This window comes from Acanthopagrus latus, chromosome 10, assembly GCF_904848185.1.
Source record: "Acanthopagrus latus isolate v.2019 chromosome 10, fAcaLat1.1, whole genome shotgun sequence".
Lineage (NCBI taxonomy): Eukaryota > Metazoa > Chordata > Actinopteri > Spariformes > Sparidae > Acanthopagrus > Acanthopagrus latus.
The window spans coordinates 16,983,254-17,271,611 of NC_051048.1; the positions used below are offsets into that span (position 1 = coordinate 16,983,254).

The 288,358-nt window shown below is 45.2% G+C and overlaps 2 protein-coding genes and 1 long non-coding RNA gene across 6 annotated transcripts in view; all 3 read left to right on the top strand.

Annotated features, from left to right (window-relative positions):
- The window catches only part of efnb3b (ephrin-B3b), an 83,861-nt gene extending 61,041 nt beyond the window's left edge, over positions 1–22,820 (top strand). The window contains exons 3-5 of the mRNA XM_037112864.1: positions 13,966–14,058; positions 16,854–16,916; positions 20,717–22,820. Coding sequence (XP_036968759.1) covers positions 13,966–14,058; positions 16,854–16,916; positions 20,717–21,150 — 590 coding nt within the window. The 3' untranslated portion in view covers positions 21,151–22,820. The remainder of the gene's footprint in view (positions 1–13,965; positions 14,059–16,853; positions 16,917–20,716) is intronic.
- A 7,276-nt stretch (positions 22,821–30,096) lies between these two features.
- LOC119027587 lies at positions 30,097–44,930 on the top strand. Its single transcript, XR_005077420.1, has 3 exons — positions 30,097–30,233; positions 30,345–30,479; positions 44,818–44,930. It is a non-coding gene; the product is annotated as an uncharacterized LOC119027587 (long non-coding RNA).
- A 3,019-nt stretch (positions 44,931–47,949) lies between these two features.
- serpinh2 (serine (or cysteine) peptidase inhibitor, clade H, member 2) lies at positions 47,950–165,506 on the top strand. 4 transcript variants are annotated; one of them, XM_037112515.1, is made up of 7 exons: positions 47,950–48,087; positions 51,774–51,948; positions 143,544–143,672; positions 147,213–147,853; positions 152,311–152,403; positions 153,008–153,240; positions 163,429–165,506. In XM_037112515.1, the coding sequence occupies exons 4-7, from the start codon at positions 147,220–147,222 to the stop codon at positions 163,732–163,734; spliced, it is 1,266 nt and encodes a 421-aa protein (XP_036968410.1). In that variant the 5' UTR covers positions 47,950–48,087; positions 51,774–51,948; positions 143,544–143,672; positions 147,213–147,219; the 3' UTR covers positions 163,735–165,506. The 4 variants fall into 4 exon arrangements, with proteins under 4 accessions (XP_036968410.1, XP_036968411.1, XP_036968412.1 ...); XM_037112516.1 differs by lacking the exon at positions 143,544–143,672; XM_037112514.1 differs by lacking the exons at positions 47,950–48,087; positions 51,774–51,948; positions 143,544–143,672 and adding exons at positions 145,894–146,241; positions 146,338–146,576.
- The last annotated feature ends 122,852 nt before the right edge of the window (positions 165,507–288,358 follow it).

Sequence of the window (288,358 nt, forward strand, 5' to 3'; positions counted from 1 at the left end):
GTAGATCAGTGCAGTACATAGTGCATGTCATACAAAAGAACCACAAACATTCAGGCCCATTTTTCTCAATTTTTTTTTTTTTTTGTGATTTGGGTGAACTGGCCCTTTAAAAACAACTCGAGATGCGGTGTAATCTATGCCGTCAGTGTACGTGATGCATGCCACATGAGCTTTGCCCACCCAAAATCAAACAAAATCTGATTCTGCTTATTGCTCCGTATCCTCCACCGGATCAAGACCTCAGCGTTTTGTTTTTTTTCCCCCAGCCTTTGAGCCCAATCTATTTTCCGATACCTGGCCAGCCGGCGGCTGAGAGCAGCCAAGACTTTTAGCGGCACGGCTTAATGATGTGTTAATGCAGATTAGCACCTCTGTTGTGAATTATGTTAAGTGAATCTTGAATAAAGTTTCCCTTAATGGCAAATTCAATTGTTTCAAAGGTCTTTCCTATAGGTCCCGTCATGTTCCTGCAGTGGGCAGGGCCTCGGCACTTTATCACCATAGAGAGGGGACGACAGGGACAATTAGTTCTGTGTGTGTGTGTGTGTGTGTGTGTGTGTCGCAATGGGAGATGAGACACCCTTACAGGTATGCATGTTTATTAGATAGTGGGCCTCAAAGCTGCACTCGGGCTCATTAAAATGTTTGATTGTGTTGGCGTTTGTGGGCACGTTCCTCGCTGAGCGCATCATTTATCACACACACACACACATGCACGCACACATACGCAAACAAACACGCACAACACTTTCCGGCGGCTGGCGGTTTTTGTCCTTTCTGAGCTCTCATGGAGTTCATTAAAAGCCTTAATTAGACTGACAGTTATGTGTAATTACAGTCTTTAAGATGTACAGCTCCTCTGCAGGCCCACTCCTTCACTGCCTCCCTTCAAAAGTCATTGTCTGAGGGGAATAGCTGTGTGTCGGAGAGTGTTCATACATGTGTTTGTGTGTATTTAGGAGACCTAACCCTCCTGTAAGCTCTGGGTCTTTGACATTTCGACATTAATATCACCCAGGAAGGAGTGACATTTATGAGGCCCTTTTCTCTTAACAGCTCCACTCTCCCATGGACTCTGCCTCTTCCCATCTTCCTCTCGCATTTTCACCCTCGCTCTTCCGCCGCCGCCGCCGCCTCCTCACCACCCTTCTGCTTCCCTTCCTCTTAATTTAGAAACCCCTCCCCTCTCTTCGCCGCCATCTTCCCACTTCGCTTTTTTGCTTTTCTTTCTCTCCTGCTACGTGTCACTGATCGCTGTCACGTTCCTCCCTTCAGACCGTCGACCCACTTCCCTCCTTTTTTTTCTCTCTTCTTTTGCATTGTTCCTAGCTTCCTGTTTCACCAGACGTTTGTCCTTCAGTCGAGCGCCTTGTCCCCCCCTCCTGCTCCCCTGCTCCGCCAATTTCCTATTTTACCAAAAGAAGCGTAACCTACATATCGGAACCCAAAAGCAGGAAATAGGCACGATGGGCCGCCTGTCCTTGAGAGAGGCTTTACGTAATCTCATAGTGGCTCGGCCCGCGATGTATCAAACGCGATGGTGTTTTCAGGTTTTTGCCGATTGATGTCATTAATAATGGATGTTCGCCAGTGTCGGTCGTACATGATGCAGTTCAAAGTGTCGTTTGAAATATTCAATCCCAACACTGGATCCTCAGATCCGTCTTGATTTTAGAGGAAAAAGCTGCGAAAAAAAAAGTGTTTTTAAAAAAAAAGAAAATAGTGGTACAAGCCTTTAATAGGCACGGGGGTCAAGCTGTAAGCTCGGCGCTCCCTAAACTGTATCACTGCGGTTTTTCAGCAATATCGCTATTATCTAAAAGTCACCATCAGCTACAAAGTTAACTCAAAGTCACTTACATTAAGGAAATCTGACAGCTCAATGTCCCAGAGGGAAGTTTAGACTTCAGATAAATTCGTTTTTTTCTTCTCTGCGAGTTGTTTTTCTAGTCGAAGGGTTTGTACCCCGTGGCAGAGCAGAGGCGCACGCAGCGAGGGTCGCCTTCTCCGCGTCTCCAGCTTGTTCGTGGCGAGATGCCAGCGCTGTAATCCCGCAATGACAGACAATGTCACAGCTAGGCTCTGCCTGAGAGGAAGCCCCCGCGAAGAAGGGGACGGCGGGAAGGCTCGGAAACAGAAAGCAGTAATTGAAAGGAGAGGGGAGATGTTGGGGGGGGGGGGGGCAAGAGCTACCGGAGGAGAGAGTGACTGCTGCAACAGATGCAACCCCCCCCTCCATCTCTCCCTACCCCGTGATGAAAGTATGACAAAGTGACAGGAGACGTGGAAGTGCGAGTTAGGTTGTAGTTGTCTCCTGTTTTCCTCTTGGCTGCACAGAATTCATGCTTAAATTGAGGCAGTAAATCAGGCTAATGTGAGACTGAGGGCTTTTATCTAGTGATCCGGTGCTCACACAGGTGTGTCAATGTGCGATCCCTTGCGTTTCTGTGTGTGTGTGTGTGTGTGAGTGCATGGGCGGGCAGGGATTTGGGGGGGAACTTACTGGCCCAAAAAGAGACAACAGCATGAATGATGGGGGCGTTAATTATAGGAGGTGGAGATGGGGAACATCCCCTCCAGTGCTATTAGTCACGACTACGTCGGCCTGTTACCTGTGTTGTGTCTTTCCATCTTCTGACTGGTTTTGCAACAGGTGTGTGTGTGTGTGTGTGAGTGACGGCGATACTCTGAGCCAGGCTACGAGCCAGGCGGATTGAAGTCACAGTGACACCAGAGCGCGGTGGAAATTTGCCGCGACATGTTTTCATTTGAGACAAATCCAGACGAGCTTTTTATCAAAAATCACGATTGTTGATCGCGACGATTGAGTCTTCAGCCTAAATGTCAGGATGTCGTGCGGGTGTTTGGGCGTACATGGACGCCCGCTTTGTTTGCTCCACAGATCTGATGTCTCATTTCCTCTGCCGAAACATCCATGTCATTACACTGCGTGCGTCTCCCTTCCCCGGGCCGAGATTATTAAGATACGCGACTGGAGACTTCTTCGAGTTCCCTCACTCATCAGAACGGAAGAAAGAAAAGGAAGAAAGGAAGGAGGGGAAAGAGGGAGTGAGTGATGGACTTGGCTGGTTTAACCCAGATCCAGGCAGCCGCGGGAGGAGTGGACAACCGGAGGTGTTTCGTTTTTATTCTGGGCGCGACTTGGGAATAAGAAAGGCTGGGGAAAAAGAAAAAAAGAAAAAAAAAAAAAAACATGAGCACAGAGCAGGAGAGACAGGGAGAGGGAACGACGAGGCTGGCGCTGACCCATTTCTCCAGGCCTCCAATCTAGTGGCTGATATAATGCAGAACGGCCTCCCACACGCGCACGCAAACCTTAAGACGGACACATGCCGCCAGACACCAGCAGACAAGGACATGCGCAGACATGCACGCACGCCTGAGGTCTGCAGCAGCCCGATTCCCTGCGACGTAGTCGAGTGTTGCCTCTCGGTCCCCTCGACCGCGCCGACCGGCCTCGGCCGCCACTGGAAAAATATCACATTCTGACGTTCAAACGCGACCATGAACTCCGCGGCCCGCTCGGCTCTCTCTCCTCTGCCCCGCCGGCGCTGGGCCGCGTTACGCACTGAGCCACATCTAAAAAGGATTCGCATTGCCTTTTAAAAGCCTTTAAAAAAAAAATAAAAAAATCAGTGCTGAAGTCACTCAGGGATTCACTGATAAGTATTCATTAAGTATTGATAAGTAGTCATTGAAGTAATCATTCAATATGCATGGAGGTCCACTCACAGGTGCACTTGACAGGCGATGCAGGGACGGCGTTTTTTTTTTTTTTTTTTCCCTCACCAGCTTTGCGGGGGTTAGCGGACAGACAGCGGCGGCACGTACACGCGCAGAGGAGCGCGCCGAGTGCCCTCGCTGCCCCGGGACGGGAACATTGACCCAGTTGTAAGGAACATTGGTCGTGACTGTCCTACATGACTAGCACTTTACTGACGTTACACAAGGCTCATCCACCCAGTCACTAGGCCTCCTTTTCTAATGGCCCTGCTCTCTCTTTTCTTTTGCTTTTATGTTTTGTTTTTTTTATTTCGCTCGCTTTGTGCCTGTGCCTGTCTCTCTCTCTCTCGGTCCATTATGCGCGTCTATGCTCCGCCGGTCACATTTATTTGGCGTGGATTATTTTCCCCGGATTGGTCAGTCAGACTCATTACGTCTGCTCATCCACGATTTGTTTCTTTTTCATTTCATTAACGAGGATGGATGGATGAAGGGGCCCATGTGTTTAGGCCCACTGATGACTTATTTATGCCCCTCCGTCAACTGACAGTGACGAACGCCCCACCCTATGTCGGCCCTATATACTATATCTCTTATAGGGGCCATAAGCAGCTTAGGGACATTTGTGTGTAGATGGTTTATTGATGTGCAGAGACACAGTGACCATACTGTGTCACCGCTGTAGCCGACAGCCATCATTAACCCTCTGTGCATCAAACTGTATGATCTGTCATGCATACGCACGCACATGCTGACCTTTGCACACTTCCGTGAAACATTTAAACGTATGAGAGTGCATAAGCGAGGTCACACACATACACACACACACACACACACAACGCGACAATACCCATCTGGATTATCAGCGCGGCACAATCAGCGCTGTCTCATAAATCTCGATATGGATTCGGTCACAGGCAAACAACGTGACAGAAGACAGCCGCAGTTTTTCAGGCCTCCAACAATGTTTTTCACTCGCCGCCGCGGAACTGAGCCATAAAATGGCAGCGCATCTGTCACAAGCAATCAGACTCCCTCCCAGCGCCCGTGTGTGCATGTGTGTGTTTGTCAGATGCGGAGATCAGGTGCGTTCCTTCGCTCCAAGTCCTCCCCGTTCGGGAGGAGGAGGAGGGGGGGGAGGGTGGAGGCTGCTGCGCCGTGGCCCAGTTTTGTTGTGTGCAATTCTTTTTTTTCTTTTTTTTTTTGGTGCTGGAGGTTAATGCGATGTGATTTCAGAGTCGCCCACCCTCCAAGCACACGGGACATCGAAAGACGGAGGAACAGAGGGAGGGGAGGGGTAGAGGAGAGAGAGAGAGAGAGAGAGAGAGAGAGAGAGAGGGCGAACCGAGAGGCGGGTGGGGGTGATCGTAATGGAACAGGATGGACAGAAAGCGAATAACTGCTGAGAATTAAAATGTCATCGGTCACAGAGGAGAGATCAACCGCACGCAAGCAAAGACACCGAGATCATTTCCCCCCCAGTGGGTTGTGTGTGTGTGCGCCCTGCGTGTACACGGCGACGTCTGGGTTCGCCGCTAATGGCTTCTCTTCCGCGGAGGCACGTGTGAAATCGGAGGGCGGCGTTTCACATCGGATTCCCCTCTCTGCAGACTCGTGTGTCTTTTTGGTCGGCATGTGACGCATCATGTGAGGTTCAACCTGTGACCGTGAGCTTGGCTCCCGACGTCGGCCCCCCCAGCCAGGGCCCGTCATGCGAGAGGCGCCACGGATCGCATCAGCAAGTTTACTTTTTGGACGAGTTTGTACTTTGCACAAGTACGGGAGTCGCAGTCGTCAAATTGCAAATCGTTCTTTTAAATGGCATCATCACAGAGAGTTCCCATCAGAAATCAGCCAATTTGGTTGCCAGCAGGAGCAACACAGCTTTAATTTGTTCATGCACTTTAGACAGTAAATTAATTTGATTTATTTTACCCTTTCAGTGTTGCACGAGTCAATTAAATGTCACAAAAAAAAAATAGTTAAACTATTACTATAAAGATTAGTGCGGTGATTAGTAACCATGGAAACCAAAGTATCCGTAAAGGCGCACTATGTAATGTCCTCCGTTAGGAGGCTTTCAGTGAAAACAAAGGATGGGGGATAGCGCCAACAAAAAGTAGCGTGGGAGAAACTGTTCCTTTCATTGTTCAACTGTCACTGACGGTGAAGTGACTTCGGCGGAAATGTTCACAGGTGAGGTCACATTTCAAAGTTTTATTCCCATCCTCGCTCTCCGGCGTATCGTCTGGTAGTTTTCTGAACGTGACAGCGACAGGTGACCGAAATGAAAATGCGATTACTTCGAGCGAAATCAGGGATTTCTGCAGGTTGAGACATTTACAGACATTTAAATGTGGAAATGTTCCATACTCTACCTTCTAAGCGCCATCATTCGGTACTCTTTTCGCTCAAAACACAACGCGGCGGTTGTGCTGAAAAGAGGCACTCCGGCACAATCCGACTATAAATAGGAGAAAAAGTGGACGCCTCTTGTGTTTAACGAGCCGGCCTCGCAACGGCAAAAGTCTTCATCAAGCCTCTACCCTCTCTTGCATTACCTCATGTAACAAACACATATCCTGGTCTCCCAAACCCACACATACCAGCATGCCATCGCGCAGCAGAGGCGCCGACCGCGCAGACGTCTTTTTTTTTTTCTTGTGTTGTCCTTGTTTGTAGCCGGTCCCGTTTATGGATCAAGTGCCACCACAACACAGGCAACAGTGGGCCTTTGTCTGCAACAATAGCGCAAAAGACAAAAAACAAAAACCTGCATTCTTTGCAGAAAGAAAAGTTTGGAAAACCTCATGCTATGTTGGAAGGTAATGGCGTGTTGTGTACTCGGAGGTGGAATGTGAAAATAATACTCGGCTCGATGTGTGTGTGTGTGTGTGTGTGTGTGTGTGTGTGTGTGTGTGTGTGTGTGTGTGTGTTTTTCGAAGGGGGGGAGCTAAAATAATGCCCGTTCTGTTTCAGTACACAACTTAATGCCTCCCCCCCCCCTCCTCCATGCAGCCGCCGCCGCGAGGTAATGGCTTGTGATAGCTTCGTTAATGCGTCATAGCCAGGTTATAAAAGCGCCATAGGAGATTTATGAAGACGTTTTTGGTTACAGGAAATTTTTCGACGGCGAGATCCAGGATTTTTTACTTTTTTATTTTTTTGGGGGGGGGAAGCGGGGACGTGTGTCGAAAGGGGAGCGAGAGGGAATGAATCCTTCAGCTTCGCCTCAGGGGAGAGGGGATCAGGTTATATGCGCTTCATCATCCAGATGACACACATGGAGCTCATAGAGCCTCTCGAGAGTGAGGGCCTACAAATTTAAACAGGAAGGCGACTGTAAATCCCGCCCCCGAGTCCCCACTGCACCCACACACACACACACACACACACACACAGGCACACACTCGCACACACTTCCCGGTGACAAACTTAGTTTCGTGGTTGTTTTGGGGGAATGCAGTGCAAAAGCCAAACAAGTGGAACTAAAAGCAGGATTTTAGAGGCAAAGCTGCTGTGAAGCAACACATTGGTTTTCGTTTCGCACAGATGGGAACACTTTGCACACACGCGCCGACACAAACGCACACAGTCTCTCACACGCGCACACACACACACACACACTCCCCAGCCCGAGCATGCTCCAGCGTGCCCCGAGCAGTACCAGACACCCACTCGCGTTTATGTCTTTCACGTTGCATTTGCATTCCCGATGACTTGCGTTCCTCCGCCTGACACACTCGTGACGTGGCCTAACGCGGCATCACACACCAGAGGCTAGCGGGGGCGCTGCTGCTGCCGCCGCCGCCACCGCCGCCACACTCGTGGAAGGCGAGACCACACCGGCGAGCGAGCTTTGTTCTTCTGATTGTTTGCTTGTTTATTCATTCCGTTTGTTGTTTAATCTGCTCCTTCGCTGCACGCCACATGCCCGTCACTGCTCCCTTTTAATCTCGCTGTCATCGGAGGAGACGTTCCCACTTTGCGCTCCAACCATGTGTGTGTGATTTTGATTGTGTGTGGCGCAGGAGCTAGCTGGGGACTTTTGCAATAGCTCGGCCACACATACAGTATTTACGCGCGGACGGATTCACCTCAATCTCCGCCACCGTAAAAAAAAACAAGGGGTGGCATTAATCTGCCTCGGGGCCTCTGTTGACCCCCCCGATCCTCTGCAGTGCGTTATACGTATCCTGTCATCTTGAAGTAAAACACATTAAATGCTGCACTAAAACATGCCTCATCTCAGTCACTTACAGTTAAACGCTTGCAGCTTTGAGTTTACAAGTAGCAGTTTGTAATTTAGCCCCGGGTTTTGCCTTCCAGGCTACATGATGGTTACTGTCCTGACTGCAGGCGCTACTTAGTTTGTTGAAAAAAAAAAAAAAACATACTGCATTTTTTTTTTTCTGGCTTGTTAAACTACTGTTCATCTGGACATCCCGAACCAACCGTTTTCAACCTTTGGGGCCCCTGCAACTTGAGGGGCCACGGGGGTCTGGTTGATAATCCAGCTGTGGATTCAGCATCTCCAGTTCAAATGCTCATTCAGCCCGGTTTTCCATTTCCAGAAATAAACATAATGCACCAAAAAAGCCTGGGGGGCGGGGGAGAGAAAAAGCAGATTGCTTGAAAAGCCAGAACCAGATGTATATATGAAATCAAGGCGATGCAACGACACTTCTTCTTGTGACTTTCGAGCAAAGTGGAGCGTGAGTGGTCGTCCCAACGAGGCGGGAGGACGTGACGGAAATAACAACATCAGCATGTTCACAAATTCGCCGTCCCCTCACACAGGAGCGAGTGTTTTTGCTGCGGGAGGCCGGCTGTCACTCAGCATGTGCGGAATATATATATATATATATATATCCAGGGCCGCGAAACACGCCACAGGAGAGGTGGGGGTGGGATATAGAGTGGGAGGGCAAACATTGAGGCCGGGGCTGCGTCTCGATGCAAATGAAGCAGCTTTGCATGCGGCCCACTGCGGCGGGCGACAGTTGATACAGAGCTGGACGCATGTCGGGGGGCGTTGGAAGAGTTCAAAGTCCCTGAATGGTGAGCCGTGTGAGATAAGGTTCAATGGAGTCGTCTTCTGTGTTGGTTTTTTTTTTTTTTTTTACGTAACCGTGGGCCAACTTCGCCTGCGACGGTGGAGGCAGTGAAGAAACGTGGCCCGGCGCTGACCTTGGTAATAACAAGCGAGACACAGAGAAACACTCTCATCCACTCTGTGATCTTCTCTGTGGACTAGATACACACTCCCCCTCCCCCTCCCCCTCCCCCGGTCGGCCTAGCTCGCTCGATCACCCGCCCGGGCCGCCCATCTCCTTGTGTGCACGGCCCCGGCGCAGTGCAGGCTGATTGAGGTTGACTGCGGTATTATTTCATTAATTAAGTTTTTCCACTTCCTCCGCCCTCTCCCGCCTGTCTTCCCGTCGAATCAGGGCGGCGGAGCGACGCCCTTCCTCTCCTCTGTCCTCTGGCGCTCCACGTCCCCCCCCCCCCATCACTGCTGATCATTGTCTCAATTACTCATCTCTCCTCTCCCCTCCCCTGTCTCCCTCCTTCACTCTTGCCGCTCTTCTTCCTCCGTCCTCCTCTTATCTCATCCCAAATTGCTCGACGCACTCCTCCCCACTCTCGCTCCTTAAAGTGAGGAGTGGTGGGGGGGGGGCGGATTCGAGGCACGCCATTCCTGCATCTCTCCATCTTTCCCGCTCTCATCTCTGTCTGTCATCAGGATTTCACAGATGTTCTCTGATTACTTCCACCTTGATTTGGTGATATCCCCACCACCACCACCACCACCACCACCACCACGTGCCAGGGAATTTTCATTTCCAGTGTTTATAAGCGAGATTGGGCGGGGGGGGGGGGATTTTTCGATCCAAGGACAAAAAGCGGCTCTGATCTCTTTGTTCGCGTCGCGCCTGTGAAATTGACATTCACAGGAATAGTGGCACCTGTAACGCGCCTAATGGATTCGAGGGGATTTGCCGGGACGCAGTGGACTGTTTTCGGGGAAAATTTGCCCGCGTGGTGTTTGTGACCTGTTGATTGATATGTTGGAAAAAGAACTTGCATTTGCAAAGTCGCATTTGCGGTCGTCTCCCCCCCCCCCCCCCCCTCGCTTCGGTTCGGCTCCCTTTTTCTCTCAGCGACTGTCTCTGTCTGTTTCTCCCTCTTCTTTGTATCCATTACCGCTCCACTCTTCCATAATGGAGACATTAGAGTCTTTTACCTCTCTGCTATCTATCATGTCATTTAAACTCCTTCCTTACTTTCTGTTTTTAACTTCGCTCCCCCGCTCCCCTCCCCCGTGTCCACTGAGCTCTGGGTCATCTCCATCGTCTCACATAGTCTCCTGTCCCCATCATATCACCCAACAGCTTGTCACAGGCAATCAGTCTCCCTGCCTTCGCTTCCCTGCGTGGCCTCCTCCTCTCCTCGCGCTCGTCGTCCTCACCTCCCTCGTCTCCCGTCACCCTCTTGTCCTCCTTCGTGTGTCAGGAGTTATTACTCTCAGAGGGCCTCCACCCTTCCTCTCTCCGAGACCAGTTTGAGGGTATTTACTCCATCCCTTCCGCGCCGTCCTCTAATCGGAGCCGCTACAATCTCTTCCTGCCCCGCGGCCGGTCTTTATCACACTGTGTGCACCCTGCCACGAGACTTAGTGGAGGGTAAAAGTATGTTTTTAGCTTTAAGATAATTGGGATAGATTATACGCTCTAAATTGCCGGTTTCGTTATTCAACATTTTGTACCCATAATGTAATCCTGGAAAGAAAATAAACGTAATTATAAATAGATTGTTATAAATAAATATGTTTAGCGCAGTTGCATTTAATTAGTTTGTTAACTGATTATATCTGTGCAAAGAAGTCAATTTAGAAGTCTGAATCTAAAGGCTCAAACTAGTGCTTCTTAACATTTTTAATATTTTTGATATTTTCATTTAGTCTTTGTCGAGTGCAGAAAAATGCTGCAAAACTAATATATTGTTGGAATCTTTCATGACGAACAGAAGGGGCAAACTTCTCCTTAGAGCTTGAACGATCAGCCGTTTTAATCAATAAGTTGATCAAAAGGAAGTGAATGAACCAATATTTCGATAAAAGGTTTATTGTCCAAGTCTTTTTCTCACCGAAAATGTCAAACATGCTCGATTCAGCCTCATAAATGCGAGATGTTTCTGTGTTTCTAACGGTACATGAAGAGTTTTTCGGGTTTTGGAGCGGTTGGTTGGCCAGGAAAGCTAATTAAAGACGTCACTTTGGGCTCTTGGAAACAGTTCAGAGCTTTTTCCTGGGACATTTCTTAGACTAAACGGTTAATAGATTAATCATATTAGTTGCTGGTTGAAGCCTTGATGTCCTTGAAGGCAGCAGTTTGCTCCATTTGACTGAATACAACAAATCAGTATGTACCTTAAATGGACATTTTGCTGTGCTTTAGAATGATTTCGGGGGGTATTTACTTTAAAAAATATATTCCAATACATTAATAATGACATGTTAATTAATAGTTAATGTAAAAATGTAGCATTGCAACATTAATGTATCTTGATTACTTTCAGATTACCTTAATACCAAACATATGCAAATAAAGACTAGAGAAAATAATAAGTCTGTCTTTTATTTAATCTCTTTATTTAATAACAAGTGTGTATTCTATTCTATTTTTATGTACGACACACTGACAGTGATTTCTTTGAAACTAAAGTGGTTTGAAATCTTGAATAATTACGATGAAGTTCTAACATTTAACCAGAAAATGATGATATTCTTTGTCATGTTTGTTGTTTTAATATGTTTCCGTCCTGACAACGAGTCTCATGCGATTCTTCCTTTTTTTTCCCCGTGATTGCTCCAGCTCACCGGGCCGTCTTCACCGCGCCAACCTGTCGTAAATGGCTCCTTTCAACTTGGCGGGCGCCACCCGTCAGCGACCGCCGGCAAGTTTAATTCGCTTGAAGTAAACACGAAAGAATCAAAAGAAACCCTCCTCACCCCCGGAGCGTCACGCCCTGCTGTCAGGAATCAGCGGGCGATAACACAACAACCAGAAACAATTAGAAAAATGTCAATAGTCCAGCTGCTAACGAGTCATCAGAGCAAGCCACGACGTCTGATGCCAGAAATACGATTGCTGAACGTTGTTGCGCGAGGCTTAATCCGGAAAAAAAATCCTCCGAGCGTCTCTCTGATGCTCCAGACGCGTGGCCTCGGCCTGGATATGAAGCCTGAGCAGCCACAAAAAAAAATATAAATCTAAAAGTGTTTCCCAACGACACGATGAAGCGCTGATGAAGCCGGAGCTGTACTTCATTTGGCACGCTCCGCTTATTTCCATTAATATGAACTTCATTGATATAAATTACATTTCCCTCCTACGTCACGCAGGGCTCGGACAGGGAAAAATACGAAAGAAAAATTATTACGGTTTAAAAATGATCTGGTATCACAACAAATAGTGGAGGAACCTGAGGAACCTGCAAACTTTCTATTTTTTTTTTTTTTTACGACTTTATTTAAACCTTCTCAGTATATCCCTTCATCCATCCCTGTCTGCTGGCTTTCCCACTGCACTGCTGTTCGCCTTGACCTCCGCCTGCTTCTCTCCTCCTCTGCTTTCACACTCTGCGTCCTGCAGGGATGGAAGGAGGGAGAGGGAGAGGGAGGTGTTAGAAGTAAAGCTGCCTCTTCTTCACACCTCCCTTCTCTCTCTCTCTCTCTCTCTCTCTCTCTCTCTCTCTCTCTATGCGGAGCTGTCCACCATCCGCCGCTCCCTTCCCTTTCTGCTTCGCTTCAGACGGGCTAATCTATCGCCTGAAGCGAAGTGGCATGGGGAAAATTATTTTTTATATTCCTTTAAGGAGACAAGGTGAGGGTTAGCCCGGGGGCTATAACGGTGGTGGGGGGGGGGGATAAGGATAGACGGGCGGGGTGGTGGGTGCGGGGGCGTTCGGGGAGGCCGCTGGAAGGAGGAAGAATATGTTTACTGTCTTTTTTACTCTCCGCTGTGGAGACACCATCAGTCTCTCTATTAAATTAAACTTTAAAAAGCCAAAGATTTATTTTGAAAATCTGATCAAAAGGCGGAGAGACTGCAGCTCGTTCATGACTTCGACCCCTCAGACTTCTTTCTTTTGTCGAGTCAAGGCAAAAAAAAAATGGAAGACTCCGCAACAAAGGAGGGATATTACGCAAAACTTTTAGCCTCTCCTCTTCCACGCCTTCATATCATGCTGCCTGATTCCTCCGTCCTGATTCTCTCTGTGCATCTTCCCTCCTCCTCCTCCTCCTGCTGTGACCTGCAGACCAGTGATCTCCAATGCAGCCACTGACCTGCTTTATGTAAGACGAAGTGTTGGAGTGTTGCAGGGACTCATGCTCACCCACACTCCTCTCCTCGCCTGTGCACTTCCTGTCGGCAGCGCTCGACCTCCTTTCTGGCCCGCGGTGGAAAACCACCGGCTGGGACGTGAACTCGCGCGCCGCGTCTGGATCTGTTTTTAACTGCGTTCGTCACCATAAATAAAGCCTTTGTAGCCTCAGAATGAATTATAAATACCTAATTGCCTGTGTCAGTCCCTCAATTATGAATGGGGAAAAAAAAACTCTCTTTGATTCCCCTGATTAAAACAAAAGCAGTGATAGTAGTTGGTGACAGTCTGTTTTCTCACCAGTCAGGTGCCGTTCCTCTCCCCACACACACACACACACACACAGTGTGTTGTGTCTCAGGGGCTCCATTTTATTTCATATGCGCCCCTGATTGGATTACCATCCCCTTTTGTTTTTTCGCCCCATCAGCCAGTCCGTGCCTCTCTAAATCACCCCCCTCTGCTGCTATTCCTCCAGCCCGAGCGGCAATTGCAGTTGACTGAGAGCGGTTGAGTCCATGCGGCGCGGCGGGGGTGTTAATGAATTCCAGCGGACCGCTAAATGAGGACTTATTAAAGTGCTGCCGCCTCGTAGTTTGACATTTCGGAGCTTCTGGTGGAGTTTTAAATCGCTGCCTCTGCAAATGTCAGTCGCTGACTCTCCGGAATGGCCGACCATAAGAATAGAAGCTATTGTTGGCGTCGGATATAGATTGAGAGGGCGAGTTTGGGTGGCTTTAATGGATGGATTTCCACTGTGTGTGTGTGTTTGTAAAAATATATACCATCCTGCTCCTTGGCTAATTATGTTTTTTGTTTCAATCCCTCCAGCTACGTCAGATGGGACGCGTCAAGGCCTGGATAGCATGAGAGGCGGAGTGTGTGCCACGCAAGGCATGAAGGTGGTGCTGAAAGTGGGGCAGAGTAAGTTTCTCTTCTTCTTCTTCTTCTTCTCACCTCCCTTTTTCCACAATTCTCTTTCACACACGCGTGAGAGCTCCCATATGCGGCGGGGTCTGCCGCGTGTTGTTTTTTTTTCCGTGCATCACACACTTAACACACAGCGTGATGAACACACACTGGCATCTCGCATCATCTCCCATCTGTACAGTGCAGAGCGCTACATGTTCATTACTGCACCTTATCTGACACGCAGCCTCTTCCACTTTTGAACCATCTCTCTTATCTCCCCTCTTTTTTTTTACACACACGCTCACACACACACACACACACACACACACACACTCAGGCGCACGCAAAAACCCCTTCTTCGCGTGTGTGTGTTCTCGCTGAGCATATTAGGCCTCGTTAAGTGGTGAGAACAGCAGAGAAGTGTGGGATCAGTCAGCTTTAATGAGCCCTGTTGACTTTGCTCTCACTCTGCCTTTTAACTACCACTGACTCATGCCGGACACACACGCACACACACACACACACGCTCAAACACACACTTTGAAAACTCGCACATCCCCATGCGGGATATACATGTCGGCCACGGACGAGCGTGCGCAGGTGCGTTCGGGGGCGCGGACGCCCGAACAGAAGCGTCCCAGCAGGTCGCACGGACACACACACACACACACACACACACACACAGAGGATCACACACACATTTCCCCCCCCTCGCAGCAGACCTGCCAGCGAAAGCGCGATAACAAAAATGACTCCATTCAGTGTTAAAGCACACAGTCAGGGATTTTTAATGACTCGTGGCTGCACACTCTCCTAATTTGTTTGGGAAAATGTTCACAGGTAATGACCCTCACATGCCGGCTTTTCAGAAAAACAGCAGGGAATTTTTTTTTTAAAAAAACACCCGTTTAAGCATTTTCACTGACCTGCACATTCCTACACATAATAGGCACCTGTCCTTCACACGACCCCCCCCCCCCAACACACACACACACAAAAACATGAACACACGCTCGCCTATTTCCATTTCTCATAGCCTATCCTGTGTTATCGGGCCCTGTGTGTTGTAGGTGCTCCTCATCAAAGAGCCAAGCGGCGCTGCTGTGGCTCTATCAGCCCGTAACATCAGCACAGTCAGCTCAATAGAAATACCACCACACACACACACACACACACACACTCTTTCCCCCGGCTTTTTCACCGCATCGGCAACGGAAACGCTACCTCCCTCCCTCACACACACACACACACACACACACACACGTCCAACCCTCCCCTTTGCACATCTACACACCTCCATGAAGCACTAAAAACTCACACACACATTTTGGTTATTTGTCATCTTTCCCTTTTCACTCGGCTCCCGTTTCATCTCTCTCTCTCTCTATTCCCTCTGCGCTTGCTGCTTTTCTTTTCTTTTTCTTTTTTTTTTAACCCCTTTTTCATTCAAGCAACATTGCCCGCTTCCTTTTTCAAATTCCCTTCCTCCCCGTCCTCATCAGTTCCCTTTCATTTTGCATGCTGGCCACCTCTCCCCGCAACTCTCCCGCTCTCTTATTTTCACTCTTTCCGCTGTCTTTCCGTCTTATCTGCAATGTGGCTGAAAGGTCACGTCCGTGTTGTTTGTCGTCTAAATAAGCGGCGTGCCGCTTCATGGTGATCCCTGATGAGATATGGCGCTCCGCTCCGCTCCGAGGAACATACACGCACGCACACACACACACACACTCGCAGAACACACACTTGTACCTCTGCACCGCACACATACGTTGACCTGTCTTCTCTTATTTGGTATTTTATCTATCTTGCTTGCTCTCTGTGTGTATCACACACATACCCTCACACACACACACACACACGCACACACACACACACACACACATTCTGAACCATTCTCCACTGACCACACAGCAGTTTCTATTGATCCAGACAGCACCGCCCCCAACTTCTGTTTGGTTGATTGTCATGAGGGAGCTGCCAGCCAATAGCCCTACACTCCTCTAAATGTCAGTATGTATAGGTTGATGGCTGCGTGGACACACACACACACACACACATTCAGCCGCTTTTGTGTGTGTCCTTGTGGGTTTCGCTGTACCGTGTCACCCGTATGGACCCTACGATCACATCACTGTTGCCCTCCCCTGCCGCTGCAACGACCAATAGCAGACTTTCTTTCATCAAATGATGCATAAACCGCAGTGAGAATAATCATATCCAGATATAAACCTCTATTCTCGCAGCCTGTTGTTGGCCAGATGGCTCAAAAGCGACCAAAATTAGTATTTTCTGAACCATCTCTTTCGGCGGTGAGGAGTGGCACTTCCACAATAGCTGCATCTGCGTGCGTGCGTGTGTGTGTGTGTGCGTGTGTGTGCGCTCGCATGTGTCACATAAACGCACTTTAATGCCATCACCATTACTGAGGGCTTGCTAGACAGATGGCCTGATTTAGCGACTACAGATTACAAGCCGTTATGGCCTTGTGTAAATTCACTCTGGCCAAAACAACAAACGGCCTCTCTTTAGTTTCCCATTCAAACAAATGGGAAAGTGCTCCTGCACGGCGCATGGAGGCCCGATCAATATGTGCTCTCCCGTAATGGGAATGGAAGGGAGGGCAGCCTTTATTAAAGCTGCTCTGTGTTTCTCTGTCTCTGGCTGCCTCTCTGTTTGCTAATGTCACTTATTAGTTTTAAATCTGTGAGCCTTGGCTGATGTAGCAGATATAGGGGCTGTCTCAGTTTTTCTGTCATTCTGTTCATATTCCACCCTTTTTTTTTTCCTCTTTCCCCTCCACTCCACAGGCCCATATGGGCTGCCTCCGAAGAAGGAGCCGCCAGCGGGACGCACCACCAACAGAAACCCAGGTAAGCAGGAGAGCAAATGGAGATAATCCTCGGCGGAACCATCCATAGAATGGATGGAAGGAATAAGTAAAGACTGGTAGATAAAGAGAAAAGCAGCGGGGACGGGGAGGGAGGAGGCGACAGATGGAGAATGTGCAGCGGTGACATCTGCGGATCTCTCTATTTAATTCCATATCGCTCTCTCTCTCCCCTCCTCTGAGCTAAGTGCTGCAGGCGGGGAATGGATGGCTAATAGCTACCTTGGGAGAAGGACAAGAAAAAGAGATGGAGGAAGAAGAGAGGCGTGGGGGAGAGAAAGGGAGAGAGGGCAGCGGGAGAGAGAGGGGCCAGACCGGCGGCGACATATCAGAGAATTATTATTGTCATTAGATTGGGTGGCCTGGATTTGGCGGTTCCGCCGAGAGAGAGGAAGAAAGGAAGAAATGAGAATTACGGAAAGATGAGGGGAGAGACGAGGAGACGTAGGGGAGCGATGGAACAGAGAGGGGTAGAAGTGGGAGGCACACGAGGAGCCGAAAGAAAAGAATAATTGAAAAGCAAAGAGGAGAGGGGAATAGAACAAGGAGATGGAATGGAGAGAGGCTTAGATTAATGCTCGGCCGATCAGTGGAGGAGAGAGAACATCAGTCGTGTTTGTTTTTCTCTCCCCCTCTTCTTTTTTTTTTTTTGTTGAATCCGCGTACTATACCAGACGTGTGAATTGGGGCGTTCACACGTCGCCCGATCACTTGTCCATACCTCGCGTAGGTGAGAACTGCATGCGCGAAGACGGCAACAATGGCGCTCATTGTCCCCCGCTCGAGGGAGACGGATGACACTGGACACGCGACAGCGCCGACGCACGAACGAGCGGCTTTACACATTTTCCCGTCTCGCACATAAGGACATATTAGCACGCACTTATCTGGAATGATTGTTTTGACTCCTGACACCGCAGCCTCGCCGGAACGTCTCGCCCTCGTGTGAATACACTCGAAATCATCGCGTTTAATAACTTGAGTGTTGCCGGTTGTTCGCGGGCGCTTTTTTTTGTTTATTTGTTTTGTCCAATCTGATCCTCTCTGGTGATGCAAACAAATACATAATCGGGATATTGAACAGACAAGCTCTCTCTGGACGGATATGCGCGGCATCTGATTTGACGCAATTCGCAGGAAACCGCGCTCCTGCTCTCGACAGGAGCTCGGATTTGCTCAAATGCAAACAAAGTAGCCCGAAGGCCTAAAACACACGGAGGTGTAGATAGCTGCACATTACATTTTCCATTTTCAGACATTTGACAGGGTTCATTCACAGCAACTTTTCATCGGTTTCCACCAGATTAGCTGAGCGGTGCGGGATAATCCGATTGTTGTTACACAGGTGTTATTTTTAACTCCTGATCTGATATTGGAGCCTGGCGCTGAGTGCGACTTGACAAACGGAAAGACAAATAATACAACACGGCAAATGAAGCAGTCTAATGATTTTTAACAGCTTCCACCCACCTCCAGTATCAACCTGTGTTTAGAATGTTTGCGCAACATGAGCAAATATAGATACAGAGTTGATAGCCGCTCTGCATTACGGCCCTCATCCACCCACGTGGCGCCATCAGCGGTCACGGCAGTCTGAATTTACCCTCCCATTGCCGGCTTAAATGGCAACGTCGGTGCGTTCCGTCACTTTGAAATCGCTAGAGATGTATTTTTTATTTTTAAGTTGGATACACCGCTGCGCGCCGTGATGCAGGGATTCACTGGAGGCACTCCAGGAAACTAAAAGTAGAAGGAACGAGGGTGTCAGGATTGTGTGCAACCGCAGGGTCCCTGGTGGAGGTCCAGATGGGGGCCTTTGGTGCACATGAAGCCCCTTCTGTGTCACCAAAGCGGTTGATAAAACCCCCACAGAGTTCACACGGATAGAGGGAGACTAATGAATTCTTTTTGAGAAACGGGAAGCAGCAATTTACGTGCCATGATGCGCAAGTTACTCGTACGCCATTAATTGTGTAATCTCTTTGCATCCTCTTGAGTGCATTCATATAAACATTGCTAATGGCAAACGCGCACCGCTTCATTTTGACCAGATTACGACACAGTCCACACATGCGTACGGTAAAACAACTGGCGTCTCTTTGCATGAGTTTCAGCAGTTCTAAAAAAAAAAAAACGTGTTGAAAAAAATGTTATAAATAGAAGAGCATCTGGCCAGAGAACGAGGAGAGGACTCCGTTATCACCGTGATCTGTTTCATCGCTTCTGACCTGTTGGATGTCTTTCTCCGAGGTGAAACTTGCTAACGAAATTAAAAAAAAAAAAAAGAGGGAGGCAAGGGGCGAGGAAGGCGCTGAAGTCTGAACTTTGTAAAAAAAAAAAAAAAACCAAGAAAACGCAGGAGGGGGTGGTGGAAAGAGACGTGGAAAACAGGAGGAAGCAGAGGAGGAGAGGTGAAGGAAGAGGATATAATAAAGAGAGCTGGTTGAAAGGCAGCCATCGTAATGGAGATGGAGAGTGAGGGATGTTGGGTTAATGGAGGGAGGAAGAAAAGCGGGAGGAGGAGAAGGGAGTGTAATCGCCGTCCGGCATTAAGGCTCCGCTCCCAGCCGGTATGGCGCGACGGGGGGCCGGCAGCGAGGGGGGGTTGGGGGGGGGGGGGGGGGTGAGAGGTGTGTTTTGCATGTGTTCACTCGGCTCGGTTGTGTGCGTCCGCGTCCCGGCGTGCGTGTTTGCTCTGCCAGGCGCTGAGCTCAGAGCAAGGTAGGTCATTACGGCTACAATAACCCGAAGATGGAGAGAACCACGGAGCGAGGGAGGGCGAGGAAGCGGAGGAGACGCAGGAGTGAGACAGACAGGGAGAAAGGGGAAGGGATGTGTGCCAAGAATAATGATAGACCAATCCAAAGGCTCTATATAACAGGGACTCGCATTACCGGCCTTAACCAGTTCGCCACACACATTCACACGGTCCGGTGCCACAGATGCAGCCCCCCACCCTCGCCCCTCACTCTATTAACATACACACACATATACGGATGCACACACTCATACCCGCATCCAGACCGTGATCCACCCGCTGAGTTCTGACCCAACCTCCCGCCGAGACAACTGTGAGCTCCGAGGCTGTGAAGATCTTAGGTTTCAGGCAGACACAGAGCAGACAGAGGGAGCAATGGTCTGACAAACAGAAAGATAGCGTGACAGACAGTTTGATAAACAGACAGACAGATAAAAAAAAAAAAAAAGACAGACAGACAGACAGACAGACAGGCGAGGCAGGAAGGCCAGCAGGCAGGCGGAGTGTGTGGTCTGGCGGTGGGGAGGCCGCCTTCATGTGGCTGGCCGTAATGCTAAGCAAATACGGCTGTTAAGGTTAGGGAAATAGAGTGTGTTACCTGAACACACACTGCGGCTTAGCCCGGGCCGTCCATGTGCTGTGCGGCGCTCCCACACTCGCGCGCGGAGCCGACGGACATCCCTTGCCGTTTTTTTATACGTGCTGCTGTCCGCTTCACTGCATCAATAAAGAGACCACATAGAAGCGTCCGTGAGATTTGCTGCATACATGCTGCATTCCGCTGGGTTCGGTCTGTGCAGCCCCTGCGAGCAGAGCTAAACCAGCACCATTACTCATGTCATTGTGGTTCAGAGCCATAAGGATCGGTATGTTTATTTAAAAGCTCATGAAAACACAAATTGTGAAAGCAAGCTGTGTTATTGCTCTGGTATATTCCCAATGATTAATAAGCAGATATAAATCAAAGAAAGCAGCTTGTGACCCCGCGGATATTGGAGTAAGATTGTTCCTCTGATGTGTTTCAGGCGGCGGGGGGAACTCCACCCAGTCTCGAGGACCCAACAGCTTCGGAGGAGAGGGCGGCGGCGAGAACGGGCCCCTCCAACCCTCCAATATAGCCCTAATTGCCGGCGCCGCCGGAGGCTCCGCCTTCCTCCTGCTGGTGACCGCCGTGATCTGCGTGGTATGCTACAGGCGGCGGCACGCCAAGCACTCGGACACCCACCACCCTCCGCTGTCGCTGTCGTCGCTCACCAGCCCCAAGAGAGGCGGCGGCGGGGGAATCTCCAGCTCCAACAACAACGGCTCCGAGCCCAGCGACATCATCATCCCCCTGCGGACGTCGGACTCAGCCTACTGCCCTCACTACGAGAAGGTGAGCGGAGACTACGGGCACCCCGTCTACATCGTCCAGGAGATGCCGCCCCAGAGCCCGGCCAACATCTACTACAAAGTATGAGACGGCCGCTGCTCCGGGCCGCTGGACACATCCACCTCCCCTCTAACCCATTATCGACCAATCCCCTGCTCCAAATGAAGCCACAGCAACGCTCGCCATCACAGCTCCGACCCTGAACCCCTCAATACTTACCAGTATTGTCCCACGGAACCTCCCCCCACCCCCCACCCCAACTCACTGCCCCGTGAGCCCGGCCACAGTTGTGTTCCTAGCTGAATAAACCACCCCACCCCATTCTAACACAACTGGGCCACCAAGTGTGTGTTAAGGGCGACGTCGTATTCGTGCGTAGCCCTTCTTAACAAGGCCCTCACGAGATGGGCAAGAGCCTCTGAGTGCCCGCCCCTCCACTTGTAAACTCAGAGCTAAACGAGCCCCACCCAGCGCTGAATTGAAGAGTAGTCCCCTGTAACACCCAGTATGTGTGTGAGTTTCTGGGAGTATGGACGTGGGCGTTGGGACCTGAGATGTTTTACAAAAGAGTAAAAAAAAAAGAAAGAAAAGGACTACAAGTAAAAAAAAAAACAAAACAAAACAAAAAAAACTCCACCCCTGACCCCACTTAGCGCCGGAGAACTCTGATTCCCAGAGGCCATACCTGCCTAGCTCACCGCCCTGCCCCTCAGAGCTCCATCGGCCAACCAGAGACCGGCCCCTGCCACTAACTCACCAATAGGATTCTAGTTTGTTTGTGTTTGTTTCTCCTGAGAAAAAAAAACGGGGGGCCTCGGACTCAACCAATCAAGCGAGCCCCGGGCGACGGTCGCGTGACCAGGCCTGAGGAGGTCTGTCCAATCGGTGACACTCAGAATCTTGTATATTTTAATAATGTGTGTGTGTGCGTGCGTGCGTGCGACTGCGCGAGTGTGCATACGACTCGAGATAATAATTATGGCGCTGCTGCTCCACATTAGACGTGTGTGTGCAGTTAGTGCGCTTCAGTACAGCAAAGTTTGCATATGAGTTTGCATATGCTTGCGTGGGGTTTAGTTTGTGTGTGTGTGTGTGTGTGTGTGTGTACGCTTCGTGTGTGCGAGTGACTGTGCGTACGCGTGCGTTCTTTAGACTTGTCTTAAATACCAAAACACAAAATAGTGAGCGAATATCAAAAAAGTGAGATTTTTTATCGCTATCAACACTTATAGATTATATATATGAATATCCAGTAAATAATTTCTAGATGTTTTTTTTTTTCTGTTTTCTATTGTTTTTATCATTTCTACCCACTCTGTTAAACTACACTTCTGTTGCTAGGCATTTTTTTATCTGCTGTTTTTTTTTTTGTTTTTCACGACTTAGAGCGACCTTGTTTCCTTCCTTTTTATCCCCCCCCTTTTGAGTTGTATATTAATTTAATCCCCTTTTGGTTGTTTCTCCATTTTTCCCGGCGAACAGAGGTTGTGTCTCTCTTCCTCTCTTCCCTCCCTCATTCACTCCCTCCCTCCCTCCCTCCTCCCCCCTCCCGTCCCCCCTCTAGGGTCTCTGAACTCTGTGTATATTTTTATAGCTCCTTGTACTATGCTGTAGTTTTGAAGTTTAGACCTCGTTTGTGGAAGTGTTGAGGTAGAAAAACCATCTATGAGAGATTTTTTTTTTTTTTTTTTCAAACGCTTTTTTTGAAACGCAGAAGTGAAAAGAAGTAAAGGGGCATGGGGGGGAAGGGGGGGCGAAGGCGCGGGGGGGTGGCGGGCGGCGAGAGGGGGGATGAAATGAAAAAGAAGAATAAAGGAAAAAAAAGAACAGGGCGAGGGAGAGAGTGCTGTCTGGGGAGGAGGAATAAAGCGGCGTCTGAATGCAGAACTTTGAAAAAAAAAGAGAGAGAGAAAGGGAGGGAGGGAGGGAGAGGAGGAAAGAAAAGACTGTGAAGGAATTGCACACTAAAAGAAAAAAAAAGAAGCTGAGGGGAGGGGAAGGATGGGAGCAGCAGGAGTGGGTGATGAAGGATCCCGAGGAAGGAGAGGAGGACGGAGAGAGCAGAGGAAAGAGTGGCTGGGAGAAGGAGAGAAACCTTTTCTTTGAACGGAGGGGTCTGAGCCTCCTGAGCGGAGGGCGGAGGACCGACAGCCAAACGAAAAAAAGAAAAAAGAAAAAACGTATTTCGGAGGAGTTGAACTTTAACCCGCGGAATGGGAGAGATTTCATCACGCACTCTCACACACACACACACACACACACACACACACATCTACCGTGACTCAGTCTTAGGTTAACATGAGGTGGCGCATTTCAGATTTGCTCCTCTTTTCCGCCCGAATTTGTGTTGAAATGCATCTCTGTCTATCACACACATACACACACACACACTCTCATTAAGGCGCACACAGTACCCCGCAAGCCGCGGACACACACACACACACAACACACAGACACACACACCAGAGAAATCCCCCGGGCAGTGGGTACACTCTGTTTCTCTCAGTTCGACACGCACACACACCCTCCCACACAAGCTAACACAGATTTTACACCTTTTAATGACTGTCACAAATGCCTACTGATTGCACTGAGTGACATACATTCTCTCTCGCTCCCGCTCCCTCAGACACGTTCGCACACACACACACACACACACACACATTTTCACCCACACTCGACAAAAAATGCTGATTGCTTTCATATGACTCTGTATTCCAGTGATTAAGACTAACCCCGATGGACATGGGAGGGATGAAAAGAGCGCTTGTGTGCGGTGTGTTGTCGGCTCTCTTGAGCACACGCACTCACACGCACACACACACTTACACAAACACGCTAGTGCCCAGCGCCTCGACCTAGAGGGCAATAACACAACGCTGTGTTCAGAGGTGCAATATGTTCACATGTGCATACTTAAAAAAAATAATAATAATAAAAAAGAAGCTGTTTTTGTGTTGCGCAAACATGTTTATGGCTTATGTGTAAACTGGGTGGCAGTGGAGAGCTTAAGCTTTTTATTTTCATTTTTTTTTTCCAGACACACACACACACACACACACATACACATAAGGCCTCCAGTGATGTAGCCATGTTTTCAGTGTGCAGCCAGTGTTAAATCTGGACCTTAAGACATTTCTCAACTGTGTTTTGTATCAGTATCTAACATCATATAAATGAGATATCTTTCATAAAGTGTCACATTTGTCCGCTAATGACTTTGTTCAACACGCGCCGATGATGTGTTTTTATACCATGGATGAGTTTGGATTGTATTTGACTGTATCGAAATTGATTTCAAAGATGATGTGAGAGGCGGGGGGTAAAAAAACAACCCCGCCTCGAATTCTTCTTTTTGTACAACTTACCGACTTGTGTTTTCTTTTCTTTTTTTTTGTTTTTTATGTATGCTGTTAAGTCTGTGTCTATTTAAACATTGCTCAGAGTACCTAAAATATCCTCCAAGCCAAATGAAGTGTCTGTTTCTCTCTCTTCAACAACGTCTGCGACTCTTTGGAGCACTCCGATCCAAAATGACAGTATTTTTTTTGTTGTTTTTTTTTTTTTTTCCAAAATGGCTGCCGCCGCCGCCAGGGGCAGAACAGAACTTCTCGGACTTTTTTGCGGCGCCGACTCCGACAGAAGAAGCCACTGCCCTGTTTTAAGTCCGTTTCGCTCCCTACTGCCCCCCACCACCACCACCACCATCCGCTCTCAGCAGAATGTCAAGTATCTCTCGGACTCAAATGTTTTTTTTTTCCCCCCCCTTTATTGTTTGATTCTCATGTCGATGTTATTTCAAAGTTGTGTCTCTGGCTCTCACTGTTTGTGTTTGACTGGTCGACGCAACGTGTTGGCTTTTTTTTTTTTCTTCTAAAAAAAAACAAAAAACAAGGACACGGCCACGGGTTTGTCACGTTGAAGAGAGAAAAGAAGAAGAAAAGTGCTGTTTCTATGGAACGGGGGCAAAGAAAGAGAGAGAGAGAGAAAAAAAAAAGAAGCCATCGCCGAGCTCCCTCACCTCTCCGTTTTTGGTGAAAGTGCGTGTGTATGTGCGTGTAAACATGTGTGTGAGCGTGCGTTTCTTTGTGCCAATAGACAGCCAGCGGAGGCCGCCGGGCGAGATGGCCCTCGTACGTAAACGTGTTGAGACTTTGTATTTGGGACACCTCTGTGTGAGAAGGGTTTTTTGTGTCCTCTCCTCCTCCTCCTCCTCCTCCTCTTCGTCTCTCCTCCTTACCCCCCCCCCCCCCCCCCCGTCTACTCATCACGATGACCCCTGACCCCCCCCCCCCCTTCCTCCCCTCCCTGTACCCACCCCACCCCTACCCCCACCTCCAACACACCTCTAAAGAGAGGAAAAAACTAGTACATTCCTGGTTTGGAAAAAAAAAAAAGGTTGAATAAAAAAAAAACAAAAAAACAAACAAAACATGTTTAAGCACCACTCTTTTGGTCCTGTTGTGTGATTCATTATTTCGCAAGGGTGTGCCGGGGTCTTTTGTGTGTGTGTGTGTGTGTGTGTGTGTGTGTGTGTTCCGGAGGCCCACTGGTAACCCTGCCTTTAATAGAAGGTCTCTCCCCTTATCTCTGCTTTGGGCTTGTCTCAGCAGGGGCTCTTTCACTGCCTCTGCTAATAACACTGCCATTTCTCACACACACACACACACACACACACACACACACACACACACACTGGCTCTCCCACTGGTGTTATCAACAAGTTATCAAACCCGGGCTTCGTTAGTGGTGAGTGTTGCCTGGCAACGTATTGACGGAGCTGATTTCATTCTCCCTCTCGCTTAACACCCCTCTTCCTCCTTCCATTTCCCCCCCTCGTCCATTGCTCCCTCTCCTCCAAGCTTTGTGCCACATTTCTATGGTAACCATTAGCGTCTTTTACTCCCTCCCAAAATGTGTCTCATCTGGTTGCGTATCTGTATAAGTGTGTGTTTTTTAAGGCCCTCGTCCAAGAGCGTGGCACGCAACCAGGGTGGCCCAGGGGGTTTTTAAAGATGACCGGCTGCCTTTTACCCTTTGATCCATGATCTGTGAGAGCAGATCACATCAGTCATTGACCCCCAACAACACAAACACCAACACATGAGATCCGTATGCAATCTCATGCACTGCCACACACACACACGTGCACGCACAAACAAACACGCGGCAGGCGTTGATCCGGGTAGACACTTGCCGCTGCCTCTGCCATGACAACCCGTCACTGTAACTGAGGCCAAGCACAATGAAGGTTGGCAAACAGTAAACATCCGTTCACCAGCGACCTGCTAAAGCTGCTCGTCCACCCGAACACCTTCAGTCGGCAGTGCCACCGCTTCCCACCGCCGAAATCCTTGTAGTCATGCGCCCTTTTCACCCTTTTCAAACACACCTCGGCCGTAGGTTTTGTAGCCGCCGTCACACAAGCCGTAATCATAACCTGCTCGTAAACAAAACAGGTTATTTACTCTGACTAAGGGTTTTTTTTGGAAATGAGAACTGGTTTCTAATTAGACCTCTGCCATATTTAAACCGGTCCCTGTTATTGCCTGCTCTGTCTGTAGGCCTCTTTTTTTTTTTTTTTCACAGCAGACACTCTGATTTGACACAGTGGGAAGAGCGAAAGTGTTGCTAATAACATTCACGTTGGCCCTGTTCTATTTAAACGTCCCAGTAAGCCATGACAGTGTGACAGTGAGCCGGCGTGGACCCCACGGAGCCGAGGCGACCAAATGGAAATCGGCCGTGATTAATTTTATTATTTGCACATGTGCTTTTCTCCACTGTGACGCGTCGGGATGTCGTGACACGGCCGCTTCTTGCCCCTCCATGTGTCCATCACTTTTGGAGTCTTTGTTTGGAAAACCCAGCGCAAGAAAATGGAGGGTTCAAAGTTGCTAAAGGCACTTTTCACACAACACAAATGTAAAAATTGATGAGAAGGTAGATGGTCCCTGTACTGCACCACCTCTCTGCTGTGACACCATTGTCCTTGCACAATGGCATGTGGCATAATCAGCAGTGCTAACTGAAGACACCTGTGCCTGCCGAATGCAACCGGACGTGGTTTTCCACTGTTTTGCCAAATCAATTAAAGGTGCAGTATGTTAGAATTGGCCACCGTGCACATTGACACTGCAAACAAAAATGGAGGCCAAGCATATCACAAGAGAAAGCCCTAACTGTAGCTGCTGTTAGCCACTTAGCTCAGTTAGTGGTGCAGCTAGCGGTATGCATTGCGAGCTTGTGGCGCACATTCCGATAAACTTAACTTTCATCTTTTTTAATTACGCTGATGTTCCCACATATTGGAGCTTAACTCACGACGTAACTGAAATGGTTGAAATTCTTTCAAACCTTGTCCCTGTTTGTGTCTCGCGGGCGGGGCTTAGTTTATTTATACGACACCGTTTGGCGACAAGGCACTTTAAAGTGCTTCACGGAGACATTAAATATACATTAAAAGACATTAAGAAAACATTAAAAGTGCATCAAAACAAATGCAAAAGAACAAGTAAGTAAATAGTGTAAGATTAAGATTAAAAATCCGAGTTTTAATGGAGAGCGGTGGTCAGAAATAAAGTTTTTAAGCCAACAATGAGGCCTGAAATAATACCAAACACCGATCTAAATAGATGTTAAATCATAAAACGCCCACCGCTCATGTCTTGGTGCTGACACAGTAATTCCAGCCAATCATGCCAAACGAGTTTTAACTCTTGAGCTCGTACCTCTTGCACAAGCACATCCCAGTATTCTTATGTAATCTTATTGGGTTTATTTCCGTCCCTCGATGCCATACCACGGCATTCCTATACACAGAGAGAAAGCCTGTGGGGTATAGCAGTCGATTAGCTCTCCGTAGCGAGCACCTGGATGATCGGTATGTGTTACTAATCTCCACGAGGCAAACCGTCACTGGACGGCAACACAAAATGGCAAACAATAAAGACGCCAGTGGCCTCCAACAAATCACTAACTCTAATACCAAACCAGTAGCGATAATGTTCCTTGAATGGCTCGCCTCTGTTGCTAATCCATGGAAACCAGCGGCAATATTCCCTTCAAAGAGGAACTAATGCTAATCTAATGGCTGTTAAGCCGTAATGAGTTTGCTTGCTTCTTTCCAGTCGGGTTTAAAGGAGGCCTGTTTAGACTGTCGGGACTGCTGTGGTCCCCTTATCATTACATGCTCATCATTACTCCTTGCTAATCTGTTCTGCTCAATGCACACACAGATGAATATTAATGCCACGGAGGATGATAGCCACGTGTGTGTGTGTGTATGTGTGTGTGTGTGTGTGCCGCTTGAACACACACAGACAGATGCAGATAGGCGCCAAAAGTTGGAGCGGCACGCGCGCAGCCACACAAGGAGGAGCGCACACACTCCTGCGTGCTCTCCGTGCTTTGCCAAGTGAGACGGCTGAGCCTCCCACTTCAACTCCGCGGAGGAAGGAAGGAAAAGGCTGGATGCGTCGCGCGCACTGCAACACACCCGCCGCTTCCTTCTCCTGATACTTTATCGCGGCGGCGGAGGGATGGGAAGAGAAAAGAATCAGTTTTAAGTGAAATCAATAGAGAGATAATCCCCTAAATTAGATTTTGAAAAGCTCCGCCGCTGATGCGCAACTTAAAACCCGAGGATTGGCCCACTTGACTTGCCAACGAAACAATCCTCAAGTAAGACGCAGTTACCATGGGAATGAGCGAAGGTCAAGGATAGAGGAGAGGAGAGTGAGGGAGAAGCAAGGGGAGAGAGAGAGAGAGCGGCGGCGCTTTAAATCAAAGAAGTATACCCAGGAATCTGCATACTGATTCAGGGTAAAAGTGCTGTGATTACAGTGTTGCCGTGATTAATGTAGTGTGGCGCCCTCACACCCCGCCCGAGGAGGCGAGGAGCAGAGTGCAGGGACGGCCTCGCACCTGACAGACCTCAAATGTCACGTCATGATTGGAGAAGAGATGAAGGGTTAAAAGGTCAAGCTGTTTGATTGGATGCAAAGGCCTCTTCCTGTGCGTGTGGTCAGACCCGGAGGCAGACAGATAGCTCCGGCGGAGAGTAATTAAACCTCGGCAGAGGAGGAATTATCAGTAGGAAAATCCACGATTTTACAGTATTGACGCTGGCAGCTTTTTTTCTCTGAGCCTCACGATTGCTCTCGCTGGCCCCTCTCTCTCTCTCTCTCTCTCTCTCTCTCTCTCTCTCTCTCTCTTCCAGCTCTCTGTCTCATGCAATCTCTCCTCTCCTCCTTCACCACTCACTCTCGTCTTTTGCCTTTCTTCCCTCCTGCCCTCTCTCCCCACCTCCCCCGAATCCCTCCTCTCTCTGTACCTTTCCGTCCGTCTCAGAAGTGAGAAACGCGTTACAGTTAATCACAGACCTGACGACAAGCGCAGCTGCGATCCGCAAACGGAGAGAAAGAAGGGAGAGATGGAGGGATGAGGAAAAAAAAAAACGGTTAGAAAATAGCTTGGCTGCTCAGTGGGTGGGTGGGGGGTTTGGGGGGGGGAGATGTTGTACATTATGTGTTTGGCTTGAGGACATAACAGCGTTAATTTCAGATGATTAACTTGTTAAATATTCCTGAGCGGATAGCGCCGCTGCATCCCCCTCGTTGGAGACAAGCAAAAGTTCTGTAACGCTTCTGCTTGTCACGCAAACAACTCCCCCAGTGTCCCCCCCACCCCCTCTACCACACACACACACACACACACACACACACACACACACACACATCTGCGGCATTATGCATACACACAACCGAGGCCGCAGGAAATAAACAAAGTAGGTTGTGTTCAATTAAAAAGCTTTGCTCCAAATGTGATCCTCAGCCGCTTTTGGAAAAGATCTCATCATTATTCTCGGCTGCTTCTTAGTTGTTTTTCCCTCCATTTCTTCCGTAATATTCAGTTCCGGGGAGTAATGAAATCAAATTGACCGTTTGCCTAAACCCACACCCACCCGCCCCTGAACAGCGATTGTCCAATCATAACTGAGCCGCCATAAATAAGCACAGCAGGCCTGTCAACCTTTGGATGTCTTCACACGCTGCAGTGGTGTGCACGAGGCTCTGGTGGCAGCAGAGTCGGAGGGGTTCTGTCTGCTGCATGAGCTTTCCAAAAAACTGAAATCACAACAGCATAAGCTGAAGGTTTGGAATAAACTGGTAAGGTATCTGCACTGGCACAAGCTGCAACTACTAGCATGTCCAGCTAACTAGCTTACGGATAGCGGCAACATACTGTTGTAAGTTGTATCTCCATTATTTTTATTCTAGGGGGAGAAGTTACATTAAAGCCTCTTCCCAGTTGAGCATACAATACACTGTATGGGATGCTGGTTGGTTGGAGGGTGATCCTGGATGCTACTGCATGAAACACAGTGACATTAGCAGCCCTGCAGTGTTTATCAGGTAAGGGGAACTTGACACACAACCCCAGTGAGAGTTTAAATCAATAAGGGGGAATATCTGAGCTTTGTTACAAGGCCAAGTGTGTTTCCATCTACGGTAAGTTATGCGGCAGGATTAAGCTGCAACAAAACAAGTGTCTTATCTTACAATTTCCTCATCATATTGCACAGTAACATTAGGGCTAACTTGGGCTAGCTGATTTCTGCTCCTTTATTCCCATGTCTCCACCACAGACTGGTGAGACTCTCGAAAACTAGCATCAGTCATGCGTGATATCGAGTATCCACTCGCTCACATTTACAACCCTTTCACACGGTTCTGACTCAAATCACTTTTACACGGCAGTTTAAACCAACTCGGAGTTAGCATAACTAGCTAGCTTGCTTTAGCTGTTCAAATGTGTAAGCAGCATCTTGTAAAACTGTCGCTAAAAGTTGCTAGCTAGAAATTAGGGGCCTTCTTTTGTCTACCTATGCTGGAAATCAGGGACCCAGCGTTTAAAATATAACAAAAAAAATAAAAATTTAAAAAAAGATATAAAAATCACCAATATTTGTAAACTGGGTCAAAAAGAATAGACAGCTCGACAGGGTTAGTGGTTGGTAAGGGGCTATTCCTGCTAAGCGTACAGTAAATTAGCTTAGCCACAACAGTGTGAAAATGCTAAACAGTTAGAAGAAGAACTCACCATTCTACACAAGTGTTGCCTCATATGCAATTATAGAACTTAACAATGTAGTACTTGTTGTTGTGGGAAGGATTCAGATGCTAACTGCTGAGGCAGGCTAATCTGATTACAGTAACTCAAACTGATTATTTTACATATGCCCTATTTATCCAGGTAGATGATCAAGAGATTATTGTGGCGCGTACTCCTCTCAGGTGTCACATTCTCTGGCACGTATGCGCTCACAGAAGAACAATACGCCGGTCTGTCACAGCAGGATTGTGCACAAACACATTCCGCGCTCACACGCCGCCAGCCAGGGCAGATAAACAAACCCCGGCAGACTTTACACAAACGCAGAGGAATTCCAATCTAACCCGGCAAAACAAACGCTGTGTACTGATGTGCGGGCGCGTCATAATTGAAGTTTATTTCCAAAAGCAGCCCCCTATAGTTTCATCTGCCAGTTTACCTTGAACATCGATCATTTAAAAAAAAAAAAAAAAAAACAATCTACAGAGATTTCAAGTTCATTGTGAAAGGGAAGGAATGCTTTCTGACAAAGACGCTGTGTTGCCGGCGTCGGGGGTGGTCTCGTGGTTAAAGGGTCCCACAGCTGAAGGATTGCGGGTGCTTTGTTCACATCTACCCTGCTGTAGTGTCCTTGAGCAGGGAGGTGGAGGGGGCGGGTGGGGGGGAGTCGGCGACAATTTGTGCAAGGAGGAAAACGCACAGAATGACCTCACTCGGGGAAAGTACAGAAGCATTTGCATCCATTGTGATGACCGGTTTCTTTCACGGTGTTACAGGGCGATTGCACACACTCGTGAGAAGTCTTCCAGCTTGTGGTTGTTCCACCTGCCTGCTGTTGTTCTCTTTAAAATGAGGGAATTTATGTGGAGGGACACAAAGCCCAGGGCGCTGCCAGTCAAGTAATGATGAAACAATCACCGCGTATTGAGCTCAGTTAAAGATTTAAAGTGCAAAAAAAAAAAAGAAGAAGAAATAAACATTTGTGTGGCTAATTGTGCATTACCATAAAACAGCTCTTGGAAAAAAAACATTTAGCGAAAATGAAATCCCTTTGAAGCTAACACAGTTCTGTCATGCTGCCTACACCCGGTGTTTTATTCTCAAATTATGTGTGTTTTGCTTATTTAATCCGTATTCTGTCAGGTAAATACGCTGTCCGATATATGCGTGTTTGCACTTAGCCACATTTCTGTTTTTCTTCCTCCGGATTTTCCCACGAAAGCAGCCCAAGATCCCACGTGCAATTTGACCATTCAGAATCACTCTCATCACTCTGAACCCACACCAGAAATTGCCGTGGAAGCCTTGGAAAGGGTTTTCCATCTTTAGATTTCTTAAATCAGATCAGAAAAGAAAAAAAAAAAGAAAGAAAAAGCTCCAGTTACGTCGGGGCTTTGGGGCGTGCGGGTGCCAGACTTGCTGGATTAGTCTTAACAGCTGAAGCACGCAGTTTGCTCGATTGGTGATGAAGGGGGCTTTTTGGATGAGCAGTGCTCGTCTTCTAGGGCTTGTTTGTGCCACAACTTGATTTGCATACATTTCGCAGACCGAGATGAAAAATCTCCACTTACAGTTCAAGCTACTGAAGCGCAAAAATATGCAGATAGCCCTCGCAAAGCTTCTCTTGGTGATTCTGGACGCGAATCTCCGTTGTTATGTAGCGGCACCTGATTGTTGACGGATGGAAGAAAAAGGCAGGCTTTTCTCCAGCCACACTCACCTGCCGTATGTGTTTTTGTTACTGTATTTCATTTCAAGCATGTGTGGAATTTGATGGGAATGTGCTGGGAACTTTATGCGCTGGAAAGCCAAACTAATTAACAATGAAAGACTTGTTCTGTTCCGCAAAGGCCTGTGCAACACGCAAGATACAGAACAGTTTTCATCATGCTGAATGCTCGCACGTCACACCTATTTCAAGTCTTTAATGCATCATCGTTGCCGCGAGGAAGTGTGCGCATAACAAGATGAGAGGTTGCACGAAGAGCCGGGAAGTTTTTCATGTTAAGTTCAAAGTTTCGGACTAACCACGGGGAGGCGGATTTCTACCTGCACACATTTCCCGCGATCAAATTGTGTCATGAGACCTTTCTCTAAACGATGCCAGGCCGAGTTCAAAGCAAATTCTGTTCAAAGGAAATCTGATTTAATTTTCACTCAGTCAAGTCTAAATGTGATCATGCCAAAGTCATCCTGGTTAGCGCCACACCCTTTGAGATGCTCAAGAAGGCGAGCTTTTGGATCCCTAAAGACACTTTTCAATCCATCAAGAAGGATTTCACACCACTTGTGCTGTGGCAGCCTCCCATTTGCTTTTGCAGGTAGCAGCAGTCCGTGAGAGTGGAGTTTTATTCAGAGTGTCAGTCTTTTTCTCTCTCTTCACGCTTCTCCGGCTCATTCCCTGATTTTGGAACCTACAGTCCTTGGACTGTGATCCACTGCTCGGTGTTTTAAAAGACACTGAATCAAATATATTTGAGCTTCGGTAGCATCCCATTGTGTTTTTGATATTAAATATATCAATCATTGTGTGGGAGCAGGGGGTTTTCGGAAAGGTTAATGTGTCATTTTCAAACGACCGCGGACCGACTGTCTGCCGCTGTAAGAATATTAAGAGCGATTTCAGCGACTACAAAAGGCTTCGGCAAGCTATTAGGACGACTACGCAACCTGCGCCTCAGCACGACAGAGATATTACTCTCCTTTTTTAATGTCACTTTCATGTTCGGTTGAGCAGGAACAGGCTGAAGGGTCCGGACTGACGCCAGTCGTTTTGGGGGCGACTTGTAATTAGCCACTGATGCAACACACCTGTGAGATTCCAGGCGGCGATCTCGAGTTTGTGCCACACCAATTACCATTGCAAATGGTACTTTTGGGCAATTTTTCGTTTTATGCAAATGTATACTTCTACTCCCCTACGTCTCGGAGGAAAATGTTTCACTTTTCACTCCGCTGCCTTTGACAGCTTTAAGTTACACTTCCTGTCCTGTGATTTGGAATTGGACTTTATGTAATAAACTGAGGGATTTTCCTTCACGGGATAAGTCCAATTCTCCTACTTAACGGTAAGAATTGTCCGTCAAATTCATGCTCGAAGCAAACAGGGAGGCAGCCTGTCACCAGAGTAACCGCGAACTGCTGCTAACCCGAGCCGGTTAGCTCAGCTAGCTGCGCAGCTAGCAGTCCCGACTGGTGTCTCAGATAAGAGAAAAGGAGTGTTGGTGTTCATGCCACTAGCACAGGCCGGGATTCAGTAGATCTCATCTCATGAGAGTTGCGGGGATGTTATCGCTTTATCCCCCTTTTCTAGGGGTCGCAGGGGTTACTGGATCTTTCTGGGCAAGGGCAGAGGCCACCCTCAAAGTGCCAACTGCACATCAGGAACAATTTTGGGGTTTAGTATCTTGCTCAAGGACACTTCGACATGCAGCTCAGCTCCACCCTAGGGGAGCCGAGATTCGAACCAGCGACCTGCTCTACCCGCTGAGCTACAGCCGCCCCAGAGCCAGTAGATCATTTCTTCTATTATTTCTTATCAGGGAGTCTGCAACTTAATTTCTCCACCGTTGAGAGTTTAATTGAGTGCAAAACATCAGAAGTGCCACAGGACAGGAGCAAACACTTTCCACCGCAAACACATTTTGACTCGTCGCAGCGCAGGAGAAAAGGCACAGGTGTTGCTAATAACATTTACGGCGGCTCTGTCCTATGCAAGTGTCCCCGTGAGCCATGGCGGTGTGACAATGAGCCGGCATGAGCGATATCAGGGCCCCCAGAAGCCGGAGCTGCTTAACGAAAAATTCGGCCGTGATTGATTTTATTTTGTCCACGTCTGCGCCTTTTTTCCCAACAGCGTGACAAGACAAAATGTCTTCCATTAAAAAAAAAAAAAAGGGCCTATGGCTGAGTTACACGGTGCGTCTACGGGAAGCTCCTCGACATTTGCCAGTGACCGATCAGGCTTTTGTCAGAGTGTGTGAGAAAACCCCGCCACCACAACTGTGGTTAGCAGAACTGGATCGTCCTTCGACCGTCTGTTTGTAGCAAATCTGAAACTCTGCGGTGAAACTAATGAAATTCTGTTAGCGTTGGCAGCCCCTTAAAGCAAAGAGACCCAGCACTTCAGTTCAATTATAGATAAACATCTGAGGTACACTCCTGTATTTAAAGGATTAAGTCATTGACATACATAAAAAAAAAAATAAAAATAGCAGGTTTTTTTCTTTTTCTTTTTCTAGATGGGTCTCAAGCAGCTGTGGTCAGATAATAATCTTCATCACATCAGAGGCGGATGACATGTCCCCCTCCTATCTGATATTACACACAAAAAAATATTGTCCCTGAAAATCGGATCCAATTCTATAACACACCCGGCAGTGGAGGGGATTTTGTCCGTTCGCCAGCGGCAGATCCAGCATGCCGGTCGTCATAAATATAAAGGAGACGCGGCCAAGGATTCCTTTCTGGTAAATAGCTGTAACCAACCGTTTGTGTTTACATCTGCCGCGGCCAAAGAGAGTAAACAGAGTGAGAAAGAGGTACAACAGCCCGCTATTGCGAATGCTGCGAAACATGCCAAAGAAACGAGCCAGCCACCCCCACTCCGTCCCCAACACCCCCCCACAATAACACCTCCCAAAAATACTCCCCCAAAACCCCTGATCCTCTCACTCTGCCCGCTGCCTAAAAGGGAGGAAAGTGAATGAGTCACCCTCCTCCCTCTCCATCTCTCCCTCCTCTCCCCCCCCCCCCCATCTCTTTATTGAGGCAGCTGCACCCTTTGACCTTTGCGCTTGTGGAATGTGTGTGTGTGTGTGTGTGCAGACCAGCAGTGGTGTGGGTTCGGTGGTAAAGGGGAGCGAGATGGGTGAAGGCAGGCGGGGGGGGAGTCGGTGAATTTGGGAGACGGAGGGAGGAGGGGAGAGGAGGGGAGAGGTCGCTTTTTCTCCCCGCTACAAAAGCTGTCAGGGGGAACAATAAGCATGGAGAATGGTGTGTGTCCAGGGAGGCACTGAGCCGTGTTAGTGTGCGAACCGGGCGAGGGAGAGGGCATAAGAAGGAAAGGAAGGGGACAGAAAGAGGAGAGACAAATGATGGAGATTGAAAGTAGATGAGAGGACTGCGGAGGGGAAGGAAAGATGATGAGATAGAGGAGAGGCATGGGGAGAGGGGAGGCTGAGAATGATGGGGGGGGGGGGGGATGATGGGAGAGAGGGACAGGGGAGTGCAGAAGGGTATTTGTTTTGTCTAGCAGCTCTCTTAAATACTGAACTTCCGTTGCCAAAGGAAACAGAACACAAGACCCAGCATCGGAACATGTGTGTGTGTGTATGTGTGTGTGTGTGTGCGCGTGTGTGTGGCCAGCATACCAAAGGGGCCCTGCTCCTCCTCACTGTACCGATGACATCAGTATGGTTAGCGCTTTACATTCGCCAAAGTCCTCATTAAGTTTATCTGCGCGAGTGAATGAGTGTGTGTCGCCGTGTGTGTGTCGCCGTGTGTGCGTGCCCTGCTTTCAAACTACGCGCATTTCAGACTTCAGACTACACACCGTGCAGCTGGCTGCAGACAAAGGTGTTCATCGCGCTTTGTTTCAAAGATGCGGGCGCGAGGGTGTATGAGTGTTTGAACAGTTGCAGGGGCGGAAGGGAGCGGGGGTGAGGGTAGCTGAGTGGAGACTTTGAATGCAGTGTGTGTGTGTGTGTGTGTGTGTGTGTGTGTGTGTGTGTGTGTGTGTGTGTGAAAGGGGGGGGTTTCAGTGATAGGGGTGTTTTGCTTTGAAAGCAAACTGGGGGGGGGGGGCGGCAAGCCCCTACCACGACCCCCGAAAACAGCCACACACACACACACACACACACACACACACACACACACACACACGGAGTGAAAGTATTGATTTTCGAGCTGGTGTGTGAGGTGTGGTAAGTGGCTGGTAATAGCGGGAGAAGAGTTTTGTGAAGTGGCGCGGGTTAAGAAGTTTGGCTGCTGGATAGAGGTTTTATCCGTAGGATGGGGGCAGCGCTGATGGGATGAGATGGACGGAGGTCAAAAAACACTTCAGTGTCCCTACGAGGCGAAGAGAGATTTTTTTCAAAAACCACTAAAACCAGCAGAATAAAGCATCTCCACCAGCAGAGAGTCCATACGGGCGTGGGAAAAAAAACAAAAACCAAACTGTAGTTCTGTGCATGCCTGTATTGCACATGTGCTCTGCTGCATACATTCATGCGCACGGCACATTATGCACCAGCATGGGCACTTCACGCACACTTATACACACACCTCCACAAAGTACTTTACGCATACTTAAGCGCTAAACGCACGTGCGAGTACACCCGGATTGCGGGGTGAACACAGACGCACACTCGAGTACGATAGTATAGTATAAGAATGTACACGCACACGCGCTGCACAGTCGAGGCAAGTGAAAATTATGCTGCTGTGCCATCAAGTACATTATGCAGAAACATGAACACATTACACAGACACTTATGTACGACGCTCTTATATAATTACATAGACACACGTGCGAAAGCTGCATATATGTACATACACACATGGTGGGGGCAAAGTGTGCACATGCTCGTACATGTCACCAGACACATTATGCACACACAGTTCCTTAAGTAAATTATACACAACGCACACACAAGCATACATACACTTGGGTGCTTTCGCAGACACGAGGGACCAGGCGTGAATAATCTATAAATGCCGAAATGTGAGCTGGAGTTCAATCCACGCCAACGTGTATAGTATCGTTTATATAAGCCCCCCGTTCACGTTAAAACCATTGATGCGTCGAGAGAACTTCCGAGGCGCTGCCCCCGCTCATTTCGATAGAAGTTGCACACTTGGGGCGCAAAAAAACCCAGTTCACCAGGATTCTGCAATTTGAGGCCTACAGCACATCGGAGGCCGTCTGAGCTGGCTGACGTCCTTCTGACTGGCGCTCAGATAACGAGACCTATAAATCTCATCTCTCATCAGATGTTAAACACAAATAGTAACTTAAGAATGTACGTGACGGTCAGAAAAGTGCATTCGTTGTTTATAATCTCTTCGTAATGACTGTATTTTTAGAAAGAGTAGGGGGAAATAAAATGCTGATGCCTCTCGCTGGGATATCACACCTATTTCTGGACAAGAGAATACACAATAGATGTTTTGTTTTCAGTGTTAGACGATAGCATGATTATTAGATCCTAGATGCCTCGCATTAGCCCACGCTGAGTGGGCACTGCAGGCCGATCCAAGCAGGAGTCGCCGTTTCGTGAGCGTATTCAGGAACCTGCAGGCAATTAAATACAGTTCAGGTAGGAGGAGTGATCAGCTTGCCTGAGCGCTGCGCGGCTTTTTATAGTATTCCAAAAAAAAGGATTTTACAACCGAGTAAAGTTGTCGCCATGGCAGTCATTTCAACCCCCTAATCGCGATGATCTGCAAGGTAACCATTAGAAACGCTGTGTTCCCATCGAATCGCAAGTGACAGATGCTTACTCTGATCCCATTTGAATTGTTCATGTGTATTCAATGTCAAAATTCGAACAGGGTGAAATGAAAATATTCCTCTCTCGCCACTGGCTGCAATTCTTTTTTATGAAATAAGGTCCCAAGGTACCAGAAGAGGCATGTCTTTGCCTGTCGATGACAAGTAATCTCCATCCTGTCATTTGACTGGCTGGGTTGCAAGATGTCGCTGCGGCAAAGGCTGGGCCAGTTTCAACTCCTTTGCCGGGCGAACTGCATTCAGTTCGCAGAGGACGCCTGCATTGGCATCCCCGCCGCACGAACTCAGTTGCCTCGTTCGACAAACCGAGGGCGGGGGGGCTGCATTTTTTTCACACAGGGCTGTTGATCGGCTCCTGGGTTGAAAAACGCTCACAAGACGAGCTACAGCGGAGACGTTCGGAGGCGACAGAAACCTGGATTCGCGCGGTTTGCCGCAGAAGTACCTCGTCGTGTCTCGAGGAAGTTTACAGTCGAAACATCGGCGCTTTCAAAGAGCGCTTTTCCGCCAAATCCTTGCTGCAATACGAGCGTCTTGGAAAAGCAGTCTTTCAGGAGCTGGGAAATGCCAGCTGAGCATGTACAGAAGGCCTCGTTCAGCAGACCCGCTGCCAGCGGCAGTTAAATAGGCACAGAGAGGAATAACATCCTTAAGACCTGTGAAATCCTCTGCTGCGTCTGTCCTTGTTTGCCGACATGCTCGATCTATGTTTTTGTTTTTTCCCTCTGATGAAACAGGTGGTCTCTGTATAGATCCGACAGCCCGTCCCCCCCACCCCTCCACTCCACTCCACACGCTTTCCTACTCCCTTTAGGTTTCCTCCATGATAGCTAAAGCATGCTTTTCCTCCCCGATGCTTTCACGGCATCCCCGTCTCCCCCCATCCTCTCTTCTCCTCTCATTCTCCGCTCCTCCCTCTCCTCCTCCCCCTCCTCCTCCTCGCCCCTCAGCATTACACGCAACAGCTGCCAGTGTCTCCTGGAAGGAAAAATGATGCTTGTCCAAAAAACAACTGATTTCTCTCCCTCCGTCTCCTTTTCCTCGTCCACTCAGCCTCCGTCTGTGCCCCTCACTTCCCCTCCTCTGTCGACCAGTTAGGCCCCCCCCCCCCAATCTGTCTCTCGTCCTCTCGCTGCATTTGAAGCGTGTACCACGTTACATCCAGGCAGGCAGGCTGAGGACAGTGGTGATGGTTTCCTGTCTGCCATGCGTGCACATGTAAGGTCCCAGGTTGCCTTTATCATCTCATCTGACAGATACACTGATCGCGCCATGGTGCACGAAAGCGCAGACTTTCTCTCTCTCTCTCTCGCTCTCTCTGTCTCTCACGCTCACACACACACACACACACACACACACACACGTGCTGTCAGACATGACTGGGGCTCAGTCGAGACCAGGTTCTTCAAATGAATGATTGGGTCAAAGGGATGAGATTTTTTTTTTCTTTTTTTTTTTTCAGACAAATCTGGCCATGAAATGTTGCACACACACACACACACACACACACACAAATGCCACAAAAGCTATTCACATGCAGTCGTGGAGAGGAGGACAATTGCTAAGCAGAACAGTGCAGTTGGTATTGTATCGTGTCGAGCGAAACAAGTGTGACAATAAAGAGAAAGGACACTCAGACACACACACAAGAGCGATGTACCTATAGTAACAGACTTTTTTAAAGGTCTAAAGGATAAGTGTGTGTTCCCGTGTGTGTGTGTGTGTGTGTGTGTGTGTGTGTGTACTTCTGTTATATTCACCTAGGTGTTTAAAGGGTTTGTTAAGGGTCTTGTTTTATTTTGTCCTCTGCGGCGGTGCGATAGAGGGAATTTCATTATGCAAATCTATGTCTCTCTGCTGATGAGCATGCCCTCAGGCCTCTGTCTCGCACACAATGGCACTCACACACATACATACAACCCCGTGAAAAACACTCCGTCTCCGTCACATACGCTCACGCATATAAATACGCTCATCCATGCAGTCTGCGTCTCTTTTCTCCCACACACACACACACACACACACACACTGAGACGCACACATGCCCAGACGCTCACGAAAACACGCGTGACTGTGCTGCGCAGACACAGTCACGCATATCATGTCTGAGACTGGAGGCACGGCAGGGCAGAGTGTGTGCGTGTCTGTGAGTGTGAGTGTGTGTGTGTGTGTGTGTGTGTGTGGGAGCTTGTGCGTGTGGTGAGGCTAAAAGGGGCTGCTTAAGGTTACAAACCATTACAGGGGTTACAGACCATTTCCCCCAAGTCCCTTGTACGTGGCTGCACTGGATACCCCTTTACACACACACACACACACACACACACACACACACACACACAGTTGGAGATATGCACACTCAAAGTAGCTGCCACAGCACAGTGACACACACTGATGTGTCACACACAAAAACCTAAAAACAAACACGTTAAAAAGAAGAACACAAAATCAGCCTGCTTGTGCACCGACACACACACACACAATCATGTGCCTTGGCATACACACAACACACACATGATATATAACACATAAATACATGTCTGCATGCAAAAGGTCAACTTACACACACACACACATACACACACAAAAGGGGAGCCCTACCCCATGTGGATGTGACCCAATGACCCTGCTGTCACACACAGTGCCCATCTGCCACAGAGAGGCACAGAGGGAGGGGACAGAGGGGCGGGGGAGGTTGGATTTGGGGTGATGGGGGTGTAAGTAAGTGCTCCGGGGGAGGTGGGGGCCACCGGAGCAACTTAGGCCGGAACAGAAGAAAGAAAGAATGTGTCTTCACGGTGAATTTTCAGTTCACTTTTGCACAGATGTGCTGTTTGGTGCCCCGGAGAAGTTTTAGTAGTTTTTGGACCCCCCCCCCCCCATTCTTTCTTCTTTCTCCCATGTGCTTCCCCTTTCTTACCAAGACACCAACACACACACACACACACACACACATACACACACCTCAAGAACAAAATGTACTGCTGTTAGCCCGGGGCTGATCTATGCAGAACCCTCACCTCTCCTTAAACCTGGAGCCGTCTCAGGATTCCTATGGTAAATAAAGAAAATACTCGGAGAAGTGGGCTGACTACTGTCCTGAATGTAGAACAGATGAGGAACAGAGACATCAGAGGCTGGGGAACACCGATGGGGGGAGGAGGAGGTTGATGCAAAAAACAAAAAAAACAAAACTGTGCATCCCCATTTTTGGCGATTTTTTTATTATTTTTTTTTTTCCCCATTTCCAATAAATGCATTAAATCAGCTTAATTCTGCAGGCTTGTCAAATCGTTTCGGAAAAGCTGCTCGTTAAATAGAGAGAAAAGCATCGCCCTTGTTCTGAAAGACTGCCTTGTTTCCTCAGTTTTTGGAGATATGAGGTTTTCCCTTGATGTGGAAACTTGTAATAATAATAGAAAATCGGTTCCAGTCGAGAGGAATTTTGGCTTCATGGAGGTTTGATGGAAACTTTTTGGTGCACAGGCGTAGCCCCCCCAAAAAACAGAAACAAAGACAGGGAGGACGGGTCTGTTGTGCAAATCTGGTTATAGTTTGGCAGATATACGATCTGCAGTTATATCGCGCAGTTATTGCTTTTTTTTTATTACATATCATATATTGGCATCCACTGCCAATATGATGGCAGTTCCTCTCTGACCGATGCCGCCTGAAAACAGCCTGTAAAATCCTGCAATAAAGTTTTATTCTCTGCGCAGACTATGTTTCATTATTTGACTGCGTGGTTATAATTTTTGGTGAATTAATTTCGCATTTAAATGCCAGCCATAACCGCACAACATATTGGACGATGACATCTTTGCTTCTCAAAACATCGGGCCTTTTTTTTTATACATGCAGATTGGGGTTCGGAGATGATCGAAAAATTTGATATGGACAGACAATGGAGGAGGAGAGGGAGGAGGAGGAAGATTAAGAGAAGGAGATGAAAAGTGGGGATGAGGCGCCCCGGCCTCTTCCCCGGAAGAGAGGAGGAGGAGGAGGGAGGGAGGTTGTGCAGGAGAGCAGGGGGTGCGAAGGATATCCAGAGGGGACCAACTGTAGTGGTGTCAGACGCGGGTGCTGCCAGCACACATCCTGCCAACACACACCAGGAGCCAGACACACACACACACACATGCATGCACACACACCCCCAGGCCTGGCCCTGAGTGTGCGAACAACCCTGCCAACTGTACCCCCACTACCACCATCACCACCAATCCACCCTCACCCCCCACAACCCCTGAAGACCCAATCTGGAATCAGTCTACAGCGACAGCTCTGGTGCCAAGCTCGCCCCGCTGCTGGCCCTGCTCGTGTATATTTCACCAAGTTAGAGACGCGGGATGACTGAGCTCTCGACACAAAGACTGATTGCACATCACACTGCTTAGAGGTTGAAATGCATTGTGAATTGTTTGAGAATATTTGTATTCTTCTGAAATGCCGGAGCAAAAATCAATTCAGTTGTATAATGCTGGGAGCGGCGCGTTGTGAAGAGATTGTTTTCCATAGGCAACCATTAGCCTTGGAGAACCTTTGTGTTCAGACCCGCAATTTATTTACTCCCCAGAGTGAAGTGGTGGTTCAGCCGACACATGTAGTACCATTTACAGCCGATGTTGCGGATTTAAATTCTGCTCACAACCTTTGTTGCATGTCATCTCCCCACCTGCTTTTCCCTGTCTGAGCCAGATGCATGCTATCTAAGGAGAAATGCCTGAAAAAAGAAAAAAAAAAAATCATTGTTTGAAATCCCATAATGCATCTTTAAACCTCTTCTCAGCCCAGCCCCCCCGCCTCCAAGCGGCACTAACCCCTAACCCTCTTAATTCCCTCATCATGTTTATGCAAATTCCATTTGTATGTAATTCATGTACATAATGGATGCTGCTATCACCTATGGGACAGACCAGCCATGTATATATATTTATATACATGTTTCCCTATTACAGGAAAACTGATTAAGATTATATAAGGAGTCTGCAGATGAAAGAAATGTGTTTTTTTCCCTAATATTTCATACAAGGCTAGGCTTCTAAATCTGATTATGTAAAGACTGCACCGTAACCCTGGGTGCTTTGTAGATTCATGTTTAAAGATTGTCAAAATAATCACACTCCAAAAGATTTGGTTGAAGCCTTGCGACTATCGCTCACAGTAGCTTCTCTCACATTGTTCTCAAATGGCAGTCTTTTGAAAAGAGCTGAGGTGTGTTCGCATAAACAGAGACCTGGTTAACTATTAGCAAGACCAGGAGTCTCCGGCGCTCTGTGAAGCTGCACTTTAGCACTAGGGTGCTTTGAGCTGAATGCTAACATCCCTATGCTAACATGCTCGATGCGACACATGCTGAAGTTTAGCAGACATAGGTTGTTTCCTATGTCCAGTATCTTATTTAGCATGTTTGCCTTGACTTGTGGACTACCGTTTTGAAGCTTCAAGTTTGGTATTATGACTGTCGCCATCTTGTTTTGTGGAGCCAGAAGTGATCATATTTGGAACAAGAGATCGGAGCATTGCTCAACCTTTGTCATGCTTGACAGTTGCCCTGGTTGCGACTTGTCAGTTGAAGTAGCAATACCCTGCTTATCGCCAATTTTACTTACCCCGGGATGTAGAGGAGTTCAGTTTTATGAAGGTTGGGCTTGAGGTGGTGCGCAGTTGTCCAGGCGGAGGAATCTGCCAGTCCTTCCGAGATGCTTGATGTAACATTAGAGGCTGGGGGAAGAGAGAGGAACAGTTGTGTGTCATCTGCATGACAGTGGTTTAGACCATACACTTATTAGAAAAGTGTTTACTGGTGTAATAAACAAAAAGTTGACATATATTGGTGGATAAGGGAATCCTCTGACCTGCTGGTGATGCTGGATGAAAACAAGGCATTCCTAAAGTGCATACGGATTCATCCTCCTGGGACTATGAATGTATTTATCAAATAGTTGTTAAGATTTCTGCCTAGACAAAAGTGGCAGAGCTACAAAATCAGAGTCAAAAACAATTTCATATCAACAAAAGCCTCAAATTATTCCTGAATAAATGCTTGTCATGTTCTTGGAATGCTTGTTGATGTTTGCTGGTATGAAACAAACAGCTTTTTGATTTAATTCAGCCTCTTTTCACAGATTTTCTCAGACACCGTGAGGGAAACTGGATTCTGTGCACCAACCTAAACAAGCCGTGACTCGTCCTGTACTGGCCTGCATCAACACATCTGGTGGGCATCTATACAGGGCATAATGTACCGTCAGATCATACAGAAGTTCATGAGAATGTCGAATAAATCATTCTCCTACAAGGCTGACATGTATACCTTGAGATGTCTCAACAGCAAGACAAACAAAAAAAAACCTAATCGCTTTGATTCCGGGGCTAACATTGGAGAAGGCAATCCTACAATTTGCTAAACAAACTCCATCCCTTTTGCCTGTAAACGATTTCCTATTATAAACACATGTTGGAGATGAATCACTCTTTAGTTCAACTCTCAGAGAGGACATTTCAGACAAGTTCCCCCTCCTGTTTTCCATTTGGCTGTTTAATTGTCTCAGCGCTGTCAACAGACTATCAAGGTAATTAGCCATGACTGCACAACAACACAATCAGACAGACAGGAATGAACTGCAGCCTCCGAACATGATACTTAGAGAGGGAATGGGTGGGAACGACTTAATGTGGGCGCACGTATGCGCGCACACACCCGAGTGTGCACGCATCCGGGCGTAGACGTACACCGACACACACAACCTCTCATGCACAGTCATTACCGTACCCTGAGTACATAGTTCCATGCCACACATTATATTTCCTTCGCCAACCATAACCCTCCACCCACCTCCTCCTTAATCCTTCTACCTCTTACAACTCTCTCTCCCCTCTCTCTCTCTCTCTCTCTCACACACACACACACAGTTACTAAACCAAAACCTCATTTCCTCTGCGCCTCGAGCTATAGGAGCAGTGTTAATTGCGAGAAGGTGGGGAGTGAGCAGGGGTGTGCTTTTGTGTGTGTGTGTGTCAGGCCGCGGGTTCACGAGCTTTGTAGGTGCGCCTAAGCCGTTACAACTGTATATGTGTGCATTTCAATATGTGCGAGTGTGTGTGTGTGAGTGCTCATTTCTTTTAAGTGTGTAGGCAGTCTCTCCTATGCCAGTCTGGGCATAGCTCCAGGGTTTCCTGCGCCACCTGGGCATCTGTGAGTCCTAGTGCCTGTCACCGGGTACCGTCCCAGCTGGAGTGTGTGTTTCTCCTTGTGCGCGCGCGTTTGTGTTTGTGTGCGTCGGCCGAGGAGGGGCCGCCCATGATGAGCCTTTAGTGCCAGCAGCAAACACCATTGTCTTATCCGTGCCTTATCCTTTGAGCCATGGGGGCCCGTACACAAACAGACACACACACACACACACACACACACACACACACACACACACACACACACACACACACAGAGTCTCTCTCTCACAAAGAGTGTACATCTGGTTCCCACCTCCGCCTCTTTCTCCAGAGTGGATCCTTCCCTTTTAAAAACATTACCGATAGAAAAAGACACAGGGAATTAGGAGGGAGGAAAAGGGAATTCGATTAAACAGCCGCCATTAAGTAGCCAATGAAGCTGTCTGCGCCCGCTTGCTTAGACTATACATACACCATTAGTTGATCAGGCCATGGCGGACTTAAAAGCACCCCGACTCAAAGGTCATCTACCTCCATTGAGCAGAGCTAATATTAAATTAGCTCTATAGCGCTATGTGAGTAAAATGAGAAAAAGCAGTCTGGGCTGATTGGAAAGCAAGACATCATGCAGACTCTGTGGCGTCAGTTGTCTCTGCTCTGTTGAAACACAACTGAATTTACAGCTATGGTGACAATAATGATATGATAATAATAATAACAATAGCTGTGAGGATGCTTAAACCCTGCTAGGTCAACTATTACATGGAAATGCAGAAACTGTTGCATGTTGTCTGCCTTTTTATTAACCACTGCATTACTGAGAAAAGGTAGTACAGTCAGTAGCTGATAGAGGTAATTGGCAGTGAAGTTCTTTTAAGTCAGTGATAAGGCAACAAAGTTAAGAGACGGCGCCTTAACAGAGTGGTAATATTGCTGTCAGTGGGCGCGGGCATTAGTTACAGAGACAAAATTAATGACAGTAACAACAAAGAGGGCAGAGGAGGAATAAAAGTGTAATAAAGGAGCGTCCTTGGTCCTCCCTGTTGGTGAAATTGCCCTCGAAAATGATGCATTCTCTCTCGACGATTGTGGGAAAAAAAAAAAAAAAAAAAGTGCGCTGGCGCTAGAAGACAATTTTAAGAGCTTTCAGGTAGCGGTCAACAGATCACTGTGTACGGAAACACTTCAGGGTTGAAACAATACACTCAGCCCTGGTACAATAACACTTCTGGCCTAAGGCACCACCACCACCACACACACACACACACACACAAACATACCCTCCTGTGTTCCCTGCCCACTGTTGCCCCAAGGTTGAAACTCTAAACCTAATCACTCAGTATTCAGTGGAGGCAACACTCCCGCACTCTACAGTACGAACCTAATCCTTCACACATTACTTTCTTGTGTGTGTGTGTGTGTGTGTGTTTGTGTGTTTGTGTGCATGTTTGTATATAAGCAGATTCTCTGTACCTTTTTTCGCATATACAATAGAGGCAGTCGCCCACTCTTGTGTAAAGATATTAGAGCCGCGGAGTAGTGAAGCATCAAAGTAATCTGGCATCTGTGCTTAAGTGCTACATGTGCTTTCTTATGGGTGAGACTTGCAGTCAGTGTGTCTGCAGCCACTGCGGTCTTCATCTGCGGGCATATGTGTGTTCTAGGTGAGAGTTAAGCACAGCCTAGCCATTAGCTCTCATAATAATAATCAGAATCAAATCATAATAATAAAAAAACACTGCTTTTAAAATGCTATATTGAATCTTCTTCAACCTTTATTATCCGAACAAAGCATATAACAAAGTATATACTAACAAGACTGAATATATCAGGAAACAAAAATTAAGCAAGACATTATTTAAATTATGACTACTTAAAAAGTTTTTTAAAAGTGTTGTTTTTGCGCATTCTCATCCATCGTGATCACTCTTTGTTGATTGGTTGGGGCTGGCCAATCAGAGGGGCCAGAGGGGAGTTACGCAGGGCAAGCAACGGTTTGAGGAAGCTAGCACCTGTCATCATGGCGGACAACAGAAAAAAAAAATATATATATATATATATATTAAACCTAACAATATTCATGTGAAAGTGACACACGCAGAAAAAAAACAGCAGCTATATTAAAAAGAAAGTGCAGCTCAGTAACCGTCTCGGAAGAACTAGCTTAATTTTCTCTGCTAACAGGCCCGTGTGGAAAACAGCACATCTAAAAGAAAGAAAAAAAGGTGAGTAAATTAATTCATGGACATTATTTGGACTGTTGCTGTGTTTCTGCGACATGTTACTGACTCGTTCAATGATACCGGTCGCTACTTCGCACACGTGTGTGGTCGGACTCGGCGTTTGCCCAGCCACGTGTGTCTGTTGTGTTATGGGACGTCTGCGGCACGGTGGTGCATGTTTTTGGTCGTCGTGCCATCACGCCCCTTCTCCCCACTGAGCTCGCCCTGTCGCTGTTCTGATATTTGATACAGTGGAGATTATTTGCTGAAGGATTTCTTCACCATGAGCATCCTCAACTGTGCTGCGATGCACAATAAATTACAATTTAAGTCAGTTTATTTTGTCTGTCCCTACACATACTCAGATCCTCTTGTGTGCATGGTTTGTAATGATAATGATAATAAGCTTTATTTATATAGCACTTTTTATAAACACAGTTTACAAAGGGCTTGACAAAACAAAGCAGAAGGAAGTAGAACAAACATATTAGTGTAAAATTGGACACACCTAAATAAGTGGCATTTGCAGCTAAACCATGACTGAAAAACAGAAATTATGATAAAGATGAATAAAATAAGCAAAATAAAGAGATGGAATAAGCCAAATAGGTGAAATAAACAAAACAGAAGGATGACATCACAAAAAGGCAAGGCTATGAAAATGGGTTTTGTTAGTCTCTGCCTCAGTGTGTACTTGGTGTTTTTTTGTATGGTAGTATAGCTATTCAAGTATAGCCTCACTCAGACGCTTTTACAGACAGTAACCAAGGTTTCCCTCGCTACTGAAACTAACTAAATTACTTTTTGGGTCTTGTTTAATTTATCATCTACTTTTCCAACTTTTGTTTTTTATTGGAAAAGGTAATAATGTGACGAGAATGTGATGATGTGAAATTAGAAAACGTGAAACGTCCTCTCGGGAGGGGAGAGGGGGGGCTATTCCGCACAGAATAAATGCTCTAACCGAGGGAAAACACTGGGAGCCTGGCTTTTGCGTGGAACCTTTTGGCATGGCATTTCTCTTATGGAGCAGTTGTAATGTATCATTTCATGGTGTACGTAGGGCCTGGATAATGACTCAAGCCCAGGGGCCCCAACCATCTCAAGCCCCCCCACCACCACCCAGACCCTCCCTCCTCCATCTGGGTCTGTTCATTGTATACAGTATGTGCACTTTAGCCTTGGGAGGACACTTCAAAATTGCTTTCTGTTTGAAATGGCTATATGTTTTACAATGCATATACACTACAGATGCATCTTTCCCACGTCTTTATGTGTGCATTCGTGTCATTTTATGTCTACAACCATTTGTATAAATGTCTTTGCATGCTAGAGCTAACGGTGTGTGTGTGCACAATTCTATATATAATATGTGTCTACATGTCTGTGTGTGTCTGTGCGCACGTGTGTAATAGGTTAGGGGAGTCGGCAGGGGTCCCGCGAGGCTGATTAGTGGACCCTACCAAATGTCATTAGGGTGTAATGAAAAAGCAGCCCTGGTACTAATGCGTAATAAAGTGAATGGGCTGTTACATTACCACAGTGTCCAGACTACGCCTGTTGGCACATCGGCACTTCATTGGTTTCGTATGCATGTGTGTGTAGCAGCCCTTCATCAAAAGTCTGAGGAAAAGATGACGGAAACAGGGTTTTGCGCTGACAGAACGCCAACATCACTGTGTGTGTGAGTGAAAGTGAGAAGGGAAATAGTGAGCAGGGCCTCGCAATTGTGTTAAATCCCTCGCGCTCAATAGTAGGTTTTCTTGATGCAAATATGGAATCTGCGTGAAGGCCAGTGTTTGTGTGCGCTTACTGTGTTTGTGTGCATGTGTGTGATCGTATGCAAATGCCATCCGGCATATGTTTGTGAGGGCACTCTGTGTGCAAAGTGGCCTTTTTGTGTATCCAGGTTCGTGCTTGCCGTGCTTGAGTGTCTGTGTCTCTTTGTGTTGGCTCCAGGACTCCATCTACATCTTTCAAGACTAATATCAGTGACACGACCAAAGGAAGTGCTTTCATTCAGGGGGTGATACAGTAATCACAGTGAGAGAGAAGTAATAACTGTCTACTATGCGCCGTCTAACTACTGTGGCCTTGACTTCACTATTGACTGCATTAGAGGCGCCACATTCAGCTTCGTTACACACTTGTGTGTGTGTGTGTGTGTGTGTGTCTGCGTGAGTGTGTGTTACGGCCTCCTGAGTGGTGCTGTGAAATGCTGAGACTGGTTGCGTATTGTGCCAGCAGTTATGTTTAAGGAGTGCATAGAAAAGCCCCGTCGCTCTGAAACGCTAAACGGCTGTCTTTCTTGCTTTTCCTCGACAGGGACCGCAGTGAAGGGCGAACGAGGATGTGTGTGTAATCCACTCCCCCCTCTCTCCCTCTCCCCCTCGCTCCCTCGCTCCCTCCCCCTCACAGTGTCTGTCACAGCATCATCTTTTGCTTTCTAAGTCCCTCCAGAATGATTGAATATTTACTCTCATTTAATGTTACTGTCCAAAAGACATCGGGCAACGTAGACACACACACACATGCATGCGTGCGCGCAGACACACACACACACACACACACACACACACACACACACACACTTGCAGCCTAGTCTACCCATTTAATTAAGCACTCTATGAATAATTCAGTTTGAGCCTCTGGGCTGAAGATAATTATAACGATCAGGATAATAATGTTTATTTTGCTTTTTATTGTATTAAGACATCAATATCTCTGCAGTGCAGTGTGGACAGTTTGCAGCTACACTTCTAATGCCTCAAGCGCCACCTCTAATATTGCTGAGCCTCTATCACTGTGTGTGTGTGTGTGTTTTCGTTTGTCGCAAGGGTTGGTGCTTGTGTGTGTGTGAAGGAAGTCATATATTTCTGAGAATTCACCTCCTTATTGATGCCGGACAGGATTGGATGTAGCTGTTTACATTCTGTATTGCAGATCTAAGTGTGGATGGATAACAAACCCCGAAGATGTCTGGTTTGGTCCCAGCACTGCGACAATGACCTTGAAAAAACGGAGTGTTCTCATTCCCAGCAGAAATATCAGAAACCATAATCCTCAGTTTAGCAGATCAATAATATATAATGTGATTACTGTCGAGCTCACTGGGCACAGCAGCTGTTCCCTGCCCTATGTGGCTTCTATCAAGTTCTGATTAGTCAATGATTGTCTATTCTTTGCCGGGGCATATGGAATCAGCAGTCTATTCGCTGTCACTGTATAGCCATTGATTAACCCTGGCGACAGATGTGGGAGCAGTGATTGTGCTGTATTGTTGGTCTGCACCCCGGCATACTGCAACACACGGGGCAGTCTTTTTCCAAATGGCTGCAATTTGCTTTTCTTTCCGAGGATTATTGTAAATCTTTTCTTCTTTATTCCGCAGCCCAGAAGTCGGGGAAATTGAATGACACGGAACTGAGTCATGAGCCAAATTTGATCCTGTGACGTGTTCGCATTTGGGATGCGGTGCGCAGTCTTGTGTTCGTTTGTACTTATCAACATTGTAGTTATCTTTCTATTCCTCCTTCCATCCATCATCAGTCACCCCCCCCCCCCCCCCCCCCCCCCCCCCACACACAAACACACTCACACACACACACAGAAAAACACGCACATCGCATCTATTCTATCATAAGCCTTAAAGTCTATGATTGATCTCTCTCTCTGTCGACCCCTCCAAGCTCCGGGCCTTCTGTCCAGACACCCAGCCTCCCTGAGATGCCTGGCCCAGTGAAGCCCTCTCCCTGTGGGCTTCTGCGGCGGGGAAAAGTCCATCTGCGGAGCCGGACCTGCTGGACTTAACCCATCAGTCTCTGGGGCTGACGGATGGCCGAGACAGACAGGGAGGTTGTTGGGGTACTCACACACACACACACACACACACACACAGACCAAACAACAGATTGACAGACTGCCTGCGTGTGTGTGTGTGGGTGTTTTACAAGTCTCAGAAACTTGAGAAACTTTCAAGTGCCTCTTGTGTCCCCTCAGCGTCCGCCTCATTTGATTAGTAGCCTTAAGGGGCCCTGTGGATCAATAACTGACTTAGGTGGCCCCCCACAGCTTTGTACACACACACACACACACACACACACACACACACACATTCACAGAGCTCTGCAGCAGTTCATTTAGGCCAAACCGTCAATCATCAAAGTGTGGACAGGTCCAGTCTGGCTCAGCCTATCTAGGACGCTGGAGGGGGCTTATCTTTGTGTGTGTGCGTGTGTGTATATATGTGAGTGTTTATGTGTATGAGATATAATGTGTCTGCTTGGTCCATCTGCTCTCATCTGTCTGAGTACCACCAATTAGTTCATGTTCTTTGTCATCCCCGTCAATAATGGCACGCGAATACGAGCGGGTTGGTCCATGTTGATAATCCTGCAGTCATACAGTTTTTTTTTCTACCCCTTATAATCCTCATTTAACCAGGTATGATAATTCAAGAAACATATTTATTTGCCTTGAAGGTCAACTCCTGGGGAAAATGGTGTACACACACACACACACACACACACACACACACACACCGGCTGGATGATGTCACCACACACGGCGCTACAACAATCCCCAAACGTTAACCGCTGTGCTCAAGGGCACTTTGTGGATGGAGGTTAGAGCATTTTATCATCCACATTTTCCCATGTGGTCCAGTAATTGGAACGGTTTGGAACAAAAGAACCATTAGGCGACCACCTGCAGCTTTCATAAACTGGATAAAAGACATTAAATAATGAATACAGCATCTTTGCTCTCATGGAATACTTAAACAAACACAACAAAGGCTTGTGTTTAATTATCCCACAAGTGATGAGTCCATTTTTAGGTAGCTTGAAAGCACAAAGTGTAATATTTTAACAGCAATACCATAACAGTAAGCAATTGTGACACAAGTTGTGTGCCCGTCAGGTCAGATTTGCCTGACTGCTTTTAAGGCAAAAATAATCAGGAACTGCGATTTCAAGTAATATACAACTTGATTCTGCCTCCACTGATCTACCTGCATATCTTCAACCCCACAGTGACTTAACTTGTCAGACTGTTTATTCACTATCAAAGGCCGTGGGGCCGTTATCACGTCTCATCCCTCTCTTTGCTCTTCAAAACAAACTCAAGGTTGAGCGGCAGCGAGGCGGATGAATGGCAACATCCTGTTTGTTGACAGGAAGTGTCAGCGTGCGTGTAAAGTGGCACCGATTTAAATGCTGCCTGCGACATGTTGTCTGACAGGCTAAAATCAAATATGTCTCAATTGGATTAAACATTTAGCTTGTATTTATCAGCCTACTCCTCTTCTAAGTTCGGAAATGTAAACAGTGTTCGCCTAGTGGTACATGAAAGAACTCACAAGGGGAATCAGATGGAAGGAAACTGGTAATTATTTGGGGATATTACAATTATTAAGACTGTTTGTCACAATGATTCGAACAAAGGCAACTGAGGCTTTTGAACATACACAGGCTACAAAGTCAGACTGAAAAGTGCAAATTCATCCCAAATAAAGGCGACCTCAGCTCCAGGTTTGTCACAGAGGGGTCAGCACTCAGTCCTAGTGGCCATTTTGGTGCCCCGTGTGGTCTGCCTGTCCAAGCTAAATGGAAACAGAGTGTTCGACAAACAGCCTGTCCACCCACGGGCGTTTTTCGCCGAGAGCCTTGTAGACGCCACCGCTGCTTGACCGCATTGCCACACACTCGATTTCACAAAGGCGCACACACTTAAACACGCGCTGTCCCCTTCCCCTGGGGTGCTCTCGGGACACCGAAACAAGGCCCGCCGCCCACGCCGCTGTCATTCACTTGTAGCTCCGCCCGTCTGCTCTGCCCTCCCACACATAAACACAGTGATTGGCCGCCCACACGTGCCAGTTAACCTACTAATGAGGCGGCATGGGTCATGTCGTGTTCCGTTGCCCCCACGGGGCTGGCCGACCTGTCTGCACGTCAGTTATTTCCCGCCCACGGCGGGCGCCTGATGGACTTCCTGGCCCTAATTGACTGACTGAAATACTGACTGACTGTCTGGATGACTGACTGGATAAACATGAAGCATGCTGGGAAATCGTGGGCGTGGGAACTTGAGGCTAAGCATGTGGGCGTGGATCTGAGTGCGGAGGGAGGAGCTGTGGCCGTGAAAGACTCTGCCTTTAGATATCACTTTATGGATTCATCATATTTTATCAGGATTTCTGTGACGTGGCCTTAATTCATCTGACATACCAATCTCCATTTAACATTTCCTCAACCCTCATGTAGAAATGCACAGTTTGCTCAAGGATTAAACACTCAGACTCTTTAAACCATTTATAAAACTCAGTCTGTTCAATTAAAAATGTATTTTTTTATAGCTTCGGAAAATACTCAGTTTTCATGCCAATAAAGTTGTTGTCCTTCGCGTTCATAGTTTTTATTTATTTTTTTACACTATTCACCCTTATGTGTGATAGTGAACACATTGCTAGCAGATTTTAATAGATCAGCGTAGGAGAAGCAGTTTATTCAATTAATTTTCCCCACGTTAAACATGTTACACACCTCTCTCACACTGTTAGAGTAATGGTTGGGAGTGCTCAGGCTTAGATGTAACAATTAAAACCAAATCAAAGTTTGTTGCTTCCTGCGCAGCACTGATGGACAGTTATTTCAGCAGCAATTGATATGCAGCACCTGTCTTCGCTTTCCCTTTGACTGAGTGCACGGTGTCATGTGTTTCTGTATGTGTGAGCGTGCGCATGACTCATGCCAGTCCCTCGGTGATGATCATCTATTGTGAGCGCGGCAGCAGCCCGAACACTTGACTGCACAACCGTTAATTTCTCTCTCAGTGCATAAATTAATAGTTCATAAATAAGCGAATAAATTAAAGAATGGATGGGAGGAGAGAGAGAGAGAGGGAGGAGAGGAATGGGGGCAGGAAAAACTTTCTCATCAGAAAAATTTAATTTCTCACTCCGACACCCACGAGAACGGGGGGAGGGAGGCTGGGGCGGCGGGTAATGGATGTGAGAGAGTGTGTGTGTGTGCGTGTGCGCAAAAGGGATTCATTTTCAGCTTTCCTATCACACCCCTCTGAGCACTGACATGTTGGCATGTTTTTTTTTTGTCTTTCCCGAGATCCACGTTCGACAAACATCTGTGCCTATTACCGACGCCACACACACAGCTAAAAGGCCTGACAGAGTAGGTTTCTCTGTCTGTTATGAGAGGCCATGATGTAAAGAGGCCCTGGCACAGTTTCGACTCTGTTTATCGTTGAGCTGCAATGATAGATATATTAGTTGTCAACTGTTAGATTAATTGTTAGGTATTTTGATAATGGATACATTTTATTTAAAGACATTTTCTGATTCTAGCTTCTTCAATTTGAATATTTTATGGTTGCTTTACTCTTCTTTGACAGTACACTGACTATTTTTGGGCTTGTGGAAAACAAATAAAAATTTTAGGACATCATCTTGGGATTTAGGGTGTCACTGATCAACATTTTTCACAATTTTCTGACATTTTATGAAACAGAACTAATTGTTGATTAATCAATAATGAAAATAGGCGTTACTTGCATCACTAGTTTACTGATGTGCCAATAACAATAGCTCAATATGACCTTAAACTCTTGTTTCAACTGTACAGACATCCAGAGAATGTCAAAGAGGAAGGTTAGAGAACGACAGGGATGAAAGGTGGAGCATGATGTCACCTGTCTAATGTCCCTGTGGAAATATTGAATTTATTCAATGCATAGCCCGGTCTCCATCTAAACTTATTTCGCCACAAAAAACACTAAACACAAGACACACAAATGTCCACAGTCCAAAATATCAATTTACCACAATGGCAAACACAATTCAACTCGGTGTGATCACTCCATTCAAAGCAGTTTTACCAACAAATCTGAATGCTTTACTTTTCCTTGGCAACACAGAAATACAAACCTCTAGGGCTAAAAGAAACTGCTAAATTATTTTTGACAGCATGCTGATCAAAATGTGTGTCAGAAATAGTGACACGGTCAAATACAGTTAGGGGAATTAGCTTTCTGTGCAGCAGTTAGCAACCGAAGCAGCTGTATCATCATAAATTGAATATCATGGTTGAGGGTTTTCGGTGGTGGATGGATTCTTTTCAGCTTGTGGAGCATGACAGCCTTGTTGGCTAGCCAGTGGCTAGTGTGCATTCATCAACAAACGTGATTCGCAGTAGTAACACTGAATAATAGCCAGTTATGACCGAGGGCTTGGATGGTGGGGAGTGTGTTTCAGTTTTTAAAAGCAGTAGCAGCCACTGGAGAGTAAAAGTAGTTAGCAGCAGCAAATATGGAGATTGTTGTGCTGAATATAATTTCATTCCGTTGTGGGAATATGTGGACGTGGATATACTGTAGACTTTTAGAACTGAAAAGCCTCTCTGTTCCACCATTAAAATCTAATGAATTGAACATGAACTGTGGTTAATAGTTGGTAAACTAAAACTGAATTATAGCTGCCAGTTTTCATCCATTACTTTTATTGAAGGTGTAATACATAAAATGCGGACAGAGTTTGAGGTATCACCATAGTGACCAACAACTGCTGCTCTTCGCTAACCAGCCTTGGCTGACGCTAGCCACTGTTATGGCTCAGTTAGCTTCGGAACCAGTCTTGCTTGAATAAGCCTGGGCCAAGATGTTGCGTATGGGGGAGACATGAAAATGAGCTATGGTATTTTCATATCTTACTCAATGCATCTTCAGCCAGACCAGAGTTGATTGTGGAAAGACAAACCAAGACTGTTTGGATGAATTTTATTTACTTTGTCAATTTTGAATTAAGTTTGTTTTATGATGAGTTAATGAGGCATTGTGTATGTTTTGGTTAAATATTAAAACTTCAATTTCAAAGGAGCAGGGTATCCTGGGAAAAACTTGCAAGCATAAGGATCTGAGTGACTGATGAGTTCCAGATTTTGGCGGTTTGATGACTCGGTTAGAGCATCTCTAAAAACAGCACGTCTTGTTGGGTGTTCCTGTTGGGTCTACGACGGTTAGTGCCTGCCAAAAGTTGTCTAAGGAGGGACAACCGGTGACCAGCCACAGACATATTGATGTGTGTGGGGAGCGAATGCTGGCCCAATCCCACAGAAGAGCTACTGTAGCACAAATTGCTGAAAAGGGTTCATGCTGGTTGTGACAGAAAGGTGTGAGAACACACGGTGCATTGCAGCTTGCCACGTATGGGGCCGTGTAGACGCAAAGCAGTCTGAGGGTTAGGGTTAGGTCACATGGGTGGCTGGGTGTGTGTGTGTGTGTTGCTTACCTGGGGTAGAAGATGGCACCAGGATACACTGTGGAAGAAGGCAGGCCGGTCAGAGGCTGGTGTTGGGGGCAATGTTCTAATGGGTGAAACTCTGGGCCCTGCTGATCTTGTGGCTCTTTGACACATACCACCTACCTAAACATTGTTGCAGACCAAGCCTTTGATGGAAACAGTGGCCTCTCTCTGCAGGATAATGCACGCTGCCACACTGAAAAAATGGTTCAGGAATGATTTGAGGGAAACAATAACAAGTTTAAGGTGTTGACTTGGCCTCTGAATTCCCCAGATCTTGATCCAGTCGAGCGTCTGTGGCATGTGGATCCATTGAGGCCCCACCTCGCAGCTCACAGGTCTTAAAGGATTGGCTGCTAATGTCTTGTTGCCATATACCATGGAACACCTTCAGAGGTCTTGTAGAGTCCATGCCACGACAGGTCAAAGATGTTTCGGCTGTGAAAGGGGGACCCGCATAATATCAGGCTGCTGGTAATAATGCTATGGCTAATCGGCATATTTGTGACCTTGTGACCTTGTCGCTTAGATTGTCTTAAACAGGGTTAGGAGAGGTCATGAGCCAAGTTCTGAGTTTCTTAATATTTGCTAAGTACTAATTAGCCACCTGAAGGAGCCAACCTCTACACTATGTGTACCAAATTAAGATGGAGGCATGCTGAATCACTGAAGCAAGGCACAGCTGAAAGGCTGTTTAAGTCGAATACGTCCTAAATCTTGATTAGCTGCACATCAAAAAGTAATGTGCAAGTGTCCGCAATGTGCAATAATGTGTGTGGTTCGGAATTTGTAATATGCAAAAGCTGATTTCCCTTGCTAGTCATTAGTGTTTCCAATAAACCATGGATTGGCCCTGTGTAGATACTTGGCCAGCCATTTGGGCTTAAGGATGACTCCTTTGGGTTGGACCGTGGCCATGCTGGTGAACAGCTATGTTGGTTTGTTTGTTTTGATCTGCTCCTCAGCACAGCATGCCGCCTGGAAGACTTTCCCCAGGATTACATATACCATGAAAAGTAGTTTACTACATTCTCTGGCATCTGACCAGAGACTCCAGAGAGAGACGAGGTCTGCTAAGACTGCTCTGATTCAATTATTTATTTTGGCGACCTGCTTTTGAATGTAGGTCCTTGCGGCTGAGTGAATTCCTGAGACGTCTCTTTGACCTTTCATTGTCCCGAACCAAAAAAATGATCATATGCTTGGTGGAAAAGAACAGACTAAACACCTTGAATCAATTACAAAGACAAAAAAACAGAAGAAGCTGGATTATCCCGTTAGCCAGATAGCTGTGGTGGAAAAGCACTAAAAATATTTTTTTTTTCTGGATGTTTTGCAGCCATGGCCTGCAATGACCTCCCTGTATAACACAGTCCTATATTTGGGATATTTTCTGTGCAATGTTTCCAAACTTTCTCTCTGTATGATTGTCCTGAATGTGCCCTTGAAGAGAGCAACCGACAACAGACGCTGCAGAGATCCTCCCTGTAAAAGTGTTTTTAATTATTAATGCTGGCCACTCCATACTGGCAGAACTCCAGGCTGCCTGTGGACGGCCACCACATTTCCCTCACTCACTGCCATGAATTATTCTCACAGAACATGCTCGCACTCGCGTACACGGAAATAACATGCCTGTACACAAACACACAAGCATGGAGGAAGCATGAATCCAGCGGTGGACATGCAGAGACGAGTGTGCTCACCTGCCTAATAAAATATAACCATTGCGCATGCACACTCGCGCACGCAGCATGCTTACTAATGACGCAGCGCATCCAGTAAAGCGCAGGCCATTTGCAATATTTATCATGTAGGTAAACACAGAGACGTGGTACTTATGCAAGAATGTCCACAAACCCACCAGACAGAAGCTATCAGTCGCTCCCACACACTTCCATGTTCCCTCTGTATGTTATCTGACATGTCACACACATGCACACACTTTCGCCGGCCGCACAATAGATCCCCGAGCACACACGGGCCATTTGCAGTATTTCTTCTATTCAGTGTAGTCCGTCCAGCTGTCAGCAGGCTGTCAGTGTGTTCAGTTGCCAGGCAAACAGCCCCGCCTCCTCCCGACAATAAAATATGCCTTTAAAATGTCACTCACTCCCCAAAGAGCAAAAGCAGAGGCAACGAATCGATTCACATTAGTTGTTCAATTGACTTTGGCTTGAACTCCCACTCTCCCCTTTGTCTCACCCGTTCCCTTTTCTTTCTTTCTTTCTTTCTTTCTTTCTTTCTTTCTTTCTTTCTTTCTTTCTTTTCTCCTTCCTTCCCTCTTTCCATCCTCCTTTCCTTCCTTCCCATCTTTGTCTATTGGCTATCTATCCTTCTGCCCTCTGTGTCTCTCCCCCCGGCCCTCCCTTTGTCCCCTCCTCGTCACCTGCTTTTGTAATTTTTCCGTTTACAGGTTCACAGCTCTCTCCGCCTCCTCCTCCTCTTCTCCTCCTCCTCCCTCCTTCTCACTTCTTTCTCACCTCTCCTCTATTTTCTCCCCCACCTAATCTAAGCGAATGAATGCAGCGGCGGCGGCGGCAGCACAACTCCTATTCACTCTCCCCGCCGACCACCACCGTGGCAGCGCTCATTTCAATTTTCACCTCGTTTTAGACTTATCACATTGACATCATTAAGGCTCCCTCTCAGCGGCGCACTCATTCGTTATCCTCTCCATTTTACACCTTTCTATCTCTCTCTCCCTCTGTTTGTGTGTGTCTCCCCTTTTCTCTCGCTCTCCTCTCTCTCTCCTTATCTGTCTCGCCCATTGTCAGAGGATTTAAAAGGCTCTCTATTTGAGAGCGGTGAGTGTCTGGGCTTTGGTTTTTCATCCCGGTGACAGAAACCTGTTGGAGTCTCCTTATTCAGAATGAAAGAGTTGGACATTTTTGCCTTTTTAAAGGGGGATAGCAGGGAGCGGTGTTAGGCTTGTAAATCAAAAAAAAAAAAAAAAAAAGTGACACACGACTCATTCTGAGTGCTCATTTCAAAAGAGATAATATTCCTTTTCCCAATACGACCTTGCAGGAATATTTTTATTTAAATTCTAAGGGAGCGCAGGAGAGCTTGACTGTTAATTCAGAAGAAAATAATGAGTATGAAAATACAGCTTCAATCTGATTTTTGAGAAGGGGAACTGCTGGAATGCTCTACCACTACACTGTTGTACTACAGAAAAAGGTATTAGAGATGCAACAATTGCAGAACACTGAGACGATTGAAATAACAATTTGGCTGATAGCTGACAGCAATACCAATGTTTTCTTGTTGTTGTTGTTTTTGTTATTCGTGTTTTTGGACAGGGACACAGAAATCCTTCATAAAAGCACAACTGAACTGTTCATTCAACCCTTCATCACGCTGTCTGCAAATGAGCACAAATTTGAGCATTTGCAAACTTAGAACTTCGAAATAACGACTGCTTCAAAAGCCTTTTATATTCTACAACACGTTGATTAAAGTTTAAGTACAAACTTTATCAGTCAGTATCGATACACTGGCACCAGCTGCGCTCCCTTGCTATCTCTTCTCTACAACAGCGACTTGACACATAGGGGCTTCCACCTTCATTCAGAAATGTTGATTTCAGGCTCAATGTTGTCTCTTTTTGTCCGCGTGGTATCAAAATTGGTATCGAATATCAATATTTTTCACAACGCTGGCAACACTACCACATAGCACCGAACACAGCAGGGGGTGGTGCGCTGTCACGGTTCTAAGTAAGCTGTGACATTGAAAACTGAGGCCCGAGAGCAGAAACATTTCCATATCCAAGTATGGCAAAAAAAATCTGCTTTGAGCCAGAGCTGAAAATGAAAATGATTATTATTAATCCCTGTAATGAAGTGTATCTTGTCATGTGACTGGCCCCGAGCTCCTCTTGCGGCACTCCACTGTACTCTATGTTTATGCATACAAGCTCGGAGCTATATGTTTGCCCGACTACTTGCGCCAGCTTATCTTCGGGCCGGCAGCATCTTGTTATCTGCGACTCGGAAATAAACACAGTCATAATGTGTGGTAGTTTGTTCATCTTATCTCTGCGCAGTGTTTTCTCAAAATTGAATCAGTTTTGCCACAGTGTGGGTACTTCACTAGGCTTATCGCATTGTGTTGACCACATTAGAGGAGGGCTGCTGGGTCTCTGAACCCCCCGCTGCAGTTTGAATGCCGGCTCCTGTTCGGCCCGGCTCTCTCCTCAGCTTATCTGAACCGTGTTTTCACAGACGGCGTTTGACACGGAGGGCCCTACCGTTGGCTGGGCGGAGCTGGCAGGTCAGGGGTCAAGTGAAGTGAAACTGGCAAAGGGAGAGGTCAGGGGAAAAGGGAGAATAGAATGGAAGGGAGATGGAGGTGGAGGCGAGGTTAAGACCCCGCTGAAAAGGAGCCCGGAGTTAATATCCCTCATCATCCCCTGTGCCTTAACCTGGGGCTAAACTAATATGGCCTCTCCTAATGAACAACAGTGGCCCACATCTGCATTGTTAGTCAGGAATCTTCACTGCCATCTTGGATCAATTTGAGGGCAAATAAAATCCGAGTGCCAAGGCCATTTCTGGGCCTCCGGTGGCCTGCTCGCCACACCGCAGGCTTTCACAAGGTGGGAGTCACGACGTAAAACCGTGCCTCGGGGGGAAAGAAAGAAAGCGAAAGCCTTTTCCACACACACACACACAGGCCCAGGGTAGGGTGCGGTCCTGCGGTGAGCGCGTGCGGAGGGGTTAGAAGGTACAGGTTACAGGCTGGTGGCGACAGTGGCAGCGCCGCGGTGAGCGTTACGAGCCTGGCGTCATGCACCCAGCGTGTCGCACCTCCCTGCCATGAGAGCCTGTAAAGATGTTTTAAAATCCAGCAGCCCTTCTCAACAGGAAACTGAGGTTTTGCCGATGGAATTCCTTTTTTTTTTTCTTTTTATAAACATCAAAACCAGCACGTCCTAATTAGCAACCACTGTGCGCATGCATATTTTCGTGCGTACGTGCTCATACGTGCGCATCTGCATGTCCGTCCAGTGTTCACACTCGCGTAGACGTGCGCCGTGACTGCCGTACTTTGGCTGCGCGCCTGTGCGTCTGTGTGTGGGTGTGATGCTGTTAAAAGTCAAAATAAGGGTGCCACATGGGATCGTTTATCCCGCGACAGACCACTTCTGTCTAATTAGTGTGAAACAGTAGAAAAATATAGGCAACTGTAATTAAAGTTGGGGATCAGGATGTGTGTGTGTGTTGCACATATGGCGCATGCTAGTGTGTTTTGCTCGCAGTACGTACTGCGTGTCTGAATCCCTGTGGCGTTGCAGGTAAAGCTATCACTGCTGTCACAGGTAATGTGCTGCATATGTTCAGCAGTCTCTTCCCTTCACACCCCACATGTGTTGCGCGTGTAATAAACAGGGAGATTAAAGATTTCCTGTTGTTGAGTAAGCCTAAACCCTCATTTTCAGATTGGAGGAATCGACTGTGAGGATTCAGGGCGCGTTCACTTCAAGCAGGTTTGCATCCGTTCGTCTGAACTGTTGAACTTTTAAGCGTTTTCATTTGTCCGTCCAGGTGGGAGCGGGAGCGCCGGACCGTCCGGAGATGCCTTAAAATGCAGCTCTCTCTCCCTCCACTATCCAGACAACTGCAGCATGTTGTGGTAGGAGTGAGAACATAATCTGAACAGGAAATTGCTCTGGAACGCAAGGGTTTATGGGTATATGGAGACAGATTATAACGTCTTAAAGCCAAGTCACTGATGCTTGGAAAGCATAACAGAAAAAAATAACCTAGGGCAGATGCAGTCTGGGCTGATGCTCAGATTTTATTTTCGTATGTATTTTAACTGGTTTTTACAGGAGGGGAGGTTAATTATAAGAGCACGAACCCATTATACTGAGCTGAAGTTTACGGGACTACAACCCGATTTGTTTTTTCTCCCTCTAGGGCCAAATAAACAACCTCATAGGAAGTTGCCAGAAGTCTAATAGATCGGATATTTAGTCTGTGTTGTTTTTAATTGTCCTTAGACCTTTTTTTCACCTGCAATTAGGCAGTGTGTCCCAAAATAAAGCACATAAAACAAAAATATAATCATAGGCCTGCACGTCTCGGGCTGCATGTTATGGTAACTAAATCATTTTGCAGTTACGTAATTAACAATTAGCGGGAGTGGCTATATTTTCACAACAGTTTTCATTTTCACTAAAAGATGATGAGATATTTGTGGGGTTCTGTGACAAACAAACTTTTCTTTGTTATGTCAGAGATGTCTACGTAGTGTTGCAGGGGCATCTACTGAAGTTTGCCCCATGTATATGATGTATATGAGCAGCTACACATAGAAAGTCATATACTGTCAAAATATTTAGCCTTTACTCTAAACAGAAAATATTTCAACTCTTACACAGGATTAAGATGATCCCAATGGCCTTGTTGACTAATTGTAAAACTAACTTCAGTCAAAGAAGTAAGTAAGATTACTCTTCTGATATTCTGCCGGAACTACCTTAGAATGCTGGCCATGTCACACATTGCGTCTTCCTGTGGTGGCCAATAGCATACCTTGATGTATTCGTCTTGCGGAGTCTCGCTCTGCTCCCCTCCCTCCTTGTGACATTTCGTCTTCACCCGGTCCCTTCCGTTCTCGTTGTGTTGCGCATCGAGGTTTTGGGAAAAACAATTTGTCTGAGCATCGAACGTGATAAATGAAAGCCATATGTCTCGGCGCGGACAGATTTAGCCCTGTGTGTGTTGACAGTACATTTTGTCCCAGTGGGGCCTCCGTCGAAGCCTTGACATTTTCAGACAATATTGCGGTGTTGAGCCACAGTTAGGATTTCATAAGTCAAGCTAAGACTGGAGACGTGTGTTGTGTTTGTGTGTGTGTGTGTGTGCGTGCGCGGGCACACATGCGTACACACACACACACACACACACACTACAATCATCTTTCTCCCTGTCTTAGTGTTTCAGTGTCTGTGTCACACCACTTATTACTTTCTGCTGTGTGTGTGTGTGTGGACATGGTTGCGTATGTGTGTGTGCGCGTGGATCTGTCTCAGAACATACCCGGAGTGTCTGAGTATGTGCTCCTTTGAATTCCTCCGCCTGTCACTCTGTTTGTCCTTTGTTTCATAAGCCTGTCTGCTTGTTGTCGAGGGGTAAGATGAAACATTATTTTTTCCCATATTTATCCGTCCATCTCTCGCCTTTTTTTTGTCTTTCATCCGGTTGTTTTGCCCAGGTACACCCGCCACTGAGGGCGCTCGGTCTCCGAGGCCTCTCGCGTGATATCTGAACTAATGCTGCACTTTTGTACCGTCCCCCACGAGCGACTGCTTGGTAAAAAAAACAGGCTCTCCTCCCTTTTGAGCTGTCAAAAGTCACAAGGAATAGCGCCTGATAGGAGGCTGAGGGAAGCTTCAATTTTATATTTCAATATACTTATCGGAGTCTACTGCCTCTACTATAAAACAGCAGAGAAAGAATTGTCTGCAGTACTAATGCATTATAGATGCAGGAGAATGCATTAGGGGGAACCTCCACAGTAGCTACCACTGTGTTCATGTCTTTTTCCTTATAGTCCTTCAGCTGTATGTCCCAGCTTGTCATATGTACAGTATGTACTAGATCCTGAGTGATAGTGGCATTTTAAGGCTGGTATTTGTCAAGTTAAAATATCTGATAATAATATATTGACGTTTCTTTTTGTGCATGAACAAAACTTTTTGATATCGATGACAAAAAAATATTTTCTGTTAACTTTAGTATTGACCTTGTTACAAGTATTGGATGGGATATGTTACAATTCCCAGACTTAACCATCAAACGAAACCATGTGATGGAAACCATGTCTGTAAATGACCTCAGACCTACTGTGTCACTTGGAATTTCTGCTCTGAAAACAAATCTATCGCTTGCCAGTGTTGCATAGCAGTTACAGCCTGAGTCAGTTTGCTAGTCTCTAAATTTAGATTGTCACAATACCCGAATTTTGATAAACTTCAATACTAGAATTTAACAATGATAATCAATACCTTTTTCAATAGGTGGGAAGAAAGTAACACAAATACACAAAATAGGATCATTTTTCTTACTTTTTTAAAGTGACAACCTTTTCATTATAGAGCTGTGGTACTTTCAAGACTATTAAATGTATAACTAATGGAGGTTTAAACATGGTGTACCCAAAAACTATCCAAGTATTGAAACTTTTCTAAACCCTTACCCTCAACAGACATTCAGCTATATAAATAAACACACAATTATTGAATAATTAATGCCCCTTGTTGATTACATTTCTGAGCTCTCCTCAAAGACTAATTCAACTAAATTAGTTACTTACCAACTACCTAATTATTATTTCCTTTCCCCACGTTGATTTTCGTCTTTTGTCAAAACGGACCGCCTGGAATGAAAAGATTTGTTGTAATAGGAGAAAGCATTCACCCTTTAGACCTTTTGCATTTTGCATGAAACAATTAAGATACAATTAAGACAAAGTTTAAGTATCAAGTGATAATAAACATGTCGCTGATTGAGTTTTTCCTGTGGATCATCTAATTGGTGGTGTACTTGTCTAAGCTCTCGTTGCAGCACATTGATCAAAACTTGACATATTTAGTTTGTTGACGAGATCAGTTGCATTAATATGTACAGCGTCATCTTAACTGACTTGATTACTGTAGAAGCTGCTTTGTACACTATATTCACTATTAACTACTACTGTATAACAAACAGTTTCTGTGATACACCCAGCTAAAACTACCGCCGTCCAAGCACAACAGCCCAACAGTAAATCTCCCTCTCATGGAGAATATTGTATTTTCGTTGAAACTGTTGTCTTTGTTACACAAAATGTTAAAAACATCTGAAAGAGCTACATAGAAATATATGCAGGTAATCTGTGACTATTTATATGATAATGTCATTGTATACATACATGTGCTTGAGGCTGTTTGTAACTGACTGTGGCATTGTCGTTTGTAAATGCTCTTTCTAAATAAAAAATTTAAAAAAAAAAAGAAACTGTTGTCTTTGGCTGCAAGTTGTGTTGTTGCTGAATCACGCTGCATTACTCTGAGCTTTGTTGCTAATCTTTTTTTTTTTTTTTTTTTGTCTCACTCCAGTCATATACATGAATCGGTAGGACTGTTACACAGAACTATCAACTCCACGCAGTTAATGTTCTTTTTCTTTTCTTTTCATAAAAGTTTCTAAATAAATGTCACTGCGTGTGCTATATGAGACCATGTAGCATTGTGTGTTGTGCATAATACTGCATAGGAGAATATGGCGCATCGCATTGTGGAAAGCTTTCAGGGATGTGACAGTGTTTGTTCACTCTGGCGGAAACACAACAGAGAGGAAAAAGGGAAGAGGCAGTTCTGCACTTTATCCCCCTTTCAATATATAATGCTCACTCTGGGAATTCTTTGAGCCACAGTCACAATCGTTGCCACCCTCTGCCCTCTCTCTCTTCCTCCTCTTCCTCCTCTCTCTGTTTCTCTTCCTCTCTGTGCCCATCATGCTGCACTGTTTGCTTTCTTCCTCCTCTAACAGACTACTGTGTGTGTGTGTGTGTGTGTGTGTGTGTGTGTGTGTGTGCTGCCACATGTGCTATGTATCTGCATGGCATGTGTCTCCTGTGTGAGTGTGTTCCTCGGGTTTTTATATATATATATATATATATATATATATATATATATATATATATTTATATATATTTCAGATGTCAGATTTCTACGCTTTCCCTGATAAGCCGGCGTTTGTTTCTGCGAGCGTGCACGTGCGGGCGGGCGTGTGTTCCACTGTATCTGTTATGAATCTGAGCAGCACGTCTCAATGTTGTAAATCTTATGCATCTGTTTTTCGTCTTTACAGCTTGGGTTATGTGCCGGCGCGTGCGTGCGTGCGTGTGTGTGTTTGTGGTTGAGTGCACTCTGGCATGCAAGTGCATTTCTTATGAATATGGACGTTACTGTTATAAATCTGATGCATGTGCTTTTATCTCTGTGTTATGCATTTCTGATTTGCACTCACCTTCACAGCGTCTGTGTGTGTGTGTGAGCATGTCCACATATATATGTCTGCAGCATGTGTCTCTATTATAAATCTCTGGCACGACTTTGATGTTCAGTGTAGAGTACAGTATGTCAGATTTTTCATGCCTGTCTCGCCAGGCTTTGTCTTCACAGTATGAGTTTGCATGTTTGCCGGCATGTGTGCGCGTGTGTGTGTGCTTGTGTGTATGTTTGCCTGCTTGCTTGCTTGCTTGCGTATTAATATGCAAGGGAAACAGCTGGCGTGGCTAATGGCTGTCCCTCCCCACGTCCCCTCCCAGATCCCGTTCTCTCCTCCGCACTCTGCTCATTCAACTGAACACTGCCTCCTCTTCCTCTCCTACTGCTCCTTCTCTCCTCTTTGAGGCTTCGAAACAGAAGCAGGTGTGTGTGCGTGTGTGTGTGTGTGTGTTTGTGTATCGTAGGGGTTGATGCTGAGGCGTAAAGATAGAGGGAGCAAACGCTGAAATGAGAGGAGGTTTAAAAAAAATAGGCAAATGTGGGATTAGTGTTAAGGAATTATTTACCGTAATGATGAAAGAACAGAGATTGCGTTAGTCTATGGAACAGTAATGTAATCACCATGCAAATTTAAATTAAAGCTAACAGCGCGGTCTTGAAGTCCGGAGAGAATGAAAGGAGGAGTGGAGGAGTAGGAGGAAGAGAGAGGTTCGGCATAAGCGAGTTCAATTAGCAGAATTTAGCCTATTAATTAGTGCTATTAGCAACACCACGCTGGGGTGTTACTTAGTAAGCGTGTGTGTGTGTGTCCGATTGAGATTTGACATGAAAGTGACTTGTTAAGAGCCATAAACAACAAGCTTTGAAATGCCAGAAACTAAAAAAAAAAAAATATATACTCACACACATGAATGCAGGTTATGGAGATGTGGCTTACATTTGCATTTTTAAGTGCATTCCTACTCTGAGATTGCACAAAACACACATCTGCACATGCACAGAGCAGTTTTGTGCAGCGGTGCAGGCCGCTTTTACCCCAAAGTGTGTGTGTGTGTGCCAGGCTGTAGTGAAGTGGGCGCAGTTCGACGTCCTGGCTTGCGTGCCTTTTCTTCATAAAAATGCCACTCAGCTCCTCCGCTGAGGAATCAGGAGCAGCTGGCGGCATTTTCCCTCCTTCTCCCTTTTTCCTTTTTCTTTTCTCCTCCTTTTTCAGGCCACTCTAGTCGCCTCTTCACAAGTCTTTCCCTCTATTTTTAGTTCCCCGCGCTCATTTGTGCAGTTCTTGGTTTACATCCTCGCTGTCTGCCTTGTCTTGCGCTCCGACTTTTCCTTTGCGCTTCATTCGAAGAACTCACCGGCTTCCCCTGAGCTCTGCGACCATGCGCTACGATTTTCACCGACCCCAAAACATATGAATCACTTACATTCATGATCAGACAGGCCTCTGAATGACACTGCCGGGGGCTCCAGGGGCCAACTGTGCGTCGGAGTTGTGTGCGATGATCGATGGTGAGAAACAGGGCTGTGTTTTTTTTTTTTTGTTTTTTTTGGGAAGCTCTTGGAACTATTTTCACATTCAGATGAGAATAATTTGCGGCAGTGAGGTCATTATCAGGCTGACGCGCCGCCAGCACATGTACATGTATATTTCCCTACAGACACACACATATTGTATTGAGGGGGAGTGGGGGAAAATGATGGAGAACCAACAAAGGAAACCTCAGACCACCCTCCTGCCTCCCTCCACCGACACTGGGAAGCTCATCAGCGTCCTCTGCTGGCAGGAGGCGTCCCTCCAGCGGGCCACTTGTTGCCTCGCCTCCGCTCAATTGCTTTAATTGTGTTCTTATTTATATATTTCACCATTGATTTCTCTGTTGAGGCTGACGTGGCTCTAATCAACAGCGACTGGCCTGTCATGGTGTGATGGATGGAACAAAGCCAGTAAGCAACACAATGCAAGACAAGTGTGACACTCTTGTGTGTGTGTGTGTCTGTGTGAGTCGGTGTGTGTTTGTTTTCAGATGTGTGCCCGCGTACAGATTTACCACACCATCCGACCATGTGTGTATGTTTATGTGTGTGTGTGTTTGTGTGCACGTGATGAGCATGTGGTACCTGCCGGAGGAAAAAAATGGCAAGAAGCAGGACGATGTGTCATAATTACGCTCAGGGTGTCACCATGAAAACAGCGCTGAAGCCATTTGAGGCGGTGTTTACCCATACGAACATACAAATAGAACACCATATTGGTGTCAGATCTCCCCCCCCCCCACAACTTTCTCTCTCCCATCCCCTGTGGCCGTGGTGCCTTTGTCTGTCACTTCCTGTGTGTATTAATGGGGTGTGTGCCAGTACGGTAAATGTATGCAGTGTCTGTCCCATTTCTTCCTCCTTGTTTTAGATATGATGGGCGGGGGGGGAGTGAGAACAAGTCCTGCAATGGATCCAGGCTTGGAAAGAAGGTCAGCGTATTACTTATCAAAGACAGAGAATCATAAGACGGAAGTAGAAAGAGAGGAGGGGAGTTGGAGGAGAAGCTGAGGGCATACACATTAGATGATGATATAACTTAAAGGAAGTGAAGGCACCACTCCAACATGTATGTGCAGGATTTACATGTTAGTCTGCATCCAGCACTGAATCCCTTATCAGGTCCACTCAGGTGCAGCTTTAGACTTCAATAACTTCAGTAAAAGATAGAACACAGAAAAGTACAGTGACAAAAGTGAAAGCAAAAGATGAAAATGTTCATGTGAAGAGTTGCTCTCGATGAATAGCTAAAGATTTTTACACATACTTATTCTCATCTTCTGTCTGCACTTCATGATTCAAACTGGCTTTTGGTGCAGGCTGTAGCGTGCCAGAAAGTCAGGGTGTCAAAGTCCAGGTGGAGGATGGTCGTGCAGAATCTGTGACCTCCCCGAGCCAGAGGTTTGTGTTCCATCGGGGCTCTGCAATCAACATTAGCCTGCTGATCAACCCGTAACCACGATCTTGAGTCCCTGACATTGACCCTCCTGCAGCTGCCATTTGCAGCAATTGTGAAAAGCAAGAATTAAAAAAAAAGAGAGATAAAACGTCCGTCATCTCAGGTTTTCCTCTTTTTTTCTGGCAATAGCACTGAAACAGCAGTTGAGAGTCTAACTTTGGCCTTTTGTCAAGTTACTTAGAGAATAATGATAATTAGCTGTGGCTGAAATAATCTGCCACCTGCTACATTTGTTGTTTTTTTAACCTGTGATGGCGATGGGCAGTGCCAGTTGAAAACGAGAAGGCCAACACTCCAGTGTTTTGTGCTTTTTATTTTATGCTTTGTCGGTAAAAAAAAAAAAAATAGCAAGAACACGTAAAATATTCCATTTCTTATCCTTGGAGCTTTGTGAATTTGAATATTTTTGCCTGCTGTATATTAAACCAGATCCCACATGAAACCCCTGTTATCTGAACTCGGGCCCTATGGATGGCACACAAAGTAGACGCGGTAGTGAGGGAAAGAGGAGATCCAGACTGCGAAAGCGAAAGGAATAACCAGACAGAAAAGGAGATAGGAGTCTCAAGAGACGGATGGAGGGCTGAGAAAGACGATCGGAAGACAAACAGAGAAGAGATTCAATTTCAAACATCACAATTCAATCAGGACTATTCCTCCCCAGGCAGCAATAACGGCAGGAATGCATTAAAAACACATAAAAACATCACAAAGATTATATCATGCACTCCAAAGGTCAGGATTGATTCAAGATAGTGTGCTTCACCTATACCATATCATGCCTGCAATGCAAAGTGTGTAAGTACATAAATGCCGAGAGAGGACTGGACTGACGAAAGACAAAGCGAGCGTGTGTGATGACTGCGAATGAGAGTTGGCAGAATGGGAAGATTGACGAAAAGGGAGGGGAGGCTGTGAAAAAAGGCCGTACTTAGCGAAAGGAGACAGGAAAATGCTTGTTAAGAGGATGGAGCGATAAAGAAACCTGATAAAAGGAAAGAAATATGCTTTAGCTGGAGCCCGTACGAGCGGGAAAATTATCTAAAATGATATAAAAGAGCTTTACGCACGCTCGCATAAAGGAAAAGAACATGCTTAATGTGCGGCGCGCACTTTTCCCTTCCTGAAATCTCGCGGGGGAAAAAAAAAAAAAAATTTCCTTAAACGTCCTCCCCTCTTTTGTCGTTTACTTTCAGGCTCCAAATATCATAAAAGGTGTGTGTGTGTGTGTTAAATGGATGTTATCGTGTGTCAGGCTGCAGTATGTGTGTGTGCGTGTTCGAGAGAGTGCATGTTTGAGTGTGTGCAGTAAGTGATGTTTGCTGTAAGCACTCCACCATCCATGACAGTGAAGTGGTGTAATGGGTTGCAGTCCATCCAATATCCAATATCACCCTAATTCCACTATTGGGCTACATGGCTGCCAGGAAGTACCAACTAATGCCAGACACACACACACACACACACACACACTGTCCACAAGTGAAAGTGAAGTTGTACTCTTTTTTAGGTTATTTCAGATCAAATGGTCGAATCCCATGTGTTTCTGTTTAGCCAGTGTAAACACGCACGTTTTAATTTACTACTAAGGACTGTCCTCACCCTTAACCTGTACTCTCAACCCTAAAAACAGACATTTTTCTAATAAACTGCAGGATGAACGGCCCCCGAGCGACCACTTTTTTTTTTTAGGGTTATGCATTCCCAAGGGTGCAATCCTGGCGTCTCGGAATAGTAAAAACCCGGCGCACTCACACTTACACAAACACGCACGGACAGCACAATAAACAAAATTTACGACGGTTCAATTCAGTCCCGTGCACAGCCTCACACGGCTCCGCGTAGGGTCATATTTGCCTTGTACTTCATCCCGCTGCGTGCAGTTCACAGTTTGCAGAGAAGGGGGTGGCATGAAATTGAGCCATAAAGCCAATCTCTCTCTGATGTCATCATACCCAGCCATAAATACGGCTGCGTGCCGCAGAGCAGGAAAATGTTGCTATAGGGGTTAGCCTGCCGGGGGAGGAATTTGAAGGACATCGCTTTTGCGGTGATGTCATGATGACTTCAGGCGGCGAATCCACCAGCAGGAGCTAATTATCTCATCTCTCACATCCCTCATCGATCAAAGCCTTCACGTCCATCTGACCCACGTGCGGCTCGTGAGATTCCGCGGGATCCCGAATCACAGCCGGGAGCTGCCGAGAGCTCACCTTCCTGCCGTTTAATAACTGCGGGAGCATATTCGGATCAAACTGTTGCTTCAGCACAAAGCACAGCGGTAAACCAGCGATAGATACAAACACTTCATACAGGTCCATCTTCTTCAAAGGTGTGCCCGCAGCGAATGGCTGGGAACAACAAGCGCAAATGAGCAACGTTTTTTTTTGTTGTTCTGATTACCTACCATGGAGCAGGCAGACAGGACGGCGCATCTGATCATTTTATACAACGCTCATGTAAATATTTACGTGGGAATCAACACTTGGATTTGTTTCACTTCGGAAGGGAGACGCATTGTCTCATGTACGTTTTGAGAAGCGCATTATGTTTGCCCGGTGAAAAAACAAAGCAACATTTAAAGCGTGATTTATGCCGAAAAACGGGAGAGGCCTGGGCGTCCCGAGACTAACAACAGCCAATGTAAACAAAATTCAATTTCTTCTTCTTCCCCCCTTAAAACGGCCTATTTCATACAACTTGCATCTGTTTGATGATACTCACTGTGATGCACAAGACGAATTTATCCCATAAATATTTATGTCCGCCTCTGAAGGCGAGTAAACTCCATTCTGCAGTTGAGAAGGTGTACGGCGAGATTAGGCTGGCTTTCGTTTTGATGTGTACAACGTGTATCAAAGGCTGAAAATGGCTGCCACCTCGATGCCGCCACAAAGGAGGAAAGCACACCGCCGATCAGTGATTCCACGAGAAATATAGAAAAAAGGAGCACACACGCTGGCTACAGCCAGACCTTTTCTTTTCGCCGTGGTCCTCTCTTGACGTGAATAGTGCCATTACTCGCAGTTTTAGACAGAGTGAAGCCTGGTGTGGCTCAAAAAAAAAAAAAGAAAAAAAAACACATATTGTATGAGTGGTAAAAGGGCTGAGAGAGAAGGGCGAGATAGATTTGCACACATCTCGCTTTGGCCTTTAAGAGGCGGAAGCTGTCTCTGGTTTGTCATTTAGTGACGAGCACGTGAACAGAATAGGGTTGCGACTTTAGCAGAACGCTGAGGAGAGGATGGAAGGAAGGCGACGGAGAGAGGGAAAGATGGGGATCGAGGGGAGGCTGCGAGTGGGAGGGAAAGATGGATGGGATATGAGAGGAAATGAGGAGGACAGGGGGAGAGAAAAGGGAGGAGGGGAGGAGAAGGGGAGGGAGGATGGAAGAATGGAGAGGAGGGAAGAAGGGAAAAGGGCAGGATTGACTCATCTTGTGAAGGGAGGAAGAGGAGGGCAAGAGGAAGAACTGGTGGTAAACAAAAGGACGGATGGTGTTGATAGGAGGATGTTAGATGATGCTTCTGGTCACTATATCTCACCCCATGGATTCTGTCAGGGCAAGCCGGAGCTGTGTGTGTTTGGTTGTGTGTGTGTGTGTGTGTGTGTGTGTGTGTGTGTGTGTGTGTGTAGACATGGAGCCTGTGAATTAACAAGATTGATCAGCAGTATCATCAAGAGACAGATGTGAGTTCACACACCGACACGTCGAATCTGTATGACACGCACACACCCACACACATGCCATTCACACAATCTTGCACTCTCAGTCTTTCAGCCACATACTGTAACCCTCACTCAATCACACCAATCACACACATACACACACACAATCAAATGAAAGAACACAGCGAGCGTCCCACAGCTGGGCACTGATGACAGAGAAAGAGAGGGCGTTGGACCTGCTGTGTGAACAGGCAGTATTTCCATACAAATCAATGGAGCGTCAGGCTAAGCTCGGGCACACATCAGGGGACAGGCCTGGTCACACACGGGATGAACCCCGCACACACACACACACACACACATGCTCGCTCGCTCACTCGCTCATCACATCACGACATGCAGGCAGAGGAAACTGCAATCACATGCCCTTTACACTACGACACACACACAGACACACACACATACATACACTCATGCATACGCAGCCAGCTGGCTGAAGATATCACTTCTAGAGGATGGATGAGCAGACAAGGTTACTTTCACAGTAAAATCTGCAGCGCTGATTACTGAAACCCTCAAATTTGCAAAAGATTCCATGTAATTACACCTAACTGTTACGATTATGCAATTAGGGCGATGTACACGATACACAAAATGTATATAGACACCTCTCTGTATACTGCTTAAGTTGTTTTTCATAATGACGTTGAAAGCCCCAGTTGAAACAGCTTGTCATTTTATAAAATTCACTTATTTGCTTTAATTCCCGAGTGGTTAAGGTTATACCGATGCCACTCTCATAACTTCTCTTTCTTTACTTTTTTCAACACTGTCATAACTAGCCATGTCAATTTGAAGCAGCAGACATTAGCCGGTTAGCTTAGCATTAAGCCTGGAAACGTTGGGAAACAGCTGTCCAGAGGTAACTAAATGTGTCACTATGTGTCACTAATATTCTACTTAATTTGTTTCACCATGTTGTGGTGTTAGGAGAGGTTATGTGTTAGAGTGTATTTGTTCATAATATATTTTGCGCCAAGCTAACTTTAACTAAAAGTTAAAGCTAACTGTCTGCAAGAGATTCAATCCAATCAGGATGCAGGGTTCACTCAGGAAAAATGAACAGGAAGTATTCTTACTATTCTTCCATGCAGTATTGTGTTGGGACGCCAACTGTGAGCCAGGCCATTTTGTGCCAAATAGGTGACCTCAAGTGGCTGAAAACAGAGAAACAGTTGACATATTCAAACGTTACATCGTAAGCGCAACATTTGGCCAGGAAGTGTCAAGTGACTCTCATAGCTTACAGTATGTTATATATGGTAAACACGCCACTGGCACTCCAGCCCTGCCATAAAAGCGTGTCTGTGTATACAATAAATATACTTCCGAGTGTTGCTGTATCTGCCCTCATCTCTCTGTCTGATCCTCAGTTCGGTTGAAGAAGAGCATCAGCTCGCTCAGAACCAATTCAGGCCTTTGATGCAAAATAAGATATGGTTCACAGTTTAATTAGTTTCCACAAGTGTGGGTATGTCTACTTTTCCCTTTTCTTTTTCCTCGCCATCATCTTTTCTCGCAATAGAGGTTAGTGTCACATTCGTCTTCGAGCCACAAATAAAATTCTGGGAGCGAAAACTGGATATTTCTTATCTCTTCTGGCCTGAAGACTGTCTAATGTAAAATGAATTTCAGCCCAAATACAGTCTAATGGAAATGGAAATGCCAAAAACTACTCACCAATCTTAAAAAATAAATAAATAAAAAAAAACATAATGTTCAAACCCTACTGCAAAACCAATTTTATCTGCCATCATCATTCCTTGTGATGGGGAACAGGAATTAACTATCACATTAGAGTAAGCATATTAAAAGGATAAGAGCATCACTACAAGCCTGACAAAATTGTCCAGTGATGAGGAGAGAAAGGGAAAGAGGGAGCAGAGGATGGAGAAAGGTGAATGCAGTAAAAATGAAGAAGAAAGGGGGGGGGGGGAAGGAGGAGGTACGAGACTGATGAAAGTTGAATTACCCTGAGTGCCAGGATGAACAAAGACGAGGAGGAGAGAGTCCAGGCGAGGGCCATTCATGGTCCGCTGTTTGGCGAAATAAAACACAGGGATGGAGAAAGAGAGTGAGATGAAGCATTAGGAGGGGTGATCAAACAAGCGGGCAGAGAGGGAAATGAGAAGGAAAGCAGAGACAATTCATTATTAAACTGGGCGGGCTGGACAGCCAGAGACGAGATGGATGAAGGGAAAAGAAGAATGGAGTTGAGAGCATGAAGACAGAAAAGAGAGTGGGAGAGAGAGAGAGAGAGAGACAGAGGAAATGAAAACAAACAAGCCATCATCCACCCCATCCCTCCATTGTTGCTCAGTTCCCCTTAAAGGTCGCTGTGCTTTTCTTCTTCCAGTGTCGACAGGAGGGAGGGAAGGACGAGGACGGAGCGGCGAAAGGAGGGTGGGAGGGGGTGAAGATTTATTTATCGAGGGGAGGAGGAGTGGCAGCGCCGCTTCAGAATTCTTGATCATTGCCACGGCGACCAGTCACCTGGCAACGGGTACACAATGGCTGCGGTCGCCCTGGCAACAGCGTGGTCTCTTGTCAGATACATGGGGAGGATGATGAGGCGGGCAGGCGGGGGAGACAGGTAGACAGATGGAGTGATAGGGAGAGGAGTGTGAGATGGAGGGCGGGAGGGTGAGATGGAACGACGGAGGGAGGAACAGGAGGAGGAGGAGAAGGAGCAGGTGTGAACAGAGAGCCGGTATATCACACCTCAACAGGTGCAGAGGATCGGCCAAATGTGTGTAAAGACATAATGAGAAATGTAATGAGCTACTGACCAGGAGAATGGCCCACCATATGTGACTCTGCATGAAGGAAGGATGTGTTTGTGTACCCTGTTTGTGTGTGAGTATGTGCGTGTGTGTGTGTAGGCGTGTCTAAATGAAAGACAAGTGACAGCTCGTAGCTCGCACATGAACACACCTTGCTTTTCACAGCAATTTCCTCACTTTATATATACACACATATATATACAGTATGATTGTGTGTGTGTGTGTCTAAATGAAAGGCAAGTGACAGTGGGCTTGTTTGGTAGCTTGCACATGCACACACCTTGCTTTTCACAGCAATTTCCTTTTCATGTTTTTTTTATATATATACATGATTATGGTGTGTGTGTGTGTGTGTGTGTGTGTGTGTGTGTGTGTTCCCCCTTGCCATCTCCACCAGCCACTAGCACGACGGGCGTTTTTAAAGCCCTGCGAATGATTCACCTGTGCCTGTGGTTGCGCGCGACGTGATGAGTCACATGTCGGTCCATATAAAAAAAAAAACACTGACTAATCCATCAGGACCAGAGTTTATTTTTCTCTGACAGAACTTTTTGCCGTGATTCATGAAAGCTCATATTGAATATTCATGTGAAGCACCCACATGCACGCACATGCACTCGCACGCTGACATGTCGTTGACGCAACACCAATGCAAACCCAGGATGAATAAACATGCGGGACAAGCGGGGCAGAGCAGCGTACCTACACACACACTTAAAAGTGCATCACACACAACCGAACTGATGGAAAACACGGCGAGGCGATACATCACGGGCACATGCACACGTTCTGTAAATGAGTCCATTTTTAATTTGACATTCTGCGTGGACATGATTTAATAGTTAACATTTCAGATAAGACTTATTGAGGCCTTGGGGCCCCGACATTGCAGAAATTTACTTTGTGTGTGTGTGTGTCTTTGGAAGGGCACCAGAGATTGAGTTTGTGTTTGTATCACTGTGTGTGGGTGTGTGTGTGTGTACTGTAGTACAGCCTATAAGCCCATTAGCCCCAGGTTAAGTGATTTACAGCTACAGCTTTAAGCCCCTCCTGCAATCTCATCCCCAAAACCCCTGTCTATCTGCCCGCTCTATCTGCCTACCTTATCTGAGAGATTACACACAAACACGTATACACACACACACCTGTCAGTTTGCTCATGTAGACGCGCGCTGCCAGACACGTTTCGGAAACAGATATGAGCTCGTTGCGTACAGAAAAAAACAAAAAACAAACACGAGACGAGAAATCTACTAATCACACACGCGTGCGCACCTCCGTGTGCACCTCCTCGTTAGAAGGTGTTTGCGCTCCTGGAGCCGAAACACAAAGGAGGTGTTTCATCTGCTCTGTATGTTTGTTCTCATTGTGGAGTCCCTTTGATACGGGCGTCCTCATCAGTGCAATCTAATAGCTCCATACACTCCGTCTCCCTGTAATGGCGAGTGTGTTTCAAAGTGTCTATGTGTGTTTGAAAGAGGAAAAGGAAATATGTTCAAGAGGAAAGTGCGCGTGCGTGTGTGCGTGCACGATCAACCTAATAAACTTCACGGCTGCTCTCTCACACAGCCACTTTTACAGGAGCGGCGAGCAGCCTGCAACCTCAGAGACAAAAGGAAATGTAGAAAGCAGCTCTGAGGACAGATAAAAGCAGGAGAGGGAAGTGCTAAATGATTGCTCGAGCTCCTGCATCCCCCCCCATCCCCTTCCCTCTCCTACGAACCTACCTCCCTTACCTCCTTCTCTTCTTCTCCTCCTTCTGCTCTCCCCCGTCCGCTGACCCTGTTTTTTTTTTTTTTTTCACTCTCTATTTCAAAGGGACAAAGAGGAAAAAAAGGGAGAAACCAACGGCAGCAAAGCAGCAACTCCACTTACAAACACGCAGGCATTATAATGGGGCGGCCGCGGCGTTGCCACGACAACACACAGGGAGGTGAAGGGGGGGGATATGGCGACACCGAGGCAGAGATGGGAGAAAGAAGGAGGAGGTAGAGTAGGTGGCAATATAGACAGAAAGAAAGAAAGAAGGAAAGAGAGAGAGGGAGTGAGAGAGATGGAGATGGAGGTTGTTATCTCGGGTGTATTTACCTGTAGCTCTCATGGCTGTTTGGCAGAAGTGTCTTTCCCGTCTCGCCACTGATCCGCCGTGTCAGTCAGCGAGCAGATGTGTTTATCAATGCTGCATTTTATCGTACGGGGGGAAAGACGGCAGATAGAGCGAGAGCCTCCCCCTGCTCGCATCTCCGTGCGGGAGGCGCGAGCGCCACCTGAGCTTTGGTTTATTTCCCCACATCTGAAGTGGTATTTTTAGTCTGAATAATGATGTTAAGAGCCGATCTCACGCAGGTTGCTTTGTCGCAGCCATTCGTCGGAGTTTAGTCGCCGTCAGAGCAGTGTTTCCCTAGCAAATATGTTAATGTGGAGTAAATATAAATCTGACAGGCTGAGCTAACGTTGGATGGGGAAAATAAGGGGTGACATCTGTTGCTGCCGCCCTAAATAACTCACCGACAGCAGTTTACACCATTTTTAAAGTTTCTTATTATGCCACTGAAAATATGTACTTCTTTGTAAGTTATTCAGTGAATCTTTCTTCATTTGTGCTTTTTTCCCCAAGTGTGACAAAAGTGATCAGGATCAGCATTGTCGGAAGAACTGACCGACCCTATCTTAAGCGTTAGTCTAGCTGCCTCTTCCTCTCCCTGTGCCGTGACTAACTGACTCCCTCTCTCTCTCTGTCTCAGTCTTAACCACTCGCTCCCATTTCACCAGAATCCGCTGGCAAAAAGGGTGAAAGCCAAGAGCGTGCCGCGTCTTGCAACCCGTCACCCTTGCCATTCAGCGGCACGGCTGCGGCACTTCAGCCGCTGATGATGTCAATCAATAGTGTAATGCGGAGTACGGTTGCAGGTGGAGTGTCTGAGTCAACGGCGTCTCCAGTTCCTTACTGCCTGGCGTGCGGCAACAAACAGGCAAGTCAAGAATCCAGGGGAGGAATTTAATGCACGCGGATCATGTCTGCTCCAACGCGTTAGAATTCAAGTGTACACATACTCCAACACGTTGCGAGGATATAAAGAGTGGAAACAAGTACCATGCCACCACATACCACTGAGAGGGAATGGAATGAAAGTCAAATATGTTTTCAGTCAGTCGGTTCGTTTGCTAGTTGTTTCCCTTTTTCTGTCTCTCTCGCAGTGCAGTATTTGTAACTACAGGCTAGGCTTGAGGAGTATGTAAATGTAATAAATCTGGCTGCTTTCACTCCCAGGGTGTGTTATACACACAAAAATGTACCTAAATATTTAAATAACCTCACGTCCTTGCATCATGTCACTTGCGTAACATCACTTCCATACTTATTTTAACCAAAACCATGATCTTTTCTCTTACTTTCCAAGTAGTTGTGGTGCCTGACCCTTACCTGTGACCCCATTTCAAAGCGTAGTAATAGAAAAGACTTTCTGGTAGTCCCATGCAACCTCGCACATCTGTATGAGCGCAGAGGGGTGTGTTAAAACATTATCTGTATTTGACCGTACTCCGTCAGTGTAATGGGACTAAAAAAATTAGATGGAAGGAAGCTAAGAGGAAAGAAACTATGATAAAAAAAAACTATTTTCACAAAGCAAATGACATTGACGGGACACAAAGTGGAATTTTGACTTAAGAATAAACAGCCGTTCGTTCCGTCCTTTCCGTCCTTTGCTTCGCCGCAGCTACTTGTCGGGAGTTTAATTGCAAGTCAGAGCAGTGTTTCCCAGAGAAATGTGTTAATGCGGAGTAAATATAAGTCTGACAGGCTGAACTAATGTCGGATGGGGAAAATAAGGGTTGACATCTGTTGCTGCTGCCCTAAATAACTCACTGACATTGTTGGAAGGAACTGATCGACCCTATCTAAGCGTTCGTCTAGCTGCCTCTGCCTCCTCTCCCTCTGCCATGACTAACTGACTCTCTCGCTCTCTCTGTCAGTATTAACCGCTTGCTCACATTTCATCAGAATTTGCATTTGCGTTGTCAATCAAGAGTACAGCACGGGATGCCGGATGCTCTATGACGTTCCTGTGTTAAAGGCATTTGAAACATTAATGGTGACGATGTTGAAATAACATTATATCATCGTGGCATGATTCTGCTTTAACTAAACTATATAATGATTTGTTTTGATATTTAATCATAGCCCATCCTTACTTGTGTGTTGCATATCTTCCTTTGAAGCTGGTCAACCAATATTCTGCAAATATCAAAAGAAGGTAAACTTGGTCGGGCTAAGTTTAACCTCCACCACAGGTCAGGTCATATGCAGTATGCACAAACTGCAGCCTTGAATCGGCAATCCAAGTGGCTAATGCACCAGTAAGGCCAGAGTACAAGTAAAACCATAGCTTCAGCTTCTGGCTGTGTAAATGTGAGCCTCTGACCCATAAGAACAAGTTGCAGCAGCTCACCCTGTGATAAAAGGCTCGGGTTCTTGCCAGTTTCTAGTATACACTATGTGTCTTCCAGAGACCGTCTGCAGAGGAGGACAGGCCGCGCCGTGTTGCCTATTGACAGTCCGTGCATGGATCAAATACCCCGGGCTGTGTTGACGCAGACAAACAGGAGATGAACACGGTGTCTGAATGTCAAGTTAAGGCTGTCAGAGGGTCAGAGAAGTCAATGATGGAGCCACTGGAGTCAATGAAGGAAGGAGGGGGGGGGAGGGACAGGATAAAGTCGGCGCAGCAAGACAGTCAAAAAGAGATGTGTCACAGGGAAGAGGATGGATGAGAGAATGAGCGCAGAGAGCCATAAAACTTACAGCACCCACTCATGCCCGCACGGGATTGGAGAAATGATTCGGATGGGGAGTTGGAGAGTGAGACGGAGTGGAGTGCAGTGGAGGGGGGGGGGGTGGAGGCAGATGGAGCTGGTTAAATCCTTGTCCCGAGTATTGTACCAATTGTGGCAGAGAGGCAGACACAATAGCTGAGCGGTCTCCTGTCGCTTCCATAAACAAGATAAATTGATGGGGCTCCCCCGCCCACTAACATTCACAGTTTGTTTTTATTGCCTTCCAAGAGAACGGAATGGAAACCTACTCTGGTTAAACAAAAAGAAAGCCCTCCGCTAAATATTCCTTTTCCGCTCTCTAAGGCTTTCTCAATAGCATCATGGATGAGTGGCAGCATTTGATGCCATTGTCTCATATGAGTAGCTTTGGCTTGTATTAGGAAGAGGCTCTTGCAGTCTGGCTCCCATGTTGCTGAGAACAGACTAAAAGGGATGTAATTCAATCAGCTCGGTTTAAAAGGCCACCTCTTTACAATGGGATTTGATTATATTTTTTTTGACATGAGATAGACAAAACAGGATGGAGCATAACCCGTATTGATTTTGACTACATTTCATCATCCTTGACAACCCCTGGGGTGTTTTCTCTGAATAATATTTGATTATGATGGACATGAATGTTTTACACAGACGTAGCAGGCTTAAAAAGCAACACTGCAAAAAAAAAAAATGCTCCAAGTGGGATTTGTCACAGTACAGAATCCCCGTGCTTACAGAATGGAGTGAAGTATAAGACAGGAAAGAAAAACCTGGAGTTTATTCAACATCTCCATCCAAGATTCTGATTTCTAGATATGTTAATTCGATCCGAGTAAGGCTCTTGAGAGCGGAGCAGAAAAACCTGCAAAGAAAGTGAAACAGTCTTCATCGGAACGTTTGATGACCTTTCGGAAACTGACATTTTTTTTGCAGCGAGAGATCACAAAAGAAAAAACATGTTTATTAAAGTTGCTCTCTGTCTGCTCTGGTATTTATTCTGCGCTTGTCTACTTGTTGATGCAGTGTTGTTAGCGGTGATCTATGCTGCCTTCAGCGGAGTCTGTGATTTACCATGGGCTCAGACTCTGACACGGGCCGAGGAGGGGGGTGGGGGGGTCACGTTTAATGGCTGTCTGACCGCCATCCATCTTCCCACACGATCAATGACGCCATTCAGGCAGATTTCGTCCAATCAAAGCGGGCCTGTGCGTCACGTCTGGATGAGGGTGTTGCAGAGAGCCTGGTTTGCATAGTTGAGTCCAAACCTCTGTACAAACAGATTATAAGGAGGATTAGAGACCACCTGGACAACACATACAGTGTGATACACCTACAGTAATGCGAAACACAATTCAGAGAACAGCTCCAACACAACAATGAAACGCACTTGGACACAGCAATCACAAACTGCATACAAACAGGCACAGAATATCTCCAAGCTCAGTTTACCAGACCTACGTGCTTGTACAGCAGCAGTTCACTTTTTTTTTTTGATATTGCATCATTATGCAGTAAGATATGGTAAATGAGGTAAAGCTTTTAGTCATCCAAACAGTCTTTTTTCTTGTATTTAACCCTGTGCTATCAGAAGGCGTTCAATTGAGATTCATGCCAACCTGACAGGAAACTGACCGTGGCTTTTCCATGCTTGTTCCCACATGAGACTAGCTAAATCCCCATCACATATTCATAACAAGAGGCATATCTGAAAGGGACTTTAATTGCAGACGTCTCAATTATGGGCTCAGCAGTGATTAGTCGATTAATTACCTCCACCGAAGAGCTTATGATTTCAGCCATGTCCATTTGGTAGCTGGTTTGCGGGTTGGTTGTTTGGTTTGTCAGCAGGATTACACAAAAAGTACTGAACGGATTTTCACAAAACGTTAAAGGGATATTCCGGTGTAAATTTAATCCATGTTCTAACACACCTTGACACGGAGTACGACCCACCCTCGAGAGATAAAGTTTGTGGACCGCTAGCTTACGTAGTTTTAGCATCCTCAGACTCGACCGCACAACAACAATACACTGCTGTAAATGGGTCCAAGTATAAATCGCCATCAAAAAGCCAGAAATAATGCTCAGAACAGCACCAAACTTCAGCAACATTACAGACAGGGTCCCAGCACATATTTCAAGGCATCAAACATTTGATATCGTTGCCGAATTTGTCGGAAAAGATAAAAATTAACATTGCTGATACTAGCTAATGTTAATGTTGCTACCGCTAGCTAGTTATCGCTGCCGCTGCTTACTAACGTTAACATTGTCAATGCGAGCTAAAGTTAACATTGCCAATGCAAGCTAATTTTAACGTTGTGAATGCTAGCTAAAGTTTACATTGCCAAGGCTAGCTCACTCACATTAGAGCAGTACAGTATTCTGGGCTCATACTGCAGAATTGAGCCATTTTTAGTTTTTTTCCACAAACGGGCAACTACCAAGACTCTTGATCACTGACTAAGTACAGATGCCACGTGATACCAACAGCGTTATACTGTTGGCTCACAAACAGTGTTAGAAGCTGGAGCCAGCCATCAACTTTTTTCCAACAACATTTTTTGAATTATTATTTAACAATCATATTTTTTTTAAAAAATTTTTTTTTAATCAATATGACCATTAAAGTAGTGGGGCCTTGACTGAGGTTTGTGCTTTACTGGATACCATTTTAGTTGATTAGTCAATTGACAAGAATACTTAACTGGTAATTATTTTGAGTTCCCTATAATTGGTTTGGCCATTTTCTGAGTGAAAAATGCAAAATATTAGCTTTTTCCAGTCTCTCAAATGTGAGGATTTGCAGTTTTTTTTTCTGTCTTACTTGTTAAAATGAAAATCTGTAAAATTAGTTTTAGACTGTTTTTCAGACAAAAAGGGCATCTAAAGATGCTCAAGGGAAAATTATAACAGGAAATTTCACTCAGTTATGATATTTTATAGACAAAGAGAACTAATTGATTAATTGAGCTAGCTGTGCCTTCAAGCTTTCAACTGTCTGATCTTTTTTATTTTCACAAGCCATATTGTAAAAATAAATAGATAAATTTAAAAAATCCAGTAAGTACGAATTGAAGGGGAAATTATTTGAATGTAGACATGAAGCGTCCGTTTGGAAGCCTACACCCAAAGTTCCAATGTGGAAGTTTGCCTGCATGCGCTAACAGGAAAAAATTATGAAAGCAGCCTTGCTCACAACTGCATTAGTAGACAGGTGGGAAATCAATCTTACAGTGTGCATTGGAAAATGGTCAGCATTGATGTGAAGTATATGTGATTTGTACTTAATGGACTAAAATGTGCAAAACTGCCAGCATGGTCTTTTAAGCTAATAACCCCGCTGAGAGGCGTCCTTGTCAATCTCAAGCTCATAATCCACCCGTCTGCTCTGAGTGGCTCCTATATTATTCATGGCAAAGTTTCCCTGTTCCTTTAAGGTAATTTATTTTCATCATTCACTCTGAGCCTCTGCTTTGGGTTGTGTTAGTGGCCTCAGTGGAAAACATTTCTGTGGGAACAGACATTGTTTTTGGATGTCTCCATTGTGTTTTTTTTTCGATTGCAGAATGAAAATGTGTGCTTATTTAAAGTGCGCGGCCTCTGAGAGAAAGGTTTATTGAATCAAATCTTTATGGCAAATGCAAATTTAACAAAAACAAACTCTATCCAACATCACGAAACATGAGTCATACTGTCATATTACCCAACTAATATTTTGAGGCCATCTCAGATTGGCTGTTTGTCAAAATAACTGGCAGTCAAATAGAAGAAAATGTAAATGGCGCTTTTCTCCGTCATCTGCTGTGCACTCCACAATAACTTATAACGCTTTCCAAGTCACACTCAGGCTCGTTGCCCCGTGCCCTTGCTTCAGAAGTAATCCTTCCCTTCAAAGTCGAGCATTTACCGAGGAAGCACATGGTCAGAATTGTAAATAAATCATCAAGTTGGGCCCAGACGTCCCACCGGGAGGAAGCCACACACATTCAGCGGTAAATGATTGGGCTGTGTCTAAGCCAGGCTTCTATAGAGGAGGTAAGTGAGCTACTTGATGAATGGGAGTCTGTGGTTTAATGAAGTGTGTTTATTACCGGGTGATCAGTGGTTAACGGACAGACCTCCCTGGGCAATATAAGAAGAGCACATATCACAGACGGGAGAAAGGAGACAGATGTTTTGAGATTTGAAAGAAACGATTTTAAAAGAGAGTCAAAAAGAAAATGGAAGTAGCAGACAAAAGTACGGACAAAATTACTCGGTGTAGCAATCACTGACGTTCAGACAAATATCATTTTTAAATAACAGCCTTCAAACTGCAGGTCTCCGTATCTCTACAACAGTATGAGGCATAACAACATTCAGAGCACAATATCACCTAGCACAACACCTAACACTGCACATTACACGCATACAAATAGACATGTAAACACACGTCAGCTCGTCTATTTCAGTTTTCATTGTTATTTTATGTACAAGGAGTTGTGGCAGTTCCTCCCAAGGTCATCTTAATAGACTTTTGCTTTCTCACACATGCGCACACACACACACACACACACACACACACACACACACACACACACTCACATACACAACCATATACTACCCCCAGCGCCATAAATCACATTCACACGCACTCGCACATCCATCACGGTGAGCGTGGCAGAATGACAAATAATACCTCCAACAATAGGTCCTATTCATCAATACGGCCCATATGCTTTTCAGCTGTGAAAGATGCCGAAATAATGGAGCCAAAAAAAAGAAAAAAAAACCGTATTCAAAATAAATGTTTGAAAAACTTCATCACAGCCCAAATTGTGAGCCGGCGATTTTCTGCCAGCGGGAAGCCACATACTCTTGTATTTCATATCGCTGCGTTTTGTGTTATGTGCAGATAAATGTTCATTGATAGTTGCGGGATGTTTAAGAGCTGCTAGACGAGATTGAACCAAAAAAAAAAAAAGTTTTATTTGGAAGGTTTGTCATCTTCGCCCATGTAACGTTACCCACTGAGGCTAACTTACCTTCGGGCAGCAGACACTCCGGATTCAACCATGTTTCTCTTTGGGTCAGTGAACTCAGCTGTTCCCGTCGTTGCCTTGGCAATGTACGCCATTGTCTGGGGGGAGGGGGGCATAGCTTCTGGAGAAACCAGAAACACTTACCACCACTTCATAGGAACAACATTATTGTATATTGATAGCCTAGATCTGGTAACGCAGCGCCATCACATTTAGAACCTTCCTGGTTATACATTATTATTGGGTAAATTATATATTATTGCCCAGTTTTAATGCAAAGAACTAAGGAAGTTAGGTCTATACACTGAGGATATTTGGTGAATAAACTACATGTATGCTCTAATGATAATTTTTCAACACTGGTATATTATCACATTAAAAATGATACTTACTGAAGACCGAGCAGGACTGGCAGAAAAAAAAACTCTTAATAGCTTGCAGAGCTCCAAGAGCGCCCAGGGGGGCCTCCAGAGTCGCACTGCTGCACCGATCGGATCACTCGGGGTCATTAAAGATGTTTTCAGATACATTGAAAACGCATAAGTCAGAAAACTTGTCAAGTCAGTGTTCGGACGAGCAGTAAAAAAAATGAATCATTTGGTGGATTTGAAGAGAGCACAGGTGGATATATAACAACTTCAGCACTCCATAAAAATAATATGAATATTGACATGCAAATGAATCCTGCAAATATACAACTCCAGTGTAAAGTTGTGATAAACTAGTGTTTATCCATAAGGATCGGAGAGGACGTAAACATGAGCCACCTTGGAACAGCACAGGTCAGTGTGGGTCAAAGAGCTGTTCATAATATCTAAAAAATCAATACTGCCAGTGGTAAAGCTGCAATATATCAAATGTATCATTTTCACAACATCCCCTATCCCTAGATGAATGATTGGATAATGACCATTACATTAACCATGCTCTTTATAATGCACCTTTTGACAGTCCGGCTATATTTACACACAACCTTGTGTAACTTTTCATTCTGTCTGCGGCGAGACTTCAATTTTACGTGATTCTAACCACTGTACCATCGATTTGTTGAAATGTACGCCCAACTGTCCGCATAGACGTCTTGCCAGACACACGTACAGATGATTTCGCCGTCCGCTGACCAGCCGCGTCACCTCCCTTATTAGAATCTATTTGAATGTACTCAAGCAGAAATGGATACGGTCAAATAAAGGCTAGATTGGGGCTCTGATGAGGATCATAGTGTTAAGGCCACCTCGCCATCCAGTTCCGTTAACAATCTGCATTCAGGCACAATGCTGACTGATTACTAATCAGAGACTCTAAGAAACAGCCAGCTGCTCAGCCTATCACGGCTTTGTGGCAGACACACACACACACACACACACACAGAAGTGGAGCAGAATACACACAGAGAGCCAGGAAAAAGTGTGATTGCATCTAGGTGAGGAAGCAAGTATAATGCCCATGATGTATGCGTTTGTGCACACACAAAAGACGTCCACACACACATACTCTTTCTTCGTCTGTGTGTTTGTCACACACAAACACAAGCGCACACACACACACACACACACACACACACACACACACACACACACACTCTCTCTCTCTCTCACAGAGGCCTCGTAACAGCCTCCAATCAGCAGCAGTGCCACGCAGAGATGAGAGGACCACACCTTGTTCTGAAAACAACTGAAATCAGTTTAAGGACACGTATTACTACTGCACTCCTTGTGTGGCTCCCCGCTCCACCTCACCCCCCCCTTGGCCTCTCTCTCTCTCTCCCTTTTTCCGTGCTCTCTCTCTCTCTCTCTCTCTCTCTCTCTCTCCCTCTAACTCCTGCTTTTTATTTTTCATCGCGCACCACCTGAGCTCTTCAAGGTTGCAGCCACAATTTGGGTCATTCAGCCCGGCCCCATTTCAGCCACCCCGCGCAGACACACACGCACACACTCACGCAACACATGCAATCACACAACACCCCCTCTGTGTATTACCTGACACCGCCAGGTGGGAGAGACTCCATTACCAAGTTGAACTCTGACCTTGCTTCGACTGCCTGGCCAGAGATGTGTGGTGTGTATGTGTGTGTCTGTATGTGTGTGTGTGTGTGCGCGCGTGTGTGAGAGAGAGAGAGGGAGACGGAGAAAAAAGAGAGAAAGGCAAGCAAAGAAAATGAGGCCAGCCTAAATGTTCGAGTGTGAATGAGCGTTCACATTTGTTTGTGCGTGCGTGTATTATAAGCGAGCCTGTGCGTGTGTGTGTGTGTGTCGGGGTTGGAGGGTTGTGCGTGTCTCAAATGACACCCCTGGCCATTATTAAGTCCACTTTATTCTCTGGTCTCTGGCATATTTCCTACTCTCCATATGTTCACATTCCCCCCCCCCCCAAACCCACTTTCATAACAATGCTCGCCGAGTTCATCCACACACACCAGCATCTTATTAATATTCAAGAAATCCAAGAAGTGTCGAAGTTTGGGAGTTGGCTCGCATTAGCATCAAATCCCACTCACAACAACCTGGAAAAAAGCTTTATTATGATTATGAAGAACCGCAGTGTATTAGTTTTGGATGATGATACAGGCGTGGAGACTGGCTCACTGTTTCACCTCGTTCTTTTTATTTTCCTTTGCAATAAGTGCCGTATCGAGTGCGATTTCTGTATATTTTGCCTATTCATGCGTACAGAAGGGAGCACAGTTATAGGGTCAGTTCACTCAGAGTACATGCTGTAAACAGACTTTCCCGCTCGGCCACAAGTCGTGCCTGGCCATATGAATTGATGTGTTTGAAACTGTCTGACTTTTGTGATGCTGCTCTCTGCCTCCGCCCTTATGTAAATGGCGGAGAGTCATTTCTTACCAATGATATGTTCCCTTTGCAAACATTTGACCGTGTTTTCTGTGGATTACTCAGAGCAGCGGTCGGGTTGGGTACCGAACGCGGTCCTTTTAAAGTGCACTGACGAAAATTACAGTGGAGCTGGGAGCGGCTGTGGCTCAGGAGGTAGAGCAATCGTCCACCAGTTGTAGAGACCCAAACTCTTCCATTGGTGTGTGAGTGTGCCTATGAATGGTTATTGCTCCTGATGCCACCCTACATGCCTCTGCCACTAGTGTGATGAACATGTGTGTGTGAATGGGTGAATGCTGATTTGTGTTTTGTGCGGTCGGTACGACTAGGTAAGCTCTATCCAACTGCAGTCCATTTTTCCACCAAGCACCTATTCACGTGAAATCAATGGGTGCCACATTTGAGATCAATTCTGAAAGTGCATCTTTTGCGCAAGTTTTTTGGAGGGATAGAGATCGAGATGTCTCCCTCGCAACAAGTCACAGAGAGTCAGGACTCACCGCAGTAGTTGTAATGCAAGATACAAAGCCGAGCAGGGCAACACCTGGTCAACATAAGATCTAGAAGCTGGCTAAATATATCTTACCAACATTTATATTAGTCCCAACATGGGTCCTCTTGCTGCATTTCAAAATTCCTAACCAACATCCTGTTAGTACGCTAAAACATTATTTTATTGATTTTTTGGGGACTTTTAGCCTTTATTTTGACAGGACAGCTAGGAAGTTCAGACAGGAAAGGGGGGAAGAGTGTTGATGGAGGACATGCAGCAAAGGGCCACAGGTAGAATCGAATCCGGGCCACTGCTGACGACTAAGCCTACCAGGTGAGCTACTGTCCAAGTGCCCAAGCGTGTTAGATTTTTCAGTATGTCCGAAAAAACATTGGCATGAAACCAATGCTCGATTATGGCAAAAGTCATAGTCACAGTAATTATGTTCTAAATTTTTCTGATGTATGATAATGATGAGGTTAATAACAATGACACCAATATAACAATGATAATATCTAATAAACATAAAGAGTTTGGGCTTTTAGGGAGTGGAGAAAGTACACACTGTGAGGGAAAGGGGTGCGAACACAAGACAAAACAAAAGCGCCATCGTCAAAACAGAGCGCGGACAATACTCCTTTTTATCTCGATTGTCCTGTTTTCATAATCATTGGAAGCCCAAATTGCACTGCGGTAAATAAATCTATTCATTTCCCGGGCCTACTTTGAACTCTGTCCCTCGCTGTTTGTAGGAAACCTTCGTGTTTTCAAGCGTTATGGAAATGCTGCAGCAGTGGTTTGTTCGCAAATAAACATGAAAATGGGGGAAGCGGTTAACATGAGAGGTGATAGATGCCATGGCTGAACTGCAAACGAGAAAAAAGGAAAAAAAAAATCAAATTTCATGAGCAGAATCTCCAAGAAGGAAGACATGGCTGGGGGCTACTGCCAACACTGTTTGACTGACGAGGAGGAAATGTAATGCCCAAACAATACAGCCTTGTTTACTTTCGTGCCAGGGAGGGAGAGAATGTTGAAAAAAGACAAAGATATCATGTATTAACCAATCTCATCAGGACGGGAGCCGCGTGCCAAGATGTTGTGCCTTTCTGAGTAACTCAGCACTCCCCGGCTCTGTTTACAACAGAAACCCCCTCAGCAGCGCACTATGATATGGGAGAGAGAAGAAGAACGGAGAAGTAGAATTTTGGCAAAATTTGGGCGCGAGCTCTCTATCGAAGCAGAGCAACAGCCCCCTTCTGTTTTCTAAATGTGGCCTCCTGCCTCTTTCTACGGCATGCCAAGGCTTCTGTGGTGGGCGGAAAGAGGGAGAAGGGTTTCCTCTGTGTGTGTGCATGTGTGTGTCTGTGTGTATGCGTGTGCATGTATGTGTGTGTATATGAGAGTGTTTGTCTGCCAGGAGAGGGGAAAGAAGGGGAGATCTGCTGCATATGGATGTATCTTTGCATGTCTTTTTCATTATGCATTCCGCATCTCTGGGTTGTTTTGTGCATCCGTGTGCATGCGCGCGCGTGAGTGTGTGCGCGGGTACAGGCGTGTGCGTGTGCTCAAAGTTGGGGGAGGTGGCCGTGTGACAGAGCGCATTTGACAGAAGCAGGCAAAATGGTAGTCAGATCAGTCGCCGTGGTAATTGGGCGCTCTTGACGTTGTCATTTGCAGTGCCTGGAGCTGCCATTACAGCATGTGTGTTTGTCACTGTGTGTGTGTGTGTGTATATATGCAGTTTGTTTGTGTGTGTGTATGTGTGTGTGTGTGTGTGTGTGTGTGCTATATGTCTTGCCTGACGCATCAAATTAGGCCCACCCCCATAACTTAAATATATGGCTTTTGTGTCTAACTTTTCCTCAGCGAGGCTGACTGTGATCTATGTGTTTATGCAGCCCCCCTCCTCCGCCTCTCCTCCCTCCCTCCCTCCCTCCCTCACTCCCTCCCTCTATCTGTGCATTTCATAATGTGTGTGTTGAGTTGACATTTTACCGTTCTCTCAGAGCCGGCCGGCATCTCTCGCTCTGCACCCCTCAGTAATTTCCCCGCTGACTGTCTGCTATCTGCCTGTCTGTGCCTTCCCCTGCTCTCTCCTTCTATCTCTGCACTCCTATATGAGATGGTATGCCCGAATCACCTCCATTTTGTCGCCATGACCTCAATATGATTTGTCCACCTCCCATACTTCTGCCGTGTGTGTACGTATGCTGGACGGGTCTTCCTGTTTGCATTGCTGACTTTTACTCACCTCCCTCTCTATCTCTGTGTCTCTACTGACAATGAGTGCTGATCAATTCATTACTTTTACTGACCTTTGCCGACACAGACTGTTAGCCTGGCGTCATTTGGTGGAGAGGAATCAATAGTTATTCATCAATGATTGAATATGAAAAAAAAAAAGTGTGGACCAGAGTTGAACTGCTGTCTTAACTGTAATGGCCAAAGTGAAAGCAGACGATAGCTGATATTTTGTGTATTCAGTACATTAAATCCAATCAATATTCAGAGTTTCCCTCAGAACTGTATCAGACTGGAAGTTCCTCTGAAGTAGCATTAGATATGGTCCACTGAAACCTTCTGCGCTAAACCCACTGATACAGAGAACGATAATCATAGTAATGATTAATTCATGCACTTTTGAAGAAGATCTGATTAAAATGTTACGTTGCGGGCTCAGTTGAATGAGCGAAGGCCTTTCCTCTTCAGAGGTTAATTCCTTTTTTTTTTCTTTTTTGTTCCCTTAAAGGTTTACGCTGGTCTTCATATGTTCAAAATCTGATTACGGTCACGTCAGCCGACATGGGTTCGCGACCCTGCTCCAAACCTGGCTTAATTGTAGGTTGGATTTTTTCAATTTTAGGCAAATATCCATCTTTCTTGGGGATTAAACTTATCTTAAAACGGAAATCCTCAGATTTTTAGACATCAAAGTCTGTTTACTGCATATGTGAGGATAGTTGAATAAAGCCTTTTTGTGGCTCCAAAGGGAGCTGCGTGAAGTCTGATAAATTTCCTCAAGTAATGCCGGTTGAGTCATCATCGGCCGAGGCTAGACACTGCAAGTTTGAACATGGGAGAAAAAAAAAAATATGGAGTGGAGTTGTAGCTGCTTGAGGCTAGCAAATAGATGCTATGATAGCTGCTACTAGCACACACCCGGACCTTTAACTAGCTGTTGGCAGTCGCTGGCATTGTGGGTAACATAGGTGGCAGGTTTCGAACAAGAAAGAGTTATGAATTTTAAAATAAGAGACAATATCTCTGCATAAAGGTGTGATTTTTTTCTTTACCGTACATCTTTCCAGTCCAACAGTGATTGTTAATAATTACTTATTAAGGTTTGCTAGTATTCTTACATCGGTAGCTTTGGCCTGAGGCGTTGTGTTTTTTGGGCTGTCCATCTATCCATATGTTTGTCCATTTTATCCATGCAAAGGTGAAACCTCAGAAAACCTTTGAAGAAAACGTCCACTTGGACTCAGGGGTGAACTGATCAGAATTTGTCGGTCAAAGATCAAGGCCACCGTAATGGCACAAAACACGTTTCGGGGCCACAACAGAAAACTCTTGACAACATTTCACAAAAAGGGTCTAAGAGGATGAAATGATGACATTTTTATTTCCAAAAGGTCAACTTCACTGTGTTCTGCAAAAAAAAAATAAAAAATAGATAAATAAAAAACACACTTTACTGCCCATTATTCAACATCATAGCTCCGGAACGGAAAGGGAGATTGTGACCATATTTCACAACAGGGCGGATACTGAATTGATGACACTAGTCTTGGGTGCCGGCCTTTAAACTGTGGTGAGTGATCAGAGCTTTCGTGCTGTCATGTTGAACAACAGCAGGCACCCGCGGTTTAGTGTCCGCTGCTCCTCTGTGATCTTTCAGAATCAGCTTTATTGGTCCTACGAGGGAAGTGACTGTTTTTTTGTTTCTTTCAATGAACTTACACACTAACCGGCATAAAGCCAGCCGCTTTGCTGACACTGAGCTTCAGGTGATTTTCTTTTTTTTTTTGAGCATTGTTATTTTTGTTGCACCCTGTGATGAAGGGCACAAAAATGCACAAAAATCAAATACAGCAGTATTCTTGAAGAAATGTCTTTAGTAGGACTATACCGTCAATTGATAAGTAGAACGAGTAGAACAGCCAGGTATGTTCAGATTACATCACTCTACTCCTGTAACGCAGCCTCCAAAACCATGAGAAGACAACACTTACACACTTCATCCAAAATCAATATATAGCCTCATATCACCATATCTATGCAATATTGATGCATCGCCCAGCTGTGATTATTGGTTATATTAATTGCAGTGATAATTACAGTTATTTCTATCCTCTAAAAACCCACGCATCTGCAAAACAACTGGTTACACGACATCATATGTCAATATCATCACCATTAATGGTACGTTTATACTTAGTAAAGATTATGTTAACGATTATGTCATTGTTAAATACAATGAAATGTTTTGTTTTTTAAACCATTTAATGAGCGATTGTGACTCATCTAAATCCAAATGATATTTATAGGTGACCGTTACAGTATTTATTTATCATTAACAAACCATCATAAATATGCATGTTATGCAAAGGATTTTGTGTGGTTATTTTGACTGGCAAAGCAGGGGATTTTTTTTTTGCAAGTTGTAAAGGAATTGTCTAAAAAGTTCAAAAATCACTCTACATCAATCAATATGACGAGTGTATGAAGCCATTAGGGCGCTGAATGAGATATCGGGCCATAAAAAATAAGCCTGACTTGACATTGTTGTTCCCATCCATACAAATGTGTAGTCAATTATTCAAGTATCGAATCAATCAAACGGCACCAGCCAGAGATAAAGATGTCACTGAAAGACTGACTCAGATAGCAGCAAACCAATAATCGGGCTGACCTCAGCAGAGGGGGACGTCGTCTGTGCTGTTAGCTGTTCCTGTCAGTGATCACAGGTGTTGGTTTGGTATCAGCTCCCCCTCACAGTATCTCAGGATATCTTGAACTCGGTTTCCATCTTTTTTTTTCCTCCGGTTTCAATCTAGTGTGGCGTATTTGCTTCTCTGCCTGTTTGTCTCCATCTGTTTGCATTCTGCCGCTCTTACTCTCTGTTTATTGACCTTTGCTTTCTGCCTGTCTGCTCATCTGTCTTCCACGTTGTCCTCTTACCTCCCCTCCTGTCTGTCTGACTCCAATTTACTTTCTGTATCTGCACCATCCAATCACACACCTCCACATTCACACATGTCTTCCTTAAACCTACACCTATTCTCCACTGGGGATGAAGCAACACACAGGTCTCCTGCTATTGTCAATACAGTGCATGTGTGTGTGTGTGTGTGTGTGTGTGTGTGTGTGTGCGTATGCAGGTGTGTATCTGTTGTTAATTAACCCCCTTCACCCCATCCAGGCCCCCCAGGAGTGGCTGTGTGCTGAGCTCGATCCCTGAGCCCCAGTCTGCTAATCCACACCTGAGTCTTATACACAAACACATACACACACACACACACACACATACGCAATCACACACAACCACACACACACACAGATCACACAGTGAGTCATTTAAGGTGTGAAAGATATGTAACTTGTGTAAATCTGTCCTTGTGTGAGAACACAAAAGCATATCAGCACTGCAGCACCTGTGCAACAGTGGTTGCTGTGTGTATCTGTGTGTGATATCACACAGGCTGAGCTGGAACACATTATACACACCTGGGAGGATTTCAGACTCATACAGTTGTGCCACATTGCTACACACGCAATCACATAAAAAAAAAAAAGAAGACATGCACACACACCGCAACTATGCAGACACACACTCAGACACACACGAAGTCCCGGCCAGGCGCACCTCTCCAGGCCCGAGCGCGAGTTGTCTGGCTGTCACTGTGGCATGTTGTGCCAGAGAAAGAGGGAGAACGAGGCTGAAGCGTGCTGTTACGCAACCCACCAAGGACCACGACCGAGTCTCTTGATGACACACACACACACAAACAGAAACCCACAAACTCACCAAGGGCTGGGTCTGGATTACAGCTCTCTGCCTCTTTGTGTGGATACCAGACATGGCTGCCACGCTGCCAATGCAAATGCCAACCCAGATGCCAACCAATGTGTGTGTGTGTGTTTGTGTGTGTGTGTGTATTTGTGTGTGTAAGTGTGTTTTTGGGCAGGGGAAGAGTGACGGCTACAATGCACACACAAGTGGCGTGTGTTTGATTGGTGAGCAAACAAGCAGACTGGCATGCTTACATACAGCCGGCTGCAATGCATGCACGGTCGGACACACACACACACACACACACACTTTGGCACATGTTTGCAGAGTTATACAGACAGCCACATAAACATGCATGAGTACACACACACACACACACACAAACACACACCAACAGACGCACACTCCATTGTGACTGTATATGCAAGAGCTAATTGTCTCTCTGGTGCTTTTTGTTTTGCCATTATGTGCTTTCTCCCTCTACTCCCCTGTTTAAATGGAGATACTGTCCAACCCTGTGTGTGTGTCTGTGTGTGTGTGCGCGCGTGGAAACCGAGTGCGTGCGCGAGTACAAGCGCGCGTGCCATTTCAATCCCCTCACTTGGATGCCCACAAAAAACGCTTGTCCTGAAAGAGTCCTGCTGTTGATGTGATTGTTTTACGGCTGTTTCCATATTTGGGCAGATTCAATATTCTATTCTACTGTCTCGCTTGCCAGCAGCTTTAACCGCGCTATTTGCCTTTCCCTGTCATTCAGGAATGCTCGGGCCCATTCGAACCTAAACACAGCTTGTGTTTATACCGCCGGCCTCGTGAAACACTGGGCCTGTTAATACACTTGAGAATTATCCTAAAGCAAATAACTTTCAATCGTCAAGGTCAGGGCACTATGAAAATATGTGATCCCTGCGTTCCTCGGTCCTCTCGGTGGCAATGTTGAACGTTATGAGCCGGGCTGGCAGCAGAGCATTTTATAGAGCCCATATTAGGGTTGGACGGTGATCAGGATGTTATTGAATGTGTGTCTGGCCTCCTAAATCCGTTGACTGGACGACAGAGCCAACACCGTCATAGCGGGCTAAACACCCCTCAAAGTAGATCTTGCTGAGCCATAGCTCTCTCTCTCTACACTCAATTTCACTTCATTTTAGAATGCTGCGCCAGCACAAGCGAAAATTCATTGTCAAGTGGGAATAAAGGAGTATATTTCTGCAGCCAATCACAGTCCAGGGAGGTGTCCAACAACTGCCCGCTTTATGAGCACAGTCTCGGGGAAACTATCCTCCGTTGAACCTTCACTGACCACACACAGGTCTCCAAGATGTACTGAAGAGGCTGCGAATGTGCTGGCTAGAAAAATACAGCGACGGGGTTGTCAGATCGTAAAATAGAATCGAAGAGCTCCAGCATTTGTCAGTGTTTGAACAAGACCAAAAAAAAAAAAAAAACTCCCAGCATCCAACAGAGATAGAAAACAGTCCGCCAGCTGTTAGCTAGAAACAATTCCCGAATTACCATTTTCTTCTCGAAGCCGCTTTCCTTTACTTACTTTGATTCGTCTTTCTAAAAACAGGCAGCACACAGGATGAAGTGTATTAAGAAGCACTTAGCCACTTAGCAGTAATAGCTTAGCCACTCTGGAGCTGGTCTTTAACATAGTTACAGAATATTGGACAATGCATTACAGGGGAGGGCTGCTTTTGTACAAGCAGCTGTGACTGAGGCTGAAATTGTTGGGTTCTTTTTTTTTTTTTTTTTTGGTCCAAGTGGGAGAAGCTTGTTCAGTGTGCCTGCATATTTCCCATATGAAGTAGAATTTTCCTACACACACGCAATCTTGCAGCCAAAATACCTGTTATCACAAGTACATATGTGTTCCTCTCATATTAAATGCATATATTTTGCTGTAATGATCCCCTCCATCCGCCTATGGAAGTGCGTGTCAGCCCTATGCCGTGACCCTCCTCGTTACACGTGTGTGTGTGGGGCCACGACTCTGACATGCGGGTTAACATAATAACTGCTATGATAATGAAGCAGCAATTTCCCCCCCGGACCCCATGCTGCTCTCAGGTAAATGCCGTGTTTACAGACAGAAATGTTATGATGTGTGAAGGGATGCGGCCGCATCTGTGTAATGTGCGCGCGCGTGTGTGTGTGTGCTCAGGTTTTGGGTATGTACTGCGTGTATGTGTGTGTGTGTGTGTGTGTGTGTGTGTGTGAGAGTGTGAGGACAGCTGGGCGGCTGTGTTTGGACAGTTGACAGTTGAGTGTGACAGATGACGTCTCTATCCTACCATTATAGAGAGATGAGAGCGAAGGACGAATGTGTGTTTGTCCGTGTGATTTACTGGAGGTGGGAGGGTGGCTTTCAAACTATCGCGCGCACGCACACACACACATTTCATTTCAGCCGGCGTGTGTTCAGGCGCCCCCGTGCACGCGCCGGCGTACATGTGCATTTTGGTGTTGTTGTTGAAAAAGCGAGGGGCGTAAGCTGACAACCATGACAGATGATGTCTTTATCCAGCTGTTTCAGAAGACTTTGTGCTATTTGTGTGTATGTGTGTGTGTGTGTGCATGCGTATGTTTTAGGGTCATATCTGCCCCCGGGCCTTTTGGACCTGATTCTAGTAGGGCGGGATAAAAGGGAGGGGTTGTTACAATTCACAACCCAGGAATGTCTGTACTCCCGTCTCCTCTTCTGGGAATTTCCTTCTTCTTCTCGCCCCGCTTTCTCTCTCACTCATTCCTTCATCCCCGAGGTGACAGGTAGAGGGAGGAGGAAGGGACGCCAGATGCACACCTGGTTTATTTTTGTGAAGAGAGGGAGAGAGAGGCAGACAAAACAGAGAGAGGTAGTCCTTGAGTTAGTCCTCTGCATCACTGGTTTATTCATTCTGGATGTGCTGCATAAGTGTATGTGAAGGGTGTGTGTGTCTGTGTGTGTGTGCGTGTGCACTCCGGTGTCCTTGTTGGTTTGCGCATCACCGCACTTACTTATGTGTCCTCTATCTTGCATGCATACTCAATATATGCATAATATGCCTTTCGGTGGGACACTTTCATCCGAAGTGCTTTGCAGCGGAATGAGTGTATACAAATTCACAATGATTTCAACATAAGGCGCTGTCGGTGTCAGAGCACTCGGCGAGCACAGCACAGCGCGCGTTTAAACGTTGTTAAGACACTGGGCTGGAGTTTAGATCCTGCCGATTATTTATCAAATGAAGACATTGTCACTGTTGATGCCAGACCAACATGACAGTAATAACAGGCTAGTAAAATTATCATACGTGTGTGGGTAGTGAGTCATACGCGTCCCGTTGACAGCGCGGGACAAACTGGTGCTCGCACAGCCAACTTTATGGAAAGACGTCTCAATTTGCGAACAGAGCGATGACCTCATCGCTCCCCCCCGTCCCCCCGGGGTGTATGCATAAGCCTGTCTGAGTACGAACAAGGTGTGACAGTCATTTTCCCCCCTTCAGGGAAATCTGCAATCGGAGCCAACAGGTGAGCGTTGCAGCGAAGGCGGGGCCGATCGCATGTTAATGGGATCGGAGGGCTTACTTTCTGAAGACTTGCTTTGTTAACGTTCAGCCTAAGTGAGCAAACATCGAAGCGAAATGGTGTAAGGATGTCAAATTCCCTTTATTGACTGGCTTTTTGCTCATCCTGCCATGCTTAGATTATGAACAATAATTCACGATAGGGATCCTACATATTTAAAGAGCATTTTTACCTAAATTAAAACATAAATTGAAAAATAAATGATAACTAAATGTGTCTTTTTTTATTATCATGATTTTGTTTCCTGCCGCACCAAATCAAACCTTAAGGCAGAGCATCTTCCCCCCACAGGCCCCACTTTGGGCCGACCTGATCTCTAATTTACCGTCACCATGAACTGTAGCTGCCTGGTCAGGTGAACCCAGCTTCTTTTTCACTTCTTCGATGCACAATGCATGACAGACACCAAAGTAATAAAGAGAACACACCGAAATATGTTTGTCTCCTCCGTCTCTCAAATGCTGTGATAATTCAATTGACTGTCTGTGTAAACTCGCGGAGCTTCTGTTGGAGAGAATCAGCTATCGCAAATATTTAAGTATGATATTACCAGTCTCAGGATTTGGAATTTTCCAGGCGTAAGTACGACTGTCGTGTGAAATGTGTCGCCCCAGTGTACCGGCTGTGCTTTGAACAGACTATTTCTGGACTGTCAACCGTGACAGATACAGCCCGAACCAACTCACATTTCTGCACGACTTTCTCCACTTAGACGCGTAATACGTAACATTTCTGCATTAAAACGTCTACAAACATTGTGTGTTTTGTTTAGTTACGTACGTTCCCAATTATCTTCAAACCCAACGAAATCTGTAATTCTATTCAAGGCAACAGTAGTGTGTTGTGTCTATAATTTAAGAGGTCAGATGACAAGATGAGACAAGAAGTTGGTGAACAAGACTTAACATGACGTGAATGAAATGTTAAAACACCTCCTCGTCCGTGAGCATCTCTGCCTAAATGACTTCGGTTGACTTCATCAGCACGGGTGACAGCTCCTGCGATCACACACCACTTCACAACACGATAAACTACTTGCATTCTTCTTATTGTCTTGTTGGAAAGATGTAAATTGAGAGGAGTTGTGCATACTGTGTGTGTCAGGTTAATGTGTCGTCTTTTGTTCGGGAATTTCGTGAGCTCCGCATCAGAATATGTAAATCATGAACGCCAGCTTCAAACTTTCTGCCCCCCCACGTCGGTTTTTCTGTTGGCAGTTAAACACCCTGACTACCAAACAAAACTGGACTTTAAACAAACTGAGGGGGAGACTTATTGACTCCTGCACAGAGTTGTTATATTATGAGAGAATCCTAGGTGATATGGACAAAAGCCAGTCCATTTCAGAATACCGAGCCAAATGAGTCGGCTCACAATTTGAGGAAGCAATCGATTCCTCGCCTCCTTTTAACGGATCGCACAACACGCGTAACAACTGCTTAACACAAACCTGTCAACATAGCTGCGATGGAAATAGGGAGTGGGGTGATGTAAAGCCTCTAGGAATCAGAGTAACCTGTGATCAGACTTTGTCAGTCCGTGAAGCAACGCGCCACTCTCGGCTCTGCCGCCGAACATTTTTTCGAGGTCAGCCGCACGACGCCTGAAACATGGCAGACCATGGAAGTTACACTGCCTCGCTGTGTGATTGCCACCTCCCATGTCGCCGGAGCCGGGAAGCTCTACAGTGCATCGCCGCAGATTGCATCACTGAACCGAGATTATAACATACATTTTTAACATTTTGTTTGGTGGTGTGACAGTCTGTGAGGTTTTCTCTTCATGGCCCTGAGATTCCAGCGAAGACACAAAAAATGTGAGTTTCAGGGGTGAAAACAGAGGCTCAGCAGGTGTATCAACAGATGAGGCTGAGGAGCTGGCATACAGGAATGTTTTACAAGATATCGGGTGATAGCTTTACTGATAATTACCCACTTCCCGTGGCTGATGGATTTTTGTGTTCTAGCATTTGTAAGCCAGAAATCACTGGATATTCTGACAAGACTTTGCAGCATTTTTTTTCCAAAAGTGGCAACTGGATTGCGTAAGCCAAAACATGCTCTGTTCCAAACACTAAACCGAGCGATCTCTGTGCCTAAACCAGAAGAATGATAAAGAATAAAGAAATGCAAAGCGTCAACATGTCTGCGTTTTTTTTGTGGAAACATTTGGCCAACATTTATTCTACCAACTGGGTTGTAAAAAAAAGGAAAAAAAAAGAGCAAGGGACAGATTTGCATCTGGTAAAGGTGCAAATATACCTTGGGCTATTCCGTCTGTACTGTGTGCGCAGTCTGCATCAGATAAACTAAATTACAAAAAGGTCAGTCTTCTTACTTTCTACCAGCGCACTGCATCACAATAACAATCTTTTAACAGAAAAAAAAAGCTAACCTTGGGGAATGTGGAAAATGTTTTACTCTTCCAGGTTATTCAGCGCCGCGGCATGTGCAACATATTTGTCGCCGGGCACCTTGCATTCGAGCATGTCTTGCTGCACCGATGTAGAGTGGCTGAGTAGAATCCCCGTGTTTTCTTTGTGCCGATAAGTGGCCGGGCCTTGGGCACTTGTGTTTTAATTAGCATCAGGTTGTGCGAACTCGAAAAAAAAAAAAAATGCATGAAACGACAGTGCAAGATCCGTCCTTTTGCCGAATGCCTTATGAAGAGGCTCTGTACAAAGATGGCAAAATGGCCTGGGCAGCTGAAGGAGAAGGGGCTTTGAGCAGGAGAAAACAACCTGAAATGGCGGCTGGCTGCTGGGTTCACGGCCGGAGCACGTGTGTGTGTGTGTGTGTGTGTGTGTGTGTGTGTGTGTGTGTGTCTGTGTGTGTTCGGCAAGAGAGACACAGAGACAGAATAGTACAGGGGGAAGGACTAAACACGAGGCACCAGAAAAATACAACCTGACAAACACAGGTATTGATTTGAATGTCCTCCCATGTCTCCCTCTCTCTCTCTCTCTCCCTCTTCCCCCTTTCTCCACTCTGCCCTCGCCATCCCCTCAGCTTTTATTTCCTTGTCTCCCTCTGCCTTCTTTTTTTTTTCCTCCCATCTAGAGAGCCGCTGGAGGACTTTATTTTCTATCCATCTTGAAGTACTGTAAGGATGGATGGAGGACAGGATGGAGGGGTGGAGAAGAGGACGAGGCTTTAAGAGGGAGGCAAAAATGGATTGGAAAAGAAAAGTGGAGATGGAGAGACGAGCGAGGGGGGTGAGGAGGGGAGAGAGAGAGAGGGGGAACAAAATGGGGCCGGTAGTTGTTGAAACGAGTGCAACCGGTGCAGCTGAAATGGAAAGAGATGCTTAAAGTGGAATAGCTGAAAAAGGGGGCGGGGGGGGAGAGAAGAATAAGAAATAAGGGGAGCGTGAGATGGACAGAGAGGGAGGGAGGAAGAAAAAGGGGGAAGGAGACGAGGTCTAAAGCGAAGGAGGAAGAGGAACAGACGGGGAGCACAGGAGCAAAGGATGCTGGGAGAGGTAAAGGTCTTGTCTGCGCCCCATCTCTCCCCCCCCTCCTCCCCCCCAACACCCCCTCGTTATCCCTATTAGCACCTGCTGGGCTAACGAGGGCCCCGCTCCCCGTTACCAAGGCAACTCCTCGCCAACCTTCGCTCATTCTTTCTTCCCTTCTCTCCTCGCTTACCCCCTCTCTCTCCCCACACACACACACACACACGCACGCACCCACACACACCTCTTACTCCAGCAACCACTAACTACCTTCAATCTCAACCCCTCCCTCCTCCCCTCTGCCGCCTCCTCTCCAGGTAATGAAAGGAAGATATGAAGCGGAGGGGGGTGTGGGGGAGGAGAGGAGGAGGAGGGGGGGAGTGTGTGTGTCGGGGGGGGGGTCCTCTGAAAAGGGATAGAAGGAAGATTTGAAGTGAACATGCATTATACCCTGTTTCCCTTCCCTCCGCCGTATTATCTGCCGCTGTATCCTATTGACTATTCAGCGCATTCAGACGGCTCTCATTGATGTAATGGTGGATGTGGAGTGGACAATGTCCTCCCCGTTTTTTTTTTTTTTTTTATTGCAGGAAACCAATGAGAGAAACCCATAATAAACACAGGGACGGAGCTAATGCAGTGCACGCCGCCTCGCAGTCCTCAGAGTCAACCTCGCTCTGACACTGCGCTCCTTATGTTAGCCATTATGGCGAGCTCACCCCTTCACCTTTTATTGTATACCACGTATTGGCTCATCAGATGTTTGCTTACGTGCCCTGTGGCTGTTTTCTCCAGTAGTGGAAGAGTTGTTCAGATGCGTTGCTTGAATAAAAGCAGTGATACGTCAGCGTAAAAATACTTTATTATAAGTTGCTTCTTACTTGAGGATGAGTATGGCTGATAGTGGCCTGCAGGTAATAGTTGGCCACTTTTCACCGAAAGACAGTTTTGACATGTCACAGACGAAAAAGCATGAATGATGGCGGAATATTCAGCTGATTTCGTTTCTGTCAGGCCGTCCTCGCCAACAAAACGCTTGACAGGGTCATCTGGGCAAGCAGCTTCGTACGACCAGTATCTACGTTTATTGTTACGTGTCGACCCAGATTGTAGTAGTTATGAGGGAGGCAAAGGAGGAAATCAGCTGATGTAGTACAGGAGGTTGGTGGTTAGAACAAACAACCACTAAAACAAAACAAAAATGTAGAAGATCAGTGGGTATCAATGACCTTTTCAACTCATTGACTGAGCTACGCCTTATTGCATCTCTTGATCTTAACTGGACTGATGTTTTATTACTGTGTTGCTCTGTTATTGGTGCTTTGTTGTTCGACTATACTATATATTCTTTATAATGTAAAGTGACCTTGAGTGCCATGAAAAGCCCATTTAATTATAATGTATTATTATTATTATAATTACCTTATTTAATTTGTCGGCAATTAGATTAAAAAAAACTCATAATAATAATCAGTCAGTAGCATTAAATATGTAAGTACATGTATAGTTTTACATTTACTTGTACTTTTTTTATTGCCAGGCAATTACTTTTGATGCTTAAATACATATAATGTTAAATACTTTAAGACTTTTACTCCAGTACTATTAGTATGGATGACTTTCACTTGCCATCAGTGATGTTTCAACACAACTTTTACTCAAGTATGACTTTTTGATTAATGGGTACAACACTGCTTTTGCATTACTTACGTAGCTGACTTGTTTTAACTCAAACTTATTTTCCTTTAACTACACAATTTGTTGTTTCTTTTGTCTTAACCTAACCAAACAGCAACCATTTTTACAACATTACCTACGTGACGGCAGAGGTCCTGTAGGTCCTCGCTGACACGATATGTTGTGGTTTTGTGTCATTACGGCTTTCACTGTGTCCCTTTGAATGTCATGTCATACGACTCATCAGATGTTTAGCCGCATAGACGTGTTAGATATTATCAGATACACTATAGAAAGGAGAACTGTAATGCCAGACACACACCCCCTCCCTTCCCCCTCAAAACCCAATCATGTGCGTTCTACCAGGAAAGATATCAGCGGTGGGGGGTTGGGGGGGCTACAGACGGACTTGTAATAAGTGTGGCAGAGGATGATATCAGATCACCAAGAAAGGCGAGGTTGTTCAAAGATTAAACATTAAACTCGCATTTGTTCAAATTCTCTGGTGGGACGGGCTGATGACATCACACCACAGCACTCTGAATTAAGCCATAAAAGTAGCATAACCTGTGGGAGGGGAAAAAAGGCCTTTTAAACCATATTTTGGGGCAAATTCACCAAACTTTTTCAGTGTTTTACATCAGACTTGACTGGCGATTCTGTACATGCAGGGTTTTTTTTTGTTTCCAGGTGACCATTAAAAGTGAAGTGACGTGAAGATTCATTTAGATGGTCTTGTTGGTCCAAAATAACTGCACGGGGGCGTCGCATAGACGGCTGCGGTGTGGCAAGGCTGGCCCATAAAGACATTGGTATTATTCATGTTGGCTGTCAGACTGTCAACACTAACAGGGACCCTTGAATAGAACAGAGCCCTTGTTAATGTTATTAGAGGCATGCGACTTTCCTACGACAAGTCAGAATATCTGCTGTGATAAATATCTGCTGTTTGCACTGCGGAATGCGTTGCCTTAATATGTTTTTTTACAGAAAAGGTGTTCTTTTTCTTATTCATTTAGGTTTTATTGTCCTTATTACCTGCTGCGTTGTACACTGAGAGCAATATAACGTTCAGAATTCATATTCTGATTGGGACTTGTACACCGCTGGCGTTCACCCTCGCAAAAAAACAAGTTGTGAATAAAGGTGTGGAGCGACATACTTTCCGTACTGAGCACGGCCCACTCCCACCCACTTTAACCCTGTTGAAAATGCGTTCATCCATCCACTCAGAGCGCCGCATCTGTGCATCATGAGCGATTAAGTCTGTTCCTCTCGCTAAGTGAGAGAATGCCCAAATTAGTGAGACCCCGTTCATCCCATTTCCACTGCTACCTTGTGCCGAGGCAGAGCGTGCACAGACACACACACACACACACACACACACACACAAACGCTTGTCACTGAAGTACCGATGCCAGGCGGCTGTGTTAAGATGGGTCAGACAATGTTGGCAGAGAAAAAAAAAAACCTTGAATAAAGAGAGTAAACTAGGGAGGAAGAAGAGAAACATGACAGGAAAAAGGAAAGGGAGTTCAAAACAGAGATGATGAGGTAAAGAAGGGTTACGTGAACTAAACAAATAGGAGAAGAAGGGCATGCAGGAGTGCTACTTCTACATTAGCAAGGACAAAAATGACAAACATTCATTAGATCTTTTTGGTCCTATTTGTTGAATTCTTTGTTAATATCTATTTGAAATGTTAGCAGATCTGTTTTTAGCCAAGACAGCAAAGTAGATCATGAGCCTGTGTCACAAACCTCATATCCGTTTGCATGTCTTCAAATATGTGGTGTGATCTCGGGCCTTCCTGTGGATGAAATTGCAAAATGCTGATCCTTTCTTCTCGTGCTACTACTGCAGCCAGATAAAGTATGAAGGCATCATAATACAGGACATGACATCTACTCTATTAAAAGTTATTCGAGGGGAGAACCCCCTAAACCTCCGCTAAAGTTGTTAAAACGCATTTTAAGGGCTTCCTATGCCCGCGGCACTGAGATCGGTATTGGCCTATCAAAAACTGTTTTCGGAATAAAAATCCTGCAAAATCCGTGTAGCAGAGGGAGGCCGCGCTGTTATTGCTCACAAAAGACCATTTTGTTTCGTGTTCTTTTTCTCCCTCATTCTCTCACGGCCCTCCTTGATCGTTCAATACTGTCTCGGGCTCTCTCTCTCTCGGAGAGATGTCTCAACAGCCGGGCTCATTAATTCATGAATGCGCTCAAAGTGCTCGCTGTTGTGGAGGACCGCGGGGATGCATCCTCAGTCGACACAGGTACACATCATCATGTGAACGTGCATAAACGTTACAGCACAAACGATTTCATGTGACGGGATCAGAATGAACTGATCACAGAAAAGAGAACTGAATTACTCATTTATGCAGTGGATTTTGGAAGGAAGTTGACCCAAAATAACCAGATGGAGCCTGTCAGATTGAGAATCTCCACCAGACTACATCTGGAAAGTAATATACTCAATCCCACATAGACACACACACACACACACACACACAGCCACCCACACACAGAAGGAAGTGGTTGTGAATTCACTGTGTGTCCAGTAAGTGCTGATAATGAAGCTGTCTGTGGTGATCAATAGAGATCAGCTCTCGTCACTTCTCGCCGCTCTGGCCCTTCTCCGCTTCCCGCACCAGTCTTATCTCGGTCCTCCCTCTCCATTCCCCTCTGCACCTCCTCACTCCCAGTGCTGATTTGTGTTTGCTCCGTCATCACTCACTTTCCTCTCCCAGCTCCGCCAACACCATCCGCCTTGAAATTTTTCTGCTCCTGCCAGCTGCTGTCTGAAAGGTATTGCCTCTCGCAGTTCCCTTGCATGTTTAAAAATTGAAGGAAATGAAATTCATAAAAATGTAGTAAGGCCATTTTCTTTTTCTTTTTTTTTTTTCTTTAACAATGTTTCAGTAATGACAGTATTTCTGAAGGGGTGATCCTTGAAATCATTGTCGATGTTTGGAGGTCAAACAAGGTCCATAGCGAAGGTGCGAAACACTGACGGCAAGTCTGGAGAAAAGATCTGGATTTTTTTGGGGGGGGGTTCTGTAAAACTTTTTAAAAAAAGAACCTTGTAGTGTTTTATTCACCCTGTATCACTCAATATTTTCACTTTAACAAAGGATCGAATGAGCGAGAGTAATTCGAAACATGAAGAAAGCCAGTGAGAACCGCCACACAAAACTGCTGTCACCCCCGCAGCTCGGCGAAGCGTTTTAGCTCCTTCCAGCTCATTTGTTTTGGTTTTGTGGCCTGCAGCTCCATTGTCAGCCTTCAGCAGAGAGCCATCATCAGCCAGTAATAAAACATTCTGATTAACCCACTGTACAGCACACAAGGAGCACCAGACAGTAGACAAAAGCTTGCCGAAATAAGTTGAACGCATCTACTTTCAAGCAACCCAAAGAGATGTAGCCAGAGCTAAGCTAGTAACTACTTCTGCCTGTCAGTCGCAAAAAACACTTATACCGAACATAACTTTGCTGGTCAGAGTTGCCCCCCAGCTTAGGAGGTCTGAATGATTCCATTACTTTGGGTAATTATGAGCCATTTGCGCACCAAAACATTTGAATATAGGGCCCCAGGTTCAAAATACTGGAATTCACCTTTCATAAAACTGGGGAGTGTACCTTGAGACAACAATCCCATCCACCCTAACAACATTTTACCAGGGTTTTGAAGAGGTCCATTATCTAAATCGCTATTTTACACTTGAAATTAAAAGGCCATTAAGATAATTTTCCCGAGCTGTTTGTTCTGTTTGGAATTCGGATAGCCACTTTTGACCTGAAGTATTTACTTTTGTATTCACATTTTGCGATAACAAAAAAAAAAATTATTGTCAGATGCATTCGCTGTATCTTTTGTTTTCACTCCCGGAGAAAAAAAAAAAAAAGAAAAGTCATTTAGATAAAAATCCACATGACTCCATCTCCTTGCAATTAAACTGGTAAACATTATAAAAGGTTATCATAGCTGATAGGAGCAAAGAGCGTATTTGCTGCCGTCGATCGCATTACCCGACTCTGCGTGCTGTTAAGTGTTATCTGACAGCACAACTTTATGAATTCTGAGATCACACTTTAGTCGAATTAAGCTAATCCAAGGTTGAGTGCGAAGTCACAATTCGTCAGTTACTTTCTTTCCCCGCTGGCGTTAAGACGAACAAATGGAAAACATTGACACTGATGCTTTGAAAATGATTATATATATATATTTTTTTTTTAGTATTTTTTTGGCCTTTTCTGGCTTTATTTGATAGTGCAGCTGAAGAGTTAGACAGGAAACAGGGTAAGAGACAGGGAGTGACACGCAGCAAAGGGACGCGGGCCGGGAGTCGAACCCGGGTCCGCTGCAGAGCCTTGGCACATGGGTCGCGCGCACTACCGACTGAGCTATGCTATGCATATTAACAGTGTTGTCAGGCTCAAGTGTAACCCGTAAATCAAAATCGATGCCGGCGCCATCAGCGCCCATGACGTCCAGTCGGTTCTAGTCTTAAATGTTGACCAGCTGCACTCTACCATCAATTTCCTTAATCTTCCTCCCTCCCTGCTCCTCTTCACGCTCTCTGCGCCCTCCCTTTCGGGGGAAGATCTCGGCTGATTGCTGTAGTTGATGGCCGCGAGGAGAGAAGGGAAAGAGGCGAGATGGAGAGGGAAGATGAGCGGGTGCAGCGGAGAAATGACGGGGTTGCAGTTTGACCCCCCCCCCCCCATGCAGAGTTTGGGGATTTTTTGGGGGGGTTTTCAGGTGTTGCTGCGAAATGGGCGAGGGAGAGAACAGAGAAGTAGAACGGACGAGTGAGAGAAACATAAATGAAATAAATAACAAACTGACATAAAAACCCAGAGTGGCGGCACAAATAATGATAGTTGTAGCGCCCTCCGCAATTGTTGGAGGTGCCGGTGGAGGATGTTTTTCTTGCCGTTGCTGTGGTCTTAGTTGGAGCAGCTTATGCCATTTTTGCCGCGGGTAGTGCTGTTGTGTAGGTGGTTGTTACTCCGGGAGAGGTAGTTTTAGTTGTTGTCAGCAGGAGGTGTGATTCTTCTTCTTCTCGGACGCTCATGGTTGTGATCCCCCCCCCTCTTCCCCGATGTTGCGTGCTGTTGTTGGAGGCCTTTGCTTCTTTGTGGACATGTTGGTTGTTTATATTTGTTGTTTCTTGTGAGAGCAACTGTTGTCATAGTTGTCACTGCTGGTGTGGCGGTGGTGGTGGCGGTGGTGGTTGTTGTTGTCGCTGTGCCACTACTATTTTTCATCCATGTTGATCCAGCCAGCTGGCTGCTCATTCTGTGGCCCTGTGTCAACAGATAGGCCCGAGATGGATGCCCACTGGTCTTTTGTTAGAGAGAAAAGAAAGAGAGTACCCCACTAATGCCTCCCCTCCCTTTTACCATTTTCTGTTTCTCTCCTTTTTTAATGTCTCCCTCTGTCCTTTCAGTCTTTCTGCTGCTGTGATTTGTGGCAGCAGGCAGCGATAGGGGAGGAGGTAACTGTAGGGTGGACTTGTATTAACGGAGGGGGGAGAAAAAGAAGGGATGGAGAGAGAGGCGTGGAGGGACACAGGGCACATCGCTTGGTAAATAAAGGGGATGTGAGCCGGGCAGTAGCAGTTTGTCAGGCCATGCACGCCGCGCCAGCGTGCGTGCATGGACGCGCGCGTGTGCGCGGATCTGCGCTAAGTCAGTAAATCTGCGCGTTTGAGTGCAGTGTGTGCGTGCGTGGAAACGCACACTCCACCGTGAGTCTTCTCACAGATGGACTGCTGCAAACACACAGCAGACCTCATTCATATTGATGAGCCAAATCTATACAATGAAAATTTAATGCCAACAATTTGTGACTGGGTGCCCGGTGTATGTCAATGTTCTCAATTAGCAGAGGAATTGGTATGTATGAGAGTGTGTGTACCGATGGGCACCAAATTAAAAGTGTCTTTGTGAGGTGTTGCTCCAACATCAGCCTCCAGAATAGCTCTTCGTGATTGATTCCTTAAATTTGTCGCCCGTCTGTATCTGAAGATCGCAGTCTACCAAAAACTTCACTAACGGTCCTCTGTGCAGATAAGAAAAGTGTCCATGTATGCATGCCTTTATCTTTCTGCATGTGTTCAGGGTGAGACATAGTTTGATTAAATCATTAATCAGTTCGATGTGTTGCAACACTGAGATCAGAGAATTTAAAAGTTTAAAAAATCAAATCAGTAGTGGCTATCATTATTTATTTCTGGCCACACGGGGTCTTTGGGCCATGTGAATATTAGTGCTGAGGAATCACCTGACTGGTTGTAATCCATCCATAAAGCCACATCAGTGAGGAAATCTATTGTTTATCATTACTTGTATGTATTTGAAGCCCTGTAGTGAATTTTGCTCCAGAAGATGATTTTGTTTCCTCAAGACTTGCAGAGACCTCTGAGGTCCTTATTGGCTGTATCAGTCAATGCAGACTCCTAATTTGAAAGGGGGGAAATAAGTCCAATGGCCTGTGCACCATGAGCTAACTACTTTAAGCAGTCTCTCGGCGAGGTTTAACAACTCCCAGGAAATACTCTTTGATTTTGGGATCTCCCTGCCCGAGGAGATGAGCGAGATCAGCCCGTTACCCCAAGGAGTTGCACCGAGTTGAAGACCACCCAATCCTCTGTCTCCATCGCTTGACTACACCAGTGTTGCATGGCCTTTTAGCCCCACATATACTTCTTGACTTTTTGATGAACTGAATCTGACCTGACACTATCCTATCTGCAGCGAGCAGACCTGACCACAACAAAGTCGAACTTAAAGGAGACCTGTTATGTTTTTCAGGTTTTCCTCCTTCCTCTCAGTGTTATCCAGGCTCTTGTGTATGTACAAGGTGTTGATAAATGAAAAAGCCCAAAGTTGGTCCAACAGGAGCTCCTCTCTCCCGCAGAAAACACGTTTGCAAAATTCCAGCCAGGATAGCAGCGAAGCTTAATGGAATCTGAAACACAGACGGAGAAAGACGATACATTTTTTCCAGCAGCAAAGCTCAAAAATCTATTCATGTAGTAACCCCAAATAAAACTTTGAACCTGGAGATGAGCATAATGTGTCTGCCTTAACAAGCTCCGAAAGCAATCTGAAACTCTGTTAGACACTCTCTTCGTTGGATGGTGGATGGTGTTCGGTAACCATCCAAGGGATCTATGTTATGCGTTCAAACTGTGAAGCGCTGTGAAAACAATTATTGTCACGCTGAATGCATTAAGCGTGAAATCCAGCGGTCAATTAACGCCACGGTTTTTCGTTTGTGCAGTTTTCAGTGTATTTCAGGGGTAAAGGAGTCTAATAGCAAACGTTTAAAGGACCCTGTGGCGCCAGTTGCTTATTCCGTCCATCCCTCTCTCTTTAATACCTACTTAATACATCTTAATATCTCATGAACTCTTGGTGGGTTACAGCCTATTAAATATTTACTCTTAAAAGTCACAGGACATACTTCAGAAATCCTTAACATTTATCTTTTCTTATGTGTAAATATTCATCACTTTCCGGGTTTTATTAGATGATCCTTTAATGAACTTCCTATACGCCCCTCAGGCAAACTGGTACTGTTTAAAGCATCTATTACGATTTTCGGTGAGGTGGAAACCATAGTTTATATAAACGCAATCGAGGTGTGCATCTATTTGCGTGCATGCGTGCATATAGAAAAATGTGTGGGACTTGTACTACATTTCCCTCCGTTCCCTTCCCATAAGGCCTCCGTTACGTGTCACTGAATCACCATCTTCCTCCCCCTTCTCCCATGCAAAAAATATCAACCCAAAATAAACTGTCAAAGAGTCGCTCAGATGAAGGAATACGAAGTGGAAATATTGTGCCTGAGTGTGTGTGTGTGTGTGTGTGTGTGTGTGCGCGTACGAGTGTGTAAGCGTCCCACCTTGCGTCTGTTCGTGCTGATGTGTCACAGCGCAGTATGCTTATGCAGTTATTTGGCAGTGATGGTCGCTCCCATGTCAAAACACACAAGCACGCGCGCGCGCGCGGATACATACCTGATACCCAGTCCAATATCAGTGTAAATGAGACAGGGGGAACCGCTCTTACACCGGTTGCACACAGCACTCAGTGTCACTGTCACCGCTGGAGAAGAGAGGGTGAGGAAGCAGGAAGAGAGTCAACAAGATAGAGAAAAAAAAAAGGTGAAAAAAGGAGAAGGGTGGAAGCAGAGACGGAGGGGAGGGCAGAGGAGTGGTGGATACTGCTCATTGCCATTGTTATTCCCCCCCCTGCAGAAAATGGCTACCTCCATTAAGTCGCTAATGATCCCTGCATTGTGCCATGGCAGTGTCGGAAAAAGAGAGAGGGACCGAAATGTCTGAGCGGGAGAGAGCCGGGGAGTGACGCAGAGCAGAGGTGAAATTATGGAGTGAGTGATGGAGAGGGAAGGAAACTGGGAAAGACAGAGGAAGGGGAGGGGGAAGAGGAAGTAGCGGCAAAGTGAGTGGAAAAAGAGTGAGGGGACGATAAATGAAGGAAGCGGTGCGGGAGGGTGAGGGATGGCGCCGCGGGGAGACTGAGCGAACGCGGATGTGACATGCACTTTCCATACGGTGCAGCTTTGCCGACGTGGCTCCTTCGCCGCCGTCTGATCCGTCATGTCACTCCCCGCCGCCGGAGCGTGACATTAATGGACACGCGCGGTACAAAACGGGCACATGAGCGCACATACGGACACGCGTTCATTCACACCTCCAGTCAGATCCGCTGGGGCACGTACGAACACACATGCGAATGCAGTTTTTTTTTTCTGCTGACAGACTCTCCTTCACAGGCATATAAACACATGCATCATGGTCGTATATGACGAGGCGGCTATGTCAACGGAAATCGCTCTTCGAGACGGCGCGCCGCCGACAGAAATGTAAAGCCTGACTTGCTTGATCTTGAGCAACTTTTGCGCACACACACACACCGACTCACCTGTGTGTTTCCAACTCCCCCAAACACCCTCGAATTAATCTCCTCCCTCCATGCCCCAGTGAACAGCGTCGTCGTGGAGCTCCGTCCTCCAGCCAATCACCGCAGCGATCTGCTTATTGGAGAGCGGGCGAATGCCACGGCTAGTTGTTTGATTTGAATTTGAATTTTAAAACATCTCCCTCATTACATTTTCCATTATTTAATCAATTATTCATGAAATCCACAAACGAGCGAGGGTGCTCAGATGCCGAGCAAACACTTGGACAGCCCCCCAAACTTGATTCACTGTTTCTCCTTCATAACCTCCAAGTATATGAGCCCCTGCCTCGTCTACAAGTGTCTCCTAAGGACACTCAGGGAGGTGGAGGAGGAGGAGGGAGGAGAGACGGGATGTGTGACAGGAGAGGAGAGGGCTGCCACAGACAAAGAGGCCGAGTTAGAGGGATGGGAGCAGAAGCAGAAGGGGGATGCAGGAAGGGGTGGCAGATGGAGGAAGATGAGAAGTGGGGCGCTTGGGAAAGGCAGAAGGATGGAGAGGAGAAGACACGGAGAGGGAGGCAGACGCAGACACAAAGAGGAAGAAAGGCAGACGGCAAGACAGAGGGCAAACTGAGTCAAAGCAACCAAGGCAACCGGCAGCATCTGCGATCAATAATATGCGTCCAATGTGTGATATGCGGAGCGGAGCGCCAGCCGGGCTCAGGCCTTGGATGTGTTACATCACTGCCACCCACGGCAAAAATACTACGCCTCCCGGAGCAGGATATTGTGCTTAAACAAGAAAAATAAATCACTTATTTTCCCTTTTCTCTCCGTCTTTTTGTCTCCTCGGCCCCTCTCTCCGTGTCTCTGCGCCGGCAAGATAAATAAAGAGATGTAATGAGGAATCTTACAACCTTGTGAGAGGCAGCCATTGTGCTCTTATATTACAAGTCGTGAATAGTAAAAAGGGCCCTCGCTGTCTCGCTCTAGTCAAGACACAATTCGGGCAAAGACAAATAGGCACTTGGATAAAATAAAAGGTGGGACAGGGGGGCCTTGAGGATATTGAAAAAGCAACAAATGACCTTCTCCTCTTCCCCCTGTCTTCCTTCGCCCTGTGTGTTTCATTCTCCGCCTCTGCCTCGCCATCTCCCTCTTTCCCACTCACTCACCCGCTAATGGTTATTTACCTTGTTGGAAAGGGCTTCGCTTTCTCACCGGAGAGATCGACAACAGGACGTGAGCGAAAGCCGAGCGGCCTCGCACAAATAAAAGGGGAAGGAGGGGAGAGCTGGAGCAGGGCAGGAGCGGGAGAAAAGAACGGACAAAAATATATCATTCATGTCGGTCTCCCCGGTGACACCGGCTCTCCCTCCCACTCTCCCTCACAGCTGTAATGGAAGTGAAGGTTTTGGCCACAGACGGCGAGGGGAGAGAAAAAGAATTACATGTCAATATTTGTTCCTACTGGCTGCCTGGATAGAAACAGATACATTACATTCTCTTAGTCTTCTCCCCCCCTAAAGCCAATTCAAGATCTCTACCTTTGTTTGGGATCAAGAGGAGTTCTGGGGTCGCCTGGGGGAAGGCAGACGCGGCGAGATAGTGAGCGAGGACACCGAGGAAAGGTATGAGTTGGAGGGAAAAGGGGGAGAGAGGATGACTAACGCAGACAAACAGTGATTTTTATGGCCACGGAATGGGAATCGGGCTCGAGAGTGGACATTTCCCATAGCGAGTCTTTGGAACACAAACAGTGAGTCAAATCACTGTCCGGGCCGGCTGCTTTTCTGTCTCATAGACTACGGGCTGTATCATCAGTGTGAGCCGCTATTGCTGTTGGGCCACTGGCTGTCCCGCACTTGAAAAATTGCATCGGGTATAGAAATAAATACCATCAAGAGCAGCGATTGTTTGTTGGTCTTTGGAATAAAACAGTAAGGCTGACATCACACCTACGGTTTGTTTTCCGCAGTCCAAACCACAGCACGTTGCTTCGTTATATTTGTTTTGTTAAGGTCAACGATGCCTCATTACCAGTAAGCTGTGGCTTGAAAAAAATACGCATTACACACCGCTTCCTTTTCTGAGACCGTCATTCCCTGCCATAAACCGGTAAACCAGATTAATACCACAGTATGTTGCCTCAAGGAGCAGCTAGAATCCTCTCCGGCTGAAAACGAGTTGTGCTGAGCAGTAGCTGTCGTCCCTCGCCCCAATAAATCGGAGACGTTGGCTTGTGTTGATGGACCTGTCTGTGCTTGCGGTTAAATTGTTCTCATTTGGCAGCAAAGGCAGATATGAAAACATGACAGAACAGCTTGATGCAGGAGTCAGTCCAGATTTTAGTTTCCAGTTCGTTAAGGAAAAGGAAAAGTCAAGGGAGTCTCCAGAATCTTTGTAATACATTACCTGGGTACCATAAATCTCTGTTAGAACGTTAGTGCTGATCCGTCTTTTATATAGTCTTTTATATATAGATAATACACTGGACAGTGCCAAGTTCACAATGAAGCAGTGTAGCCAGGATTTTCCACTTGCTGACAGCTTTTCAAATCAGCACACACAACCGCTTACACCGCATGTGGTTTACTACTCAAACGAGCGACCTGAGAGCTAGCGAACGGCCGAAAAGATATTAAGCAAGCTGTGTTTCTGGTCTCGTCAGTGACAGGCCAGGGGGTTGGACGTGGGCCAGGGGAGTGGAGGAGTCGTGAAGAAGAGACGGAAGCCACTGTTCTTTTCGTTTTCTTCCTTTTTTTTGCTGCAAATCAGTGGACAAACAAGATGGACCACATGTTTCTTGTGTTCCTTCTGTTTTTGTGACACCTCCCCCCCAGTCGTTGGGGGTCAACATTAGTGAGTTAAAGAGTCCTGATTGAAAGACAGAAAGTTGGGTAGTGTGTACCACAATCTGACAACTTTGAAAGACGTGTAACATGACCAAGGCACAAGATGAAACTTTGACTGACTGGGGGCACTAGAGGAAAATCAGGGGATCAACAAAGTCAGTAAGACGCATCATCTGTGAACTCTGAATGTACAGAGATATTTCTAAGCGACAAACCATCATTGCCATCCCTTGAAGCCCCGCTGCTAGCATAAAATCCTACAAGACCTTTTTTGGGCATTGAGGGCAGCAATATGCAACAAAGCTGTCCAACAAACTGTCGTCCATCAATTGGAGGGTCGATTGATGGACAAAAGTTGGTCCTGGTTGCCCTTCAATCGGTGTGTGGGCTATTGCTCCTGATGAGCAGGTGACGCCTTGCACGGCTGCCATCTCCGCCGGCGTACCGCGCGAATGTGTGTGTGCGCGCGCGCGAATGGGCGAATGCTGACTTGCGAGACTGGAAAAAGCGCCCCATAAACACAGTCCTTTTACCATTCTCTTGCGTGCCATCGTTTCGCTTGCTCAGCGCCGTCGGAGTTTGAGTGGCATTGTTGCAGCAAGATCAAGCGAAGGCAATTAACTGCGCCGCTTGTTAAACCCCAGCACATCACGCGCACCAACTCATTCACCACAGAGGACACGAGTAGCAAAGGTTAAAAATGGCTAATGCCCTTCTGTGTGCGATAAATTGACAACCTCACCATGTCACACTCAATATTTCATTATGTTAATACACTATACAGCTATACAGTACACAAGGCCCCAGAGCTTGTAGGACAGGACGTGTAAGGCACTTTTTTTTTTTTTTTGCTTCAGGATTGATGACGTGCGTGACACCAACTAATTAATTGGCCAGAGGCAGTCAGCCTTTCCTATCCAGAAGCCATTTATAAGTGTTTTCAGTGCTTACAAACAGCACTTACAAATCAATGCGGTGCTATGTTACATTGCTTACAGCCACTGGATTATTGAGCGGGACACATATTGTTAAGGTCATGCAGAGTTGTACAGTGGGAGCAGCCAATGCCCGCTTTAATTGAGAGTCCCTCTCGCACCGAGCCAACATTTTGGAGAGGTAGTTGAGGGTTATCTGAAGCGAAAAACCACTCTGGGAAAAAAGACATAAAACAGGTGTGGAAGACCCTTTAGTGCTTTAGATTTACTGTAAAGGAAAACTGCTGTCTCTTTTTTTTTTTTTTTTGTCAAATTATTAACTTCATTAATACCTTTCAGTCCCAATTTCTCACTACTTTCCCTGAATAACTACCCTCTGACCTATTCAGCATTCAGACGTTTTCTCAAAGTCAAGTCTTTAGATTTAAATCAGGCCACAGGAAACAATGACGTTGATTGTCGCCGAGGCAACAATTTTCTTCTGGCACCAAAGGCGTTTGATTGTGAGATTAGGGTTTGCCGTCATTTAAGGCAACCTGAATAAAGGTTAATTGTGGCTGTAGATAATTTTTTTTTTTTAAAAATTAGCACGGCATTCACACTGATCTGTTTCGGAATAAGTTGTCTGTTAAGCATCACCATCATTTGCTTTTTGCATGGAGGTTGTATCACTCCGGGCAACCCTGGGATTTGTAATAATTGCACCAGCTGTCTTAATCCTGTACACATCCGCCATGTCTGTAATCTGCAAAATTCCATCTTGACTTGCCGCATTTTGCCTAACACAGTGATCATTCGATAATTCGACCAATGTGAATCTCATCAAAATTGGAGCCAATTTATTTACCAAAAGTAATTTTTTTTTTTTCCTTCTCCCCCCGCACTTTGTTTCTTTTCTCTTTTGCCTGAGCACAGTACGGAGGCTGCTGTGGAAATTCCTAATGAAAGCTTGATAGTAATTTGGGTGCAAATTCGGGAGGCTCATCTCGCTGCTCAGCATGAAGGGCCATTACGCTTCCGTCGTCCCCAGAGATAATCCTTGGGATTAAATTAGAGTGAAACACCGATGTTGTTTACCGGTTGGGAAGGCAGCGCATGAAACGCAGACGCTGGTTAGATTCCGAAATCATATAAGGTCCCCAGGTCCGCCGGTTCAAATGAGGAAAACTCAAAACATGTGGGAAGAAATCAGATGGCGCCGCAGATGTGTATTTACTTTTGCGACGTATGGCAAAGTAGTGCAAATGTTACTGAGATCAGGGAAACTGGATGATGATTAGCATTCTTTGGCATGAAATTAGTAATCTGTGATGGATTATGTTGTGAAAGGATCCCTGCATTTCCAATTACATCCGAGTAGCGTGTTAAAGTCGAGGATTTCTTCCCTGACATTATTGCACAGCTTACATTTGCATTTCATTTTTGGAGCGTCGGGTTGAATTCTAATGAATGCAACTCGTGCTGGAATACATGCCAATGGTGAAACGTAAAGGTCAACGCGATAAGTGTACCTGAGGAAGGTCAAATTGAAGAGGCACCCTGAAATGACACCTCCGCATCGAGTCTGAGCAGTCGGCTGCGCTCCCGCACTTTGGCTAAATGCGGAACTATTGTATGTGGTATGCAGTCGTGAAAGCCCTTCATTTCGGGACAGGGTGCCCTTTTTAAATAATGTAACCTTCGGAATGTGAGAGGTGGACTGGTTGTGTTATTCACTGTACTCATTTTGAACGCTCACTTCAAAACATGTCCCCAGGAGCCTCATTTGAGTATGGACAGCGCTTCAGAGCCAACATTTGACCTTTAAAGCCCCAAACGGTTTTTATTCAGTTATTTCACTGTTGCATATGCACATTTCCCGAAGGATATGGATTGCAGATGGCAAATAGCTCTTTGGATTGTTTTTATTTAGATTTTTTTTTTTTGTAACCCACTGTTTTCAAAAAAAAAATGGAAAGCAGCATTTCTATCTTCAAAAAGCGGTTCAAACCCATGAGTCAGTTTTTCTGAAAGAGGAAAAGGCTCCACACGTCTGCTTTTATATTCTGTGCCACTGTCAGCGCTGCTTCCTACACAGTTTGTGCCACACAAATTATATCTTATTTTATCTAACTTTCCGTGTTTGTTCCCCCTGTAATTTAAATGCACCTGTTCCAGATAAACAGAAAAGAAAAATTGGGGCACACACTGTACTAGATATGTCCACATGGAGACACTTTTATAATTGATGGAAAACCATAGTCTCATTCTCAAAAGTTGGGTTTTTTAAAAAACTTTTTTTATTTAGGGAAGCAGATTGACCTCTTCAACCCTCCCTGACATTTTGGAGGAAATCACTTGTGGCCCATGCAACTGTATGACTCCAACCTCACCTGGTAGACTGATAGGGATAATCCAGAAAAAAAAATAACACTATTGCAGCATGCTGTGGCAATCGCATAATACTGTCTGATGTATTTCCCCACACTGCAGAGGGGGGAGAAAAAAAAAGCCTTTATCACAAGTGAAAAATAGTAGTTCTCATAACCACAGAGGGTGTTTAGTACAGATGTGCAAGGAGGAAAAATGGATTCACAAGAGCCACGGCTGAATCTGTATGCTGATTTGCTCCGGAGCGTTGGCGCGAGGCATTCGCATTCGGATACCGTGAGACTAACATCCACCTACTCCTGATGGCCTTGATGTGCACCCTGCACTGCAAAAAAAACATAGCGCCGACTCACCTCGCAGCGAGAGTTCACGAGACGGACACGCGGAGGACATGTGAAGACACATGGGTGAGGAACACAGAAGATGAATGCGCAGATTGAAGTGCATTCCTTTGATTAAGATGTATTTATGGTTGGTGGAACCTGTCATAGAGGTGCCTATATATAGCTGGGCATGTTGTGTGTCTGTAGAGGGAGGTGTTAGAGGGTGCTGTTCATAAAGGGTCAGCTCCAGAAATTCTGAAATGATATATTTTGTCACTCTCCTCTGCTGGCATGCTGATAATTTTAGTTCCATGTGTTAAATTTACACCTCAAAGATTTCTGAGTATACCCAGTATAAGCTGAATGGATCTTCAGTTGTGTGGCTCACAGAAATGAAAAATGATATTGAAAAACCTCATGAGCAGCTCCTCTCCAAGTTCAGTTTTTTTTTTTTTTTTTTTTTGGTTGTCCAGGATGATATACGATGGTCCGAGGCCACATTGAAAAATCTATATTATTGTCACGTAAACCTGGAAATAATCTGAAAGCTTGAGGATGCAGAGCGTATATTAAAAAAAAGGACAGAAACCGAGCCCTTTCTCAGATTAAAAATCATGGCTGGACTGAGGTTTTCTGCAGGTTTCTGTGGAAAATGCTTTGCAGATACCAGATCAGTTGGAACTAAAGACCTAAAGTGACCACAGGATCAGAAGACCACTGCATTCCCTGAGCCGAGTTCCCTGACAGACAGAAATCTTTGCAGAGGCAGAATTTACTAAAAAAGGACGGAAGTTTCCACTCGGCAAAAGTCCCATCAAAAGGAAGCTGTCTTGCAGTTGGTCTCAGAGGACGAGTAGCCTATCTCGCACTCTGACCAAGGAGAAGTACCACTCCATTCTTTAAAGACCTGCTACGCGCTGGTTTGCATCTTTGTAGGGACGCACTCATGCTGGAGCAGGTAAATGAGCCCAAGAACCCTGAACGAACTGCAGCTTAAGAAGACCAAGGACTTTCCTGCGCAGTCACCAGACTACGGAGAAACGTGAAGACGAATGACAAGAAGTCTGTGTCATCCAGAGAAAACTTTGTGTCCAGCGTCCAATCGTGCTGGGATAGTGGAGTCCATGCCAGCTAGGGACGTTTGCTGTGAAGCTGATATTATCATTTGCGATACATTTCAGACAAATTCAAAATAGAAGTATCTCGACTCGACTCTGACTTCAGAATTTTGGTCCCCACTGCAGAGACAACACTACTTTCATTGCTACTTTCTCCTGAAGAAATCGTCCGTATAAAACTTTTCAGTTGTCACTTTGCTCAGTTGTTGTCCTTGGGTGACAAAGGCCCCCCCCCTGCTTTTTTTTTTTTTTTGTAGGAAGACACATTGTTTTAAATATATTCTTTTCAATGCTGCTCGCGCTTTAAACAATACTTTATACACCCCCATGGTGTCGGGGGCGGAAGCAGAAAGCGTCAGAGACAGACAAGCTAAAACCTTGGAAAATAAAACCAAAGCTATCTTCGAGACTCGGTAAACACCAGAGTCATTCGTGTCATTTTGGGTGAATCGACCCTTTAACTACAGGTCAGTTGTTTTCTAATGCCTAATGCGTTGATTGTCGGCATTATTAGAAAGCTCAGGTGCCACATGACGAGTGACTGATTACACCCTTCTGATAAATCTGCGCCGACAAAGACTTATTGAAACGTATTGCCTATAGAATAACGCTGATTGGCAGACTTATTAAGAAGCTCAGGTGCGCGGTGGCAGTGGTCTTAATAAATGGGCCCAAGCTGTGTCAGATGCCCGTCAGGGTACAATAGAGGGGGGTGACAGGGCTGGGCTGTCCCATCAGTCACAGAGCGGTGGGGGGTCAGAGGTGACCCTGGCACCCCATCTGGTTCAGAACACACTGATAGGGGAGAGGAGGGGGTGGAGTGTGATGTCAGCGGTTGGGGGTCAGACACGACGACTACTTATAAATATAGATCCAGGGGCTGATGCGAGCACGCCAGCGTTGTGTATAGGCGCACGCATGTGAACACACTCTACATCTGTAACCAAAGCAATCCGCACTCGCACCACGCTCTCAGGGGGGGGTCAGGGGTGATCTGTCACGCGACCCACCTCAGTCGTAACAGATGGACGCACGCACACACTTGGACACACACAGTCTCGTGTCCCGGCGAGCCTGGCAGGGTCCTGACCCGTGTGACCACGCTCGCAGTCCAGGCAGGCATATGGGCGTGAGGGGGAGATAGACAAAGAGCTGGCTGGCACCATTAGAGGATAAACACACATAGTTTACCCAGCTTTTAAGTCAGGTAATGAAGTTTGCACACCTTTTTTCTGTACAGCAAATTGTTTTAGTTGTTTTGTTTTTTTAGATACATTCTTGGAAATTGCCATCAGCCTCGTGTTTGCTACATAATGTTTTTGTTCTTCTTTAAAAGTAAAAAAAAAATAAAAAAATACTCCAGCGCAGGCACAATGCTGATATGAAAGTGTTTTCGTTTGTTCAGACACGGGGCTGGGGATGAAGCAGGTGCTGGCGGTGGCTGGCGTTGCGAGCTTGGACGAGGAAGGACATACATGGGTAGGCATGGCTGGCTCCAAATTAACATGGGTTGGATGGCTCACCTGCTGCAAACTGTGTAATTTATATCCCACACCAGTGAGTCTAATTCCTTTGTACTTATTTTTATATATAGTCATTTTGTTTTTTGCCGTGGGGCTGTGAAATTGGCAGATGGCTGAAAACAATCTGTGCCTGTTTCTCCTTCATGTTTCTCATTTAAAGATGCATATGCATGCACGCACGCACGCACGCACACACACACACATACACACACACACAACGGGACGTGTAGCCATTTGTATGCCTGCTTTGTCTCGTTAGATATATACTGCCTAAAATGTTTAGTTTAACCAGCCCTGGAAAGAGGAGACCAACTGCAGTAAGCACAACTGTGATTACAGTCTAACCAGTCCTGCTAGTGTTGTAGAGGGACATTTTCTGGGTCCAAAAAGGGATGGAAACAAACTGTAACCTGCTAGATGGGCATTTGTTTGCAGGACCAGCCTGTAGGGTCTACAGGACCCTGCTACTTCCCAGCAGCCCCCTGTACGTATACTACACAAGTAGCCAGCATCTGATAACTGCAAGGCATTTATCTAACTTCATGCACATTCATAAGAAAACAACCACAAAGGGTTGGTCAGAAGTGTACAGCTGTTAAAAGATTGAATATGACTGGGGGACAGAGGATCCGCTTCTTCTTTAGATATGTAGAAAACATACTTAGTTTCAGGTGACTGATGAAAACATAACAAGGGATATTATATTCAATTTCTGCCCCTGTGGAAGATTTTGAGATTTCAAAAAAGGTCAAAGTCAACACATCAGCCGTCACTCAGTACCGCTCCATTGTTTGCAGAAACGCCTTTGTGACGTCACGCTCGGGCACGTTTCCATAATGTGTGCCTCGTGGTTAGTTTGGCACGTAACAATGGATAAAGCGCAGCTGCTCTGTTGTTCTGGGTCAGGCGTGTGTGAGCTGACCAATCGGAAATAGACTCAGGATAAAATAAAATGATGAACCTGGGAATGAGCATAATATATCTTCCTTAAAACAAAAATCAATCTACATCTTAAAGGATATCTTTATTTTATATAATTTTTGGAAAAACTCATTTGCTTACTCGCTGAGTTAGATGATAATATGGATACCACTGTCACACCTGCAAATCTACGTTTCATTGTGGGAACGGGACCTAAAAGTCAGGATATGCTGGGCCGTGAGGGGTGAAAACGGTCTACACAGCCGGTGCACAACACTCTGAAATTCATTTAATCTGGTTTCATTTGTATGTTGCATTCCCGAGTGCCTCCGGGATGGATTGTTTTTTTTTTGTTTTGTTTTTTTCTAAGAGAACCGAACTGGTCTGCATTCTGCTGATCACCACCACCCTTCACCTGTGATCTCTCCACTCTCATCAATAGAGATTAGCCTCCTCCTCACACTTACAGCCTTTTCTCTGTATCTCTCTCTCTCACAAACACACAGGCACACACACACACACACACACACACACACACACACACACCTATCACTACATGCAATATATACACAGTGGATCAGCTTGAGTTGAAATCTCTTCACTCCCCATTTACTCCTGACTCTGTGTGTATGCATGCATACACACACACACACTGAGACCTGTGAGATGTGCACAGGAACAAATCACCAGCTGCCAGCGGTAAATGAAGATATAACCACTCCTGGCTGCCATGTACCTCCAGCGGTGCCACTTAATCCTGCCATAGGATCTAATGTGGATGGACTTCCAGTGATAGAGAAGGACATGCACTAACAAACACATTCACTCCAGCTAACGGTGATTGACACCAGCCCGCACGAAGCTTCGTCTGTCTTTTACACACAGTCACAGACACACACACACAAACATGTGGCAACGCACACACAGAAACAGTGTACACACACACACAGTTTTCTTTTTTAACGGCTGCCAAATCTTTGATGTTAATCACAGATATACATATTGCCAAGACACGACTTTATGATTCCAAGGTAATGATGCACCATACAAACACACTTTAATGCATTCTCCCGCCCACGGTTTTTCTTTATATAACGACTTTCAGCTATATGAAGTGCCTCAGTGTTCCACAAATATGTCTGACCATGTCTTAAACTGCACATTGCTATGTATAAAAGCAACTTTGTTGTCAAGGCTTTGTTATCAAAGCTATACTGTGATGGAATATGGAGAATGAAGGGTGCATATCCCACAGTTTTCTTTCTGTGACAGTTTGTGAGAAGTTATGCAACGCTCACCACAAACTTGTAACTTGAAGTAAACGTGCAAAGTAAATGGATGCAACGCTGTGATCTTACCCTCTCACTGAAGTAACATACTGCAGAAACAAGTGATGGACACCATTCACACCAAAGTGATTCTGAAGCTGTTATTTTCAGGTGAATAAAGTTGCTTTAAAGTAAGATAATTTACTGTGCAAACTACTTTTTTGCAAAGTTTTACAAAATGTAGCATGGCTGTGGGTCAAGGCTCTAAAGCCACACAACACTAGCGCTGCAGCATTCTCACAGTTTCATAGAGGTGGTTGACATTTAGCTTTTGGTATAGTTATATTTACCCTCATCTTAGTTCAGCCTGCAAGACCGCAAAAATTTGCCAATTAGCAACAAACACAAGTAGATCTGAAGCTGTTCTGGACAAATGTTGACTTTGATGCAAAAGAAGATTACAGTTCATCTTTGGGACACAGTTTTCTGCATGAATTTTATGGCAATCCATCCAAAAGTTGTGTACACATGTCCCTCAAAACCAAAAATGTTAACGTCTTTGTCGTGCCGGAGGAAATGCCACGGGGTCACTGAAGTCGTTAGGATACATCCGTGAACGTCCAGCGTGCGATTTTGCACCGATCCATCTGGCGGATGATGAAATATTCCTCGGGATATGTGAGAACTTTAACCTGCTGGTGGCACTGTATATAAAGCCAGGGATCACCGAATTCAATAAGATTTATCCCCTGAGGATTTCTGTCAGACCCTCCTGTAGGTGTTGAGATATGTCATTCAAAGTGCAGGACAGACAGATAGACAAAGTGAGAGACAGACAAGTAGACAGACATTGCAGTCCCCAGAGCCGCTAAAAAAAAAAAGAAAAAGAAAAAAAAAAAACCTCACATGGATCTTTCTATAAGGTCCACCCTGTCTCTCCCTCTGCCCCTCTGTCAGCCTCTTTTGTTCCCCGTCCTCCCTCTGTCGGGGTCTGTCACCACTGCCTCCATCTGCAGAGAGCAGTGATCATCGCTAATGACGGGCGGGCTTTAATTAGCCCACATTAAACAATTAACACCACGGCAGAAAAAAAAACAAAACCAAAAAAAAAAAAAACAGAAAACAACATTTCAATGCAAATCACATCCTCCGATGATAAAGTGCCGCAACTATATCAATGAATACATTTGCCTGTAATTAGGAATACCTTCTGGGTTCATTCTGTGTGTGCGCGAGCACATGCATGCAAATGATTGTGTGTCTGCGTGTCGTCTTAATAAATTCCTTTAAAACTGTTTTCCTTTCCACTTTGCCGGCCTTTTGTGTGGCGCGCTCATTAATGCTCATAGAATTGCTATTTCAGTAATGGATGTCTGAAAGTAAAGCCATAGAAACTACAATCCAATGAGGCTGAATGGGCTGCGGATGAATAGAGGGGCAGGATACACTGAAATAGCTCTCTCCGTGCGTCTATCTCCCCTTTTTCCGCGACATGTTTTTTAAACACATCCTGTTTATTGTTTTCGGCGTGAGGAGGATCCGTATCTGTACTGAGTCAAACAGACAGCTCATGACAGAGCGCGGTAAAATGAAATGTGGCAGGCCGCCAAGAGTGGCGTACAATGACACGACGCGCGCTGTACGTGAGAATACATCCAGCTCCGGATTGCAATTACATTCTTAAGAACTGGACAAAGAATTACAGGCGGGAGGAATTAAGTCGTATTAGTCCATCTGTCATTTATGGGTTGTCAGACCCGTGAGGACATCTTCTCTCTGCTGGTGATTTGGTGTTGGTGAGCCTCTCCATATGCATCACACTCCCCAGAATCCTCAGTCACGGATGAAATACCGGACTCAGGCATCCCAGCAGCCTAGTATGATGTCTGGCTAACAAATTAATGACAGACAAATGGCATCGATCCTTGAATGCACTGGCTTTGTGTTAATTGCCACAGAGTCAGTAATGAGTCTTGGCTAAATCTCTGCTAAAGGCCATTTGCACATAAATGATGTCACGTAAAGATTTCTGTTTTTTTGTTGTTTTTTTTTTTTTAACTTTGACCATTTACAGCGTTTTTGTTTTGTTTTTTTTTTCACCTTCAGTCAAACTTTTTCACATAAGCAAATCACCGGTATGAATGTTCGCAAGGCACGTGTCCGGAAAACCAGTGATATGTCGCAAACTTGTCACGACGTCATGTCAAAAATACCCATTTTTTTTTTTTTTTTTTTTTTTGGGCTGCAGTTTGTACCGACAACTTGTCAAAAATGTCCAGTTTTGGATGCCACGATCGCGGCTAAAAAAAATGTCTCTCGTTAAAACACGCGTCGTGGTTTTTCGCGCTCGCGGATGTCGGTCACTCGCTTGGCAGCTGTCAGCGGCTGTCATGCCTCCACCAGCTACTCCTTCTCCGGACATGAAAGTCGGCTTACAAACATGTGATCTGAATGTGATATGACATGTAGGCGATTTGTTAAGGGACAAAGGGGGACGCCCCCCCCTCACCCCGAGATCACTAATAGAGTGTTCACTTGTCCAGGTCCCGACCCAGACACCATCCCATCCGGACCCGAAAGTGAGAAATGATTGAGAATCATTACGTTTTGACGGAGCGTTTCTATTTCAACAGCCGCCGTAATGGCCCAGGAAAGTCACAGATCAATCACATATATTATAAATCACACCTGTGACGCTACTCAGTCAATCACATCTGTGCACTGCATTAATCATTCGGGTCAGACATAAGTACACAGGCGAGACAAGAGACAACCGTCGGAGAAACAGTGCTATTAATCAAGAATAGGCTTTTACATTATCCCGAAAGGCAGTTTGAAATCAGTATGAGTAATACCTAGGACCCGGGTGTTAATTAAAAAGACAAGACAAAGACGGAGCATGTTTTGAGCAAACGTTCCCAGTCAGAACTTAACTGAGGGCACAGGAAATAAAATATTTAATATTAAGACCTGAATCAGAATGCAAGTTGAAATGTATAATGGTTTGGACCTCTGCTTAATGACACCTGAACTGAACCACTTTGAGTTTTTTTCCCCCCCACTGAATCCTGCCATCCTGTCATTTAGCCCCTGGAGCTATAGTGTTCAGTAGCCTAGGAGGCCAGGCGAAAAAAACGAACAAACTGCCAACTGCATGCGATGTCGAATGTTGATACTGAACGTATAAAATTTAACTCATCCGTGGTTTGCAGAAATGTGCAATGCCAAGATTTTTTTTTTTCTTTCTGGAACCCTAAGTTTTTTTTTTTTTTGTTTTTGTTTTTGTTTTTTTTTTCCTTAAAAAGAGCTTTAGTAAATGGAAGGGAGTGAAAATGGTGCTGCTGACACAATAGATCATTTTTCATCTTCTGGAGGTTTTACTGCAAGTAAATTGAAATGTCTTCACCGCTGTAGCAGGGGAGGCAGCTGACAGACCTGATACAAACCAGACAACGGCGGAGATGTCATTTCTAGCAAATGCCGCCGTACTTATCTGGGTCAATCGCTAACAAATATGTCACCCTGATTTGACCTGTAATTGTAGAACCTCCCTTTGGGCCAGTCACTGTGATATATATTAAAAAAAAAACAACCAAAAAAAAACCTGGCGATGGCCAAATGTATAAATGATGTATATGAACAGAAGACGACTGCTTTTCCGCACAGAATCTAATATTTATTTTTCTTCGATGTGCATTCCTTCACGCAGGCTTTGCACCATGTGTCGCACTCCATTTGAAACCACAGACTATTTCATGACATCATAGCTTTCAACAACAGCCTAAACACAACAGTTTCCATAACAATTATATCGCTGTGTGAATATCTCTTTCTATAAACTTGACTTTTTTCCAGCGCGTGCACATTGTTTCATACAGCCGCCCTCCCACATTACACAGCATTGTGGGAACACTCACAAATTTGACCCACTTATGTATCATTATTCTTATTAGCAGGCTGTTATGGATCGCGATACACAGTATACTGATACATATGGCTGTGGGGAACAGCGTCTGCTGCCAATGTCAGATCACGAATGGAATGAGTCTGGGTTATGTCCAAACAAGATTAAACAGGGGGGGGTGTTGACATAAATAATTTCGGGGAATGAGCGTGAGGCTTTCGCACTGACTCAGATCTGTAAATCTGCCACGATGATGAAATGTTTCGACTTTTGTGCATATGCAGATGTTCAGTCATGAACCCGCGCTGTGTTTTGGGTTTTTTTTTTTGGTGCGGCCTGCCCCAAGAAAAACAGCAGTGAGGTGTGTCATTGTACAAATCTCAAACCTTGCTCGTGCGAGTATGTTTCCCTCTCTGATGTTGTGTCTTTTTTTTTTTTTTTTTTGAAGCAAACCTGTGTTTTCTCCATCTGGATCCAGGAGCCCAAATGGATTTTGCATTGTCAAAATTACCACTTTGATTTCAGCCCATATTGACTCCATCCCTTTAAGGGCTAAAATCACTCTCCCTTTCTCCCCCCCCCCAACTCCTTTATATTCCATGTTTTTCGTGGCATCTCCATTTTGGCCCTGTTCTCCCATTTTACTCCCCCCCCCCTTCCCCACTCTCCCTTTCTCCCTTTCTCCATTCTCTGGAGTAATTGCATTGATAGTGAACAGTGCTGCTAATTAATTATGCAACAGCCGAAAATTGAGGTGAGAGCGAGGGATGAGAGGAGGAGAGATGAGGCTCGTGCCAAATGGTCTACAGTAGAGAGAGAGAGGGGAATGAGAGAGGGGACGAGAGACGGGGAGAGAGAGAGGGTATGAAGTACTTTGAGGAAAAAAAAAGAAAAAAAAGCCAGATGGGAAGCAGAACAAAGGGAAAGCACAAGAAAAATGAAGAAGGGAGGAAGATGAGAGGCGAAGAGCGCTACAACTGAGAGGGTATGTTTGTAACGAGGATCTGTCAAAATGTGAAGATCAACAGTGCCGAGGCAAATCAGTGCTCCTACAGAACGGGATCACAGGGATGGATGCAAACACTGGTGGGAAAGTCAAAGGGAACATTTCGCCGGCGAGAGGCGCAGATGTGTTTCCCATACTTAACATACGTCCCTGTACTCCGCAGGGGAAATCCTATGGGACTGCTGGATCTGATGGACTAGGGAGGGTCAGGTTGAGAAGTGCTGGTACTGATTAAAAACCTGAGTAAACATATTCCAAAATGAGGAGTGAGATAAGATTGTCTTTGATGAATATATCTTTCCGTTCCCTGTTGGAGGGGGATTAGCAGAGTTGCTAGTAGCTTAGCAGCAATTTCCAGAAGCATGTGGTGGTTTAACTATTGAAGCTACTCATTAATTTAGCTCCGGCAGCACAAATTGGCATTTAAATGAATTAATAGTTAACTTACTACTACTCACATAAGAAAAAAAAATGAATGAAAGATAACAGAAAAACCCATCATTATGGACATTTATGGATCTGGTATGTCCAGGATTTCTTTTATTCCAGTGCATCTCCATGTTTTCTTAAATGTTCCTATGGGATAAAATGTTCTCGCGCTCGTTGTTTAGCTCCAGCACAGTCGGCCTGCAGCTAACGATTCTTTGCGTTATTGACCGATCTGCCGATTATATCGCAATTAATCCTTGAGTCTAAAAGGTCATCACGATTTCCCAGAGTCCCATTTTCAAAATGGATTCTTTTGTCCAACCAGAAGTCCAGAAGATACAGTATCATAAACGACAAAGAAAAGCAGCAAATCGGTTTCGTTCAAGAATATCTGACATTTTTTTTTGCATCCAAAGGACATTACATTTACATTCAGGGCTTTTAGCAGACGCTTTTGTCCAAAGCAACTCACGTGACAAGTATAATTGTCATATGTAAGAAGCCACAACATATCACTGTCCATAAAGTTCTGCTGTCCTGACATTGGTCGGGAGTTCGTTCCACCATTGGCGCGCAATCTTTCTTTTGCGCTCAGCGATGACTGATGTAGCGTAGGCAAGTGGTCTCATGCCGGGGAATATGGTCCGACCAGTGTTTGGAGGTAGACGGGTGCAGCTCCGTTGGCGGCCTTGAAGGCCACAACCATCGTCTTGAATCGGATGCGGGCCGCAACAGGAAGCCAGTGGAGGTCACGGAAGACGGGGGGGTCACATGGGAGAATTTGGGTAGATTCGAAAAGACGCTGGTTTAGTCACAGAGGCTGGGACGCCAGCTGAGAGCGGGTTGCAGTACTCCAGGTGGGAGATGACCAGGACTTGAATGATTAATTAATAATCATAGCAGTTGGCAGTTGAAGATAAAGTGGAACTATGACTTTATCTGTTGTTTGACAATCCAAAAATGGTGCTTTGTCTTTTTTTATATTTATTGTGCCGCATATCACACTTTTCACAGCAATACCGCGGCAAACAGTGCAGACAGGAAGCAGCTAGTCCTTTGGTGAGTTCAAAGACGCATCGAGGCAAATGCACTGATTGTGATGCAACCCCTCCTGTTTAATGCGGGTCTACTTCACCGGTTCTCAAAAGCACCTGTCTGCTGTCATTCACTACCACGTTGGTTCTGATCCTTTCTGACACGCCCATCTTTAACAAGCCTCCCACCGCAGACGGCTCGCCTGCTGTTATAACGCTGAAGTCGTGGGTGAGCAAATGCAAGACTCGCGGCGCGGTATTTTGTTTTTTTGGGGTAGCTTTGAAAAACAAACTGCTGACGGAGAAAGTCAGCAAAGCAGGGGCAAACAGAAAGAGCTACGGCGCGCGCAGTCGAAAGGGAACGGGTTATACCGGGCCCTCATGTCAAGAACCGAGCCCTGTGTAATGATTATGAATGATATTCTGTTGGAAAACACAGAACAGACTCAAACACAACCAACCTCTTTTAACACCTACACATGAATCGTGTCAAACAGTGTGGAGAGAATCTACTGATGAGAGCCACAAAAGTCAAGGGCTTTCTATTTACCTTTTAAATTTTGTATATTCATGATTTATATATTTTTTTTCCTCGTGCTTAATTAAAAATGCGCACAAAGGTTCACAACAAAAGTAGAAACATAATCACATTTGAGTTGTTACCTTCTGATGGCATTCTATGTTGCCCACTCAGTCAACAAGGCAACTGTGGCCTCTACAAAACGACAATGGAAGACATGTGACTCAAGTCGTTTGGTCTAAGTCCAAAGAAGTTCCTGGGTCGAGTCGGCCCCAAGACGCTGCAGTATCTGGTCTTCATCAAGCAAAAAGACAAGTTGAGAAAACCTAAATCCAAAAAACAGACAAGTCCTCCATCTAGTCATCGCGTCTCAAGTCAACTCTTGAGTCTTTCGCTTTCATGTTTTCAAGTTGAGGCTCGAGGCGTCAAAATTGGGTCGGGTCAAATTGCAAGTCATTAAAAACAGTAGTCAGGTCCGCGTCATGATGACTTGACTTAATCATGTGACATCTAGCCGTACCATGGTATCATATTTTGCATTAATATGGGGTTGAGATTGCACTAAGACACCTGCTGCGTATCCCCGTCCAATAACTGCTAGCTGAGTGTGATTGAAAAAGACTCCTATCAGTTTTGGTCATAAGTCAGTGTCAACTATTTAAAAATAAACTAGGAGATCATATGAGATGAAGTCAGTTTTACGCTGAAGTATTTTGTCCTCAGATCGGACTGTTCAAACCTCGTCCTGCCTATCCCTGATCGTTCTGCCCCGCGCGTCGCTTTGCCGTCTGCTTTTCAATATTTAGTAATGAAAGTGGTATTTAGAATTGTCAGATGAGCATTCCAATATTCCATTTCTCTCCTTTGCCCTTTCGCAGCCGCTCGCTCTCCGCCTCACCTCGCTCCCCTCCACATATTCTTCCTCCTCCACTTTGCGTCAAAAATCCCCCCCGCCCTCCTCCTCCTCCTCCTCCTTTCTCTCCCACTGTCTTCTCCATCTCTGCCGCCCTCTCCAGCTGAAGTGCTGGCTCGACTAATTAAAAGCCTTAATCAGGATTCATAATTAGGTCTAATCAGTGCCTTGTACATCATTCCCTTGCATTCCTCCTTCGCTGGTGGTGAAGGCCGAGATGCTTATGAAATAATTTTGGCAACTTAATGCGTCCAAATGCGGAGCTGGGAGCAGGGTTTCAGTGAAAAGGAAAGAGAGAGGAACATGATTAGGACCAGGCGGCTGATTGCTTCCCCTTCCTCCCTCCCCTCCCCTCCCTCCCTCCCTCCCTCCCCCTCTGGTTCTCTACTTCACACATTCAGATTTGTTCTCTCTCTTTCTTTCCCTTTCTATCTACAGCACTTTTTCTCGTGTGTGTGTGTGTGTGTGTGTGGTGCCCTCTTGACAAGACAGTGGGGTAATAAAGCAGACAGCCTCCCAGATTACAGCTCCCTCATCGAACTCCGCTGCATCCACCTGCTTCATTACAGCTGAGGCCACGGCGCACTAAACCCTGCAACAGCCTCTCCGCTCTTTACTGCCTTCTGTCCACCTGAGCTCTCATCTGTTAGGATTAACGCCCAATACAATAGAGTACAGGAACAGAAAATAATTATACTGTTCATTATGCAAAAGGCCTCGGCACAGCTAAGACTACAGCCTCCTTTTATTACCATGTCTCTGCGCTGCTCTCATCACTCCTACAAAGTAGGAATATGATCCCACTGCAAAGGAGCTGTTCCTTTTGAGTTTCGCTGGGGTGTATCATTGTAGCTCATGGAGTCCTGACCGCGGTGAATGTTTCTCTTGTGCGTCTGTGTCAGCCTCCCGCTGTCTGAATAAGAAATTCTGAAGGGGGAAAAATTAAATTGCCTTCAAGAAGAGAAACGGCAAAACAGTGGGAGTCTGAGGAAAAGCTGCGTTGAACAGATTTCAGTATGGAGCTTAGTCTGCCCTCTTTGTCTATGCTGTCAGAGCAAGAACATTTAAAAAAATATATATATACCAGGTGCCCGGGTACGTGCTCCTGCTGTGGTACACACATGTAATTGCAATTATGGTGACAAGGATTTTCCAGCGAGCCATACAGAAATTCGTCAAAATGATGACATGCATTGTTCTGCACGAGCTATTAGGCTTATAATGGAGCGGTTACCTTGGCGACCGTAAATCAAACCAGGTAGTCCGACCGCATGAGGGTTGTTGAGGGCAAAGAAAAACTAGAATTGGTGTCATTTTCTAAAAAGGTTGCTTTTTATCAGAGAATGTCATGTGCTGTTCCGCAGGGTGGTCTCAGGATCTGCTTATCTGCACAAAGGAGAGCACGGCGTGCCGGAGAAACACATTGGTCTACACTTCAGCTTACATTAACATGAACCATAAAAATCTATTTTATTTTAAGTCAAGTTGGCTTCAAATCCCAGCTCCGGGCTGAGCTGAGCTGCATGTCGAAGTGTCCTTGAGCAAGATACTGAACCCCAAATCGCTCCTGATGTGCGGCTGACACCCTGCATGGCGGCCTCAGCCATCAGCGAATGGCCCTGCGATGAGCTGGCGACTTGTCCAGGGAATACCCTGCCCTCGCCCAGAGATAGCTGGGATTGGCTCCAGCAAAAAAAAACCCTGCAACCCCATAAGAGGGATAAAGCATTTACAGACAATGGATGGATTATTCCAGTACCATTATCAGTCGTGCTTATCCACATCTGTACCGTTTCCCCAGCTGGTTCTTGATCGTCTTTTGTCGGGCTGATCGTAGCCTGAGAGCTAGCCGTAGCAACAGCCAGTCTGTCGTCATCCAAAAATGGATGAAGTGAGAGGTTGTTTTTTACAGCACTCGTTTTCATTTAGGTTTTCTCAGTCGAAGGAAAAAAAAAAGAAAAATGCTGAGCCTGCCTTCATGGCGCTAATCTCATTATATCATAGGATATTCATCCTCAGTTGACATACTGCTCAGTTGGAAAGCAAGAAGGAGTGTCAAATACATGGCAGTCCTGCAATTTAATCTTATGCCGTGTAGAAAGATGGTGCGGCCTATTCCTGCTGTTTTCACCTTTATTTGAAGTGATCAACTGACAGATATTACAACCAACGCTGTTGTCATCTGTCCTGAAATGAAGCCACACATGTCATTGTTTTTGCAGTGCACAACTGTCAGAAAACTTGCCGGCATCGAGGAAAGGCACAAGTTTTCATGAGTTCTGGTCCTCGATTCCCATCCGTAGGAAGACGTGCATCCACTCCAGATGAAGAGCAGATTAACTTTGGGCAAAATCTTTATGTGTCTGGACTTTAATAACACCTTCCAAGTGTCTCCCAGTCAGTGAAAATTAATTAAATTAACGGGAGTTCTGTTCGTAACATTTGCATCGCCTATGAGGAACACATCAGTGAAACAGCCGGGAAGCAGACATCATCAGCTGTCTGTTAAACACCAGTCAAAAACTGGTCACTGAATTGACTAGAGAGGAGTCAAGGTCACAGACCAGCAGGCTGTGGATGGCTGTACAAAGATTAAGAAGGCTGAGACCTTCCTTGAACATAGGGGTTACCATCATCCCCCCCCCAGGACATGCCACTTGTTAATCACATGGCCACATGAAAGCAGAGGTTCTTGCTTTAATCATTCCTCTGTCCATACTGGCCATTAAAAGATCCTTTTTGCGAGCGTGGTTCTGGGAGAAGAGATGTGGGACAAAATCCATAGTCCGCCTTCTTTGCCAAGAAACATTCCAAAGTGTCAGTGAAGCAAATGCGAGACTTCAGAGGAGGTCTATTTCAGCTTCAGATGAACTTTAGAACACACTGGAACGAGGACTCTGGATATAGTCCCCTTTTTTCTGACACTGGATTTATTATTACAACAAGCGAAACGGTTTCAGTCTACATAGAACTGTGTGATCGTTGTCTTGAAGGCGGACCTTGAAACTGTCAGCTCCATTTATGAGTGATGGCACAAGCTCCAAAATTTCAAAAACTGACTTTTGAAACCTTGGTCCTCTACCACGTCCTTTATGGTAATATGTCCTAGTGGAGTTATTTCAACTTTGTGCAGTGCTGCTGACTTACTTCCAACCCACTATATTTCAGTGGGAAATACCACACATTTTATCCCACCATATTTATCCGATTGGCTGTAGTTACAAGCTACTTTGCAGAGAGTTTCAGTGCAAATGCAATAATACAAATGCAACTACCCGACAATTTATGTAGTAGTCAAATTTAACTCTTGTCTTCCCATGCTTTTACTTTTAAAGGCGTAATTTTAAAGAAATGGCCAGCTATCTGGCTGTAACAACTAACTGCCATTAGCAGGTAGGTCAGCTGGCTGTGGAGCAAAGTGGGCCTATCAGCTGATTGTGGTCTGCCCACACTGCAACCTCAGATCACATGGGAGTCAATGTGGTGAACGGTTGCATCGTTCTGGGTTAAAGAATAAAGGTTAAAAAATACGTAATTTGATGAGTGAGCTGTGGCGTCCTGCAGTACAAAGTGGTATTAGGACACAAGATGGGCACGGGCTAGCTGGTTAGCACGGTTCTTTGACAGGACAACAACGATGTTTCCTCACACACTGTTGATACTATTCAGTTCATTTTTCAAGTGTTTTCAAACAAAAATATCTGTCCATATTTTACAGATCCCCCCTCCTTTTAATGCAGGACTTTAATGTACGATGAATTAGTTTTTGCATAGTGGTCTTCTTCATTTCACTCAAGAAATATAGTCGTCGTCCCCCCAGTGCTGGTCCTCCTTCTGCATCCATTAATGAAATCAAAAGCAGAACTTTTGAAATGAAAACTGGACGAAGCACAATGCCGGGGCCACTTCAGGCGGAGGAGATGAATCAGACCCAATCAGATTCGTGACATCTGCTACAGCTCGGCTGAACGATGTCATCTGAAAACCATAAAATAAAAGTTTTGTGCCTCTAAACTTCATCCATGCACGGATCTAAAGACTGCTTCGTTTGGAAATCTTAATTATTATCATAGACATCAAATTAGGTGACAGAGTACGATGGGCATGAATGCTGTAATCAGTTAAAACAATAGCAGAGATGATTGGTACCCTCCGTCTCCATGTCACAAGTATTTTTAGCACGTGTTCACAATTCCCATAATTGCTGTTGCGTTTTGTTGCGAAAGACCAAGTATTGTGGAGCACAGAGGCCAGTAAAGGCTGCTATTCTCCCCAGCAGTTGTGTTTTTTTTATTTATTTATGGTAAATGGTTTTATGTCTCAATGAATGCGACGCTGAATTATTGATGGCAAAAAAAAAACGTTCCGCATAGCACCAGTAATCTTGTGCTTTTAGTCCCATCGCTTCCAAGAAGAAAAGAATGCATAGATGAGACCCACAGTATAACGCACGCAGGGTCTGCTCTGAGGGAATCTTCAGAAATGGAGCTGTGGTGGACATTGGCCCCTGGCCCTGTAGAATCCCGCTTGTGAGTCTCTTATTGCTCACTGCGGCAGGAGGGAGAGACACGGAGTGAATCTGCAGAGCAGCATCACAACACGGCGCAATTCAACAGTTGGAAACATCCAAATGCGCTTTTAATAAATGCATGAAGGCTGCACCTGTGGCCACTTTGGAATTACCGTGAAGCAATATTTACAAGGCTCCCGGTGTACATCTCTTTGGACTTCGAGTGAGGCCGAAATTAATGCAATTTTGATGAATGTGAACTGGATTAACGCACGGACACGTCCCCCCTCCCACACACACACACACACACACAACACACGTGCATACTTCAACTAAATGCCATTAAATGTCTTCTTTTGCTTTTTTTTTTTTTTTTTAATCGCTGTGTTTGTAGTTCTTTAGAGGAAGTAAAGGGCCAAAGTGGATCTATAAACTAAAGGTCAGAACTCTACAGAGCCTGGCTGCGGAGCAAACGATTGGCCCAAAGTGTTTGGTTGCCCGTCGCTGGACGTTGATGAGTCCGCAAAAAATGTTTCACATTTGAAGCCCACTTCATAGTCATTGTCACATGACGCACTCTAAGGTGGTCTGATGATGTGACACGCACGCACACACACACACACACACACACACACACACACACCATGCAGCTGTCTGAGCAGTCATTTCCAGGGATATTAGAGGCCCTGTAACATGGTGGGCCATTAACAGCAGAATAATATCACAAGTTGACCCTTGACATTCATAGCAGCTTATAGCTCCTCGCCGATAGACGCGGGCTCTGCATATAGCGCTCTGTGCAACATGGAGGGAGGAGAGGGCAAATTCCCTGCGTCTTAAGCCTTGCCGGCGCGAATAGCGGAGCAGCTTAGGGGAGGTGGGGGGGCATGAGAGGGTGAGAGAGAGAGAGAGAGAGACACGCAAGCTTTGATACAAACGGAGGGAGAGATGATGGGATAATGAGAATGAAGAGAGCGGATCCCCCCCCCCCCATCCCTTCACAAGGTTGCAGTTACAACCCCCTCTATCCCATCTCAACTCCGTTGCCCCACACCCAGCGCGACCGCGTTGCATTCAGCCGGATGACATCACCTGTTGATGTGGTAGCAGAGCCGCGGTGATATATTACACCTCTGGCTCTTTTTTTTTGTCCGTCTTTTCTTTTTATTCTGCCTGTGGATGACACTCACCTCGTCTTTCATTCCTGTGACATTACTCATCTGTGCCCGTTTCTTACCAGAATTCCCCTATTTTTAGATGTGTCTTTATGTGTGTTCCTGTGATCCCCCCCACCCCTGTATGTATATATATATATATATATATATATATATATATATATATATATATATATATATATATATATATATATATATATATATATATATAGCTCCCCTCCACCTTTCCTAGGCAAAGCGATTAATAAGGCAGTAACACTGTTCATTTGCATCACTCAGTTACTCCATTCCTTTCCCCTGCCCCATGTTTTTGACCTTTTACCCTTTCTCCCTCTGCCTTGCTTCCCTTTCCCACATTCTTTCAGTTTCCTCCCTCCATCAGCGTGCCCTTAAGCGGTCGTGCAACCAGTTTCCCATGAGGCTCAGTGGCAGCCTGACCGACAGGCTACCTGACTTCATCTTCTCCACCCCCCCCTCCCTGCGCCCAAATTTTCCACCCATTTCCCTTCCATCCATCCACCTTCCAACACCCGCAGATGACTCAGTGCCCACCTGCCCTGCAGCCATCATCTATCAGTCAGTCTGAATCACACACACACACACACACCCACACACACACACACACACACACATACACACACAATGGATCTCTGTGTGTGCTCCTTTGGATGCACGTGTACAGTAACCGCTGTGAAGGACTAAAATGACAGCTTCAGCCCTCAGGGATAGGCTGAACTTCTGTGTGCATGTGTGTGTATATATGTGTGTGAGTGTGTGTACATGCTCAAGGGTGTCCATGTACATGTAAATGTAGTTATCTCTATAAATATGTATGGTAATGCACAGGGAGCGGTCGTGAATAAAACATGGGAACAGGTGAAGGCAGCTCTACTCTACTCTTTATGGATGTTAATCTCTGAAGCTCTTATTGTGAAGGCTTCACAATATCCTGTTCAAATGTCACTGCTTTCTGCGGTTATGCTAAAGTGAACGTGTACTATATATCTATTCCTTATGTTAGGAATAACATTATAATAACAATGACTTTTGATCATATGAATATTCTGCCTGTATATGGGGAGGTGGGTAAAACGTTCCACAGTATAATTTAACCATCAACCATAAAAAAAGTTTTTGCAATAAAGTTTTATGATAATTAAAGGGCAGGGGCAGCCATAAGTTCTCTTTTTGTAATAACATTTTTAAACTTTTCTGGGGATTTTTAAAGTCAACCCGACTGCTTTTAATTCGGGATGCATCACTCATCTTGATAGACTTGTGTTTGTTGTTGATGCCTGTAAACATCATAACTAATAATGACCCAGATAAGCTTTTTTTTCCCCTGTTATGAAAAACCTGATTAACATATCTTGGAAACCTCAGCTTGAATGGTGAAGTAAATATACACTTCTTTGCTTTTTTTTGCATTCGTGATCACATTTCCTAGTTATCATTTCTTTGTCAAAAGACCTTAACTGGTGTCCCAATTATCAGCCATTCATTGAAATAATATGTAATGAGTAAAAGCATGCAAAGAAATGAACTTTCTATTAATGACTAAATACGGGCAAACGTCATTCACTTATGAACATCGAGATTAGCGGCTTTATTGTGTGAATACTACTAACATTATTTATTGCTTTGGCCACTTAGCTAACGCGCCTAACGGCACCGCTGGTACATCAGTTATTATGATACTTTGCCACTTATGCTGGTTAGCATTCTAGCATGCTAACATCAGTATTTAGCTCGAAGCACCCTCTTAGAACAGCCTTACATAGATGCTAGGATAGATAAAGTCTACTATGCCACATTACCAGGACCTTTCCTCAGGGACTAGAAACCTTTAGAGGAATCGAACAACTAGTCCACCAAAAGGACTAGGGTCTAAATTGACTTTGGGAGACATTATTCTACCCCCCAAACTGTCCATGCTGACAGGTGGTATTTACCAAAAGTACAGGAATTTTGGGGGTGGGGCTTGTGGCGCTGAATATTTCTGATTGGTTGAGTACCTGCTGCATTTTTGCCTCTTGCAACATCTTCAATAACACACGTTTTTGTTCAGTCATTGTGCTTCAACATACAAACATTGAGCTATGGAGGGAAGCTTCCATAGCCACTCACATTGTCATGTGTGAGTGGACCACTTTGCCTCATCTTTGAGGGTCTTAAGACCGTGGTGGAAATGCAGACAGAGACGGGCTGAAAAAATCGTGTAGTTCTATGAAAGATCCAGATGCTTTTAGGTGAAAACGTGACCTTGATCTGGCAAAATTTTGTCTGGTCTTTATTTTTTCAAAGTCACTTATCTCGTAAAAAAAAACAAAAAAACAGTTACACTTTTTTTTTTACTGAAAATGAAAAAAAAAAATAAAAATACTGTAGAAACTGGACAGTTAGATTTTGGCTCTCTTCAGTACATAAATACACAACTGAGTTATTATTATTTCTGCAGTTATTCCCCCAGACATCTGTCTCAATGGCTTAATGATGTGCGAGGCATTCTTTTTCTATAGGGAGCCATACTTAGAGGTAGAGATAGCTTACTGGGCACTTTTGGTCTTACAGTATTAAATTGTACATGTCTCTAAAGACAGTACAGATTGAAGTCAATATGTCCATGTCTCCTAGGTACTTATAAAATATCTTGTACATAGCAGTTTGAAATGGGAGAATGACATCTCAAGGGCCGTTTGTCTTCAATGGACAGTTGGATATGCATTAAGAAATCTATGACCTTTATCAGCCTATATCTATATGGCCATTATTTCTTACTACCAACAGTTTTGTATTTTATTCCAAGTAAGTACTGTTGAGTCTGGTGACAAATTGAGACTCTGCCAAACACTGAAATGATAATATTGTTTTCTCATGTTCTTTTGTTTTGGCTATTTGAAGTGTGAGCTTATTTTTGAACACCAGAAATCACATCGCGGAGTAATTGCTGAGTGATTTGTCTTGATCAACAACATTTTAATCACGGCTGTCTCGGAGGGCTGGAAAAAAAAAATCTTCATTTCCCCTTTTGTTAAAAACAACGTAGCTTACACACAATTAGACGAAACTGAGACCAAAACACGGGCCCCTACTTATTAGATGTGTCAGCGTGTCATTCATCACTGCTATGATCATATTGGTGTACTTGAAAATAAACAACGTTCATTAAAATTGAGACCAAAGGACACAATCTGGGGGGGTTACTTACTGTAAGTAAAGGAGAAGGCGGCAGACAAACAAAAATGTCCTGTAGTTTAGAGAACTGGGATGAGGGACAGAAGGAAACTCCCTATGGACCCAAATGAGATAGTGTAATGAGTTGCCAGGGTTTGATACAGTTTTCTCAATCTCACTAATGCATTCTGCTGTAGACATTTTCCCAGCTTGCCTCCCTCCTTCCTTCTCTCCTCTCCCGGCCTCGTCTCCGTCTCTGTCTCTGTTCCAGCCTATCAGACATGACAGTACCAGCTGGCTGCTGGCAAACTCACAGCCAGAGGATATGAGTGTGTGAGCATGTGTGTGAGTGTGTGTGTGTGTGTGTGGGTGGGTGAGGGTGTCAGCATATCTGCCTTCTGAAGGTGTGCGTCCATATTTTTGACAGTCGTCAGGCGTGTTTGCGCAGTTGCGTGTGAGGCACATTGTATATGAGCTTGTGTGTGTGTGTGTGTGTGTGTGTGTGTGTGTGTGCGCGCGCCGAGTGCGATGCGCCGAAAAAGCGAATGTGTTGATTTAATGTCGCGGAGCCTGAGCCTGAGTGATCTGAGTCACAGGTGTGTGACGGTTACTAGGGGCGGTGTTAAGAGCAATATTTAATTCCTATAAAGATAGTTGTCAACACTTGCTTGAAGCAGCTGTGTACTCTTGTGGGTGCTTGGCATTTGCTTTTCTGTCTGAGTCACTGAGCACATTAAGAGCCACTTATTTGCCTTCCTCGCTGTGCCTGCGGAGATGTGTGCCCCTGCTTTTGTACTTCTTTGAATTGCGCCAAAGTTTGGGTAATTTATAGACGCGCCTTGCGAGGAAGAAAAGGTGACAGACCACCTATGCACATAAAGAAAAGAAAATCAAACACCGTTCTGGCAGCCCGGCACCCTTTCACAGGGCTGCAGGAAACGTTTAAGACTTATTGGGAACATTCTAGATGAGCAGCAGATGTGCGTGTGATTTTGGCACTGTTCAACATGCTCACCCCGACCCCAACTGCCACTGACCCCTCCTCACCTTTCCTGCTTTTGCCCCCCCCCCCACACACTTCTTCCCTGCATCGATTAAACACATATTCTTCCCTCCATCTGTCCAGCTATACCTCCCACTGCCTCACAAAAAAAAAAAAAAGTTTTGCCCTAGATTTCGAAGTTGGGGAAAAAAACATCCCAGTCGGGGGACGCGCTCATCTCCCACTCCCCCAAATCCCATCCAAAATGTGTATTTTTAGATCTTCAGTAAGGCAGACCTAAACATCCTTTTTATGTTAATCTTGCAGATTTTTTTTTTTTATTTTTCTGTACTTTCCCTTTGCTTTTGTCTCAATGTGTTTGCTTGCATATTTCTATTCCCTTGGCTTATTTTATTTATTATTATTATTATTTTTATTTTTTTACATGTTACAGTGAATCAAATATAAATCAGAAATTCCCAAGATTAGAAGCTACTGCTGGTAAAAACTGCAAAGGTGACATTTCCTGGTGACCTTTCACCAAGTCATTTTCTCTGTTTTCCTTTTATTCATGGTCAAGGTTAAGCACAAGATCTCAACAGTCACATTGCAGTTGCAGCTTAGCAGCTTGGTCAGACATTAAGTAAGAGCCCTAATTTGAGAAGAAACATAAGGGACCTTGATGTAAACCAACAGGACCCCGCAGGCCTGTCCAAGCAGGATGTGAACCAGCTCTCTTACCGGTTGAAACGGGCCAGAGCTGATGACAGACAGGCAGACCGGAGCTGAGGAGAACAGAGGCTCGCATGTTACATGCTGTTTGTTCTGTACGCACTCCAGAATCTGTGAGACGTGGAGGGACGGGGAGAGGTTTGGACGGCGCCGTTAAAGGGAGAAGGAGCAGAGGAGAGATGAGAAGAGAGTAGGAGACTGAGAGGAGGCGAGAAGAGAAGAGGAAACGGGTCGACAGTGAGTAAGAGGAGGTGGGAGAAGGCGGAGGAAAGAGCGCTGTGGGACTTTCACAGTTTGAGTTTTTGTTAATAGGTAAAGGGGTTCTGTCTGCTTTGTGTCCTGTATTAGAAATGACACTTCTCTTCCAGGAATGGATGGAGGAGGAAATAGATACAGAGTCGTGTGTGTGTGTGTGTGTGTGTGTGTGTGTCGGTGGAGCCCCCAGAGGTAGGAGGAATATAGAGCGAACTGCTAAAACCTCAGGCACACTGACCTGGAGGGATGGATGAAAAAAGGGAGAGGAGGAGAAAGAGGAAGTTACAGTGTGAAAAGGAGTCTAAGGTAGCCGAGCTAATGTAGTGCAAAGTGAAATATCTCATTCTGAAAGAAGAGCAAAGGGGAGGAGAGGGGGGAATTGCATAAACGCTACAATATGTGTGGAAAAAAAACGGTGTGTTGAGGAGAAACAGGGAGAAAATGAGAGGAGGAGGAGGGCGGGGGGGGGCTGGATATAGCTTAAGGCCAGTTGGCAGTGACCATAACGGTTTTCATTGCGAGGTGTTGATCCTGTTGCCGAGCCCTTGAGCCACGGGCATTTAACCCCGACAACAGCCAAGAACAATGGCTAACAGCCGCATAAACGGATAACATGTGGGGTGAAACACAACATTTACTGCCTAAGACAATGACATCTGGAGCTGGAAAACCGTATCAGGGCTCCGGGCTTGGGAGGAGACGCTGAGAGGCGAGGGCGAACAGGGCAGGGGTGCAGGTGGAGGGAAATGTGGCGGTGCGTTGTGGTTAAAGTGCGTCCCTTTATGAATCCCCAGGTGCACAATCCACTGACTGAGGGGCTTCTCGGGTTCCCAGCCAGTTCCCCCTGGGACTCGTTTACCTGCGGCGCGAGCCCTGCTCTTTATGAATCTTCTGCACTGTAACGCGTGTCACCGCTCATTACTGACGAGACCGACTGTGATGCGGCACTGGGGGGGGTCCCGGGAGGGGGGCGGCGACTCCTCTGGTGAGGGTCGGGACCTCTGACGTTGCACCGACTCATCACCGCTGACACATCTCGGCGTCATTAACGAGAGTGTGTGTGTGTGCTAGTTTGTATGCGCCCTCCGACGTTTGATGGCATTCATTTAATGCTTTTGATGCCATTTTTCACATCCGCTGTGGCCGCTGTTTGACATACGCTGTTTTAAATGCTTCTCTTTTTTTAGAGTAGATGTCCAGTAGTTCAATAATTTGTGTCTTATTTCCGAGGAAGTGTGATAACTAAGTGTCTGCGAGGGGAGGGAAGTGTGTGTGTGCACGCTTCCAAAAGAGACAGAGAGTGAGAGTGGCAGCGAGCAGAGTGCTCAGTGTGTGTTTGTGCTTTCTGCTGTGAATGTGTTCCAGATAGTGCTGCTGATGGTTATCTTTCCGAGAGAGCTCTATTGATTTGGCTGTGGTAAATAATTGGTTGGGTCTACAAGCTGTCATGTTCGGCCTGATTGCTGAGCATTGGTGGTCTCTAGCAGTTATCTTCCTCCATATCCCTCTCTGATCCTTCTCTAGCCTCCTTAGTCTATCTCTACATTTATTGATTAGAGCCCTATATGACCATTCTCCATCCTTCAATTTGGGGCAATAATCCCCGTCCCGGAGCCATGTGTTACAAGTTATCTGCTTTTTTTTTTTTTTCCACTTCTTGTTCTGCTCCAGGGAGAGAGAGAGAGGGGGCAGGTACAATTTGGGAAAGGCGAGAAAAAAAAAACAGGGAAATGAGGAGAATACAGAATGAGGACATTCGGAAGGGTCAGGCGTAATAGAGGCCTGCGTGGTCTGCCCTACTTTTCCCTGACAGTAGACTACATTAGTGCAACTACTGCAAAGTGAGGTGGAGTGTGTGGTCCCCTGCAAAATTTCATTCCATTAACTAGCATTAAAAAAAAAAAAAAAAAAAACCTTACTGTTCTCAGCAACCTATTCCCTAATTACTATCCCGAAATGTGGACAGATATAACTCTAAAAACTCATAACTAATAGCTGAAATGAACCAACGCTCATCCTCTTGCTGGCTCTGTGGTCCACATCCTGCATGTCAGGTTATGGGAGGCCCCCGGCCCGCACGCCGCAGCCTCCTCCCCCCCTAGCAAGGGGGTCACTGAGCTGAGGCGATGGGAAGACCATTAGCGACCCCGCTTGAATGGCTCTGGGAACTACAACCCCCAGTGAGCCAAGAACAAGAGGGCTGATTATCCGGGCAAAGCCACAAAGCGCTCTTTTGAATGTATGGGAGAGAGAGAGAGACGCCTCGTTTGCTGCAACTGGTGGATTCCTGCGCGTTTTAAAAACCTACACCAGGCCCCCGCGTTACACGCACGTAAACCCCCTGCCAAACGCCGAGAGAAACAGCTATAATACACTCTACAGAGATTCTGTGATATTTAATTATGGTTTTGTAAAGCATAAATATATGAAGGCCACGGATACCACATCTGACTTTTAAAGTAAAGAACAGTCATTTTCACGCACGCGGCTGTATATTTAGCTGTGACGTGCGCCAGCGAGTTAACTTTTATGACGTCTTTTTTTTTTCAAGGTATGTTACTTGTAAACCATTCTCCTACATAAACTTTAAAAAGGACTGCCTTATATAACATTCACACGGCTATTGTGGGTGGTGTTTTTTTCTGAGGTAAATCCCGTTCTAACGTCGTGTTCGACGTCTTTCGTGCGGGGGGACGCCTGGAAGTTTCTGGGGAAGCAGACAGCTCGCTGACCGGGGGGGTGAAGCCGAGGGGAGACGGTGAACTTCCTCCGAGAGAAGCTGCCACGTCTGAGCTCCCAGTCGGTCCTAGCCACATTTCCTCTGGAGCACATCGCTCGAAAAGGACAGCAGCGGAGGACGGGGGAGAAAACTAGATTTAATTAACGGTAAATTTTGAACAAACACGCCTTTTTTTTTCTTCCCCTTCTTTCCTTGTCGCCGAGAGCTCTTCGGGTATCATAACAAAGTAGGCTGGACTAGACGGCAGATGTTTCCCGTCACTGGCTCGGCAAAAAATCAATGAGTCGAATCTTTTTTTTTTTTTCTTTTTTTTTTCCTCTTTTTTCTATTTTTCTCAGGCATGATAGTAAAACGCGTATTTCACTTTCTCCTTTCCATCCTCTCCTTCAGTCCCAGACTAAAAAGCCTTTCTTTCTGAAACTTCATAAAAGTTAATTGTCACATTGTGTTTTCGTCGCGCGGCGGGTGAGACGATAACCATGTTGTCGAGTGGGGAGGGTTTTATAAAATCAAGTTTGCTGCTGTGGCACAGTGGGAGCTGTGCTGCTGTTTGCACAAGTAGGAGTTGTACAGCAAAGAGGGAACCCTCAGGCAGTGTTGATATTGGTTTATCTCAACTAGGAGCAGTGCAATAACAGCGAGCGGAAATGCGCTGAAAAATCGGTCAAGATATGTTTGAAGAGTTATATTTCTTGTATTATACATGGGAGAGATGCTTTCTTTATTCCACTCATTGTCATACACACACAAATAGTTATTTTTCTCTCTGTGCTTTGCTCCAGATCTGCCATGCTGCCCAGGCTTCCTGTCTATATCCTCATTTCTCTGCCAGTGCTTCTGGTGCAGGGCAGCACTGCTGGTTCATCCAAGAAGAGCCCCACAGCCTCAGCCAGCCCCCCACCTCACCCGCCTCCTCCACCTCAGGGTGACCCCAGCTGGGTTCTGGGTCTGCGCCTGTACCAGGCCCTCCGCTCGGACTCGAGCTCAGTGAACACCCTCTTCTCCCCTGTGCTCGTGGCTTCCTCGCTTGGAGCGTTGGGTGGAGGATCGGCGGGCACCACCGCCAGCCAGCTCCAAGACCTCCTCAAGACCTCACCCCCCTCCAAGGCTGGAGCCGGGGATCTTCTCTCTGGAGCGTTGAAGAGTTTCACCGATGCCAACGGGACCAGCTTTCACCTGCACACATCCTCAGCTCTGTTCTCTAAGCAAGCCCCAGCAATCAGCCAGGCGTTTGTGAAGGACAGCCAGGCCAGGTTCAGGCTGCAGCATAAGGCCCTGGGGAAAGGAGACCCCGAGGCTGACCTGAAGCTGCTCCATGGCTGGGCTAAAGCCGGGCTCGGTGGGCTGGAGGGAGCTCCTTTAGCGGCTCAAGTCCAGGCTAAGGCTGGAGCCCTGATACTGGCAAATGCCCTACGCTTTACAGGTGAATAGTAATACAAAAGCAGTTTGCATATGGGCTTGTCTACACTCAGATCTTAATGTGATTAGTGATGATGGACTCTGACTGATGATTATCTTCTCAATTAATCAATTGGTTGTGGTCTGTAAAATGTTAGAGGATGGTGAAAGATGACGTCCTCAAATGTCATGATTTGTCCACAGCCCAGAGATATTCAGAGTACTGTCAAAGAGCAGTCAAAAAAACATGTCACCATGCCAACTTGGTAGATTACTGGGAAATCATAGTTGTAAAATAGTCTGCAAACATATCATCACATGTGAGTGTGTCCAAAACAGTCTTGGCATGTGACCCTAAATGAGGCAATTCTGTAGTCTACTGCATAATTCATTATGGTGAGTATCCAACGGATGAACTTATTGGCTATAGACACGTACCACAGCAGCTCTGCTGGACTGACTAATGCAGAAATAGGCTGCTGTTCTTTGTAATTGTGGGCTTGATTGCAAATGCGCGACGTCTCCGAATCGAAGTCGTAAGCTGCATTGGATGAGAAGTCTTGGAATATTGATATGACGTGCACATGTACCGTTTCCAGTGTTCAGGCAGCACTGAGAGCCTGCACGCCAATTTGCCCACTAGGTTACGTGTGCCAGCATGCCCACCCATGTGCACGAGTGTGTGTGTATCTGTGTGCGTGCATGCATGCGGTGGACTCCAGCTGGTGGACACAGCAGATAAAGGATGATTCTGGGGTCCATCACTGAGAGCTTATTCATCTTCCATTGGGGGGTGATGTGTCATCTTAAATAATTGAGTAACAAGTGTCCAGACTCTCTCCCTCGGTGTCATGCCTAACATCTGTGCTTGGAGCGCTCCAAGTCTGCGGCGGCACAGCTTGGCTCGGATCTGTTCTTTGTGACGGACTGCAGTGGTGGAAACTAGTCAGTGTTTCGCTACAAATCCGGTCGGTTAGAAGCCCCATCTGTGACTGAACAGTTGCATCCTGAGAACATATCCACGTAATCCTCATCTGAAGTCCATCGTTCGTCATCATGCCCATTTTTAAAAAGTGCATTTGTTTAACTCGTATTTGGCTGTTAGTAGGTGTTTGTCTATGAGGAAATAGCTTATTATCCATTTTTCCTGATAACGTTTCAGGAATGTAATCTGCCATCTCTTTTTTCTCAGGCACAGGCAGCATTTGCATGCCTGCTGACGTAGGATCTCATTTTTGTTTGCAGTCTCCACAAAAGATGATAAGGTGTTTAAATATATCCTTCACTCGTTCTTTTTGTGGCGTTCCTCTCTGTTTTTGTGCTTTTGTCATTGTTTATCGCGCGTCTAATCTACCCCTGTCTCCTCTTCCTCCTCTTCCCACATGTCTCCTCCTGTTCACATCCTTATCTGCGGCTATCTGCCTCCATTCCTTCTGTTTCCTCCTGCAGGTAGTCTTTTTATTAGGAAGAGCAAAAGAAAGGCAAGGCGGATGAAGTGAAAACAGGTTGCCAATAGACAGGCAGCCTTTTGAAAATAACATTCCCTGACAGACTATACATTGATAAGCAATTTAATTAATTCTCTTTGTTTGATGTTTTGACTTCATTACAAAATTAGTTTTTCTGTGAACCGACCCTCGTTGGTTGGTTCATTAATTTTATGGAGGAAAATATACAAATTAGATTATGCAGCAGATTGCAGCTCACAAATTAGATTACGGAAAATTGGATTCCTTTAGTTTTGATTCATCATTTAAAAGTGGTCAATAGTTTGCCTCTTGCTCTTACTCGCTGCCCACCATTTGTCCTAACTTTTCTTATTTTTGTCTTTGATTTCAGGGTCCTAAGGTAATTCTGAGTTTTCTGATAACGTAATGCTTTCGGAGACGGCGCCGGAATTTCTTTTTTGGCACCGAGCAGGCATCTGCTTCCTTGCCCAATTTTATTTGTTTCACTATCGTCCTCTTTAGTTAATTATTGAAGGGGAGAATTAAAAAAAGCTCTTCGAGGTCTCTCCTTCCCCGGGCTGTCACAGCATTCAAAGAAAGGGAAGGTCAGGGGCAATTAGTTGTGGAACATGTTTATAGTAGAGCAATGTTAAAAGCAAAGAGAACTGCAAGAGGGCTGCTTAAAAAGAGCAGTGTAGGGAGGGATTACTGGGTGGGAAGGGGACAAAGGAGAAAAAATAAATAGGAGAAAAGTAAAGAGCGAAAACCGAGAAAAGTAAAGAGAGGGTGGCCTGTTGAGAGAGGGAGAGAGATTGACAGACATAGTGGAGGGATGTAAAAGGCCTACCTTGGGAGTTCCAGACCACACCAGTTAATTAATTCAGGCTTTGTTCCTGTTTTTAGACAAACAAACTCTGGAGACGGAAGGAGAAAAATAGGATTGTGGAAAATAAAACAGTAGAGAGAAACTTCGACAGAAGATAACGCAACAACACGGGGAACTTGAAGAGGAAAGAGAAGGCAAGAGAGAACAACAAGTCCCCACATATTTAACCTCTAATAATAGCTTGTGAAATACCACAACTACTTGTAATCAAAAGTTGATGAGGGAGCCGAGGGAGCTGGTCGGTCTCATTGATTCTCTGTTTTTTGCCTGATGTTTACAGTATGAATTGGTGAGTCTGTGCGCGATTGGGTTTCTTTCGTGCAGCCGTCTCGCTGTTTACTGTTGATGGATATTAATGGATTCAGGTTTCAAGCGATCTCTCCTCTGCTCCTGATGCTGTCCTATAAAAGAAGATAATGCAGAGCAAACCCAAAGCAGGTTCGCTTGTCTAGACATAAGCCCACACAGCCACACACAGAGATCAACAGAGTCCTCTGTGCAGGCTGGTGAGGTCATTAAAAACACTGCTAGATACAACTTTTTGCATTTGCACACGCACACATTCGGAGAAATGATTCATCATTTGGACATCATTTCATCAACATGGCTGCCATTTCAGGTAATCTTCAGCCAGTTGTTTTTGAATTCCTGCGCGGTCATGTTTCCTCTCTGATGTTACAGGAAATGGAGCGAATGTCTGTGACTTGCACCAGCATGCTTAGCAGGGAGAATCACATATTTTTTTTAGCCATGCTAAACCTGGCTCCGACGAGGAATATACAGTATCAGTCATTGGTTGGTCCACACTGAAATATCTTTACAGCTATTGGATGGATTGCCATGGAGTTTTGGGATTGCCAAGACTTAACGGTGGCGTGAAGGTTGATTGTGGTTTTGTCTTGACAACCATTTAATGGGTTGTCATGGCACACGTTCATGACCCCCTCTGGAAGATTCTTAAGAACTTCTCTTTACTTTTCATCCAGTGCTCTTTTCAGTGTATCCATCTGCTCATATCTATCAATGTCAATGTCAATCCTTCTTTGTCACATATTTCATATAATTCTATATATTTTTAGATTATTGAACCAGCAAAACTAATTACGTTCGCTTCAGCCTCAGCTGTACTTTGTGTTTAGTGCTCATTATCAAATGCTGACGTGGTATCAAGCTAAACCAAGACGGGGAACATAGTAAACATTATACATACAAAATCAACATGTTAGCATTGTCATTTGACGCATGTTTGCATGCCGTTGTTAGCATTTAGCTCAAAGCACCATTTCACATATTGGCTGTTAACTCTTGTGTAGTCATGCTTTTTATCATTTTTCCACTTTTACTTGTGATTGTTGTGACATCATTAATCATGTAAATGATCAATGTTGTCACCTTGACTTCTGGGAACTTGTAAAAGGTATTGTTTACTTTGTTCCTGACATTTTGAGGAGTAATTGATTATCGATCTTACTGAGAACAAAAAATTCTGCACACTTTGTCCAGTGCAAGTATTTCATGGTGGGACCCACTGGCCAAGCAGGCAGTCTCTAAATTTTCATCAGGGCAAGTGAGCCATTTGGCCTTCCTGCGGTTCAGCATTGTGTCATGAGAGGAGTAATCTTTTTAGCCGTTTAATCTATACTGAAAATCATGGTTAGTTGCAGTGCTCCAGTTGTCCTTGACAAAGAGTGACATAAGTACAAGTCATAATCTGTCGACCTCACTCTGCTCTGTGTCCTCTTCATGAGTGAAATGGCCTGCGGCTTTGTGAAAGTATTGTGAGGTTATTACAACAGTAATTCCACTTCTCTCAGCCCCTCCTAAATTGACAGCTGTCATGGGGTTAGCAGGGCCAAGTGGGATGTGGTGGGCAGTGAATGGGAGAGTGTGGCCTTAAGGACCTCATAACTGCCTCAGTATAGCACTCTCAACATTTTTTAATGGGCAGTAGATATTGAAGATTCATGAGCAGTGTCAGCCGGTGTCACCATGTATCAGGTCTATATGTATTTATGAACATGGCATTGTTTAACCCAGTGTTCACCTTTTCACCTCTTTCAATCATTCAGTATTTTTATTACAGACTCAACATGTCAGGCGCTGAGTATTCGGGATGGCTCTGTCCTCTGTGTTTGGCTGTTTGTTCAGGGCTGTGGCAGAGAGAGTTCAGCAAGGAGAGTACCGATCATCGTACCTTCTTGGGGAAGAAATACACCAAAGTGATGATGATGCACAGAGCAGGTAAAAAAAAAACACATTCTGGTGCGTTGCTCTCCTGCCAGCAAATAAATGCAGCGAGAAGCAATTTGAGTGCTGAAATGGCTTGAACATCTGTAAGGTCCAATCTGCCTCCCTCCTATTTATCACTGTGTACCTTCTGATTTATTTACCACGCTTTTCATATTTTATGTATCGTCTTAAAACAACAAGGTGGAATGCTTTTCTGCTACGACTGCAGTTAAAGATGTTGTAGGGATACATTGCATTCTATTTTAATGTTATCTTATAGTGTCATTTCCAATTCATGAGAAAAGATTATTTGGTGATCTATTGCCATACAGTCTAAGGTTGCACTCACTTTATGTTTGAATGGATTTATTCCAACTCTAGTGTTTTCTGCTATAGTTCAGTTCACTTAAGGGGTGAGAGTTCAGGTGGAAACGAATAACTGCTGTGACACGAATGAAAATGCAAGTCAGAACTGCTGTAGAACTGCTGTAGACACCTCTGACCTACTGCTGAAAAGCAAAACATGATCCATTGCGGCATAAAGCTTCTTCTTTTCTTCTTGACTCTCCGATCTTTTCTCAACTCCATACATGCCTACTTCGGTCCTTTCTTCCAGGCTTGTACCGTCACCATGAAGACATAGAAAACATGGTGCAGGTTCTAGAGGTGCCGCTATGGGAAGGCAAGGCCAGCGTGGTGCTCCTGCTTCCCTTCCACGTCGAGAGTCTGACGAGGTTGGAGAAGCTCCTGACCCCGGAGCTGCTTTCGAGTTGGCTGGCAAAGGCCAATGTCACCAGCGTGGCCATTTCGCTTCCCAGGGCGAACATCAGTAGCACACTCAGTCTGCAGGTCAGTACATCATAACCTAGTTTTATTACTACATGCACTGAACTGTAATGATAACTTGAAAGGTAGGAGGCGATAGTAGCATGACTGGGTGTGAAAGGGGCATCCTCAAAAGGCTCAGTCGTTCACAAGCAAGGATTGGGTGAGGTTCATCACTTTATGAAACATGATTATTTACCCCACTGCTTGAGAACGCTGAAGAAACTGTAATAGTTCTTGCACAGAATCCCAACTTGTTTGGAAACGGGGTTGTAGTGGAATAGGCCTTAAGACAATAAGATGAAATAAACTTGACCTCAGCATCCATCAATTATTAAACTCGCATTTTATACTTTGCACTGTGATATGCTCAAGTTCTAAATAAATCACACGGTAATGTTTTCCATTTGCCGTGAACAGTCAAGTTCCCTATAGTTCAGGCTAATGCATCGTGCCTCTTTGTTCTTTGGCAGGCCGTATGGCATCTCTGAGGCTGGCTGCCCGGAAATGTTTGGATAAAAGACTTGGTTGATCTTGGTCTTACTCCTCACCTGATAGGCTGAGAAACTCTAAGGATACGATCAGAGGGGCCTCAGTAGTTTCCTCTTTGTCACTGACTTTACAATGTAGGCCATCTGTGACACCCTGTTCCATTTTAGATCATGTGGTTTATGTGAGGTGCATCTTCTAGGTTTGTGGTTGCATCCTTTTTTCCTCTCTCTTGTGGCGCACTTACGGCTGCATCTCCTCAGTATTCCCCATGGGCTTTAGTTGGCTGTGGCAAATCCTTGGAGTGAGTGTGAACAGCCAGGTGCTCCATCCCCACCAGACGATGCCCATCTTGAATTGGCCTAATTTCCAGAGTCACCTCACCTGCCCCAGCTTTGGGTTTGTGGTGTTTTTCAGGGGATCTACAGGTGTTTCTGTAGGAATAAGTGGTTGATTCTTCTTCATTTGTATTGTTGTACCTGACACAGGGGCCTGAGGTGATGTGCTTATACAGTCCATTAAATGTGCAATGGAGTGGAAATGGTTGCTCAGCTTTTTAATACCATAGTGGAATTTGACAGAGTGGATCCCGCATGCTGCCTCGATTTGTAGTTTCTTCTTTTAGTTTCAATCCCGTTCATTTCCTGTGTCCACACAGTGCATCATTTTTCACTTCACCTCATATGGTCTCCCATATCTCCCAAGAAATCCGGTCGTCTTTCTCATTGTTTCTTTGCCAACATCATCTTCTTTGTTTTTTATGTGTTTCTTCTTCTTTTGTTCACTGCCTCTGTGTTGGCCACCGCATCTTCCTGACTTCCCCTCTGCTTATCTTGGTACCCTTTTTCTTCCCCTTCCAGAGTACTTTCTCTTTTCATGATGTCTGCTCCTCACTTGGCTCTGTTGCCTCCTCTCTCTATAGCCCCATTCACACTGCCCTTTGAGTGCGGGAATCACGCGCCGATTCTCTGCATCGTCCTCTGTGTGGAAGTTTCAGATGCGGAAAGTGGGGACAGTTAGGCTGCGGCTCTAATGCGCCTCCAGAGGTGGCATCGGAGCCACAGCTGAGGCGAGCCGGCGTCTGTGTGAATGGATATGGGTGCTGCGTCGATCTCATGGTGTTCACAGTCTGACAGCTAAACAGATCTTTCACTAATCAAATAAAAGAGAAATGGCATATAAAACAACACTACACAACCAAACAACAGTAATGTTGTAACTGGTAGTGTCATTGGCAACTTATATGAGGAAAAATAATACCGCAGTTATACATGGAAAAGCCTCTGTCACCCTGTCTGTCCTACCGACAGAAAAACAGCATCCGTCCCTGACAAAAAACTTTAACTCACCATATGTTTGTCTCCAGCATCCTGTTTACTGATGCCAGTTATGTAATTATGTAATTAAGAGAGAAAAACTTAACTTCATCACTTTCCATGATGCAGATTATTACCGCACCCATCTGATTATAAACAGTCAGTGGATGCATGTTTAGATCAACAGGTGGACACCAGGGAAAACGCATCATAAAGAAACACACAGATCTCAATGTCATAATCTGTCCAGTCGTGCCTCTTTCGGATTTGCAGCAACGTGCTGTACGAATTGACACACTGGTGCAGCTATATGGCAGAGCTGCTCGGTTCTGTGAGAACAAACAAATGTAGAGAACTGAGTTGAGTTCAGTGTCTCCGTGTGAAAAGGTCTTCTGTCTTTGTACCTTGCTGCTCTGCCTCCCATGTTGTGCATTTCTGCCGCCATGCGCTCTTCATCTGTAGCCCCTGTTTCTTGCCTACTTTTCTGTCCTTCTCTTCCGCTTTACTGTTCTTAGTAACTGAAGCAGTGGCCTGTCTTGCCCCTTCCAGTTGAATCCAGATCCTGTCTCTGGTGAGTTTGCCTGTCACTCCTTTCTTTCTTGAGGTGATGGGCATCCAGCTGTACACACAGTGTTGGGGCTGTAACAGCCTTGAGCAGCGAGTCAAACCCTGGCTGTGAGGAGGCCAAGAGGGACCCGAGGATGACCATGGCCTGTAGCTCCTCTGTGGGTTTCAGACACCTCCCACAGACCTCCTTTTGCAGGAGCACAAAGGTCATGCCACAGTCCAGCTGGTATTCTGCCTGTGTCTCCGCTCCTGTTAACCCCAGCGCCAGCAGGTAGTCGGTCTGAGTCAGAAGAGAGAAAGCCAGGAGGAGCACCAGGCAGACAGGCAACAGCTTAGTGGCTTCTGATGCTAATGTGAGTGCAAGGGGTTGTTAAGGTTCATAAAGGCCAAACCAGAGGTTTGACCATGCTGCTGTCTGGAAGGTTGGAGAGTTGTCGAGCTGCTGGAAGAGCACGTATTTGACCGGGCCACAGGGTCCATAGCAGGGTCATCGCCACAGACAAGTTGCTAGAATCACACAGGCCTCCACACCTTTGAGACTGTCCTGGTGATGTGGGTCAAGACGAAAAAAGAAAGTTTCCTTTGAAGCTTATTGTACCAGTGTTATTTGAATTCATAGTTCTGCAGGTTCACTTTTTCAGTTCCACTTACCGAATAATATACTCAGTAAGGTTGTCACCATCAAGTTTGTTTATTTGAGAGCTTAAATAACAGGTGTGGCCTACTAAAGTTTGCCCGAGCCATCCAAATGTTGACAGTCCTTTTTTAAAAGCCATTACCTTTACTAGTTGAATAGATAATAGTTATAGGACTACAGAAACACTCAGTTGTCACTTGTGATTGGACAGTTGTGATACAGACGAGAGGTTCTTGCCTTGGCTGAGTAAAGACACCAGGTTACCGTGAGCACGCAAACCTGACGACAGCCAGGTTAAATTTGGGTCTTTCATCAAGTTACTTACAGAGTAAATGTGACTGCTGACATGACCCTCCAAGGGAAACATTGGCCAACATTTAAACTGGCAAAAGTGCAGAGCAGAGAAGATTTCCTGCGACTGATTTGTTAACTTGCAAACACTTCCAGATCCTGGCTGAGGTGAGCAAAATACGGTAAAAAAAAAAAGGACTGACTATTGCAATCAAGTTAAATATTGCTGGATCGGCAAAGATGCAACTGGGAAATCTCTTGTACTTACTGTTACTCGTCAGTAAAAGACAGATTTTGCACTGAGATTGAAAGCATTGCACTATTTGTAGTAGTTTGCTGACTGTATAGACAGCATACTGACAGTTTAGCTAGCTACCCATAACTAGCTAGCAATGGACCTCTATGCAGATGGAGTCTGTGTGCATGTGTTAATGAGACAGCTCAGACTGACTCAGAGCTCAGCTGAAACTCCACTTTTTCCTGCTCTTTTTCTCTAGTTGTTCTCCTGATTTATGTAGTATTACAAAGTATTTTGTGGAGTTAAAACTTTTTCATTGCATAGATTTGTCTCCACCGTAAACCCATAAATCATGTCTTTCATTTGCATCATCTTGTGTCTTTGACTGTCAGTCTGTTTCAAAATTTGCGTCACATTCAGTCGGAACGCACTCTTTGTTTCATAGAGAGCTGTGGACAAGTGACAAATGCATGGTAAGACAAGAGAGCGAGATGGAGAGAGGTTAGTTGAAGCTGACAGATACAGAGGGCATGCCAGTAAAAGCCATTTCCCCAGGGCCTGCTACACTGACTGGAACCTAATACCATGTCCTCTTTACCATGTACGTTATAACCTCATCATGAACTGATGAAATCCACTTTGCCCTCTTTCTAGTTTAACAAACATCTCTGAAGAGTTGCGCTGCCATGTTTTTCTGCTAGCCATGCCCTGAAGAACAAGCTTTTGACATTAACATTGTCAGGACACTCTGGGGAGGAGGCTGTAATCTAGAACTAAAGCTTGAATCAACTCCTTTTGACACGGCAATAACTTTGCCAGGGAAAAGAGCACAAAACATACTGTTGCACGAATCCCTATTTGTCTCTGCAAGAGAGTCTGCCAGCCAGAAGAGGGAAAAAAGTACTTTTTTCTTTTACCTGTAAATAACTGGAAGTAGCTATGCTTTGCTCTCATTATGTAGCCTAATTGTGGACAAGCACTTGAATGTTTTGACCTCTGTTTCTCCGAGTCGTCACGAGATGTCTCCCTCCATTTGCCCTCTCAAGAAAGAGAAGTGCATATGTTGATTTATTATGAAAGGGCATAAGCTCTGAACAAACCCTCAGCCTGCTCTGATCTCATTTCTTCTGTCTGTCCAACCCCTGTGGCCACTGACAGCCTGCCATGTCTTCTCTGACGATCATTTTTCCAATTGGGTCGGGCAAATAATTGCTCATCGCCGTGTGTTAATACTGTTTACCACTCTGTCTGTCAGTCCTTGGGATGTCCATGGACTCCTGAGATTAGAGGGCGACATCTGGACAAACAGAAGATCATAGTCGTGTGTGTGCGCGTCAGCCCTAACACTCGTGTCCTCTGTGTGAGGCAAATGAGAGCAAACAGAATTCTGAGTCCTTGCATGGATTTGCCACATCCAAACATGCCTGTTACCTCCTTCATCTCTGCGCTTTCTGTCATATCAGTCCCAGGAATCTTAATTCCTTTTTGTAGGTCTCACATGTGACTGTAATACTCCATCGCTCAGCATCACATTGGCTCCACTGACCTAAATAGAAGTGACATTCGGCAGGCAAGTGAGCAGTAGAGGTGGAGGATGACAAGGGGGAGGTCAATGTTCGCTCGGGGACAAGGTGGAGAGTGTCACAGAGAGCTATAAATAGTTGCAGACTTCTGCCTATTTCTTTCTTTACGTCCGCCTATTTGTGGTGTTCTCCTCTGGTGAAGGGCAGACTGTGTCAGAGTCTGTAGCCAGAGACGGAGAACCCTCTTAACAAGCCTGGCCCAGAGGTCACCGAATAAACCACCCTCATCGCTCTCTCCCTCTGTCTCTGATCCTGTGCTGACCAGGCCACACACACATACGTACACACTAATGGTCGAGTTCGAGCTCCACTCTGGCTGTATCTCCAGTCGGTGACTAAGACATATGAGTGTGCACTGGAGAGCTCACTCAATCACGGCTAATGAGGTCAAAAGGCCATCAAATATTTACAAGAGCTCACTCCACAGTATACAGTGTCGAGAGACAGCTGTTGTAATGCAGCCACCACAGGGCTGCATCATATGAATTAATCAGATGTGTTTCATGGCCATTAGTGGAATATCTCACTAAAAGCTAAGGCTTTTTTTTTCCTTTCTCATTTGTGGTAAAAATTGCCTTGTGGAATAAAAGGCAGTTCATGTGTATATGTGAGTGTATGAATGAGACACAGCTAGTCTATTGACCATGCAGAAGAGGTAAAAGCCCATGTAAATAAGATACCAATAGCGGTTTTGCTGATGAGTCTCAATAAAGAGATGGAGAGGCTTTGAAGCCTCAAGAGAGCTAATAGAGAAAAGGTTTTTTCTTTTTTTTCTTTTCTTTTTTTTTTTTTTTTAAAAAGCCTGCATCAAATGTGTCCATGAAATGGAGCTGTGATGATGCCAGTGCCACATACTGCATACTCAACCACCCACGCAGGATGTTAAGGGCAGTATTGAATTAAGCAGAACATGTCTGTAGTTGTTAAAGGTGGCAACGGCTTAAAAGAATCATTTGGCAGGTTGGATTTGTGAGCCAGAGGGAGCAGGAGGCGTAAACCGTGCAGGAGCAGTGGAGCAGTAAGTATATTTTTACCCCGAGTTTCTTATGAGTGTTGGCCTGATCATAGTCACGATGTAGGCATCACAGCCTGGGTTAGTGTGCAGTGTTTCAAATTTAAATAATTTGCCTTCAGAGCCAATCAATATCCAATGTTCTCATTAAGATTTTGGCAGGATAAGACTGCAATGCATTTTATAGACCAAATGATTAATCCAGAGTATAATCAATAGTGGTAATACTTGTTAGCTGCTGCCCAAGGTGTAATATTGCCGTGTACAATGGCAATTATTTTATCATCCAGTTCCACAGGTTTTCGGTCCAGATCCACAGCTAGGCTTTCATTCACTCTCACTCTTAATCACACCAACAATCACAAAGTTCACTCTCTCCAGCTCTCTCTGAAACAGTCCTTATTGCCATTGTCCTTCATCAGCTATCTCATCCAAATTAAATGTTTTTTTCCTCTGTTCCTTTGCCTTAATTAGCAAGGTAAGTTGTTTTTGATTGATGTCCGTAGGGCTGGGCGATAAAATAATAACAATATCTATTGCGATAGAGACACGTGATCAATATCAATAGAAAATATGATCGATAATTTCACTGAACTTTGTTAGGAAAAGAAAAAACAGGAAGAAAACCCTGATCCAGAACTGCAAGGCATTCTGGGGGATGTAGGCAGAGGAAGGGCTTTAGCATCTCGACCTCTCTCAGCCCAGCTAAGCAAGGTTGGTGGCATGAACAGACTCACTCATTCTTTGGTAACCTAGCAACAACCTGTTGAGTGGCATGCACAGTAGCAATTTGATGTTTCACCATCTTGCCTCATAACTGCTTTAACAAAAAAACAGCGTGGAGTGAAAGGAACAAATGAGTGCGACAGTGCGAGAAAAAATTGTTGATAATCAGGAAAGGTCACGTCACCTGTTTGGCAGTATCTTGGATATTTTAAGTCCAGCGAGAGTCAGACCGATGTAGTCTGCAAACTATGCAAGGTCATCGTCCCTATCAAGTCTGGCAGTACGACAAATTTATTTTACCACCTCAGCCGCTCTCATCCATTGGAGTACAGCAGGGTCAAACAGCCACATCTGCCGGTACAGGTGGAACACCACACAAGCGGCAACAGACCACCATGGAGAGGTACTTGGCAGCAGTGCCACACAACAAAAAAATCAAAATCTTATAAAGGAATAACGGATGCAGTGGGGTATCATTTAGCAAAGGACTTGATACCGCTCAGAACAGTTGAGAAGTCTGGGTACAAGAATCTTATTCATGTGCTTGACCCCCCTTACATTCTTATTTCAAATATATTTTAAAAAAATCAATAATCGATATCAACTGATATGAAACACTTAGATCGTGATACATTTTTCAGCCATATCGCCCAGCGCTAGATGTCCATTTCTCTTTTTGTACAGGAGCACAAAAAGAAAGTTTTATGCAGGAAGAAGCGGAAAGAATATAATTAATTGTACCGTGGGGATGTCTTGGCTCCTCTGCTTTCCTAAAATCAATAAATGCAATATGCAAGTCACATGCAATTAAACAATACACACTTTAAAAAATATACTGGACATATTTACACAAGCACATTCAGTACTGCACACAACCATTTTCATGGGATATTAGGTTACGTAAATCAGTCTAGCTGTAACAGTTACAGTAAGTTGTTCAGCATATGCCCCTATTTGACCGTCGAGACAAGAAATACTGATGTTGGATGGAGATGGTTGCTTTGTGTGGTCTTGCTTTGGTTTTAATGGTCTTAAATTCTTTCCCCTGTTTACAAGTCCAACAGTTTGTGAGCAGCCGCTGAAACAAATGGAGAAATGTTTGTCAGTAGTTTCCATTTTATCTCTGCTTTTCTTCATCTTTCTCTCACCCCCATTTCTCTCGTCATTATTAAGGCTGTTCAGTCTCTTAACATCAGCCGCAGTGACCCCTCGAATATGGAGCTGCAACATGCCCCAGCTGCCACAACGTATCCACTTAAAACCCCCACAGGTACACCCAACAAGCTACTTAGTGGGCTCACCCATCAGGCTGAAATAATGTGATGGGGAGTGCTGCACGCCTGAGGGTTGATGCCCTGCTACCTCGGGCCTGGTTAGACTGCACTGCTGTAGGCCAAGTGAGCCCTACACAGGCACGCATGGAGGAAACCACCAGCTGACAGTGCCTGTGGCTCTCACTCGCAGACAAATAGCTCGTTGATGCTGTGTGCGAGGCATCAGCAGTCCGCCCAGTGCTGTTCCATCTAAGATTCATGCCGTGCTTCAGAGAGAAAGGGCAGCCAAAGAGCACCTCCCAGAGGTCTTTCTCCCCATATAATGCAGTGCCACACCTCTGTGGTGCACAAGGGTTCCATAGGCTCCTCTGACACCCTGGCCCTCTTCCCAGTGTGCTGCCACAGGGTCCCTTAATTTTTAAAGACTCAAAAAAAAAACTAACCAAGTGTTTTTGCCTTGACAAGCAGAGTAAGAGAGTTGGGTAAAAGGGCTAGGGTCAGGTGGAGTTGCTTTGTACTATTTATATGCTCCGTAGTTGTACCTGCACTTGTGTAGGTCAAGTGATCTGGTTCCAAATGGAGTACTGGTGAAGAGAGCGAGGAAGGATGGGCATGAGTGTCACTGAGGGACCCACACCAGCTGCTGTTCCTCGCACACGCATTTGTTCTCAGCAATCCGAGGAATCCACCGGCTTAAGCCTGTTTCTGTTTCCCTGTTAGATAAGGAGCGGGAAACCTTGAAATCACTTGCCGGTGGAGATCGAGAAGTTGAGGGGGCGATATATACCAGGGCGAGCTGCCCTGTCAGAGGGAGAAGGATGAGGCGGGCAGGAAAAAAGACTGAGTTAGGAGCAGAGAGAGAGAGAGAGACGGAGTGGGATAAAATAGAGGCAAGCGGGGCAGATGAGGGATGGGGATGCCAGGCAAGTTGCAGAGCAGCGGAGGAAGACAGTGATGTAGTGGTAGCGCGTGGAGGAAGAGAGGAGGAATAATGGATGAGGACAATAGAAGTGCATTAGTGCAGGTGCAGGCGTGTGTGTGTCTGTGTGAAGGGGGAGCTGTGCATGAAAGCACTGGAAAAGGGAGTGACAGATGCCAACATCTGTATGTACATCTACTTATTTCATGATCCGACATAATCCAGTCCAACTTCCTCTTGCATGCACATCTCAACTTTTGAGTAGAAACGCAGACATTCTGCAGGGATTATTGCCCTCGCCCATTAGCATGTGGTTTTTAAGAGCCGAGCAGGGCTATAACAATGTGGTTTTGAAAAGAAAGCCAACAAGGCAGCACCCACAGAAATTTCCAGACAACTCATCCAAATGATGTAGTGCTCTTGTCGTTCCAATGGAGAGTCTAATCAGCTGAAGTTTAAACAATGCTCGGATCCCACCCACCCGCCGTCCTCTGCGACTTCTCCTCCAGCCGTGGCCCGCCGCACATCCACACACAAGTCCACAGTCACACACCCGCACATGCACTCACCTGGCCCCTGGAGAAGCCTGTCACTGTGAGTGGCCCGCTGCCATGGGAGGATAAACTACCTGTCATGACGACGACTTTCTGTGGAATTCATATCAGAGGCAAAACAAAGGAGGTGCTGAGGTCGCGGGGCATCACTCTTAAATTATTCATCCTCTGCTTCCTCCTTCCGTCTCCTCACTGCCTGTCGTCCACTTTGTTCTGCCAGCTCACAACAAGGGCAACTGTCAGCCTCCATCCCATCTCAAATTTTTGGTATAGAAAGTAAATAAACATGGTGGAGATGTCCCGTTTTTTAAAAAAAAAAAGTTACTGATTGACTGCTGTGGGGGTTATGTTTATGTTTACGTTCATCATGCGGTGAGGTTCGGGAAGGGCAGTGCGTGTTTCTCACTTCCGAAGGTCAAAGCGTCATGAAATTTTAAAATGTGCTTCCCTCCCACTTGTTTGGTCCTCTGGTGTGCATAATTGATCGATGTCCTGGCAGCTGCTTTTTTGCATACAATAGCAGGACGTCTCTATATAGGCACGCTGGTGGTTAACTGAATTCAAGGCAGTCGAGTAATTCCATCACTCTGTGTTTTCCGAATATAGGAGTCGCTGTTTGCTCTGGGCTTGACAGACGCCTGGGACCAGAAGGTCGCCGATTTCTCCGGGGTGTCAGAGAAGAGCAAGGGGAAACTCCACCTGGGTGGGGTGCTCCAGTGGGCCTCCCTTGAGCTGGCTGCTCAAGCTGGGAAAGGAGAGGACAAACTAGAGGAGGAGAACATAGAAAAGCCCAAGCTCTTCTACGCCGACCACCCCTTCATCATCTTCGTGCGAGACAACACTACTGGAGCGCTGCTGTTGATTGGAGCTCTGGACCATGCCGAGGGAGAGGCCCTCCACGATGAGCTGTAGCACCCTCCAACGCCTCTTGCTTTCTTTTCTGGCTCCATCTCTTACACCCTCCCTCTCAAAGACTACACACTGGTTTCTAAGTCGAGACATTGTCATTCACCGTGGCACACTATCATATCAGGCTACAGCTGGCTGTCACACATTGACACGGCATAGTCTCGCGCTGACTGACACTGACACCGCTATACCCGACGCTGACACACAGTCGCACGCACACCGACACCTACATGGCATACATAAATGGAGATTCTGTGCAAGACATTACGAAAGTTGACGGCTACAGAGAAAACAGTAACTTGTCTCCCGCGCATTCGCACATAGACACATATATACAACCAAGGGCCGCAGTGAGCAAGTCAACACAAAACAAAATGACAAACAAGAGCGCATTGACAAACACTAACATGCTGACAAGCAGAAGTGGGTACACTGACACAACACTTAGAGCAGCATCAACAAAGATCTTTAACGAAGAGCGGCACGCAGTGACACTTGAATCCTTCCTGTCAGGCAAACACCAGGGCAGGTGATTGTGTGTGTGTGTGTGTGTGTGTGTGTGTGTGTGTGTGCGTGTGTGCGTGCGCGCGCGTGTGCGCGCGCGTGGTGACCGACCGATCAAGGGTGCCCAAGAGGCCGTTCTCGGAGCTGGCAGGGACCTGGGCGGGGTCCCCTGGGCTAGATCTGAGGAAGACTGATGGATCGGCCAAGTGCTTATTGATGAGCCAGCTTAATGCTAATGGCCGTAATGAGTCACACCGCTTGTCAACAACACGGAGAGGACGGGGGAACCTTTTAATCTCTTAATACCGTCAAGGATCAATGACACCGTTATGCCGCTGGAAACAAATATGACCGACATTGCTTGACTGAAATGTAACAACTTAATATTTCAGATGATTACAGCAATTGAAAGAGGTGTCGATTTTCATATGTATATTGGTTTTCTAGAGCACCAGAGTGGATGGTTGGAATATGTGAATGACCTGGGATAGTTTTAATATTTGAGAAGGTGCATTTTTCTTAAAATAAATATGTATGTTTTTAATTCATTTTTCACTTGCGCTTCGTGATTTAAAAAAAAAAAAAAAAAAAAAACAATCATTGAAACATATACTATTAATTTCTGATTTGTGTGGACTACCACTGCTCCAGCTTTCTTGACAGCACAGATGCAAGGCTTTTTTTTTTTTTCTTTGCCCTGAACCGTATTGGCTGACATTGAGCCTCAAGGGTGCATGGAAGCCCCAATCTAGCATCTGTTATTGGATTTTGAGGGGCAACACTTGATAGGCTACTAGTGTCTTAAAAGTGCAGTCACTCACTACATGCTTCCCAACAAACAAAAAAAAAGGTCAAATGTCCTACTTCCATTTCCACGAATGAATAACAGAAATAAAACACACGAGGGAATGGGAAAAGTAGCCCCTCCTTGCCATATTTCTGTCTATCTATGCAGCGTGCTTTAGTGGTGTACTGGCTGTCCATGGGTTTACAGACAAAGAACACTTGTGAGACTCAGTATTCATTGTCAGTAAGAATGTGTGCTACATCTGCCCTGGTATACTGCTAAGTAACAGCGTCTAGACACACAGCTGGTCGGTCTGATGCACAGCATTCAACGAATCTGTTCCTGTAACACTCCGGTACAGCTTTGTTCCTAATTTAGCCCTCCGCACAGGTCTGCTCGGCAACAGAATGTGGCGTACGTGTGTGTGCGTGTGTGTGTATATGTGTTGGTGTGCGTTCATGTGTGAATAAAGCTACCACAATGACCTCTCCGCAGTGGCCTCTGTGCAGCAGAGACTTGTAAAGGGCACTATACTGCAGGTATACTCTACACTGAATAAACCTGGGAGCTCAATTTAGACAAGCCGATGATGGATCCGAGGCCGTCCGCTGTGAGCACATCAATCCTGCTCATTCCAACACCAGCTCCCCGCTGACTCACCTTCACATTTCATTCAGTTCACAACACTTACAAACGCATGCGTGTCCACATCCGCTCGGCCAGGCATAATCTTACAAAAGAAAAGCTAAGAAAACCACCCCTTTGTGGTGCATAGAGCAGCTACAGTGTATGTGCAATATAATATACGGGTATCACATGCCAATGAAATAATTTAAAGGGACATTGCTTCAATTATTACATATGAGCTTCTTTTTATCTTGCCCTTGGTATAAACGTTTAGTATCTTAATGTTTTTTTGGTGTGATAGATTTATTATTGTTATTATTTTTTAAAGATTTTTTATCTTTAGGCTTTTCATGGATAGAACGGCGAGGCATCCAGCAAAGAGTCAAGGGGCCGGAATCGCACCTGCTGACCCAGACCCTGCACATGGGCCACACGCCCCACCAGGCGAGCCACCATGGCACCCCAGGTATATCAGTTCCAAAGGACCAGTGTGTAGGATTCAGCGGCATCTAGTGGTGAGGTTACAGCAACCAGTTGAACATACTTCGCCGCACCATCCGCTTTCAAGCATGTAGGAGGACCCATGGTGGCCACTGAAAAATGTAAACAGGCCTTCTTTAGAGTCATAGGTTAGCTTAACATACAAAGGAAACATAAAACACTCACATAAAAAAACTCTGCAGCTGGTATCAAGATGTAGCTTATTGTATAACAGAGTGATCACAATGTATTTTGAATTGTATGTATTTCAGGTGTAGGTGAGGAAATGGCCTGACAGTCATTACCAAAGTGCCTTAAAGCTATGCAGTGAACCTTAAAACCTACACAGACCCTACACAAGATGTAAGTTTGTCTGGTTCTGTTTGTGTTTATCTCCTAGAAATGAGAAGTGTATTTGATATCTTAATTGGCTAGTCCACTTATACTTGTGTTTTTATCCATTCAAATAATGCCACGGAGGTGTACTGTGCACACGTCTCATGTTTTCTCAGGATTGTGGCATGCAGGGTAAAGTTCCCAACTAATTACATGTTGCTCTAAATAATTTCCAAAGCACTGTGATTTGCGCGAGTCCAGAGGTTTAAGAATATCACTTATTTCACGACACAATACATTTGTCTGCAACGAAAACGACCCTGAACATTTTGTGCCACTGTGCTTGATATATTCCTGAAATGGAACACAGTTGTAGTCTCGGCTCTTTTTCAGACGGCCTTTTTTTTTTTTTTTTCAGATTTGTTGACTGCGTGTTTTGTCTCCCGTTAGCACACACTGTCCAAGAGCGCTCTTTGGCGATAGCAAGCAGCAATATTTTTGGACAGGTAATTGAGGTGAACTGCGTTATGAGCCCTCGGTGAAGGCCTGACACTATCACCAAACAGGAGAGCTTCCCTCCGCTCTCTCACATGGGAAAAGCAAAACAGGTTTGAAGGGAATTTAATGTTTAATCTCTGTTTTTAAATAAAACATGGTAAAAGAGTTGCCATGAACTGCCTGTCTTTCCTGCTGCTGCGTATAATGGGTTCAACTCTTGGACAAATCCAAGCGGCAGAAAGGAGGGTGAGACTGCGAAAGAGCACTCAGAGGCAGAGTCATGCCAGTTACAGTACTTACCCTTTAGAGGAAGTCATAGAAGTGGCGCTGAACAACTGGGGGTCAACTGGCTGACAGGGATGCTACAGGGGCCCCCCTCTCTTTTTTTTTTTATTTAACTTTGCTTGTGCTAAAAGCTTGAGATAAGTCAAAAGTGAGGTCAAAAAGCATGCGATAAATGAAAACAGACATGTTTCATACTGTAGGGAAAGCTTACTGACATTCTGAAAAAAAAAAAAAAAAAATCATACACACACATAGTCAACTGCTCCAGACCATGTTCATTCAGATGTGGGTTTAAAAATTCATGGGGTGTGGGAGATTAGATGGTAATGTCGATGCACTTTCTCAGCTATTTAAATAACAAAATGGCCCACAGACATAAGTAAACCTAACAAGTGTTTACATAGCCTTAGCAGGGGGTTCACATCGGCTCTTTCAAAGGCTGGGATTTGCCTTCTGATGCTGTTGGTGACTCAGGGAAAGCCTAGTCAATTAAAACAAATCGAGTTAATTTATGTATGAATTTGAGTTGGATAATTTTAGCAAGTACGTTGGCTATTAATGAATTACAAGCCCTCAGAGATGCAAAAAATAAGATGTTCTGAGAATCAGAACGCAAAGTGAGACAGATATGCAAAACACAATGCCTGCTAAAGCAGTCGGTGAGTGGCCCGAACATGTGCCAGGGTACTGCAAAGACGGATACATGAATAAATGGTAAATGCAAATTCTAAAAAAAAAATTTGTTGAAAAGTCACAATATTCTTTAGATGGACTCGATGGTGGTCTGTTTGTGCTACTTTTAGACTATTTAAATTGAAGTATTTGGAGAGAGATCTGCATGTCTGGGATCAAACCACCAACCTCGAAATGAATGGATGACAAGAAATCTTCTCTATGCACTTCTTTCAATCTAAGGTTACATCCATTATTATTATTTATTCTTAGTATTTTAATTGGGTTATAGGCAAGGCAAGGCCAGTGTATTTGTATAGCACAATTCAGACACAAGGCAACTCAAAGTGCTTAACAGGTGCACAGCAAATTGCATTTAAAATACATTAGAAACAAGTAGGAAAAAAGAAATTCCACTTAGAAAAAAAACATTAAAACAATTTAAGAAATTAAAACAAGTTAGGAAATAGGAAAAGAGGCTAAAATAGAGTAAGTTCATAAGAGACAAGAATAGAAAATAAAGGTCAGTGCAGTTCAAAGCCTTGAAATTGCAAACAGAAAGGTCTTTATTTAAAAGGGGTGAGAGGTGGAGCAGATCTGCAGTTTTCTGGAAGTTTGTTCCACATATGTGGTGCTTGATAACTGAACGCTGCTGCTCCATGTTTAGCTCTGACTTGTTCTGACGGGGCTGAAAGCAGACCTGTACCCGACAATCTCAAAGGTCTGGGTGGTTCATAATGTGGCAGTAGATCAGAAAAGTATTTTGGCCCTAAACCATTCAGTGCTTTATAAACCAAGAGCAGGATTTTGAAATCTATTATTTGACAGACAGGAAGCCAGTGTGAAGATCTAAGAACTGAAATGATGTCATCTACTTCTTTGGTTCTTGTTAGGACTCGAGCAGCAGCGCTTTGAATCAGCTGCAGCTGTCTGATTAATATTTTTTTAGAGTCATGTAAAGACACGGTTACAGTAGTCGAGTCTGCTGTAGGTAAATGCATGGATAAGTTTTTCCAAATCATAGTCAGTTTATCCTGAATATGTTTTTAAGGTGATATCAGGCTGACTTTGTAATTGTCTGAGTCCATGATTACACAGATGTTTCTGGCTTGGTTTGTAGTTTTCAACATTACAGATCGAAGCTGAGCAGAGACCGTAAGTCGTTCGTCCTGCCGTGCAGCTCTTCAGAAGGGAGGATGTGAAGTTCGGAGAGGTGGACCGAACACTATACAGGAACGTCAACTCTGCAGCAGCCACATACAAGCGTCATCCGAAGATGAATCAGACAGAAAAGCAGCAGCAGCAGAGCAAGTATGGCTCCCAAGCATCTGGCAGTGCTCAGGAGACCAAAAGACAGACAGCTGAAGAAGAGAAGAGGGCAAGGCTGAGACATGTGGCAAAACAGTGAAAGCGGGCCATGGAGACGGGCGCTGATCCGCCTCTGGGGGTAGTATCAGGGTCGTATTATTGGAGAACCGAACCAGTGTGAACGGATAAGCCAGCGGCGCAGAGCGGGGGTGTGTCAATCAGACAGGTCGGTTAACTACACAGATCCTTCGCTCAAGTTAATACAGAGAAATGTCCCACAAAGAAACATTACATAACCAAACAACAGTGACGTAGTAATTGTAACTGTCTTTGGCAACTTACATGAGGAAAAAAATATCACAGCTGTACATGGAGCAGCGCCCATCCTCCCACCTGTCCTCCTGCCTGTCCTTCCGCCCGTCCTCCCGCCTGTCCTCCCGCCCGTCCTCCCGCCTGTCCTCCCGCCCGTCCTCCCGCCTGTCCTCCCGCCTGTCCTCCCGACTCCTCGTCACATTTCTGCCCGGAAAACAGCTTCTGTCACCTGCAGAAAACTTTAACTCACTGAGTGTTTGGGATGAAAATAAATCACCCCCTGAGAGGGATCGTATCCTTCTCACCTTTTTCACCCCTGACCCTTGACTAGAGTGGTCTCAGTGCTGTGATGTGATGTGGTTGAAATCCTGATTGGAAGACATCAAAAAAGCCATTCATCATTAAGTAACTGCTCAGCTGTTGAAATACATCATTTTCAGTGATTTTTCTTAAAATTGGTTTGGTTTGATATGGGCCTATAATTATTCATTACTGATGTGTCTCGATTGTTCTTCCTCAGGAGTGGTTTAATAGCTGCAGTTTTCATGGCTTGGGGGAAGACACCTGAGAGAGGAGACACGTTGACAGTCTGTGGCAGATCTGGAATCATGCAGTTGAATCTTTTTTGAAGAACCCTGCTGGTAAAATATCAAGGCAACAGGAGGAAGATTTCAAATGCCACATTGTCTTTTGCAGGTTTTTGTTATTGATTGGATCAAATTGTGTCATGGTATTGGAGTCGGTTATAAGCAGACGCATGGACAACACACCTGTACCTGGTACGTTGGCACGGGAGGGTTAGTTAGCCTGTCGGCAGTAGCAAACAGGGCACGTGCATTGAGAAGACGGACTGCCTTGACTTCTTCAGTTCTAAATTGAACATTTAGAAATCTCTCTTTGCAAATGCCAAAATGAACCCCCATGCCAAACGATGTTGCTCTGATCTGCGAGCAGATCTCGTTATTCTGATTTTTATCATTTAGCGTGGGCATAGCCAGTCCTTGCCCTTTTGTTGCGTTCAAAGAAAAAAATCAAGCATAGCGCTAATTTGCACATGTACACATAATTTACCACTAAAGCTGTCGCCGGGAAGCCATAAAAGGCGAGGATACTGTTACTAATCATATTCCGGTTGTGCTGTTCTAAGTTTGTGTGGTTGCGAATATTAGCTACCTAGCTAAGTGTTTGCTAACTGGCTACAGTGAACAGTTTAATTAAAAAAAATAAAAATAAAAAAATTTAAATTCATTTTCCAATAGGTAATTATCCAGACATAACATTAACCAACCCCATAGAAGAAGCAAATGTGTCAGGTGTGTAATGTTTATTGTGTTTTTTGGGGGGATCAAGAAATTTGACTGGCCTATAGTCACAAAAAAGACTACATCGAATACAATTCTTTTCATGCTTTAAGAGAAATGAAACCAAAAGAGTGGTTCATTCTTAATTAGGGCACCTCAAACATTGAAAAACACTAACTAAAGACCATGTGGGTCTATGAAATTATCACACAGCCGACATTTCGACTCATCATGGCAGAATCACGGGTACAATTATTAATACCGATCATTCCTCTGCTCCCCTTGTGTCTCCCAGTAATCCATGAAAATGACCAGCTTGCACGATTACACCTTTTTTCCACAGACAATTCGTGGACATTTTTGGCATGTCATTACAGGGACAGCAAAGGTGCAATTAATAACACGAGTGACTTCCAATTAAGGTGAGTTGGGTTCCTGGGTCTCGGTATTATGCATGCTGCCTTCACCGACATTGCTTTATTGAGACATTTAATGGACCAGAATTATTTGAAAAAAAAAAATAATAATTTTGCCTCTGCTTTCTCTGTTATGACCTGCCAAACGGTCTAGACACACCTAAATGAAATGCAGCCACAATTAACGCGCATTAATAGTTAATAGAGTATCCACCAGCAGGAAGTTATGTAGTGTGGAGCATGATGTTAAGCCTGAATGCTGAGTGTGGCTGCATATCCGGGTGGAATAAACAGCATTTTATGTTGCTTTTGCAGCGTGACGCTACTTAAAGACCTTGTGCAGCCTTCACATTTGGCGTCACGCCAGGATAAAGACAAAAAACTTGTTCCCTGCCGACCATGTTCAAACTCTGGCTTCTTCGTTCCTGCAATCCCATTCATCTGAACGGCGTGTTTTGGGGGGGTTTGCACCTGTAAGTAAGGGTTTTCCATGCTCATAATGTGAAATATTTCACATTCATGGCTGGTATGAATGTTTACCTACTTAAATACTATAAACTGTAAACCCGTAATGGATTAGTGGGATTGCTTTCGGCAAACCGCAAAGCCACAAAACTTCTGAAAGCTAAATATCACTCAGTAGCTTTCCTCTGTCACTATTGTCTATTGTCTTTCTCAGCAGCAGATAGTTAATCTGCCTGAAGCACACCGTCTGCAGCAGCCCATATTAACGTTATTGATCATTGTCAACTTTCTCTACTCCCCCCCCCCACACCCTCACACATCTCACGGTACTGTGGGGTTTCTCGGTCTCTTTCTTTCCAGTAAAGGTTTTCTTTTTTCATTATTCCCTTTGTCTGTTCTTCTGCCCAATAACCTGTCTCCTTTATTGCGCGCAGTCCTTAGAAAGTGACAACTTGAGAAACTGAATCAAAGTTTCAATAAAGCCCAGACTGCTGTGGGCTTTGACAAGTGAGGTGGCTAGAGTGGAACAGCACAGGATGAGACTGAAGGAGGACATCTCGGTTCCAGAAAGATAAATAGTTCATGAAGCTGTTGACTTCACCATTTTATTACTTTTGTCTCAGAATTTTCCGCTTGCCTGCAGCTCTTTCTGCCCACAAATTATTCATCACGCTCCCCACAGGCCCTGGCTGTCAATCCCAGGATTAGGAGCTGCTAGGGAAGATGGGAGCTGTAAGTTTGTCATGAGCTCAGGTGCATGGATACTTGCCAGACTCTTGATAAAACTATAAAATCTATCATGATACCTTGTAATCAGTTCTGGTTTTTAGAAGAAGACAAAGCACCAATGAAGACTAGACTGCTTCTTTGGTTTTTTTTTCACCTATGCTTTGACCTTTTGTCTCTCCTCTATTTTGTAGCAGACTCAGGGGAAGTGGAGGAGACGCTGAAGTCTTTCCGATGGCCTGGAGTCTCTTATGTTGACAACAGGAGGTCCAGCCTGAGGGGGAAATGACAGCTACATGTGAGGACAGGAAGTGATTTGTACATAAGCATTACACACTCCTACCTTTTGACAGTGCTGTTACTTTTATTTATTTTTTTTAGAGTTTTGAAGTGACCCATGGAAATGTTGCGTTTCATCCACAGTACTTCATTTTTAAGATGAAGTATACCTCTTTCCAACACTCTTCTTTTGCTCGATGCCATGAGTGTTTCCTTTTGATGTGGCGTCCAGCAAATCTTTAAAATGACAAAGCAGCGCATAATAATCCTGTATCACTCTCCTCCAAAATGCCTAATTATATAATTATGTGATTACCTCTGGAAGGAAGAAATTGCCTGGCTTTTTTTCCCCCCTCTGGATTTTGGATCTTTGTATTTTCTTTTATACAATAGTGAGTGTCAGCACAATTACATCAACCTTGAAGTCCAGACTACTGTCAAAAGTAATGATGATGCTCGAAACAAAGCAAAGAAAAGCGAGAGAATCGGAAAGCGAGATTATTCTGACAATGTGAACCAGATGTGATTATGAAAATTGGTGTCCTTCAAAATGTCACAGCGTTTCAACAGTCTATTTAAGCGCTTTATGAGCACGTCAGTGCATATACAATACTATACATTTGCGCGTCAGTGTATGTAAGCACAGAGGATCTGGAGTTGAAGGCAGAGAAAAGACTTTGATGGAGAAGGAAATGTCAGACTGTGCACCAGTGACCTGGTAAATCCATCAGCTGGTTAATGGAAACCTTGTCAGCGGTGAAGAATTAACGGTCAAGGTCTCCTGGCCACCGACAGTGGCGCTCTGCATGCTTAAAACGACATTATCTGCATAGCAGATAAACATTAAACTGAAATACCGCTCAACTCAGACAGATGTTATACAGCTGTTCTACAGTCCAGTCGGTGTTTGCGAACATGAACAACTTGCATCCTGAGCCAGAAATGAGCTTCCAGGAACTCACCTGCTGTGTCATCCAGGGTAACCGTCTCAGAAGGGCTTCGTAAGCAATGCATGGAATGGTATATATATTAAATATTAGATAAGTTGATCGGCAGGTGTGTGCTGTTTAGCGTATTTAATTGTTGAACTCAGTGCTTCCTAAAATGAGGATTAGCACAGTTACATTAATTCTTAATTCATATTTTCTGTTCTGAGTCTTCATCAGCGTGTGTCAGTTAATTTGTTTTCTTTTGCGTTTTTTCTTTGCTGTGGTGTTTTAAGAATTCAGAGACAGACGAAAGTCAGGACGAATCTGAAGTGCATGTAAAAGCCTGTGAAAGTCGCTGGAATATGAAATAGTTCGCCAAACTCCCTTTGTATTTTTTACTTATTTCTCTTGTTTTCATCTAATCTCATCCCATCTGCCTAACCTTATGTGTCTTTATTTTATTCTATCAATATTTATTTGCAAGCTAATATTAACTTGGTAAAAAAAAAAAAAAATGGAAAAACAGCAGATTTGGCAAACGTGGAGAGCAGGCTGTGATTGTAGGTGTGCGCTCAGTGAACCTGCACAGTCACTGTCCTCTCATCAATTGAATTATTGGAATTAATTACCACTCTCTGCCCGGGAACACACGGCTGGCATTTACATACAGTGACCCATAGTACCTTGTGTGCATGTGTATATGTATGCTTGTGTGTGTGTGTGTGTCTGTGTGTGTGTACATGCACCTTCCCCTTGGAAATAACCAATCCCGAGCGTGGGCAACGATCACACATACACAAATGCAAACACACACACACACACACACACACACACACACACTGACACATTTTGCTGTACCTGCCTGTTGGCATTATTCGACAAGACAGCTGCATGTCTAATCTGCATAGTGATATCATTTGGATAATATTGGAGGAAGCTCAGGGACCACCTGCTTGTATGTTTAAATTCTGGTGAGGAGAGGGGCCAGGTGGGTTGGGGGTGGTGGGGGCTTCGTGCAGTTAGAGCACAGCCTTCTCCAATTATGATATACATTGTTATAATTGGGGCACGCATGTCGGCGGGTGTAATTGCGCAAACTTTTTTCCTGCCATGTCTCGTCACAGGCGCGTGCTGACATTATCACGCGGAATCGCCACCTTTTTTTTCTCTCTTGTCCTTGAACCCACCATCCGGCAAAAGTTTAATTCCGTTGATCGTTCCTGGTGTAATCGAGGACTTGTTGCTGGAGGACAGAAAGAGGAAGTCGTGCAATTCTTCCCCAGATGCCTCCCATCACAGCCACAGGAGCCGGAGGCCTGCGTGCCCTCACAGGTGCAGACGATGCCCCACCTTAACCAAAATGCGGTTCCAGTGGAGTGCCGCACCGACGGATAGCGGCTGAACCCCGGCGAGACATGTGTTATGGAGCCCTTAATGAAAGAGTTGTGCCCCATTGAGCCCTATAATGAATCTTCTGACATTGAGAATCCCACGGGGGGGCTGCTTAATTCCTAGGAGTAAGTTCAAGTAGCTAACACATTTTGATAGAGGAAATTGCCGCCGAAAGAAAAGATGGGCCCGATGATGTTTCGCTGCGGTTCTTTTTAATTGGCCGCGAGTAGCCTGGTACGCATGTACCCGCGTGTCGCCGTCAGAGAGAGGTGTTCGAAATGCCTTTGTTCAGCCTCTTTATGCAGCCCTGTCCGGCTTGTCTAATACCTGTTTAGCTTTCATCCCGGCTAATGGAAATGTCAAAAAAAAAAAAAAACACTGTAGAAAAAGCAGGACTGCCCATTCTCCTCAGAAGCCAAAAGATGTGAAGCGGAGATTGCTGCCAAGCCTCGTCAAAGACGCACACCCCTGCACACACAGGCGCAGTGCTTTGCAGTATTATAACTGATAAGAGCTTTTGTAGATTTTGGTAATGATGTCCCTGAATACCAAGCGAGCTGCGTCTAAAGAGACCCACAGGAATTAATAAAAATGTCTCCCGTTCCTTGGTTGCTAGCTCGCATTTGAGGGATCACAAAAAAAAATGAATGAATGGCATAATTTAATTATGTATTTCAGGGTGTCTCCGCATGTATTGCGCCATTTTGGAAAATCTTGCATCCCTCCATTATGATCTGGTTCTTTGTCTTTTTTCACCCGCCTCCCCTTTTTCTACCTCGCTCTTTCGTTTCTGGCGGGGCTTCTCTTTCTTTCAACGTTCCTTTCCAGTGTCTCCACGTCCCCTTTCTGTCTCGTCTTTAATTCTGTCAGCCCCTTTCCTTGTATCCCTTTCTTCCCTCGCACGCCTCCGCCTCTCTACACCGCCGCTCCGATTCATTCCTCCTCTGCTCCCACTCTTGTGCTTGGGCAGGTGGCGGACCAGCTGGCCTACTACATCCATGTGTCAGCGACGGCGATCACGGAGGAGACGTTTGATGCGGCTGTACAGTCTGGCGCAGCGCAGGGCGACCCCACCCCGCAGCTGAGTGGGACGACCTGTTTGCGTGCCCCGCCACCCACCTTGGTTTGCCTTCAGCACCTACTGGGAAAGTAGCATCAAAGACAACAACACCACCAACCTGTGTGCCGCTAAGCTCGCCGGCCTCACAGGTGGGTAGAGAAAGAGACAGTTCAGCGTCAGACTGCTCTGAACTACTGTTGTAGTTCTAGAGAAAAAACGTCTTCGCTCTTATGAAGAGGATGTGTACGGGTCTCCTCAGTTATCTAGCCAGATATTCATCGGTAACGTGAGCTGCTGCAACTGCTTGCCTGCGAGAGTTTGTAGAAGAAATTGCCAGTGATATTTGGCCTCACAAACATAAACAGCTCGGCAAGATGCTCGGGGTCCTTTCGTAATCAAGGTTTTGAAGAGAAAATGGATTTCATTCCTACCTGCGTGGTCGCTTATTCTTTCTTTCAGTCCTTTCAGAGGATGTCTCAGTCAGAATCAGCAGCAGGACTTTTCAATCAGTTTCGCCGAAGCGGCCAAAAAAAATGACTCAACTGCAGGCGCAAAACATTATCCTCCCGAAAGAGGAGTTCATCATGATAAAGGCTACGGCGCTATCGTCTTTACAAAATGTCAGTTTTGACAGCCCACTGTTGATCTGCTTCATGTGGAACAACAGGCCCTTTCTACGATTTGGACTCGTTCTTTCATGTTGCAACCAAAGAGACGCTCTCTGTTGTTTGAAAAAAGCCCCGGAAAGGTAAAAGCTGACGGACTAGTTGAATCGGGAGACACACAGGGGTAATCACACAGCACACTGGTAAGTTGTGATGGTTCAATTCTCATGCTAATTATCTCAATCAGCGTGCAAAACGCCACCGCTTTTTTTTTTTTTTTTTTTCAAAGAAGCGGCACGCACTCGGTGCGCGGGCATGCGAGCGCACGTGTATACACACCCGCGCCCGTCGTAAACAGAAACTGCACACCCACAATTACACCTTCCTCCACCTGACACAGCTCCATGTTTCCCAGATAATCAGACAAAGATTGGATAATCCTGACAGAAATCCTTTTTCATTCCCTCAGCCCCCCTGCAAATTCTCATTTTGCAATATCGTTTTCAGTCAATACCCCGACAATCAAAGGCCTTTCAAGGATTTAAAATTCCTAGACTCTGAAATCAGGCCTGTGGGGTTCACATTTGATTTTTTTTTTTTTTTTTTTTTTTTGTGCTTTCTAGGAACTACTTTTAGTAACAATGAAGTCAGACCGTGAATATGTATGTAAATGGAGAACACAGGTAATGCTATAGCTGCCGGGTGTGTACATTTCTCTCCCATGTCGGACTGACTGGCAGCAATCATGCAAAGCGCCTTGTTTGGCTCGGAGCGAGGCTAAGCCCCGCTTCATCCATTAACCTCTGGCTCGCCAAAGGTTAAGTGGCCATAGCACAGAAACATACACCTTGAACTATATTCACATGCAGCACAAACATGTATGTGGATAAAGCAGCACCCGCTGGCTGGCGAAATGAATCGTAGTTGTGTGCTTTTTAGCTGTTTTGTTCACCTTCTGCGCTCTGAGTCGGCTCATTATTTTTTTTCCTTTTCCTCCACTGTTTTTCTGTCCTTGTCTTGTTTAGCTCCTCTGTTTAAAGGCTAATGGAGGGTTGCATGTTGCTGCCACTGGGTATAAAAGTGTGTTTTGATGATGCCCAGCTATATTCCTTGCGCTGATTCTAACTTTCTCCCTCGGCGAAAACCGATAACAGGAAGCTGTTGTCTCGCCAGAAAACTCTGGCCTTCAAAGTCCCTCATTATTCCGTGTGATCCAGCACGCTGTTCCCCTCTGCTTTCAATCGTGCGCGTGTTCCGTTTACGACCATTAGTTTCATTCACGTTAGCGTGTGATGCTACATTTCACCTTCTTTTAAAACCCCAAGTGTTACGACCCGAGTGTGTGGACTCGTCGTTTCTTTTCTCGGGATTTCTCTTGTCCGTCGCTGCTGAAGCTGTAAACACTTTCAGCTTTCTCCCACCGAGGGTTGCGAGATTTTAATCCGTTTGATCTCAGTGCTAAGAGTGAGATGCATATTTCCTTCCTTGCAACTCAACAGCTGTTTTGCCCGTGCTTTGTAGACACAGAAACCCTAAAAGAGGGCTCTCCCCGGGTACCCTCCACTCTTCAATACGGATCCTATTCTTGCACTTTGTAGGCGTAAAACAAAAAAACCTGAGAGAGCGCTGCCCTCCTGAGATGTAGGTATGACTTTACTGCATCTGCTGTATTCTCAAAAGGAACACAAACCCATGATTTGCATGATTTGCGTTATTTCACATCGGATGTAAGCCACTGAAGGCTTTGTGGTGGCCGTGTGATGTGCAATGTTTCATGTGATGTTATTTTTGTGTAAGAAGGTGGCCGGCGCAGTTCCATACATCCCCAAAGGAAGGCCCACAGCGCAGCCCTGAGGAGGCCGGCGAGGACAAGAAGCCAGTTCAAAGAATGAAGAGCAAGCCTAAGGGGCTCCGTGTGTGTGTGTGTGTGTGTGTGTGTTTGTGTGTTTGTGTGGGTGCCTTTGTCTCTCCGTTTGTCTCTCTGGGGATGCTGTCTAAAAGGTCACACAGACTTTATCTTTTGATCTGTGATTCTCTCTTCAAAACGCCATTGAAGCGCCAGCATCTGCTTCCCGACTCTGGCTCTTTGGAGTTTTTTTTTTAATTTTTTTTTTTTATTTAATGAGGCACTGGGCTCGCCACCTCTCACCTTCACCTCTCCACATTCTTCATAGCCTTTTGTCTTCCATCTCGTGCACCGCTGTCCGCCGCCTTCCCCTTTCCCTTCTCCAGCCCGCGCGTTTTCCTTTTAACGCGTCCCGTGTTTTTTTTCTCAGCCTCTCCTTAGCTCCCTTGGTCCGACGCCGATTTCCCCTCACACCTTCATCTCTCCTTTCCTTTCCTCCATCACTTCAGACTGAGGAGCTACAGCGAAAAAAGTTGTGGGGGATAAATCAGGTTTCCTGAAAGAGATGGACTTTTTGAAGAGGCTGCTCTGCCAATCTGTTAGGCGCATCAGCCCGCGGCTACAAAAACCCAAAGGTCAAGCAGTTCCGTATTATCATGCAGATCTCCAGTTTTTTTATTTTATTTTTACAAGTGCTGCAGGTACAGGACATCTGCAGATCCATGAGCAGTATAACAGTGTCTGTAACATCATTGGTTGTTGCAGAGTGATGAAAAAAAGAGAATTATGCATCAGCTCAGTGTCCTTTCGGAGAAGTTAGCATCCCACTGCACGAAATCTTGGTGTTCAGTTTTAACCAGCGCTCACATCCGTCCCTCACATCAACAAACTGGCCTAGATAACTGCAACTCTCTGCCTAGATCCTTAGGTGGCGCCCTTCTAACTGTTCTGAAGTCGAGGCTAAAAACTAGGCGATCGTGCCTTCGCCATCAGGGCCCTGTGGCTTTGGAATATTATATGTATTTGTTGTATTTATTTTGTTCATTTTTGTCATATTTCTGTTCTTCAGTCATTTGTTTCTAACTATTTAGCTTTACATGCCATTTATTTCATTTGTCCTTTGCAATTTTACATTTCTGTGTTTTATTCTACTTCCTTCTGCTTTATTTTGTCGAGGCACTTTGTAAACTGTGCTTTTAAAAAGTGCTATAAGAATAAAGGGTTAGGGTAGGGTTAAAAAGTGCTTTTTAAAAGTGCTATAAAAATAGAAGTTTATGATTATTATTGTCGTTGCATCGGGCCGCTGCTTCATAACTTGGCTGTTGTGCGCGAGGTGTGGCTCGCAGCACTGAGCGTCGTGACACAGCGCGCGGTTTAGGCCAGCTCGGCATATTGGCTGGTATGAAGCCACCGTGGAGGCACAGTGTGATGAATTATGGGCAAACAGAGAGTATTGAGGCTTTATCCACCGCGCTTTACAGCTCTAAGTTGGCTTAGGCAGCTAAACAATCCATTTAATACTGTAGGGCCAGCTCTGCCCAGCAGCACCTGCTTGGATGTGGAAATTTAGGTACCCCATGACTGATGACACTGGCTAATGCTCAAATCGGCGCGCCGCTACCTTCTGTGTACACGAGAATGAAGGCAGTGTTATGGGTTCATTGAATATATTTGGGCGGGAAATGGAAAATGATGCGGGGCGAAGTTTCAGCATGTGCACATGCAGCACAGGCAGCCAGAGCGAGCTGTGGGGCAGAAGCGCGCCGCACTCCATCAACGTTCCTCCTCCGTGTGAAGCGTGGCGCAGAGCTCGACATTTGCCATTCATCACTCCGGGTGCAGCACAACATACCCGCAGATTACAGCCTGCAACCGCCTGTAGGAAAGAGTGAGCAGAAAAAAAAAAAGAAAAGACGGATAGGGATGGAAAGTCACATCGGTGGTCGGTTTTGACTTGCTCGTGGGCAGGTCAGCATTTATAACGCTCTTTCTCTCTGAACGCCCTCTGTCCTCTGCAGCCCCACCTGTCCGCGCTGAAGGAGCACGGCGGAGAGACTGCCAGGCTCGAGCGCGGCCAAGTGGGCGCTGAGTCTTACCTGCATCATCTGGGTCGCCGATCTGCCCCGCGAGGTTCCTTGCATTTCACCGTGGCTCCTCTGCCTCTTCCTCTTTTTGCTCCCGTCCGCCTTTGACTCCCATCGCTGCTTAAATGCTGCGGTATACTCAGCCTTGTCCAACTCCAGCCTCTGTAAATGAATGCACGTGCGGCTGCTTCAAGTTCATTTCACACGAGCAATCTCGTGTTCCGCGGATGAGCCAGCGCAGCATTAGCAGATGACCTTTCGCTGTCAGAATGTCCATTTCGGTTGCACACCAGCTCTCCAGTTGGATTGGGTTGTTTTTTTTTCTTTCTTTCTTTTTGTCTTGTCGGATAAGACATCATCGTCATCATCATCGCGAAGCCCACCTCCCACTCAGACTTCAGAGTTACAATAGCGGGCGAGTGAATGCAGCGAGTGGAAGGCCCCGTCACTGTTTTCATTACCGCGGCGCTTTTCATTTCAGCCGACAGCTCGGCAGACCGAGGGGAAGATGTTTAACCTTAAATAATTACGCCCTGAACCCTCATTGTTACAATCATTTGCCGCCCCTGTTGCACGACATTTCTGATTTCTCCGAGTCTTTTTATGTGTCCCATCTTCCTCATCTTCTTCCTCTCTGCCCAGTCTCTCTCTCTTGTTCCTTTGAAAGTACATCAAGGCGCGCCGGGCTCAAACAAAACGTTTGGTATAATTATTAAGTGCGGATGTGGCTACAATCGCCTCGACAGCCCAGGAGCTGTCGGGGTGATGCTTCTTTCAGAGCAACCGAGGTGCTTTTGAAACCCTTTTGTACCACCGAGCGTGTCCCTTAACCCACGCCGTGGACAATTCAGAGCCACACTCCCAGAGACTTTGTAACCGCTGGAGTTGGTTCGATTTTTGGAGCGGAATTTCATTAATCACGTCGAAATGTTTTATTCAGCTCGAGAAGGCAGCGGCTACGCGGAGTGGTGCGACGGCTTTCGTAACCTGTATCAGTGGCTCAGCCTCTCACACGTGGTTAAATCTCAAGTGTCTGGCTCGGTGTGGTTTTCTTCCGGCCTTTTTTTCCCCAGAGCCGTTAAGTGGCGTCGTGAAAGGCTTTTTTCCCTGTGCCCTCCTGAGTCCTTTTACTCACTTATTCATTATTTCTCATACCTGAGGTGGAGGTAAGCCATTTTACAGCCATTTAGGTGCCGTTGCCAAGACAGTGCTGCCGGGAAAAAAAAAAAAAGGCTCCCTGTCTGTGCCGAGCAGGCCAGCAGTCTGCAGGCTTCACTGATGACCACTGACCTGGATCTTGCATATTTGAGTGCTTGTGTATGAAAGAAAAATTAATCACAGATCTTGCATTGTAATAATGCATCTCTGTGTGTATTTTTTTTTTTGGTTTTTACCAACCTGCTTCCCCTGCAGTCGTGCACGTTGTCATCGGCCATGGATTATGTTGGAAACCCACGACTCGCCGTGTTTATCGCGGCTCAGATGGCCGCGGCCTCTCCTGCAGCACCGCACACTTCATGTTTTCCATCTCCCCTCATTGTTCGGAAGGCTTTCTTCCCCTTCCAGTCGTATGAAATCATAGAAATGGAAAAAAAAAAGAGAGAGAAAAAAAAACCCCTCTTGTTTATTTTCTACAGAAAAAAGGGAACCCATCAAGGCCCTCTCTCTGTCTTTTTGGAGCAGAACCAGATCAGTGATGTGGTTTCCATTTGTGTCTGATGTTTTTTGGCTAATACTTTCTAATCAGAGTCCATTTGTGTCATGGTAGCATGTGTGGTTGTCTGTGTCTTTTTTAATGTGTGTATGATGGCTAATGCATGCGCTGAGTGCACAGCGCGAGTGTGGCCCCCGTGTGTGAGCGTGCACATCTGTGACTGTGTGGGTCTGCGTTGTGTTCCAAGCTTGTGTGTGTGTGTGTGTGTGTGTGTGTGTGTGTGTGTGTGTGTGTGACTTGCCACTGCCCCCTCTCTCCTGCAGGGCCTCAGCCATTTTCTTCATTTGTTGCAGCTTCGTGTTTCTTTTCTTTCCCTCTCTCCTCTTCTCTTCTTGCACCAGGGAACACAATGTCTGGTTTAATATCATTTTCCAATCACTGAAGGCTGCAGGGCAAGGACTTTTGACTGAGCTATTTCGTTCCAGCTAATACCAAAAGAGAGGGGAGAGAAAATAATAACCCTAGTGGTTGATAATAGCTGCAGTGATCATTCTGCAGTCATTTGCCTCTGGTGCTCTCTTGTAGCTGCAGCTGATGTTGTCTTTGTTTTCGCACTCCCCGCTACACAGAGTTACACCACTATTACAAGCTGTCCGACACCCTTCGTCTCCTCCATGTCCATCTGAGATATATTCAACACCATCTGGTTGTTTTTACGGAGGGGGGAAAAAAGTAAAAGAAATAAAAACCACGAGATGTGCTTTCAGAACAGAGGGAGAACAAAAAAGTCCAGTGGATATGTACTCTTAAAGTCAAGACTAGCCTGTTGTAATGTATGCTTTTTGAAGTGGTCCAGATTCTGAGGAAACTGATTATACAAGAGCTTAGGGGGAAATCTCTGGGGAGTTAAGATTCAGGGACATATGTTGTCTTCATCTCCACCCGCCTCCCTCTGTTACCCATCCTGTTTTTTTTTTGTTTTTTTTTCTGAGAGGGAGGGAGGGAGTCAGACTGAGAAGGAAAGGAGGGAGGGGAGGGAAAAAAAAATCATTATTAACTCATAAGCTGGTTAATGCTGTAGCACTCTCAACCTTCAGCTCAAATGAGAATTTCCGTCATTTACATATCAATTTAATTTCCTGTGTTTCCCTCTCCTCTCTCCCCCTCCTTCATTAAAAGCAGCATTTGCTTGCCACTGCAATCAGCCTGTACAACACATTTTCCTGTGCAGCCAGCACGCTCGCGCGCACTTAAACGCGTCCTTGCGCGCGCGTACACTCCCGAGCAAACAGGGGGAAAAAAAAAGAAAGGCATTTGGCGCACGCGGAAAAAAAACAGCTATGTTTTGACACAAGCAAATGCAGAGATGCGCACACCTATATTTACTTTGTGTCATCCTGTCACACACACACACACACAGATGTTCACGTACACACACACACACAGATGCAGAGGCAGTGTGTTGGGGCTCAGGCAGGCAGACAGAGCAGCTCCGTGGCCCGCTGTAGCTCTGTCAGGATTAAACCAGTGATCAGAGAAATGAAAGGGAAGCTGTCATTCCACATAGGCCTCTATACACATCATCCTCAATAATTACACCCTCTCCTTCCTCCGCCTCGCTTCTTCCTCTCTTATAACCTCCTACCTGTGTGTGTGTGTGTGTGTGCATGCATGCGCGTGCGTGTGTGTGTCACAGACTGCATGCTTGACTGACACCCAGCACATCAAATAGGGGCTTTTATGAAATGTGTGCCCGCTTGAATTACACTCACTTTAAACCTTACCCTTTTTTTTCCCCTCTCTGGCATAAAGCCACACCTGTGCACGCATGTGTGTGTGTGCATCTGAGATTTGTGTATTTATGGGATATGTGTGCGTGTGCCTGTGTGTGTGTGTGTGCCCACATGAGTGCCCCCCCCCCCCTTTTTGAATCGATACAGATGTGCCTACCCCCAGCTCGGGCCCACATCTGGCGGTGGGCTTAAACCTGCAGGGGATGTATGCAGCTAACCACTTCAGTGTGGGGCTGTAGGCTTATGAATGTGATCAAATATTCAGTTCAAGCAAAGTGTTACACAGCAAGGCCTCAAGTGTAAAGTAAGTTTAAGGTCTGTCAATTTAAGTCAATGCCATATGTGACCTCTGGTGTGAAAGTCAAGAGGTACCAGATCCGGGCTGTCACAGAGTGATCCCCTTTCATTTTTTATGACTAATTTTATGGAATTTCCATTTTCACTGGAATTAGAGGGGATCCGCGAAGGCTGAAGGCTGGATTCGACCTTTGCCACGGCTCAGACAGGGTTCCACGGCTGGATCGGGCGAGGAGGGAAATTATTTAGTGTAGCTTATCATACCATTTCACAAGTTTGAATTGTCATCTTTGTTCCTTATTTCAGTTTCACTATTTGATTTTTTTTTTTCATTGTCAGATTTTTTTTTTTTTAATTTTAATTGGTAAATTGGTAAATTGTCAAGTTGTATTAATAGCAGAAGTTATTTATGATACCATATAATTTGTGATTTAAAGCGATGGTGCCGTTTTCATGTTAATGCTGCTGGATGATTCGTGGTTTGTGTGCGTTTGTTAAAATTCTGCGATGAAAGCTGCACGGCTACGTATACACCCTAGAGGTCATAAATGTTTCTGTTTGTCATGTCATGTCATGTCATGTCATGTCATGTCATGTCATGTCATGTCGTGTCATTATCCGTAACCGCTTATCCCTTTCCATGGGGTCACGGGGTGTTGCTGCTGGAGCCAATCCCAGCCTCGTCTCAGGGCGAGGGCAGGGTACTCCCTGGACAAGTCGCCAGCTCATCACAGGGCCCTCACTGATGAGCAATGTGGGGTTCAGTATCTTGCTCAAAGACACTTCGACATGCAGCTCAGCCGGGATTTGAACTAGCGACCTTCCGCTCACTAGTCGACCTGCTCTACCCGCTGAGCTACAGCCGCCCCTGTTTCTATCTGTCTGTTTTCAATATTCCTCTTTTGCCTGTGTGAGTGTGTGAGATTGGTTGCAGGTGTGTCTGATTGAGGACACACCTGTGGAGCTGATTGGCTGCTGTCCTGGAGCAAGGCCGGCTTGTTAATGAAATCATTTAAAAACACTTTGCTGCTGGTGGTGCTTGGAGGAAGAGAGGTGTTTTCTCTTGTTGCACCGGGGTTTCCCCTTGGCCCTGGTCGTAACAATCGGGGGCTCGTCCGGGACCTGAATGTCCATGAGGTGAGGTAGATGTGGTTTGGTTTAGTTTGTTTGTGTAAGTGGCCTTTAGTGAAGTGCAGTGGTCATCTCTTTTGTTAATTTGTTGTTGGTGCATTTCGTGTTTATGCGTGAGCACCCTTACCAGATAGCTGCCGGGCATTTTCCAGAATTTGCCACGTTATTATTTTGCCTTTCTTATTTTTGGTGGTAATCCTGAGTGGGGGTACGCTTCAGTTTAGTACAGTTGACTAGGTTCCTGGTCTTTGTTGACGCACTGAGTTCAGCTTTTAAAATTGCCTCGAGCTCGGCAAGTCACTGAAGACTAGCTAGGTGAGTTAGCCATCTTTGTAGGCAGGTAAAGTTGGGCTGTCTCTACAGTTTGTTTCCTTTGTGTTGTACTTTGCACAACAACATAGTTTTTTGTGAGATGCCTGCTTTTATGATGTGTGGCTAATTAATACTTGTGTGCAGTAACTTTTTGTGACCTTTAGGTTGTTGTTACTGGACTCCACATTTGTTGGGTCAGCTTAAGAGTGAGCTTGCAACATTCGTGTAGTGGTGACTACAGTGTGATGCCTTTTGCGTGTGGTTGTGCAGTCCACTTTTGGTGTTGTCAAGTAGGTGTTGCTACTTTTAGTGTATTAATTATTGTGACTAGGATGGCGTCACTCCCCAGATCAGTTGATCTTGAGTGGTGGGTATTTAAAGGCCGGCTCCTCCCAGGTACTGCAGGCTCTCCTCCGTCGTCCCAGACTGCCAGCATGCATGATTGTGCACCAGCAATGTTTGTTAATAAAATCATTTAAAAACGCTTTGCTGCTGGTGGTGCTTGGAGGAAGAGGGGAGTCTCATTTTCTTGTTGCACCGGGGTTTCCCCTCGGCCCTGGTTGTAACAACTGACATACAGCATACGACATAACAAATAGTGCGTTATTGTAATTGCTGAGCTATGGAATTAAGAGCTGCCATGGTAGAGGGGGCTTAATTGAGTCGGCTTAATTATTTGTGTCCTTTTTGGTTTGCAGTTCATTTGCGGTGCGTATGCTGCTTTAAGTCATTTTAGCCACGTTTTAACAACTCTAATCACTTCCTAAGTAAGTTGAGTCGCTCGGTGGACCTAACTGGACCGAGAGTCGTTTTCCACCTCGAGCCAGTCCACTCCAACCAGTATAATACTTCTGTCTCTTCAGCTGAGCTTTATAGAAACCCAAAACGTGTGCTCCGAAGCGAGTAATGAATAAGCTAATACCTTGGTTTTGCTTGCTGTTTGTCCCCCCCCCTTTTTTTTTTTTTTTGCAACTAATGACTTTGTACTGTAAGACTACCTCGTATCCAGGGTTTTGTGTAACAGTGACTTGTTATTATAGCTCAGCACTTGAGCGTGTAATAAATGTAAATCTCAGTGTCTGTAACTTGGTCCCCCGAAGCTCATTATTTGTGACAAGTGTGTGAGACGGTGTTTGTTTTCTGCTGTGTTGCAGATGAGTAATGAGATCATTCGCCTGTGCTTCCAAAGCATCTCCCTGGACAAGATCTTTAAGGGCTATGAGTTATCCGGCAAGCAAAACCTCAGCGACTGTATCCAGCGCTGCCCGGCTTGGAAGGAAAAGGCACTCGCTCGCCTCGCAGGTTCATCGCCACGTAAGAAAAAAAAATATCACGAATGCACACCGCAGGGAGGGTCCCTTTTTAAAAACCTGTAAAATATTAAATCAAATTCAAAGCCATATAGAGCATTTCTGTATTGAATGTGGCAATTAGAGGTCTTAGTGTTTCACTGTTGTGCTGATTGATCTGTAATGAAATCAAATTTTCATACGACTATAAATTTGAACGGATCGCTGAGGCAGAGTCGGGCACCGAGCCAAAAACAAACCCAGTTAAAGCCCTGGTAAATCGATGGGACCGACTCAGGTTGTTCATTTACTTTCTCGTCCTCTGGTCGGTTTATTGGGCCGAGGAGACACCAAAACTCCTCATCAAGTCTGGACGTCACATTTAACGACTGACCTTTGCAAATCACAGACGTGGTCAAACATGCCGTACGCATCAAGAGTCGGCACAAACTACACAATCAGAAGTGAAGATGTTCAGCTAATTAGAATCTGCACTTGTCTTGTGAAGGTTTAGACTGACTTGTCTGTCTAGCTCCCTCAGACTCTGACTCAGCTGTGATTTAAAATGCTACCTGAATGCCAGAGCCTTTATTTACTGTAACGCTCATTACAGACTTGGAAATGTCAGAAGTACCAGGGGAAAAAAAAACAAAAAACAGCCGGTTTAGTTTGTACCTCAAACATATTTTCCAGTGGGGCTCCGCGGCGGATGTGTGTCAGAGGAGCCAAACGGGCCTGTTTTAAAAATTATGAAAATGAGGCGATGAGTCGTAACGGTTGATTAGAAAACGATCGCGATGTGGGCAGCTTCCCTGAAGAGGTTTGCATTCGAATCTACAGCCAGAATTAATGTGTGCTGACTGTCCTTGGCCCTCTTTTGTGCAGACCAGCGCAGGCTCTATCATCTAGACAGTTATAAAAATCCAAATTGGGGTTACGAGGGTTTTTTTTTTCTTCTTCTTCTTTTTTTTTTTTAAATTGCATGTCCCAGCTGCACTGCATTTTCCATTCCTTGTGTGTAAGTTTAACACGCATGCAAGGCCGGTATAGTCAGTTCAAACGGGCTAAAAACCATATGCAGAACTTTTCCTTATGTATGCTGTTTATTCATTTTTCAATACTTTCATTAGCTGTGTTTATTCTTTAGTAATAAGATTTTGTGGGGGATTTTTTGTGTGTGTTGCTGTTGTTGTTGCATTCTCTTAAAGTTTGGAAGCAATCAGATCATCCATGAGATCAGTTCACCATCAGTCCACAGGGTGCCACAGGGGGCGAACTTGTGTGTCGGATTAGCCAGCTTGAACCCGTGCTCCAGAACTAATTTTAATTTAGTTTTCAACATGAGACACAGCCATGTTTGCCTTATTGGAGAGTAGAATACTTTGCTGCCTGCAAATTAAAGTGCTACTTGCTATGAAAATAGAGAGTAACAAGTGCTATTTGATGTCAGTCAAGATCCTTAGTTGTTTTTTTTTTGTATTGATTGGGTCTTTAATTGTCATTTAAAAAAATCACGCCGCAAGTCTTAAAATAACTATTGACTGAGCCGCTTTGATCACCGGCACTAAATGCAGACGCAGTTGTGATTACTCTTGTTTTGCCGTCTTAACGACATCACCTCTGCGGAAAATGTGAAAGTGCCACCGATGCTATTGATGATAATTCCCCCCACATTCTGCCGACTAAATGAGAGCGTAATAGAGCGGTTGTGTGTAATGATAAAAGCTGCGAGACTGCCGCTTACTTCAAAGTAATACGGAGTATTCTTCAGTGACAGCGGATCACTGCAAACATCTGCTTCTTCCTGTCAGCTGGTTTACCCTCCTCTCGCTTTCTGTGCATGAATTTACATACAAGCTATTCTAGAATTGAATTACACAAAGTTCACTCCCATACAATTCAGACATTCCCCACAAAATAAACAGTTTTTTTTTCTAATAGGGTCAGTGGAAGGGAAGTTGTGCTTCACCTTATTTGTTTCCTTCAGTTGTCAGTTAATCAGTAGGTCAATGGTTTTCTGAACTGCAGATTTTCACTTCATTACTATGATTGCCCTAAGAGGGAGTCTGAAGGGATCCCAGAGTTTTCACTGGCTGACACACACACACACACACACACACACACACACACACACACACACACACACACACACACATACATTCCAGGCTCTCCAATACCCCTTCGGGCCCCTCGCTGTCTGCACGGGCAATCGACCTCGTCCAACCAATTAAAGACGGCGCTTAGTTCCTGATCGATGGCTGAGGTCAGGGTGGGGCAGGATGAGGACAGCAGGAGAGGAGAGCAGCTATTCAACTTCATGACCCAATGAGGGTTTTTATTTGGTCTACCCATCTGAAGCTCCTCACCCTGAGATCGCACCTAAGGTGCCAAATGCCTCACATGCATCTCTCTCATGGAATTCATTTTAAACAAGAAACTCAGTCGTCGTTGCTCCACATTGTTGGAGAACAATTGTGTTTGATGAAACAATTTGGAGTTAATCTACTTGTTAGACTAGGTCAGGCTCATAGATTTGTTTTGGGGATCTGCTGGAAAAGGTCTGCATGCTTTAATGTTCGAAAAATAACATTTGATTTTCCCCTCATCCTGTCCGATGCAGCACCTCTATTCACCCTTTCTCTGAACGCTCCATTTTAGCGCCTGTTTCTTTAAGGCCACCCCCCTCCTTCGAAGCCCAGTCTGCTCTGATTGTTCAGATTTCACAGACCTGAGCAGGCGCCATGCATCTGCCTCGGCTTCCATCACAACCACAACTAACATTGAAGCTAACCCTCTACAATATGAGAGCGTATAAGAAGTATAAGTAATTCACAGACGGTAATGATGTTGTGATATGATTTGTCAGCAAATCAACCTGTAATACTGAAGCTGTCCGAGGTGTTTTAGTTGTGCAGAAAGTGTGTCACAACCCTGCCCCCCCCCCCCCCAAAGGTTAGGTTTATGATGTACACCCACTCAGAGAGCAGATCATCACACACCACCGTCTCTGATTCCGTATGTGAGGGAGCCTGGTAGGTACCGTACGTGACGACACATATTACCGATACTAACACCTGAAAGGCGAAAGGAGCTATAACCTCCAAACATTCAGCATTCGAATTATTTCCTTTTGCAACTGTTTTCTTTATTCATGGAATTTCTGAGAGACCTCGAACTCACAAAGGCCTTTCCGAAGATAGATAGCAACCTTTTAAAAAAAACATAAGTGAATAACATTCCCCGCTACATTATCTCTAGTCAGTCCTTCATCAGCGGCTGGTGAGGGAGGGGAGGGGAGGGGAGGGTGTCAAGTAAAGGAGGAGGCCGATCTGTTTTTCTCCCCTTCGGATATCACACCAGCGAGCCTGTCACCCACACAGCCAATATCACAGTCAGTCCACACACCGGGTTCAGTCACAGGGCAGGGAGAGAAAGCAGCGGGGAGGGAGGATGAAATGAGGAGGAGGAGGAAGGGAGGTGTCAGCGGGGGTAAAAATGGGACGGCGGCATGTCCTGGTGGCTCAGAGCGACGGGGCACGTGCTAGATGCTTACGGTTGCACTTTCATTCTGAGGCCCCTTCCTCCAACTTGCCCTGTCTCTTTGCTTTTTTTTTTTTTTTCAATAATGCAGTAAATACATACAGAATGAATAAATATATTTGAGTTGCCAACAGAAAAGGCCGGCGGAGTAGTGCTGGATGGGTTATAGAACGCAGCGTTGGAAGGGGGGGTGCAGTATGAATGAGCAAAAGAGGACTTTTACATCAGAATACACCTCGCTGAGGCTGACACCGGCCGACCCCCGACATATTTGCGGCGGCGAAAAAAGAGCGATCCGGGGGAAATCGCTGAAGTGCTGCTAGACGCAGTGTCAACACAACAATACTGACAGCTCGGAAACCCATTTACTGTATTAGTCCCCCAGGGATGCCACCGTCTCTGAATTGGTCACAGAATTAGGTACCAGGGGACGCAGCCTTCCTCTGTGGCGAACGGATAAAGTCATAAAACTGGAAGTCGACCAAGAAATCGCCACCAGCACCGCGGTAGCCAGACTGCTGCGTTCGCGTCCTTCTCACCTTCCTGCTCTCGAAGTGCGGCTCAGACTCATGCGCGCATCGTTTTTTTTTTTTTTTTCACATGGTCGCTCCCACGCAGTATTAAGTGCAATAAAGTGAATCTGGGACACGCTAAAGAACAGGCTGTAATTGCACTTAAGTAAATCTTGACGCATGCATGCCCGTTTCTTGGGAGCTGACATTTTAACTCACTTTAGTCAGTTATCTTCAGGCCACAAAGCGGTTAAGAAATCCTACTGTGTAATCAGAGAAACAATATTAAATAACTTCCTGGGAATGAGCACTAATGTATGCATTTTCTGTTTTGTTTTTTTCCCCCCTCCTTCATTAGGACTAGCAAGAGATGTGGGTAATGAGGAGCCATCTTGATGATTTCTACTTCAGTCAGAGCTGCAGAGACAATAGTCTCCGGCCTCCAGTTTCACAACACCTCCCCTTCACGAGGTAATAAACCAGGTGCAGAGACCTCTATCCAGCTCTGAATATTTCCTCTGCCTCGCTTTTCTTTTCTTTTCTCTTCTGCCTCCTCTCCTCTCTTCGCCTCCTTCGCTTCCCTCCTCTCCGCGCGCTCTATCGGCTTCCTTGTCTCTCACTCAGCAGCCAATTTACGACTCAAGGAGACGCCGGAGCGCAATCGGCGGATCGATCAAAGTTGAGACTCCGCCGCGAAAACAGCCATGAATCACAGTTGGCTTCTCTGCTCTCGTGAAAACTTCTCCTTTACTGCACATGTGTTTGTATTAGGTGGTACAGTACGCGTATGCAGCCGCACACTCAACAGTCATGTCGTTTATGTAAGACCTCAGGGGTGTGTGTGTGTGTGTGTGTGTGTTACCGATACATCTTGTATGTGAATGTAAGTGTTGTACGAGCATGGCCCGGTGACACATGATGGATGCGAGGTTGGCCACTAGTCTGCCCTCCCCTCCTCTCTGTCCTCCCGGTGGCCTCTCCGTTGCCTTCTTTTTCTCTCCTCCTCGCTCCGTCGTTCTCTCCATCACTGTCTCTCTCATTTTCGACCTTTTTCATCAACGCCTCCGCCCACCCCCACCCCACCCTCTCTCTTCCCCTTTCCTGCAGGACCACTTCCAAGCGCCGTGTTCTTTGCACGTGCATCCATGCAAGACAGGCACGCACACACACCTCTCTGTCTTTATTTAATCATTGGCTCTATTACAGGGGATATTTTCCCAAACAATGCCTCCGAAGGCGGTGAGCCAGGCAGGCAGGGGGAATGAGAAGGGGGGGGGAGATCTCTCTATCCCTCATCACATGGAAGGCGCAGTACTGGCACTCCCACTGACTGAGATGAATGAATTTAATATATCTCCCTTTTGAAGCACAGATGACCTCCTGATATAGCTCTCTGTCTCTCTATTGCAGGAGGCCTCTATTTTTCTTTTCTTTTCTTCCTTTCTTTTTTTTTTTTTGCACAGCTCATGATATCTTGAAATGCACAGGAAGGGATTTTGACAGGGACTAATTTGTTCCGTGGCCCGCCGTGACTCGCAAGGTTTTTTTGTCTGTACAGGAGCGGCGGACACATTTCTCCTCCGCCCCCCCACCCAACCCACCCAAAACACCTTTATGATCATAAGATAGCGCTTATCATGGGAGTCTGTTTGTGTGCAGCCGTTTATAGCTGAAGCAACAGGCGGTGTTTTTTTTTTTTTTTTTTTCTCCTGCCTATGGGAAATGTATTAAAGGCAGTTTAATAGCTGCTGTAGCTTTTAGTGTCATAATGTGGTGATGTAAACAACAAGAGGGAATCTGTTTCTTTCTGTTGTCTCGACATAAAGGGATATTTTTTTGCTTCAGAATTATTATTCCGCCCTCTGCGAAGGGTTTTAGGGTCAGCTAGCTGCTATGACGCCTCTGGAGTGGGTCACAAATTGTTCAAAAATCATTTAGTGCACTTGTAATCCCGCACCTTTGACCCACTCCGGGATCTGTCAGCGTTTCTCTTCCCCTTGCCATATGGCGTCGTGTTTGTCTTTGTCTCTGTGTGGCAGTCAATTCTGACGATGTGCCTCCATACTAAAGTAAGCCACAGTGACCCCTCTTTTATTTCCATCCTTATTGGATCTAGAGCTCTCCAGAGACGACGGAGATGTTGATGCCTCCGGTCATTTATTCTGTCTCTTCTAACCGACTGTCCCAGTGTGCTATGTAAGTCCCACTTAATTAGGCCTCAAATTGGATGGATTTACGCTTATCCAGACGCCAAAATGTCTTTTACTGGGTATTTATCCCATGAGGTTAGGGCCACGCTGATCGAATTACACCGATTCAGACTGCATAGCCTATAGTGCTCTGCTAAGCACTGTGCGCTCTGTGCGCATTGGTAAATGTATAGTGCACATGCACGGCATGCATGAACACTGACCCCACATCAGCCGATCATCTTGTAGAAATGGAAATTTGAATCTTCAGCAAGAGGTTGGCCACAGCAGAGCCCCCCTGGAGGTCCAGGCTTCTTTCTACACCCGACCAAACACTGACAGCGTGTAGATCAGATAAACATGATACAGTGACATATAAAGCTAGTTGAAGAAGGTTAATCAACAATTTTTCTCTACTACTTTTATTTTGTAAATTATGGTTAAAAAAAAAAAACTAAAAATAAACTCAGTTCCCAATTTAGATTTTTTCCCCTGCAGTTTCTTCCAGCCTCTCCTCCTGCATTCAAACCGCCAGCCATTATTTAGACCCCTGTGATGAACATTCTGGCAAGCAGTCATTTTCTTTCTCCGTAACAAGATTAACATTTTTCATAGGCATCATCCGTCATTAAAATTATAATCAACCTGGTAAATGAATGATTCGTCATAATGTTTTAATGGCATAATTTAAGAGTCTCGGGCTCGTCCGGTGAATGAGTCTGACGAGCGCCAAGGAGGCCAAAAAACATGACGTCCCCTGAGTGGGCAGAAGTTGTAGAGGCAATGAAAAACAATACGTGCATGTACCCAAAACCTGCGTGTTTCTGTTTGTGAGCAGAACTGGACGTTTTTTTTGGGTTTTTTTTGTGTGTGTGTGTATGTGAGTAAGGAGGCAGATTTCTACGCACACACACACACACACGCACACACGGGGCACCGGAGTGCTGTTAATTTCCGCCTGAGCAGGGGAACGGCCACTAAAAGTATCATTGAAGTGATGAATGTGCTGCTAGGCACAGGCATCAGTGTTTAATCTGAGTCATTGGAGAAATAGCACCACATCAACTTCAAACGACTTCCTTTCATCTGCAGTTAGAGACGGATCGTCACAGATGTGGACCCTCGCCCCTTCTTCGTCTTGTTTCATTTCTCCCTGCACATTTTCTTAATGCCTCGCGTATTCTCTGCCGTTAAAATGAAAGTCAAACCCCATCTTTCACATCTCGACCGTAAATGCATGTGCGGCACACCTATGTACGTGCGCACCCATGCACTCGTGCGCCTGCGTGTGTCACTGTGCACTGTGAGGGATGCGGTGGGATAATACAAACCTGCTTATCATTTCTCCTAATAAACTGCTTCAGTAGAAATAACAGTATTTATGTCATTGGCTCTGTGCAAATTAAACATAGCAACTCAAATTGGCTGTTTTATTACACTCTCTAATTACATTACACTTTCTAAAGTCATCCTGCTCTGAGATACAGTATCTGGTGTTGGAGCGTAGCAGCTAAGGCTCTGGGGTAGAGCCTGCGTCTTGTTATTGGAAGGTCACTGGTTCGGTTCCCCTGGTCTGCATGTCAAAGTGTCCTTGAGCAAGGTTCTGAACCCCACACTGCTCCTGATGTGCTGGTCGGCACCTTGCATGGCAGCCACCAGCATCAGTGTGTATGTAAGAATTGTTGTAAGTCGCTGTGGACAAAAGGGTCTGCTAAACGTAAATGTCTAATCCTTTTTGAAACTTTTAGTTTTGTTTGTCAAAAAAGCAAACAAAAAAAGCACAGTCTGAAACATTTCGCAGGTAAACGGGTTTACTGGTAACAGGTGATACCCATTTATATTTACATTTACATTTACATTTGGGGCATTCAGCAGATGCTGTTGTCCAGAGCGACTTACAATAGGTACATTTGTCACAAAGAAACAAAAAAAAAAAAACACAAAATATCACCATCGATTAAGTAAAAATGAGAAAATAGAAACAATTTTCAAGTCGTCATCTAAGCATCGTACCGGCCAACATATATATGTACATCTGTGAGCCCTGAGGATATACATGTTGTTCACGGACACTCTGATCCTCCAGGCATTTTAGGAGTTTCTTGTGTTTTGCGCACTGATGGTATGTTGTATTGTTTTTGCTTGGAGTTCCTGCTGTCAAGCTAGAAAGCAGGAAAAAAAAAAACCCTGTGCAATCAAACCTGTGCTTAAGTCCCCCCAGGTTGAACAGAGAACAGTGTAATAAATGATTTAGCGTTATCTACACAAGCACTCCTAGAGTGTGAAGAAAACACGAGTGCAAAAGGTCATTTACCAGATTGCGAGTACAGTGTGTTAGCGTTGTGTGTGTGTGTGTGTGTGTGTGTGTGTGGGGGGGGGGGGGGGGGGGGTTGTTGCACAAGTTCCACTGAGTCCACCAAAGGGTTTTCTTTTTTTTTTTTTTTTTTTTTTTTTTGCAGATGTCATCTCTCAGTGTATTAACTTCCTGAGGTTACATTCCCCCCTTCCAGTCTCACTTCGGCTCACCTGAAGTCCATCCCTCCCTCTCCCTCACCTTCCCATTTCCACTGCGAGCGCCAACTATAAACTTTTGTGTCTTCGGGATTACCTTTCCATCAGGGGAAGAATGAAGTGTGAAAAGCAATCTGAGAAATGCCAGGCCCACCGATACACAACTTCGGCGGATGCAATTATGCCAATGACAGATCATTTACTGACCTTTATCCCTCGGCCCGTATGGATGGCGCCTTGCCACCGTGACAGCTTTGCTTTTTGTTTTCGTGCACTTTACGATGACGGTGACAGCTGGAGGCCCCGGCTCCAAAATGCTGAGGTGCTCATCTGTTTGAAAGACAGCTTGACTTTTGCGCGCTGCTCTTTTTCCCCTCGCTCTCCACGTACTTTGGTTGTGAACATCTCTGTCAGCGCAACATTCTCATTATTTCTTTATCGTTTTTTTTTTTCCCTGCTCCTCTTCTCCCTCCTCTTCATCTTTTTTTGTTCTCGCTCTCCCTTTCTCCCTCTCTGTCATCTGTATTTCCATCAGACATTCTCCAGGGGCCGGGGGTTTTCCGGGACCAAACCGGTATTTTTCCTCTGGTTGATGCCTTCGTTCAAAATGTTCAGAGACCTGCTTGAGGTGAATTGCTCCCTCGCACTACCGGAGCCATGAATACATATACAGACGCGCACACGCACCTGCACGCAATGGGATTGGAATCCGCATTTTCAACTCTGCAGGCTTCCTGCTGTACAAATAGGTGTCAGACGCGTTCAATGCCATCCACTTCAACTCGCGTTTTCATGCTGCTGCTGCCGCCGCCACTCGTGTCGCACTCCCGAATATATCTCAAACCCTGTCTGAATGCTTGATGCTTCTTTCTTATCTCCTCCACAGTTTACCCATGCCCATACCTTTTTTGTCACACGAACCGTGGCTATCTGTCTATCTCTCCTGTGGGGACGCATTGTCTGGTTTTTTTTTGTTTGTTTGTTTGTCCCCCTCTCTGCTTTTGTCAGCCATGACATTGCCGTGGCGCCGTCTCCCCGTCCTGCGGCGCTTCACTCGCATGGCTTCACCACGTCAGCCTGGAAATCATGTCGGCCGCTTATTTCTTTAATTTTAGATCCCCAATGTGGATACTCAGGTAAAAAAAACTATGTGTCATTTAAAAGAAGATGTCAAAGCGCATTCATCGGCAGCCTTTGCGAGTGCCCCGTGCAAAATCTGTTTTGATTCGATTGATTGGAAGGTTACGCTGCGGCTCCATTCCCCGCCGCCCTCACAAATTGGCGTGGCTGTGACCTTTAACATGTTCGAGATCAACCTTCCAGTGCTTTCTCTCCATTTTGCTTCCCCCCCCCTTTTCTATTCGTATTGTTCACGTCTCCCCGTTATCCCTGCTATTGTTGACCGAGCCTCCCTTCGGACTTTGGGGCTGGAGATACCCTTGAATGCAGATGTGCTCCTTTACAAATCCACGGGCTGTGACCTTGAATACATTTAGTCTCCAGTATTTTCTCGGTTCTTATCACATACATGCGTAACATGTGCATTCTCTTCTCGATGTGTGTGTTCATGCCATACCCTTCCTTTTCGCCTTTTCCATTTCATCTCTGTGATCTGTCTTACATAAATTATACTGCATTACACCACGCAGAGCAGTGTTCCTACATAAAATCTTATTCATACTTGTCCTTATCTTCACCTGTCCCTCAATAGCAGCCTTGCCTTGTGGGATATCACTTTCTCCTGGCCACTGCAGCTTGCAGCAGTTTGCCCACTGGGCGGAGGGTCAGCGCAGGGCCCCGTCGTGCTTTGGTGGGTGCCAAGTGTCAGAGGTCAGCCGCTGCCTCCTGGAGATGCGCGATAGCTTCCACCTTGCTACAGATTCTGATCTTTGTTGGCACGGGGCGTCCTGGACGTCCAAACACCACCTGGCACAATGATTACAAACAGGCACCGCTGTTTATTTCTAAAGAACAGTTACATTTTTTTCTCTCGTGTTTTCCGTTTCCTTGTTGTTTCTTCACATATGGGTCCCGGTGACCTTCGTGGCCTCGTGGATGTCAGTAGTGTTATTGGACTGGTAGGAGTCGTCAGAGGAGCTGCATGCAAGTTTATGGGAAGTTATGGTGTTGGATATTATTACGTTTGATCAAGAGCCAGGGCTGAGCGGCTGATCTAAATATTAATGACATCACACAATGGCCATGTACAGTATCTGTACTGTATTACAGGTGCTGCAATTTTTTGTTGAGGTAAAACATGTGACTTAACAGCATCATAATCATGTCCTGAAGTCCTGCAGAGGAGCCCCGACCTGCTAATCTTTGTTTATTTGCCATGGACCCCAAAAATTGGGAAATGCAAATGCAGACGATGCATTTCCACCCAACATGAATCATATGGCAACTGCAATATCTGTATAAATATTCTTTAGTATTGCTTTTTAAACATATTGTGCAGCCCTTTGAAGAGCTGTCAAAGCAATGTTACAACCCCCAGCATTTAGACTGACAACTTAAATGCGAGAAGAGGAAATTGCAGAAATGCAAACTGTGGTTAGATGTATAGAATAAGTAAAGCTTCAAACAGAAACAAAAGCTAAAGTTTAGATCTGTGTGCCTAGATGTGGCTGAATATGCCTCACAAGCCGGTGAACGCATGTCTGTTTCCTCTTAAAAGTACATGTAGGAATGCATCTGCTAGATGACCAAAGATCATCAGAGGACAACCTGCTGGTTTTACTAAAGATGGAAAGATGGGAAAAAAAACACAACTGAATCGTGTTTCAGGCTGTCACTTTTTCATGTCGGCACGAATTCTAAATGACACGCAACTTGTTTGAACACAGCCTCTCAGTCGTAGTCAACAAACAGCCATATCTTGGTGTTTGTCTTTGCCATCGATGGTGTATAACCCAAAATACCTTCACCCACTGCTTCTCAGATGAGTTGGTGTCATTGTTGCCGGCTCAGTCCTCCATTTTTACAGCAAAACAACATCACATTAACATTCACTGACAGGTCAAAAGGGCATTAGACGACACTGATATTGATGTCTTAAAGGGCCTTCCGCTGAATCACAGGGCAAACTACAGCAATCATCCTAATGTGCTTATAAAGTTTATATTTAAAAAAAAAAAATCAAATATGAACTTTATACCCCACACTCAAACTGAATTTTGACTAAAGCGTGATGGCCCTACTGTGTTATCATGTTCCACAAGATAATCAGCTAGCTGGTTAGCACTGAGTTGGAGGTTGCTGCAGTGAGTACACATGCTCTGTACACCAGACACTAAACTCTGCAAATGTACTATTTGGAGAACTGCCGCGTGTCAGTGTGCTGTTTGTGTTCGTTCGTACTTGGATGAAAGCAAGTAAGATGCTTTAAGAGGAGTCTAACACTGTTCCAAACACACACAAAAAGTAGAGTTTTAGTCCTTCACAAAGGTCACACTTGTAGACGAGACAGGAGAAGAGTGGCTTCGGCGGGATTTAGCGAGACCCAGTTCAAAACCGCCATCTTGTTAGGCGCTTGATTTCCGAGGTGTTAAGTTTGAGCTGTTTCAGGTGTTCGCTGAGAATGCCAGACGTGCGCGGGAGGGATGTCAAGGGACCCGAGCGCGCATCACTGCCAAAGTTAGGAGTAAATAAAGCTGTCTCGCTTGCAATTTCTTAAAGAGTAGGTTTAAAGACCGTCTTCTCCTTTTCTGTTTATTCTGTTGAAGAAGCTCTGAGCAAAGAGAGCGTTAAACATTCGATATGAGAGGATCACGCTGATAACTGGTGTAAAATCCCTGGGCTGTCATCAGTAGAATTTAGATGACTGGTGTTGCTGGAAGTAATGGAGATAAATGCGGCGTGGCTGAGAATCTATCTTGTTCCTTCCCTCTGAGTCAGTGCCTTGTCCCGTGAGCCTGGATAAAATATCTCAACCGTTATGCTAGTTCACACACACACACACACGTGCACGCACCCACACACACACCAGAAAGGGATGTTTTGTCATCTTTTTGTCATTTTTCAACTAATAATGGGTTTCTGTACACAGCTGTCAGACAGGACAGGAATCAGCTTTCTCCCCTTTCACACATGCAAGTGTATGCAAAACAACACACACACACACACACACACACAGACACACACAGACACACACAGACACACACACACACACACACACACACAGACACACACACAGACACACACACACACACAGACTCACACTCAGATGTATCACGTGTCCGGCCAGAACAATATTGTCCTCCTCGTATTTTGTTCACATAAAAGCAGATTTTTTTTGTGGATAAATTGGCCAAAGATAGTTGCATTGTTTCAACTAATTGTTGTCATAGATAGTCAGCCATTTGTCATGTATGCCGGAGTGTCTAAACTTGTCATTGTTGTCAAAATAAAGCAAAAAAATAATTGCAGCACAGTTAGTTCCTAAGGGCTAAGAAAAAGAACTGCGTACCTTAATAGGCATTTTTAAAGGTTCTTCAGAAAGACAAAGTTCGACAGAAGTACACAGCTACAGGTTTAAGAACCTAAACAATAAGAATAAGCAACATAAGCTGCGAGAAATTAATTCCCTTGGCACCGCACAGCAGGCACATATTCATGTAGCACGCAAGCACACGGCACTGCAGTGTTCCAGTCTAGAGCTCCTCCGTATGGACTAATGGCTGCTGTCCATTGCTTGAAACCAAAGTGCATCAAATTAGTGTTGTGTCTAGACACCCTGTCCGTGCGGATGTGTGTGTCCATAAATCTGACATTAAATGCACGCTTAGTATGTGACTTCTAGATAAATGAGCATCCAATGCTATACTGTGTGTGTGTGTGTGTGTGTGCACGCATGTGTAATTTCACTGCGTTGGGGCCTTTGCGCTCCTGGTGGCACACGACAGAAACGCCCCCTCATTATGATTCAGGGGCAGCAGGTCATTTGATGTCCTGTCTGAATAACATGACTGAAGACGGATGCTCGGCCTGTGTGACGTGCCTGCGTGTGGATCTACTTTGTGCCTCTGACTCTTTATATTCATATATGTATCTGCCTTATGTTTCAATACATACAGTGCATGCGTATGTATGCATATGTATTCCCTGTTTGACCATCTCTGTATGTGTGTGCGCATGAAGGTGAAGACCCACCCCTCCAGGGACTCGTGCTCACACTGTCCCTCTCTCCCTCTCATCTGACACATCACCAAAGGTCTTGGGGGGAAAAAAAGTGTTTGCTGGCAGCGTGTGTGTGTGTGTGTGTGTGTGTGTGTGTGTGGATGATGGATTGGGGTCATGGGGGGTTGCAGGGTTGCAGTGTTGTTGCCAAGACAAACAGCTGCGCTTGTGTCTGGGGCAGGTGTTTCATAGCGACTCAGCACATTGAAATTAGTCAAATCAATACACCCCTTCCGCTTCTTTTTGCATATTTGTGTAAGTGAGCGTGCGTGCGCGTGCATTCCTGCTTTAAATGTGCGCTTTTGATCATCCATGTTATCGCTTCCTCTATTCAGCCAATTTCTGTCCATCTGTTTTCCGTGGGTGTACGTAGGTTTTTGTGCATTAGTAAAATAGTCCGAGATGTTTTTATACTTGCGTCATTTACAGTCGCTCTGTCCCAATATAGTGTTTACAGTTAGCGGGCTATAAATCGTAAAGTGCCTATTGTCTCCGGAGCTTGCTATGGCCCCCTCCTGTTCACTGAAGTCCATTTTCCTCCCCTAAATGGACCATAGAGAACTGGCCATTCTATCACTTTAATACACAGAGAGCAAAGGCACTTTTCCCACAATAGTCTTGGTGTGTAGATTATCCACCCTCCGTTGATTTCTGAGCTTTCCTGAGAGCCCCGAGGTCTGTCTCAGCTTCCCAGTGTGCGCTGCGTTCACTGCGAGCTTCTTTCTCACGCTCAACCAACTTTATGTATTCACCCATAGATATAAACACCACTCTCCTGAGTAAAGGCTCTTTTTTTTTCCCTCCCCGTGTTTTCATTGCCAACTCTCAACCACACGCTCATGTCTTATTCTCGCCCTTTTAAAAAAAAAAAAATGTACTTCCATCAAACACACATGGAGAAGAATGCGCAGGAAGCATACAGTGTTGTTGATTACTGACTGATAATTAATGACGGTACCTTAGGATAAGATCTTCTCCTGCTCCCAGACATAGGGCCAGGCCTGCTAGGTGAGGGGATCTGAACCTTACCTTGCTCACTGCTCAGTTTCCAGCATCACACCACGAGCGTGATAAGACCTCCGTTTGTGTTCTCAGCGCTTCTGAGATCCCGTCTGTTTAAGACTGTGTTGGGTCGAATCAACTAAAATTGTGATTTCAGTATTCTGGGAACCTTCAGATCCTTTGCTCTCTCTCTCTCTCTCTCTCTCTTTGTAATGAGTGTGTAGGCTTCTGACAAAACATAAAACACACAAGTACCTAAATCAGCGACGATATCGGCATTACGCGATTAAATTAAACTGTCACAGGAAGTATGAGACAGATGGTTTCATAGCCTGCCAAGAGCAAGAAGAAGTACTGTACAGCAGCTATATTTGTATCAGCCTCATGCCTGAAGTAAATGAAGTAAATTAATGACAGCAGGCAAGAGGGCACGGGTTAGTAATCCGTTCATAGACGTTCCCAGTCCTCTCATTCATCAAAGGAAAGTTGCAAAATCAATTTCTGGGCCTTCTTGCTGTCTAAGGTACAAGGAACCAGATTTACAGTAGAACTGTATTTTATTAAATTTTTTTCAAATGCAAATAATTTCTGCTATTCACCGCTTTTTTTTTTATTCTGGCTTGTGTCACGCGCGTGGGAGTGTTTGCAAATAAAATCAAGACAATGGGAAGTCCCACACAGCAACAAGACACGCGGCTGAGGTTGCTGTGACAGCATGAATCACAGTGCTCAGTGTAAAGCGAGCACAGAAATTACACAGACATGAGCAGAATGCCAGATGAACTTAATGTTGTTGATAATTATGATAATTGCGCTTGGGTAAAAAAAAAAAAAAAAAAAAAATGCGGTATTGATGTCGACGGTTAACTGCCGGGAACATTTCTGGCCGGTTCACACGCCTGTCAGTTGGCTCGTTTGCATGCAGACGCGCTGTCTTCTGACGACAGTATAAGGTAAAGCTGGCTGGAAGATGCGGTCGAGTGCATTCCTTCCTCCAGCGCTGGCACAGCGACAGCACAAAGCGGGGATCACGAAAGTCGCCAAATAACAGGGAAGCAATTACAGCACACGAATTACGCAAGCCACAATTTGGGATTTCCTGTACCTTTTTTTTTTTTTTTTTTTTTTAAAGAATCTTGTTAAGCTTTTGGTACTTTAGGCCACCTCATTGCTTTGGCTTTACTTGAGTGGAACACCCACACCTCCACGCACAAATGACGACCAGAAACAAGAAATCGAAAGGACAAAGAAAGCAACAAACCTTTAACATTGTAACCTGCACTTCAACCAAATCTGGGAGAAATCGTGGCGGCCTGTGCCCAAAAATGAAAAAATATTAGATGCACATGTGCTCCGTTTCTCACTCCTCACCCCTTTTATACCTTCCTTCTCTTTTTTGTCTCTCTTGCAAGCAGCCTACACATATACACTATAAGAAATGAAAAAGACAGCTCTTAAAAATGAGGAAAAAAGCACTGAAATGTGGAAAATATTCATTAAAATAACCAAACCAACCCTCTTAAAGTGACTACTCACACATAGTAGTTGAATGTGGTTACTGTTCAGCCATTATGCATTTGTGAGTGAAATCCGCTGATGATCCGCTGTACTTGGTGCCAGTGGAGGCCAAGTAGGGCCAACTCAGCGCCGCTCTGTGCGAGCCAGGTCGACGCTCGGGCCATCACAGAGCTGTTCTGGGTTTAAACATTTGTGCCACGTTCAGGACAAAACCAAACTCAACCGGGCCAGACCGAACCTCCGCGAGCAGAGCTCTGTATCCGTGGCGTCTGTCCAGCTGTGGCCTTGGCAGCCCGGTCACTATTAAACACAGCTGTTGCTGCCTTGCCTCTGGGAACGCACATACAAATGTACAGTCCAAAAGCAGCGAGAGTTCAAACTCTGTTTAACATTATTATCTCCATCCGGATACACAAAGAAAAGAAATTAACAACAGTGGGGGGGGGGGCTTTAATTGTACTCAGACATGATTTCGTTGCCCTTTATTTTTTACTGACATATTCTCTGTGGAATAATACATTCTTCTCTTAAGGTTGAAATATGAGACGGGAGGGCAATACAATCCTAGCAACAGGCCCCAGTGAACAGTAAAAATAGATCATATATGAATGCTGCTGTGCTGGACTGTGAATCTGGAGTACACTGTATTTTGTGCGCTCTGCTGTTGAGCGTGTGAGTTAAAACGACCCTCTCGTGATGACGGAACAGGGCCCCCCCGTGCTGATTCTCTCTCAGATGGTACTTTACAGCTCTGCATTCTGTTTTCCAGGCGATGACACTGCAAATACAAGTGAAACAGTGAGACAGTATTGTCTTCGGCAGTAATTATGAAATCAAATTCAACAGAGTGACGTCTGTTTGACGTATTTCGTATGTATTTCTTTAAGAGCAACTTTAATTTAATGGCTGCAACGGTCAAAGAGTCACGCCTTGCTGATTTGATTGGTGCAGATTCTCCCACTATCAACCTTTTAAACAAACTCAAATGTGTCAGTGTAGCCAAAACAATGATCTGGTGTTCAGACCTTTTCTTTGGATGACGGGCTCCCAAATGTCACACTGATAGTTCTGAAAAAGGCCGGAGAGGTGGAACTCACGATGTTATCCCCATTGTTTTATGTGCCTCTGTTTAGGGAAAGAAAGACTAACGTGAATCCCAACTAAATGAGGCCCGAGGCACGTCAAACTAAGATGGAGTCCGGTTGCGTCTGTACCCTTGGCGCTGGGTCAGGCCCAATCAGGTGCTGGCTACGAATAAAAGCCCCAGCGTGCCCTCCAAAGACGATTAACCACTTTCAACTTAAATGCCGTGTGTTCCGCTTAAAACAAAGCCAGGCAGGGTTTGCTCTGAAAGCGCCTGCTTTTCATTGGCTTTGTGGCTTCTTCGTATTTACTTTAATGTAATTGACAACAGCTTGACGAAAGCATAATACTGTGAACATGCTCTTGTAAAGTGAGAACAGTTATTGTTTACGGTCTTTGACCTTCTGCATTGTCCCTCTCCTCCCTCCCAGACGCTGCAGAAGCCTGATTTCGTGACGCACAGCATCATCGAGCAACCCGCGGCGGGTCGGAGGAAGCGCCCTGCCACCGGCGACAGGTCTGACGCACACACGTGACACACGTGACGCTGACTCAGCTCAGTATAACCACACTTGCGGCTTCGCCAAATGTCATTATTTTCAATGCTATTGAAGTTTTCCGATGAATCTCTGAATGTCTGTCATCATATTTCATGATGTTGTTAACTCAAAAAAAGCAGAGACATAATATGATCTATTTTTTTTCCTCTGGAACAACTTAATTGATTTACTGTAATGCTGTTAGAGCAAAAATAGATTTTTGGGTCTCGCTCGCAGGTTGCCAAATACCTTCCGGACCGACACAAAGCATCTGTACTCGATGACCCCGGAATGAGACTTCACGATCAAAATAAAAATCTGCGCAGCACGCAAATGTTGATTCAACGGTTGCGTGATGACTGCATGTCGAAATATCAGTCCATCGAATATTGTGTGATATTGAATGTCCTGGTGTTTTTGTCATGGCTTTAGGCGTCGGAATCAGTGGCATCGCTAGCATTAGCACAACGTACAAGCGTGAATGCATTTGCAAAACGCAGTTTTTGTTGCGAAGACTTCCGCGTAGCGTTAGTAGTAAGTAATGTTCAGGATGTTTCTAGCACTAAGGCTTAAGCTGCTATATGTGCTTAACTCAATGCTCATGAAACATGTATATTTGCAGCACTTGGGTTATGCAGTATTTGAAAAGTTCTGACCCTGGCTCCTACTGGAGATATCGAAAAGGTCACCGTGGCAGACTAAATGCATGTTGATACTCCACCCCACTTCTGGTGTAATTGACAAACAAGAGGATTTGACCAAAAATAACTAAGACAGGAGAGCAGGAGAGCGCATGACAAACCCTGAGTTAAAAATAAGCAAACTTCCCGTACACATTTACAAACAACCTCATCCCACGAAGGTAATGGCGTTATCTGACAGCACAATGCAAGTGGCAACAGAGAGCTCATGTGTACAGAACTGGGACACGTCTAGGCTCAGCAGACACTCTAGTGGAAATTAGACCTCCGTGTAGCAAGTGAAGCAATACATCAGTGTGTGTGTGTGTGTCTGTCTGTGTGTGTGTGTGCTTGTGCCTGCGAGTGAGCCAGCACAAAATCTACTCAGCCATGCATGTCGTGAATGTTCATAACCCAAGAAGAGCCGAAGTCTAAGGTCAAGTGGATGCACAAACAGAGCTAATGCAGGCAGGCTTTGGCCTCATATTACTTCATAAATCAAACGGTGATAGCCTCTGAGACGTTTGTTGAATACGTTTGTCATCACAACAGGAGAAAGTGTGGTTCTTGTAACGGTTTGCCAGATTTCCCAGTCCGTCATACATTTCCAGCCCGACATTTGTTATCCTATCGGCTGGCAAAAGAAGAAGAGGACCTTACATGGTATGCAAGCCACATGTGTGCGCACACACACACACACACACACACACACACACACACACACACACACACACCGGCAGACTGTGGCACACACACTTGCTGTCTCAGCAGCTATCGTGATGAGATCATCTTGCTTCTTAGTCAGTGACAAAACCCCAAAAAAACAATATTTACTTCTTCTGACCTGCGTGTGTGTGTGTGTGTTTCCTGGCAAACTGGGTCTGTTTTGGGAGTGAATTAGTTTTTTGGATAAGAGAAGATTCTCACACTTTCACTTGTGACCGTCTCCTACACGTTTACAAGGGTTTAACAACTGCAGAGACACCTACTGGTCTGCGGGCTGCAGTTTTGAAGCCTTCAGGTATGGCATCAGAACCATCCTGGTCTTGTTTTGTTTTTTTGTTTTTTTCTGGAGCCCGAAGTGACCATGTTTGGACGAGATGGCAGAGTTGGGAGGGAAACTAATTGGATCTGACTGAGGACACAGAACACACTGTGGAATGACTTGTCATTCCGAGGTAGCCATGCCTTCAGGCTTACCCTGCATTATCGTCTGTTCTATTGTCACTGGAGAAGACTTGAAACTAGTGACTGAGACCATTAAACTCATTAGGACACTGTTTACTAAGGTAATGATTCAAATGAAGAAATGTTCTCATGAACTCGTGTAAGGTAGTATTGGAACAGTTTTCATAACTGCTGTTGTTCGGTATCAAATATGACCTGTAGGTTGACAAAAGCACCTAAATTCTAGTTGGTGTGAATACATCTTGAAAAGACTTGTTTTCGGTTTCCCATATTCAGCGCAAAGAAGGAGGCTCGCCCAGGGACTGGTGGAATTTTACAGCGGCCCTCTCAAGACTAGCAGAAGGAGCCCGTGTGTGTGAGGCAGCGTCTGTTTATGCTTGTGTTCAATAAACAAGTGGGACAATGTGATTAAGTCTAGTTTAGTGTGAAGACGTGGGCCTAATGAGGGATATTGGTTTCAATGTGCTCAACGAAAACAATGGCATTATAAAACGGGAGCCGAGTGTTTTTGTGCGGCGAAAGCTTATCTGATGAAGATCACACTGAATTAAACATTAAGTATATTACATTAAGCATTTATCATCCGAGTTGTCAAGTGTGGTCTGCAGGTGCTGTAAAAAAACAAACAAAAAAAAACGCCCATACAGAAAACAGATTCAGTCCCAGCAGATTGTATGTGGAGGATGTACAAGAGCTGATGAATTTAGGTCACGTCACCGTGCATTGAGCTGTATGTGGGTTATGGATTCATCAAGCAAACGTGTGCAACCTCTCTGACCCTGCTGGGCTGAGCTCCTGACTGCAGCTGTATTTGTAGCTCCGTAGTTGTGACACAAATTGGATTGTGTTACACTTTCCCCTCGCTTCCATGACTTCATCTCATATCGTATTTAAAAGCTTCTCCGCCTCCATTTACCTTCTCCCTCAACTCGTACCGCGGTCTCTTACCTGTCTCCTCTTTTCTATTACCTCTTTCATCCAGCCACTCACTCAGCCACACTCTCCTGTGTATTTCTGGCTGCTCGGCTGTCATCATCCTGTCATCTGCATATTCAGGCCTGCATCCGCAGCCGAGCGGCAGCGGTGGAGGCAGACTGGCCGCGGTCCAGGGCGTGATGCATAGGCTGTCGGAAGGGGAATCTGGTGTCAGACCCCACAAAGGTCATAAAAGTGGAAAGACGGATGCAGTGCTAGCTTCTAGCGCAGCGCTCAATTATTGACCGGAGTGGGACGGGGGAATGTGTGTTAAGCACATGTGTGTACGTGTCGGTTACAGGAAAAGCATGTGTGCTCAAGTTTAAGCACGTGAATATGTTTGTCTTTTCGTCTGCACTCACTTAACGGTTCACCGGGGAGCACTAGGCATTAACGGTTTCGAACGGAGAAATTTATTGGAGATGACAGACACGTAAACACAAATGGATACACGACAGGCGCGCACATGCACACTGTGGAGCTTCTGTACATGGGTTCCTGTTGGCCTGCAGTTCAAAAACAATAATAAAAGCCCTGGGATGAGTTGCCAGGGGGCAGCTGGAGCCGCAGCAGGTTGAGCATGCCTAATGAAAACTTAATGCTCATTGGCAGGGAATGCCACTGCGCTCCTCTCCAAGGATTTAAGATCAGGCAGACATCAAGCCAATGTCAAGATCTGTGGAGCCCAAAGTCAAAAGCCTGGCAGAGAGTCCCCGCGTTTCTAGGTACATAGACAGAGAGCGTGAGAGAGACGGAGGGAATCTGCAGAAAAGATCTGAACTGGCTCAGAGTCGTCGCCCTCCTTCCTCACCAACAAAATTCCTCTCCGAGGCTTACTCTGCACGCTGTGCCTTATCCCCATGAAAGCCATAAAATCCGGAGATTGGTGCTTGGATCTGGAATTTTGAGTGAGAGCAAAATTACTCTCCTTAGGAATTAGGTCCGACAGTGCAGACAGCGAGCGAGTGAGAGAGACTAAAAGGGATGATACGTATTTTATGGAGACAAACGTGCACAGGACGGGTTGCGGAGAGAGACGGCGGCATGTTGAATCTCGGTGGGAACGTGCTCTCTGCTCCCGCAATTTGAATAGGAAAGTGTTGGTTGTAATGTTGGCTTGATGCAGTCTCGATAAGGCCTGTCTGCAGTAATTGAAACCAGAGAGCGAGACAGAGCACTCTTTTTTTTTTTTTCTTTTTTTTTTGTATCCGAGATGTTGGAGTCATGATATCCCTTCATAATGAGGTCCTCTCTGATCTGCAGAAATGTAAAGGGTGGCAGGGAGGAAACTAGTGAGGGACTGGGTGGAGGGTGGGGGGTGGAGGGGGGGGGAGAGAGAGACAGCGAAGTTGGAAGAATGAGGGGTGGAGGAAGATATGCAGCACTGTCAAACTCAGCAAAAATTCTGTGCTTGGAGTTGTGCGTCCTCTCCGCTCCTCACTTCCTCATACAGTACACAGGTGTACTCGACAGATACGTATATCTGCAGCCAAAATCCTTTCAATCTGCATACAAATAACGCGACTTCGGTGCAGTGAAATTACACAAGTGTATACATTTAAGTCCAATTTAGCGCACAGGTACCCAAATCCTTCCCCACAAAACAGATGCGTCCAAATATGAAAAATGTTGCAGTATTAAGTGCGACCGAGTGGATGGGTGCGAGAAAGTGGACAGGAAGCAGGGTGGAGGTCGGGGGTTGATGCGTGGGTCAAGTGGGCGCTGTCTGAAGTGGTGCACATTGTTCGCGTGTGACGCATGTTTGGGTTTTATTGGTTGCATTGTGGGAATTTCTCCTGTTCCCTGACGACCTCCAGACGGTGCGCTCAGTGGCGTCGTTTTATTCCTCCCTGCCCTGCTGCCTGCAAAACTTTCACAGCAAACGCCGTTTCTGCCTGCACGTATTTTTCTTGATATCGTGGCACCGTTCCACTGAGCAATCTGACTGTTGTTTTTTGTTTTTTTTTGAGGAATGACACGGTGGAGCGCTGCCACAGATGTATGCCAACAGCGAGAGTTCTACCAGCTGTTTGGAGTGCAGTCCAAAAAATAAAAAATAAATAAATAAATCAGGATAATTCCGATAACACATTTTCCTAGTGTCATTAAGGATTGCATGTCCTTTTTCTCCGCCACTCCAAGAGAACCGTAAGAGGTTTAGCCAACTAAGTCTGTTGGCTGTATTTAATGAGTTGGCTCTCTCCGCTTCCCTCTTTGTGCGCCTCTGCTCCGGGAGCAGCGGGTGGAGTCTCCCAGAGAAAGTGGACTGCATGTCTTCAGAGTCCTTGTAGCGCTGCACCAGCAAAGGTAACCCCACCAGGCCGAGGGGATCGTACAAATATGGCTGAAACAGCGCACCACACGTGTAGTTTTGTAGCTGCCTCTGAGCTCGACAGAAACTCAAACGCCATCCCCCTTTTTTTCCATCTACCTACCTCTGCTGTTTTCTCGTTCAAAAGTGCATGTTTTATTCCTGTCGGCTGTGATTTGTCTGCCCATCATAAAATGCTGCGTCTTTCCATCTTTCCATTATTTGTCGAAAAAGTCATTCCTCCGAAGCAGCGGCTTCTCATCTAACATGTTGCGCCGCCGTGTTAACTCCGATCAAAGCGCCGTGGCATTTGGAAAAAATGCAAAATAGCTTGGCCTGAAATCGACGAATCTGTCAGCGGACCAAAGTTCATTGAGCCGTAACACATAACAAATGCCTCCCTATCCGTTCTGGAACAGTTAACATAAGCAGAGTTACTGTAAACTTAACTAGGTGTCCTGTAATTACTTTAAAGCTTAATTAGCTTTGACACATGGCCTTGCATTTGAAAAAGGAAATTATACAGATGTTGAATGAGTCTCATTTAACTGATTATTAGAGGGTCTTTTCCACCGAAAGAAAAAAGGCCACGGTTTAATTAGACTTTTCATAATATCCAGGAGATGTCAAGATGAGTAGAGGATGAAAAGGGGAAGTGGTAATCTTCCCAGGCATCAGTTCGGGCTGTCTTTCCTCCAGGAAACGTTTTGAAACCAGGAAAATATTAAAGCTTTTGGTTCCAGGCTTTTCAGAGAGATTGTTTAGACAGACATGATGGAGGGTATAGAGAAGCTTACAGTGCATTGCTTCACTGTGGAGAGTAGATATGATGCCGGGACATGCTGACATATTATCATACACATAGTCCCCCCGCAGCAGGAAAGTTTTGCATAAGGAATGCAAAAATACCAATTGGCAATAACTGCATGTGGTGAGATCTTTATTTATCTTGCTCTGACATTTACTTCAGACGGAGGGAGCTCGACCAATATTATTCTTTCTCAGACACAAACAGACATACACATATACAAAGGGAAGAATTTCATATTTTCGGGCCGAACAGAGTCATCCATCTTCTCGGTGCGATGCCCCGGCTTTGTTGCAGTTCCAAGGTCTGGCTCACATTGAGAGTCCCGTGTATACAGGCCAACACGCTGTATACAGCACGATAGGACAGGCGAGTAGCCATTTCTCCTTGTCAGGCGGCTCAGAACACAGACGGGCAAAAAAAAAACAAAAAAAAACAAACACGCGTGATACTGGAAATCGAGCCGAAAATGTCTTGTAAGCAAACATGCAAACTGACGTTCAACCGCTCAGGAACACAAGGTGAGATTGCATTATAGATCACAGGCGGCTCTCATGTCTGGGCCGCCGCTGCCTGTAAATCAGGACTGACGTGTGATTCATGCCTTATGCATGTTGTCTGACTGTGACGCGCATTAACGAGACATGTAATAGCACATCTCACAACGTATTAACTCAGCTCAGCGTTGAGCATCGCGGACAGGCCGGCCTTGGTGGAACAATATTGGCTCGGAGAAGAAGGAACCCGATGAATCTTTATGTCACAAAAATCGATGATGTTGTCAGAGATGGGAGCCGGAGTTTGGATTTGACTTCTTCTCTTCTTTTTTTCTTGCTTAGAGACAAAGGAAACAGGCGAGTAGTCCTGCCTCGAGGCAGAAAGCATCGATCCCGCGGAGGTTAATATTAATACCAATGGGGCGGGTGGTTCAGTATGGCTGTAGGTGTGCCTGTTTATCTGTGTCCACAGAGCCAGTTCTCCACAAGAGCCAAAAGGTGGTTTTTGGCTCTTTAAACACCAAGTCAGATTCCAAATGGTGCCTCGGTTAGAAAATAACTTTGAACACATCTTTCACTTTCCTTTTCGGGCTGGGCTCAATGTTTTATATTTTTTTTATTTCTGTGTTGTTTTGATTTGTTACATTCAAAGCTTCTGTTGAGGACTCACCAGATTTTATGAAATCATCTCTAAAAAAACAAAAAAAAAAGTAGTTCACCAAATTAAGTTTCTTCTTCTTTTTCAATTCCTCTTCCTTCCTTTCAGATATTCAGAATCGGTAAATGTGGATGTCTGAATATGTGTGACAACACGTTTTAATTCTAATTCTATGACTTGTATAACACAGAAAATATATGTGGTGTAATCTGTATCTGAAATTGTGCTGAAATATCAGGTTTAACAGTGAGAATAGAAAAGGAAAAAAAAAAACAGCGGCACAGCATTTGAATGTTGATTTGGTTGACTGTCAAGGTTATGAATAAAGCTTCGAACTATCCGGTGAAGCCGCACTTGGTTAAAAATCTCCTCACCCACGTTTCGCACGAGAGTGGCAGCGTGCAGATCTAAGCTCCTCTTTCTGGGTGCTGGATAAAAGCAGACTGGTAGCAGAAATGAATGAAAAAAGTTCTTATGCAAAAAAAGTGTTTATTACACTTGCGATCAACACACCGAGACACTTCCTCTCCAGACCCCCCAAAAACTCAGTTTTTTAACTCTGGTTGTTAAAAACAAAACCCACAATCAGAAAATAATCTCTGGCTTCCATAGCTTTCATATGGTGATGTGGACGGTCTGTGTTTTAAAAACCCAGCTCATAACTCAACTCAGTTCCTTTTTTTTTTTTTTCTCTCCCCAGAATCACTTGGGGATCTGTTAACATTCTTTCATGACTTTTATAAACCCTTTTGAATAGAATCCAAAAGAGAAAAGTTTGTTTTGTTAAACCGGTGCCTTATCCAAAATCTGTTTTGAGATTTTTAATGGGAAAACAACAAGTGGACAAACAAGTGAAAAAAACAAGAGAAAGAATTGAATAATTGCCAGGTGTAGTCAGTATTATTGCGACGTGTAGAACACATATTTGAGAGATCATTCACTGTAATCTGTTTTCCAGTGGCCAAACTGTTTCTCTTGTTCCATTTTATCGCACCCCAGAGGACCTTTACCTCTGCTTTTCACGTTCTCTGTGTCACTCTTTCTATAGTTTGTTTTCTTTGTACTTAACAGATTCTCTCTGTGACCTTTTCACAGTGAGCCAGGGAGTGCGAGTGTTCCGTTTAATTTTGATCAGCCGGTTTTTTTGTTTTTTGTTTTTTGTTTTTTTTTTCAAATGTCATTGAAAGCGACCCGTGGGGCAGCTGCATAAGTGTGTTTTGTCTGGTTTGTCGCGCCTTTTTCAGCCATCTTCAACATTTCAAGCATCTCTGCCGGGCTCATCTTTTTAAGCGTAGGCATGTTTCAGGATAACACCTACTCTGTAGTTTTCCGTAAGGTACATAAATGAGTCATGTTTGGTCGATTGTCAGCTGGGCGGCCAGCGCTCTTAGCCAGTTTTTCCTCAAGGTTGCGTGCGTCTCCCTCAGGTGCCTCGGTGTCCTTCCACTGTCCCGAGCTGCAGCCAATTACACTGAAAGAAGACATTTATGGTTCATTTTTGTGCACTTGTGTTGCTGACTTTACTGTTCCATGAACTACTCGGGAGTGTATGCCATATATCCAGTTACTGTAAACACCGCGAAACTTGCGTCGGACAGCTGTTTCAGTTTGTCATTGTGTATTGTGTCCGTCCCCATCAAATAAGCCGTAAATAACGAATAAATAAACAGCAAATGCAATGACGTTTCTTTGGGACGGCGAGGTGAATTATAAACACTGCATGTGTGTCGGTTTCCCTCTGCTTCCATTTTATAAGCCTTTGTCCCAGTTTTCGCCCCGGTCCTCTTTAATCGTTCATAGCAGCAGGACAAGGCGATGAGAGACTCCAGTGGCCGGGGGCATGATAAGGGATGCTGGATACGTCCAGACTGCAGGTATAGCTAAAGACGTAAGGATCGGGCTGAGAGAAAGTGGGGGAGATAAAAAAAAAAAAAAACGGTTACTTCATAGAAAAATGTTCCTGTGCCATCCATTCTTCCCTCTTCTTCTGTGTAGAACATTCATTTAGATGTCAGGTATCAGGAGAGTGTCTTGGAGGGTATTAGCTGAATATTTGCAGTACAGAAGTGAGTTTTAAGGGCTCAGATAAATGAAAACGTGGGCTCATCAGAGGTTCAAAGTATCAGATGGTTTGAATGAGCAGTAATGCAGCATTTGTTGTTGTCACTAAAAATACTGAAGGCTGATTAGTTGGTTCCACAGCTTGAATATGTAGACTAAGTATGTCCTTGTGTCTGCTTTTGCCTGACGCAACTGTTGTATTGTGTTGGAGGCCGGGGTCAGTTGTGATTGGATGATCTTTGTCAACTTGTGCTTTCGTGTGTCACCGTGTATTTGTACAGATGGTCAGATGATATAAGGTAGAAACATCACATGTACTAAATCAATAAAAAAGCAACTGTAGGGTGTGTGTGTGTGTGTGTGCATACAGAGAGAGAGCACACTCTAGGTTACTCTGGGTCTGGATGGTATAATATGGGAACATACCCACCTTAGTTTCAGCTGCTCTCCAGGGCAAATTGTTGTAGACTGCCGTAAAAAAAAAAAAAAAAAAATTCTCATGCTGTCCATTGCTGTGGCACCTTTCTTCACCCTCTGTCTGAATCCTCCGTTTCAGTGCCTGTCTCTTTAAGGTCCACGTCCCATAACGTTCCCCTGCAGCTCAAAAAGCATTTCACCAATAGAGAAGCCAGGACACCTCGGACTGCAAACAGTCTATCATGAATATTTGATCCATGGATGTTTTATATTTCTAAGCCTTTTTCCGATTCCCCCCCCCAAAAAAGGCGCTTTTAAATGTGTGACATCACTGATGTGAGCCAAGTGGGAATTCAATAGCAGGGCCAGCGGTGGAAACACTGCTGAGCACATCCAGCGGGCCACACACTCAGGAAGTAAACCTAGAAGCTAAAAACTAAACTTGAAGTATGCGCCAGGCGAGTCGTTCTCATTGGGCTGATATAAATCTGTATCTTGCCCACTATGGCCATGCTGGGGTGCGTGGCTGAAGGCAGTAACTATGTATTGAACCTTAAAACACAAATGAAATCAAAGGTAGTTGTATTGTATTCAGTTTATTTCATGATGTGGGTCGACCTTTTGTCCTCTTTAAAATATTACATGTACAATATTTGCGATCAGTGAGTGAGAAAAAGTGAGAAAAGCACCTTTTCCAACTTTTATGTGCCATACAAAACACAGTGGCGGTGTTAACATGAGAATGCAAAATGACGCCCGAAATAGCCGTTTTGTGCGAATGACATTACTGAAAGTGGAGTGCTAAGAGTATTTTCTCAGCATGCCAGAATCAAGATGTGCGAGTAAACTCTGAAATGTCAGTTTCACGGTCGTCCATTCAGTATGCCCTGCTGTGAGTTCATCACCTGCAGTGTGCGTCGAGATTTGAAAAGGCAGAGACTGATAATACCTGGAAGGAAAAAAAGAACACTGGCAGCATCTGTGTGCAGAGCCACTCACGGAGAGCTGTTGAGCAGTCAGCATGAATGAGGAAGCGTAGTCAATGTGTGAAGAATGAGCAGAGCCGTATTTCCAAGCACTTAGAGCTCCGCCAGTATTCACACTCAAGCACACCTGGCCAGTCGCGGCTGTGGTGAGTTGATGAAAATCTCACATTTTCTGTTTCAGGACATTTTAAAAGTGTTTTGCGTGACTCGGTGGGTCAGCCATCAGCGAGCTTTTCCAACAGAGTCTGATTTTTTTTTTTTTTTTTTTGGACATCACTCTGCGCGCAGCAGCTGTGATGATTCCGAGAAAAGAGAAAATGAGAGCTGGGTGACGAAAAGTAAAGAGGACACAGGCGGGCTAAAGCAAAGAAAACTGTCCCCGTGACCTCGGTGTAATCTATACACTGAGGTCCGGTCACACAATCGGTGCAAACATTAAACTGAGCGCCACGCTCACACACGCGGATACTGTACATCCACAGTGCAAGTATGCATTATCGCCTTATGGATTTGTCAAAGACACTGGTATGTAAATGGCTGGAGCGTCAACACTGTCCGGCTTATGCACACACGGCAACCTGCCTCAGCATTTTAGGTTATACGCACCCACATCGACGACACCCCTCCATCAATAAAACTAATCCGATTTCTTTCATTGCACAAATGAAATTTGCATTGCTGCTTGCTGTGTTTTGTCGTCCCGATGCTGTTAACCGTGATTGCAGCATAGTTCACTCGGTTGTTTTTATTACGTGATTCCCTTTAAATGATTTTGTTTTTTTGGCGGTGCAGACCGTTGCCGGCACATGGGAGAAAACCAAATTTGTTTTTGCGTCACTCCAGTCCAAAATACCGTGAGGACCAAGGTTTAATTAGATTTAAGTTATTCTTTTAGACTTAAAAAGATACTTGCCTCTATATTTAGAGAGCAGCCACCCACACAGACCTACATTCATGTGCCAATTTGCCTAACTAAAACCAGCGGCATCCAATTCAGCTGGCCTGCAATAGGTCCTGTCCGCATGAAGGTTGTAATATTTAGTTTTTGTAAGGCCTTTATGATAACTTTGTCGTATGGAGTTTGTGGTGCTGTTCAACATCTCGCAATGATTTGCTTCTGCTACTTTGCCTGCCCTCATTGATATAGATGGGGTGGACAAAATAATAGAAGCAACTGCTGGTCCAACACATTCCAATTTAACGGCACCATGATCCTCTAGAATCCTCCAAGATCGGTTTCTGTCACCTTCATAAAGGTAGGATTTAAAGTGGGGCTGTGTTTTTCATTAGTTGTGTATTTTCCGAAAGTGTTTATTTCAGTTGTCTTTCGTTTAAAGAACACTTAAAAATAAATAGGTTTTTGCCAACCGACCGATTTTTTTTTTTTTTATGAGGTTGGAGCACAAAAACCACAAAGGCTGTGACATTTTGGACCAGCCATCATGTCTGGTGACCTAAAAGTGTGTGTGCTGTGATTAGGAGAAGTATTATTGCATAAATCCACAGTGAAACAAATGCATTCCTGTGCCATTCTGACCTGGAAGGAAGACCAACGAGAGCTTGTTCTGGATCCATCCCATTGTACCAAAGGTTATAACATAATCGTCTGTCTTCACTACTTGGAACCTTAAGGCAGACCGCATCAACTCACTTTTTTGTTTGTGATCTTATTCGGCTGATTCGCTCTCATTCGCATCGAGGGGGCGAGGCGGGGAGCAGCTGCTCGGCATCTTGTTTTTCTTGGATAGAAAATATTCCAGCATAAGCTTGTACTTTCAGCCCTTCGCGGAAATATCCGAAATCATCAAACTGCAGAGTGAAATAGAGGGTGTCACCGTCTCTTGGCCGTGTTACATCTTTAAAAGCTTAGCTGTCTGATGCAGGCAGACTTTCCATGTTAATTCGGCGCGAGTGCGAGCCACCCGCACAGACACTGGTGCGCTTGGTGAGAGCCTGAAGCTCTTGGAGACTCTGCCGGGCAATTTGGCCGAGACAGAGGCTCAGTATCCTTTTCGTCCATAAACAGATTGTTATCCTGGGCAAAATGGATCCCTGTAGAACGGGCTGCAAGCAGCTCGCTGATTCATGAAATATACACAAGTGCTGCAGAAAGGAAACAAAGCATAGGAAGTCCCTTGTATATATTACACTGCTTACTGTTAGATGACACTAAATATTGACTGTGTTTTTCTGTTCGCATCTTCAAAGCATTCGTCCCGTCTAACAGTTAGTGAGAGGGTGGAGCCTTCCATCACTATTTGATATTATTTACAGAGTTCAAATTAAAATGCCTGTCATACTTTGCGCCGCTGATTGTCGTAATTGTGCGGGGACGCGGGGAGGGAAATTGCTCGTTTGCTTTTTGATAAAGGAAAGATGTGACCCACTAACAAGAACTCGTTACGTAAATATCACTTCACCTTCATGTTACTCAGACGCAAGCTTCTGAAGGACTTCTCCGACCCTCAGCAATGAAATAATGAAATCTGTGTGTCTATACTTGGAGGCATCAAAACACTGACATCCCTGGTAGAATATATCAGTACGTATTAGGAAAGCATTCTGATCGGATTTTAAACCTGCGACATGTTTCCCCCGCAGGAGCTCAACACGTGTGAGGGGCTTGGTGTGGCCTCAGCAGTGTTGATTGACAGCTACCTCGTATATAAGGGGGAAAAGGAAGAGCAGCCTAATGGTCTCCTCTCCAGAAAGATCCTTACCACGGGTCAGAAACTCTTTAGCACCCCTTTTCTGTCTCTCTCTCCCTCCCTCTGTCAACACATACAGTATTTGTATAAAGGAGTGATAAAGGGAAAAACAACATACACTGTCCAGGATGCTACTGAGTGTATATTATTCCAGGTCTCTTTAACTTCACTGAGGGGATGAACACGGTGCACATTCTCCCCAAAGATGTCTCATCATTTGGTGTCTAATGGTGTCAGCGGAGAGCCACCGACAGTCCTGGAGGTGTTGAAATGGGTTGACATCCGGTGACTGAAGGCGATACGGGACATGATTGACGTTTTCATACTTGCCTCATTTAGTTGGGTTTTACCTGTAGGGTTTTTACCTGTAGCGCTGAAGTGCACTCAAGTACAAACCGGTCCGTTCGTTAATGTGAAGCGCAGGTGGAATACGCTATTAAAAGAGCCCGTTCTTTGCACTCTGTCAGGGGAGACGGAACGGCGCGACGCTAGGAGCAGTCAGTGCTTCGCGAACGGTTGAAATGTCATTCCTAGCCAAATGCACCGACTCTGGACTGATTGGTGAATTAACTTGAACACCAGCAGAGAAGAGTGGGCTGCTGTGTAAATCAAGATTCAAAGTGTTTCATTTCATATGTACAGTAAGGAAACGTTCTGTGCTGTCCACAGAATCCCAACAATTTATAAAGTGATATAAAACAAAAGTATGCAATATAAAGCTAGTTTGAAAGGCAGCAAAAATAAATAAAAGAGCAACAACAGTGATAATAACAAAATGGTGCAAATGTGAGCCGTGCAATATGAAACGGTGCATGTGCAATTTGAAAATGTGATGCAAAAAACTAATTCCCATGTGCATATTGTTAGAGTAGCGCATGTGATCAGTTGTTACAGTGTCATCCTCCCCATTCTCAACAAGCTCTTGCATGAGAGCCACTACTACTTGTATGGTATTACAATATGTATAGGAGAGTTTTTCAGAAAACAAAGTGTACGCCCTACTCCTCTTGAACAGCTGTGCTCTCAATTTAGTGGATTCACAAACCCTATGTGAGCCCTGAAAGAGTTTTGGTACATTGTTGTTGAATTGTGTGATTGTGTCTGTGTTTATCGTTCTTTTTTTTTTTTAAATTTGCATATGTACTAATATGTAATGGAGAGTGCATATTAATCAACGTTAGAACAAAGAAATGCCCGACTTTGCCAAGATTAACTAATTTCCATCCTGTACTCCTTTGCCAGAATGTTAAATCGGCCCCACCTGCAGAGATGAAATGAGTCTCACATATTAATTGCATTTGGACACATTGAACTTATATTATACACTGCAACAGTGACATTAAACGGTTTTGGGAGAACCTAACAAAGAAGCTGAAAAGCCTAATCTTTTCTAAAGCATAGCTTTATGTCGAAGCACATGTCTCTGTGGTGTTCTTGCGCGTGCTTGTCTATTCGCGCACTTGCACATTTGTGTCCGTCCATCTGTCCCATCCCCCCCCGCCCCCCCAAAAAAAAAGACCAGATGACTCAGCTGGGCGTCTGTCCGCGTGTCTGTCATGATGCGAGGCCTCAGCCTTGACTGGCCCGGCAGGTGCTCGCGTCCCCGCTTGGCAGAGCAGCAGGCTGAGGCGTCCTCTCTCCACCTCCAGCCCTCCGCTCCCTTTATCTCCTCTCACTGTCCCTCTGTTTCCACCCTACTGTCAAGTGGATGAACAGGGAAAGGTGGAGCTAACCAGTATTGCACATACGTTGAAATACTGCCACGTTCAAAGTGTTTCACTGGTTGGATCCCACATGGCGCACAAGTCATTTTCACAGATATTTGCTCTGTTGGACCGGACTTGCAACTGGACAATAACACGTAATATAACGTTCTCAAACATCCCTAAACATATATGGAATCTTCTTCAGTGGTACTGAAAGGCGGCACCTTCCTGCCGCTCTGACTCTGGCGCTCTCTCTTCCTCTGTCCCTACTGAGCCATTACTGATCTATACGAGGCCTCATCAGAGCCAATAGCCTGTATCTAATCTGTTCCTGCTCCCGGTGATTTCTGACTACGCGGCTGCTCCCTTCCAGAATATAAGTGACGACTCTGACTGGGAGACACACCATGACTGATCCCCCCCCCCACCGTCCCCGTCGTCTTCCTCCACCTCCCTCTCCCTGCCTCCTCCTTTTTTTGGGGGGGATTTTTTTTTTTTTTTGCTCCTCTGTTTCCAGGCGCTCCCGTCGCTCCTCCTTTTGCCTTCAAGCTCCCGTCTCCTCCTCGCCGCTCACCTCAGTTTCCCCCCCCGTGCACGCCTTCTGTCTCTCCTCACACCCGCCTTGTTTTTTTTTTTTTTTTGCGAGCAGCTGAGTGTTTACTTCATGTCGGCCTCATCATCCATTCTGACTGGGCGTCTGCTGGGAGGATTTGCTCCTCTCCCTCGCATTTTATTTGTTCCCCCATTTGCTGTTTCCATTAAAGGTGAAATTGAAATCTCCTGCGCCAACACACGCAAACGTGCGCGCACACACAGGCGTCAGTCTGCACACACGCGTCGGCTGACAAAACAACGCCGCGCCGAGGCATATGAAAGAGCGCAAAACCTCCTGTCCTACTTTTGCTTTACCTTCCTCGCATCCCTCCGCTCCACTCACTCCCTCACTCTCTGTCCTCGCCTCCACCTTTCTCTGCCTCCTCTTTAGTTGTTGCAGTGCGGTGGGAGACGGTGTGATCCATGTTTTTGCTCTCGCTTTGCCGTTCTGTTTCACTTCCTCCTTCGCCGCAGAATAACTGGCTTTTCCCTCGCATTTAAAACCTTGTTACGAAACTTTTACACCTTTTGCCTCGCTGCTTCCTTTTCTCGTGAAAACGTTTAGCATTTAGCCGAGGAGATACAAAAAAACCCCTACTCCTCCTCCCCAGCTTCTTTTCCCAACACGAAGGTCTGGTGCAGCTCCCGAGCACCTTGAAGGCCGGCTCCTCGCAAGTCCACAGCGTGACTTCCGAAACCAGCCCCCCCTCCCTCCTTCGGACAGGATGTAGGAAGCGTTTTGGAGCAGTGCGGAGGAAAACAAAGGCAAGTCTTCGGCAGGTTAATGAGGCCAGGAGGCAGCTTTGTGCCGAGCTTCATCAGTATTCAACAGAGACCTCCCCCGCTCACTCTCCCAATAATATCCCAGTCATTTGGGTCAGCCACATCGCTGTGCCTCTGTGAAGGGCACCCACACACACACACACACACACACATATACACACACACGCACACACACAAACAGAAAATGGGAGAATTCTTTGACAGTTTAATAGAAACACAGTCTCATCGAATGTTCACCTCCTCGTGCTCTCTCTAATCATCGGCCGTGTCCCACACTGTCTTCTTCCCGTTTTGCCTCACCCGATCCATCTTTCACCCCGATCCTCCCTCCACTCTTTGATTTCTCTGCTACTCTTCCCCTCTTTCTTCCCACTCACACACACACACACACACACACACACACACACACACACACACACACACACACACACACACACACACACACACACACAGCTCCTTCAATTTAGATAAAGTGCCTAATCATATATGAATTACATTAACATCTCTAATAGCTACTGCGAGTTATTGGTTCCTCATTAGGGCCCCGCTCGCTTCAGTGTAGGCCAGCTTCCAACAACAGTAAGAAACGGCAAACGTGCTGTAAAAAAAGGGGCCCTGAGTGAAAGCAGATACGAGCTGCACGTGTGTGTGTGTGTGTGTGTGTGTGTGTGTGTTTACAGAGGCTTGGGACCTCACCACCAAGCAGCGTGTATACAGATCCAGACTATGAGTAGATGGGAGAAATGGGAAGGCTGTGAAGATCAAATATCCCGTAAATCAAAGCTGTCGCACAAGCGAGCGAGGCCGTGGGATCCCTCGGTGTGCGCTGGGCTCCTGGCCCCGAGACGAGGGCCAAAGAGGATACCTGGGCCCCGAGCCAGCTCCTCCCGTGCCAAACGTCTCTCCGCTCACTTGTGTTTTTTCTATTTACTCCTTTTACTTTCCCCACATCTCCCCTCGTATTTTCACCCCTGGACTTTTCGCCTTTATTCTCCACCTCTGTCCCTCCACCCTTCCTACTGTGCTCCTCCACGTTTGATTCTCTCTCCTCGCACCACATAGCTAGCTCTGCTTCCTCTCCCTCCGACCACCCACCCCCCCCACAACAGCAACATAGCTGCCACTAAAACTAAACATAACGCAGATAACCATCTCCACTCCCCGATGTTCCAGCTCCCTCCGCTGTCTAATTACGTCGCAACTGTCAGCCGAGCACGCCGTCACAGAGGCCTTAAATTAGCGGCTCGGCTTAATGTCACGGGCACATGTAATGTGTCGGATCAGCTGGGAACGTGCCTGAAGTAGGGGTGTGACTTCATTAAGACGAGTTCTGATTTTAGATATTTTCCCACCGTCTCCGCCACCTGCTCCGTGCAGTTGTGCGTCTGTTTTTGTGTTGTCACAGCACATGCAAAAGTTTGGTGTGTGTGAATCTTTTTAGACGCAGTAGGCAGCGGTGTGAGTTATTTTTCACGCCGCTTCTGCGTTTGGATGTGCGTGCACCTGTTCACATAATGTTGCATGGGTAGAACCGGTCGACAGCGTACTGAATAGCCCTTATAGGCAGATAGCCTCCTCTGAAACCTGTCGCCCCCCCACCCTCAAATGTGTTGCAAGCAAGGTGTGTTTCATCACGAAGCTAACAGACCGATGTGACCTGACCTCGGCAACACTCCCAACTGCACAACGCACAACCGATGTGTGCGGGTGGCCCGAGATGGGAGCAGGAGAAACCATTTATTCGCCACCTCTCCCTACACCTTGTTTTTCCTTTAGTTAGACTCTTGGACATAATTAGCGTGAGGGGACAGATGTCGGCCACAGTGAACAGAAAGTCCAATTGTTTCTCTCTTTCCCGCGTTTGCTTTTACGGAACCTTCATCCGACTTATCACGCCGGCCTCACTTCAGCTCTACATTTACAGACACTCTCTACTTTCAAGAAAAAGACAAAAAAAGAAAAAAATCTGCGATAAAAATGCATTCGGCGCAATTTTGGGGACATTTGCTGGCTTTGTGAAGATAAGAGCGGTGGAGGTTGTAGCACTGTTTACTGTTTAGCGGTATTTGCTAATTAAAGATAAGGATGTCTCTGATTGTGAAGATGTTTCATTAGTCCCCGAACTAATCGAGATACGTTTCCCATTTTCTGCATTGAGAAAGTAATTCTTCATTATAGAAATTGGCATTCTTAATTCTTACTTAAAGCAATTCAACATATACTCTTACTATTATCTACTTTTTTTAATATTTCTAACTCTCCAGCGTGCAGCATACCCTTTTTTTAAACATTGCACTTGTTTGACCTTCGCTGCATTTTTTTGGCGCTCCATTCATGCTATTATTTCACACATGGTAACGGCGGAAGATGGAGATGTATTTTTTTTTTTTCCCAGAGTTTTATTCCGTTGTGCTTTCTTGTTGATGAGCTCAGTTGCCCGCTGAGTTTCCATTTTACTGTGCAGCGCAGCATAGCAGCATAACAATGGCGGCATGAATGTTTTAGCCATGGGGTTTTGAAGGAATAGTTTTGTGTTGTGAATGCCGTCCTTGTGCCAGTCGCACGTGCGCTGCAGAAAAGAAAGCGTGTTATCGTTCAGCTTTTTGAGCCAAAGAGAGAGCCGGAGCGTCTCGGGGGCTCGGTCAGCTGCAGTCAGTTGCAGATTTTGAATCGCGGCTTGAGTGGCGGTTCATTAGGATGTAATATATTACCTGGGTCGAGTTCGCTTTTGTTTCATGCAAATCAAACCTAAATGCCAAAAGAATTCCTTTGCTCCGTACAGTACAGTCTTAAACTTGTACTTTGATCGTGGTCTCTGAAGAACGAACAGAGAAATCTCACTTTGTGTTTATAATGGATACAAAAGTTTGCAGACTCTTAGGGGACGTCATTAGAAGTGGATTTAGCTGGAGACCCACAGACTCTGCCTAAAATGCATTTTGCAGTGACAGCTAAAAGCATTCTATGGCTTTCCCCTCAGGGTGCACCGAATTTGGTGCTAATATCACAAATTGCACAGTCGCTTCAAAATAAACACCTCAGCAGATCTGACGCACGCGTTACATGGCAGCGAGGGCCTGATCTTCTGTCTGACTGCAGGTTAAGGGGTGAGACGTATTGGATTCCGACTGTCTCCTCATGCCGTGAAGTGTCTCAGACGTACTGTAAACCCCCCCCAGCTTTAATTTTCTCACCTTAAATGCTGGTTTTTACGATTTTCCTCGGAGAGCCACACCATTCGTGCTATCAAGGGATAATGATGATCCGGAAAATGACCAAACAAACTCATTCTGCGGTTCATCGAGGTCTGCTGAAGTTTGCTCTGCTGCCTTCTCCCTCTCAGTCTTGTTTCCCCTCATCAGTGTCTGTAGCTCAGTTCCCGTTGGGCCATCCAGGCCTTCGCTGCGTTCTGTCCTCAGTCTCGGAAAAAGTGGTGCCACAGTGGAATCCACTGTAATGAAAAATCTCCCTCTTTTCTAAGCACCAAGCATCCCTTTCCTGACTCATCCTGTTCATTTTTGTCAGAGCTGGCACTGGCGTTGCCAGAAACACTGTCGGGTCCGACTCCGCACGACTTGCTTTGACAGGGAGCCAAAGGCAAGCAAATATGAGCGGTCGACGACGATGGGTCTTATCTTCAGTGATGTAACTGTTTGAAAGAGCCTTCCTAGGCTTACAGCAGGCTGGCATACATGAAAATAAACAGAGGATTAGATCTTAAGCTACACCACAAAACAGTGGAAGCAAAAAAAAAAAAAGAAGAAGGCAAAAAAGAAAGATGGAAAATACAAATTCCTTTGCTCGGTGGGTCCCCTGGTTGTTTTGGTAGTCGGTGAGGTTTGTGACGGAGAGAGGAGCGCACAAGCGGAGGATGGCAAGGACTCTTGTCTGTATTAAACATGGGTGTACGCGCCTTGTGGTTAATGTCAAGTGTGGCTAAGGTACCTGGGTCTCTGAGGGTTTGCCGAGTGAGAGCACTGTTGCTGTGATTAAAACGGTGGAGAACAGCCAGAGGGTGATGGTTGGCACAGATTCCGCGCCGTCTCCTCCCCCTCTTTTTCACCCTCCATCCCTCTCCGCGCAGTGCCAGCTGTCAGTTATGTCAGTCAGTGTGCTAATGATGCTCCCTTACAGAGCTCAGAGCACAGTGTTACATCTGACATGCCCTCGAATCGCTCTGTTCATATGTAAGCATTCCTCAAATGGCCTAGTTTTGTATACCTTGGTTGTTGACGCAAAATAAGCAATTCATGAACCGCAAACATTCACTTTTCGGTGCCGTGCTTTTAGCGCCGGTTGCCTCCGCGGTGCGCCGTGGTCATTAATACCACTTTCACACAAGCCTCATGTCTGGCGCAGGATAACAAACCCACGGTCACCCACATTTGACCCATTCCTGCCAAACTGCTGACACAGGTGAATTCTGGGTTTGTTGCTGTCCAAATAAGACCCAGATCTGCTATTGCAGCACAAAACACTCCACCACGAACGGGCTGCAATTAGTGTTGCCGCTTCCAGGTAATTAAAGGCGGTTGCCGCTGCGTTTACACTTAAGATGCAGCATGCCAAAAAGTGCCGTCACCCGTCTGTCTTTTCTTCTTTTCTTGGATGCTATCGCACCGTAAATGTGTGCAAATAATGTGCGTTCATAGTCGAGCTGTGTAGGGAAAACACGTTTTTCCGCGCAGATCTTCCAACAGCTCTGTTGTCCCCTTTGTGTGTGTAATTAACGCCGAGTCAAAGAGAGAATTAGCGTTGTAAAAGTTGAAATGATTTTCAGTGTCATGACGCATCATGCGTCACCGGAATGATCAAACTGCTCCAGCGTTCCAGAGATAATCCAGTGACAGCATTACTGGTGATTGTACCTGAACAGGCGAACTGACGCCCGCTGAACAAACAGCGAGCCAGCGCGGCTCTGATCACTTTCAAAGAAGCAAATAATCAAGACAAAAGGCGCCCTTTTTCTTTATTATAGAGTGCTGCGCAGAAATCAACAGAATCAGTCCTTCAAATATGTGATGAACAGAAGTTAAAAGCCTGAGTTTGGAGATGAATCTGTCCCCTAATTAAATCTCAAAACTGTGTCAGTTTTTAACCATTCATGTGTCAAATGATCATCACGTAAAATATCTCTTTAAGAATGATAAAATCCTTTACTGACTCATGGAACAACCACAATGAAGCTGAGGCACTCTGATGATGATAATAATAATAATAGAAAATTATATATTTTTGCGGATTAACTTGTCAAACTGCCAACTTCCACCACAAGTAAGCTGGACAGACGCTTTTTTTTTCATTTTTTGGATCCTTGGCCCCATCCTTGAAGACCACCTGAACTTTCCACTTCTATAACACATTATTGTTCTCAACCCAGTGCAGCACTCCCCCATCTAAGTACCAATCTCCGACGTTCTTTGTGGAAGGTAGCACTCCTTGGGGCGAGCCGGCGCTGAATTCACCCTGGTGCAGATCATCTCTCTGGGCCCTGACAGGATTTCCAAAGAGCAGGCAGAGTCTCCTCCTCTAACTCTCAGCTGGGGCTGTCTTACTATTCCTGCTCCCATTTATTCTGACACCCACCTTTTGTTGGGAGCGGAGGCAGCTGCTGTAATGCAGATAAGTGCAGATGCGCTTATTTTTAGGTTTTTGCCTGCTATTATTTGAAGCTTGTGTTTTCCCACTGGCTCACAGATTGACTCGCCTCTCCTCTCGTTCGTTCCCCTCCTTCCCTCCTTGCCCATTTGTCTTCATCCCTCACCTCGTTCCAAAAGGTCACCGGCATTAGTGTTTGAATTCTCCGTGGCTGAGTTGTTCATTTGACCTTGGAGTGCAGCGCCGCTCTGCCGGGTCAGGCGCATGAGACTTTCGATTTGGTTCCAGGGGTCAAAGGACAAAACGGATATTGTATTTACCCCACAACCCTGGATTATCCTGCATGTATGTGGATGTGAGCCCTGCGCCTTTTCCATATGCCATCAGAGTCATATCAGGGTATCAAAGGCTGCAGCGCTGCTGGGAATGATGAATGGCTGCCAGCTGCTGAGGTCCGTGTGGTGATCACCTCAGGTAAGGGGGCTTTTGGCCCTGCTGGCAGGGGGAACAGAAAGGGTTAAGTGGCTATGGCGGCTCATAGCTCTAGCCCCCTGGTCCCCCATAGCCTCTGGCAGCAGCTCACCGGCTTATTCCCCAACATCTCCGAGGGCCCTTTTGGTCGAGGTCGCGGGCTCAGGCAGGCAGTCGTTGGGGGAAATGAAGACGAGATGTACTTTCCTACACACCTGAATCAGGACTGGGGAGGAAGAGGGAGACGGGGCAGTCTGGCTCCTCAGCTTCCTTCCTCTCTGGCTGCCTGTCCTGGGGCACCAGAACCACCTCATGGAGCAACCTGTCATCCTGCGTCAACATCAGCACTGCCCCTTGTCCCCTCTCCACCCCCACTCCCCGCCATGCACCCCGGCACTCATAGGTCACACAAGTGCAGATTTGGTTTGTGCGTAACCTTGGCCGAGGTAGTTGCCAAAGGTGTCTAATTCAGACCCCCCCGGCAGCCCCAGCTCTCTCCCCCCCAAATCTCCCTGCAGTTCACCGGCAAGTCATGTAGCGTGGAGGGAGGGGAGGCGGCGCGGGAAGAGGGAGCACATAAAAGAGGCGCCGTTACCGTGCTGTCATCATCGCGCCTGTTTCTAAAAGGTTCTCGGCCTCTGATGTGCGCAAGCTGCAGCACTCAATAGCTGCGAAGATCAATGGTTTCCTGCCTCCAGTGCTGCCTCACATCATCATAAAAAAAGTTACTGCTGGTCTTGTGGAAAAAGAGAAAGGGAGAGAAGCGCTGCTCTCTCCTTTCGCTTTCTCCCTGTTTGTACCTGAGATTTTGTTTTTCCATTTGTGAGGGTTAACGCTTTGGCTTTGATATTGGAGGCATTTTGATGGAATTAGGGCAGGAAACGTTCGAGGACATTGCACCCTATGAACAAGAGGGTCATTACTGGCTTCGGTGAGAGGAGAGCCTCGAAGGCAAGGTTGGGTTGGGGAGGGTCATGGGGGTCAAAGGTCAATCAGCTAAGGAGGTCAGTGGTTATGAGAATGTGTTGGGGAAAAAAAATCAGATGACTGGTTTTTGTGTTAATCCCCTCTCTCGAGGATTAATTGAAAGTATTTGTTTGTATGTATTTTTAAAGTTGTCTTGGGTAATCTTCTCTTTCAAGTTTTTTTCTTTTAAAATGAAAATCAGTCATCTATAAATACTGCAGCCCTTAAAAAAAAAAAAGTGCTGGGGTTTTGCCAGCGTTGAGTTAGATGAAAATCAGTCACTCTGCACCAGAGAACACACAAGCTTCTACTTCTGCTGTATTCAGACTGACACAGGATCTATAAATAGTCGCACAAACAGACACTCTCTTATTCTCCCCCCCCCCTCTGCTTTTTCTCCCTCCGTCTCTCACTCCCTCGTCTCCTGCTCTGCGTGGCCAGACATGGGCTCTGTCCCCGCAAAATTCAATTTGCAGTCTAATTCCATATCAAAAACATGGCCAGAGCTCAGTGTTTGTCGAGCACGACACAAACAAGCAAGGACACAGTCTCAGCGTGGCTCCTCCCGCAACCTCATTATAGCTGTGCCCTCAAGTAACAGATTTGTCCTTAATTGGTGAGTTGTCCTAATTGACTTTAGCTAATTTATGGATTAGATTATTTTTACCCTCTTTCCTAATTGAACCATAACTTTCATGCGTTTTCCCCGGCCGGCTGGGTCATGTGAAATCGGTGCTGAATGCTTTCCGAGTGGCGCGTGTTTGTGTGCAAGCTGCGGGTTTCGCACCGTCATCCGTACCGGAAACGAATCCAGCAAGTGCAGTGTGGGTGGAAAAAAAAAACCCCAACAGCAGTACCTGAGCAGGTGTAAATGGCAGGAGCGTCCATTTCTCAGGCTGATGGAGTGTAGCACCTTGGGGTCGCTAGTCCGATCAGAGGCATGTCGGTTCCTGGACTGTTTATGTCGGTGCCATTACCATATTAGGACTCCTTGGCGTGAGAGTTCTGTTGAACTGTGTGGGACTTACAATATCTGGCTCCACCACTTGTCAGCAACAGGTCCTCTGTCACATTTACATTTACATTAGCATTTAGCAGACGCTTTTGGACATCTTGGACACGATCGCCACTGATGGCAATTGATCCACATTTACTACTATCCAAAGTACCACAGCTTTCCAAACTAAAAATGGATCTATAATCAGATTTTCAACAGAAGGCTTCACAGATGGTTAACCTTATTACAAATATGTCGTTATGAGTTCAGGGACTTTATCTGCACCGGCAAGTTGTTAATAAAAAATAAGAAAAGAAACATGCTATTTTGAGCTATTTTCTGACCTTTTTTTCTTCTCACGGTTGCGTCGACAAAGGTGTTGAATACTGTTTTTCTACTTGAGTGTTGGTGTCAGTGGTATCTGGTATCATGTCAACCTTAATGTATAAAGCTTTAAGCGTAACATTTGCGGAGAGGAGTGATTTTGTTCTTCCAGGAACAAACCCAAAGGGAGATTGTTGGTTGATGCCTCGTGCTGTACTTGCACGAAGATGTTTCGGCACAAACCTCTCCTCTGGTTCTCCAAACCAGCCTCAGGCATGGTCGCCGCCGATGTTGTTCTGTACGGCTACCTATCTTTTGTGTGTTTATTTTAATGACTAACTAAGCAAAATAATACACTACGGATTTTTTTTATTTTTTTTTTTTGATGCAGCGGGAACGTTGTAGGTAGGAGGTGTTGCATATATTATATATCGACAGCTGTGGTCTAATTTAGATTGTTTCTTTTTTTTTTTCATTTGATTTTTTTTTTTTTTAATCATTTATTATGCAGGTAAGTCTGTGGCAGCAGATGTAGAATAATGAACTGAACGAAATGGAAATACCTGAGCTGAACCTCTGTTGTAGCAATCAGCTCAGCCAGCGGTACAGAAACACGAGGAACGCAAAGACGACTTTTTTTTTTTTGCAAGTGATGTTGCCTGTCGCCTTCAGGGAGAATCTGCTGTGTTCTGTCGCTTGCTTCGGCGTGCACTGTATATGCATGCTATTTTTCGGCGTGTGTGTGAGTGAGCATTACAGTATACTGTGTGTGTGTGTGTGTGTGTGTGTATGTGTGTCTAAAAGTTCATGATGGTGTGGAGAGGAGGTTGAGATGTGTCAGGGATGAAAGTACCGCATCTCTCCTTGGGGCTGTCAGCCTGTTACCAGGTGTCACTTCAACTCCTCTCGCCCACCTGCTTTCCAGCCTCCGCCAGACCGCTGCCATACACACACACACACACACACACACACACACACACACACACACACACACACACACACACACACACACACACACACACACACACACACACACACACACACACACACACAAGCTGCAGAAAATACAGTGCTGAGTAAACGAAAGCTAAGCAAGAGAAGGGAATGATCAGACGGATAGATCCTGTACCTTCTCACGGATTAATCTGATTCAATTATCCATTTTCACACCGTCGGCTGATGTAAAGCTGCTGTAAATCAAATTCAGCGTATCCTGTTGATGTTTCACAATAAGGGCCTTCCTCTGAAGGGACAAGATAAAGTTCCTCTGAAGTGCTGAAAGGACTATAATCTGAAAGAGACTGACTTTGCATCGATAGCAGAGAGCAGCAGTGATCAGTTGTCCTGGCAAATGGGCTCGAACCAACATCTCACACTGATCAAACTTACAGGAAATAGGAATAAAGCCCTGCCTGTAATACTAGCCTGCTTGGCTCTTCTGTTGAAGTAAATCAGGGACAATAAGCGGGAAGAACTACTATTATGTCGAAATGCCTGCCACCGTCGCAGAATCATCTTTTTTTCTCACAGTCTGAGTCTGCTCAGTCTAGCTAGGACATGTTGAGTCGAGGAAACCTGCATCAGGCAGCTGAAATCTAAATAGATGTTGAGGTTTTGGTTCCACGGAAATGCAAAAAAGGCTTTGGTATGCGAGGGAATATTCCAGAGAGAGACATGAGGGTTTACCACACTTGTGTTTGTGCATGCATTTGCGGAACGGAGAGGAGGGGCCGAGGAAGGCAGAGATTAGGCCGCGGTGGATGAGAGCGGCAGAGTCGAAGTCGGGAAGGAAGGGGGTGGGGGGGTTCGATATCGAGAGCCAATTCACACTTGGAGGGCGATAACGAAATAATTGGAATTGGAATTGATAACGGTATGCCGGCATTGACAGGCATCAATAGCTCCTGAAATGCTCCAATTGCTGCTGTCGTGCTGCTCGTTCGGCGACTCTTCCTTGGCGGTGGGGGGGGGGGGACGTCGACGCTGCCGCCACAAAACTTTGTTGCGAACAAATCACGTGCACATTGTGACAATACACACAATCAGCAGCTTACATGCCTGCAGCTTCGTAAATGTTTAAATGCTCTTTTAAAGTTTCCTAAAAATCCACCTGATGCCGGCAGATATCGGGTTACGTCAGTGGAGAGGGAGTCTTAAGGAGAAAGGGAAAGAAAAAGAGAGAGAACAAAGCTCTAAGAGGGTCTCTCAACCCCTGTATGTCAATCTTTTTCCTATTTATAGAGGCTTAGTAGTCTGCTCCTCAGCTCTCAGTCTCTCATTGTCTCTCTCTAACTATCTCTCTAGGTTTCTGTCAGTGTCTCTCTCACGCTCCCGCTCCTAAATCTGTATCCTTGTTAACACAAGGGGTTTGTTTGGTTTTTATTTTGTTTTTTTTGTGTGGGAGGAGAGAGATTCCGTCCATCAGGTTGTCTTCCTCTCTCCTCCCTCCCCTCCTCCTCCTCTTCCTCCCCCCAACCGACTCACAAACAAGTAAACGCACACAACAGGAACCGTTTCCCTACAGTCTTGACTCCTAGCTTTTCCGTAGACAAAAAAAGGGAACAGAAATAGACGGTAAGAGAAAGAGAAGGAAGGAGACATCTCTCACAGCTATTTGCAGAAATCTGGAGCTTTAGATGCTGACAGCCCTTTATCATTAGCTTTCATTCTTCTGTCTTGCCAAAGGAGCATTTTATATTCTGAGCCAGGCTTTGTGTGTGTGTGTGTGTGTGTGTGTGTGTGTGGCGAAGGGGGGGGCGACTAAATCAATTCCAAATTATTGCACCTCTCAATAACTGATGGCCATGTCTGGGCGGAGGAGAAATGATTAATGATGATACTATGGACAATATGAGTAAGACACACACGGAGACATTATCGCCCGCATGCCGACAGACACACACGCGCGCACACACACACACACACGTTGAAGATATAAATGTGTGTGTCTGTAGTAACTGGTGGTAATTACTGAGGGGAAAGAGACATCACTGCTCCTTTTTGTGGCGAGGAGTCGAGTGTGTCTGGGTGTGTGAGACCATAAAGTAGAATAAGCAGGTGAGGAAGAGTGTAAATCACAGGTTAGCTTACAACACTATCATGATACGGTGTGTAACCCTTGATAGTAGTGCCATCGCCTGTGCTTACATACCTTACAGTACATTGTGATGCTTTAATCAGAGATCCATCGTGTGTAAATGAAGAGCAAAATATTTCCGTATAGAGTAGTCCTTAAAAGCTTTCACAAAGCAGGCGTCTTTCACACACCATATTTTTGAGAGATGAGTCGATGGAATGATTAGCCCATTTGGAGAATGATTCATCATGAATCACAATTAATGATCATGATGAGCAATTTGTTGTTGAAGTTGTTTGTCGGGCAAACAATCCAAAACATCTCAATTGTGAGATTGTGATGTCGTGCCTTTTTCTTTGTTTTTTTAATCGTTGCTCGGATGAAACAAACAATTTGAAAAAGTCAACTTGCTACTTTCCTTTTCACTCTTTTCTGACAGTGCATCTGCTATCAACTTGATTGATTGATAGATATACCGGTCTTGTTGGCCACGATGTTGGTGAATGCTAAAGCCAGCACCCTGACACATTCGAAGTGGTTACGTAAAAGTGTGTATACCCATGTTTGCTGTTTGCTTAGCTTCTCGTGCTAGCATACTAACGTTGGTGGTGTTTGCATGGTGCCTTTTAGTCTCTGGAAAAGGTTCACGTATGTGCCAATTTCCACGGCGGTCCACTGTTGACTGTTGAAAACATTCTGGGCTAGCCCCAGTTTGTACCTCTTGTCTACTCTCATTCAAGTCACAGAGCTAAGCGGTCATTTTTTTCCCCAAACTTCTACACCTGGATTTGTTTGGAAATTCCCGGTCGTTAAACAACACCGACCGCAGTTTTGAAGGTATTTCCAAAATCACCCGGACACCATCTGGATGAAGAGTTGTGAGTTTTGATTTTTGAATGCAACTGCCGGGCACAAACTGGAGCAGAGTCTAGGAGAAAGTGGAGGACGAAGCAGCTAGTTGACATTGACCCCCTAAATGTTGATGTTCAACCTTATTTGGTTTATTCACTGTATTATGACGTTGTCACAGTTGCACAGAAGATAACTACAAGTGCCCTCGTTCACTTCACACAGCAGTTACAGCCACAGAAGCAAAAGGATGAACCCACAGCAGAACAGTTCAAGAGTTTAAAGTTCTCAGTTAAAGGAAGACTGCACCTCTTTCCCAGTTTCACAAGATACAGTGTCATACTATATTTAACACACTGTGACAAGCTGCCGTTCCAGTTATCTGTGTACTGCTTTTTAAGAGCTGCTAACAAAACGTCTGTCTGTATTTATCCCTGCAAATGAAGCCGCATGTCTAAAAGTGTCTATAATAAGCAAAAGGAAGGATACACTGTGCTCAACCCAAATCACCTGCAATTACCACCCACCATCTCTGCCATTTATCCTGGACTTCTCCCAGACTGTGGCGAAAGAGGCACAGAACATCGAGATGCATCGAAATAGCTGCTTTCGCGCATACATTTTGGGCTAAAAAAAACGCATAAACACACTTGCTTACAAATCAAAAAAGATCTTCGTACAAAGAGGTGCTGTCACGCCCACAGCCCAAATGGCTGTTTTGTGTTGTCAGTCATTTACTCCCAAAACATACACTTAGCCGCTCTGACAAAGACTTCCATCTTTTATCATCTTGCCGCACAACAAAGCCCAAATTCATGTGTGCTTTCTATCTTACTCATAATCTTTTTCACAGCACTCAGGCTGCACTCTGGGGAGTCATCTCGAAACAGTAAGCGCAGCCCCGCGCGAGCATAAAGTACGCTGTGTTTGCTTGTGCACACGCATGTGCACACCATTACGCACACACACACACACACACACACACACACACACACATGCTCCCCGATGCCTCGTCCACGCTGCACTTGATAGCTGGTGATAGTAGCCATTGTGAGGAGCAATGTTCCCAATCTCTGTGTTGTGCTGTTATTACATTAGCAGCCCTGATTTTATCCCCTTCTCTCTTTCCTCAGTTCTCCACCTCTATGCTTTATGTCGCTCCGTTTCTTCCTCTATCTATCTGCCACCCTCTGGTCCTCCCTCCCTGCCCGCTCTGTCTGTTGTGATTTAGTGCTTACAGTGTTTACTCTCCGATGCAGCACAAGAAACCAGGGAAATTATAACTCTAACCCGGGCTGAGTCTCTCTCCAAATTATGACCATTGATTTGTGTCTTTATTATGTCTTCAGTGGAACCTTGTTCACTAGCGTTCTCCCGAGCCGCACCCTCTGTTGCAGCTCAACACTGCCATCCAGTGATGGCTCGACCCACTGGTGCTCAACAAAGGGAGCCAGAGGTGGATGCTTTGCCGCACATAGATGCCTGTTTTCATGTGCCACGTGTAATGACGGAGTTGTTTCTGCGTGTGTCTCTTTGCATAGGAGAGCGTACAGGTGTGAGAGCGATCTGCCTGTGAGCTGCTGCGCGGTCCAACAGCTCAACTGCAGTCAACGGAGCGAACGCAGCTGAGTCCTTATACGTCTGTGTGTAACCTCAAGGTGACCGAGTCAGGGGTGACTCGCTCTGTCTGCCTCCCCCCCCCCCTTTCTCTCCGTGGTGGTTTACATTACCCTGGGCAGAGCAGTGTGGAACCGAGTGGCGGCCCGCGGCCGTTTGAATGCAGGAATGCCCCGGCCATCTGCTGCACATTAGAATTAGACCTCCAGCCCAATTCAATTAGCAGCCCAAACTAGTGCCACTGATTGGGTGGGGGGGTGGGGGGAGGCTACAGTCAGTCACTGGCCCACAGTAAACATGATGGAGGGAGGCAGGGAGGGTGGACGAGCTATAGGGGTTGCGGTGCCAGGAGGACAGAGAAGGGAGGGAGATCGAGAAGTAGAGCGATGGAAAATAGCAACAAATCAAATGTTTCTGTATGAATCCTTCTGAGAAATGAACCACGGGTTGTGAACAGATCTGTAAGGTAAACAGAAACAGCCAGACAATGAATCGCGAATGCTGCTGGTGGATATGCTTAAGGTCACGCGACATGTTTGATCAGCATTTTAGCTCCCCATGGCAAACCCCGCCAGAGATCACGACAGAATAGTCCCAAATTGTTGGAAGAGTTCGCAGTACATTGTTTCCTGCCGTCGCAAATCCTGCCAAGACTCAACAGTGGTGAAAGAAGGAACATAAAGCCTCCCAAAACAAGGCCTCTGCCAACTTTTTGAGCAAAACAAGAGGAAATAGACAAAGCTGATTTAATAAGGGGAAAAAAAGGCCCTACAGATAAGCATCTTGTTTGCTTTCATAGTGTTTGGACTAAGACAGATGGAAACAAACCTGTCATTGTGCGAAGCAAAACCTGTGCAGTGCAGCTACTTTCCCATCGCTGATGAACAAATAAACATCTGAAACGCACTAAAACTTTGGATGCATGTGTCAGAATAAGTCAGTGTAAATAGGTGTATGCCTCCAAAACACTGTTTTTTTTTTTTCTAAAATGAGCCAAACAACTTTCTAATGACTCAAAATCATGTTATTGTAATCAGTGTTGCATAGGTCACTCCTAGTTTTAATCAAAAACAGCATATTAGAAGGACCAAAAATCCTCCGAGAAGTTTTTTTTTTTCTTTCATTTGTTTGACCTTATTCTCTAACAACAAGTGATTGCAAGGGTACCTCTACCTATGAATTACAATGATTGGAAGGAAGGGTGTGTAGTCGCCTGTGTGTGTGTTGTGGCATCGTCAACTGGCACAAACTTTGGTGAGAGTGGAAAACAGGTGGTCAAGCACTGACTGACATAAACTGCAAATATGAATTCACGAATTTCCAGAGGGCGTTATCGATGGGCCCAGATGCCTCTGGACACATCTGGGTAAACCTACAAACAATGGCAGCAGCGGAATGCGTGACGTATCTCTGAGCTAGTTACCGTAACAGCGAGACGTGCATGCTAGCTGGCTACTACTAACAACAACACAAAGAACGGTGTGAATCACTGCCTGCTGCTTTGTTTGAATGCAGTGCAATGTGTTCAACTCAAAACTACAGCTAATGGCAAGCTACGTCCTGTCCATGGTTACCGTGGAAAACACTTAAATGAATTTCTCTAGTTGACATGGTCACTTGTTAAACCAATCGACTAGAAGTGCAGTCGTGCCCTTTCCATATGAAAAGTTGGAGCAAACTCTAGATCCAATGTGAGTGAATATTCAGCAGCTGGGTTGTTTGTTTCGTGCCTCAAACCTCTTAAACAGATTTCGGTGCTCTGCAGGGGTCAAAGAAGTGAAAGTTTGCGTAACTGCAGAACAACAGAACACTACCACCCCAGCTCAAACAACCCCGGCCATCTTATCAAACCCGGAGGTTGTATTTAAAGTTAATGCGTCAAACCTGCTCTGTAATGGATAAATGGTTGCGATTTGCCGGACAAAAGCCAGTTTCAGCTCTCCATTGGGTTGCTAGATGCCTCTCCCAGAGCAAGCAAAGCACGGGGCTCGCAGATCGAGCTTCCCGGGGCGAAGGCAGACACACACACACACACACACACACACACGTGGTGATAATTGTGACTTACTCGCACCAAAACACAAACATATACAAAAAGACATACACAAATCTACCTGGCTAATCTTCCAAATCTCCAGAACATACACACACCACATATCCATGCACTCACGCTGACTCGATGGCGGCAGGACGGATACATCCAGTGGAACATACTTTCTCATATGTTCTAGATGCTGTCAAAAATGCTCAGAGCAATTGGAGGCATAATGCACAAAAACATTGGCTCATATAAACAGTGTGCTGCGCAGATATGTTCCCAATTATCTACCGCATATTTCTCTGATTTTTAACTCATGCCAGATTGGCATCTTTGGAAAACGGAGACTTTTAAACAATTGCGGGATTGTGTATCTTGCTCGAGCGAGTATTCTGCACTGCGGCATTTTCTTTTTTTTTTTTTTTTTTCTCGTGCAAGAATAACAAAATATGTTGAATAGTTTTTGCTCGTGCTGCCCCCCGGCCCCCCCCCCCCCCCCCCGTCCCCTTCGTACAGCGGTGTGTAGGTTTGTGCACGCGTCGGGATGCGGTCCTGTCGGCGTGCGAGCGCAGGGAGGGCGTCTTGTCTCTCACCTGCTCCTCACACCACAAAACCCTGCAGTGGATGAGCACACCTCACCGTGCAAACATGCCCTCGGGCTGGTGCCACACACACACACACACACACACACACACACATCTAAACTCACATGTACACAACAAATTTTCAAAAGTAACAAACACACATTGAGCGGGGGGGAGACCTCAAAATTACTCTTTTAGAAATGTAAAAGACACCCAAAAACACCAAGAAAAGGAACATGAAGCCGAAGAAACATTGCAGACACGGAGACATTTGCCTCGGTGCATTACAGACGTACTCATCAACAGTAGACATTCAGCAGATAATGCTACAGCGCTCATGAAGCTCTTCAAGCCTTCCTGTATGATGGAAAATGAACGCACGGACTCAGCGGGCTAAACAGCATGGCAGTAATGACTGTTTCTCATTGGACATCTGCGTGTGTCTCTGCGCACACGGTTGTGTGTGTGTGTGTGTGTGTGTGTGTGTGTGTCTGTGTGTGTGTGTGTGTGTGTGTGTGCGTGTATGAACATCCCATTGCTTTGCCCCTTGGCCAAATTCAGCCATAACGCCAATATTACGGGCCAACAGGCTAAACCTTGGCCTGGTGTGCTTAAGTATCCAGATCGATAAGTGTATTACGCTACATGCGGTCTGCGTGTGAGTTGAAAGCGGGACAGATCAAGCTATCTGCATGTTCCGAGGGGGGGGAGTGGGCTGTGGGTCAATAAGTTTGTGACTTTTAAGTACCAGGGCTGTTGCTTCTGCAGTGCATCCATGTGTATTTCATTTTGCACATTCTCCTAAGGGGATTTATATCTGTCAACCCATGTAGGAGGTTAATGGTGTTCGTGTGGGTAGATGGATTGCGTGCTCATAATGTGGGTCATATTTTATCACAATGGGCACGGCAGACAAAGTGAGTCAGTGCATTGAGTCAGCATCTTACGGGTCTGTGTGTTTGCGCGCGTGCGTCAGGCTGGGTCGATGGTTCTGTTTTCCAGGCACACACCTGAGGACAGAGCATATGTTCAGAATGGGAGCGAGGACCTCCAGTGTGTCGGTGTTGAAGCATGCTGTTGTGGAGAGACAGCGAGAGAGAGAGAGGCAGCGCTTCTGTTGATGTAAGCCCAGTGTTACTCTACAGTTATCTGGTTTATCAGTTAAATACGTCCAACATGGGTTGAGCATGCATGGCTCCAATAACGCCCACCTTATATTGTTGACGTCTTGTGTATGAAATAGCTGTATTTGCCACAAAAATGCATTAACATAAACTATGATAATCTGGTAATGGGTCAGCTCATGCCTGCGTTCAGGCAGTCGTATTTCCTCTTCCTCTCCATGGAGGTTAAGGGAGCTGGTTCATACTGGTAGAGTAACAACAGGCATAAATGTATTGATAAAGCAGATAGTTGATTTCATTTGGGATTTTTTGTTTCTTGTTCAGCCATTGCAAAACGTTACAAGTGGAAATGCTGCTCTTGGTGTTTCACGTGATATTCAAAGATGAAGATGAGTTTACTAAGCAGAGTTACGTGGGGCATATTTGCAAGTCGCACAGGTGCTCATGGTCATACGATTTGGCAGCACTGTCTTCAAAACTGGTTGCAAAAATGCGACTAAGTTGTTGCTTTCTGCAGCTACGCTTTAAAAGCATTGTGCTGTCTGAAGAGCAGCCAGTGTGTCCCGCCAATGTTGAGCAGAACCACTGTAATCAGTGATGCATCATCATCAACAAGGGCGTTGGACACTGACCCGACAATGACCCGTAATATATGACACACCCCTTATCTATTTTTTTTAGTTCAGGAGGGAACCAACTTTTGTGTTTGGTTTGTGTTTGGTCGACATGCTTGTACTTAGTACTCAGTCTATTCTGCTGACTGACAGTGGCAGGACAACAGCAGCCCCCCAAAAATTTGACAGCGTGCCAGCAAAGGCAGAAAGGATTAAGACTGCAAGGTAACAAACGTTGATTTAAGCCAGGAATAATTCAGAATGGTCTAAAAAGGCACACTCACACACACACACACACACACACGAATAAAACTTCTTTCAAAGGATTTATGTGGGGAGAATCACAATGAACACAATGTGATTATTGTGCAAATGCACATCATATACATATTTCAAAAGGCATCTTTAATTTTTTGACAATTAACATCAGTATTGCCATACAACATTACATTTCATGACATTGCATTACATTACATTATTTTGAATTATCCATGATGCCCAAGCATTACACTAAGCTCCTATTGTTTGTTTACAGTCACCATGATGATTTGACCCCTTGTGACCTCTTTTAATCAATGCTTATGTGTTCCGAGGTCTGTAGCAAATAAGATCCCCCAGAAGATTAACAGTTGTTAATTAACATTAACAGTGATTTAGGCATTTAATGTGATGTTTTTTAAAGAACCATTTCAATTATACGCTATGTATGTACACATAACAGTGTCTGAATGAATACAGGCAGCCCTCACGAAGGCACAGGGACACAAAGGAGAGATTTCAGCCTTCTCCCTTCGTGCTTGCACACTGGAGGTCAAGTACCACATTTCTCAGCCTCAATCTTACTCAAGGGCCTCTCTCTGCTCTCTTTTTTTTTCCCTTTCCTCAACTGCCTTTTTATGCCGCCTTTCTTCTCCATAAGATGCAGACAGCACATACTCAATGCCGTGGCAGAGCTTGGCTGCATACGCTGCTCCCACCACTGTCTGTGTCTTCATCGTAACGCACATAAATCCTGCATGCAAAGCCTTTTGTCTCTCACACTGAAATCAGGTTTTTAGAGCACACAAAGGGCAATAGCGGGCTATCATTTACCCTCGAAAACACACACACACACACACACACGCGCGCACACACACTCACCCAGCCCTACCTCTGTGTCCTCTTTGCCCTGTCTGAAATGTATTGTTTAGGTAAATGAGTCTGTGCACCCAGCAGGAGAATCAGCATGAATAAGAACCTGAATGCATTACCCCATTACTCTTCCCCCTCTCTTGCTTCCTCTATCTCTCTTGCTCTTTCTCTCTGTGTGGCCTCTGCCTCGCTCAGCACCCACAGTCCTTGAGAGCTCAAATTGACATTGGAGACCTGGTTATTAATATGTGGGTAGTGGATGTGTGTGTGTGTGTGTGTGTGTGTTTTGTGAGTCGGCCTGCGTGCGGGGTCCGTGCATGTAGATGCAGGGGAGAGTGATAGAGTGCTCTTGTCATTTCGCGCGTGCGCTAGATGTTGTGTGATTTGTGTTGAGAGAAAAGATGAAGATGTGTTTGTGGGCGCGCACGTGTGCACGTGTGTGTAAGTGTGTGTGTGCCCCCGCGCAGGCAGCCAGACGCGGGCAGGCTCTCTAATTAGATAGACAGAGTGGAGCACACCGACTCAGAGCAGGAGGGACTGGGGATAAAAGAAGGGTTCTATACACCTGCTGAAAACATTACACCGTGCACCCGTGTGCATGTGTGTGCGGCATTGCACTGTGCGTGTGGGCATGTATGTGTATGTCCCGCTGCCTATTTGTGTTCACCTGTACGTGCCCTTGTGTGTCTCTCTGCATGTATTTTTATCTGTCTGGGTGAAGCTCACCTGTGTGCTGTTCTTTCTTCCCTTTTTCTTTTAGTGGCTCCCTGCTTGTGTGTTGTGCATGTGTGTGTGCGTGCGCGTGCATGCACATTCGTCAGGTGTCACCCAGCGAGTGTGATCCCCACAGAAAGCTGCTACTGCTGTTGGCATGGTGACGGCTGCAGTACCACGAGACACTGCTGCCATGGTTTCCAGGCACGCCAAGCAGGGGGGCGGGGGGCGGGGGGGTGTCCAGCACTGCATCACTATGTTCGCTTCCTCTATGTGTGTGTGTGTGTGTGTGTGTGTGTGTGTGTGTGTGTGTGTGTGTGTGAGAGAGAGAGAGAGAGAGAGAGAGAGAGGCCATATTCCTCTGCCCACAGCATCTCACAGACCTCTTTGTTAGGATACGCTGTTTCTCCTCTCTGGTATACTGCATGCACCAGGAGGTGCACATATGTATTTATTTTGCCCAGCCAAGGCACACACCACCTGTTTGTGTGCTTTATTTGTTCACCTCTAAATGGATCAGCAAGCCATACTTTGCTCGGAGCCCTACGAGCTCCACTCTGGGCCACTGTAATGTTTACATAATGGATATTCCTCTGAAACCTCTGCGCAGACAGAAGACTAGTGCAGAGTAAAAGAAAGTGTGTGTGTGTGCAAGCGTCTGTTTGCATATGCATACACATATTCTGTATTCCATCTGAAACATTTCTCAGTGAGTACGCTTGAGTCTAATCCAGCAGGGTATTCTATTTTTCTAATGCTAACAGACAGCAACACAGCACTGTTTTTTTTTTTCAAACCAGTCTTTCAGAACTGTTTTTTTCTGTTACTGATATAGTTGTTGGCAGATGACCCAGTCGAGTTTTTTTTGGCCCCGACCTGAGTCATTTAACGCCGAGTACCTGCCGATATCAAGTCAGATGGTTTTTATTTATTGACACATAAAAGCTCGCTACTCAATAAGACATATAGTATTTTTTTCTTGAGCTACTTTTTTTTTTCCAAATACTGGAGGTCCAGGTTCATAAATATTAAGTTTATGAGCTTGAATTATTGATGTGAGATGAATAAAATTTATTTCAGGAGGTTCCGACCTCCAAAATGGGCATGGCACATTGTGCTAGACTGGAGCCACCTCACTACAGAAACACTCAATCCACTTTGTCCACTTCTTTTTTTATAAGTGGTGCTACTGAGTGGAGGTAAAAAGGACAACCTGCTATCTGATTGTTTTGTACACTGGCTCGTTGCTAATGATAATTAGCAGGCATTTTGCCAACCTTACAGTCAGAACTCAGAGTCAAATGAAAGATTCTCTGTTTGGCCACGAGACATCTCTATTATTATGATTTCCTGTTGTCCCTTGCGCTTTTTTTAATTAACGCGCAGTCATGATGAATCATAGGTCAGTTATGCCTTTTACGTTTATGAGGAGTCAGTCTGGCTAAATGGCATTCAGACACGGGATGGAAAAGTAATGTCGGGCAACAGCCCTGCCCTCAAGTCAGCAAGCAGTTGTTTTTTTGCTTTTTTTTTTTTACAAGAATGTAAACGAAAATTGAAGCAACCAGACATCGAAAACGCAAGTGTCACAGTAGTCGGTGTCAGAAACAATGGACTTTTACAAAGGGGCTCTGTCTCCAAACCAGCAAGGTGTCGCTTGTTCTCACTGGGAGGTGAGCGCTCCTGCCTGAAGCGATGGCAGCTGGCTTGAGGTTATCTGAGCACGCCCGCTACCTCTGATGAATGTGTCTGTCGGTCATTCTGTCTAGTTTACTCTCTTTCTTTGTCTCTTGCTCGCTCTATTTTTTTTTTTTTTTTGCTCGCACTACTTATTTATTCTGCCTATGTTCCTTTTGGCAATTGTAACTTGTTTAAATTGTTAAATCGACTTTGGATGCTAAATGCACTGTAGGCCTGTCTTTGACTCAATTGCACAGCGATTCTCGATATATCTAAATGTATCGCGTCCTCAATTTTCAACATTGCCGCACCTAGTGACTGTTTCATCAATCAATACGAAACCCTCAGATAAAATCCTTTCTGTGTCACAAGTGTGCTCTAATCTACAAAACATATCATTTTCAGAGAGCAGCTCAAAGGGTCTCTTAAGGAGACTCCGGCGTATACATACACCCTGAAACCACAGGTTACATTTGCAAATTACCGAATGATAATACCGAGTGTGGACGTTTGTAATAAATTAGTTACGCTAACGGTGGCTAACGGTTGACTGACGATCAGGTTATTTGTTATGTAAAGGAAAATGACATGAGGATTTAATGTTTTGCTGTCCTTCTTTCCACTCCTTTCATACCTTTTATTAATTGAAATACGCAGAACACATAACGTGCAGGCTCCGCTCTCAGGCTGCCGTCATGTCAGGACACACTTTTGAAGAAGCCGCTTTGTTGTTGATTTATTTTTAATGACTTTTTAATTAATCAACACTAACACGAAAAACATGAATTCATACATTGCATTTTATAAAAACGTTGAGCTTAATGGAAGGTAACGTTTGTCAATTTTCTTCTTCCAACCTCTCCCTCTCTCTCCCTCTCTCTTCTTCTTTATTTTTAGCAATATATTACTCCTTAATATATTACGCTGGAGTTCGCACAAAAAGTCTGTTATTTCCTGTCCTGACACTGGGGTCTGCAGCCAGACCCTCTTGCGTGGGGGTATTTTTTTTTATGGTTGCGGACGTTAGCGTCAGGTGAAAAACGGCCAACACGGTTTTGTAATTCTTGTGAGACTCATTTTACACACAGCTCGTGTCTCGTCTAGTTCATGTTCCCCAGTGAGGTCATGAAATCCAAAATGTGGCCAGATGTCTGATTGGGTGAACTTTCTATCACTTGCTGCCTCCCTCTGCTGTATCTCCACCAACCGACAGATGTAACATTTTGCTAATGTTTGCCTGAGATTCATTGCAAGAGAGCGGCGTGAACTTTCTTTACAAATGTATTATTCAGCCAAAAGTGTAAAACAATGCACAGTCAACATTAGTAGGCTGTAGGTGTGTTCTGTCACTGAACTGATGCTGAATCTTCCACATCTGCATCAAGATGCATCTTAGAATATAGACCTTCCCTCACCTCTAATGTACAGCCATCTTTCCTTCCTTTTTTTCCTCTCCGTATTCGTCACTCCCCTCAATGTTAAAGGGGTGCAACATGTATGGTAAACAGCTGGATGAATCATTTGCGTAATCTGCCGGGGCACAGTGATGGGTGAGGGTCGTATCAGTGCTGTGGCACAGTTAAAAGGGACGGGTGAAATCCGAGGGAAGGTTAATGTAACATTATGAATCTGCAGACTGCGATATGTGCAGAGAACAGGCGAGTGACTTTGCATTTAAATGTTGATATTAACGAAAGTATATGTAAATAGTGATCGTTAATAACATCAGATTTTGCCTGAGAGTGATATTTTTCACCACTGTCACGTTTTTACACAGTAATGGGGGAGCGAGGCTGACCGACCTAAATTTAATCCTCGATCAGCACAAAGCCTTGGTGGACAGGGTTCTGAGGGTAACTGTCAAACTGTATTACAATACAGTTCACCTGTCCACCTGTAAAACTATATAGTCAGTAATGTAATCCAAGCATCAGGATGTTTAAGTCATTTAACTTTATTACTTTCAGTTACTTTTGGGTCACCTCAGTACCAAGCACACGCAAATAACGACTCGAGAAATTGAATGTCAACAAGATCACTTTTATTTGAACTTAAATAGTTTCACAGTTTCACTCAGAGGGATGTTGTGTGCGTCCAGCTTGGTTACAAGCTACTATATCATTCTTGATTTTAAAATTGCGATCTTCTCAGCGATCCCCCTTTTCTACGAAGTGTTTCTGTAATCTAATTACATAGTTTTTTACTGGAAAACATTTTTTGTGTCTTGATTTGTGTAATCCTGTTACATACATCCCGTCACTGCTAACGCCTGCTTATGCTAAAAGTAGCCGTCCCCATCAGAAACTGGGATGACTGTAAAAGCAGCTTCATGCGACCCATATTTATGTTCATTGTTAAGGGACGACCTCTAGTGGCTGTAGCCTTTTATAAGGCAGCAACTGGACAAAGTCGGGTGATGGTGTATGAAGAGCTATAAGGTCAGCATAAGGTGGAGGCTGGATGGGATCAGTGGATGCGTAAAGCAAACTTTCACCCATGAGACCGCTGTTAACGTCCAGCGTCAAACCAAAATTCCCCAGTGAGATGTCTTAAATACATGTCATAAGTTAAAAAGCAAATATACTTTCTGCAAAATTCACACCACATTTTCTTCCTAAACGACGTGCCCGTAGCAACCAAAAATTTGACCATGCGATGAAAGTCTGGTTTCATTGTTTTGGCAGTCATCAACCTATTAAGTCATTTAGGAATGTGTGGTGAGTGAAGTGATCCATAATCAAACGTCAGCGCACTCGACTTTGTACAAAATATTTGCACGTGACAAACAAGCCGACCCAGTTAATCCCCTGAACATGCTGTTAGCCCCTCTGTAATCTGCCCGGCGGTGTCCTGAAGCACACTGGATCGCTCTGGTTCCAGTGTTTGAACAGGACAACAGTCTGGAGTGTTTCAGCGACCTTCTTCGTCCGCCTCGTTTGTGGAACGCCAGCGCATGTTGAGCTCGGGTTTTTCAGTCTTATCTCTGTGACAGCCACTTGGTCCCGCGATGATTTGCTTTCTTTTTTTTTTTTCTTTCTGTCCTTATTTTCACCACTCTCCCACTGTCATTCGTCTCCGCCCTTTATTCTTCCTCCTTCCAGACCATGATTCGAGGAAAGCACCTCAGGTAGCAGCTGCCCGTGAGATACGCCTTTGATAACATTACCTCGCTTGGAAATCCACCTTTGCTTGGCTCTTCTGGCAGAAGACAATCGGGATGCGAATATTCCATTCACAAAAATGTCAAATACCATGGAAAGCAAGGTGGACACTTTTTTTTTTTTCTTTTCCGTTTTATGAAAGAAATGAAATTATGCTAACGCATTGACATTTATTGCTTGATTGAAAAAGAAAATCGCCCTTTCATAAACCGCATGATAACTGCTTTTCTTACATGGTCTAAAAATCTTATAAGCCAGGATTTATCTGATTTTCTGCCTGAAGGCCACATTTATTGAGTGTGTGCCACCGGAGCAGGACTGCTGATCTAGCCCCATTTCGCCATTTTACAACATGATGAATCAGATGTTCAGGATCAACCGGCCGCTGATACTAGATCAGCGGGGGGACTCGGGTTATAAGGACATAGTATTCACCTCATGGTTGCCATTTATTAAGATTTAATCAAGTATCTCAGAGGAGGACTCAGAGGCAACAGGACAGACGGATCTAAAGCAGAACCTTTGGGTAAAATGTGACCCTTTTTTGACCCACATCCACCCACCTTCTGCTTATCAACAAAGCACTCTGATGATTTAAACATGTATGAGTTAGCATCTTTATTATCAATCATCTCTTGATGTGTTTTTGATGTGTGGGGATCATAAGATTGCGACAGGGATGGACCGGCGAGTTAAGATCAGCTGCGCTTTATCTGTTAAAGGCCTGAATAAATGGGACAAAAGGCAAAAATGCCAATGAATGTGTACAGAGCACTGACAACACTGATAAGGGCGGCGTTGTGATGATAGATCTGGGTGTAATCATGATGACATTGGTTGTAATGAACGCTATAAAGACCGTTACGGTGGTGAGTATGAGCACCATTTTTGTTTAGTGTGCACTTGTGTGTGGCAGTGAGGAAACCGCATCTGAAGGACTACGACTATTTAGTCTGAAGGAAAGGAGACGCGTGCATCAGAGTTTAAGCAGGTACATGGGTTTTTTTTTTTTTTCCGACCCTTTTTTTAACCTCCCTTTCTGCTTCTGCCTTTTTGACATTTTGACAATACGAGCTGAGGCTGACGAACTGACACACTTCCATCTTCCTCAGAAGGTCACAGAGAATAAGCTGCATTTGGAAGCAATTCAAATGGATTTTCCCATCCTGAAGCCGATTTGATGACCAATTTGATATTCAGTATTTTTCATCCGCGCTGTTCTCATCCTGTAGCATTTTTGTATCCACAATGATTTGGTTGTATTGCGAATATCCCTGTTGAACTGGATGCTGTACCTCTGCATCTCCGCTCACTGCCAGATATTAAGTACTTTGTATTGTAAAGAAAAAAATGAAGCCCAAAATTAATCGAAACTACGTGATGATCACGTGGCATCGTCAACATTTAGTTAACGCAGGATAATTAACTGTGCACTGTGTCGCTGAAGTAGAGCATTTCAAAATGAGTGGTGACATGGAACCAGAGTTTAGGTTCGACTTTCTTTTTGACGGCAAATTTGGATGTCATTATTACAAAATTCGTCAGTCATATGGAACAACTGTCAGACATGTTTTTTTTTTTTTTTTGTGGTCATAGTCTACATTTAAACAGCAATGAAGCACTAAACACAAAAACACTGTTGTCCTATTGAATATATCCTACCTGCCCTCTTACAAATTGTGCAGACCATCATACCCTGATGGTGGGCACAGTGGGCCTGTGGAGCAGTTGTCTGGGTCAAGTGTCATAGCGCTGCAGTGCCTCAACTAGCGCTGAAAAGTTGAGATTATTTTTACTGTTATGCGAGTCCAAAACCTGCTGAGTGTGCTGTGCCTCTGGGAAACTTCTGAATTTCTCCTGCTTTTAAACATCTTTAGTTTTTTGTTTGTTTTTTTTTTTGGCTGTTGTGATCTCCCATGTCTCGAGGAGCGGGAGCTTGATGCTTTTTCTGTGATCTTGCAGGCCATTGCTGAAGTCGTTGTTGCCCCATCACTCATTTTTCTTTTTTTATTAAACTTGCCTTGGGTGTCTTGTTCACATTGGACATTGCATACTTGTATTAACTGCTGTCAAGCCAAAGTGAGGGGCTGATGCTGGATTGAAGTGCTCATAAAATGAGAAAAACAAAACTTGTGCATCATATACATTTATATTCAATCTGTCTTGGCAACGTTTATAGTTCACGTAATATTAGATTATTTGATATGCTGTAAATGAATTTATTTATTTGGCGTATTTCCCACTGGACAGTTTGGCGGTTGATGTGTTCACCTGCTGGACTGAACGTGCTAACGGCAAAAAAGCCAGCATATGCCAGCTAACGTAAACCCTGAAAGGAGCAGACATACAGTAGACTGCAGAGCTGAGGAAGACTCTGCCTCACTGTCGATCATTTGACAGTGTGAGAACCGGTCACGCATGCCGAAATGTATAAAGCACTGGCTGTTGGGCAGACAGAGACGGGGATGGCATCTGCCTCAGCATTCAGGGAAGGCAACAAACTGAGGAGCAAACTAAACTCTGAAACTTTTTATGTGATCCTGACACAAATGATGACCAATTGACATTTTTAAACAATATATATATATATATATATAATTGATTTATGAATTCTGCATATCATGAAATGATGAAAGATACAATTATCTAATCTCGACATTTCTTTTGAGGTTTGCTGAGGCACTGTCTCTCCTGGCCACCCGTCACTGACATTCTCTGACAAGCAAAATGTAAACTTAAATCTTTTCTAAAGAAGCGAGGCTCACTTTGGACCATACAATATGAGACCGCTAAGCCTTCGCTGTAACTGTGTCCCTCATGTTGGTGCTGCTTAAAGGGCATCCAAAGGGTTCGTGTTTGAGATGTCGGCGGAAGCTCTGTGCTGCTGGTTGACGTTAGGGACGTCAATACCCATGAGTTTGAAAGGTTGAAGATATAATGGGGGGGGGGAATGCACTGATGGAGGGAAGTAAAGATGAAAGATTGTGAGCATGGATTGGAAAATGGACACCTCAAACTGATACCTCTGAGAGTGGTTGTTAATTCTCATTTAGAAGTTTGTTCGATGGGATGGCGGCTGTAAGCCAGCAGTGGAAACGCACTGGAAAGCATCTCTGCGTCATATTCCACAACTGTTCTTAAATGACACTTTAAAGCCCAAATCAATTGCTTGATGGAACAAGAGGTTATAGATTAATAGTTTCACACACACTAAACAATATCTGTCAATGAAATAAACATTTGGAAAAGACTGGTAGAGCAGCAACACCCTCTCTCTGCTTACACCCCCCCCCCCCCATGTTATCAGCCTTTCTCACTTCTCTCCAACAGCCAATGCAATGCTGGGCTGTCTGACGGCAGGATTAGATTTTTCCATCAACCTGTCACCGATGACATGTCCAGAGGCTGAAAAAAACTGTTAGCCAGCGTACAGTTAGCATGATTTTATCAATAGCATTCACTTTTGACCAGTGACAGGCGGAGATCAAAACACCGGCCTGCCATTTAAGGCCGACAGTGGCCCAGTTTCCAAATCAATCAGTAACCCCCATTTCCGACAGACCACATCGAAATTGAGGTGAGGTACCTTATGAAATCACACATCCAGTAATTTGTTCTATCACAAAAACTGAATCAGTTTCAGGCTGGCACAAGGCAGTGATACCCAAAACTTGTGTTGTCCAACTTTGACTTGAAAGACTGACAGAGGAGGAGGAATGAAACTCTTAACAACAACAGACAACGCTAATGATGGCTGTTTCAACACGCTAAAACAATGTTCAGCTGCATTACATTAAAATGCATTATGCTCAGATGTTTTTGAAATGGCATCCCACCTTTACAGCTACAATGCAACTAAAAGTTGATAAGCAGTAAGGCCCATGACACCATGACGATGACACCTTAAGTGTTCAAACTTTTGTCTTTCATTTGACAGTCTTATTAGCAACAAGGGCATCATGAGAAGAATTTGAAGAAGAATCACATCAAAGTGCTCATATAAAGCACTGGGGCCAAAATATATTATTGAAATAAAATTGTAAAAGTCAAAATGATTAAAAGGTTATTTCTATGTAATCATACATTCATATTTTTTTTTTCAATTTCAAGCTTGGATCTGCCAACGGTGTCAGATGGCCAGTCACTGACTGCTATTGGCATTAAGTTTTAACATTAAGTTTTACACCCAAAGAAAATGTGTGGGTTAAAATACTGACAACAGATGACAGGAGTCCCTGATAAAGCAAAATGTAATGTAAACTGTAGAGGAGTCCTTCTTCTCTCCTTGTGAAGGCATTATTTCTGTTCCAACATGATGCTGTGTTTACTAAATATAGTTTCATTTCCATCCACCCATTCAGTATCTATCTAAGAGCTAAAAACACTGGGTAAAGGGGCAGTGTTAATTTACTGATAAAAAAAAATGCAAGGGGAACAGTTGTTTTGTGACCTTTCAGTTAACCTGCACACAATAGCAGGATGACCAACACAAGTCTGTGTCAATGTGCTCAACTCCTTTTATTTGCATAACGGTAGAGGATGGAAGCACAAGTTCATTTACATTTCCTTTTGAGGAAAATGTTCATATTTATCATTTTAAAAATATTTTGATATTTTTGTTGTTAAATATTGCATATTTTGTATTTGTTGAATTTGAATAATAATTCTATGTTCTAAGAAGTAAGTACACACCATTTATTTTTTGTTTAATGTTATTAAAGTCTTTAATAGTTGTCTCGGCCTCCTTTCGTGTTGAACAAAGGGGGAACAGTATCTGACTGTAGTATTCCAAGCTGTCAGGATGTGTTCCTCCTGTTTTTAAATGGTCAAATTGAATGATATCAACCTGAAAATCACAGGACTTATCTGTTGTGGGGAAAGAAGTCAGGAGTATGAATTTCAAAGATGTGTGAGCCTCCTTTCTTTTTGAACAGAGGGGGAACCATTCCATTTTGGTGCTGACAATTTGAAACAGGAATGGTGTTTTACAGAACTTTTCATGTTCGGTGTTGTCATTTGCCACTTAATTATCTGGTTACTCACCCTGTCGATGCTTGAGAGTCATTCTGTGTGAACTCAACCTGAGTTTGGCAGCTTTAGATTTTAGATTTTGACTTTAGCTTTTGATAGTATATAATTATAAAGACCTGAAGTCGGTCCCCTGGTGCTGTGCTGTTTGTAGCTACGTGGTTCTTTAGCCACTAAGGAGAGGTGCAATTGAATGCGAGAGGATAATGAATTACTCAACAGACCTCTGAACAATTTGTCCCCCTCACTTCTGAAATGATGGCTACGCCCCTGTTAATATCAGATACTTAGGGCTTTTACTCAAGTACTACTCACATAGGTGCCTCTCACTTGTACCAAAGTAATATTATAACTAGACTTTAGGTCAAGGGCACTGTTTATTGGCTGTGCAATATATGGGTTGAGTGAGCAAGTGCAATGGGGTCCATCTTGAAACGCTGCGTCGTGTACCTGTAGTTAATTTGAACCATGAAACTGACAGACAAGTACTTTGCATGTGGCTCCAATTACTTGGCAAACTATGGATGGTTTGTTATTGTTTCATTTACTAACAGATGTCACTTTGACATTGAGTCAATCAGTGCCACGACCACAACTTAATTAAACACATCAATCAGCCTGTCACATATCAGTCAGTTTATTAGCCCCAGTTGTCTCTGCCAGTACTGTTTGTAAGGCAATTAGAAAGCATCAGCTCATATTACAGCCATTGTAACAGTAATGTTGTAATCTAATACTTACATTCTGAAGATCCAGTATTGATTTGCTCTGGGATTAGAATCATTTACGGTCACTAAATTACTTTAAAGGAGACAGAAACTATCATAAGCATTGTCAGTATAATCACCAGTTAACTCTGCTGCTTTGTGTGCATACACTCTCCAAAGGATCAGCACCGTGATTCGCTAAATTAGGTGTCCTGCTTGCTATAATAGTAATTGCAACAAGCTGATGGAAGAGAGAGAATGGAAGCAGATTGAATTTCCTCTGGTCTGCCACTGGGAGAAAGCAGGTTGAAATCTCAATGACGGATTGAAAATGAGTAGATATTAAGGTTAATGCTCGGATAATGATTGATGAGAACGAGAGATACAATTATTATGCGTTACCATGGTGTCATACTAAGTAATGTTCACCTAAAAGTGTCAAAATAGCCATGATCATCGTCGTTAGTGAGGATATGCTTTATAATGATGGCCAGAAAGTAGTGGGGGATGTTCCTGAATTTAGATTCCGCCCGTGATGCAGGATTTTCCATTTGGTATTGTCAGATTTGTTGAAGTATGTGGATCAAACAGAAGGTCAGGCGTGGGATGACATCATCAGAGTCACGACCTTTGCCAGTGTCGGTTTCGATTTGTTTTTAAAAAAGGCTACAGTCCACTGAAAAATCACTTTCCCTTTAAACATTCAGGAAGATAAGAGTTTTTTATTTGGACAACCAATTATTTACTACTTTCTTCTTTCCCAAAAGTAATAGTAATAACACTATTGCTGCAGATTGCCTGATGGGAGCCTTGCCTCTCAGCATCCATTGTTTTGTTTTTGTTTTTCGAATAACATGAGCAGAGACTCGGAAGCTTGTTACGGAAGTGAATTTCGGGTACGACGGCACGATATATGCAAACTTGCTCTTTTTGTCTAAGTCACCTTGTCACTGCATGCAGTTGAAATCACAGAATTATTTGAAATTGTCTGCCAATCGACTTGTGGCGTGTTCGTGGGCTCAGTGCATTCCGCAAAGGATTGCTGCCCCATTATAAATTGCTGGACAAACAAGCGCGGTGCCATGGTGATTCTGTGCAACAAAAACCCTGATTTGGCTCCTCATTCGCTCTGCTGGAACAATGCTGGGAGAGTATAGACTTGTTTAGCCAGGACTGGTCTGCTGGTTGTAGGCCAGCAACAAAGCGTTATCATTTATTCAACAACACAGAGAGTCAGCATTACTCTATGGAGCTATACGGATACCTCATTTCAGCCGCATCTGTCTCACTTCTGAGTAACAAGGCCGTGTCTTTATAGTGAATGTATCTGTTAAATGAATTCTGGCTGGGTGCTATTTTTACCCGGTACACAGCTCTGAATATGCGCTGATTTCTAAAGTATATCTTGTTGAATGATCACAGCCTTAATGAAACATTCCCGCTTCTTTTATGTGAAGAGCTCAGGCAATCAGCAGATGAGATTGAGTTCTACACAGATAGAGATGCAATATCATCAAATCAATCTGATGGATTCAATTAAAAATACCCTGCTTGCCTTTTCATGCCAAAGTTACCGACTTAGAGACTTTTTAAAATAGATTTACATACTTTTTCACGGGGCTTTAGCAGACAAATGTATTCACCCTCATTGTCCGAACCGACATCGCTGCCATTAAAGTGATCTGAACAGGAAATGTGCCAATCCATTATTTGGAGCGGCTGGAGTCTCAGCTGTACGTAGATCAGCGGTGGGCGTAGATCCATCTGTTTCCCTGCTGGTTTCAAGCTCCTTTAAGTAGCAAGCACTGGTCTGGGATCAGTGTCAGTATAGGGTTTGGTGCGGGGCCAAGGTGTGAGAGGATTAATGTTTGTGTATGCATGTATGTGTGATGATTACCACCGACACATGATTCTCCGGGAGCCAGAGCTCGAGCAGGATTACTGCTGACTCACCAGGGAGCCCTTGCTTGTGTGTCCGTGTGTGTTTCAGCGCAAGACACAGTGCGCGTTAGCGTGCAGGCTGCGTTTGCTTGCCACCGAGTGCTAACAAGAGGTGATGGCAGCGTGTGTGTGCCTCCTAACCAGCATGCATTTAACAAGATCCTAATTCTGTCTTGCACCCGAACATGGACACCTATTTTGCTCCCTGGAGACTTCCAGCGCCGCCACCTACACGGACACACATACTCGGTATACTTCCTTCACCAACTTTAACAAAAAAAACTTTAGCAAAACAGCAATCAAGACACACTCGCAGACACATTCGCATGCACACACAGGCACAGATGTAGGCACACAAATATACTAGGCCGAATGCTAGCGCGGCACCAAGTCTTGCCATACTGGATCCTGTCGGGAGCCGTAATTATGTGCCAGCTAGAGAATTAGGAGTGTTAAACCAAGCAGCAGTGCAAACAACAACAGATTAAGACTGAAACAACACAGCCACTCAGTACCCGATGTTTAGCTGAATACTGTGGTGTATGAGCTTGATTATTTTATGGGCCTCCCCCCCCCAGCAAAGCTACCAAAGCTCCTCTCATTGGCCAAACATTTATCTTCACCACTACACATCAGTGCTACCTGCAGTTACCTCAGCTGCAAGCATAAATTCGTACTAAACCTAAATTACACAAGTGATAATTTTAGCCTCCGATTTCAGCCTCCAAAACCTTTTTCTAAGCCATGATCCCATTATGTCATGAACATGCTGATGCTTTAAAGAAGAAGATATGGCCAGAATTTTTTGTTTGATTTGATTTTGATGCAGAGATGTTGACTGACCTCCGGCCTGTCCTCTCATAATACCACTTTGCAGCATGGCAGGGCAAAAAGTCCAAACTGTGTTAATCTATACACACCTTTTGGATTCAAGATTCCCTTTTGTCGACCTATGATTAGCGTAATTGCCTCTTTAACTCATTGTCAAAGTAACTAAGTAAACTCGCCAAAACAGTCTTGGTTCGTCTTCCCGCAATCACCTCTGGTGTGGTTGGAATGAATCCTCAATCCAGCACGTGAAAATATCATGTTTTCACCTGCTGCTGATGTGCGACTCACACTTGCTCCTCTCCCGCAGCCAGCTCTCTCCCACCTGCTGTGTGTTGTCATCCCTGAAGTCTCAGTCTTGGTCCCAGTCCCAGTTCGGTGTCCGGCCGTGCTCATTCTCAGGCTGCCAGATCCTGAGCTGAGCCCTGGGGTGTCTCCAACCCCCCACCCCCTCGTGATTTAAGGTCCCAGTTCAGGCAAACTCTTGGGCCACTGGCTCCACAGCTGACTGAGCCATGAGCTAATTAGCTAGTAATAAAAAAAAAAGCAGCAGATTACTATTACAGTTGGTTGCTGTGGTGAAATGACACCCCCTTTTTTTTTCTTTTGGATCTACCTTTGAATTTTCATCATATTGACCTTTGAGATCGGTCTGGAAATCAACGTATCACATGGAGTCTCTCACATACGCTCGCGTACACTTTAGATACACCCACCAAGTAACTAGTTGCCGGGTGCTGACAAGACGGAGACTTAGTCATTGCCAGTAGAAAAAAAAAAAAATCAACCTGGCACTGCAGCAGAGTCTGGTCGCAGGACTGGCCTACTTCAGTGTGCTTTGGCCTGGTTTGGGAGCTCTCTGATTACTCTTTGAGCAGGAACAGAACGGAGGTGGATTTGCCTCCCACAAGCCCATCATCTGCGCCGCCTAGTATGACAGCTGTGTGTGTGTGTGTGTGTCTGTGTGTGTCTGTGTGTGTTTGCGTGTGTGTGTCGGCGCACATTCGCTGTGTCTCATGAGCTGCACGGAGCGGGTTTTGATGAGAACAAACTGACATAGTGGCCCAGGAGTCCTGCACGCTGATTGAAATGTGTGTGTGAGAGAGTTTCTTGTTCACTCACACATACACAGTACCGCTCCCTGTTGCTCCCCATCCTCGGGTACACACACACACACACACACACACACACACACACACACACAGACACGCATGAACTTTTCACACCATATTAGATATAGTGTGATAGGGTAATTTTGAATGACAAAAGAGGTGTTAGAAGTACGTATGCACTCAGGGTATTTCTGTACATACACTTACGCGTGATGAATAAAGCATTATAAATAGAGCCTGTTCGTGCCTTAAAACACAGACATGCTGACTGGTTTACACAGCGACTACAGGCTGGGACATCCTGAGTGTGTGACAGACACACACACACACACACTTCACCTGCCCGGCTCACATTTTACGCCTCTTGCTGCAATGCACACCGGCTGTATGGCTGAATGGATGTATGATTTGAGACCTGTCTTTGAAGTCCACCGAGGCAGGGGATGGGAATTGATGGATTTATGTTTCATGACATGCTTTACTGGCACACTGCCCTCCTCGGTCACCCCGGCTCATCTCTGGTTTACGCCGCGCATTTTAATCCTATTTACCCAAAGCTGACAGCCTTGTATAATTCACCCCTCTCCTCCTGTACTTATTCTTTGTCTCTCTTGATTCTCCTTTCTTCTGTCTCTGTCTACGTCTTTCTTTATATTTCTCTGCCGCTGCCTCCTTTTTTTTTTTGTCTTCATCCCTCTCTCCCCTTCTCCTCCACCTGACTACGCTGCTGCGTAGCTCGGGGCTGAGACGGCGTTCACCCTGTGCTCCCTGGCGGTGTGGCAGCTGTCTAAATGGGACCGCTCTAATTTTTGCCTGCATGCCCTCACCTCCTCGCTCCACTATGCTGGGGAGAAACTGTGCTCTTTCCTCAGTGCTCCTGATCAAAAGGACAGTCTCTATTTTATTTTTTTTTTTTACGCATAATGGGGTTTGAGCACTTGCTACGAGGCCCATTACAGCCTTTGCCTGTATGCGTAAGAGTAATACGGGTCACAAACTCGAAAAGAGGAATTTTCTCAATGAACGCTGTGGAGAAAAAAAAGTGAACCTTGACTATTTCATACTCCTGTTTGTGAGATGCGAACACACTGATGGAGGTCATCCTTTATTAGGCTTGACTGAGTTTGGCCACAAGTACCAACTCATTTGTTCTGTTCCAGATTTTGTGTACTAGTTGTATTTTTTTTTTTTTAAAAAGCTGTTATTTCTATGTGTTTTTACAGGCTTGGGGGGGAAAAGAGCAGCACTCCAAAGGTCAGCAGCAAAAGATTCACCTTTTGTGTTGATCTCACAGCTTCCCTTTATTCTTAATCAGAGAGCAGATAAAGCTGCTAATGTTTCTGGCATGAGGCCCTCATCCATTTATTTAAAAAAATGAGACAGTCAAAAACAGGTTTTGCCCGAGCTTTTTTTATTCCAGAGGCCCTCAAAACTCCCCAACGGCATTGCTATAACCCCGCTCCAGCAAAAGATCCACTACACACACCCCAGCTTACCCAGAGATGAAAGTTTAAGGCGCTTTACTGGAAGATTCGCGCTACTAACAATACAATTTTAAACCACAATTTAGATAAACTCTCAACATCTGCAATTAGTTCTCTTGTTGCTGCATGGTGAGGACACAGCTCCATTCTAATCCTCTCCTCATCCTTCAACACTCAGTATTCCATGTAATACTCCATCTACGCGTCTTTTTGCATGCATGGCACAGTTGTGTGTGTGTGTGTGTGTGTGTGTGTGTGTGTGTGTATATACTCAATAATTGCTCTTATGCATCTGCGAAATTAACCAAATTAGTCATTAAGGAGGCCCGGGTCAGCCCGCGCTGCCGTGGTAATTGCGAAAGAGTGAACAGAAGTGCGAGAACAAATTGAAAAACACTTTGAAAAGACAGCTCTTGTTCTTTCCTCATATATCACACCTCACTGGAAAGCCTGAAACCGAAGCTGACACTTGCGCCGTGCTAAGAATTTTTGGCCGGGCTACCGTGGAGCGCAACGTCGGCGCAGTCGACTTTGATTCGACTTTGCATGGCTCAAGCCTTCCGTGTTTGAGAAATGACTTGGGTAATGTTTTGGCCTGAGGGGAATGCCCAGATATCCTGTGAAGGAAACAAAGTGCAGCTGCCTTTATCACTCCCCCAAATTATGTTGCCAGAGGTGAGCTCCTCTTCACCTTCACCACAACAGCATCTGTACAACTGCTGGTAACGCAAAAGCCGCATCTCACGGACCCAATTTGATCCCCCCTCGCGAGCAAATCCGTAAACGCTGGTGCAAACCCGTCACTACCAACCGACTGAGACAATCCACCAATTTCTTGTTAGAATATTGTGTGCCTCGTCTCGGAGCTGCCGACTGTCACCCTACCTGCCTCGAGTTAAATTACAAACTGTTCCAGTGCGCGACGACGGGCGCAGCCTGTCAAAATCGAGCACTACCTCGGGGATGCAGCGCTGAGGTCACAAGCTGGGCACTCTGCACTCCTCAGCTGTGCGTGAAGCTCGGCAGCAGAGCCGGTGACGAGGCACAGCCGTGGCAGAGCACGGTAGCCATCTAGAAGGCACTCTGCTGAGGACATGGCTTTCTCCTCCAGTTACACAAGGACCAGATGTCTTGGAGCGCAGCCCAAGAACCCCTACGTTCTTATCCGCGAAATCTATTCCATGTCGTGGCTGAACCGCTTTTACGTCCTTACCAAGTTGGTCGGTGGCGACAAATATCCAAATATAAAAGAAACGTCGCCCCAAACAGCCTAGATCACACAAAAATGATCATGTTTATTGACTAGCCCGTCGTTTAGATTTCATGCGTCATGTGGAAATGTGTTGACGGCTGCTGAGTACAGCGTGCATCTCCACTGATCTCCTACCTGACCTCAGTCTCATCTTTTGCCTGTCAGACTCCTACACTCCCCTCACCCCACCCCCTTGTCCTCGACGCTCTGTTGGGAAAGTAGCCTGCTTCCACACACACATGCTGACGCACAAATGCACACGGTTGTGCACACTCGCTCGTACGTGGAGTTGATGAGACGGTGACTGTAGATGAAGGCTTGACACCAGGAAAATGTGTGTCTAACGCCCCACAGGGGATCAGGCTGTGATCAAAAATGTATCAAAGAGGAGATAAAACTTGAAACGGCAAACTTGAAAAGACCTCGTCATTTTGTACCTGATCACAAAACCTGATTTACTCCAGGTTTTTTGGGGGGCAACAGAAGCCAATCATTCACCAGTAACAGTCGCTGGTTGTCGCAGTTCACAGTTGTTGTTTTTTTTTTTTTACCCCCAAAATGTCGCCATTGTTAAAAAAAAAGCCTATTAGCTTGCATTTCAAAGCAATATTAGTCATGCGAGCTGCTGTCAACTCTCTCTGTGTGGGGTTGCCCTGATGGCTGATGGGTCTAGGACAAACTTGTGTGGGAATAGCAAGCAGTTGCTGTGACTGCACGAGCTGGAATCCGACACCAAGCTGTGCTGTCATCTCTCTTTTAGTGTCCTGTCTGTCTCCGCTGCCAAATGCAAATAAAGGTGAACCGGCGCCTTTATACCTACAGCAGCTGCATTAACCTCTCTCCGCGCTCTGGTCAAATGACTGGAAGCAGAATGATGTTTGACTCTCGGCCCCTCAGATCCTGCTAATGGTTATGAAGAGACCTGAGCATCATCTTTACTGACCTGCCGCTGTTCAACGTGATCGCCCGAGACTTGCTCCCCGCTGTGGAATCCCCCGTTTGTAGACCGCGGCGGGGTAAAATGATCGAGGCCTGCAGTCGAGACCGGCATTCCTGCAGAGAGCTGGTCTGTTGTTGTTGTTGTTGTGTCCTGACTATCTGACAGTTTAGTTACCTCTCCGACTGCTAAATAGGAAGTAGATGCAGTATGTTCATAATTCATCCGTAGTTCATGTGCTCCAGAGTGGGTCCAGGGCACTGTCAGCTCTTCATCGCCGCACTAAAATATACATAAACACCTCTTACCAGCACTGAACCTGGAATACTCCACGGAGTTACACAATATTTAGACAGAACTGCTGTCACTGCAGCCGCTGTCTAACTTTTGTCCTCGCCTTTCTGTGCACACGTTTGTTTCTTCAACTTGCAACTTGCTGTGAGCGTGTCTCCCCGTGCGCCCGAGTGTCCCTATAAACACAGGTGATAACAGGTAGATGAATGAAGAGGCGCGCGTCATCACATGCAGAGCAGAAACAGGCTAAATTATGGATGCGGCTGTGATATTGCATTTTTTTTTTCTTTTTCATCCTTGCTTCGTTTTTTCTCGTCTCTCCGTGCTGGGAAAGGCAGATGGCATATTTTGAGGTGGCAGTCATGAGTGCATGGGGATTGACTGATGGATGGATGGATGGATGGATGGATGGATGGATGGATGGGATGGTCTCTCAGTCCACACATTTATTGTCTTTTCTCTCCCTGCATACGTCCTGTTACTGCCGTGTGTGTTCCTGTGCGTGCACTTGCAGAAAGTAAGAGGCCGACAGGTTGTTTTTTTTTTGCGCGAGTTGCTTTTGTTGTCATGTGCGTTTGTGCACGTATGATACCAGTTTGCGTTCGTGCTTCCCCCTCCACACAAAGGCCCAGCCAGAGTCCATTGGCCGGGTGGGAGCGCGTGCAGCGTAGTAATGAGGGCGTCATTAGTTTGGCTGGGAGGCTCCTCCACTATTAGCTAATGGATTCTCAGCCATCTGCTCTGACAGGCTCCACCGGTTACTCATTTCCACCTCGATCAGATTGTGCTACTGGAGACGTCTTCCCTCTCTCTGCGTGGAGGCTGTGGGAGCGGCTGAACCTCTCCTGCTGCGTGGTTCAGCTCTTCCTGTCTGTTTATCTGGCTCACTGTCAGGCAGCCGCCGGTCCGTCTCTGCGGTCGCTTTTGTACTTCTGTAAACGTCGGCATCACTTCTTTTTACACACGGTCGACATATTCCCTCTTCTTCCTTTCACAGTTATCCCCTTGCTCTGTCTCCGGTTTGCATGACCGAAATTTTCCCTTCGAGTGTGAATTTTCATTGATTTATTGATTTACTATACTTAGCTGAAGGATCGATTGGCCATTAATCTTGGCCTTGATAACATACGGCATCACAAAAACATCGCAACCACACTTGGCCTTTCTCTCTCAAGGTATTGCAGATGCATTTGAAATGTCTGTTATGGTAAAGTTATTGAGTGGAGCTCTGTGTTCAGTCACCTTTTTTTTTGCCACTGTCTCTTTATTTACCAGGTCACAGTTAAAGACAAAAGTACATAGAGAGGCAGGCCTGCATTAAGCACTGCGAGGAGGCCAAGAAATGATCAAAATCACCGATAAATGCACTTTAAAAGCCCAGAGTTCTGCCTGGGGGAAAACAACAAGTTCTGGGAAAAAGACAAAGTGTGACCTATCTTGTCAGCTTCACTGGGAGCTGACCTCTTTCTTCCACTAGGGCTGGTTCCAGAAATAGTTTGTGGGCCTATTGCTGCTGGGTCTCCACAGGACATAAGCTGTAATAGATTTTAAACAGACTGGCTCCCTGGGCTAGAGAATAAACTTGCCACCTGGGAGACTTTTTGGAAATGGCGTTTGAACACCTGGTCGATTTACCTGCTGTGTGCGCCGGGGAAAGGCAACCAAGTGCAGTTACTCAAGTATTCTACTTTCTCTTTCCTGCCACTTTACATTTCTACACTCCTTCCCTTTGGATGGAAATATTCAACTTTTTACCTAACTACATGTATTTGACATCTTGATTTATTTATTTTTTTACACACTGAACATACGAAGAGCTTCTAAAACAGGACCCACTGTTATAAATTGAACCACTGTACCTAGCAATATAACAGAAATGCCTCCAAGACGGACAAAAATTCTGGAATTTAGTAGCAGCAAATGCACGAGTGTGCGACCTGATACATCATTTGTTTATAAGAAACTGTACGATGCTGCTTCCCAGCAGCGTCCTGTATACCTGTGTGCAACTTTACTGATTGCATGCCACATAAGTAGCCAATTTTTCATGTAAAAATAACATATTTCCATCCTCTCAGATTATAATTGTTGTAATTTATTTGCTTATACATTTTTAGACTTGGACTATTGTGTTATAATAGGATCTGAAATCATCAGAAGATCAATACATAAGAAATCATTTAGTGAGTTATAGTTGAGTAATAATATGTAAAGACATCTCCATCTCTATCAACCACAGCAGTAAAATGCTGTTTAGACACTGATCATCTGAAATTATGATGTATTGATATCATAGTAAACAGTCACATTGTTCTACATCGAGTACTGTTGCACATGATGCTTCAAGTTACATTTCCTGAATACAGTTTCAGTGCAGGAAATTTGGCTTGTTATGGATTATTTGATAGTCTGTCATATTAGTACTTTTAGTTAAACAAAGTATCCTCTGACACACCGCTGACAATATTCTACACCATTCTCTCTCTCTCTCTCTCTCTCTCTCTCTCTCTCTCTCTCTCTCTCTCTCTCTCTCTCTCTCTCTCTCTCGCTTGCTGCTTCTGTGCTTTCAGTCAGTTGTCAAGTGGCTTTTATCTGTTTTTTTTTTTTGTTTTTTGTTTTTTTAATGCCACAAAACATAAAAGGCCAATCAGCCGAGCTGAACCGAATTAGTCATCCTCCCGAACAGACTGCCAACTAACATGTTTTAAAATATTATACATGTTCTGCAAATACATGTGGCAGTATTTTTAACAAGAGGATGCCACATACACAGTGGAACACAATATCACAAAAAAAAAAAAAACCACGTCAATATACATTAAACACAACCGTTCAGCATCCATTCAGCCGTGCAGGTTGGCTGCAGACTACAACTTTCCGTCATTATCTCAGAGTAAGTGTCTGTCTGTTTGACTAATTGTCTCTCTTTGTTTTTATCTGGCTGTATTCCCAACTCCCCGGTGATCCTCTGTCTCTTCCTCTCTCTCTCTGTCTCTCTCTCTCTCTCTCTCTCTCACCCTGTCCATCCATTTCTCATTTGCTATGAATATCACAGCATCTGTCCCTGAGGGGCCCTTCCAAGAAATTACACACCCTTTGCTTTGACACAAACGTGTTGGAGCATTTATCACACCTATCAGGATGCGTCGTCAACATATGATCGCATCCGTCGTCTCCGGCGTGGGTGGGTGGGCGGGTGGGGGGTGTATGTGAGTATGCACACACATACACTTAACACACATCATACACAGACTGCCAAACATCCAGATGTATCCGTCAACTCTATGATGCTCATCTTTCTTTCTCTCTCTCACACACACATACACATATACCACAGATATTACAAATCTTCTGTCTCTCGTGGTTTTCCCTTCCTACTGGTTTAGCACGACTCCCCTGGGCACAGTAGAACCCTATTCTGTTTAATTGAGTGTATCTCATCATCTGCAGTGGGCCTTCCCTCCTCTAATGAGTTTTAAGAGGGCCTTTGCTTTCTACCGCCCTTTGCGCTTCGAGGGAGTCTCGCACTCTCCGTTGTGTGTGCGTGCATATTTGCGAGTGTTTCAAACCGATCGGGCGGGCTAAGTGAGGAGGATTAGAGCACCAATGCGAATCAACTTGATGACACGGAGCCTGAGAAAGTCTAAGTGAGGGAGACGGGATGAGGAAGTGGCACATCCTGGCGTGCGGTGAGTGACTGAACTTGAGACGACAAGGCGCCCCCGGGAGTAAACACCGTGCGATGTCGCAGCCAGAGGAAGAGCGAAGGTTTCTGCACTTTTTACTTCAAATAGACCATTAAAAAAAAAGAAAATAAAAAAAAGAAGAAGAAGTAGATTGACTGGTTAACGCCCACATGTACACATCGCTTTTTCAAAACGCTCGTGTTGTTTTGCAGGAGGATATCAGTGACTCTTGCGGTTCAGAGAAGGTTCAGATCCAGCTGAAGGGCCTGTACTCTACACCTGTTCTGTCTCTCTCTACCCTCACACGGTGTGTCTGTCTCCTTCAGCTCCTCCTCGTGTCTTCCCACACCGTCTTCGCTGGAGTGATAGTCAAATATGTTGATCTTGCTTCGGGGCCCGGAGACGATCGAGTCACACGCAGATACACTTGACTGGGCGGCGGTGATGCCTTGCAGTGTTTTAAATGGACCCCAGAGATATTGTACAGGCAGGCAGACTTTAGCAAATCGTCTCACACACACACACACACAAATAATTTAAACCTTAGATATGCATATATGCTTATGTAGTGACATGAATCGGAAGACGCAAACGTGTGACACATCCCTGTCAGGCATAATTTACCTTGCAGATCTCTCTCCACCCCCCTCACTCACTCTTTCTCATTGACAGAAGTACTAGTTGGTTAAACCTTTTTTTTAAATTTTGAATTGCACACATTTACGTTACATATTTGCATAATTTGCACTGAAATGTCATGTTGTCCTGCTTTATAAAAAAAAGCACCCGTTGCTAATGTTGACACCTCGCGTCGAAGGTGCTGCCATGTTGTCATGTTCCGTAGGCAGATAAAAACAGGGACTGAGGTTCAGAACGGTGGTAGAGATTTTTTTTAAAAAAATGAACGATTAACCTCCTTCTTAAAGTTCATGTGCATGTGTGTTTGTATACACTGCGTGTGCATGGCGTGTGTTCATCGCTCTCACGTTTCGCCTGCTTAACCTCCACCTCCGTCTTCCTTTTCTCCTCATTCCTTCCTTTTTATCTTTGAGCCTTTTATAAGTACTCTTTGCCCCTGCTTCCTCATTCCACACTTGAGAAGTGCATCGCCACATCACATATGCAAAGGGGCGTGTGCGTGCGTGTGCGTGCGTGTGCGTGTGTGTGTGTGTGTGTGTGTGTGTGTGTTGCTCCCTATGGTTCCTGCTGTAATTCTGTATGCTTTCAGCTTGTTCTAGGTTCCCAGTGTGACTCAACCTCACATGTCTATTTGCGTCTCTTTCTCTCTCTCTCTCTCTCCCTCTGTCTTCTTACTCCCTACATCTTGCTCTTAGTAACTCTTCCTTGCTTTCACTCTCTAACATTTTTTCCCTGCATTTTCTCTCTCTCTCTCCCCTGCTTTATTTCCCACTCTTAATCTTTTTTTTTTCCACATTTCATTTCCCATTTTCTTCTCTTGCCTCTCTCCCGCTCTCTTTCTTTACACATTTGCTCTCTTCCTCTCAGTTTCTCCCTACTTCACTCTTCCTCCCTCCCCTCCTCCTTCCATGCCTGCCATCTCTGCTTTCATTTTCTGACTCAACACCTTGCTCTTTGCATGTCTATTTCTGGTCTCTATCTTCCTCTCCCCATGCCAGCATCACCTCCCCCTGGTTCTCATTATCTGTCTCCCTCTCTTCCTCTCTCCTGCCTCTGTCTCTGCTTAGATACCTTCTATTCCCGAACCTGTCCCACCCACATGCGCACGTGTGCACAGGTGCACCTGCACCAACGTGCACACGGAGATGCGGTAAAAAAAATGTGTTTGTTTGTTTTTAAAAGACGCTGCATCCTCGGACCAGTTTGTTCTGCACTTACTTTTTTTGCCTCTGGGAACATGAAAAACACGCTTAAAAAGAAAAGAAAAAAAAACGCTTATTAAAAGACGAACTGTGATATCAAGACAAGCCTCATCAAGGTTTGGCTTCCTTCGTTTCTTGGATTTGCTGGAAGCGGTGCACACTTGTAAAACTGCACACTGAGGGGCGAATTTACAAAAAAACAAAAAAGAGGGACTTCGAGCACTGATAGCACCATGAATTGCAGATCATTCGGAACCGCTGTCTGCCCGGTTCACAAGATACATAGCACTAATGACCTTAGTTTGCAAAGATGCACATCCACTTTTGCAGTCTTGCATCTAATTAAAATGATCCAAGTGGCGAAGCATTACGCACACAACTGAAGCTGACACGAGGATTGCAGGACAAGATGGAGGGTCGCAGGCGAGAATGACTGAGTGACATAAGGACCGTCCCTCTGGTTGAGCAGTTGACAGGGGAGACTTTGTAAGAGTGAGCAGTTGTTTTACTGACACCTGTACGATAGGGATGATAAATATCAAAAGACACATGCACTTCAGTTGCCACCGACTCTCTGACGAGGTTAATCATTTTCAAAAGTGTGTAGCTGTTAGCGCTGATGTTTGTGAACGGGACTTTTATATAGAAAGGGTCCAGTTTTGCACGAAGTGTATGCATATTATTTATTTAAAAAACGGCAAATAGCAGCAGGGCGCTGATTCCACATTTGGGTGTCAATGCGGTCATGGGTGCGTTCCACCCTTTTGTAGATGCTTTTAAAATGACGCGGTTGCCTTTTTTTTTCTTTTTTTTTTTTTGGCCATATCTGTTTAGATTTAGTGGCCACAAAAGCTGCGCTGTTTTTTTTTGGGGGGGGGGGTTTTCCCGAATTCACCCGGAGCCCCAAAACAATTTTTGAAACTCATACATTAAATTATTATAGAAATTAAGCTTTCAGCAGTTCGTGTTTCCATTCACCTGTGTAATTGTCTGTGTGAGGCGACTTCCTCGCTTGCAATGTTATCTACTCCCGCAACTGTAGATATTTGAATAGAAAAAAAAACATCTAACAGGAACAGACGGCAACTTGCCAATAAAGCATCTGTTCATGAAACGTGTTTTTTTTTCTCTTTTTTTTTTTTGTTCATTTGATGCGAGTCATCAGCTGAATGAAACAGACAATGTGTTATTATAAATCTGGCAAAGCCTTTAATACTTTTCACTCTCGCTGCCCTCTGTTCTCTGTTCAACTCCGTTTTTTTTTTCCACCGTGAACTCCTGTTTTTGTCACTAATGATCCCCACTCAGTGCAACTCGCAGACAAAGCGCGGCAGATGTTGCTCGGATAGCGAGCTGTTAAATTACGGCGCATTATATTTTTTGTCATTCAAACCTTAGTCGCTAACAAACAAAAGCCAGTGATAGTGGCATGATCAGACTCCAACAAACACTTGTGGGAAGCGTCTCTGCACCTTTGACTTTTAGTTTCCTCGCTCTGTTTGCGCTGCTTTCTTTGTTTGGCACGTTGTTACCGCGCCCTCGTTTCTTTGTCGCTCGCGTAAGATGCACACCCCCTGCTAACCTCTCGTAAAATGGAGCAGATGTTCATTAAAAAAAGCCACTGTGAAATTAGAATTATAATGCGTTTTATTTCTTCTTTGTCATGCAAACCTTTGATAGCTGACGAACAGGAAAGACATTTGTGATATGATCTGCCAGTAACGAGCATTTGTACCGCTGTGTTCGCAATAACAGTTTCCTCATCGTGTGTTTCAGGGTTATGCTTATCTTTTTTCGTTTTTTTTTTTGTTTTGTTTTTTGTTTTTTAATCTATGTAACCTTCCCTCCCGTCGACACTTTCTCACCAGACAATTGTTGTTTTTTCTCCTACTCATTTTTTGCATAGATGAAAGTGTCTCGTGGACGCCATGACAATGAGTCGTGGGAAGCTGTGAGGAGTAAATGACCTCTTCGCTGGCAAGTAAACGGACCGAGTGTGTCGTCACCTCTTGAGATCAGCCAGAGCAAGTACATATACTAGAAAAGAACAGAGCAGGTTCAGCAACTACAGCATGAAGTCTACCTGATACAAACACGGATCTGTGGCAGAACACAATTCGCATACTACAAACTCAACTCAAGCTCCTCTTTCTCATACTTTGTTTCACGCAGCATTGACTAGTAGCAGTAACGCTTGACATATTCAGTGAAACCAGGAAGGCAGCCTGTGTTCACACACATTTATCCAGCTTTTAGAGCACACATTAGCCACAGCCCTCCGCTGTGTAATCAGTGCATCTAAAATTATCACATGCAAACCCATTTTCTTTGTTTCGCTGCGCGGCACGGGCTGACAGTTTGTTTTTTGGCACCGGACTCGACGAGGCTATTATGATTCCATTCAGAATCTGAGTAGGGGAAAAAATCCAATTCCAAGCGGAAATGTGGACTCCTGGTTCAGCTACTGGCTTGTAGGCTTTGGTAGTAAAGCTGCTGTGAAAATGGATTGATTTGATCCAGCACACAAGATTGTAGCCCCAGTATGGTTTTGACACTGTGTAAGTTGACCATTCAGTACACACACTGCTCCACATAAAAAAGAAATGGTGTTCGTTTTTTACGCTTGCTTGTAGAGGCCTCTACATCTGCTGTGGAGGCTCCGAGTGATGGGATTTTCAATAGGACCGTGCTGAATTGTGCATGTGTGAAATGCCTGTGGTACAGTGGCCGGCCTTATAGACGGGCTCACTTGCAAGGCAACAAAAAAAAAAAAAACTGGGCCAGTTGTCAATTTTAAGGAATTATGACCTCAGTTACACATAATGCACACTGTAATAATGGCGTCTCACCTACGTGAACACGGCGCAGTCAATATAGCTGCAGCAGTCAGCTGTTTTCGGTGGAAACAAAGCTCCGTTAAACCCACAGAACACTGTCTGCCCAGCTGAGCAGGCACAGTTAGCAATTAGCTGGTGAACACAGGAGAGCAGTTAGCAGTTACAGAGTCGGATATTTCCCTCGGGGATTGTTGGAGGCCCAAACAGAGCCAGAGGAGACTGAATGTTGAGCCCGATGAATCCAAACCTTGCTCCCCATCCACTGGATGTCAACTGTTCTCTATCAAGTTTGTCAACTACATGTGGTGCTAATACCTCAATATATTTACAGCTCGTCGTACTGCCGCTGATTAACCGAAATAAATGATTTAATGCAGCCTTAACGATCTATTAAAGGTCCAGTCTGTAGAAATACCTCCTTGATGGAGTGCATGCACACAACTCGTTTAGTTTTCGGTTGAGTCACTGATGATATAAGTGACAATTACCTGATGTTATGTCTTCATGGAGACATAATGCTAATGGTCAATCCAGCAGTGTGTATGTGGTGATTGGCAGGCCAACCCATGAAGCAACACCCACCCCTCTCGAAGCAACACCCAACAGTCTAGCCAGGTCATATGACAGTCTACTGGTCGTAGCCAGCTCCATATTGGTGTTTGACAAAGACTGCCAGCTCCTCTCATTTGGACGTAGCTGCATGATTGGAGAAAATGTCTCATCTGAGGGAGATTAATGGCTTTTTATTTTACCGGAAAATGTGGTTATTTGTGCACATCCACACTGGGCATCTACGCTAAAAACAATGATTTCCCTAAAACATTGACTTTACTCACATAAAATGTCCATCTAATTCTATTACACAAGTTCAGTGTAAAGACTATAATCAGTGCAACGTATTTCTATCATGTTGAGTCAATGTGAATAAATTAAATAACTTACATCTGCTTCAATTAAGTAAATGTCATCTCTCAAGTTTTATTCATTTAAGAAATGCATGATAATACTTGAAAAACTGCATTAACTCAATTTAAGAATACTTTATTTTTGTAGACCTTGTGAAATAGAATAACCTGGAAAGATGCAATATGGCTCTAGAGAGTTCATATTGCATTATTATCGACCACAGTAGGTCCTGCTACACACTCAGAAGGGAGGGAAAGGGGTATTTGGTTGGTTGCAGTCTGCAGCCTCGCCACAGGATGGCGCTGGATCTTACACATCGCTCCTTTAATTCTAAGATAATAATGTTGCTGTGCAGGATGTTAGATATTTTGAGTTTACTGCCTAAATGCTCATCTCCAAATAAGAACAAAAAAGCAGTGGATGCATGCTGCAGTGCTGGGGTGGAGAAAAGACGCAGCGCTCTTTCTGCATGTAGAGGACAAAACCCAAGTCCTGACCCAATTCTGAAGCGGAGGGAGGTCAAAGCTACAGCGCGTCCGAGAGGAGAGCTCTATAGATACATGAACGTGCCGGTTCTATTGTGAACCCGTGATGCTTTTGGGGAACAGGCGAGCATTTGAGAGGAAAAGAGAGACCAGGAGCTCTTTTTGAAAAGATTAAGAGATTTTGAGAAAGGTGGAAAGAGGCAGACAGAGAGAGAGATTGAGATAGAAGTGGCGTGTCGACTGAAATTGGAAGTGAAGTATCTTCGGTGCTCTGGACAGACACACATGCACACACACACGCACACACACACACCATCTGACAATGAGTCAGAGAGTGTGTGAAGGGGAGACATCTCTCATACAGCTGTGTCCTGTTGCCCATCAGAGCTACGTATGTGCCCCCTCCCTCTCTCTTTTCCTCTCTAAAAGCATGTCTGTCCGTGTTTAGCCCCTCACACATCATTAGCCGGGAACCCCACTGCTTTTCTCCCGAGTCCTTCCTTTCTTTACAGCGTCTCTTTCTGCCTCCTCGGCTGGACAGAGAGGGGGAGGGTAGTGGGTGGCTGGTGAGTCAGAGGCAGGTGTCTGACGGCCAGCCAGCCAGCTCAAGAAATTTCTCGTCCACATCTTTCCGCGCTTCTTTCCCATCCACAGGCCCGGTGCTGCCCACTGGAGATACCGAGACCCTCAGAGGAGCGCCAGATCCGCCCCCCATCTCTCTCCCCTCTTCTGCTCTCCCTGTCGTTCTCTTCTTCTTCGTTCTTCATGATTTCTCCTCATGCACTTGAATGTGTCTCCCACCTTTCCCTTGCTTTGAGATCCTCCTCCATCCCAGCCAGTGTTTTTTTTTTTCCACGGCAGGCCTTTGTCCAGACTTCTCGACCAGCACAGCGCTGGCACGCAGTGCTTTCCTGCCGGGACGCCACTCACAGACACACGTCGCCACGGCCAAATGTTCACTTGCGCGCTCAAAAATTGTACATTCAGATGCTCGCGGACACAAAAAAAAAAGCCCAAAGCCCACTGAGACGAAAACGGTTTATGTGCTTCACTCCCGTTTCATTTCATTTTTTTTTTTTTTTTTTAAATCAAGCAGTCATCCTGTCTTGTTCACCTTTGGGACGGCAGTTGTAATCTCTCTGTTCCACGCTCGTTTCAGTTTTGTTTGGTTGAGATTCTTTGAGCCGGTATCAGATCGGTGTGTTGCGGCCCACATTTTGTTACCTGGCTGCCGCCGTTGGTTGTGTTTCATGACTCTGATGTAAGCGCTCTAACTGTGTTTGCTCCCTTTTTTTTTTTTTTTTTTAACCTTCTGTTCACACATCCGCACTCATTTTGATGAACAACCGACAACATAAGACAGTGCGCGTATAAACACATGCTGTCTGTTTATGAATAATGAACTGTGACAAGCCCTTAAATCACAATCTATTCGAGGTCTCCTTTATCCTATCTCGCATCTGCAAATAACAGTGTCACCCTGCCTTGTTAAAAGATTATTTCGCCTGACACTTTTCATTCCCCCCCATTTTTTATTTTTTTTGTGACAACTTTTAGTACCATGTAATCACCAGCGGTGCCCTGCGGTGATAATTGGCTGTAGCTGTTTTTCTGTGTCACCGTGTTAGTCAACAAGGAAGAAATAGGCAGTTGTTATAATGTCAGCTATTTCCTCTTGTCTGTGGCCGAGATCTCACTTTTGGGTAAGATGAGCGTGGGTGCCGATCGTCCAGTGAATGCTGGGTCAGTTTACTGTAGTAACTTGGCCAGATGTTTAAAAGTCTGAGAATGTTGTACACCAGGGGTGTTAATCTATAGCAGGGATGTAACCCAGGAATTTGGATTATGGTTGATTTACATTGACAGTGATTGAGGTTGCTTATTTAAATAATCAGTTTGAGTTATGATATGGAGGTGCTTAGTCTTTTGAGATTAGTTTTTTGTTGTTGTTGTTGTTGAATTCAGTCTCACAACCCATTGGCTATTATCTTCATTTAGCCTCTGGGGGCAAAAAAGCTAATGAAATGCTACATAGTTGTCGGTGATTGCCAGTGGGTTCCGAGATTGCATTTTGCTTAACGATGAACAGTTTTTGCTGCCCACATGTACTCTTAACCTTCATGCAAGAGGCCCACTCAAAAAGAATGGGTCAGTATAACTTCGACTACAAATGGAAATAAGTATTGCACAGTATTGCTATTTCTATTTCGTGTGACTGCTGAATCAAATCCACATTCATTCAGCTCTACAGTGGATGCTCTTACATCATCAGCAGAATACAATATTTGAAACCTTTAAAGCCCTTTGTTCCCCCTTATACTGAGGACATTTGCTAAACGAAACCCATGACCATCACAGTAATTTCTTTCTTATTGCTCGCAGTGACATAAGGGAGCAGTGTTGATATAATATACTGCAGTAATGCTGATGACTTGTCCCATCCAGTTGCCTCTAAATAACAAGTAAGTGGCAGGAAGAAGCTACCTGGAAGCACATATTAGCACATCTATTGTTACAAAAAAATCTGATAAGCAAACAGTATTGTAACAATTTCCCAAAAATATTTAGTTTGTTTTTTTTTTTTATCTCAGTTTTATCTCATATTGTTGTAAAGTTGCTATTCAATGGCAAATTGGGAGGAAATGAAGGTTTGCTGTTTATGCGCGACCAATGTACATCATGTCTGGCCAGGGCCACAAGTGATATTTTGCCATGTAGACCAACAAGTTGAAACTTTTGAAAAGAAGCCATGTGTTTATTGATCCTGTCTTTGTTTTTCCACCGCCGGGGTTACACAGAGCTTTGGTCCAGTGTAGCCTCAGCTCACCCTGTATAAAATCCTGGTTCCTACAGAAATGCTGCCAGACTCATCAGGCTTCCTGAGTGGACCCAATCAGAAAGCAAAGTGCAGCATATGAGTGGGAGAGGGCAAGTGATATGGAGAGAGAGTGCTCGTGCAATTTTCCGCAATTTTATGTGTTTTTTTTTTTTTTTTCTTCCCCCAAATTGTAATTACCGGTTTCCTCTGTCCAGACCTGTCTCACTGCATTACGTAGCTCCACTCCTGGCCTGGGAAGGTAACAGACAGATATGTGCCGCCTTCATGGGGCACTCTTTTCAGAAATGAGTCCGCGTAGTACAATCACCTTAACTGCACTGCACTGAGGCCTGCCAGACTATGTGTTACTGTGTTTGCATGTGCAGACACACAACCAGGACACTATAAAAATAGGATTGTAAGTCATTAGACTAGAGCAAAAGAAAAAAAAAAACAGTCTGCAGCACACATACACACACACAGCCATCCATTTCCACTGCATCCATTCATCGTATTCATCCCCTTAACACCCCTTATTTCCTCCCCTCCTTTCCTCTGTTCCATTTCCCCACCTCTAATTGCTCCGCCGGTTTCTCTTCCTTCAAATTCATTGCTTTTCATGCCTTCCACCTCTTATCGGAGTGACTCGATATTTATCTCCGCACTGTTCTCGCTCTGATCACCTGTTCCCCTCTGCCTGCTTCCCAGCTGTGTTTGTGCACTGCAGTCCGTGCACTGAGATGAGATGGCGCTAACAGCTGAGACACAACCGCCAATCTATCTATAAATCAATCACGCTGTCACCTGCTGGCACTTCTGGGTATGTGTGCGTACAATTGCATTCATGGGCACGCCTTTCATTTGCCTCCATTTTTCCTCAGTATCTTCTTTTTTTTTATTCAATTTGAACTCCATTAGGGCTCGTGGAGTAGTTTGGTTCTCCTTAGTGTACCATCTGCTTTGTCGTTGCGTCTCTCCTCATGTGAACATGCGTGCAGGTGCACCGGCAGACGCACAAGTGCGTACGAATGTACGCGCATGAGCGTGCGAGTTGCGTATGTCTGCCTGAGCGCTTGACTGCTCCTCGTTTCAGCTCGACTTGTTTATCTTTCCCTCCTACCTTTATTCGCCAAAAGGCTCGATCCCAGAAGGCTCGTGACAGTTTTATTTGTCAGGACGTGTGTTTTTCGTTTCCTCCTGCGTGTCTGTCCGCCTCTCCCTGCCGTCGGTTCGGTTGCATTTACATTTGAAGTTGCTGTGACTTGCGTTACTCCTTGGGTTGGAGTGTGACAAACTGGAAACGCCGATGTGAGGGGACTAATAAGTGAGCACGAGGGGAAATGACATCGACAAAATAAAAGGGAAACGGGATCACTGGACGGCAATATTTTTTTTTTTTTTGGCTTCCTGTTTTGGGGGACACCGAAATATGAAAATGCCATGCCGTGTTTGAACAAAGAGTTAGCGTTTGTGGAAGCCCAAAGTTTGCGTCAATACCGTGCAGATGGTTAAATGTTAAGTTTGGGAGGACTTTCATTTAATCTGACATTTGGATAATTTACCTGACATTTTTGTAAAACCTAGTCAAGTCGAGTCGATTTTATTTTCAAAGCCCAATATCAAACATCACAGTTTTTTGTTTTTTTTTTTCCTGAGAGGGCTTCACAGTCTGTACAGCATCTCACACCCTCCGGCTATCAAGCCCCTAGATATGGGAGAAGCTGTCCAAGTTACACGTTGGACAATGGCTCCCCATCCACTCTACGACGTGGTGGTGAGCCACAGGAGTACATTCAGCACTCGACTGATCCCGACAAGATCCACCACAGATCGCCACAGGAAATCATTCCTGCCTGTGGTCATCCAATTGTTCAACTCCTCGCTCTGAGTGTCAGACACACTGAGTCAATAGGACGACTCTGGACACTCTGTTTCTGCCTTATGTGCAATATTTAATACGAACAATGTGAATTAACCCATTTATTTTCAACTGTCTATATTTTCTGGGAGCAATGCAAGCAAAATTTCCACTGGGGGATCAATAAAGTATTTCTGATTCTGATCTCTCTACCAAGATATTAGGGTCAAAGTATGGTGCAGAAGATCAACAAAAGTGCAAATAAGTAATTGGTGGGTCAATTATGTGGGGAAGTCACATAGTCTTTGATAATTGCTTGCACAAAGTATGTTGATACATCATCATTATTGGTATTTGTACCTTACCTTGTTCTTTTGTGCTCTGCTTCTCCCCCTTTAGTTGAGGAACCAATGAGAAGTGGATCGTGTTTGATGGAACTGGATGCGACAAGAGGAACAAGGTTCCCACGCACGCTGTCAGAGGGGAAAGTCTCCTTGTCTGAGCAGGTAAGAATAGAAATCTGACCCGTATAGCCTGTGTTAAATGCCAGGTTCCCCCACACAGATAGTATACACAGGCACAGAAGTCGTTTCCCTCTGGGCCGACTACTTGTGCTGTGTAGGAAAGCCACTGAAGGATGTTTTTGGTTTGTGTGTCGCAAATCAGACCAGGCAGAAGCACAAAGACGCGCCGGGATTAATAGCCCAAAAGGGGGAAAAAGGAGCCAGAACATCCAAATGGCTTGATCCACTTAGCTTAAAGTCTGGCTCACATTAGGAATGTGACAGGCAACAAATCACCAGCATGTTTGTGTGTTTGACATGATTAAATGACAGAGAGGGTATTAAATCAAACTTTGCTTCCAAACGGACAATAATAGGCAATAATAATACAATAACAATTGCTCCACACGAGTGAGTGATCACTATTCAAAACCCGAATCCATTGCTTGTGAGCCGCGCGTGGTATTTACTGAATAAGTTGGACGTTTCTTAAAATAAATCTCAGCTTCCTGGCCGTGTAGCCACACAGCTGCTCTTGTCTTTCATTTTGAAGTCATATTAGACTGCTGTGCTGGTTTGCTTATATCACCAACAATGCAAATAGTCTTACACTGCAGCCTTTATGTGTTAACACAGGTCATGGTCCTTGGTGAACTATTAAACCTAACTATGACTTAAAATAAGCAGCACATCATACAAAGGTAAATAAACATTAATGCTTTGTTGGTCCCTATAAGTCTTAAAAAACCTTTTTAAGTTGCTTGTTCACATTGTTATGTGTTATTAACATTATCAAAGTGTTTTTAACTTCATTATAACACATTTATTGTTAGATTTTAAGACATTTAGAAGCACTAAGGAGACACATGTTGGCAGTTCGACTCCTACGTTATGCAATCGTTAAAACTTAACAAAGCCTTTTTGTTGCTTTACAAAAGTAATACATACTTTATTATGCACTTATTAGCAGTTATATGTGCTTTTTGTTGCTCTCAGATCTCAAGTGAGAACAATGCCTTTATTTAGGGTAATGAACCCTCCTTAACTTTTTTTGGAAACTAGTTCCTTTTACTAGGACGATTAGATTTTGAGAAAATGAGAAAACATGTGAATTGAAAAGAATTAATGTGTGCTTTGAAGCTTGGTCACAATATATGACATATTTTCATATGGCACTGGAGACTTTTTTTGGTGATTATAATAAATTCTGTCTGGGAAAGTATTTCATTCCAGCATGTTATGGGTTTCATTTTTTTTTTTTTTAGCTTCTTTCTTGTTATCCTTGCTGTGTCTTTTCCATTAGTTCCTCTCTCTACAGGCTGAAGTTGACCATGTTAATGTTTGGGAAATATTCAGGGACTTGGCCCCATCACTGAGCTCTGTCTGCTACCTAGATGGCATTTCATTACACTGAATCAGGAACATAACATGTTGAGACTGACTATATCCCACTCTACTGGATAGCTTCCCCCTCTCATGCCTGTGAAGTGGAGATAACGTTGACATCAAATGTTTGTAGTCCACCTTTTATGCTATTATTGTCACTCTCATATCACTGTCTGCTTTCTTTAGTTGAAAACTTGGAGACAAGTTAAACTTGTTTTATGGTGGAGTTAAGCAGAGCATAAAAGCAGATACTTTTTTGGCTTCACAGCCGTGCATTTCTTTGTTTCCATGTGTTGTGTGTGTGCCTTTGATCCCATCAGTGGGTTAGTAGAAGTCTGCGTACTTTGCAGTTCAACAAAGGCATGTTGAAACTCTGAACTTTTTTGGTTTTTTTTTTTCCTCTTTTTTGTCTCTGCATGAGGTGTTCTATTTGCATGATAATATGGCAATATGATTCACATTACAGAAGCACTGCAAACAGTACTTAACGTCGCTATAATCAATATTTTCACACTATCACTGGGTGAAGTGGAAATGACTACATGTACATGAAAGGGGTAGCTTGTAGTGATTAATTCGCGGATAATTATCATGCAACTCTGCAGCTCCTCCAGCTGTATGGAGCTTCTTTTTTTTTCAGCTCATTGTTTTGGTTGAACAGACTTTACTGTTTTGGTTCACTTTCCCTGAGCTCATCAGTGTAGCTTCCAGCACCAGTAGGCGGTTATTTCAGCAGGAAAAAAGCTCTGATAAACCCACCTCCTCACTCCCTGCACCCGGCACCAAATGGCAGAAAGTCAAAGTTAGCGGATTGCTAAAAGGGGGTGGATTTTATTTACCTGCGTTAATCAGGTGGCCCATAAAGAAATAATAATGTTACTCCACATCAGTTAGGTGTGTACATGGACGGCTGAAAGGTTGGAATCAGTTATTTGGATATTTATTTTCTCTTCAGAAACATTAGGCCACAATTTTCAATAATAACACTTTGCGGTGAAGGATTATGACATCTACCATACAAACTAGATATCTAGAGAGTCAAAAGGTGCAAAGAAGGGCCTGCAAATGCCAGTCAAGTACCAGGTTGGAACATCGGATTCGCAGGCTTTTACAATTGCTTTTACAGGGCAAAATGTACTGACGTTGAACATGATAGGCAAACGTAGCTGCCAAATATACCTTATTCATGAAAGGAAAAGGTGCTTCCTAACAATTGGAAATGCTTCAAGTGCCGTAGTTGGCCAGGGCAACCTGTACTACTGGCCCATCTGCTTGTTTATGTTCCATGCTTTGTATAAGGCTGTCTTCAATCAGAAGTAATCTCCATCACGCATGTGTTATGGGGCTGTGTCTCTATTATATTGCTATGAACGTGCGCGCTTTCCCTCTTTTAATTGACCTGTGGAGAAAGACACAAGGTGGTTTATGTTTTGAAGATTGTCACAGCTGCCGCTAAATGTTACCAAAGAGCAAAATATGAATGTGACAGAAGAAGAAAAGAAGCCACAGACAGAGAGTAATACATGACATACCTGCTGCCTATTTTCCCTCTCCTGGCAGGCGTCAACGTTGTCTGAACTTTTTCATGCATTGAACTCGTTCATTCTGAACTCTGTCAGGACACTGTTTTGCCCACACTTTGTTGACACCGAGAACAAAAACCTGGCCCCCTTTTTGAAGATAAGCTGCCGAAGGGCCGTTGCTGTGCTGGCAAGTGACTAACCGTCTGGCCCTGTGTGTCTGACCTCAGGTGGTGTACGCATACACATGTATGAGCCTGTGTGTATACGTGCAGCTGACACTGTATATAACCTGCCAGCCACCTGCCTCCATGTTTGCTCGACCACAGTCGCCAACCTCGGCGCCATACACAGAATTGCATCCATTGTTTGTGTGTGTGTTTGTGTGTTTGTGTGTATAGTGTATGTAAAACCCCTGAGGTTTTCATACAGTTTATTATGTAACACCAGCTTTTTGGTCAGTTTCACTATAGTATCCTGCATGAGGACTAAGAGGTAAGTTTTATCTACACATCTGCATTTTAATATGCTGTGGGGCTACGACGGTATAGGCTTAAACTTTAATTGTCTGCAGTTAAAATAAAGCACCCACAGGGAACTTTAATTTTTGCTGAGCATGGTGGCTCCTGCGGACAAAACAATATGAGCACCACTACCTCGTGTCTTAAGATCTTGATTTGTTTCTTTTTTAACACAGCTGTTTGCTGGATGTATAACAATGGGTTAACGTATCTTATCTGTCTCTAAGTGCTGTATCGTAGGCAACTGGACTTGTTTCAGTTTCTCGAAGACATTTCACCTCTCATCAAAGAGGCTTTTTCAGCTCTAACTAACAAGGGAGTCTGCAGGCTTTTAAACTCTGTGTGGGAGTGTCCTTGCAGAGTCGTTAAGGACACGTGTGAGCTCTGAGGTTCAGAGTCGTCTGGGTTACTTGTGGGTTGCTGCAGAGTCTGCTGTCCAATTACATCTGAAGGAGTAAATTCTGCTGTCCACTTATATCTGGGGGAGAAAAATCACGCCTTTGAGGACAACAATGTAAACACCTTGGCCGGCGAAGACAGATGGCTTGAAAGAGGAGTCAAGGAATCCGTCTAAGCCAAACTGGAAAGGCCATCTTTGAACAGAGGAGGTGGACTATATCATTACATATCACCCACGTACAATGCTGTACAGAGTTCCCTCTCCAGATAGCTTAACAACCATTCACACCTGGGCTCACCTAGTAACCCACGTGAAGGCCGGTTGGGTCAGGGAAACCCACAAATGGCGCTAATGACTCTGATAGGACACTCCCACACAGGGTTTAAAGGCCTGCAAACTCCCCTCCAGTTAATTAGTACTGAGGAAGCCTCTTGGATGAGAAGTGAGACGTCTTCACAAACTGAAACAGTTGATTACGATACAGAATTTAGAGTGACCATGACCTAGATGACTGAGAACCTTCATCAACATGTATGGTTCTGTTGTTATGTAAGATAAATAACTGCAGTATTCTGATGGTGAAACAAAGTAAGTGCCGTACCACCAGCTTATTTCCTCAGGCTCAGGTATTTAAGCCTGTTTTACAACAGGTAAAAAGTTCCCTATAGGATGTTTAGGTAAATACTAAATCCTTAAGAAAAGGTGTCCAAAATGCATGTTTTGTCTTTACAGTATTTATCCTAAATTATATGCCAGCTGTGCCCCTTTTTGTCTTATTTTGATATAAAACCCATGAGTAGCCTTCTTCATCGGGGAAAACACAGCTTTTTCAGTTACTTAACTTGTAATTTAAATTTTCAGTGTTTCATTTGTTCGAAGTGACAGTTTCTCTTTCAGAGGTATGCTGAAATGTATTAATGGTGGCAAACAGATTTGACTATCTTCACTTTAACGTGCCGATGTGTTCCATCTGTCAGGGCTGTGCAGACAGTTTGTTTTATTCTAATCCCCCTGCTTTTGTCTCCCTACCCTTTTCACCCCGGTTTACTTACATTCCTCTCTCGTCCCCGCGAGTATCACCCTCCTCTCCCTTCGTTTTTCTCCCCTCACCCTCCTGTCTCTCCTCCTGTTATCTTTTCCTTTTCCCCCATTCCACCCTACCTCTCTCACTTCATCGTGTCACCCCCGTTGCCGCCTCACGCTTTCATCTGTCTCTCTATTCTTACCCTTCATCCCTTATCTCGCCTGTCTTTCTCTCTCCTGTCATGCTTTCATCCCTCCCCTCTTATCCCTCCTGTCTCATCTCATCTCATCCCACTTTCCGCTCACCCTTTCATCCGTTTCCCCGTGCGTCAGTTTAGTTACTTTACTGACTGCTTATCATAGACAGTTTTTGCCTAAACAGTGTCGGCTACAAAGTGTCACTTTGAGAAGACTGGCAACAGGCAACAGTCTCTGCAGTCAAACCGCATTGAGCTCCAAAATTGAAACTGGAGGTGCATGCATATGATGCGATAAGAATAACTCAGATCTACACCGTGTCTAATTCTCTCTGCGTTGTGTTCTCTCCTGCAGCACTCCATCCAGTAAAGTTATGAGCTGTCATATATTAGAATACAGCAGACACAGCTCCCTTGTTAAGGCTCTGGTCACTATCCAGTGCTTCTCTCTGGGTCAGTGGGCGCCAGTAAAACCTTATCAGCCCGGTGATTGGATGACTCGAAGTGGACTGCTCTCGCTGTCGACACGTCTTCACAGGGTTGTCGCCTGTGTATCGGGTGTGTGTGTGTGTGTGTGTGTCTGTGTTTACAAGGTCCATGTCCTTGTTCTCTGATCCTCGCCTTTTTAGAATTAGGTAATATTTTGCACAGGGAAGACATTTTGATTGAAGTTTATTAAGGTTCTTGTTTTTGAATGACAGAGCAGCAGGACATCTATGATGCCCCCCCCCCCCACCCACGCACACATCAATCATTTGGCATGGCCGACTCCACTGTCAGCTCTTTGCACCTTCTGCACAGCGACAAATGATATTTTTATGGAGATTTTTTACCACTCTGAGGCAGAATGAATCATATGTGTGAGATTCGCAGATACTTGGGAAAAGCCTTGGCCTCTTTTGCTTCCAGTGTTTCCCACACATTCATTTATTTCTGGTGGTCCGCCACAATATCAACATTGGCCGCCACATATCGATTTTCTAATTTTGGAGCTGTGCGCCCCGTTCTCACACACTGAAGACAACGCACCCATCAGTGAATAGCATGATGTTGTATACTCTGATACAGAGGGTCTGTGGTGCACGTGGTGTTTTGTCTGCCGGAACTATTTATCGCATAACTAACCATAACTGGCCAAGCTGTGTCATTACATCGTCATGTGACGCACTGGGGACTTTTTCCCAAAAGCAAAACATTTTGAAAGAAGCGTCTGTAAAACGGTAATAAAAGCCTCACAACCCCCATGAAATTACTTGTTTTACTGTCAGAATTTGGGCAATTCAGTCCAGTAAAATTTGGAGAGTCTAGAAGAACTGTCAGATTACATTTCATACCCATCTAAGTTAACTTGACACTAAACCAGAAGTTAGGACGGCGGAAGTCTTCAGTGTGCATGCTCTGCGGCACCCCAGCTGGACAGACACCGCCACAACCAAAGCCTGATTCTGTGGGAAACAGTGACGTGCCTACGTACACAAGGTCCACGGCCTTGATCTTTTAACCTTTACGTATTCCAATGCAGCAGTAGGCAGCACAGGCAGATGTGCACGTAGATGCACACGCATGCACAGGCCGACACACACATTTTACCTGTCAGCCAAGTCTAACTTTGGACCAGCCGCCCTCACTCTCAGCATGAGATGCAGCCATGCATAGGTGAATGAGTGCAGGTGTAGGGGCGGGCATGTGCTACTGCTGTGTGTGTGTGTCTGTGTTTGTGTGCGAGGGAGCATCTGCCTCCGTCCGAACCACGTGGCGACTCTGAATAGCCTCCATCTCTGCTCCCGCTGCAATTACAGTAAAAGTGACACGTTGCTTCAAGGCGCCGCAATTAGGCTGAGTCACGTCAATGCTGGACAGCTCTGATGAAGGGCTATTAGGGAGCAAGGGATGATGGAGGCACTCATCATCCCCCCCACCACCACCACCACTCCTTCCCTCAGCCCCCCACCTTTACCACCATCGCCATCATCACCATCCGTCACCACAACCCCCCCCCACCCTCCTCCTCCACATCCATCACCATTACCACCAAACTTTCCCAGGCAACTGCTCTGAGCAAGAGTCATTCTAACCTGGCAGCTCTCTCCCTGCCATTTCTCCCTCCTCTCTCCTCTGCATCTGTCTCATTTCCTGCCACGGATTCATATATATTTCGGGATAAGTGCTCTCCATGAATCTTACACCTGCTTTCTCCCCCTCTCTCTCTTTCTCTCTCTTTCTCTCTCTCTCTCTCTCTCTCTCTCTCTCTCTCTCTCTCTCTCTCTCTCTCTCTCTCTCTCTCTCTCTCTCTCTCTCTCTCTCTCTGCCTTTTCTCCAACTTTCTATCATCCTCATACCCTCCTTCCTTCTGTTCATCTTCGCATCTATTCATCTTTCTCTCTCTAGTCGGTGTGAGTGCCTCACTCTCCTTCTTCCTTCCCGTTTTTTTTTTCTTTTTTTTTCTTTCTCAGAGTCATGCACCTCTTTTAATAGCCCAATTTCTCTTATTCGCCCCTTATCTTCGCCAATTTGATGCATTTCACCTGGCTTGAATCATTCGGCTGGGATCAATCCATCTCTCCTTCCTCACCCTTTTACTTTCACACCTATTTTAGTATTTTACTCCGGAGCCTGTATTTGTCTCTGAAAATGAATATTTCGGGTGGCTTCTGGGAACTCTGACTCCAGAGAGTATTATATTCAATAGAGAGTTTGGAAGTACTGCCTGGTCTGGATTGATTTTCTTACAGGATTGTGTTAGCTCTGTGTAAGAAATCAGTCGTCTGGTTATTTGCTGTAGTTGATCTAACAAATTACTTTCATCTTATGACATTTTGGTGTAACTAAACAATTTAACGCCTCGCGGATGTTTTGACTTTTTTTTTTTTTTAATGTTAGTTTAAATTCAGTTTGAGCTCAGATGGTTCACTGTGGGTCTGGGGATTCGGCATCGCTTTGTGCAAAGGCTGGTTTTAAATGAGTTTAGCTGACTTAATTATTTGACATTTGTGGTGTTGCGAATACAGTTACATGCAAAAACGAACAAATCACCTCCAGCTTTAAGGTGCACAAATGGACGAGTTTGATCGAATTATCATAAATGTGGTTGTCAAGTCCCACTTGACTTGTGAAAATGCGTCAATTCGATCGGGCAAACACTTCCTTGAGGACTTGGTTGTATACACTGACATACTGTTTGCAGCAGGAATATCTCATCCTTAAGCAGATTCGATTGAGTCTCGCTGTAGCAGCCTGTGCACCTTCACTGAAAGCACGAAAATCTAAGTGTCAGGAGAATAGTGTCCGAATGACTAACTTGAATACCACGGAGGAGCACAGCTTTGAGTTCATTTCAAAGTTGCTTTTCAAGAAACCAGGGTGCACCGCTACCCAGCAAACCTTTTTTTTTTTAAAGTGCAAATGAGTTACCAAGAAGCATTTTACCTGCCTACAGTCATAACACAAAAATCGCTGCCGTATCGAAACGGCTCCAGAGATAGCAGAGTCAACAGACCCAGCAGCCAAATAATCTCAGCTCCCAATCCACTGCTAAAGGTAGGCGATGCTTTATTTATACAGTTTAGACGGAATGCCACTTAATGACAGCAGTCCAGTTTGCCTCCTCTGCTGACGGCCTGTGCCGGCCTAATATTGTGTTATTTACACAAGCTATAGTGCGAAAAGGCTGCTTTGGCCTCACGATGACAAACACGTTTTCCTCTTTGAATCTTTCCCTCTGTGTCTTTTTCACCGTCCACACCACCTTTAACAGCATCCAGAGAAGAGAACCAACGGCATGTTGGTGCCAGGACGCGGAGGACACCTGCTGTGCCTCCTGGATGACCTTTACATACCGCCACCTGACCACTTTAGCTCGCAGCCGCCGCTGGACACCCGCTTGTGGTGTAACCGCCACGGCCAAACCCTTCGATTTTGTCAAGGTCAGAGAGAGCATTTGGTAAAGGGCAAGGGAGGGCTGCGTGTGAATTTGCCACACAAAGTGATAATCTTTCTGCCGTTGTGGTGTCTCTCTCCCCCCGATGTCGTCTTTATCCCCCGTCTTCGTTAAGATATGAGCTCAGTTGTATCCAAGAACCTTTGGATCAGGACTTCTTTTATAGGTGTGTGTTACAGTTACGCTTCCATTTCAATTTGCTGTACCTTTGCATTTTCATAAACTTTTCGGTGCATGTGGTTGTTCCCGGTTCTGTTTCCTGAGTCAGTGTTTGTGTGTATTCTTGTTGGCATCCATGAGAGCCCCCTGGTGGAGGATGGGCCCCCTGGTGGAGGATGGGCCCCCTGGTGGAGGATGGACCCCCTGGTGGAGGATGGACACCCATATTTGGTGACCATGACCTTACCTAACTTAACTCCTCTCCTCTCCTTCACTCAAATGTACACATTTCCTACACAGTCTAGTTCATTACAGCTACAATCTCTGAACGTCTGCAGGCATTATACTGTGCTCAATACATGACCTATAAAGCCACAGCCTCCAACGTTGAACAGAGGAACTCTTAGAAAGCTGATCTTACTTTGACATTTATTTGTACAGTGACTTGACTTTTTTCGTACTTTATAGATTTATCTTGTATATCAGCGGTGGTAGAAGTACCTGCGCAGCGATTTACAATCTCGGTAATAAAAGTATTATTTCAGCAAGGTCTTTGAATTGAAAATGTTTCAGATCTCTTTCTCTGCCGTAGCCTACCAAATATCCGTGTTGTATTATTCTATCAAATTGTTCTTTCGGTGCGTCGCCGCGGCTTTGTTGCGTCCCTCGAAAAACGAACGCCATTGTCGCCAGCGCCGGCTTTGTAAACCTCGTAATTGTGTCTGATTTAATTAAAAGAGCTTCGCTCTCATTTTAGCTATCTGTCTGTTTCCTCCACCCCTCTGTCCTTCGCTCATCCACCTACCGCGTCCCTGTCTCTGCACATTTCACCATGGTTACACCTGGTAATGTCCTTGTTCCTCCTATCTGACATTTTATCCTCCTCCATCACCCTTTGCCATCCGCCTTTCCATCTCCCCACACTGGAATTACCCTGATTATGATTATGGCGGTGATGATAATGATAACCACTGCAAAATTGCGCTCTCTCTCTCTCATATCCAACACCCAGGAGATTATGATTGACTGAAAGGCTGCCTGCGAATGTTTCCCTCGCCTCGATTTTTCAGCTCTCCTCGATCTCTCTCTTTGTTTCTTCCCCCCTTTTTTTTTTTTTGATTTATTTGGCTTTTTCATGCTCTCCCTCGCTCTCTTCCACTCGTTGCTCACTCCCTCTTCAGCTCACCTCTTGTCTCTCTTCAGTCTTTTTCAATTTTCTGGCAGTCTTTCATCTCTGTTGTTGTGCTCCTTTCAACCTTTCCTGGTCCATCTTAGCTCCGCCACTTGTCCCCGACTCTCTCCTTCCTCGCTCTTGGGTTTTCAGACCCCGCATTTGTTCTTTCTCTCCCACCGTCCACTCGTGGTCTCCTCTCATGGCTGCTTATTCTGCTGCTACAAAGAAACACGCTACATTTGCTTTTAAGCCATATTGCATTCAGGAAATAATTATGGAGTTGCCCTGCCTCTTGACTTTGTGAAGTGGACAACATGAAATGGTTTCTAACTCTCCTTCATCTCTCCTGCTTTCTTATGCATTTCCTGTTCTTTCTCCTCCTAACCAGTACAGCATTTCAATCCACGTATATATTACGGACGTGACTGTATCATTTGCATGATGTGAAAACACCTGAACAGACCTGTTCTCCCTGTTCGTCCCAGATCAGGCCAACCAGAAGCTACAGGAGCTTCTTAGAGAGGAGGTGAAACCCATTCAAAGCTTCTTTTTTTTTCTGCACTACATCTTCAACCTCAGATGGAAAGTTACAGTATTTCTGTAATCACAGTATTTTTGAGTCTACCTTAACTAGCAAAGATATCACCATTTCGTGCATGCCCATATCTGACATATCCATTCTATATAAACTATATTGGAGTAGTAATTTTCCTTCAGTTTGCCGTGTCCAATTTACGTAACTGTGGCTCATTTTTTGGTGGGGGGGTTTGGACTTCTCATGCTGTTCCACTGCTGCCGTCAACAGAGGAAGCATTTTTTCGGCTTTCACTCATTGAAATACATCTGCGTCCGACCCTTCAAAGGCACATGATTAAGGCCTCTTTTTCTCTCTTTTTCATCATATGGTTTTGGTTTTTTCCTTTTGCCATATTTTGGGGTGTCATTACATGAGGCCGCAAGCAGCAACATTTCTGTTAAGGCTCCACCATACTGGAAAATATATCTTTTGATTGTCTGTGATAAGATATATAAAAAGTACTTATGATATGATAAGCTGTTTAAGAATGATTGTGATTTGTAACAAGCAACAAGCTCCCACGTACCGAAAGAAACCTTAACCTGGACATAGTTTCTTAACAAGTGATCGTGTAGATTAGCCACAGAAAATGAAAACTGTGCGAGATTGCTCCCAAAATCATGTTCAGCATTGTGCAGCCTCTCTTTGTATCAACTTTCATTTGTTTTCAGAACTTTTTCGTCTACCGCGTCACGAGCAGAACGAGCTGAATGAACCCTCATTCTGCTGTGGCTTATGTTATGGTTTAAAGACTCCGAACCTGAGCTGGAAACAGTCGAACAGATAAGACGTCAAGGGAAAAGGAAAACTTTCTGTTGATTGAATTACAGCGTGTGTTTGTAGACTGTGGATGAAACAGTTCTTCAGCCAGCCTCGGCTTCAATACCAGAGCTTTTTACTGGCCACCGCACGTCTGACTGAAAACTGACGCCAGACGCCGTCACAAGACTGGAGCCAGCAGTCCTCCAGGTAGCCGGCATCCCTCTCTCTGTACCTTTTTCCTCTCTCACTCACTCAATCAAGTCGTCTCACGGCACCTTCCACCCGCTTGTCCCTCCAGACTCGCCGATATTATCAGCTGGTTATTTGAATATCAATACTTTCTGAGCCCTGCAATCCTGCTTATCTTGTACGTAATATCCTAGTTATTATCCATTCTGTACGCGTAGATTACACACATTTTTCCACCACTACAATAACGCAGATGAATCTCGATACGAGCATGATATTCACAGGGGGCTTTTCACGCATAATAACATTATTGATCAACATGTAGAGAATGCATCAGAGCTGGGTTGACGTTTTTATGGAAAATCTGTGGACTTAATCTAACGACTCAATTGCAACCCTCTATAACAGTTATTACATTTTTCACGTGAACACAGCTTACGCTGTCGCTGTCAAGTTAATGATATTTAAAAAGGCAGATAATGACTCAAAGGACTACCAGTGAGATTTCAGGATGTTTTCTTGTTAGCCTGTGGAAGAGAAAGAAAGATGCCCGACACAAAGAAATTAAAATTCAACAGAAGGGAACCTGTTTTTAAACCATTCTCCTCACAATTCCTGGGTCCGGTTTGAAACTCGTGATTGAGAGACGTGTGGTCGATCTAAAGCGAGAAACACAGCCTGCTGTGATTTTGCTGCATTTAGATTTAGCTTCGGATGCTTTTTTTTTCTAATAACATGTCTGCGAGACGCTTCTTGTTATCAACGAGAAAGATAATTATGATTCTTGGCAAATGTCAGATTGTTTTTTTTTTCAAACAGGAATATTGATTTTCCCTGCCCAGGTGTGTTTTTCTACTTTATTAAGATCTCAAGCCATCAAACAGTCGCATATCAGAATGCTTTTTGCTGCTGTTATGAAACAGACATGCAAGATCGCTGAATGACTGGTAGTTTTTCCTTTTTGATGATATTCAAATATGTATTCATTATTTAGTTATGTTACGGTTACTGTTGATGTTCTCCTGTTTCTAGAGTGCCATTTGGTTTTGGTTGACTGTAAATCGTTCGGATATGTTTTTATTATTTTGATTATTGTTTGGTTCGAGGTTAGAAATACATTGTCTTTTTTTAAAGTATTCTGCTAAAGTGTTAATGTCATGCAAATAAACTTCAGGCTGCACTAGGCAAAGTCTTAATGCCACTTCAACAAGTGATAACCATTAGTGTGCTGTGTGCAGTTTACCGATGCCTTGCTCCCTGATTTTTATGAGTTTTCTGTAAAGTTAAATTATTCATGCACCTCCTGCTGACATCTGTGGCTAACACCATGCAAAGTTGCCTTGCTACCTTATTAAGAGCACGGTGATCCACTTAGGGGTTTATAGTTATACCTAATGCATTTTTAATTCATTGCAACATTTAAATGTGCATCAGGTCTTGAGACTTTACCAAGGAAATGTGTTTACATGTTTGGTGTTTATGCATTTTG

What these genes read in the sequence shown, in the direction of transcription:
- serpinh2 (XM_037112515.1), top strand. Translation starts at nt 147,220, where the DNA reads ATGCTGCCCAGGCTTCCTGTCTATATCCTCATTTCTCTGCCAGTGCTT. An exon ending in AAATGCCCTACGCTTTACAG is followed by an intron (nt 147,854 to 152,310) that starts GTGAATAGTAAT and finishes CTGTTTGTTCAG; the next exon opens with GGCTGTGGCAGAGAGAGTTC. An exon ending in GTAGCACACTCAGTCTGCAG is followed by an intron (nt 153,241 to 163,428) that starts GTCAGTACATCA and finishes TTCCGAATATAG; the next exon opens with GAGTCGCTGTTTGCTCTGGG.